General features: G+C 45.0%; 1 protein-coding gene across 1 annotated transcript; it reads right to left on the minus strand.

The window, feature by feature from the left end:
• Positions 1–40,865: 40,865 nt before the first annotated feature.
• Positions 40,866–193,566, minus strand: LOC141141960 (vomeronasal type-2 receptor 26-like). The gene is made up of 6 exons (XM_073629215.1): positions 193,349–193,566; positions 126,454–126,745; positions 121,768–122,544; positions 75,486–75,719; positions 55,889–56,012; positions 40,866–41,791 (listed from the first exon to the last, which is right to left on the minus strand). The coding sequence occupies exons 1-6, from the start codon at positions 193,564–193,566 to the stop codon at positions 40,866–40,868; spliced, it is 2,571 nt and encodes an 856-aa protein (XP_073485316.1).
• Between the last annotated feature and the right edge of the window lie 94,792 nt (positions 193,567–288,358).

Here is a 288,358-nt window from a genome sequence, read left to right on the forward strand (position 1 = left end):
TGGGGAACTGTCTCCTTGCACCCATTCATTCACTATTTCTATTTTGGATGATGGTATCCCCATAATAATATTTTACCTTACTTGGAGGTTTCCCTATATATACTGAAGTTCATATTTAATTGTTTTACAGTGCTGGTACAAATATTTATTTAAGACACTGAAAACTTTTTCATTTACCAGAATAAATAATTTTGAGTTAAATGGAAGATTTTTCCTTTGAAGATATAAATTCATGTTGTGTAGAGCAGTGGCCATGGCTTCAACTGCATAATACACCCTGGATGAGACTGATCCTGACAAGTATTCCATCATTCACTTCAAAACAACCTGTTCATGCTCTGCGTCCAAAATCCAAGCAAAAGATGTGATGTTTTTAAAATAATCACATTTCTCTTTTTGAGATGATGACCCGCAGTACAGCTTAACTACCCAATTTTCAACAAACCTAATTTCTGAGTATTTTGACATCTGTTCGTGATCAAACATCTTTTCAAACCCCGGAATCACAAACGAGAAATGTTCTACAGCTAAATATGCTGCATTTGCATTGAATTGTATATATGCAAAAAATTCTCCAGAGATCCAGGATGGTGGAAAAATAAAGACAATGTTTTTTTGGGGGATGTTGTGTTGGCTCAAATACATAGCGATCTCTCCAGTAAAGATTCCACAAAATATAACAACTTGAGATTTCTTAAAATTCAGAATTGTATATTTCTTATAATCGATCCATTCCCTAAAGACCATTTTTGTTATGAAGGCCACACAAATCCCGTGATCGCTCAGAAGTTTTGTTAGTATTTTTTTATCATTCTCAGCAGTCATCGTCTGATTGGAATATTTCAACCCAGGTCCAGCCAAAATGTTTTAACAATTTGCATATGGCTAAATAATAGACATGATTACTTTGAAGGGTTCAGAAAACATGTGGATAGATGTGACTGTCACTTAACGAGCAATCCGTAGATCCATAGCTAATCTAAAAAACAAAGGAGAAGACTAAAAGTGGTGTTCGACCCAAAAATGTAATATATTGCAGCTTAACAATCCTTAGATGTGATGGCTGCATTCTTTTTCTCTTTTAGGCTTTTTTTACTTTATTTTTACCTGGTGATCTGGCCAATGACACATTTCTTGTCTTAGGGTGACTGCATTCTGGATAAAGTTGTAAAGCATGGTAACTTTGGAGGTGCCCAGAAAGCACCAAACTACAGCATGTGTTAAAATTGTACACATTTATTAATACAAAATGTAAAACATCTTCACATTCATGGCAATACAAATTTTAAACATGATATCCTGGCCAGAAATGTATTGGCAGGAATAGAAGACTCCCTCCTATTGTCAAGATCCCCTTGTTATGCCAAGCTGACAATTTGGAACTGACATACAGTATATCAATAAATGTAAGAGAACTGTTGTCGCGCTCTGGGCATACTCGTGCACGCATGCACGCATAAGGGACTTTACAGGTCGCAGACGCGCCAATGTGTGTGCGCAAAGGAGTGTGCGCGTCCGTAGGAGCGCGTTCACATGCCCCATTGGCACCAGACGGCCTATTTAAGGGGCGCACGGACTTGTAACAGATGCTGACTGATCTTCAGCTGTTCCTGTACCCGTACCCTGTGATTCCTGCTTTTGCCTGCCTAATATCTGTTGCTGAACCCCTGGCTTTCCTTGACCTTGCTTCTGGACTCTCCTACATCTCTGATTACTGGTTCCTGATTCCGGCTTCCTATTTGACCCTGCTCCTGCCTGATGATTTGGTACCTTGCTGCCCACCTGCTTCCAAACCCGGCTATTCCTGTGATTTTGCTTCTGCCTCCTGTTTGGCTCCAAGCTGTCTGCCGTGTGTCTGCAACTCCGCTCCTGTGACCTGCTGCGACTTCCTGCATCCCCAAAGTCGCATCATCTGCCTCAAGCTTCCAGGGCTACATCTACAGGCACTTGTGTTCCTCCTATCCATTGGGTCCTTCTGTCTCCATCCTCAGTGGGCCCCGGGTTGGAGATACAAGGGAGGCTGACCTTGTCAATTCAGACTCCAACAAGGTACGTGACAGTATCAGTCAGCCAGAGATGGAGTCTGGAAGGGAGGCCTCGCCTTTTATGGACATCTGCCGATCAATTTCTGCACTAGCCCATACTGTATGGGATCTCCAAGAGGACCTGGGCTGGATGGAAGATCGTCTACCGAACCTGCTTGATGTTCCACCTGCCTCTACCCACCTTGCTCTTGTGAGCTCTTTTGTGCAAACAGACTTTTGCCTGCTCAATGAAACCTCTCTTCCTCCTGAACCCAGAGTGCCTTTGCCTGAGTATGTTTCAGGGGATCGCAAACTGTTCCGTACATTCCAAAATGCCTGTGAGCTTTATTTTTACTTGTTACCCCAAACTTTCTCATCAAAGGGCATTAAAGTGGGATTCATCATCACACTCCTACGAAATGAGCCACTCTCCTGGGCTTATCGTCTTAGAGAACATTATGATCCGGCTTTGTCTACCACTGACTCCTTCTTCTCAGCCATGTCTCAACTTTATGCTGATCCCTTCCTCCAGCAGACTGCTGAATCCACACTTGGTAAACTCCAACAAGGCTTAAGATCTGTAGAAGACAATGTAACTGATTTCCGTGTTTGGAGTTTAGATACTCAGTGGAATAAAGCTGCTCTCCACCATCAATTTCATCTTGGACTCTCTGACACATTAAAAGACGAACTTGCCCGTGTAGGAGTACCCTCATCCCTGGAAGATCTGATCCATCTTGTCATCCAAATCGACCATCGGCTGCGTGAAAGGCAATCCGAGAGGGCTAATACCAAGCCACCTACAACCTCAAAAATGTTTGCTTCTGTTTCTGCAGTTACTTCCAGAACACCAAGGGGACCCCACAAGAATAAGGAACACCTTGAGTCTCCCCACGGAAGTTTTCTAAGAACATCTCTGTCTTCTTCTGAACGCCTCTGGGAACTACATGACAGGCTGTGCTTTTACTGCGGAGTGGCAGGCCATTTCATTCAGACTTGTCCTATAAGACCTGCCAAGCCCGCTCCTACACCACCGCACATGATGCATCTTCCTGGGAGGGATCTGCTACACCTCCCTGATTCACTCCAGCTCCAGTTGCCGGGAAGGACTATTCTTGTAACCGCAATTATAGACTCTGGAGCCTGCAGTTGTTTTGAGGACTCAGCCTTTGTTACCCTTCATCAACTTCCTGTATGCACCCAGAGGCGTATCTAGGGTATGGCAGCCATGGCAAGTGCCATGGGCGCCATAGGGGGGGGGCGGCAAAAAAGCACAAAAAATAAAGTCCCACTACCCGTCCTCTCGCGGCCGCCTCCCGCTATACTCTTGTCCCCGGCGCCACGACCGGCCTGCTGGAGCGCAGCGCCGGCACAGCAAATTAGCAAGTGAGGAGGCCAGGAGGGAAGCCAGTGACAGGCGCCCCCCCTGACGGCTGATGAGTTGGTCTGGCCAGAGTGACCGCCCCTGGGTCATCTACGCAGAGATAGAGTAACTGGCGGAGGCGGAGCCTAATGCTCCACCCAGGGCCGGATTAACATAGTGGCTGGTGGAGCTGCAGCTCCAGGCCCCTCCCTCAATATAGGCACATGGAAGTAGCTTGTCAATTCCTGTGTGCCTTCCTGAAGGAAGAGGAGCCCTCTGTGCACACATGGAGGAGACAAGTCAGTGCAGCCGAGTCCTGTCTCTGTCGATGCCTGACTCCTATCACAGGATCTGTTCACTCACACAGATCCTTCATGTCTGGGGGAGGGGCGCTGATGTCCTAACCAGCAGGAGCCCGGGAGGAAGGACATCTCCCATACTGTTATGATAAGGTCAGTACATTTGTTAGGGGGATGTTGTGTAATTATTGTGCTAGGGGGCAGACTGCTGCTTCCCCCCCATGTAATGTGCTCTCTTGTGCCCAGTGCCCACCATGTCATGTGCCTTGCAGTGCCCACTATGTAATGTGCTGTGCCCACCATGTCCTGTCATGTGCATTGCAGTGCCCACTATGTAAAGTGCTGTGCCCACCATGCAATGTGCCTTGCAGTGCCCTCCATGTAATGTGCTGTGTCCAGTATGTCATTTGCTGTACATTGCAGTGCCCACCATGTAATGCGCTGTGCTGACCATGTCATGTGCTGTGCATTGCATTGCCCTTCATGTGATGTTCAGTGCCCACTATGTCATGCTGTGCCTTGCAGTGCCCACCATGTCATGTGCTGTGCCTTGCATTGCCCACCATGTAATGTGCAGTGCCCACCATGTCATGTGATGTGCCATCCAGTGCCAACCATGTCATGTGCAATGCCCACCATGTCATGGCTGTGCCTTGCAATGCCCGCTATGTAATTTGCAGTGTCCACCATGTCATGTGCTGTGCCATACAGTGATCACACCATGTAATGTGCAGTGCCCACCGTGTAATGTGCAGCGCCCACCATGTCATGTGCACTTCCCACCATGTCATGTGCTATGCTGTGCCCACCCTGCCATGTGTTGTGCCCAGCATGTAGTGTGTTGTGCCCACTGTGTAATGTGCTGTGCTGTTCAACAGTGCCCACCATGTCATGTGCAGTTCCTAACATGTAATGTGCAGTTGCATTTCCCACCATGAAACGTGCTATGCCATGCAGTGCCCACCATGTAATGTGTTGTGCCCACCATGTAATCTTATGTGCCATTCAGTGCCCACCATGTAATGCGCTGTGCCCACCACGTCATGTGCTGTGCCATGCAGTGCCCACCATGTAATGCGCTGTACCCACCATGTAATGTGCTGTGTCATGCAGTGCCCACCATGTCATGTGCAGTGCCCATCATGTAAATTGCTGTGCAGTGCTCACCATGTCATGTGCTGTGTTGTGCCCACCATGTCATGTGCTGCACCATGCAGTGCCTACCATGTAATATGCTGTACTCACCATGTAATGTGCTGTACATTGTCTACCATGGCATGTGCCGTGCAGTACCCACAATGGAATGTGGTGTGCAGGGCTCATCATGTCATATGCAGTGTCCACCATTTAATGTGCTGTGCTCACAATGTAATGTGCTGTGCTGTGTCATGCAGTGCCCACCTTGTCATGTGCTGTGCAGTGCCCACCATGCTATGTGCAGTACCCACTATATAATGTGCTCAGCTGTGCCTGCCATGTCATGTGTTATGCCCACCATATAAGGTCCTGTGCCCACTGTGTGCATGTACTGTGCCTACCTTGTAATGTGCTGTATTGGGCAGTGCCAACCGCGTAATGTGTTGTGCCAACCATGTGATGTACCCCCCCGTGTAATCTCTCTCTCTCTCTCTCTCTCTCTCTCTCTCTCTCTCTCTCTCTCTCTCTCTCTCTCTCTCTCTCTCTCTCTCTCTCTCTCTCTCTCTCTCTCTCTCTCTCTCTCTCTCTCTCTCTCTCTCTCTCTCTCTCCTCTCTCTCTCTCTCCTCTCTCTCTCTCTCTCTCTCTCTCTCTCTCTCTCTCTCTCTCTCTCTCTCTCTCTCTCTCTCCCTCTCTCTCTCCTGCTTTTGCACAAATCACTTTATTACACTTTATTTATGATATCAATGGCTAAGCATATTTATTTAATCCATATTGAGCACTATATTTGATTGGCTACTTGCTTCTGCTTGGGCCTGGCATACACACACGCACATGATGATGACTTAGACCCCTTTCACACTGAGCCGCCCCGGGCGTCAGCGGTAAAGCAGCGCTATTGTAGCGCCGCTTTACCGTTGTTTTAGCAGCGCTATTCGGCTGCTAGCGGGGGCGGTTTAACCCCCGCTAGCGGGCAAAAAAGGGTTAAATCCACAAAATGCCGCTGCAGCAGCGCTTTGCCGGCGGTATGGCAGCACTGCCCCATTGTTTTCAATGGGCAGGAGCGGTGGAGGAGCGGTGACATCCTGCCAGCGCAGCGCCCTCAGTGTGAAAGCACTCAGGCTTTCACACTGGGTTTGTAGCTGAGGCTTTTTTCAGGCGCTATGTTGGCGCTATTTTTAGTGCTGTAGCACCTGAAAAATGCCTCCAGTGTGAAAGGGGTCTTAAAGTCATCATGGGCGATTCTGTGTGTGTGCCAAGCAGACTGGGCCGGCGCTACCACTAGGCAAACTAGGCAGCCTAGAGCACCCGGTCGCTGGTGATTCTACTCCCTTTCTACCTCTGTACAGTGTCAGAGGCGATGGCACAGCATTTTTGGGTGCTGGTAAGGCCGCATTTATGGGTGCTGATGTTACTGTATTTATGGGTGCTGATGTTACTGTATTTATGGGTGCTGATGTTACCGAATTTTTGGGTGCTGGACAGGGGCGCAGTTTCAGGTCTTGCCATAGGCGCCATTTTCACTAGATACGCTTCTGTATGCACCAAGAGGCAGGGATTTACTGTGCATCTTGCGGATGGCTCTGGTCTCAAGTCTGGGCCTGTTACACAAGAGACTGTACCCATTCTCTGCCAGACTACCTCGGAACATCAAGAACTTCTTTGTCTGGATGTCATAACTTCCCCCATGTTTCCTGTTATACTGGGATTCTGTTAACCCTGCTCCTCTCCTCAGCATTCACTCTGACCCCGAGACTATGAAGTTAGTACCCATAGCTTATCATGGATTCCTGGATGTGTTTAATAAAAAGAACGCAGATACTCTTCCTCCCCACCAGACTTACAATTGTCCCATTGAACTTTTACCAGGGGCAGAGATTCCTTTTGGACGGATTTACCCTCTCTCACAACCCGAACTGGAGGCCTTGCGCAAATACATAAATGAAAACCTGGAAAAAGGTTTTATTCAGGCCTCTTCCTCTCCAGCGGGGGCCGGTATCTTCTTTGTGGAGAAAAAGGATCACACCCTGAGGCCCTGTATTGATTACCGTGATCTTAATAAAATAACTATCAAGAACCAGTACCCACTTCCATTAATCCCTGAGTTGTTCCAGAGACTGCGAGGAGCACGAGTATTTTCCAAGCTCGATCTGAGAGGTGCCTACAATTTTGTTCGAATCAGAAAAGGAGATGAATGGAAGACTGCCTTCAGGACATGTTTTGGGCATTTTGAATACCTAGCCATGCCCTTCGGTCTCTGCAATGCCCCAGCCACCTTTCGGCACCTGGTAAATGACGTTTTTCGGGACTTCCTTGACCTGTTTATCATAGTCTATCTCGATTACATTCTTATCTTTTCTAACTCAAATAAAGTCCTTCGTACTCATGTGATGAAGGTTTTGAGTAGACTTCGTGAACATCACCTCTATGCCAAGGCTGAAAAGTGCGACTTTGAAAGGCAGACAATACAGTTTCTGGGACTTGTCGTCTCCGCTGATGGTATCTCCATGGATCCCCAGAAAGTCGCCTCTGTCTTGAAATGGCCAGTCCTTACAGACCGAAAGGCAATATAAAGGTTTGTGGGATTTGCAAATTTTTATAGAAAATTTATTAAGAACTTTTTTGTGACCATAAAGGCAAGATCCTTACCAAGAAGATCTCCTATGTGTGATGTATATAAATTATAAAAGATCACTATATGTCCTTGTAGGTCCTTGTTAGCATCAGTTAATATTCTCAAGGTCTGCCCATAACAGGGCCATTTAAAATTGGAATGGTATCTAAATACACTAATAATACTTCTGTCACCCATCAGTGACCATTTTATTTTATTTATTTATTTCAGGTACTTATATAGCACCGTCAACTTACGCAGCGCTTTACATATACATTGTACATTCACATCAGTCCCTACCCTCAAGGAGCTTACAATCTAAGGTCCCTAACTCACATTCATACATACTAGGGACAATTTAGACAGGATCCAATGAACCTACCAGCATGTCTTTGGAGTGTGGGAGGAAACCGGAGTACCCTGAGGAAACCCACGCAGGCACAGGGAGAACATGCAAACTCCAGGCAGGTAGTGTCATGGTTGGGACCATCACCTGTCACCCATCAGTCACCCATCAGTGACCGTCACCTGTCACCCATCAGTGCCTGCAAAGTGCACCTGTCTCCATCAGTGACCGTCAGTGGTTCACCTGTCACCCATCAGCGACCGTCGCCTGTCACCTGTCACCCATCAGTCACCCATCAATGACCTTCACCCATAAGTGACCATCACCTGTCACCCATCAGTGACCGTCACCTGTCACCCATTAGTCACCCATCAGTGACTGTCACCCATCAGCGACCGTCGCCTGTCACCCATCAGTCACCCATCAATGACCTTCACCCATAAGTGACCATCACCTGTCACCCATCAGTGACCGTCACCTGTCACCCATTAGTCACCCATCAGTGACTGTCACCCATCAGTGACCGTAACCTGCCACCAATCAGTGACCATCAGCAGTCATCTGTCACCCGTCACACAGCCTATCACCAAAGTACCCGTCACACATCATCAGTTCAGTACCAGGAAAAGTTTACAACAGTGCGGAGGCATTTCAGATTCTCAGCTTGACTGATGAGAGCAGCGGGGAGTTCTCACAGTCAGATTCCAATTCTAATTCTGAATCCAATTCGGAGTTTGAACCGACTGAAAGAAATGGATCGGTGACCTAACCAGAGGAAGAAAGGGTCCCTCTTAAAAGGGTATGGCGCTCTGAAAACCGTGCAGCCGCCAGCGATAGACACCAGGATGAAATGCCCAGTACCAGTGTTGTAGTCAGGGCTGGACTTACAGTTGGGCTTGACCTTGGCTCAAGCCCATGGGCCCCGTCCAATAAGGGGCCCCGCGGGCAGGGCCAGATCCACGGCAAACTCCCGTCTGCTAGCCAGCCTGTTTCTTCGGTACCACTGCTTATTTCACGGGGACCGATCAGGCTTGTGTTTACTTCCACTTCCTGATAGTGGTGGAACTCACCATAGGGTGGACGTGATGTCATCAGCCAGAAATGATGGCCGCATTGCCTCCTATATCTTGCATCATTTCCGGCTGATTACATCACGTCCGTCCTATGGTGCGTTCCACCTCTACCAGAAAGTGGGAGTACACAAGCCCGATCGGTCGCCGTAAAATAAGCAGCGGTGCCGGCGAAACAGGCTTGCTAGCGGGAGGGAGTTTGCCGCCCCCCTGAATGTGCCCCAGAATGTTAGAAATTATGGGGCCCCGTACATCCTACCTGACAGGGCCCCCTTTGATCCGGTGGCAGGCGACGTGGCAAGTGACACCCTGCATCCGCTGACAAGTGACACCCTGCATCCGCTGACAAGTGACGTGGCAAGTGACAATCTGCAATGTGTGGCAAGTGACAATCCGCAGTGATGGTCAGGTGGGGAGTGGGCAGTAGACAGATAAGTATTTACTCTTCTGGGGAAAAACACAGGTTCACTTAAATGTGATATAAATGTGATTTATATTTCTAAGAAACTTGAGAATCATTTTATTATAACTAAAATGAGTTTAGAAGAGCCCTAAACAAGATCATTTCCACTTCACAAGTCCTTAGCTTCCCATTGATTTGCCTGTTAAAGGAAATGTATAATGTTTTATATTGGTTTGTTAACTTTATTTATGCTTTTTTTTTTTTTTTTTTTTTTTAGAATATTTTTCCCCACACTTATGCCGCATACACTTGAGCGGACTTTTCGACCAGACAGACCGAATCCGGCAGACAATCTGACCGTGTGTGGGCCCCATCGGACCTGCAGCGGTCTTTTTCGGTTGAAAATCTGACGGACTTTAAATTTGGAACGTTTCAAATGTTTCCGACGGACTCGAGTCCGGTCGAAATCCGCTCGTCTGTATGCTAGTCCTACGGATGAAAACCCACGCTAAGGCAGCTATTGGCTACTGGCTATGAACTTCCTTATTTTAGTCCGGTCGTACATCATCACGTACGAATCCGTTGGACTTTGGTGTGATCGTTTGTAGGCAAGTCCGTTCGTTCAAAAGTCCGTCGGAAGTCCGTCGAAAGTCCGTCGGAAAGACCGTCGGATGAGTCCGGTCGAAAGGTCTGCCCGTGTGTACGCGGCCTTACAGTTGCAGCCAGCAGGTGAAGCTCTTGGCTCCTTTTACATTGTTGTTTCATAAGCTGACTATACAGAAATGGTTTTCTATATGAACATTTGCAGAAAAATTCTTGTTGTTTCATTCGATACTGCCATCAGAAACTTGACAAATGTCACTCAAAAATACTTCAACCACAATCATTATTAGAATTTTGTTTGTTTGGAGAAAATATGTCCATCCTTTTCCTTTGATTTTTTTTATTGCTACAAAAATTTGACCCCATTTACTACTAGAACATTGACTGAACATTCAAAAATCAAATTTTTTATGAAAAGACACTTTGGGTTTAGTAAGGGCAAATTTCAGAGGTAGGTTTTGTAAGGAGAGGAGAACTTTGACAAAAAGGTTACTGGGGGGTTTGTTCAAAAATCTTAATCTGGAAGGGGGCGTGGCTTGTGCGCGAGCATGATGGCCGCTTAAGCCGTGAGCTCTGACTGAAGAGCTACTAGAACATTGACTGAACATTCAAAAATCAAATTTTTTATGAAAAGACACTTTGGGTTTAGTATGGGCAAATTTCAGAGGCAGGTTTTGTAAGGAGAGGAGAACTTTGACAAAAAGGTTACTGGGGGGTTTGTTCAAAAATCTTAATCTGGAAGGGGGCGTGGCTTGCACACAAGCATGATGGCCACTTAAGCCGTGAGCTCTGACTGAAGACCGGGGAAGAAGCGAATATCCAGTGAGATAGAGCACACCAGAGCCACCACGGACCTCCACAGCACAGGGGGAATGCTCCAGATGCAGTCCCGTAAACAAAAGGACGATCGGTATCCCAAAAAACTCACCGACTTCTTCATAATGCCAGCGCCGGAGGACAGACAGTGGCAAGATGGCGCCGGCGGGGAAATCCCTCAAGCCTCATCCTCCTACACTGACCTCCCGGACGACGTTCTGGGAACATGGGAGACGGAGATTGCTCCACTACATGATGGAGAATCCACCCCGCACAGCCCGACATCCAACAGCCCAGCGAAAGCGCGGATGAGGATGGATCCCGCGGTGCAGGCCTCAAGCGCTGTGATGGCTGCCACAAATCTGGACCAGGTAGGCCTCAATCTAGCACCCTCCATTGCTAACTATCCCACATCTGGCCTACTGGTCCTCGACACAACCATGAAGGACATGCTCCTGTCACTTCCGACGTCCCTCATGATGAACATCTCAGCCATGATTAACTATGATAACTTCTCAGTTCAGATGCAGGGGATGGGGGACAGAGTGCAGCACATAGAGCACAAAATGGATGAATGCACCACAACTGTCAACAAGCTTATAGATGCATACAAAGACCAGGCTGACGACACAGATTGGATTAAGGCAAAGCTTGCAGACCTCGAGGACCGCTTGAGGAGAAACAATGTCAAGTTAAGGGGGGTCCCCGAGTCAGTACTCCCCGCCGACCTGCAGACTTACGCAGGCGACATGATTGTCAAACTGACGTGTCTCCGATCGAAAGTATTATCGATCGCATCCACCACATCCCAAAACCTAAACATTTAGAAGCATCGGTGCCCAGAGATGTCCTAATGAAAATATATTTCTTCCCAACCAAAGAAAAACTACTAGCAAAAGCCAGGGCACACCCTGCCCTCCCAGCTCTATTCAATGAGATTCACCTGTATGCAGACCTCTCCAAAAATACTCTCAACATGAGGCGACTCATGAAGACTGTCGCTAAAGCACTTAATAATCAGAAAATTCCTTATAAATGGTGCCACCCGGCTACTGTCCTAATTACCAACAATAGGGACAACTACTGTCATCACTAACCCTTCGGCTACTTCACTCATGGGGAATAGTTCCTGAGCCGTCAGGTGACGAGAAGAGGGACCCAGCCGGTCCTCGGCATTCAGGAGCCCAGCGTACAGAATTTAGAGGTCCCAGAGGAAAATAACAACCCTTGCACTAACCTACTGATTCAGCAACGTACATCCCCGGTCCTATGTCCTGCTGACACACATCTCTTCTGAACACTACCCCCACAAGTCAGTAATACTAGTTACACTTACTGTGTGTTATAGTTTAAAGTTGTTTTACCATATGTAATCTTGCTCCCCACGGCCGTGGGACACAGTACCTCCTGATCATCATCAAGAGGTATACCCACCAGCAAGATTGGTAAAAGGTTCCACAGGACCCCATTGTGCAGTGTTTGTGTTATACTTTTATTGTTCCCTTTTTACCAATACAGCTATCACAAGGTACGCCCACTGTAAGCTACACATCTCCAGGGACGTCAGAGAGCCTAGAAGACCAACTCCCATTGATTTCCTTCCAAGGAGCGTTATCTTCTTCTACCAACAGTGAGTCTTACTACACACCACATTGCATCTGGCGCATATCACAATGTCCATCAACATATTGACTATAAATGAAAAAGGCCTGAACCATCCGGCCAAGAGAGCCTCCTTATGGAAAACGGCGCTGTAACATGGCAGAGACGTTCTCTGCGTTCAAGCAACGCACTTCGCTCAGGATGCTACCCCTATCTGCCAACACAAATCATTCCCACATGTCTACAAAGCATCTTACTTTCGGAAACAACGGGGAGTTCTTATTGCTATAAGAGACACTGTGTCTTTCCAGCTACAATCCTGCACACTGGACCCAGAAGGAAGATTTGTCATTCTTGTATGCACCATAGACAATGTTGTATATACAATAGTCACTTTATATGCCCTGAACCGCAGACAAATACAGTTTCTTAAAAAAAAAACTTAAAGAAAATAAGGACAGTACAACAGGGACAAGTACTTATTTGCGGAGATTTTAACCTCGTACCCGACAATGATATGGACTCGTCCTCTGGTCCCAAATGATATACTTCTCCACCAACTTCTTTTCTTACAGATAACGATTTTTATGATGTATGGATGTGTTGCCACGGGACTGAGAGAGACTATACGTATCTCTCCCTGTGTCACAACACATACTCACGCATAGATCTCTTTCTGTCAGATAAATGGTTACTACAAAATGTACATGAAGCCCGTATCCATATGATCACCTGATCAGACCACGCACCTGTCAGCCTTAAACTGATAAACAACAATTCCAAACCTAACTCTTTCATGTGGAGAGTTAACAACTCTATCTTACAACACTCAGAACATGCTCAGTACCTATCCCAAAAATTGACAGAATACTTGCTCACCAACACAGGCTCAGTGGCTGACCCAGCGGTCTTGTGGAATGCTCATAAATCCTATATGAGAGGCTTCTTCATACAAATAGGTGCTAAAATGAAAAAGAGGAGGATGCAGCAGATGGAAGAATTGACTGAAAAAATAGTGACAGTAGACCTACAAAACAAATCAAATCCATCACAAATATTACAATCCTAAATATTTAAATTGCGACATGAGCTCCGCTCATTACTATTTACCAGCTACGAATTAAATCTCAGGAAACTGAAAGCTAAATCATATGTCACCAATAACAAAGCAGGGAAAGCTATGTCTCAGCGTAGCAAAGGGCAAAGACTAAAAACCAGAATAGCGTATTTATGTCACCCTACTAACCGAGACAAGCGCATTAAACCCCAAGCCATAGCTGATGCCTTTAGCTCCTATTACAGCGACTTGTACAATCTAAAGTCGGATAGACATACCCACCAGCCTACCCAAGCAGAAATCCAATCCTTCCTCAGCTACCTTAAACTCCCATCATTAACGTAAGACCAATTATCGCGCCTCAACACCCCCTTCACGGAATCAGAAATTCAAGCAACCATTGAAAAACTTCCCAACTCCAAATCCCCTGTCCCTGATGGCTTCACTGGAGAATACTTCAAAATGTTCAACACAATTTTAGCCCCTCACCTATGCAACTTATTCAACCATGCTGCATCTCCCTCCTCCTTTCCTCATGAAATGCTATCTGCTTTAGTGATTACACTACCCAAACCTGGCAAGGAACCCATCATCTCCCAAAATTTCCATCCCATCTCTCTACTGAATATTGATCTAAAAATATACACTAAACTACTAGCGAACAGACTCATTGATATACTCCCGTCCCTCATGCACAACGACCAAACTGGATTTACGAAAGGGCGACAGACATCGGATGCCACCAGATGGTTGATAAATATTATACACCACACAAACTCGACTGGAACGCCTTCTCTGCTTCTATCCTTGGACGCAGAGAAGGCATTCAACAGAGTGAACTGGATCTACCTATCCATGGTACTCCAAAAATTTGGCTTTGAAGGCCGCATTCACCAAGCTATAATGGCTCCATACACCACTCCCTCAGCCCAGGTATACACATCCAACCTCCTCTCTGCCCCTTTCCGCATAACAAATGGAACTAGGCAGGAATGCACTCTATCGCCCCTAATTTTGAATTTGATAATGGAACCCTTAGCTGAGCACATTCGAATCAACACTAAAATAACAGGTGTAACCATAGGAAACCAAATCCACAAAATAAGTCTTTGCATACAATGTAATTTAATGCTAACCAACCCAACACTCTCCCTGTCTGAAGTACAAAAAATACTGACATGGTTTGGAAAAGTCTCCTATTACAAAGCAAATGCAACTAAATCTTACATCCTTGACATAGGTATAGATGCGGTATTGTGCAACCTACTACAACAGCAATTTCCGTATACATGGGCAGAATCCAGCATACCATATCTAGGTATTCATCTCATTTCATACAACTACATACCCCTGAGAACCAAACTCCAAACCGATCTTCTCAAACTGGGAAAACACAAATTTTCTTGGTGGGGCAGGTTATCTGCGTTTAAAATGATCCATCTTTCCCAAATCCTATATCTCTTTAGGAATCTGTCTATTCCTATACCTACCAGCTACTTAAAATCCCTCCAAGCCTTATTATTGAGATTTATATGGAAGGGGGAAAAATCAAGATGCACACACTCCCAATTAATAAAACACAGAATGCAAGGAGGACTGGGTTATATAGACTTCCAAGATTATTTCTCAGCCTCAGTATTGACTCAGTTAAAAGAATGGTTCCTCCCTACACCGTCAACAACATGGGGAGCTATAGAATCCACCTACAACACCTTTGGCCCAACGAACTTATGGCTATTCAGTACCCAAATGGGCGCAAAACCACCTTCTTACCTCCTGCCCACAATGGTAATATCCATCAAAACATGGCTCAACCTTCTGACCCGCACCAACACGAATGACCCAAAAGTTACTATGACTGTTCCCATATCTGCCATATATTCCTCAAACAATGGAATGCAAGGGGTATACATTATATTCATAACCTTCACGATAACGGCTCTTTAAAACCCTTCTTGTCCGTCCAAAAAGAATTCAACATACCGCAAACAGACTTCTATCAATACCTACAAATCCGACATTGCTTACGCATGTAGCGCTGACAACTTTTGTTGTTAGTCATATGTGGTTGTAAAAGAATATAAGTTGATCTAGTGCCATCTAGTGGACAATTGAAAAGGTACAACACTTTTATATTTCATGATTAAGAGAAGTGACATGGAAGTGATTGATTGTTTACTTCTGAACATTAACTATTGACCAACCCACAATGCTCCTGGACAAGAGAAGAACTGAACTGCATGGTGGGAGGATATAAAGGGGCTGGGAGCGGCCATCTTAAGTCTCTTGTTCCTGGGACATGTGGCTTGCCAGCAGGACTCTGTGGGTGTGTGTGTCCCACAGGGTTGTGACCTACCTTGTGAAGGAGCGGAGCAGCAGCAGGGATCCTGCCATCATACCACAGTGTGCTGAAGTAGCAGAAGTGATTGTTTCGGAGACCCGTGGGGGAGGTAACCGAGGGCTCCCGGTCGTTAGTAAAAGGAACAGTGTGATGGCATGGTAGTGGCTCCATACGGACTGAGAACTGCTGAAACGGAGACATCCATCTGCCGGGATCCCGTGTGGTGAGAGGGTTAACACCCAGGACTTTGTTTAATACTACACACACTTAGGACGGTTACAGAGTATTGCTGGGACTGATAGTCCCACAGAACAAGTTAAGTTGGAAAACATTACACTTGCATAGATTTCAGTATTCAAGAACGGATACTAGATGTTTGTCTTCTTCGTATAAGAACACTTAATCAATCTTCTGGATTATAATTGTCTTAGTGTATTACCTTACACTGCGCAACACCTAAGAAGAACCCTCTGTGGATTACAATTACAAATTTGTAGCTAGCGAAGATTGAAGACGTCAAGACTATCTCTTTTATTGCAGGGCCCTGCATCTAGTTACAAAGGGTAGTGACTTTACAGTTTAGAGCAGGGGGAGCTCCCTGGTACAGATATATATATTTAGGTATATTTGTGTTTGTCACCAAGACTGTTATAACTGTTTACTGTACTGTTGCACTACGTTGGTGTGATAGTGTAGTCACTGTAATAATTCTTTATATAAATATATCATTTATCCAAACAAAGAAGTTATTTTGGTTATTACAGAAGTTTATGTGCAGTGTTGTTATTTCTCCTGCAGGTGGAGCTACAAGCACCCAGGTAGAGGTAAATATAAATATAAGTGTATATTGTGGGTTAAAGTTGGTATTAATATCATTACAACACTGCACTACAGCTGTGTCAAGGGGATTGAACAACTTAAGAGGGGTGAAGAGAATAGAGGACAGGTCCAATAATAAACCAGCAGCTCCACCAAGAGTTATTGCTACATGTGGGGGCTTGTCTGGGATAACTGTCACTCTAAAGTCAAGCACCCCCTTCAGAACCATAGAATGGATCCCCCCACCGTGGCACAGTGGTGTGAGGCGGAGGGCACTCGCTCAGAAGCGAGCGTGGCCATGGAACTCTGGGGAGATATCTGGGAGAAAGAACACATTAACCGAGTGGTAAAAACAATATCCCCAGAACAAACAGCTAAGGTGGTCGCAGTAAGACCCAATCATGAGACATTTCGTACTTATGCATTACTGGAGTGGAGGAAGGGAGTTCCGGAAAATTTCAGGGGTGCAAGTGTTGAACTCACTGACAAGACCAAATTTTATCTGACCCACCCAAGGGAAGAAGGGGAGAATCTTGCCACCTTCCCCCAGATGAGTTCAGCAGATACCAAGGTTCCATCACAGTCAGCACTGGCTGCAATTGAGCCAGAACTCTTTACAGCCCTGGGAAATTTGGTGTCCCAATGTCAAAAAGAGAACCCAACATATTCAGGGACTGGGTCCCGAAAACTGGGCATTTTCTCGGGCCAACGGCCTGTACCCAAAGGAGAAGACACCTTTGAAGAGTGGTTGGATGAGTGGGACATCCCTGAAACGCAATAAAAACAGCGGATTACTGAAAGTCTGAAAGGGCCTGCTTCTGAGGCTATTCGAAATCTGAAGCTTAGCAAACAAAACTGTGTAGCCCAAGACTACTTAGATATCCTGCAAGATGTGTTCAGACGTACTGAGAAGGTTTCTGACCTAATTTATCAATTAGAACACACCTATCAAGAAACAGAAGAGAAGTTGTCAGAGTATATGAGACGGTTAGACAAGGTCATTCACTAGATATTGTTATAGAAGGGATTAGATCCTAGTAAGGTGGACGAAGTTCGAGCCAAACAAGTTTTAAGAGGTGCACATATACTGGTGATACATCTAGTAAAAAAACATTCCCAACAATAAAAAAAAAAAAAAAAAAAAAAAAAAATTTGTGGAAATATATAAACAATCAGTGTAAGCTGCTCCCCAATTTTTGAATAATCAAAAAAATAGATAATCAAAAAAAGGAATGTAAGGAAGATAGGGGGCGCTAGATACCATATTATTCAAGTGCTCTAAATAAATAAATAAATCTCCTGCATTACCAAAAAAATGGAAATGTAAGAAAGCTAGGGGGCGCTAGATACCATACTATTCAAGTGCTTTAAATAAATAAATATCCTGCATTACCAAAAAAATGAAAAACATAATAATGACAAATCATAATTAGATTACACATTGGAGTGCCCACAATAGTGAAACAAATATATAGTGATTGATTGTCCACATAAAAAAGTGTTTTGAAGTGGTTGAAATGATATCTTTCAATAATATCCCAATCTTGTTGCTGTAAACGAAAGGTTTTCCATCACCAAAGGAAAATAAGAAAAAGGAAAACACCTCGAAGTAGTAGATATCTGCTTACCAGATACCAATGACTCCTTTAGTTAAAAAGAGAGTCACTAGCGCTTGTGCAGGTTGTGCCTGCTCACATGGATGGCCGGACTGTGGTTGGTATTATAGGCATGGATCGTTCCCGTCAAGCTCATTCAAGATAGGATAAGGATACATAGGAAACAAAAACAGTCTCCATAGCGTAAAACCATTTATTAAAAAAGTAAACAAATTAAAAAGCCAAATGGTCGCTTACATTGGTGGGTGCCTACCCGGCACTGGGGCTGCTTGCATGTCAGGGTGACTTCACAGTCAGAAAAAGCCTTTCATGTCTCCTCCACGCTGGCGTGCGTTCCAGCTTACACAGGGGGGCAGCCAAAGGATCCGGATGTTGTTGGGTGATAGGACATGTGACCACGTACCGCTCCGACGTACGTTTCGTAGTGAACGTCTTCAGGGAAGCGTACGTTGGTCACTGGAATGGTGGTTTTTATTAGGAACAGGAAGGGGGCGGATAATTGGCAAATGGGCCACAGGAACTGTGCTCATAGCGATAAAGTTGGAAAGTTCAACTATGGTCTGGAGCATTAGCTCCATCTTGTGGATATTTACTATATTGTTCAAAAAAATCCTTAATTGAAAACGAATGTGACTTTTTATTAGGAACAGGAAGTGGACGGGTAGTTGGAAAAATAGACCACAGGAACTGTGCTCATGGCAATAAAGTTGGAAAGTTCAACTATGGTCTGGAGCTTAGCTCCATCTTGTGGATATTTACTATATTGTTCACAAAAAACTCCTTAATTGAAAACGAATGTGACTTTTTATTAGGAACAGGAAATGGGCGGGTAATTGGAAAATAGACCACAGGAACTGTGCTCATAACAATAAAGTTGGAAAGTTCAACTATGGTCTGGAGCCTAGCTCCATCTTGTGGATATTTACTATATTGTTCACAAAAAACTCCTTACTTAAAACAAATGTGACTTCATATCAAACATCTCCTAAGTGGAGACGACATGTTGTTATAGTCCCCCTACTGGTTAAAAACAGGTAGGTGAATCCACCCATATAGGCGGTGGGGAAGTGAGAAAAAATATATAAGTGAATAAAATTAATGGTGGTGTTTTTGTAGAGAGAAAAAGGGGGGGGGACTCATGTAACCCTGCATTCTATAACAGCCCCAGTCTCGGTTTACATACAAAAATGATTACAAAACTAAATAGCATTTATTAAACCTTAAAAGGCTGCAATATAACCTATCCCCGTCTGACTCGAATAATAAAGGGGACAAAGAAGAGGGGGGGAAAAAATATTCCATCTTGCACCCTGGACAGATATCTCTGACCTCAACCATAATACAAGTGGTGCCTAACTCACTCACATGATCTGAGGTGGACAGATAATGATATTCCTAGACACTCCTGGATTCAATCATTTGTAAGAAAACAATTAAGGTCCAGATCTATATTCATCCCATGTGGTTGCATAGTCCGTAATTTATAAAGCCAGTACGTTTCATTCCTAGATATTGCCCTTTTCATATGGGTACCTCTCCAATCCCTAGAGATTTTGTCAATCCCATAGAATGTACACAGTGATGGGTCACTATCATGGTAAAGTTTGAAGTGTCTTGATACACTATGGTTAGGGTATCCCTTTTTAATATTTGTTAAATGTTCATTTATTCTTACTTTCAGTTGGCGTGTGGTTCTGCCCACGTATTGAAGGGAGCATGGGCATTCCAGAACATATGTTACGTGATCAGAATCGCATGTGATGAGAGGTTTAATATCAAATTGTTGTTGTGTTACTATAGATTGGAACTGGGTCTTCTTTTTCTTGGTACCTGGTTTTTTGGTTATTTTACAAGCATTGCATCTAGTGCAATAGTGAAAACCAGAACCATCCAGAAAAGTGGGAGGTTTCCCGGGGGGATCTGGTACGTTTGGAGCCAAGCGATTCCTAAGAGTAGGGGCTCTTCGGTAGATAAACTTAGGTTTATTGGGCAGGGAAGACTGGAGATCTTTATCTTTGAGTAGGATAGGCCAGAATTTTTTGAAGATACCTTCTACTGTTTTATATTGGCGATGAAAGCCCGATATGAACGCACAGTCTCCCTTATATTCTTTTTTTGGTTTAGGGACCAATAGGGACTGTCTGTCCATATTTGCCACCTGTGAGACCAATTTTGTCAAGATATGGGCGGGGTATCCCTTTTCTTTAAAAACACCACCATTAATTTTATTCACTTATATATTTTTTCTCACTTCCCCACCGCCTATATGGGTGGATTCACCTACCTGTTTTTAACCAGTAGGGGGACTATAACAACATGTCGTCTCCACTTAGGAGATGTTTGATATGAAGTCACATTTGTTTTAAGTAAGGAGTTTTTTGTGAACAATATAGTAAATATCCACAAGATGGAGCTAGGCTCCAGACCATAGTTGAACTTTCCAACTTTATTGTTATGAGCACAGTTCCTGTGGTCTATTTTCCAATTACCCGCCCATTTCCTGTTCCTAATAAAAAGTCACATTCGTTTTCAATTAAGGAGTTTTTTGTGAACAATATAGTAAATATCCACAAGATGGAGCTAAGCTCCAGACCATAGTTGAACTTTCTAACTTTATTGCCATGAGCACAGTTCCTGTGGTCTATTTTTCCAACTACCCGTCCACTTCCTGTTCCTAATAAAAAGTCACATTCGTTTTCAATTAAGGATTTTTTTGAACAATATAGTAAATATCCACAAGATGGAGCTAATGCTCCAGACCATAGTTGAACTTTCCAACTTTATTGCTATGAGCACAGTTCCTGTGGCCCATTTGCCAATTACCCGCCCCCTTCCTGTTCCTAATAAAAACCACCATTCCAGTGACCAACGTACGCTTCCCTGAAGACGTTCACTACGAAACGTACGTCGGAGCGGTACGTGGTCACATGTCCTATCACCCAACAACATCCGGATCCTTTGGCTGCCCCCCTGTGTAAGCTGGAACGCACGCCAGCGTGGAGGAGACATGAAAGGCTTTTTCTGACTGTGAAGTCACCCTGACATGCAAGCAGCCCCAGTGCCGGGTAGGCACCCACCAATGTAAGCGACCATTTGGCTTTTTAATTTGTTTACTTTTTTAATAAATGGTTTTACGCTATGGAGACTGTTTTTGTTTCCTATGTATCCTTATCCTATCTTGAATGAGCTTGACGGGAACGATCCATGCCTATAATACCAACCACAGTCCGGCCATCCATGTGAGCAGGCACAACCTGCACAAGCGCTAGTGAGTCTCTTTTTAACTAAAGGAGTCATTGGTATCTGGTAAGCAGATATCTACTACTTCGAGGTGTTTTCCTTTTTCTTATTTTCCTTTGGTGATGGAAAACCTTTCGTTTACAGCAACAAGATTGGGATATTATTGAAAGATATCATTTCAACCACTTCAAAACACTTTTTTATGTGGACAATCAATCACTATATATTTGTTTCACTATTGTGGGCACTCCAATGTGTAATCTAATTATGATTTGTCATTATTATGTTTTTCATTTTTTTGGTAATGCAGGATATTTATTTATTTAAAGCACTTGAATAGTATGGTATCTAGCGCCCCCTAGCTTTCTTACATTTCCATTTTTTTGGTAATGCAGGAGATTTATTTATTTATTTAGAGCACTTGAATAATATGGTATCTAGCGCCCCCTATCTTCCTTACATTCCTTTTTTTGATTATCTATTTTTTTGATTATTCAAAAATTGGGGAGCAGCTTACACTGATTGTTTATATATTTCCACAAATTTTTTTTTTTTTTTTTTTTTTTTTTTTTTTTATTGTTGGGAATGTTTTTTTACTAGATGTATCACCAGTATATGTAATTCATATATATTATCTGCTATCGACACCATTGGCGCGAAGGTTTTTACTATTTTCTACTGCTTGAGTTTGAATAATTTGGATTTAAACTTGTTACTTATCGCAGCCATGGATGTATTTAATTTTATGCAAAATAGACAAATTAACGTAGAAGAGATTTTCCAACAAACATCTACCAATAATGTAGATTTGGAAAAGGGATTCAAACAACTCAAATATGACACTGAAAAACAAATTAGGCTGTGGTGGGATATTGCATCTCTGGAGATGTATATAGGTAAAAATTTAACCCCCAGAAGTTTAAGATGGGATGTTAGCCCCAATGATGGAGTGGAGGATTTGAGACTACTCGATGAGTGGTACCAATTCTTCAACGCCTGTGAACAAAAACTAATGCAAATGATGGTAAGAAGGCGCGAAGCCAAAAAAGCTGTCTTGGAATCTAAGATCAAAGAACTCAAGACAACTATGGAACCACTTATGTCCTCTAAAGAGTATTTAGACAAGGCTAAGGAATTAAACACCCATCTAGCTAAATATGATGGGGAAATCAAAGATAAAAAGCTCAAAAAATATTTTAGAGATACTAAGGACTATGAAGACAATAGGGTATACAAATGGCAACAAAATTTACAGCTGAACCCGTCCCAAGAACCAACAGTGGAGAGGGAAGTTGAAGTACACAACACTGTAGCGTCTATGGTAGCCCAAAGTAAAGGGGACCCCAATACACCCCACAAAAACAATAGGACAGCACGTGGTCCTATCAATTACCCTAAGGGGAATTCTCACACATACCCTACCACTTACCATTCACCATACAGGGGACCTAACTATAACAGACCCCCCCCCCCTACTGACTATAGACCCCCAGACTATGGTTACTATGCCAACAACCGCAATCAGTACCCATCAAGGCCCCCAAGGGGAAACTTTAGAGGTAATTTTAGAGGGAGACCAGTACACAACCCCTATCCACACCAGGGAGGGGGGGAATGGAGGGACTGGAAAGAACCATACAGAATCCCTTCCAACTCACAACAAAACTATATAGAAAGAGTAGAAAGAGAGGAAGAAGAGGCAGAGGGAGAAAGAAAAAGGAAGAGAAACAACTAAAAGCAGGATTATTCAATTTAACCACCATAGAATTTTCGGAGGCAGAATTGGAAGTCTTGGCACAGGGACTAAAATTTGCGCCAAATAAGAACATAGATAAGTTCAATCTGTTCGTAGATATTGAGAAATATATAAGGAAACTAAATATCAGGAAACATTTTGCAGGGCAAACCAGCAACACTAGGATTCAGGAAATAACAGACCCTTTTGTACACAGTAATTTGAAAAATAATTCGGTGTTCAATCCCCAAAAGGGTTCCCACCACCACATAGAAGTATTCAAGAGTATGGTCCAAGATGAAGTACGACAGATTGAAATATCACAACATAGAAACAACCAGAGAATATGGGAGGGAATAAAAAAACTGGAAGAGAACAAACAGATAGTGGTGAGACCTGCTGACAAGGGGGGAGGTTTGGTAATACTAACCAAAGAAAACTATAATACAGAACTAAGGAGACAGTTGAATGACACCTCAACGTATAAAAAGCTTAAAAGTAACCCTACCCCACAACTGAAACAACAACTATTAGATTGGATTAACCAAGGTACCAGTAAACAAATATTAACTCAGAAAGAAGCAGATTATTTGAACCTAACTACACCCAGAATTCCGGTACTCTACATAGTACCAAAAATACATAAAGATAAGGTAAACCCACCAGGCCGTCCAATAGTGAGTGGGATTGGCTCTCTGTACTCTAGGGTGGGGGAATACCTCGACACTTTCCTCCAGCCTCTAGTCCCACAGAGCCAATCCTATCTCAAAGATAGTCGAGAACTAATTACACTGTTACAATCCACCATCATCACGGACCAAACCTTACTAGTAACAATAGACATCGAGTCTTTGTATACAAACCTTCGCCAAACAGATGTGTTAGAAGCAGTGAGGTGGGCTCTCACCAACCAATCCACCCTGAAAAAATCACAAATCAAATTTTTGATTAAAGGATTATCTATGGCCATGGGGAATAATTATTTCTGGGCATTAAACGAATACTACAATCAAATTGGCGGTGTAGCCATGGGAGCCCGCTATGCACCTAGCGTGGCGAATATTACGTTAAATAAATGGGAATCAGAGACCATTTTCAAAAACAGACCTCACTCACTTCTTCTGTATAAAAGATACATAGATGACGTGATGATTCTGTGGGAGGGAACCAAAGAAAGTTTTAACAAGTTTTTGGAGAGTATGAATATGAATAAGTACAATCTAAAGTTCACAGCGGAGTACAGTTTGGCCACGGTGAATTATTTGGATCTAACACTCTTCAAACAAGGTGATCATATTAGTACAAAGACTTTTTTTAAAGAAACTGACCGTAACGCATATGTCCCTACACACAGCTGTCACCATCCGCAATGGATAGGAGCTGTACCGAAAGGGCAATATATGCGTATACGGCGAAATTGTGCTAATATCTTGGATTATTTCACACAAGCAGCAATTCTCACCACTAGATTTAAAGAAAAGGGATACCCCGCCCATATCTTGACAAAATTGGTCTCACAGGTGGCAAATATGGACAGACAGTCCCTATTGGTCCCTAAACCAAAAAAAGAATATAAGGGAGACTGTGCGTTCATATCGGGCTTTCATCGCCAATATAAAACAGTAGAAGGTATCTTCAAAAAATTCTGGCCTATCCTACTCAAAGATAAAGATCTCCAGTCTTCCCTGCCCAATAAACCTAAGTTTATCTACCGAAGTGCCCCTACTCTTAGGAATCGCTTGGCTCCAAACGTACCAGATCCCCCCGGGAAACCTCCCACTTTTCTGGATGGTTCTGGTTTTCACTATTGCACTAGATGCAATGCTTGTAAAATACCAGGTACCAAGAAAAAGAAGACCCAGTTCCAATCTATAGTAACACAACAACAATTTGATATTAAACCTCTCATCACATGCGATTCTGATCACGTAACATATGTTCTGGAATGCCCATGCTCCCTTCAATACGTGGGCAGAACCACACGCCAACTGAAAGTAAGAATAAATGAACATTTAACAAATATTAAAAAGGGATACCCTAACCATAGTGTATCAAGACACTTCAAACTTTACCATGATAGTGACCCATCACTGTGTACATTCTATGGGATTGACAAAATCTCTAGGGATTGGAGAGGTACCCATATGAAAAGGGCAATATCTAGGAATGAAACGTACTGGCTTTATAAATTACGGACTATGCAACCACATGGGATGAATATAGATCTGGACCTTAATTGTTTTCTTACAAATGATTGAATCCAGGAGTGTCTAGGAATATCATTATCTGTCCACCTCAGATCATGTGAGTGAGTTAGGCACCACTTGTATTATGGTTGAGGTCAGAGATATCTGTCCAGGGTGCAAGATGGAATATTTTTTCCCCCCCTCTTCTTTGTCCCCTTTATTATTCGAGTCAGACGGGGATAGGTTATATTGCAGCCTTTTAAGGTTTAATAAATGCTATTTAGTTTTGTAATCATTTTTGTATGTAAACCGAGACTGGGGCTGTTATAGAATGCAGGGTTACATGAGTCCCCCCCCCCTTTTTCTCTCTACAAAAACACCACCATTAATTTTATTCACTTATATATTTTTTCTCACTTCCCCACCGCCTATATGGGTGGATTCACCTACCTGTTTTTAACCAGTAGGGGGACTATAACAACATGTCGTCTCCACTTAGGAGATGTTTGATATGAAGTCACATTTGTTTTAAGTAAGGAGTTTTTTGTGAACAATATAGTAAATATCCACAAGATGGAGCTAGGCTCCAGACCATAGTTGAACTTTCCAACTTTATTGTTATGAGCACAGTTCCTGTGGTCTATTTTCCAATTACCCGCCCATTTCCTGTTCCTAATAAAAAGTCACATTCGTTTTCAATTAAGGAGTTTTTTGTGAACAATATAGTAAATATCCACAAGATGGAGCTAAGCTCCAGACCATAGTTGAACTTTCCAACTTTATTGCCATGAGCACAGTTCCTGTGGTCTATTTTTCCAACTACCCGTCCACTTCCTGTTCCTAATAAAAAGTCACATTCGTTTTCAATTAAGGATTTTTTTGAACAATATAGTAAATATCCACAAGATGGAGCTAATGCTCCAGACCATAGTTGAACTTTCCAACTTTATTGCTATGAGCACAGTTCCTGTGGCCCATTTGCCAATTACCCGCCCCCTTCCTGTTCCTAATAAAAACCACCATTCCAGTGACCAACGTACGCTTCCCTGAAGACGTTCACTACGAAACGTACGTCGGAGCGGTACGTGGTCACATGTCCTATCACCCAACAACATCCGGATCCTTTGGCTGCCCCCCTGTGTAAGCTGGAACGCACGCCAGCGTGGAGGAGACATGAAAGGCTTTTTCTGACTGTGAAGTCACCCTGACATGCAAGCAGCCCCAGTGCCGGGTAGGCACCCACCAATGTAAGCGACCATTTGGCTTTTTAATTTGTTTACTTTTTTAATAAATGGTTTTACGCTATGGAGACTGTTTTTGTTTCCTATGTATCCTTATCCTATCTTGAATGAGCTTGACGGGAACGATCCATGCCTATAATACCAACCACAGTCCGGCCATCCATGTGAGCAGGCACAACCTGCACAAGCGCTAGTGACTCTCTTTTTAACTAAAGGAGTCATTGGTATCTGGTAAGCAGATATCTACTACTTCGAGGTGTTTTCCTTTTTCTTATTTTCCTTTGGTGATGGAAAACCTTTCGTTTACAGCAACAAGATTGGGATATTATTGAAAGATATCATTTCAACCACTTCAAAACACTTTTTTATGTGGACAATCAATCACTATATATTTGTTTCACTATTGTGGGCACTCCAATGTGTAATCTAATTATGATTTGTCATTATTATGTTTTTCATTTTTTTGGTAATGCAGGATATTTATTTATTTAAAGCACTTGAATAGTATGGTATCTAGCGCCCCCTAGCTTTCTTACATTTCCATTTTTTTGGTAATGCAGGAGATTTATTTATTTATTTAGAGCACTTGAATAATATGGTATCTAGCGCCCCCTATCTTCCTTACATTAAGAGGTGCACAGCCTTTGGATCCCATCACCTTCCAGTAAAGAACTCGTCAAGATGGAGACATATTGAAGTACCCAGATCTAATTCGGATTGTACGGGAGGAAGAAGCTATCCTAGAAAGGAAGAAGGAAAAAATCCAAGAACCAAAACACACTGTTGGAGTCAGGACAGTTAGTGTGATGGAAGAGGATCCTCAGATTGCGCTTCTTAAGACTCAGGTGGCCCAGTTAATGGAGATGATGGCTTTGCTGACCGCAAGATCCTCTGATCCACCCAATGGAGGAACTAAATGGAGGAACTAAAGAAAATAAAAAAGTATCAGACTTCACATTCAGAAGGGAATCTGGACTTTGTTTCAACTGTGGAGGAGCTGGACATTTTGGGAGAGTGTGCCCAAGCCCAAGGGCAGCAGTACAACGTCAAAAGCCGTCAGAAAACTTCAAAGGGCCCCAGTGAAGGAGTCAACTGGGTGCCCTGTAACAGTCATCAACTCCAATGAAACCCAGGTTCACAAAGTTTTGAGGGTAAGAGGAGGAATGAAGTTGAGTGAGCGTCCATGGAAACAAGGAGTCAGGATGCGCACTAACAAGCAAAAGAAGCCGAACACTCATGGTGAATTTCCCCTCAACCTAGTGGGGCCCTCTCCGATCATCCCCATCCAGGTAGAAGGAATATACGCCAAAGCCCTGCTGGATACCGGAGCCCAAGTGACCTTATTATATAAAGATTTCTACATGAAGCATCTCAAGCATCTGGCCCTGCAAAAGTTAGAAGAGTTGGAGATATGGGGCCTAGGTACCCAGAACTTCCCTTATGAGGGATATATCCCTATCAAACTTACCTTTGACCCGAGTGTGGCCGGAAAGGCAGAGACTTTCGACACCCTGGCAGTTGAGACTTTCGACACCCTGGCGGTTGTGTGTCCCCTGGGGCACATAAAAGTTCCCTTATCATGGGAACAAATACTGATCTGGTCAGGAGACTCCTGACACCGCTTGTACAGAAGGAAAGTGCCCCGGCCATGAAGGTACATCCCATGCTAACCCAAGTGTACAAGGATATAGTACATGAACAGAAGGCCCCACCAGAAGGGGTGGGAAAAGTTTGGCGTTTAGACCGAGGTGAAGAACTGCTACAACCGGGTGAAGTAATATGCATGAGGGCCTCTGTCAAGTTGAGTTGGAGACAACCTGGTCCTTTCATTGTCTTGGAGACAGACACTCGAGAAGAGGATGTGGGTCTGGAAATACTCCCAAAAGTGTTATCAATTAAGGCACTCAAGAGAAGCAGAGTGAGGGTTTCAGTCAGTGTTCGGAACACGACAGCCTTGCCTGTGAAGATACCAGCAAGAATGTTGCTGGGGCAGGCGAATCAAGCAACCCCGATTTCCCCAAGTGATGTCAGAACAGCTGGCTGAGCTGAAAAGGACTGGGATTATCAGGGAGTCCAGGAGTCCATACGCCTCCCCTATAGTAGTAGTGAGGAAGAAAAATGGGTCACTACGGCTGTGTATTGACTATAGGACCCTGAACCGACGGACCATTCCCAATCAATACACTACCCCTCGTATAGAAGATGCCCTACAAAGCCTGTCAGGGGCAAAGTGGTTCAGTGTATTAGATTTGAAGAGTGGTTATTACAGATCTCCATGAGTCCTGAGGATAAGGAGAAGACTGCTTTCATTACCCCCGTGGGATTCTATGAATTTAACCGAACGCCACAAGGTTTGTCTGGGGCACCAGCAACTTTCCAGTGGCTTATGGAGAAGACGGTAGGCGACATGAACTTGATTGAGATCTTAGTATACTTAGACGATATCATAGTGTTTGGCCGAACTCTTGAAGAGCATGAAGAGCGACTGGAAAAGGTTCTAAAGAGATTACATGATGAGGGCTTGAAACTCTCAATGGAGAAATGTCAGTTCTATCAATCTTCAGTGAACTATCTGGGGTACATTGTGTCTGAAGAAGGGATAGCAACTGATCCTGAAAAGTTGGAAGCTGTTACTTCTTGGCCCAAGCCCACGAATGTGACTGAGCTCAGGTCATTCCTAGGATTCTGCTCCTACTATCGGAGGTTTGTGGAGGGGTTTGCGAAGATAGCCCACCCACTTACAAAGCTACTGAAGAATCAGGAAGCAGCTGATGTGGATTTGGAGGAACCCGGGAGGCGAAAGGAAGGGCCTCGGAAGAAAAAGGAGTCTATCCTGGATCAGTGGACTCCGCAGTGTGAGGAGACATTCAGACAATTGAAGTGGAGCCTTACCACTGCTCCAGTGTTAACTTATGCGGATCCTACCAAGCTCTATGAACCGCACGTGGATGCTAGCCGAGATGGGCTAGATGGAGTACTCTACCAAGATCATGATGGACATTTAAGGCCCATTGCTTATGTGAGCCGGAGCCTGTCTCCCGCTGAGAAGAGCTACCCCACTCATAAACTTGAGTTCCTGGCTTTGAAGTGGGTCATGGTAGACAAGTTGAGAGATTGCCTGTATGGTGCAGAGTTTGTAGTCAAAACGGATAACAACCCCCTCACATACTTGCTTACCACCGCGAAGTTGGATGCCACAGGCCATAGGTGGTTGGCTGCTCTTTCAACATTCTCCTTCAGCTTGAAATACAGACCCGGAGTCGGCAATAGAGATGCAGATGCGCTATCCAGAAGACCTCACAGTCCCCTGAGCTCCCAAGAGGATTGGACTCAGCTTGCCCCCGAAGGGATAAGAGCCCTTTGTGAAGGAGCGGAAAAGCAGGAGAAAGGTGGAGCCAGAGCTGAAGAGATTGGAGTGACTACAGCAGGGGTACCTAGGTATTACTGTAATGTCTCTCAGATTGCAGCAGAAGGTCTGCCTAAATTTTCGAGAAAAGACCTTAGGAGAGACCAATAGGAGGATCCACTCTGCAGCTTGGTATTGGAAGCTCTGGAGAGTCAGCACCCTGATCTACTTTTGAAAAGTGCTCGGAAAGAAGCTCTGTTGTTACATAAAGAGTAGAGACGGTTGCAGTTGCAACAGGGGGTGGTCTACCGAAGGGGCCCCTCTGAAGATCTGGAGGAGAAGTGGCAACTGTTTCTGCCAGAGAAACACAGAGAGACAGTGTTAATCGCTCTGCATGATTGTCATGGACATCTGGGGGCAGAAAGAACTCTTCAATTGATAAGGGATAGATTCTATTGGCCTTACATGAGGAAAGAGGTGGAGAGTTACTGCCATTCCTGCCATAGGTGTATCCAGAGAAAGACTTTGCCGCAACGGGCAGCTCCGATGGGTCATTTATCAAGCCAAGGTCCCATGGATTTAGTTTGCATAGATTTTCTGTGTCTAGAATCTGACTTGAGTGGGCAAGGAAATATTCTGGTAGTCACAGACCATTTTACCAGATATGCTCAAGCTTTCTCCACAAAAGATCAGAAGGCAGTCACAGTGGCAAAGACACTAGTGGAGAAGTTTTTCATCCATTATAGCCTACCACAGAGGATTCACTCAGATCAGGGAAGAGACTTTGAGAGTACGCTCATCAGGAGATTATTGGATCTGTTGGGAATTCAGAAGTCTAGAACTACACCCTATCATCCACAAGGAGACCCTCAGCCGGAGAGGTTCAATAGAACTCTTCTCAATATGTTGGGGACACTGACCTCTGAGCAAAAGCCCAACTGGAGTAAGCATATTGCTGCTTTAGTACATGCATATAACAGCACCAAGAGTGATGTCACAGGATATTCACCTTATCGGCTGATGTTTGGGCGAGAGGCTAGATTACCAGTGGACTTGGCCTTCGGAACTTCTCTGGACCACACCTCAGAGACCTCTCACCGAGGATATACAAACAGGCTGCGAGAAAGTCTGAAGATTGCTTATGAGAAGGCTCGGACTATGTCAAACAACAGAGGGAATAGAAATAAGAGGAACTTTGACCTCAAAGTAAGGATTCAAGATATACAACCTGGTGACCGAGTTCTATTAAGGAATTTGGGTATTCCTGGGAAGCACAAGCTGGCAAATCGCACAGCCATACATTGTATGTAAACAGCTCCCAGGACTTCCAGTCTTTGAAATCAGACCAGAGGGAAGTGCTGGACCCATTGATACTTGGCATCGGAATCACCTTTTGCCCCTTACTGATGCAGTCAGGATAGTCCCCGAAGAGGAGTTATCATCTACATCAGAGGTTGCACAAAGGCCTGTAACTAGGTCTCAGTCTGGGACTTTAACAACTGAAGATAGTGAGGAGAGAGACATGGACATTAGTTGGTTGTGGTCATCTGATATACCTGAAGCTGAAAAGAGTGTTTCATCTCCGACAACCGAGGAGGGTAGTGAGGCCCTCAGGCCAGATGCTCCAGAGTTTATACCATTGTCTGAAAGAGCTGAAACCTGTTTATCTCCCTCTGAAGTAGAAGAAAGCAGTGTTCATTCAGAAATAGAGGACACCAAAAGAGCAAAGGGGAAAGAGGAGCATTCGCCCCCACCCAAAAGACTGACATATGATACATTGGGCGAGTGTTCTGAGGTAACAAAGGTTACCAGTAAAAGGAATGTTGATGAGCCTAGTCCCTCCTCAGTCAATCTGGACAATGAGAGCCCTGTTTCACCCCTTGACACATCTGTATCTGATACTGTCACGTACCTGATGGTAGAGCCTGATGTGCAGGGAACAGCCTCTCTTGCTCCTCTGATTCTGGCCCCCTGATAGAGTAGATAGGAGGAGCAGAAGTGCAGAGTCGCACAAGTGCCAAACAGTTCATCTTCACTGTAATGTGGAACAGCGGCAGGTGGCACGGTGCTGGAGCAGGGTTCTCCAATGAGCAGAAGATGCAGGTCGGGCAAGCCGGGTCAAACACTGGCAGGAACGTCAGGAACAGAAGCGGAGGCAGGTGCGTAGTCTGGATGCAGGCAGGGTCGGCAACGGGCTGGCAGCGTGGTAGTAGAAGGAGCAGGCAGATGCGGAGTCAGAACAAGCCGGGTCAGATGCAGGCAGCAGGTAGCAGAGTCAGAGGCAAGCCGGGTCGGTAAACAGGTGCAGGTATCACGGGTAAAGCAGGCAGGAACACACGGGAACGCTGTAGAACGGACAGCACTGGATGCAAGCACAGACCAGGTTTAAATAGCCTCTTGGTAATGTGCACACAGGTGAACTGAAGGTGTTCTGACAGAGGCTGAGGTCACAGGTCGACTTCTCCGTCGGCCATCTTGAGTACTGGCTAGTCTTCCCTGACAGGCTGAGGTCACAGGTCGACTTCTCCTTCGGCCAGCTTGAGTACTGGCTGGTCTTCCCTGACATTGCCCCCCCCTAACGGGCAGCCTCCGGATGCCCAATCTGGCTACTTTGTCAGGATAGGTCCTCTTAAAGGTTCGGATCAGACCTTGGGCATGAATGTTGGTTTCAGGTTCCCACGAATTGTCTTCAGGACTGTAACCCCTCCACTTAATAAGATATTGAACTTGACCTCTCCTTCTCCTGCAATCTAAAATCGCCTCTATTTCAAATTCCTCTTCGCCATCTACCACCACAGGTTTGGATGGCTCTGTATTCCGATCCGGAAAAGAGTTGGGGTTGGTGGGCTTCAGTAAGGTTATATGAAACACCGGGTGGATCCTGAAGGTCTCCGGTAACTCCAGCTCATAGGCAACATTGTTAATTCGTCTCTTTACAGGAAACGGTTCCACGAATCTGGGGCCTAATTTCCTTGAAGGACAGGTTAGTCTCAGATTTGTTGTGGCTAACCAGACTTGGTCCCCCGGGTTCAGGATCAGGTCCCCTCTTCTCTTCTTATCGAAGATCTGTTTGTTATAAGCTTGAGTCTTGGCCATTGTCTCTTGTAGCAGCTTGTTGTTGGATCTAAAGAAATCCAATGTTTCAAGTACAGCGGGTACTGGGCATTCAGGAATGTTATTAAACAGAAAGGACGGGTGAAAACCGTAGTTTGCGAAGAAGGGAGATTGTTTCGTGGCTGAATGAGAAGAATTATTGTGGGCAAACTCGGCTAAGGGAAGTAAGGACACCCAATCGTCTTGTGAAAAGGAGGAGAAGCAACGCAGATATTGTTCCAGTGTCTGGTTGGTCCTTTCTGTCTGACCATTAGACTGCGGATGATAGGCTGAAGAGAATGAAAGTTCAATACCCAAGGATTCACACAAGGATCTCCAGAATCTGGAGGTGAACTGGACCCCTCTGTCTGAGACGATGTTAGCCGGAACCATATGGAGTCTTATAACCTCTCTGATGAAGATCCGTGCCGTCTCTTGTGCAGAAGGGGTGCCCTTCATAGGAATGAAGTGGGCCATCTTGGACAATCGATCAACGATTACAAAGATAGTACTGTATCCCTCGGATGGGGGCAGTTCCACAATGAAGTCAATTGAAATCATTCTCCATGGTCTGTTCGGGACAGGTAATGGCTTCAACAGACCCCAGGCCCTGGATTTGCTGTTCTTATTACGGATGCAGGTGGTGCACGATTCCACATATCTCCTACAGTCTCTTGCCACCCCCGGCCACCAGAAGGATCGCTGCACCAATTCAGCAGTCTTGCTGACCCCAAAGTGTCCTGCCAGCACGTGATCGTGGCACATGCTCAACGTGGTAGTTCGGAGATCCTCTGGCACGAAGACCTTATCATTATACCAGAGTAGCCCTTCCTGTGTCCGTAAAGTGATCCCAGATGGTGTAGAACTCCTCACAGAGGCTTGTTTAATCTGTGTCATTAAGTCCCCTTGTAGGAGAAGGAAATTTCCCGAGGACAGGATCGTATTCGGGGGAGAGATGTCTTGGGATTTGCTGAACATGTGTGATAGCGCATCTGGCTTTATGTTCTTGGATCCAGGTCTGTATGTCAGATGGAAGGTAAATCTCGAAAAGAAAAGTGCCCACCTGGCCTGGCGAGGTCTCAATCTCTTTGCTGTTCTTAGATATTCGAGATTCTTGTGATCTGTGTAGATTAAGATTGGATGTGCTGCTCCCTCGAGAAGGTATCTCCATTCTTCTAATGCTGCCTTAATTGCTAAAAGTTCGCGATCCCCAATGTCGTAATTCTTCTCCGCGCTAGACAGTTTACGCGAGAAGAACGCAACTGGGTGCAACAGGGCCTTGGGGCCCTGTCTTTGGGACAAGATAGCTCCCACCGCAGTTTCCGAGGCGTCCACTTCTAAGACATACGGTAAGGCCGAGTCTGGGTGCTTCAAGACGGGTGCGGATGTGAAAAACCTCTTCCGCGTTTCAAAGGCCGACTGAGCCTCTGGAGACCAGCGGAATCGGGACCCCTGTTTGGTAAGCTGTGTAATGGGGGCAATGATTGCTGAGAACCCCCGAATAAATTTTCGATAAAAGTTTGCAAAGCCTATGAAACGTTGAATACCTTTCTTGTCACATGGAGTAGGCCAGTCCAGGATAGCCGTTACCTTCTGGGGATCCATCCGGATACCTTCAGTGGAAATGATCAGCCCCAGAAATTGGATACTCTGGCGTTCAAACTCGCACTTCTCGGGTTTGGCATATAATCCGTGTTGTCGAAGGCGGGTTAATACACATCTCACGTGTCTGCGGTGGTGTTCTAGGGAGGAAGAAAAAATTAGCATATCATCAAGGTATACAATGACAAATAAGTCCAGGAAGTCTCTGAGAACATCATTAATGAAATGCTGGAAGGTAGCCGGAGAGTTTCAGAGCCCGAAGGGCATCACGAGATACTCGTAATGCCCAAATCGTGTGCGGAAAGCAGTCTTCCACTCGTCTCCCTCCCGAATGCGCACTAAATTATAGGCGCCCCGAAGATCCAATTTTGTAAATATGGTAGCGGAACCAAGTCTTTGAAAAAGTTCAGGAACTAATGGAAGTGGGTAACGGTTCTTCACCGTCACCTTGTTAAGTTCACGGTAGTCCACACAGGGCCTTAACGACTGATCCTTCTTCTGGACGAAGAAAATCCCCGCCCCAGCTGGAGACGTGGAAGGGCGGATGAAGCCTTTCCTGAGATTGTCATTGATATAGTCCTTCAGTGCCACCAGCTCGCTTTCAGACAGAGGGAAAATCCTCCCAAAGGGAACTTTGGCTCCGGGGAGTAGCTCTATAGGGCAGTCATAGGCTTGATGAGGTGGGAGGGTCTCTGCCCCCTTCTTACTAAACACGTCTAGGAAGCTGTGGTAGGCTGGAGGCACAAGCTGACTGGTTCCAGAGTCCGTATCTAGACACAGCAGAGCGGGAACATCACAGGAGGTCTGTAGACAGTGCTGGGTGCAGTAAGAGGAGACAAAGTTAATGCTTCCTTTAGACCAGTCGATATGGGGATCGTGGGCCTTCAACCAAGGTATACTGAGGATAACTGGGAACAGAGGGGAAGCGATGGCGTCTAGTCATAGCAGTTCTCGGTGGTCCTGGGACATGATGGTCAGCAGAGGAATGGTTTTGTGAGTGACTGCTCCGGACTTAATGGTGGAACCATCGGCCAAGTGAACCGAGAGCTTCTGTGCTTTAGGCTGCAGGGGGATATGATGTACGGCAGCAAAGGACAAGTCCACAAAGCAGCTGCAGGCTCCGGAATCAATTATGGCGGTAGTCTGAAGAGTCCTTCCTGGCAGCTGTAGAGAAATGGGAATAGTAAAGTGAGCGGAGTTGCTAAGAGAGCTTGGGGTTAGTGAGGCAGAAGTAGTGAAGAGAGACTTACGAGGTTTCACTGGGCAGGACCTCACGTAATGCCCGGATCCCCCACAGTATAAGCATAAGTTCTGTTGGCGGCGGCGTTGTTCTTCAACAGTAAAAGAGGGCCGCAGCAGGCCGAGTTGCATAGGTTCCGGGGCGTGAGGAGCTGGAGTGGCTGGAGCAGGTGGAGCGGGATAGGACGAGCTGGGTACCTGAGGTAACATCCACACTGGACGGGATGGAGTGGATGCTCTCTCTAGTCTTCGTTCTCTCAGCCGGCAATCAATCTGGATGGATAGATCAATCAGAGTTTCTAAGGTAGGGGGTACCCCTACCCGCGCTAACTCATCTTTGAGTGGTTCGGAGAGGCCCATACGAAATTGGTATCGTAGGGCGGCGTTGTTCCAGTTTGTGTCAAATGCCCATCGTCGAAATTCAGAGACGTAGTCTTCCACCGCCCCACGACCCTGTTGAAGTGCATGAAGGGCCGCTTCGGCTGAAGCTGTCTGCTGAGGATCTTCGTACAGCTGCGCCATGGCACTGAAGAAAGAGGTTAAGTCGGATAAGCATTCGGCCTTCTGTTCCAGAAGGCGGTGGGCCCAGGACTGTGGCTCCCCTTGTAGCAGGGAGATTACAAAGCCGACCTTGGTAGCTTCTAAGGAGAATGTGCGGGGTTGAAGGGCAAAATACAGTTCACATGCGTTCCAAAACGCTCTAAACTTGCTGCGTTCACCCAGGAACCGGTCTGGGATAGGTACCCTGGGCTCAGCTGGGAGCATGACCACGGCAGGAGCAGGAGAAGATCCCTGAGAGGAGGCTGATGCTGAAGGTGGATCCTGCGGAGTTGCAGCGCCTGTCAGGGTCTGTAGGCGTCCCTCTAGCTGAGTGTAGCCCTGCTGTAGGTCTTTGACGGCTTGTGCCAAGCCGGACAGGTGCTGGCAAAGTTCATCCATAGGAGAGGGTCCCTGCGCAGGCTCAGACATGGCTGTCCGTTACTGTCACGTACCTGACGGTAGAGCCTGATGTGCAGGGAACGGCCTCTCTTGCTTCTCTGATTCTGGCCCCCTGATAGAGTAGACAGGAGGAGAGTCGCACAAGTGCCAAACAGTTCGTCTTCACTGTAATGTGGAGCAGCGGCAGGTGGCACGGTGCTGGAGCAGGGTTTTCCAATGAGCGGAAGATGCAGGTCGGGCAAGCCGGGTCAAACACTGGCAGGAACATCAGGAACAGAAGCGGAGGCAGGTGCGTAGTCTGGATGCAGGCAGGGTCGGCAACGGGCTGGCAGCGTGGTAGTAGAAGGAGCAGGCAGATGCAGAGTCAGAACAAGCCGGGTCAGATGCAGGTAGCAGAGTCAGAGGCAAGCCGGGTCGGTAAACAGGTGCAGGTATCACGGGTAAAGCAGGCAGGAACACACGGGAACGCTGTAGAACGGACAGCACTGGATGCAAGCACAGACCAGGTTTAAATAGCCCCTTGGTAATGTGCATACAGGTGAACCGAAGGTGTTCTGACAGAGGCTGAGGTCACAGGTCGACTTCTCCGTCGGCCATCTTGAGTACTGGCTAGTCTTCCCTGACAGGCTGAGGTCACAGGTCGACTTCTCCTTCGGCCATCTTGAGTACTGGCTAGTCTTCCCTGACAGGCTGAGGTCACAGGTCGACTTCTCCTTCGGCCATCTTGAGTACTGGCTGGTCTTCCCTGACAGATACTAAGGTGACAGTTGTGGGTACACAGAATAGCTTTCCAACACCTGAACATTGGTGGGAGGCTCCTCTGTCGGTCCTGTGCACTTGTTTAGAGGCTAAGATGTGTAGTAGAAACAAGGTCTTGCATATCTTTGGGACCAAAGATTTAAAGCAGGGGGAGTATGTAGCGCTGACAACTTTTGTTGTTAGTCATATGTGGTTGTAAAAGAATATAAGTTGATCTAGTGGACAATTGAAAAGGTACAACACTTTTATGTTTCATGATTAAGAGAAGTGACATGGAAGTGATTGATTGTTTACTTCTGAACATTAACTATGACCTACCCACAATGCTCCTGGACAAGAGAAGAACTGAACTGCATGGTGGGAGGATATAAAAGGGCTGGGAGCGGCCATCTTAAGTCTCTTGTTCCTGGGACGCGTGGCCTGCCAGCAGGACTCTGTGGGTGTGTGTGTCCCACAGGGTTGCAGCCTACCTTGTGAAGGAGCGGAGCAGCAGCAGGGATCCTGCCATCGTACCACAGTGTGCTGAAGTAGCAGAAGTGATTGTTTCAGAGACCCGTGGGGGAGGTAACCGAGGACTCCCAGTCGTTAGTAAATGGAACAGTGTGATGGCGTGGTGGTGGCTCCATACAGGCTGAGAACTGCTGAAACTGAGACATCCATCTGGCGGCATCCCGTGTGGTGAGAGGGTTAACACCCGGAACTTTGTTTAATACTACACACACTTAGGACGGTTACAGAGTATTGCTGGGACTGATAGTCCCACGGAACAAGTTAAGTTGGAGAACATTACACTTGCATAGATTTCAGTATTCAAGAACGGATACTAGATGTTTGTCTTCTTCGTATAAGAGCACTTAATCAATCTTCTGGATTATAATTGTCTTAGTGTATTACCTTACACTGCGCAACACCCAAGAAGAAGCCTCTGTGGATTACAATTACAAATTTGTAGCTAGCAATAAAACTTGTTGTAGCAATAAAAGACTATCTCTTTTATTGCAGGGCCCTGCATCTAGTTACAAAGGGTAGTGACTTTACGGTTTAGAGCAGGGGGAGCTCACTGGTACAGATATATATATTTAGGTATATTTGTGTTTGTCACCAAGACTGTTACAACTGTTAACTGTACTGTTGCACTACATTGGTGTGATAGTGTAGTCACTGTAATAATTCTTTATATAAATATATCATTTATCCAAACAAAGAAGTTATTTTGGTTATTACAGAAGTTTATGTTCAGTGTTGTTATTTCTCCTGCAGGTGGAGCTACAAGCACCCAGGTAGAGGTAAATATAAATATAAGTGTATATTGTGGGTTAAAGTTGGTATTAATATCATTACAACACTGCACTACAGCTGTGTCAAGGGGATTGAACAACTTAAGAGGGGTGAAGAGAATAGAGGACAGGCCCAATAATAAACCAGCAGCTCCACCGAGAGTTATTGCTACACGCAATATACCTAACCCTTTCCAAACTATCCATCCATCAGCATGGTCCTTTCTAACATCCCCCACCCTACAGAGAAAAGGTATCACATTGTTCTATAACAATTTCCAACGAAAGAAAACCTTTGTTAAATCTCACTCCCACATGAAATGGGAAACAGATCTGCATCAATCGTTTACACCACTCCAGTGGCAAAAAGCATGCAAAATCAACCAGAAAACCTCCAATTGCACCCCATTGTGGGAACTATCGGCTAAAATAACTCTACACTGGTACTACACCCCCGCAACATTATCCAAATTTAACCCCCAAATCTCTGATGCTTGTTGGAGACAATGCGGCATCCGAGGAGACCTTTTACACACACTATGGAGCTGTCCTAAGCTTCTACCATACTGGACAAAATTATTTAATGTCCTATTGGACATAGCCCAATTTAACATCCCAATGAACCCTGCACTAGCACTTCTGTCCCTGGGGATGGATCAATTTCCTACCACTCTACAAAGCACACTTACTCATATACTATTAGCAGCCAGATTAACGATTACCAGAAAATGTAAAAACCTCACTCCTCCTACATTCACTGACGTAATAGACCTCACTAACCTCCACTGCATGTACGAGCACATGGTAGCGTCCTCTAATGGACGCCTCCACATGACACTCGACCACTGGTCACCTTGGCTCTCCTGGTACTCAAATACCGAACTCTTTCCTCCACCTTGAGTGTGTATTCACATCCCCGAATCCATGAAGGTGGGACCAGACTCTCTCTTGGATACAGAATGATCCCACAGGGGTATCCAGGGAGAGCTCGATCTCTAATCTACTATTCATTCTCATTGCCGTCCACAGGATGGTACCTAGACTCATACTCGAAAATCTGACTCTTTAATTTTGCATATTTACTCAATGCATTGTAACCTTATGTTATTTGCTGCACAACTTAAAGCGTAAACAGTTCATTTCACTGTGTTCATGTATTTTCAATGTTTATCATCCTTATCGTTATTTTTTTATTTCTGTTAAAATTAACTAAATTAACAATAAAAACTATTGAAACAAAAAAATCTTAATCTGAATATTGAAATGCCACACTAAATAGTTTAATTCCGATATGAGGTTTATTTCAAATATTAAATGGGTAAAACAGCCAACACATTTTAGGAGTCCAACATCAGCCCCTTCACCAAGGCTTAGCAAAATATAGGGTTGACAGTCTGTTGGCTCAGACATAACTAATAAATTAAGTTGTGTTGCAGCGTGAACATATTAAGGCCCCATTCATACCTGAGCATAGCGTTTTCAGGCAGAAAGTCGTGCGATTTTACATCGATTTTTGCCACGATTTTTCCCACGGTTTTCACCGTGTTTTTGCCATGATTTTGATGCATTTTACCATGATTTTGTACAGGTCAAAAGTTCACCAGAAAAGCAGAAAAATGCCCAAATCTGCCTAAAAAAAAGTTCCAGGACTTGTTTGAGCTTCAGGCGTTTTGGAGCTTCTGGCTTCAGGCATTTTGGAGTGGAGATGTGAACCATCTCCACAGAGAATAATTGATTTTTTCCCCTCCAGTGTTTTGTAGCTTCAGGCTTTAAGCTACAAAATGCTCAGGTGTGAATGGGGCGTAATTCATCAGTACCTAATTAACCTTGAAAAAAACTTCATTTTGGAAATGCTTGGCTTGCAGAAGCTGCCTACTTACTGATGAAATGCCCTACAGGGAATACACCGACATAACAATGACATTAATTTGAAAACTATCACCCACTTCCAGGCTCAGGTTTCATGTCCATCTACCATTAAAAACAAAAAATTCCATGAGATTTACACAACTTTGACCAAGGTTTAATAACATTTGAAATTCATTAGACTTGGGTGAAAGCTATTTGAATCTTGTGTGAAAACATTTTATAAACAATTTCCTAAGAGTAGTTACAGTATTCATGTCTATTTTTTCTATCAAGTAAACATGATTGTGTATTCAATTCAGGTTTAAATAAGATAATGAAACATTTTGGAAAAAATATACAGATTAGAAGTCCAGCACTTGAGGCCAATATGGCAAATATCTCCACAGCTACCATGTACTTCCCTTTAGCGCTCAGATAGGCTGGGATCATGGAAATCCAGACATTGCAGAAAACCAGCATGCTAAAGGTGATGTATTTGGCCTCATTAAAACTGTCCGGTAATGTCCTCACAATGAAAGCCATAACAAAACTCACAGCTGCCAGAAACCCCATATAACCCAACACAGAGTAGAACCCGATAACGGACCCTTCATTACACTGAATAATGACCTTGTCCTGATAAGAATGAGTGTCCATTTCCTTAAAAGGGCGAGAAGAGGACAACCAAGTAATACATATTATTACTTGAATGGATGAACACACTGATACTATGGAATTGGCCAGTTTGCTTCCAAGCCATTTCCTCCAGTAGCTGCCAGGTTTGGTGGCTTTGAAAGCGATATAAACCATGATTGTTTTAGCAAGAAGAGAGGAGACAGCTATGGAGAAGATGACTCCAAATGTCATGACACGCAATATACAGGTTATATCCAGTGGCTGACCAAGGAACAAGAACACACAGAGGAAGCTCAACAAAATGGAGACAAGAAGAACAAAACTCAGATTTCTGTTATTAGCTTTGACGATCGGGGTGTTCAGATAGGAAATAAAAATCCCCTTTATTAAAACAGTCACAATGCAGAATACAGCAGAAATTGATAGGAATACTTTAGAAATGCCATCAGTGTAGGAAAGGAATTCAAGGTGTTTTGGAATACACCGATCTTTCTTCTCATTGGGCCATTCTTCCTCTGGACAATTCATACAGTTCTCACTGTCTGCCAAGAGTAATACATATAACACAGATTAATTTTTATTCTAATTAATTAAACAGTCATTTTTGGAGGAGCAGTGGGGATGTAATTTGTACATATGCAGCACACCCCTGAAGGAGCTACTGAGTAAATAAGCCCCCTGAGACTAATCTGGTGTATGGACTATTCATATTATCAATTTAACCACTCTGCCACACTCCTGACAATGAGTTAGAAGACACCAACTTGAGCTGAATCTGTAGTTATATTACCACCAACCACTCAGATCAGCTCAACCGCTGGGGATAGACTGGTGGTTCCCGTGTCTCTGGTACAGATGAAGTTGGACTGGCAACTCTGCTCTGTGTTTCTGGAACAGCTGAGGATAGACTAGCAATTCCACTCTGTGTCTATGGAATAGGTTGTGCTGGCAGACAGCTGTTAACAGACTCAGCACTCCCAACATTCCTTCCCTGGTCTGGTGCCAAGTGCCCTGGATCTTCCCAGGCAGTTTTGTAAAAGTTTTCTCTTCCACTCCTCCACAGTTGCAGGGAGCTGTCTTTTTTTTTTCCCAACAGAGAGCAGTTCCACTTAACGGTGATGGAACTACACATCCCATAATCCACCTGTTCAGCATGGACAATCTGGGACTTTCTGCCCCATGACAGTTTTGTGTAGGTTAGTTAGTTTTTACTTGCAGAGTCTTACATTAACATTTACTGGTGTTTTTCAGTACTGAGTTTGGTTCTCCTTGTTGATTATATAGGGTAAAACAGTTATTTTCATTGCACCATAACAACCAATAAGGCTCTAGGGCAGTAGGTATGGTGTTGTTATTTGCTATGATGTTGGCAGCCAGCCTTCCCGCAAAATGTTCCTCCAGACATGCTCCACTTCCCGCCTTCTACCACACTACTAGAGGGCTTTTATGTGAAGAGGGGACTGTGTGATTAGGAGGAACTGTGTGCTGGGGAAATGTGTGATTGGGAGCTCTGTGGTTTGGGGGGGCTTTGTGATGGTGGATTCTGATGTGATGAGAAGACTCATTGATGGGGGGAATCTGGTATATAATGGGGGTTTTTACACATAGGGAGGACGTGATGGGGGAGATCTGATGTAAAGAGGGGCTTTTGATGTGAAATTAATTAATCAAGGTGAGTGACTGCAACATCACAGGCTCAGGTTCCCCATTGATAAGCAACATATGCATTTTTTAAATATTAGATTGGGGTGCCTTAGGATTTTGCATACTTTTAAGCAAGGGTGCCATGTCTGCAAAATGTTGAGAAACACTGGGCCAAATGTATTCTCCTGAGGCTGCCCAGTTGTTCACCAACAAGAGGAGAGTCTGCATAGGACCCATAAAGGTTAACTGCATATACCTCCCGTTTCAACCATGTGGACCTTGTTGGTGATTGTGATCCCTTCCATGATAATAAGATGGACTTCTTTGCATAAAAGTATAAGATGCAGAGTAGTTTCTTAACATAAGTGGGAATAGACAGGTCACCAAATATGTCTAGAAGGCAGTTCTTGGGATTCAGGATATAGGGCAGGCCCAGTGCAGAGAAAATAAAGAATCCAAAATCTGTCCAAAAATGGGGCAGGTCTAGAAACAGTATATGAAGTCATCAGTTTGGCCACAGCCTCTAAAACATTCTGTGGAGGGGGAAAACCCCATTTTAGAGAATGATGAAAAATTTTCAAGGGGTTTTAAACCTTAGTGTTTTTTCACCTGAATGCATCCTATGCATTCAGGTGAAAAAAAACCTGTCAGTGACCGCCCCCCAGCCCCCCCGTTTAACTTACCTGAACCCTCAAACTTGACCCGGCGGAGACACACTGTCTCTCTGCCTGGGTTCTTGGCTCTTGATTGGATAGATTGATAGCAGCGCAGCCATTGGCTCATGCTGCTGTCAATTAAATCCAATGACGCGAGTGCCGGGGGGCAGGGCCAAGTCTTGCATTCGGCCTCTATGGACGCCGAATGCTGGGCTCGGGAGCATGACCGCAAGGTAACCCCCTCGGGGAAGCGCTTCTCCAAATGGGTTATCAGATGTGAGGAGGAACCGCAAGAGCCGCCGGGGGGCCCCAGAAGAGGATGTTCGGGGCCACTCTGTGCAAAACGAGCTGAACACGGAGGTAAATATGATATGTTTGTTATTTTTTTTTTTTTACCTTTTACAATCACTTTAAGCTGAATAATGTGGTCTCTAGAGGATATATTGTAACTGAAGATTTACCCCTTTCTTTAATTTAAGTAGATATCTTTGGGAAGTTCACTATAACTTTAAGTTACTAGATTATCTTGTTATTAACAGATTCAATTTATCATTATTATAATACCACAGATTTAATGTGGAGTGGAGTGGACTATCTCATCTATCTCCCGTAGCCCCATCCAGACAGTTGTAATGTTGCATATAGGAGTGGTGTTAATGATTTTATTATATTGGCTGTGGCTTATTACAAGGTTATATATGTAAACTTTTCCATCATATTAAATTAAGGTTTTTCATCTTCATGTTTTTTTTTCTATTAATGTATTGTATGATTGTACAAATACTGTGCTCTCACAAAGAAGTAGATTCTTGGTTCATAAAACATGTTGAGAATTTATTGTATTCCCTTCATTGATCCATGCAGTGATATTATATATTGAGGTAAAAAAGTATTGTATAGATTAGCAATGGTCATTGTTCTTGAATAATAGGGTATACATGGAGGTATCATAGAATATAGAACGTTAACATACATCAGTCTTTTTACAGGTTTTTTATGATCTGATAATACAACTTTAGCAGTGATACTTGTTTGTACCTGTAAAATCCCATGTGTTTTATTTATTTTTTTTACACAATATACCAAGAATGTTGGTACACCCCATAAGGTAAAGTCTATGGAATCTATGCATAATGAATTTCTTTGTAATCTCAAAAATACACTGGGCTTACTCACTAAAACAGTATCAGGTGCAGCTCCGCAGAGAAACCAAACAGCTTCTAAGTTTTGTTTAACCACTTGCCGACCAGCCGCCATCGTTATACGGTGGAAGGTCAGCTGTCCTGTGTGCATCGCTGTACCTGTATGGCGGCTCACGCAGGCAAAATTGCGGGCAGCACGCTCTCACTCCTGCTGCATGCTGCGGGAGCGTGCCCACGGGTGGGGCAGGCTCAAAGTCAGTCGGCGACCCGCCTAGTACAGAGGCAGAAGGGGGATCTGCCTTTGTAAACAAGGTGGATCCCCGTTCTGACAAGGGACATGTCAGAGATCTTCTGTTCCCAGTGATTGGGGAAAGTGATCTCTGTCATGTCCCAGTGAGCCCATCCCCCCTACAGTTAGAACACGCTGAGGGAACACAGTTAAACAGTTAAACCCTTGATTGCCCCCTAGTGTTAACCCCTTCCCTGCCAGTGTCATTTATACATTGATCAGTGCACTGATCAATGTAATAATGTCACTGGTCCCCAAAAAGTGTAATTTTGGGTGAGATTTGTCTGCCACAATGTCGCAATCCCACAAAAATCTCAGATCACCGCCATTACTTGTAAAAACAATAAAATAAAAAAAAAGTCCCCAAATCTATCCCATAGTTTGTAGACGCGATAACTTTTGCGCAAACCAATCAATATATGCCTATTGCAATTTTTATACCAAAAATATACAGAAGAATATATATCAGCCTAAGCTAATGAATACATGTTTTTTTTTTATATTTTTTTGGGATATGTTTAATATGTTATATATATATATATATATATTTTTTTAAATTGTTGCTCTTTGCTTGTTTATAGGGCAAAAAATAAAAACCACAGAGGTGATCAAATATGATCAAAAGAAAGCTCTATTTGTAGGAAAAAAAGGACATCAATTTTGTTTGGGTACAGCATCGCACGACCGCGCAATTATCAGTTAAAGCGATGCAGTGCCGTATTGCAAAAAAATGGCCTGGTCATTAAGAGGGCAAATCCTTCCAGTCCTTAAGTGGTTAAGCTTAATTGAACAAGCTGAGGTTACAATCTAATTAGTTTCTATGTACAGCTGCACCAGATTATGTGTGCTGCTATTTTCGTAAATAACACCCTCTGTATTATCTATTTTAAACTACTACCTGCCTCACCTCTCCTACATTGCAGTCTTACCAAGCTGCTTACATACTATCCAGCAACTGTACAATAGCTTTCCAGCTAGTGTCCCTCAAATAGTATGCTCTAATTTTTTTTTTTTTCACTATAAAACCTGCCATGTCTCTCCCTTTTACATTGCAGCCTAACCAAGCTATTTACATATTGTCCAGTAACTGTACAAAATTTGTGGATGTTGTATTACTAAGATTACTCTCTAATAATGTTTATTTCAAGATAATAAAACACCTCATCTCTCCCTTTTACAGTGCAACCTTAGATGCAGCTTGTTACTGTCCAACCACTGAACAATATTTGTGACTATTGTCTCTCATGAACAATATTTGTGGCTATTGTTTCTCAAATAATACATTACAACGTTTCTTTAAAGATAAAACCTGCCTCATCTCTCCCTTTTACATTGCAGCCTTACCAAGCTGTTGAGCCACTGTACAATATTTTGTGGCTATCAGCTATCAGAGCATAAACTCTAATGTTTATAGACAAAGAGAGAGAGGCTATGCTTGGACTTTAATGGTACCGTATATCAACTGATATTAAGCAGTCAAGAGTAAGATTATTAAGGGAATTTTATTACAAAAACATATATAGTAACGTATTTCACAAAATAAAAACAAATCATGACAATCGAAAAGGTTACATCGTAACACCTAAAACATCAATATCTTCTATATATTGGTTACTCTACATGTTTTGCGGACTCAGCCGCTTCTTCAGGAGATTTTTATAGTTAGATGGTGTAGAGAAATAATTGTGGTGTAGCTGAGGAGATAGAAGAAATATACGTATTACTGACAAAATACTTTATGTGAATACACACAATAACAATTCATGTATATATAAGACATCTGTTGCAAAACACCCATTGTCCACACATCTTACCAAGGGGCGTCAGATAGCCGGGGGCTCGGAAAAGGGGTAACCCACCCTGGAGGGCATGGGAGCCCTTTGAGAGGCACAAAATGTAACTAGTATTAGTCTGGTTAAAAGGGGGAAAAAAGATGTTATCAGATATACTTGAAAGCCATCCCAGTATATAATATAATTATTGGTGCCTACATCCACGAAAGTGCATGCATATTTCTATGCATACATAGATCGTGCAGTGCATAAATTCACCTGTACTAGTTTAAATGTGCATCACTTTCTTACCTTTGCAATTAATAGTTGTTATTTATGCTTGCAAAGGGTATGCAGATCAGGGCCACATCAAAATATGGAAAAGAAAAAACACCCAATTAGGACAGTATCCAAGGATAGATAGTGTGTCCTGAAAACAAAGGAAATGCAAGATCAAAAATGATCCTTGAGCCATAGCATAATATGGGCCGTTGGTTGTTATTAAGAAAACTTACCAAAGAGCCTGCACCAAACGCATCCCCCAGAGAGACACACAGGTGATACCACTATCACGTCTCTATTTATACACTGATGTGCCAAACAAGCTCCTGCCCAGCAACGTCCACAACGCATTGCGTCTGACGTCACCGGACCCAGACCTGTAGTGCCCCAAAAAAACAGCAGATGCACATTACAAAGTGAGTGTTCCACTATTAGGGCAATGAGACACGAGCAGGCCAAAAGGCCACTCAGTTCTCCCTACCGGACCGCATGCCCATGGGGGGGCAGTGCTGTGTCTTGGCCTAGGCCCACAAGGCCTAGGCTTAGGGCGGCACCTTGTGGGGGGGGGCGGCTTATTTGCCGCCCCCCGCACGAAACCCCCCCCGACCAGTCCTCCCCACGTCCCGCACAGATACAGCCTCCCGCGGTTTGCCTTGCTATATATAATGTGCACCGCACTCACACTGGCAGGAAGGAGCATGTACTTAGCGGGGGGGAGCGACTGCCGCCCCCATAAAACAGACCATGAGTAACTGTCAATGTCACTGGCCATACCTGGTGTACGATGCACATACTGGTGGAGGAGGAGCCAGAGCCTAATGCTCTGCCTACCAACCTCCGCACAGCATCATTGCAATGCTCTCCAGCTCAGGGAGTCGGATGGGGATGGGTCTCTCTGTAACCAGAGGAGGAGGAGCAGCGAGAGAGAGGAGGACGACAGCGGCGGAAACACTCAGGTAATTGATGAGAGCAAGTGAATCCATTTACATATATCCATTATGGATATATGTAAGTGGATTGAAACAGTGAGCCAGGAGTGAGGACCAATTTAAAAAACTTGTATACGGTTACCCAGGCAGCTTTTGTAACGCTGCCACTGTGCCCATCAATTGCCGCCACTGTGCCCATCAAACGCAGCCACTGTGCCCATCAGTTGCTGCCACTGTGCCCATCAAATGCAGCCACTGTGCCCATCAATTGCTGCCACTGTGCCCATCAATCGCCACCACTGTGCCCATCAAACGCAGCCACTGTGCCCATCAAATGCAGCCACTGTGCCCATCAAACGCAGCCACTGTGCTCATCAAATGCAGCCACTGTGCCCATCAAATGCAGCCACTGTGCCCATCAATTGCTGCCACTGTGCCCATCAAACGCAGCCACTGTGCCCATCAATCACCGCCACTGTGCCCATCAAATGCAGCCACTGTGCCCATCAATCGCCGCCACTGTGCCCATCAAATGCAGCCACTGTGCCCATCAAATGCAGCCACTGTGTCCATTAATTGCTGATTGACACTTAAGGTTTTTTTTTTTTTATTTTAAAACATGATATTAATGACTCCTTTGGTTGAACAATCAGCAAAAATTTTAGATCTGTGCCATTGGCCATTCTGTAGTCTTATGCCCTTGCCCTCTCTAACCCATGGACAGCAAAGGTACCATGAATAATATTTCTATTTTTATGGCACTTCGCTACAAAGTCTAATGTTTATTTCAAGGTGCAGTATAGCTTGCTTCTCCCACTTACATTTCAACTTTTTTCCAAACTTTTTACAAACTGACCAGCCACTGAACAATACATGTGGCAATTGTCTCTCAAATAATGCATTGTAATGTTTATTTCAACATAAAACTTGCCTCACCGCTCTGTTTTAATTTGCTACTTTGCCAGCTGCTAACATACTGTCCAGCCACTGAACAATATTTGTGGCTTTTGCCTTTCAAATATTGAACCAACATTTATTTTTCAAGATATACCTACTGCATCTCTTCCTCTTAAAGTGACACTAAAGGTTTTTTTTTTTTAATTTTAAAATAACAAACATATCATACTTACCTCCACTGTGCAGCTCGTTTTGCACAGAGTGGCCCCAAACCTGGTCTTTCTGGGGTCCCTCGGCACCTCTCGCGGCTCCTCCCCACATCAGATAACCCCCTTGGAAAAGCACTCTCCTGGGGGGTTATCTTGCGGGTGCACTCCCGAGTCCAGTATTAGTCATCCATAGAGGCCAAATGTAGGACTAGGCTTCATTAGATTTGATTGACAGCAGTGGGAGCCAATGGATGCTCTGCTATCAATCTATCCAATCAAGAGCCGAGAACCTCGGGCAGAGAGACCCCGTGGGTCAAGTTTGAGGGTTCAGGTAAGTAAAACCGGGGGGGCTGGGAGGCTGGTCACTGACAGGTGTTTTTTCACCTTAATGCATAGGATGCATTAAGGTGAAAAAACACAAACCTTTACAATCCCTTTAGGTGTGAGCCTTTCCAAGTTGCTTACATACTGTCTAGCCACTGTACAACACTTGAGCAGTGAATGTGGATGCACACGCAGTTGAAGTGGATGCACATGCATCTGCCAATGGCTCTGCATGGGGAGGGCATTAATAGGCCCTCTGAATGAGCTCCAATGCAGAATACAGTGTTGCTGGTCATACCCAAGAAAGCTGTAATGTTTCACAACATCACATACAGCTTAAAGGCATCTCTCAAGCATTTAGTCCCCACGTCCCCAGTTACAGTGCCCAGCCACCCATGCCCTTTTTTGACAACATATTAGCCTATTAACCTACAAAACAGGCAGAATGTAGTATCAAGAATGACCCCCCTAGACTTCAGTGAGATCAAATACTAAGTTCAAGTGTATGGAATTCACAGATTCACCCCTGTAAATCAAATGACGCACGGTGCATTGGAAGCCCTGATTGGCTGAAGCATTGAAGGCTTTGTCCAATCAGGGCTCATAGCACTGTTATAGCCATGATTGGACACAGTCATGATGACTCTCTCCAATCATGGCTCATTAGTCATAGACCCACCCCACAGTATAAAAGGTTCCTTCCCAGAGCAGCCATTTGTAGTGTGATATTGAAGTGGAGAGAGATAGATCAGGGCTCTGTTCATTGCTACTAGTGAGTTAGTGTGCTATATTGTGCTATTGTGATTTTATTATGAGTGTAAAGTATCAGTGTAGTGTGAATATAGTGATAGTGCAGTGTAAGTGTAGTGCGACCATTCATTTTTACTGTAGTGTCAATTTAGTGCATCAGTGCAGTTTTACTGCAGTATTAAATTGCGTTCAGGCACTTTTACTGCAGAGTATTAAAGCTTGTTAGTGCAGTTTTACTGCAGTATATTGAAGTGATTTAGTGCACTTTTACTGCAGAATATTGAAGTGTGTTAGTGCAGTTTTACTGCAGTATATTGAAGTGCGTTAGTGCACTTTTACTGCAATGTATTGTAGTGCGTCAGTGCGGTTTTACTGCAGTATATTGTAGTGTGTCAGTGGAGTGTGTCTGTGTAGTGAGTACTCAAGTTAAAGTGCACCAAACACCACTTTCAATTGATTAAAGTGCATTCAAGTACACATTTCCCCGTCTCTATTACATTTTGGTAATAAGTCCCTCCCATCATGTCTGGGAGGCCAACAAAGAGAGTCAGATGTTCCCATGGCACTGTGAGGGGGCCAGCAGCATCTGTGTTCACAGGCAAAGGTGGACCTGGTCCGTCCTCAGGCAGTTTAGTTTAGTGATGTTGCCTGTGCTATCCAGCCACAGCATGCAAAGGAGATGATGGACTGGCTTACTAAATCATCCTCATCCTTTTCATTCTCTATCACCCAAACAGAGACTAATGCGCAGTCCACCGAAGCTGCCAGAGTGGCTTATTTGGCCTCCTTGTCCACAGCTACTCCTGCTATAGCCCCAGCATAATGCATGGAGGAGTCACATAGTTACATAGTTACATAGTTACATAGTAGGTGAGGTTGAAAAAAGATACAAGTCCATCAAGTCCAACCTATGTGTGTGATTATGTGTCAGTATTTCATTACATATCCCTGTATGTTGCGGTCATTCAGGTGATTATCTAATAGTTTCTTGAAGCTATCAATGCTCCCCGCTGAGACCACCGCCTGTGGAAGGGAATTCCACATCCTTGCCGCTCTTACAGTAAAGAACCCTCTACGTAGTTTAAGGTTAAACCTCTTTTCTTCTAATTGTAATGAGTGGCCACGAGTCTTATTAAACTCTCTTCTGTGAAAAAGTTTTATCCCTATTGTGGGGTCACCAGTACAGTATTTGTAAATTGAAATCATATCCCCTCTCAAGCGTCTCTTCTCCAGAGAGAATAAGTTCAGTGCTCGCAACCTTTCCTCATAACTAAGATCCTCCAGACCCTTTATTAGCTTTGTTGCCCTTCTTTGTACTCGCTCCATTTCCAGTACATCCCTCCTGAGGACTGGTGCCCAGAACTGGACAGCATATTCCAGGTGCGGCCGGACCAGAGTCTTGTAGAGCGGGAGAATTATCGTTTAATCACTGGAGTTGATCCCCCTTTTAATGCATGCCAATATTCTGTTTGCTTTATTAGCAGCAGCTTGGCATTGCATGCCATTGATGAACCTATCATCTACTAGGACCCCCAGGTCCTTTTCCATCCTAGATTCCCCCAGAGTTTCTCCCCCCAGTGTATAGATTGCATTCATATTTTTGCCACCCAAATGCATTATTTTACATTTTTCTACATTGAACCTCATTTGCCATGTAGTCGCCCACCCCATTAATTTGTTCAGGTCTTTTTGCAAGGTTTCCACATCCTGCAGAGAAGTTATTGCCCTGCTTAGCTTAGTATCGTCTGCAAATACAGAGATTGAACTGTTTATCCCATCCTCCAGGTCGTTTATAAAAAATTAAATAGGATTGGTCCCAGCACAGAACCCTGGGGAACCCCACTACCCACCCCTGACCATTCTGAGTACTCCCCATTTATCACCACCCTCTGAACACGCCCTTGTAGCCAGTTTTCAATCCATGTACTCACCCTATGGTCCATGCCAACGGACCTTATTTTGTACAGTAAACGTTTATGGGGAACTGTGTCAAATGCTTTTGCAAAATCCAGATACACCACGTCTACTGGCCTTCCTTTATCTAGCTGGCAACTCACCTCCTCATAGAAGGTTAATAGATTGGTTTGGCAAGAACGATTCTTCATGAATCCATGCCGATTACTGCTAATGATATCATTCTTATTACTAAAATCTTGTATATAGTCCCTTATCATCCCCTCCAAGAGTTTACATACTATTGATGTTAGGCTAACTGGTCTGTAATTCCCAGGGATGTATTTTGGGCCCTTTTTAAATATTGGTGCTACATTGGCTTTTCTCCAATCAGCTGGTACCATTCCAGTCAATAGACTGTCTGTAAAAATTAGGAACAACGGTCTGGTAATCACCTGACTGAGTTCCCTAAGTACCCTCGGATGCAAGCCATCTGGTCCCGGTGATTTATTAATGTTAAGTTTCTCAAGTCTAATTTTAATTCCGTCCTCTGTTAACCATGTAGGTGCTTCCTGTGTTGTGTCATGAGGATAAACACTGCAGTTTTGGTTACTGAAGCCCCCCGATTCACTCATGAATACTGAGGAGAAGAATAAATTCAATACCTTTGCCATCTCCCCATCCTTTGTAACCAGATGTCCTTCCTCATTCTTTATGGGGCCAATATGGTCTGTCCTCCCTTTTTTACTGTTTACATACTTAAAGAATTTCTTGGGATTTTTTTTGCTCTCCTCCGCTATGTGTCTTTCATGTTCTATCTTAGCCGTCCTAATTGCACCCTTACATTTCTTATTGCATTCTTTATAAAGTCTGAATGCTGAGGATGATCCCTCAACCTTGTATTTTTTGAAGGCCTTCTCCTTTGCTTTTATATGCATTTTTACATTGGAATTAAGCCATCCAGGATTTTTGTTCTCTCTTTTAAATTTATTACCCAATGGGATACATTGGCTAATGCCCTTATTTAATATGCTCTTAAAGCAAACCCATCTCTCCTCCGTATTCTTTGTTCCTAATATTTTATCCCAATTTATGCCTTTTAGCAAGGTTTGTAGTTTAGGGAAGTTGGCTCTTTTGAAATTCAGTGTCTTTGTGTTCCCTTCATGTTTCCTATTTGTGTGATTTATACTGAAACTAATTGACCTGTGATCGCTGTTACCTAAATTGCCCCGTATTTCCACATCTGTGATCAGGTCTGTATTGTTGGTAATCAGTAGATCCAGTAATGTTTTATTTCTAGTTGGTGCGTCTACCATCTGACCCATAAAATTGTCCTGCAAGACATTAAGGAACTGGCGAGCCTTAAATGAATGGGTGGTTCCCTCCGCCCAGTTTATGTCTGGATAATTAAAATCCCCCATTATGATAACACTTCCCATCCTTGCTGCTAATCCAATTTGTGATAGGAGATCCGTCTCCACTTCCTCCTTCAGGTTAGGGGGCCTATAGCATACTCCCAGTATTATTTTCCCCTTAGCTTCATCCCTTTGGAGCTCTACCCATAAGGATTCCACCTCCTCACTAGCTCCCTCAGTGATGTCATCTCTCACATTCACTTGTACATTATTCTTGATATATAGGCATACCCCTCCCCCTTTTTTACCCTCTCTATCCTTGTGGTATAGGGTATACCCTTGAATGTTTGCCAGCCAATCATGAGAGCTGTTGAACCAGGTCTCTGAAATTCCCACAAAATCCAAATCCTCCTTGTACAACAGTATCTCTAGTTCACCCATCTTGTCCGCCATGCTCCTGGCATTGGTGAACATGCCACATAGTTTAGACCGGTCGCATATTGTCCTCATATTGGGTGTTTCAAGATTGCAACTAGGACTTGCTACTATACTCACCTTGTGTTTTTGTGCTTTGGTTAACCTACCACTAATGCCCCCAATACTACCCTCTGGAATATCTTCCGCGCTGACTATCTCTGTCTCTGGACCCTCACTGGAGTCAGCTGAGTTATTTGAAACACTTGCACTCTGATTATGCACAGCCATTACTTGATTCTGATGTTGGTTCTGAGGTTGAGGAAGGCAGGAACATGAGCCTACAGAGAGGGGAGAACACTGGTAAACAACAAATTGGCAGTCATGTTCCCCCAGCCGCAGTGTATTGCCAAGTTGGCTCCAGTGATTATGAGAATGAAGGGGATGATGATGATGAAGTCACTGACATGACTTGGGTGCTGGATAGAGGAGAGGAGGAAAGTGAGGGTGAGGCACAACCCCAAAGATGCAGTATGTCCACAAGAGTAGCCATCTTGGAAGAGTAGAGAGCAGCCACCCTATTTCATCACATTGTGGAGCTGTTATCTCCTGGCCCACTTGCCACAGCTCAGCTGTCTGGTCCTTTTTTAGCATATGTGCAGCCGATCGCACTGTTGCAATTTGCAAACTTTGCCTCAAGCAGATCAAGCGTGGCAAAAACACCAGCCATTTGGGTAACACATGCTTGACAAGGCATTTAACCTCCCACCACTCAGCCAGTTGCAAGAGCACCTGAAAGTAGACATGTGCATTTTCTTTCATTCCAAATCGAAATTCGGACAAATTTTTCATTATTGGGATGCATCCGAAATACCGAATTAAAATAGTAACGAATTTAAACGAATCCAAAATAATGATTAGAATTTAAAAAAGCGGACCAAATTTGAAGACAAATTCAAATATAATTCGAAAACAATTTGAAGACAAATTTGAATCAAATTTGAAAACAATTTGAAAACAAATTCGAATGGAATTCGAAAAAAAAATAGAAATCGATTTTCGAAAAAAGAATACTATAAAATAGAATATAAAATAATAAAGCAATAGAATAAAAATAAAAGGATAGTAAAAACTAGAATAGAATTTAAAAGACTGTAATAAAATAGAATATGACCATCTTCAGAAATTCGAATTTCGAATAGTATAAATTTGAATTTGAGAATAGATTGGGAAAATTGAGTACTGTCCGTGATACTTTTTTTATACGGCTACTTTTTCTAATACGGCTACAATCAAATCAAGAATAGATTGGAAAAGAATGCAAAACAATGGAAACTAAAATAATAGAATAGAAAAACAATAGAACAGAATAGAATAAAACATCATATATATTATATTTTATTCTAGTCTGTTCTGTTGTTGTTCAGTTCTATTCTTTTCTATTATTTTAGTTTTCATTGTTTTGCATTCTTTTACAATCTATTCTCAAATTCAAATTTATACTATTCAAGGTGGAGGAACGCAAGGTCTCTAAAATCCACCAGCTCTGTGATGTCGTCATGGAGGAGTAGAAGTGGACTCCAGTGACAACCTGTGAAGCTCTGGTGAACTACATGCCCAAAAGGGTTAAGGCAGTGCTGGAAAATAATGGTGGCCACACAAAATATTGACACTTTGGGCCCAATTTGGACATTTTCACTTAGGGGTGTGCTCACTTTTGTTGCCAGCGGTTTAGACATTAATGGCTGTGTGTTGAGTTATTTTGAAGGGACAGCAAATTTACACTGTTATACAAGCTGTACACTCACTACTTTACATTGTAGCAAAGTGTCATTTCTTCAGTGTTGTCACATGAAAAGATAGAATAAAATATTTACAAAAATGTGAGGGGTGTACTTACTTTTATAGTGTGTGTGTGTGTGTATATATATAGATATATATATATATATATCTATATATATGGTACAGCTTTTGCACATCTGTGAATTTCACATTAAAATTAAAAACAATTAATATAAAATACATAGTATATGCATATATATATACTCTATATACTGTATGTATATAAAAATATAAGGTATACCAGTCATATTGGATATCTGCCCTTCTGAACATGAGGCACAGTCATAGCAGCAAGAGTGGAATGAAGCTCCTGGCTTTTTTCTGTATCCGGGTAAACAAGAGTCCACACACCGAGACTCCATCTTCTAAAAGGAAGTGAAAAAAGAAGGTATTTATTTGTGTGAAATAACATTGGAGATGCAATAAGTGTGTGTTGAAAACTGTTATGCCCCGTACACACGGTCGAACTTTCCGACTGAAAATGTGTGATCGGAGCTTGTTGTCGGAAATTCCGACCGTGTGTGGGCTCCATCGGATTTTCCGACACACAAAGTTTGAGAGCAGGCTATAAAATTTTCCGACAACAAAATCCATTGTCGGAAATTCCGATCGTGTGTACACAAAGCCGACACACAAAGTGCCACGCATGCTCCGAATAAATTAAGAGACGAAAGCTATTGGCTACTGCCCTGTTTATAGTCACGACGTACGTGTTTTACGTCACCGCGTTTAGAACGATCGGATTTTCCGACAACTTTGTGTGACCGTGTGTATGCAAGACAAGTTTGAGCCGACTCCGTCAGAAAAAATCCATGGATTTTGTTGTCAGAATGTCCGATCAATGTCCGACCGTGTGTACGGGGCATTACTGTATCTTCTTATCTGTGTCTTCCATTGCATATTATTTCTATTTTTCAGTAGAGCTGCCAGCAGGGGAGGCCTGGCATCCTTAAGCCTGGGGGGCAAGTCCAGTCGAGTGGAGCATTGTACCACTGAATCAGCTCACCATCCATGCCCACCTGGTTTTATAATTGATACATTGAAGCAAGACAAATATAATACAGCATGACCCCGATCTTGGTAAAGGGCCGATGACGCGACCCTTTACCCATGTTATCAGCTGTGTCCAATAACAGCCAATCACATGTAAATGACAGCATGTAAGGTGAGGAGAGGAGAGCCAATCTGCGGCATCTCCTTGCAGGGGAGACTGTACAGATAATAAGGGCACTGATTACAGTGCAGCCCTAGCAGTGCCCAGCAAGTGATGCCAGTCTGTGCCCATCAGTGACACCAATCAGTGCCCATCAGTGACACCAATCAGTGCTGCCTTTCAGTGCCCATCAGTGCTGCCCATCATTGCCCCCTATCAGTGCCACCCATCAATGCCCATCATTAGTGCCCAACAGTACCACCCATAAGTGCCACCCATCAGTGCTGCCTATTAGTGCCACCCATCAGTGCCACCACCCATCAGTGCTGCCCATCAGTGCAGCCCATCAGTGCCACCTATTAGTGCCCATCAGTGCTATCCATCAGTGTCACATATCAGTGTCTATCAGTGCCCATCAGTGCCACCTATGAATGCCTATCAGTGCCGCCCATCAGTGCCACCATCTATCAGTGCCGCACATCAATGCCACCTATTAGTGCCACCTATCAGTGCTCCCCATAAGTGCCACCTATCAGTGCCCATCAATGCCACCTATCAGTGCTGCCTTTCAGTGCCCAACAGTGCTGCCCGTCATTGCCCCCCATCAGTGCCACCCATCAATGCCCATCATTAGTGCCCAACAGTACCGCACATAAGTGCCACCCATCAGCGCCACCCACCAGTGCCACCTATCAGTGCCACCCATCAGTGCCACCACCTATCAGTGCCGCCCATCAGTGCCACCTATTAGTGCCCATAAGTGCCACCTATCAATGCCCATAATCAGTGCCCCTATCAGTGCCACCCATCAGTGCCCATCAGTGCCACCATCTATCAGTGCCACCCATCAATGCCACCTATCAGTGCTGCCCATCAGTGCCACCTATCAGTGGCCATCAGTGCCACCCATAAGTGCCGCCTATCAGTGCTCATCACCAGTGCCACCTATTAGTGCTGCCTATTAGTGCCCATCAGTGCCACCTATCAGTGCCTCCTCATCAGTGCCCTTCAGTGAAGGAGAAAAATTACTTATTTACAAATGAAACTTTTTTTTTTCAAAATGTTTGGTCTTTTTTCATTTTTTAGCAAAAAAAAAAATCCATTGGTGATTAAATACCACCAAAAGGAAAACTCCATTTGTGTAAAAAAATGACAAAAATGTAATATGGGTAGAGTGTAGCATGACCGCATAATTGTCATTCAGAGCCCAGGTTCACACTGACAGCGGGAATAAAATTGTGTGAGTTAGCTGAACTCCCGCATGTCATTCTGACTTGAGGGCCGATTTCAGAGACATCTGTGCGGGTTCCTGCACAGATGTCTATGGAAATCACGCCCCAAAGTCGCCAAAAGTAGTACAGAAACTACTTTTGGGAAACCGTGCAGGGCCGCAAATGCAGCGTCACACCAATTTGGACGATGCTATTGCCACCGATTTGGCATGTGATTTGACATGTCAAATTGCATGCCAAATCGCTCCAATGTGAACCAGGGCAAAGTATGAGAGCACTGAAAGCTAAAAATTAGAAAGGGTAGAAAGGAAGAGAGGGAGGAGGGGAGAGTCTGGTCACCACTCACATACTTGCACAGTCCCAGTAAGAGGTTCACTGGCTCCAGGGCTGACTTTAATACTGATTGGACCCTGGGCAATCGTTTTCTTGCCCTCCCCATACAATTTCGCTCTCCACCTGCTCTGAGACATACAATAAATAGCAGCTAGACTTAAAATCAGTTTACTGTATCAGATATTGCAGCGATTGCGATTGGTTGCCAGAGGTTACAGTGTATCATTACCGCTCACTGACTGGTTCCTAGAGGTTACAGCACACATTACGGCTCACTGATTAGTTGCTAGATTACAGCACATGATTTCTGCTTGTTGATTGGTTGCTATAGATAACTGTACAGTAATACTGCTCACTGATTGGTTGCTAGAGGTTACATCACATCATCTCCTTACTGCAGGGGGCATGGTATACATATGAATGCCGCCTTTATTTACATATCTATGCTGCCAGATGCAGCTATTTACATATGAATGCCGTCGCTACTTACATATGATTGCCGGTTATTTACATGAAAACACGGCATTAGTAGCAACACTTCACACTGAGATATCAGGACACAGCACGGGACTAAAACTTCAAGGGGCAAGGGAATTTAAACTGGGATAGTTGGCAAGTAGGGATGAGCTGAACACCCCCCTGTTTGGTTTGCACCAGAACATGCGAACAGGCAAAATTTTTAACATTTTTGACACTTTTTTAGTGAAATGGTAGGGGTACTTTTGTACCCCCTTACCATTTCACACAGGGGGGAGGGCCGGGATCTGGGGGTCCCCTTGTTAAAGGGGGCTTCCAGATTCCGATAAGCCCCCAGCCCGCAGACCCCCACAACCACCAGGCAAGGGTTGTGGGGATGAGGCCCTTGTCCCCATCAACATGGAGACAAGGTGCTTTGGGGGGCTACCCCAAAGCACCCTCCCAATGTTGAGGGCATGTGGCCTGGTTCTCTCTCATCCCCCCTCTTTTCCTGCGGCCTGCCAGGTTGCGTGCTCGGATAAGGGTCTGGTATGGATTTTTGGGGGGACCCCACAGCATTTTTTTTAAATTTTGGGGCGGGGTTCCTCTTAAAATCCATACCAGCATTATTAAAATCACTGCTCCTGAAAAAAACGGCCGTTTTTAAAACCTGAAGAGTCTGGTATAGATTTTGAGGGGGACCCCCATGCCTTTTTTTTAAGTTTGACCAGGATTCCCCTTAATATCCATACCAGACCTGAAGGGCCTGGTATGGAATTTAGGGTCCCCCCACGCCATTTTTTTTTTTTAATTTTGGTTCGGGGTTCCCCTGTGGGGAATTCCCATGCTGTTTTTATCAATGAACTTTTATGTGTATTGTCGAACCGGCAATTCATTAATAGCCACGAGTAGTCTTAAATGACTTTTTTTCCTTTGAAATGTAATTTTGCTGTCAGACTGTTCTAAACATGGGAAACATGTGCCCCTTTACAGGCATACTATAGACACCCCCCAGGTATGAAATTTAAAGGAATATTACACTTTTATTGTTTCACTTTAAGCATTATTAAAATCACTGCTCCCGAAAAAACGGCCGTTTTTAAAACTTTTTTTTGCATTGATCCATGTCCCCTGGGGCAGGACCCAGGTCCCCAAACACTTTTTATGACAATACCATGCATATAAGCCTTTAAAATTAGCACTTTTGATCCCATAGACCTTTAATCCCATAGATAATTTATTGGCAAGTATGAGGCAGCTGCTTTGGGCCCCTCAACAAAAATGTCCCTGACTTGCTCAGTCAGCGTCTTCATGATGTGACATTGTGATTTGTGACTGCTGACTTTAAAGTTTCCCGCCCGCACATCCCCTTCACAGTACATGGGCATGGGCTGCATCGAGTATGGGCACGAGGAGTAGGCAGAGCAGATCCGTTCTCCCATTCGTTTAGAGGACGGGGGAGGGCTGTGCTCTGTAAGACGGAACACACACACTCTCAGCCCTATGACAGGACACATCACCAGCTCTCAGCTCCAGCAAGGGATGGGGGATCTCTCACTGCAATTCGGCTGCTAATCGAGCCCTGTTAACCCCGCCCCTCACATGCTGGAGATGCCCGAGCAGTATCACTTGGCCAGCTCTGGAAACTGCACATGCGCGGTTTGGCACTGTCAGCACAGAGGTCCTTTTACATGGAATCAGAGCGGCCCAGGGGGGAAATTGCCACTTTGCCCCCCCAGGCCCAGCCCGCCCCTCCTGCCAGGAACAACTCTTCTTATCTCCTTGTCAAAAGAAGTTTATTGAGTATACAATGTTATAAAGATACATAAAGTAAGTTTACAAGGATCTATAAAGTAAGCTCATTGTTTTACAGTAGGGTTTATATAGGTAAATATCATGAAATTTCAAATATTAAACATTGGGTACACGTAAACCTAAATTAAAGATATATATCATTTCCTTAGTTACTTTTGTAGGTATTTAAATAATTTATACCTACTATACATATTGTTTACAAGTAGAGTGTATATAGGTCAAATAAATTCTGATAATGAGCTTTAATCGTAAGGTGGAGAAAAGGAAAGAGAAAGAAGAAAAAGGGTTGAAAGGTAGAGGTATGGTCCACAAGGTTGTCCCGCTCGTCAGTTTATTATTCTTTTTAGTTCTCTTTGAAGCCTTAGAATGGGTGTCTCTGTAAGTCATTTAATCTGTTACCATGGCAACAGGACAGAGTCATTGAAGTTTGACAGGAACTGTTGTTTTATCCAAGGATGCCAAAGTTTTTCAAATTTTGGAATTTGATTTTGATCGATGGCTACCATCTTAGCATGGGACATTGTATTATTCATTCTGTGAATTGTTTCTGCTAGTACCAATGTAGGAGATTTCCATGCCTTGGCCACTGTTTGTTTTGCAGCCGTTATTAGTTGGATCATAAGTTTGAATTGAGAGAGTGTTAACCATTCCGGTTTTAGATTAAGTAAAGTTAAATATGGATCTGGTTGTATTATTTTTTTAAATATTTTAGATGCAATCACGAAGACTTCCTTCCAGAAGATTTGGATTACTGGGCATGTCCACCATATGTGTAAATATGTGCCTATTTCTGGGCATCCTCGAAAACAAAGAGCTGAGGTATTAGGTGAATATTTTGCCACTCTAGCGGGTACAAGGTACCAGCGAGTTAGGACTTTATAATTTGTCTCCAGTGCTAAGATGTTGGGTGAAGATGACTTAGATGTGAGCCATATGTTAGACCAGTCCGTGTCTTCTAAAGTTCGTCCCAGGTCCTCCTCCCACCTTTGAACGTAAGAGGGTCTATTAAGATTTGCTACTCCATATAATTGATTATAAAGTGATGAAATTGTACCTTTAGCAAATGGATCTTTTGTACAGATTGATTCAAAAATGGATAATTGGGATAATGGTGTATCCCCCTTTAGGAATGGTGTATAGAAATTTTTGATTTGGAGATATCTAAATATCTCAGAGTTTGGTAGGTCATATTTTTCTCTAAGCGATGGGAATGAAAGGAATGATTTAGATGCTATGAAGTCATTTAGTGTCTGAATGCCTGATGTTGTCCAAGCTTTAAAAGAATTTGGGTAGATCCATGCCGGATAAAAGGCCGGATTTCTGATAAAAGAAAGAAGAGGATTGTGTGGAGATTGTAACTGATATTTGGTTTTTAGTTTATCCCAGAGAGATAAGAAGTGTTTAGTTATGGGATTATGAATTTTAAAGCGGTCTTTAGGATCAAGCCATGATAAATTTGATATTAATAGAGGGCCCAGCGTCTGACGTTGGGGATGTGGTTGCGGGGGCTTGGCAGCTATGGACCTCATCCCCGCATGGATTTCACACCTCGCTAGGTACACTCCTGCATTCACTCACCACCCATGCATCCAGGCACCCCTGTTTGGACTTATTTGATACCAGGTACACATCTCCCTCCTACCACACTTTTGTTTTTTTTTTAAATCTAGTTCCATTTCCCCTTCACCACTTTCTTGATTTATGTTCTCCCTCTTCTCTTTTTCTCACCTGCCATCCTCTCTCTCCTTTTCTCCCCCCTTTCTCCCCCCTCTTGTTCTCTATCATCTGTTTTTCTTGTTTTACCAGCTATATTTTTTCTTCTCTTTCTTTTCTTTCCAGTCCCCCTTTTCCTTCACTTCTTTCTATATTTTCACTCTTTTTTTCCATTCACATTAATTTTCCTCATACTTTCTTAATCCCCTCCTTTGTTTCAATATCTTTCTTTCCCTATTTAATTTTTGATTTTTCACCTTTTTCACCCACTCCACAACAACACTTTCTTTTTTCCTCTTTTTTCCTTTTAGATTTGGTTCCACTGTTCCACAACTTTTTTACACTGATATTCCTGCGGGGCGTCGTTCATTTTTGTGTTTGCCCGCCGCGGCATGTCCCCTCAGCTCCCGTGCGGGGCATATCTGGTTTGGTCTGGGGATTTCATGGCCGTACCACCACTGTGTGGACCATACATGTAAGTGTACGGGCGGTTTGGGTCCATCTGGGAGGACCCTTCCGTCCTGTTTTGTGTGTTTTTTCCTTTTTTCCTTTTTTTTTTTTTTTTTCTAAAACATTTTTCCTTTATTTATTCATCTATATATTTTGTATTTTTATTTTGTAGATTATCACTATGGTTCCTTGCTCCTGATGATAGGTCAAAAAACCTTGAAACGCGTAGAGCCAACATCAACCTAGTGTATACAATGATGCATCTGGTTAGGCCGTTCCTTATTAATTGATTTTTTCCTCCCAAAAAAAACCCCTTTTTTTTGTTTATATATATATATGATTATTTTCTCCATACAGTCATGCATTTATGCTTTAAATGTTTTATACTATATATCATGTATTGATTCCTTGTTGGAATATGTATGTATGTATACTTTTTCTGGCTCCAATGAATTGTAGTAGTTGTACGAATAGTTTTATATAGCATCATGCACTGAATTATTTGAATACAGAAACTCTATGACAATTTGTATCCATTAAAAACTATCAATTTTATTTCTATTCTTGCCCCCGTGTGTTTATATAAAGTCCCGCTACCCCTATTTTTTATTTTTTTTTATTATTTTTATTCAATCGGGATGGAGGGGGGGATCTGAGCGGCACCCCTATACCTCATATAAAGTCCCACTAATTCCTCTCTCATATATTAATAGAGGGTCATTTTCTGAAGCCTCTATAAATACCCATAATGGGATTTCCTCTTTTGCATGGTATTTGGACAGACTGGCCAAATGTGCTGCTCTGTAGTAGTTAGTAAAATTAGGGTATCCCAGGCCTCCTTTATTTTTGGGAAGATGTAGTGTGTGTATAGGTATACGTGGTTTAGAAGAGCCCCATATAAACGAAGTTGCTCTTTTTTGTACTATTCTCAAAAAATAGGAAGGAATTGGAATAGAGAGGACTCTGAATAGATAAAGCAATTTGGGTAGAATAGTCATTTTGATTGCATTAATCTTCCCTATCCAGGATAAAGGAAGTTGCGACCATTGTTTTATTAGATTTGTGATCTGTCTTAATACAGGAGGATAATTGGTTGAGAATAAGTCAGAATGAGATGCTGTTAAATGAATTCCAAGATATGGGATTGATTTTTCTGCCCATGTGAATGGGAGTGCAGCCCTAGCCGGGATCAATTCCATGTTTGTGAGTGAAATATTAAGCACTAGGCATTTCTTAAGATTGATCATAAGGCCGGATAGGGCTGCAAATCCATCAAGAGCTGGTATTAAGTTAGGACCAGAGACCTGTGGTGATGATAGAAAAAGTAATATATCGTCTGCAAATATACATAATTTGTGTGTAATACCTCCTACTTCAATGCCAGTTATAGTTTGGTTTGTTCTGATGTATTGGGCCATGGGTTCGAGTATAAGGGCAAATAATAAGGGAGATAATGGGCAACCCTGTCGGGTACCTCTTTCGATATTAAAGGCTTCAGATTTGTATCCAGCATATTTTATATAGGCTTTGGGTTTATTATATAATGCTTTGATCCATGTTAAAAAGTGGGGTCCATTTTTGTAATGAATATTGCATATATTGCCAGGATACTGTGTCAAATGCCCTTTTAATATCGAGAGATAGAAAACATAAAGGGATTTTCCATTTTTTAGCAATATGTGCCAATAACACTGCCCTGCGTATATTATCGCCTGCCTGTCTATTTGGCATGAAGCCTACTTGATCTCTATGTATTAATTTTCCTATAATGCTATTGAGGCGTTTTGCTATTATTTTTGCTAATAATTTAATATCGAGGTTTAACAGAGAGATAGGCTGATAATTCACACAGGAAGTATCATCAGAAAGGGGTTTTGGGATCATACAAACAATTGCCATTAGTGTTTCTTGCCGAAAAGAATGTCCATCTAGAAGTTTGTTAAAAGTTTCAGTGAGAATGGGAGACAGTATTTCTGAGAATGTTTTATAGTATAAAGCCGAGTAGCCGTCTGGGCCTGGTCTTTTGTTAAGTTTTAGGTCTTTTATGGCGTTAGCAACTTCATCTATAATTATAGGCTCATCCAAACTGATTTTTTGATTCTGAGATAACTCAGGTAAGGTTATTTTTGAGAAGAAGGATTCAGCCTCTGTAGGATTAAATTCATTGTTTGTCTTGTATAAAGTTGCGAGATGTGAGTGAAATTTATGGACTATTTTAACTGGATTACAAGTGTAAACATTTTTTGATAATTTCAAACGTATTAGTTTGAAAGATTTGTTAGTTGAATTTAATGCCCGAGCCAAATATGTACCTGGTTTGTTTGTATTCATGTAGAAATTGTGTTTGGAGCGTTTGAGGGATTTATCAACTGACTCAGTGAGAAATAGATCGTATTCCAATCTAGATTTTTCCAGATGAGATTTTGTACTCTGAGATGGATTATCTTGAAATGATATGTAGGCTGCATTAAAATTGAGTTCTAGTTTTTTTGCTAGATTTTTGCGTTCCCGTTTAACCGGTTCAATACAGGGCAATTTCACCCCCTTCCTTCCCAGGCCAATTTTTAGTTTTCAGCGCTGTTGCACTTTAAACGTCAATTGCGCGGTCGTGCGACGTTGTACCCAAAAAAAATTGACGTCCTTTTTTCACCACAAATAGAGCTTTTTTTTGGTGGTATTTGATCGCCTCTGCGGTTTTTATTTTTTGCGCTATAAACAAAAGAAGAGCGACAATTTTGAAAAAAACACAATATTTTTTACTTTTTGCTATAATAAATATCCCAATTTTTAAAAAAAAAAACACATTTTTTCCTCAGTTTTCTTCTACATATTTTTGTTAAAAAAAATCGCAATAAGCGTATATTGATTGGTTTGCGCAAAAGTTATAGCGTCTACAAAATATGGGATAGATTTATGGCATTTTTAAAAAAAAAAAATTTTTTAAATTTTTTTAGTTGCGATCGCGATTTTTTTTGGTGACTGCGACATTATGGCGGACACATCGGACACTTTTGACACATTTTTGGGACCAATCACATTTATAGAGCGATCAATGCTATAAAATTGCCTTGATTACTGTGTAAATGTGACAGGCAGTGAAGGGGTTAACCACTAGGGGGCGGGGAGGGGTTAATGTGTTTCCTAGGGAGTGATTACTAACTGTAGGGGGAGGGGACGCACTAGGGGAGGAGACCGATCTGTGTTCCTCCGTTCTGGGAACACAGATCGCTCTCCTCAGAGCTGACAGGCTGTGGATCTGTGTGTTTACACACACAGATCCACATGCCAGCCCGGTTAACGGGCAATCGCGGGTGCCCGGCGGACATCGCGGCCGCCGGGCACACGCACCGGGTCCCGAGGAACGCGGCGGGCGCGCGCGCGCGCGCCCCCTAGGCGCCCGGGAATCCCAGGACGTCATATGACGTCCACCCAGGATGGGAGATCCCATCTGTGGACGTCATATGACTATGGGCGGGTAGGGAAGTGGTTAAATAGTGCCATTTGTCTTTGTATTGTACCACGCAAGACAGGCTTATGAGCTTCCCACAGTGTTATTGGGGAGATGTCTGTTGTATTATTAATTGATATGTATTCCTTTAAAGCTTGTTCAATGGCCATCTGATGTAGTGGGTGTTTGAGCATTATGTCCGGTAAGTACCACGTTGGGTCATGCGCTTTTGGTATGGCTGAGGCTATAGTAGTGTATACTGCATTATGGTCAGACCACGGAATCGGAATTATATCTGATGCAATAATTTCTGGTATCATTCCTATTGTTATAAAAATATGATCTATTCTGGTGAAGGTTTGATGAGGGTGCGAGAAATAAGTGAGTTTCTTTTTCATTGGGTTACTTTCTCTCCATGAATCTACCAGATTGTATTTGGAAAGAAGTTGAGAAAAAGGTAATCTAGAAGTTATTTTGGATGGTGTAAAAGGTGATTTATCTAGAAATGGGAGGAGGACCTGGTTCGAATCCCCGCACATTATCACTGTTCCTATTTTGTGTGTATTAATCACTTGTAATATATGTGAGAGGAATGGTGTAGGTTGTTTGTTAGGAGCGTAGTAGGAAATCACCGTGATTGCTGTATCCATTATATAACCCATGAGTATCAGGTATCTACCTTCTGGGTCTTTAATTTCTGATGATAAGGTGAATGGTGTGGATCGGTGAAATGCAATTAGAGTTCCCCTTTGCTTGGTACAGGCAGAAGCCGTGTAAATTTGTTGATAAAAAGGAGAAATATATTTTGGAGTAGAATCTCTGGTGAAGTGTGTTTCTTGGAGGCATACTATGTGAGCCTTCTTGTTATAGAAAGTACGGAAGGCTTTGGTCCTTTTTTGAGGGACATTTATTCCCTGAACATTCAGGGAAAGTATATTCAGTGGTGCCATGGCAATAGATCAAATAGTTTTGACTTACTTTTTGTTATGCAGAGCTGACTGCGCAGATCAACCTGTGTGGACTGAAGAGATGAATAGATAGAAAAGAAACCAGTAAATTCTGGAGTAAAGAGTAAACAAAAAACATATGAGATTAGATGATACATTGTATAAATTATTTTTTGCAAGTAATCACAATTTACCCGTGAAAGAGAATAAATATCTCTCTCAGGGGAATAAGTGCCTTCGTCACACTCCCACATAATATGGTTGGGAGAATGAGGAGGGCTAATGGGGGTACACGGATCTTCCGCTTACAGGAGAGAAGTGCTATGTCAAAAGACATTAAAATGATGTTTCATTAATTGGAGTGCAGAATATAGTTTTTGTTGAAATTATTTATTCCAGGGTGGTTGTATATGGTTAGTCTTGCCCTAGGCTAAATAATTCAGTTAGAAAGGTACTGTTAATAACTTTGGTATTGATGAAGATAGTTTGAATTATTTTGGGATTTTAACCCTTTTAGAGTAAACAATTACATATTTTATTCATATGTAACTGTTTAGATATGTTAACTCATAAAATTGAGGTTGTATTGCTTCAGATTAGAATAAACAAAAACATAATTCTAGGAACTAGTTAGGTAATAATATGTTTGTTTTAAGAAAAGAAAGAAAAAGCTTCCATTACTTCTGGATTATTGAACATATTTGTCTTAAAAAGTAATAAATCTATTGTTATTACCTGATAATATATAACTGAACAAGAATTTCCTTATTTCACTTATATATTCTAAGGCTATATGAATCAGAAGTAATAAGAAATATAACTGGAATGTAACATGATCCCACACAGTGTGTGACTATCAGAATGCAGTTACATTCAGTTATAAATATAGGTTTTTTATAGAGAACCATCTCTTAGTATAATAAATGAAGAGATATCAGGAATTAGGATGTCAGTCCATTGAATCTTCTTGGTCCATGGATGATGTGGCATAACGGCCTCTTTTGTGAGAATGATGATTCCCATTTTGTTCTGAAATTTTCTGGGTGCTGCCTGAAGGTGAAGATGATGCCATTCTTCTGCGTGTGGGAGTGTTGCTGCTTGTGGGTTCTGTCAGATTTAATTTTAAAAGGGTTTGTTGTAGTTCATCTGCTGATCTGCTTCTGTAAATTGTACCTTGGTAGTTAAATCTGACTGAAAAGGGGAAGCCCCATTGATACATAATGTTGTGGCGTTGCAGTTCCATTAGTTGGGGTTTCATGGATCGTCTTTTAGTAATAGTAAGTTGGGATAGGTCAGCAAAAATGTGATAATTGTGTCCTTGAAAATTAAGTTCCTTTTTTTCTCTTGCAGCAATTAGTATTTGTTCTTTCGTTCTGTAATAATGAAATTTTGTGATTATATCACGTGGGGGTCCATCTTTCTTTTTGGCTGTGAGGGCTCTGTGTACTCTGTCCAGTTCTAAACGTTCAATAGGGATATCTGGCTTTAGTTCTTGTAATAGAGCAGTAATAGTAGATTGCAGGTCTGTCACAGTTTCAGGTATTCCCCTTATGCGCAAGTTTGAACGTCTGGCTCTATTTTCGTAATCTTCGAGCTTAGTTTGAAGTATTAAATTCTCTTTTTTTAATTGTTCCAATTCTGTTATATTTTCTTGGGTTGTAATTTCAATTTCATCCATTTTTATTTCTAATGGGGCGTACACACGGTCGGACTTTTCGTCTACAAAAGTCCGACAGCCTGTCCGACAGACTTCCGGTGGACTTTCGGCGGACTTGCGGCGGACTTGCGGCAGACTTTCTAACGAACGGACTTGCCTACATATGATCACACAAAAGTCCGACGGATTCGTATGTGATGATGTACACCGGACTAAAATAAGGAAGTTGATAGCCAGTAGCCAATAGCTGCCCTAGCATGGGTTTTTGTCTGTCGGACTAGCACACAGACTAGCGGATTTCGGGGTCCGTCGTAGTTACGACGTAAAGATTTGAAGCATGTTTCAAATCTAAAGTCCGTCGGATTTGAGGCTGAAAAAGTCCGCTGAAAGTCCGGGGAAGCCCACACACGATCGGATTGTCAGCCAGCTTTAGTCCGTCGGCGTCCATCGGACTTTTGTAGCTGAAAAGTCTGACCGTGTGTACGCCCCATAAGGCTGCGGTGCGGTTTCCCAGCTCTCTTATTTCTTTGGTTAGGCTTTTTGTTATTTGGTCTGAGGTTTGTTTTAAAGCCTTATGAAGCATCTTTTTCAAACTGGGGATACTGAGGAGGCTTGTGGAGAAGTTTGTGAGAGGATTTGTTCTGTATCTGACTCAAATGGAGAGTCTTGCTGTGACATTTTCTGTCTGTGAGAGTGCCCTGATGCTGTATCTTGTGAGGTGACTGGAGCTGCTTCAGCTGCAGTGAGTGCCTGTGAGCTCTTTGTGAGGTGATTTTTATTTCTGCCACGGTTTCCTCCCAGTACCATATTTCCTGCCCAAACTTTCACAGTTTGTTCCCAGGGGCAAAAAGGTTCAAATGGATACCTTTTGAGTCTGCAGGCTCCGCTTTGTCCTTCTCTTCTCTCCTCAGCGGTGTGGAGCTCTAACAATGCATGTCTGCTCCGCTAGGCTCCGCCTCCTGCCCCCAACTCTTCTTATTTCAGGCTGACAACACTAATGCCCTGTACACACGATTGCACAATCCAACAACAAAATCCAATGGATTTTTTCCAACGGATGTTGGCTCAAACTTGTCTTGCATACACACGGTCACACAAATCTTGTCGGAAATTCCAAACGTCAAGAACACGGTGACGTACAACACGTACGACGAGCTGAGAAAAATGAAGTTCAATAGCCAGTGCGGCTCTTCTGGTTCAATATCCAGTGTGGCTCTTCTGCTTGATTCCGAGCATGCGTGGAACTTTGTGCATTGGAATTGTGTACACACAATCGGATTTTGTTGTCGGAAAATTTGAGATCCAGCTCTCAAATTTTGTTTGGCAGAAATTCCGACGGAAAATGTCCGATGGAGCCTACACACGGTCGGAATTTCCGACAACAAGCTCCTATCGAACATTTGTTGTTGGAAATTCCGACCGTGTGTGCGGGGCATAAGCCACCGCCTCACACTGGAGGAGTACTTATGGAAGACTTATGCCGCATACACATGGTCGGAATTTCCGTCAACAAATGTTCGATGTGAGCTTGTTGTTGGAAAATCTGACCGTGTGTAGGCTCCAACGGACATTTTCTGTCTGCATTTCCGACAACAAATGTTAGATAGCTGGTTCTCAAATTTTCCGACAACAAGTCTGAGCATGTGCACACAATTCCGACGCACAAAATTCCACGCATGCTCGGAATCAAGCAGAAGAGCCGCACTGGGTATTGAACTTCATTGTTCTCGGCTGGTCGTACGTCTTGTACGTCAGTGCGTTCTTGACTTTCTGAATTTCCGACAACACTTGTGTGACTGTGTGTATGCAAGACAAGTTTGAGCCAACATCCGTCGGAAAAAAATCCACGGTTTTGTTGTCAGAATGTCCGATTGTGTGTACGCGGCAATACAATGCTGATGATAATATTGAGGAAGTTGATTAGTGTTGTCAGCCTGCTATAGGTGTGATCTCCGGGTAAGAAAATGCAAAAGATTCCCAAAAAATGCAAACCGAATATAGTGATATAGTGATGCCTAACATATTGAAAAAATAAATAAATAAATAAATATATATATATATATACTGCAAATAACACGCACTTTTTAACCCTGAAAATCAGGTGCAAATAGCATGTGCACTTCACTTCAATCTCTCCTGCCTTGGAGGGGACAGGGAGGGGGGCAGGACGAGCGCCATCAGATTACATACAGCGAGACTCTCCTGTTTACTCAGCGGCCTCTGTAATAGGAAGTCCTGTCTCCTGGGCTGTCATTGGACCATTGTTCTGTCTATCATAGGAGATTCTCACTGTATGTAAACTGTCGGCGCTCATCCCGCCCTCCCTCCCTGTCCCCTCTAGGCTGCAGATGGGCATTGATCAGGCTGCACTGATGGCAATGGTGAGGCTGCTGTATTGATGGCAATGGTGAGGCTGCTGCATTGATGGCAATGGTGAGGCTGCTGCAATGATGGCAATGGCGAGGCTGCTGCATCGATGGCAATGGTGAGGCTGCTCCATTGATGACAATGGTGAGGCTGCTGCATTAATGGCAATGGTGAGGCTGCTGCAATGATGGCAATGGTGAGGCTGCTGTATTGATGGCAATGGTGAGGCTGCTGCATTGATGGCAATGGTGAGGCTGCTGCATTGATGGCAATGGTGAGGCTGCTGCATTGATGGCAATGGTGAGGCTGCTCCATTGATGACAATGGTGAGGCTGCTGCATTAATGGCAATGGTGAGGCTGCTGCAATGATGGCAATGGTGAGGCTGCTGTATTGATGGCAATGGTGAGGCTGCTGCATTGATGGCAATGGTGAGGCTGCTGCATTGATGGCAATGGTGAGGCTGCTGCATTGATGGCAATGGTGAGGCTGTTCATTAATGGCAATCGCGAGGCTGCTGCAATGATGGCAATGGTGAGGCTGCTGCATTGATGGCAATGGTGAGGCTGCATTGATGTGGACTGATGAGGCTGCAGATGGGCATTGATCAGGCTGCATTCATGGCAATGGTGAGGCTGCAGATGGGCACTGACCCTTATTTTGCTTCAAAGTTCACTATTTAAAATTTAAAGTGGAGTTCCACCCAAACATGGAACTTCCACTTTTTGGATTCCTCCCCCCCTCCGGTGTCACATTTGGCACCTTTCAGGGGGGAGGAGGGAGCAGATACCTGTCTAATACAGGTATTGGCTCCCACTTCCTGGCATAGATCACCGCGGTGATCACGGTGACCTACGCCACTTCCGGCGCCTACTCTGTCCTCCCCCACTGTCTTCTGGGAGATAGAAAACAGCAGGGACCAGTGAGGACGCGCAGCGCGACTTGCGCATGCGCAGTAAGGAACCAGGAAGTGAAGCCACACGGCTTCACTTTCTGATTCCCTTACCGAGGATGGAGGCGACAGCAGCCGAGAGCCGACGGATAGATTGGCTTCGGCTGCCGACATCGCGGGGCTCCCTGAACAGGTAAGTGTCCATATATTAAAAGTCAGCAGCTTTTAATATTTTTTTTTTCTGCGGACCTCCGCTTTAAGTTTTTTCCTAAAACTTCCCTCTTAAAATGAATGTGCATGTTATACGCCGATAAATATGGTATTTCTTTACTTTTACTTTTTACTTTTCTTTTAAAGTGTAATATTTTTTATTTGTAGACTGGTGTCAGCCTTGCCCTATATTTTATTTTGTAATTAGAACAGGTATAACAAAATGCTTGCAGTTGTATATTTAATAGAGCAAACAGGAGGAAAAAAGAGAATTTCACTCTTACGGTTTACAAACATGTTAACAATTTTAACCTGGGGGGGCAGAAGTCATTCCCCATGGAGAACCCCATAGTCAGGGCAGGACTTAGGGTGGTGGGGGCCCCTGGGCTTGAGTCACTTTCGGCCCTATCTTCTATATCTATCTGGCACTGATGACAGATGGCACTGATACATGGCACTGATGACAGATGGCACTAATACATGGCACTGATGACAGATGGCACTAATACTTGGCACTGATGACAGATGGCACTAATACGTGGCACTGATGACATGTGACACTGATGACAGATGACACTAATACGTGGCACTGATGACACATGGCACTAATACGTGGCACTGATCAGAGATGGCACTAATACATGGCACTGATGACAGATGGCACTAATACATGGCACTAATATGTGGCACTGATGACAGGTGGCACTAATACGTGGCACTGATGACACGTGACACTGATGACAGATGACACTAATATGTGGCACTGATGACACATGGCACTAATACGTGGCACTGATGACAGATGGCAATAATACATGGCACTGATGACACGTGACACTGACAGGTGGCAAAGGGGACAGGTAGCCCTGATGACAGATGGCACTGATACGTGGCACTGATGACATGTGACACTGACAGGTGGCAAAGGGGGCAGGTGGCCCTGATGACAGATGGCACTGATACGTGGCACTGATGACATGTGACACTGACAGGTGGCACTGGGGACAGGTGGCACTGCTGACAGGTGGCACGTGACACTGACAGGTGGCACTGGGGACAGGTGGCACTGGGACAGGTGGCACTGGAGGCAGGTGGCACTGATGGTTGGCACTGGGGACATTTGGCACTGATAGGTGGCACTGGGGAGTCAGGACAGATGGCACTATGTTGTGTAGTGTTGTGTAACAGTAACTAATCTGAGTGTTCACTCACCGCTGCAGCATGTAAGCTCTCCCTCCTCACATGCTGTCTCTGTGTGAGGAGGGAGAGCTGGTGATGAGAGATGATCTCATATGAGATCACCTCTCATTGGACGAGTGCTAAATGGCCGCTGTGATTGGCAATTTAGCACGATATGCGATTGGCTGTGTCCAAGGGACACGGCCAACACAGAGCTTCCCCGATGCACGCCCACGGCGGCACGGCGGTATACAGGAGGGCGGCCAGGGTAGCCCTCCCTGCAATTGGCGTCCGCGGTATAGCGCGAGCACCGCGGGGCCCCCTATTGGGCAGGGCCCATGGGCTTGAGCCCACTCAAGCCCTATAGTAAGTCCGGCCCTGCCCATAGTCTATGAGGAAGAGTAAGAAATAATTCCCAAAAATATTTTACTTTCTTTTTTAACCACGTCCTGCCCGCACTATAGATGGCTACAGCGCAGGCTTACTTTGCTGGGAGGGCATCCATGGACATCCTACTGGGATTGTCCTATGTGATCACTGAGTCCATGGGACTGAGATGATCATAGATCGGGATAAAGGGCCAATCACAGTGGCCCTTTTCCACGTGATCAGCTGTGTTCAATGACAGCTGATCACAGGATGTAAACACAAGCTGGTTATGGGCTTTTCTTTCCTCATACTGACATTGTGAAGAGAGAAGAAGATAGCCAATAACCGGCTTGTGTTAAAGGGGCATCAGCACTGATTATCAGGGCTGTCAATCAATGCCCAACAGTTCTGCCAATCAGTGCCCATCAGTGCTGCCAATCAGTGCTGTCAGTCAGTGCCCATCAGTGCCTTCTCATCAGTGTCACTTATCAGTTCTGCCTATCAATGCCCATCTGTGCCCCCTACCAGTGCCCATCAGTGCCGTATCATCAGTGCTCATCAGTGCCACCTACCAGTGCCCATCAGTGCTGCCTACCAGTGCCTATCAGTGCCCATCGCTGCCACCTACCAGTGCCCATCAGTGCCACCTCATCAGTGCTCACCAGTGCCCATCAGTGCCGCCTCATCAGTGCTCATCAGTGCCACCTACCAGTGCCCATCAGTGCTGCCTACCAGTGCCCATTGGTGCCACCTACCAGTGCCCATCAGTGCCACCTCATCAGTGCTCATCAGTGCCACCTATCAGTGCCCATCAGTGCCGCCTTATCAGTGCTCATCAGTGCCACCTACCAGTGCCCATCAGTGCTGCCTACCAGTGCCCATCAGTGTCACTTCATCAGTGCTCATCAGTGCCGCCTCATCAGTGCTCATCAGTGCCACCTACCAGTGCCCATCAGTACTGCCTATCAGTGCCTATCAGTGCCCATCGGTGCCACCTACCAGTGCCCATCAGTGCCACCTCATCAGTGCTCATCAGTGCCACCTATCAGTGCCCATCAGTGCCGCCTCATCAGTGGCACCTATCAGAGCCCATCAGTGCCACCTATCAGTGCCCATCAGTGACGCTTACCAGTGCCGCTATATCAGTGTCTGTCAGTGCCATAAACCAGTGCCCATCAGTGCAGCCTCATCAGCGCACATCAGTGAAGGAGAAGAATTACCTGTTTGTAAAATGTAATAATAAACTATGAAAAATGTTTGTTTTTTTTTCAAATTATTTTGTTTATTTAGCAAAAAATAAAAACCCAGTGGTGATTAAATACCACCAAAAGAAAGCTCTATTTGTATGAAAAAAATTATAACATCTTCATATGGGTACAGTGTAGCATGACTGCGCAATTGTCATTCAAAATGTGACAGCGCTGAAAGTTGAAAAATGGCCTGGGCAGGAGGGGGTAAAAGTGTCTAGTAAGCAAGTGGTTAATTTCTGTGTTACTTATACTTATATATGAAGGGCAGATAAGACTAATATAATATTTGAAGCAATAAAGTTCATGGGTAACATTATGAAATGTCATTGAATGACTATAATTGTTGTGCCACATGTTCTCCTCCTCACCGTATTATTGCCTTCATTCCATGTTATTTTGTTGGGGTCAATGTGAAGTTGGTCTTCTTCTTTAGCCCATGGTGTGTACAAACCAACAACAGTATTACTTGTTTTAAGTTGGCGGTAAGAATTCATCTGATTTACTATTTTGTAGTGGAAAGGAAATTCACCATTTTCATCAAATAAGGTCATTCTCTCTGCCGTCTTATATGGATTTTTTATTTGTTTCACATATTTATGCAGCTGGAGGACAGAAAAACCTCAAACAAGTTAAAACTGAAGTTTAAACAATTTATATGTTGCTTCCCCTTGTTTCTCCATCTACCTTTATCAACGCAATATACAGTATGTATGTATATATATATAAAATTTCTGTTTCTATTACATACTGTACTAGACATGTGCAATTCGTTTAGTTCCAAATTCGTTTAGTTATTTCAGAAATATCCGAATGTCCGAATTGTTGATTTCCGAATTTATCCGAATATTCAGAAATTTGAAAATTCAGAAAATTTAAAAATTTGAATATTCAAAATTTCTAAAATTCAAAAATTAGAAAATTCAGAAATTCAAAATTTCAGAAATTGGAAAATTCGGAAATGCGAAAGTTCGGTAATTTGAAATTAGAAGATTCAAAATTTTGGACTTTCAGAGATTTGGAAATGCGAAAATTCAAATTTCCGAATTTAAAATTTTCAAAATTCGGAAATTCGGAATTCAAAAATCCAGAAATACGAAAATTCGCAAATCTAAAAATAAGAATGAAAATCCGAAAATTCAAAAGAACAAAAATCAGAAATAAAGATCAAAATTCTGAAAATTCAAAAACCCGAAAACGCGAAAATCTGATATAATAACTAATAATAGCTTAACTATTACTAACTAATAAATTATAGGTATTGGAGTTTCCTTTCAAATGTGACTGTTACGAATTTATCCAAAGTTACGAATTATCCGTCATAATGAATCTAAATGAATAGAACACAACTAAGTAATAATAATAGATAACAATAATAATAATAATATTAAAAACATATTATTATTATTTATTATTATTTTGTTTCATTCCATTTGTTTAGATGCGGCATTCTTTATTTTGGATAATTTGTAACTTCAGATAAATTTGTTCACTAACAGCCAAATTTGAAAGGAAATTTAAATACCTATAATTTAATAGTTAGTTATTATTAGTTAGTTAGTTATCATTTTGATTTTTTGGATTTTTGGATTTTCGTTCTTTCTAATTTTCAGATTTTCCTTTCATATTTTTGGATTTTCGAATTTTCGAATTTACGAATTGTCAAATTTTCAGATTTTTGAATTCCGAGTTTCCAAATTTTCGAATTTACGAATTCTGAATTTTCGAATTCCGAATTTCCAAATTTTCAAATTTACGAATTCCGAATTTTCAAATTTCTGAATTCCGAATTTTCGAATTTACAAATTTATGATTTCCGAATTTTCCGAATTTCCGAATGTACACATTTTTGAATTTACGAATTCCGAATTTTTGAATTTATGAATTTTGTATTTTCGAATTTTTCAAATTTACGAATTTCCTAATTTTTGGAATTTACAAATTCTGAATTTTTGGAATTTATAAATTCCGAATTTTTGAATTTACGAATTTAGGAATTCTGAATTTTCAAATTACTGAATTTCCGAATATTCGAATTTACGAATTCCGAATTTTCGAATCTACAAATTCCCGCACTTACGAATTTACAAATTACAAATTTTTGAATTTACAAATTTACGAATTCCGAGTTTTCGGATTTAAGAATTTTCTCAAAAGCCCTCAGTCAGTCCGGATGAAAGCAGTGGTCTGGATCTTGGGAGGAGATATGCAAATATCAGAATGCCCTGATGAGTGGATATCAGTCTGAACATATAGTGATTGATCAAAAGGAGTTTGCTGGATTATCATACATCTCTGATAGTACATCCAATAATACCCTTTGCATAGGTGCATAAACATATATAAAAAAAAAAAAGGTGGGGGGGAGTTATAATGGAGAGGTGAAGAAAATAAAAGAGTAAAGAAGAAGAGAGAGAACGAGAGGACAACCATCCGCCTCCAGAGCCCAGGACAGCCCAAGAGGGAGCGAGCCAAAGATACTCAAGAAGCGCAGAGCATTAGGTCGCAGGAGTCTCCAACAGGACCCAAGGTTCCCTACTATGTTTATCAAGAGTATCATTTAATGAGGCCATGAGATATTCCATTCTTTTAACATCTCTGATCCTGGAGTGCAGTTCAGACAGTGAGGGGGATTCCCTCTTTTTCCACTTTAGGGCCACCAGACATCGTTCTGCAGTAAGAGTTTTTTTGATATTTTAGAGAAGGTGGCAGGTGGGAGACCTAAAAGAAAGATCTTCGGATCGAGGAGCACCCCAGTATCAAAGATGGATTGGAGCAGGGATTGCACCATACACCAGTAGGGGATGATTAGAGGGCAGGTCCAACAGACATGAAATAACGTCCCCCTATCTTTATAACATCGCCAACAACGGGGATCCGCCGAAGGGTATATGGAGTGGAGCAGGTCAGGGGTCTGGTACCAGTGGAAAAGAATCTTATATTGATTCTCTTTATAGAGCGTGCATATGGAGCTCTTAGAGTCCTGAATCCATATGGATTGCCAAGTCTTTAAGGATAGATCTGTGCCCAAGGCCTGCTCCCACTTATCCATATAGGTATGCCGCGGTCTATCTAGTGAAAAATCTGTGACCAGAATCTGATAGGTGCGGGAGATCATGCCCTTAGGGGACGAACCCTCTAAACATAACTTTTCAAAGTCGGTTAGGGGAGAGAATCGTAAGTTCAGCACTAATGATTGTGCGTAGTGATTTTTATTTGTAATTTGTAAGTAACTGAAAAAAGCCTGTTTGGGAATGTCAAAGGCGTTTTGCAGTTCTCAGAAGGATCTTAGCAATTTGGTTTTAGGATCAATTAACTGACCATAGCAGAATAAGGAGCTATCCATCCAGAAATGAGACATCTGTGAGGTTAAGCTGTCAGGAATGTTGGGTGTAAATAGAAATGAGGTGACTGGGGAAGAGGTGGTAGAAAGCGGGTATGCCAATTTGGCACATCGCCATAGTGTGCGTAAGAGGGCCATTGGTCCTAGCAGTTGTACGCTGCCAGGTGGTACATCAGAACTCCAAAGCATGGAGTTTGGATGGACGGGGGCTAACCATAACTTTTCAATCTGTGTCCACCAATGGAGAGTACACCAAGAGGCTACAGGTCTTAACTGGCAGCTAGATAATACTTAGCTATGTTGGGAAATGCCAGTCCGCCTTGATTACGAGGCGCATATAGAACCGATCTAGCAATTCTTTGTCTTTTATAGTTCCAGAAAAAATTTATCAGGTCACCCTGAAGTCTCTTTAAGTGTGAGGATGGAATGGGGATAGGGAGCGTCTCATAAAGATATAAAAGTTTAGGTAATATCGTCATCTTTAGGGTTGCAAGTCTGCCGAAAAGGGATAATTTCAAAGATTTCCATTTGGTCAGGGAGGCTCTAATAGAGGTAAACAGTTGGGGGAAGTTGGTTTTATATACAGTGTCGTATGTGGGTGTAATACGTACCCCAAGGTATTTTAAGGAAGAGGACTGCCAAGAGTAATTAAATGTTTGCGAAAGTGCTGATAGCGTTTGATAAATTGAGAGGAAGGACCTCCGTTTTTGAACTATTAATTTTATAACCCGAGAGGGTGCTATACCGATCCAATTCAGCCTGTAAGTTCGGGAGAGAGATATGAGGTTGCGTGAGAGTGAGAAGGACATCATTCGCGAATAAGGAAATCTTAAAATCTCTAGTACGGACTGGGATACCATGTATACTTGGGTTGTTTCTAATATGGGCTGCTAAAGGTTCAATGCACAGGGCATATAGAAGAGGGGAAAGTGGGCAGCCTTGGCGAGTCCAGTTAGAGATTTGAAAAGTAGGGGAGGTGGCGAATTGAGTACGGACCTGGGCAGTAGGGGCCGAATATAGGTGGGAGATAGCTCGGAGGAATGGGCCCTGGATACCAGCCCGATTGAGAGTCGCAAACAGGAAAGGCCAGCTTAACCTATCGAAGGCTTTTTCGGCATCTAAGCTGAGCAGTACTGCCTCCAATTTGTTCCTGTTTGCAACCTCCACCAGGTCGATGACCCTCCGGGTGTTATCTTTATGGACCAAGGACAGCATAAAGTTGTTTAATCTATTCGCCAACAGTTTCGTAAAAATTTTTAAGTCTGTATTGAGGAGTGCTATTGGTCTGTAATTGGATGAGAGAGTGTGATCTTTTCCTGGTTTTGGGATTAGTGTCAGGTAAGAATTTTGCATATCTCTAGGGATAGGTGTATCAGAGAGAAATAAATCAAATAGGTTTGTCATGTGGGGGAGTAGATGTGGTAGGAACGTCTTGTAGTAAAGGTACGGTAGTCTATCAGGTCCAGGGGCTTTGTTATTTGGTAACAATTTAATCGTTTCTGTCACTTCTTCTTCTGTAATGTAGGCATTAAGAGTCCCCAGGGCAGAAGAGGAGAGCCTAGGTGTATCAGAGCCCGCTAAATAGGTGTAGATGGCCTGGGATAGGTCAGGGGAAGATGAGTTGTGCGGAACAGTTGGTTCATTATACAGAGCTGAGTAGTAATCATGGAAAAGCTTGACTATTTTGGTAGGGTGAGATTGAAGGACACCGTTTGCATCTTTAAGGTGAGTAGTGGTGGTTGTCGCCGCCCTGTCGCAAAGTTGTTTCGCCAAGAGTGTATATGGCTTATTTGCCTTATCATAATAAGTCTGTCTTAGCCTGATCAGTGCCTTTTCTATCTTACCCAAGTCAATGTCTCTCAGTCCAGCCCTGACACTGACGAGTTCCTTAAGGGTTGCTAGGGACGGGGAGGAGAGCAAGAGCGCTTCTAAATGTTTAAGTTTGTCTAAGAGGGCGTGGCATGTTGCATTGGCGTTCCGCTTCAGGGCAGTGGAGAGCGAAATACATTGACCTCTGAGGACAGCCTTATGGCCCTCCCACAAAGATGAGGTGGAAACCTCAGGGGAACAATTTTCTGCAAAGTACAGCTTCAGGGTTTGTTCCAATTCCACTCTAGATGGGTCGTGTTTAAGTAGGAAGTCATTCAGATGCCAATGACATTTACGAAAGGAGCCTGGGGAGCGTGCCAGGGAGAGTGTAATCGGGGCATGATCCAACCATGAGATAGCCTGAATATCTGAGTCCATGCATGTTCTCAGGGTCGGAGCATTGACAAAAAAGTTATCTACTCGCGAGTGGGACTTGTGGGGATGAGAGTAGAAAGTAAATTGTTTAGCTGATGGATAAGTGGTACGCCAGGTGTTGAACAGGGCATATTTTCTAGTTAGTTGGTGAAATAGGGTGGCTTTTCTATCGATAGTCACTTGGGTTTTCCCCTGACCCATAGAATGTTTATCAAGACTTGGGGAGTGGATCAGGTTAAAGTCCCCTCCAATCACCAGATATTGGCGGGGGGCTGCAAAAAGCGATTAAAGACTTTAGACAGAAAGGGGATTTGATTGGTGTTTGGGGCATAGACATTGCATAGAGTGATATTGGCGCCTATCCATAGGCCTTGGAGGATGAGGTAATGTCCTAGTGGATCTGAATATAGAGATTGTAACTGGAAGGGGGAACCTTGCTTAAAAAGGATTGCTACCCCTGCTCGTTTTGCGGACCAGAGGTCTGGTATATTTGAGGGAAGTGTCTTTGTGCAAATGTCATGGTGCCCGTTTTAGCAAGATGTGTCTCCTGAATGAAAATAATGTCAGCCTTAGACCACTTAAACTCTCGTAATGCTAGGCTTCTCTTAATATTAGAGTTAAGACCTTTTACGTTTAGTGAAAGTATGTCAATCATGGTGGGTAAATTGGGAGGGGGAATAGTAGCTTACATAGTGGGTTTGGTAGAGCCCAGGTATATAGGAGGTCCACGGATCGGATCTCCAAGGCGGATTCAGTTTGGAGTTCCGCGACCTCCCGAGCGAGAACCAGGTCCCAGAGACGGATGGCATCCAAGAGGTTGAGAGAGAGAGAGAAGAGAGAGAGGAAAAATCCGGTAGGAGAGAGGTAGGGAAGGAGGTAAAAAAACCCCCACAAAAATTAGTACAAAATTTACGACCGCTCTGTGATTAGTATCCCCCCCTGCATCCCCCCCTAGCTCTCCCTCTGTCTTATCTCACTAACTCTGCTGCTATCTTTATTACCATTGATTTGTATGTGTTTGGTTTTCTCTTTTTTTTCTTCTTCTTTAACATTCTGCTTAAAAATTTGTGAATCAGTACTGCTTGGAGCTTGAAGAAGGGGACATACCCCGAAAGCTTGTCCTGAAAAATTGTATGTTAGTGCAAATAAAAAAGTATCACGGACAGTACTCAATTTTCTCTCTTACAAAATTAGAATTAGTTAACCATTCACAGTACAACCCACCTACACGAGGTGGCGAGGCAGGGATGCCACCGTCAGAGAAGATGGAGTAGGGAGCCATTCGGAGATCCCCGGGGGCGAGGAGAGGATAGACCCAAGAGGGGGGTGACCCTCTCCCGGGTCTGCTTGCATCGATATTCAAAGAAAACAAATCGAATTAACAAAAAGAACATTGAACCTGCAATTATCAACTGGTAACCGTCATATCTGTGACCATAATTATGACCCGAAGAAAGCTGGTAGAACTATTGATTCGGGGAGCTTTGAACAATAATGAAATGTAGCCTGTAGATCCTAGAGCATTGAGATAGAAATACAAAGGTTTTTCCTCATCGCAATGCTCCCCAGAAGTATACCCTTAAACAAAAAGGGGGATATCCTTCCAAACTAGATATGTACCCCCCTTGGGGCAGGAAGGGGAGAGGAAAGGAAGGGAGGGGGAGGGAGGGAACAGAAATGGGGAAAAGGGGGAGAAGAGGGGGGGAGAAGAAGGGGGGGAGAGGTAAGGGAAGAGAGGATGGATGAGGGGAAGGGGGATGAGGGGAGGGGGAGGTGTATATCCCGGCTAGCTGTAAGGGTTATATATGGTACTTATAGTCATAACCAAACATGGTTTGAATACCTAAAAAAAAAAAAAAAAAAAAATGTTCTCGTTAACTAGGCCCGTACTGTTGGTAAATAGGGTTAGCAAGATTTATCTACGGGCTCTACAGATAGAGAAATAGAAAATGAACGGAATAAGTCCGGTAACAAAAACCAATGTGGAGGAGGAATTCAAATAAGCATGAGTTCATCTCTGACGGGGTGGTGGAGAAGGACCAGCAGAATGCGGCCTCGTACATTTCCGGCCCGTGACTTGAATCCAGGGTTCCAGGCGAGGTGGGGGCACTGGCAGCGGGTCCCAGCCAGGGGTGGGTGGGACTGGGATATCCAATTCCCTGCAGAAAGATTGAAGATCTTCTGGATAACGGAGGGTTGTGGACCTCCCGTCTTTTTTTGCCGTGAGGCTGAAGGGGAAGCCCCAATGGTAGCGAAAGTCATGCTCTCTTAAAGAGGTGAGAAGTGGTTGCAAGGACCTTCTTTGTTGGAGGATGATCCATGATAGATCCGGGAAGAGTTGGATGGAGGCACCATCAAAATCAAAGGCGCGCATGTTTCGTGCCTTTCTCATAATGTCCTCCTTAAGGGTGTAGTTGTGCACCCTACAGATCACATCTCGTGGGTGGGATCCTGGCCCGCGGGGGCACAGAGCTCGGTGTGCTTGATCTAGCTTAACTCGCTGATGTTCCGGGCGACCTAGTATGCTATTGAAAATGGCTTGCAAAGTCACATGTAGGTCTTCATCCTGGGTCGCCTCCGGGAGGCCTCGGACCTGAATATTGTTACGCCTGCCTCTATTGTTGAGATCTTCAAGATGGCGTTGGAAGTCTCTAAGGGTAGAGGCTTGTGAGGTCAGGCGGTCATGTATTTGCGAAAGTTCAATTTTAGTGTCGCATGTTTCCTCCTCCAGAGATGCGACTTTGGTGGATAATTGATGGAGGTCAGTGCAAAGCATGCTAATCTCAGATCTACAAGTGTCTCGTACTTCTTGTATGAGCATACGGAAGTCCTGTTTTGTGGGCATGCAGCAGACATAGTCCCGCTAAGATGTGCATGCTTCAGGCTCAGGGTCAGAATCCGGTGTGGTATGAGCGTGAAAGCCCTGCACCGCGGCCGAGTAAGAAGTTGGCATGGGGTGGCCTCTCTGGGGTGGTAGTGAAGGGGGAGTAGTGTTGGGTTTTGTGGTTACGGATGGTCCATGTGGGCGCCCCGCATGAGAATAAGCCCCCTGAGATCCTGATGGCTGTGAGGCCTGGGGAGGTGCTGGTGCCTGGGATGCATCGCTCTGGAGAGGGGAGAGAGAGGGGGCTCTGTCCCTATGAGCCTGGGAGGGCTGTGGGAGGGAGCAGGGGTCCCAATCCGGAGCATAGGAGTCCCAGGAGGGAGATGGCTGGCCGGTGGACACAGAGGATGCGGGTCCTATGAGGCATGGGGGAAATGGTTGTGAAAGGCTGCCCAGCATATGTCCTCCAGAGGGGGTGGGGGGTGATCGAGAGGCTAGCAGGGGGGATCAGAGAGTGTGTAGCCGGAAAGTCACCCTTAGAGCCGTACCTGGTATCCCTGTGGTCTGTGGAGGCTTGCAGAGAAGGAGAAGGGATGGCTGCTGTACATGGCGCCGGCGCCATCTTGGCCTCATGCTTTCTGGCCGGAGCTCCCTGTCCAAAATACTCGGTAATGAGCGGTGGGGGGACTGAGTAAGAGCGGGTGGCCTGTCCTCTGGGGTCCACTTCTTTGTTTTTGCGTGGTTTGCCCATGATGGATGGCGGAAAAGAGCAGGATTCAGCTGTGTGCAGGCAGGCCGGGTCGGGAGCTTCAGAGAGACAAGTCTGCCCGGGAAGTCATCCAAGCCACGCCCCCAGCTTTTTATATTTATGTAAAACCTTTATCCCAAAAGGAAAAAAAAAACAGTTTACTGTAACTGATTATTATGCATTAGCTGGAGAGGAAGGATTTGCCCCCTTAATGACCAGGCCATTTTTCTTGATACGGCACTGCGTCACTTTAACTGACAATTGTGTGGTCGTGCGTCACTGTACCCAAACAAAATTGACGTCTGTTTTTTTCCACAAACAGAGCTTTGTTTTGGTGGTATTTTATCATCTCTGCGCTTTTTATTTTTTGCGCTATAATCAAAAAAAGAGCGACAATTTTGAAAAAAAAAAATTTTACTTTTTGTTATAATAAATATCCTAAAAAAAGTAAAAAACTAATTTCTTCATCAGTTTACGCGAATATGTATTCTACTACATATTTTTGAGTAAAAAAATCGTAATAAGCATATATTGATTGATTTGCGCAAAAGTTATACCATCTACAAATTAGGAAATAGATTTATGGCATTTTTATGTTTTTTTTTATTTTTTATTTATTTTTTACTAGTAATGGCAGTAATCTGTGATTTTTAGTAGGACTGCGACATTGCAGCGGACAGATCGGACACTTTTGACACATTTTTGGGACCAGTGGCATTTACACAGCGATCAGTTCTATAAAAATGCACTGATTACTGTATAAATGTCACTGGCAGGGAAGGGGCTAACACTAGGGAGCGATTAAGGGGTTAAATGTGTTCCCTGGGAGGTGTTTATAACTGCGAGGGGAGGGGACTGACTGGAGGAGGAGCCAGATCGCTGTTCCTACTTAGTAGGAACACATGATCTGTTTCTCGTCCCCTGTCAGAACAGGGATCTGTGCGTTTACATACACAAATCGCCGTTCTTTCTCTCATGCCCACGATCGCGGATGGCCAGTGGTGATTGCGCCCGACGGCCACTCGCATCGAGTCCCCCTCCGTGCACGCACCTGCTATGGCTCTTAAAGGAACTACTGTACATATACGGAGATTTGTGCAGGAGAGCCAACCTACTGCCATATATGTATGGGAGCCGGTCTGGAAGGGGTTAATACCGCTTTCACTGCTTCCAGAGCGTCCATCACATATTTACAGCGGCAGGGCGGCCTGGCTGTGCGAAACAACGTACCTGTATGTTGTCTCTTCTTCCCGAGTCTCTGTTTTCCTCCAGTTAAGCCACCCCCCACACAGTTAGTAATCTCTCTCCCTAGGAGCACACTTAACCCTTTGATCGCCCCTGATGTTAACCCCTTCCCTGCCATTGTCATTAATACAGTGAGAGTGCATTTTTTTTAGGCACTGTTCACTGTATTGGTGTCACTGGTTCCCAAAAAGTGTCACTTAGTGTCCAATCTGTCCGCTGCAATAGCGCAGTCCTATTAAAAATCGCTCATCACCGCCATTACTAGTAAAAATAAAAAAGCCAAAAATATATCACACTAGTTTGTAGACATGATAACTTTTGCACAAACCAATTAATATACGCTTATTAGGGTTTTTTTATAACAAAAATATGTAGCAGAATACATATTGACTTATATTAACCACTTGCCGCCCGCCATATAACAAAATGACGTCAGCAAAGTGGTTGCGATATCCTGACCAGACGTCACATGACGTCTTTCAGGATATCAAGCTGCTGCGCGCCCCCGGGGGTGCACATCGCGGTGATCGTTGTTGCAGCGTGTCAGTCTGACACCCCGCAACACCGATCTAGGTAAAGAGTCTCTGACAGAGACTCTTTACCACGTGATCAGCCGTGTCCAATCACGGCTGATCACAATGTAAACAGGAAGAACCATTGATTGGCTTTTCCTCACTCGCGTCTAACAGACACCAGTAGAGGAGAGCCGATCAGCTGCTCTCCTGAGAGGGGGGGTCTGTGCTGAATGTTTATCAGCACAGCCCCCCTCGGATGCCCACCCAGGACCACCAGGGATGCCACCAGACCAACAGGGATGGCCACCACACTGGACCACCAGGTATGCCATCCTAGACCACCAGGAAAATGCCAATCGGTGCCCAGGCAGTTGCCAATCAGTACCCAGGCAGCTGCCAATCAGTGCCAAATCAAAATGACTGCCAGTGCCACCAGTGAAGCCTATCAGTTAAATCCATCAGTGCCAGCCATCAGTGCCCATCAATGCCCATCAGTGCCGCCTTTCAGTGCCCATCAGTGCCCATCAGTGCCACCTATCAGTGCCCATCAGTGCCCAGCAATGCTGTCTATCAGTGCCACCCATAAGTGCCCATCAGTGCAGTACCCATCAGTGCAGCCTTTCAGTGCCCATCAGTGTCACCTATGAGTGCCCATCAGTGCCCAACAGTGCCACTTATGAGTGCCCATCAATGCCGCCTATCAATGCCCATCAGTGCCGCATATCAGTGCCACCTATCAGTGCTGCCTATCGGTGCCCATCAGTGCTGCCTATCAGTGCCCATTGTCAGTGCTCATCAGTGCCACCTCATTAGTGCCACCTCATCGGTACCGCCTCATCGGTGCCGACTTATCAGTGCCCATCAGTGCAGCTTATCAGCACCCATCAGTAAAGAAGAAAACTTATTTACAAAATTTTATAACAAAAATAGAGAAAAACTTTTTTTTTTTCAAGATTTTTTTTTTTTTTTTATTAGTTTAGCAAAAAAATAAAAACCGCAGAGGTGATCAAATACCACCAAAAGAAAGGTGATCAAATACCACCAAAAGAAAGCTCTATTTGTGGGAACAAAATGATAAAAATTTAGTTTGGGTACAGTGTTACATGACCACGCAATTGTCATTTAAAAAGTGACAGCGCTGAAAGCTGAAAATTGGCCTGGGCAGGAAGGTGCAAAAGTGCCCGATATTGAAGTGGTTAACCTCCCTGGCGGTATGGTTATTTCAGATTTTAGGTGCTGAAAGTGGTACAATTATTTTGCACAGAAATTTGGCGTTCTATATTGTGGGCCTGTAATTCTTAGGAATAATTCACTTAAATCTGTCCAAACAAGAGTCTAGTAGACATCCAGTGTATGATAAAGTTTGAAAAACGAAATAAAAAATTATAATATAATAAATAACTATAGATAATTATACCAAATAATAATATAATAATAATAATAAAAATTATTCAATAATGTAATCAAATCAAAAACACTGAAATTTGCTCAGTTGCAGAATTGACGCTTTTGTTACTTTCAGTGTTTGATGACGGATCTCCCCACAAATCACTATCACTCAATTCTGCAAGTGATTCTAATTTATTATCGCTGTTTTCTAGCTGGTCTAAAGCCTCTTTTGATGTAAAGGGACAGTTTTGGTTGCTATGGACAATCTCCAGTTTCCAGGCAGAAAGAACAGTTTTTATAATATAAAACTGCATGCAGGACACTGGGCAGACCACTAGGGACAAAGGTGATGTGTAATTATTTGATACAGTACTGTAATCTGTAATATTACAGTATACTGTATCTGTACTGTGTGTTTCACTGTTTGAATTTGGCGGTGAACTCCGTCCCCATGCGTCGTAACGCTCGCAGGGAACCTAGCTCGGCACTGTGAATCGCCAATCACAGCGGGGAGACATCGCAGGATCCAGTGGACAAGGTAAGTATCCTCTACATGGATCCTGTGATGCGATCCCGAGTCTGGCTCGGGGATACCACTTTTGGTATTGAAAATCCACCCCGAGCCAGACTCAGGAATACCGCCAGGGGGGTTAATGAAGATATTTGATTTTTTACTTTTTTTTTTTTTTGTGTGTATGTTTTATAGCAGAAAGTAAGTTTTTTTTTTTCAAAATTGTTGGTCTTTTTTCCTTTATAGCGCAAAAATAAAAACCGCAGAGGAAATCTAATACCACCAAAATAAAGCTCTATTTGTTGGAAAAAAAGAACATAAATTTTGTTTGGGTACAGCATTGCATGAACGCGCAATTGTCAGTTAAAAGGACGCAGTACAGTTTTTGTACAGGATTCCATTGGCTCCCACTGCTGTCAGTCACAGCCAGTAAGCCAATGAGTGGAGAGTGTGGGGGGGTGGCGGGGGTGGGGCAAACCACGGCTCTATGTGTCTCATGGACGCATAGAGCGGGGCTCAGTAGCGAGCACACACCAGTGCTCCCATAGTAATCGGCTTGCTATTCAGGGAGCTGGTCAAAGGGGAGGAGCCAACAGCACCCGTGGGGGACCCAAGAAGAAGAGGATGCAGGCTGCTCTGCGTAAAACCATTACACAGAGCAGGTAAGTATAACACATTTTTTTGTTTTTTTTTTTTGTTTTTTTATGAACCTTTAATATCACTTTGCAAATGATCACAGATATTTATTACATATGTAGGGATTTACTTTAAATACTTTGCACTTATTGATAAATAAAGCAAACTGTGCAAACAAACTTTAACATTTTACTGCAGCTGCATTAAACGTCAGCAACCCTACACATCATGCATCAAACAATTGCAGAGCTGTATGGATAAAAAAAAATCATTCAGTATACTAAAAATGAATTCCAATTTTCCAACAGTGCTTTCATACTAGTGAACGTGTGCAACAAATTCAAGTGAAGAATTAGAGAAGCACGTATCTCTGGTGAAGTGCTAATAATGAATGTGGAGCACGGAGCAGTGTGTAGATTATACTTTGAAGATATCACAAAGATCACTTTATTTATTAAATTAAACTTCATCATTTACTGTAGTATAATATGTTTATTTATTCATTCACTTGAATTTGTTGCACAAGTTCACTAGTATGAAAGCATTGGTGGAAAATTGGAATTCATTTTTAGTGTACTGAATTTTAATGTTTTTTTTTTTTTATATATCTAGGGATTTGCTGCCTTCTACTATTAGCTACTAATATCACACTGTTATATGTAATTATATATTAGCTTTTCCTGTCTATTGGAGGTTGGCTTTGAAAATCTCCAATAAGGAGAAAATTATGAGAGAGAGAGAGAAAGTCTCAGCCACGTGTCCTGTCCATGCTGCTAAATCCAGACCAGAAGGGATTAAGAGGCAAGTGCTCCTATGTTTGATAGTTTAAAATTATTGTCCAAAGCTTCTGAGTAGGGATGAGCCGTATACCCACCTGTTCGGTTCGCACCAGAACATGCGAACAGGCAAAAAATGTGTTCAAACACGCGAACACCGTTAAAGTCTATGGGACACGAACATGAATAATCAAAAGTGCTAATTTTAAAGGCTTATATGCAAGTTATTGTCATAAAAAGTGTTTGGGGACCCGGGTCCTGCCCCAGGGGACATGGATCAATGCAAAAAAAGGTTTTAAAAACGGCCGTTTTTTCAGGAGCAGTGATTTTAATAATGCTTAAAGTGAAACAATAAAAGTGTAATATTCCTTTAAATTTCAAAATGACATTTCAAAGGAAAAAAAGTCATTTAAAACTACTCGCGGCTATTAATGAATTGCCGGTCCGACAATACACATAAAAGTTCATTGATAAAAACGGCATGGGAATTCCCCACAGGGGAACCCCGAACCAAAATTAAAAAAAAAAAGATGTGGAGGTCCCCCTAAATTCCATACCAGGCCCTTCAGGTCTGGTATGGATATTAAGGGGAACCCCGGCCAAAATAAAAAAAAAATGGCGTGGGGTCCCCCTCAAAATCTATACCAGACCCTTCAGGTCTGGTATGGATTCTAAGGGGAACCCCAGGCCAAAATTTTTTTTAAAAATGGCGTGGGGTCTCCCCAAAAATCCATACCAGATCCTTATCCGAGCACGCAACCTGGCAGGCTGCAGGAAAAGAGGGGGGACGAGAGAGCGCCCCCCCTCCTGAACCGTACCAGGCCACATGCCCTCAACATTGGGAGGGTGCTTTGGGGTAGCCCCCCAAAACACCTTGTCCCCATGTTGATGGGGACAAGGGCCTCATCCCCACAACCCTTGCCCGGCCCTCCCCCTGTGTGAAATGGTAAGGGGGTACAAAAGTACCCCTACCATTTCACAAAAAAAGTGTCAAAAATGTTAAAAATGACAAGAAACAGTTTTTGACAATTCCTTTATTTAAATGCTTCTTCTTTCTTCTGCCTCCATCTTCTTCTTCTGCTGGTCCTTCTGGTTCTTCTGGTTCTTCCTCCAGTGCTCTTGTCCGGCATCTTCCTCTGCGGCGCTGGCGTCTTCTTCCATTCGTCTTCTGCGCCACCCCGCATCCACCATGATGGGAGGCTCCCACTGTGTGACGCTTCTCCTCTTCTGACGTTTCTTTTATAATGGAGGGCGGGGCCACCCGGTGACCCCGCCCCCTCTGACGCGCGGTGACTTCCCTATCCGCCCCCTCTGATGTCACGGGGAATGCCACAGGGAATTCCCCTTGCGTCAGAGGGGGGCGGGGTCACCGGGTGGCCCCGCCCTCCGTTATATAAGAACCGTCAGAAGAGGAGAAGCGTCACACAGCGGGAGCCTCCCATCCCATCATGCTGGATGCGGAGCGGCCCAGAAGATGAAGGGAAGAAGACGCCGGTGCCACAGAGGAAGATGCCGGACGAGAACACCGGAGGAAGAACCAGAAGAACCAGAAGGACCAGAAGAAGAAGAAAATGGAGGTAGAAGAAAGAAGAAGCATTTAAATAAAGGAATTGTCAAAAACTGTCTCTTGTCATTTTTAACATTTTTGACACTTTTTTTGTGAAATGGTAGGGGTACTTTTGTACCCCCTTACCATTTCACACAGGGGGGAGGGCCAGGATCTGGGTGTCCCCTTGTTAAAGGGGGCTTCCAGATTCCGATAAGCCCCCCGCCCGCAGACCCCCACAACCACGGGGCAAGGGTTGTGGGGTTGAGGCCCTTGTCCCCATCAACATGGGGACAAGGTGTTTTGGGGGGCTACCCCAAAGCACCCTCCCAATGTTGAGGGCATGTGGCCTGGTATGGTTCAGGAGGGGGGGGTGCTCTCCTCCCCCCTCTTTTCCTGCGGCCTGCCAGGTTGCGTCCTCGGATAAGAGTCTGGTATGGATTTTTGGGGAGACCCCACGCCATTTTTTTTAAATTTTGGTGCGGGGTTCCCCTTAATATCCATACCAGACCTGAAGGGCCTGGTATAGATTTTGAGGGGGGACCCCACGCCATTTTTTTTTATTTTGGCCGGGGTTCCCCTTAATATCCATACAAGACCTGAAGGGCCTACGTCATTTTTTTTTTTAATTTTGGTTCGGGAGTAGTTTTAAATGACTTTTTTCCTTTGAAAAGTCATTTTGCTGTCAGACTGTTCTAAACACAGGAAACATGTGCCCCTTTACAGGCATACTATAGACACCCCCCAGGTACAAAATTTAAAGGGATATTACACTTTTAGTGTTTCACTTTAAGCATTATTAAAATCACTGCTCCTGAAAAAACGGACGTTTTTAAAACTTTTTTTTGCATTGATCCATGCATTGATCCATGTTCCCTGGGGCAGGACCCAGGTCCCCAATCACTTTTTATGACAATAACTTGCATATAAGCATTTAAAATTAGCACTTTTGATTTCTCCCATAGACTTTTAAAGGTTGTTCCGCGGCTTTCGAATTAGCCGTGAGCACCCCAAATTGTTCGCTATTCAGCAAACTGGCGAACAGCCGATGTTCGAGTAGAACATGAGTTCGACTCGAACTCGAAGCTCATCCCTACTTCTGAGTATATACACTACATTACCAAAAGTATTGGGACACCTGCCTTTACAGACACCTCAATCTTAGTCTGAAGGGTTCAATATTGAGTTGGCCCACCCTTTGCAGCTATAACAGCTTCAACTCTTCCTGGAAGGCTGTCCACAACGTTTAGGAGTGTGTTTATGGGAATGTTTGACCATTCTTCAAGAAGCGCATTTGTGAGGTCTGGCACTGATGTGGGAGAGAAGGCCTGACTCCCAGTCTCCGCTCTAATTCATCCCAAAAGTGTTCTATCATGTTGAAGTCAAGACTCTGTGCAGGTCAGTAAAGTTCCTCCACCCCGAATTGCTCATCCATGTCTTTATGGACCTTGTTTTGTGCACTGGTCCAAATTATTTGGAGGAGGGAGGATTATAGTGTGGGGTTGTTTTTCAGGGGTTGGCTTGGCCCCTTAGTTCCAGTGAAGGGAATCCTTAAGGCGTCAGCATACCAAGACATTTTGGACATTTCACTCCCAACTTTGTGGGAACAGTTTGGGGATGGCCCCTTCCTGTTCCAACATGACTGTGCACCAGTGCACAAATCGAGGACCATAAAGACATGAATGAGAATGTTTGGAGTGGAGGAACTTGACTGACCTGACCTCATCGCTGGATGTAGATGGACCTCAGGTAAGGGGCTGAGGGGGGCTGCTGCACACAGAAGGCTTTTTATCTTAATGCATAGAATGAATTAGGATAAAAAAACATTCTGCCTTTTCAACCACTTTATGACTCAATAATCAGCATAGGCTAGTGCCAGGTTCGGCAAGCCAACAACCACTTCTGGTAGTAAAAGGTTTGGTTGCATGACAGATTAAAATCCACTAGGCTGCAGAGTAGATAGGCTGACTCTGAGTTCCAGTGCCATTCACTTAGCATCAGCATAGGCAGTCTTGAGAAATCTGACATTTAAAAAAAAATTATTCGGTTACATCAGCATCAGGTGCTTGGTAGCTGGTGGTGATCCAAGACTGATTCATTTTTATGAAGGTCAGTCTATCGACCGAGTCGGTGGACAGGTGCACCCTGTGATCAGTTACAAAACCTCCATCAGCACTGAATGTGCGTTCCGAAAGAACGCTGGATGCAGGACAGGCCAGTAGCTCAATTGCATACTGTGCAAGCTCTGGCCAGTGATCCATCCTCAAGACCCAGTAACCCAAAGGATTTTCGGTGGGAAAGGTGTCCAAGTCAAATCTTGCCACTAGGTATTCCTGCACCATGTAAAACAGACTTTATCGACACATCGGACATTTTTTACACTATTTTGGGACCATTGTCATTTATACAGCGGGTAAGTAAAGTGGGGAAGATGGCGCTACCTATACTTGGGGGAAAACTTCTCCCTGATATTACAAAAAATGTGCACCCTTACACATTACAGTGCACAAATAATCAAATATTGATAATGCAATCATATATAGCAGCATATATTCTACAACTTAAAGTGTAGCCAAGCCAAATGAATAATGACATGTAAATAATAAGTGTCCAAAATTGGCTAATCCTGTGTATAAAAAATAATAATTTATTTTAAACCAAATTCATCAAAAATTCATCAAAAAACTAATAAAAAAATGATTAATATGTGTATCAGCAAAAAAAGTCCAAGTGTTAGAAATTCCCAAAAAAACTGTGTTAATATGAAATTAGTGAAGCTCCAAAATGGCCAAGTGTTCAAACGATCAAGTGACTCTTGTGCTCAACAGATCAGGTGACTCATGTGCTCCCCCTTATGGGTCCCCACTAGGGATGAGCTTTGTGTTCGAACATCGTCTTTAAGGTCGTTCGCCAAATTGCGAACAATATGGGCCGTTTGCGCCAAATTCGAGCGGCACGTCACGGCCCATAATTCACTGCGGCATCGCAGTGCATTGCTGGCTGATGATTGGCCAAGCATGCACTATGACCCGCATGTTTGGCCAATCACAGCGCCGTCTGTACAGAGAGCTGTAATTGGCCAAAGCCGGGGTGGCTTTGGCCAATTCTGGCTCAGGGGGTTTAGTACACGGTATAGGGCCGCCTGCACGTCGGCCCTTTGTAGTGTGTTCCGGCGTTGAGAGACAGAGACAGAGAGATGGTGTCATTTGATTTAAGTTAGATAGATTAGGCAGGACAGTCAGTCAGTTAGCTGCACTTACAGTGTATTGTGTATATATATGCATCCCAGGTGTTGTATATATATATATATATATATATATATATATATATATATATATATATATATACATTATATTCAGTTTAGCTAGATCTGTTCTTGTTATTCTCTTCCTACCGACAGGCAGGCAGGTGTTGTTACAGTATTTACAGCTACCTGAAGAAAATTGCTGGTGTTCTTCTGATCCTATTAGTACCACAGTCAGGCAGCTACAGTATTTACAGTTAGTGTAGTGCGTCCTCTGCACAGTATTCAGCTAAAGCTACCTGTAGAAGATTGGTGGTGTTTTTTCTGATCCTATCACTACTGCAGGCAGCTATATTATTTACAAGTTAGTGTAGTGCGACCTCTGCACAGTGTTCAACTAAAGCTACAAGTTAGTGTCGTGCGACCTCTGCACAGTGTTCAGCTAAAGCTACAAGTTAGTGTAGTGCGACCTCTGCAGTGTTCAGCTAAAGCTACCTGTAGAAGATTGGTGGTCTTTTTCTGATCCTATCACTACCGCAGGCAGCTACATTATTTACACGTTAGTGTAGTGCGACCTCTGCACAGTGTTCAGCTAAAGCTACCTGTAGAAGGTTGGTGGTGTTTTCCTGATCCTATCACTACCGCAGGCAGCTACACTATTTAAACGTTAGTGTAGTGCGTCCTCTGCACAGTGTTCAGCTAAAACTACCTGTAGAAGGTTGGTGGTGTTTTCCTGATCCTATCACTACCTGTCAGGAAGGGCATGCCAGCACCCAAGATGGCTGCCGAAGAAGATGACCTGTTACCTCTGCCCCTGTCAGAATGCCATTGGTGCACACGCACCCTGTGACAGCTTTTGACACTCAAACAGGCTACTTAAACTCAGTCAGTTTCCAGACTGTAGAGCCGTCTGCTCTACAGCGTTCCCTGTGTATCCTGCAATTAACTACCTGACTTCCATTCCTGTTGTGACCTGGCTTGCTTTCTGATGTTCCTGTTTCTTGCCTGCATCCGACCCAGGCTTGTCCTCTACTCCGCACCTGCCTGCTCCTTCTGCCACTTCGCTGCCAGTCTGCTGACGACCCGGCCTGTAATCTGATTCCGCTTCCACTTCAGCCTCTGTTCCTGACGTGCCCGTTTGTGTATGACCCGGCCTGCCTGTACCTGCCTTCTCTTCAGCCTCAAGGGTGCCACCATCCCTTCTGCTGCACCTGCACTTCTGCCTGTGGGGACCGGTTGTCTACTCGCTCCAGCTACCTGCCTACCACTGCTCTGGGATTCCTACAGACACCTCTACAGCCCGGCCTAGTGCTCCGATCCAGCTCCAGGTTCAGCGATCCCACCAGGCACTCGTGCGACTCTGCATCTCGGTGCTTCCTGTCAGCTCTATCAGGGGCTCCATGTCAGAGTTGTAAGAGAGGCCGTCCTCTGCATATCAGGCTCCATCACCAGGTATGTGACAGTAGCAGACAGCCATGTCTGAGCCTGTGCAAGGACCCTCTCCTATGGAGGAACTCTGCCAACACCTAGCCGGATTAACACAAGCTGTAAAGGACTTACAACAGGGTTATACCCAGCTGGAAGGCCAAATTGTCTGCCTCTGCTCCTGCTCAAGCACATTCCACTTCTGGGATGCCAGCAGCTCCTGCAGTCGTTATGCTACCACCTGAACCCAGAGTCCCAACTCCTGAAAAGTTCCACGGAGAACGCAACGAGTTCAGAGCCTTCCGCATTGCATGCAAACTCTATTTTTCGCTACAACCACGAACCTTCTCCCTGGAAGCCACCAAGGTTGGGTTTGTCATTTCCTTGCTTCAGGGGGAACCACAGGCCTGGGCTCACCAGCTCCTTGAACAAAAGGCCACATCTCTGACAGACTTAGCCTCCTTTTTTGGAGCCATGGCTCAGTTATATGAAGACCCCCAGCAAGCTGCTACTGCGGAAGCCACCCTTCACACGCTTCAGCAGGGTCACAGGGCCATGGAGGACTATGTTTCAGAATTCAGGCGCCGGAGTTCCGACACCAGCTGGAACAATGCTGCCCTGCGTTACCAGTTCCGCATGGGCCTTTCTGATGATCTCAAGGACGAGCTAGCATGAACAGGTGTCCCCTCCATCTTGGACACACTTATAAATTTGTCAATCCAGATTGACCATCGCTTAAGGGAACGTAGGTCAGAACGAGCCACCGACCAGTCCCGTCCAGTATGGATGCTTCCACAAGTGTCTGGTTCTTTCAGTCCCACTTCACCTGCTCCTGCCGCATCCGCTTCAGACGCATTTGAACCCATGAAGCTTGGTCTCCTCCGCCCTTCTCTGACTACAGAAGAACGCCAGCGCAGACGCCAGCTAAATCTTTGCCTGTACTGTGGAGGATCAGGACATTATGTGAGGTCTTGCCCAGTCAAAATCCGCAAGTGCCTCTCAGTTACATCCACTTCTCCATCTCTACCCAATCACTCTGCTCATCTTGCTCTTCCCATTTTGTTACAGCTCCCAGGAGCAACTATCCAGACCCCCGCTATAATTGACTCTGGAGCTTGCAGCTGTTTCATAGATTTAGCTTTTGCTGCCAAACATCACATTCCTCTACTACCCAAGGCTCAGAGACTTTCTGTACATCTGGCAAATGGATCCACCATTAAATCTGGATTGGTTACTCACAAAACCATCCCGTTATCTACCACCATTGCCGAGAACCATCAAGAGCTTCTACGCCTAGATGCAATCGCTTCCCCTCTGTTCCCAATCATTCTGGGTATGCCTTGGTTAAAAGCTCATAACCCTCACATTAACTGGGTTACAGAAGAAATCAAGTTTCTTTCCCCCTATCGCCTTCAGCATTGTTGGCAAGAGAATCATCAGGACCAATCTCCCCTGCTGTGCATCGATTTGGAGTTCGAAGCCCGCCAAGTCGTTCCAGTAGAATATCACGACTTTCTGGATGTTTTCAGCAAAAAAGGGTCAGAAACGCTTCCTCCTCATAGGGCTTATGACTGTCCAATTGAGCTCCTTCCTGGGGTTGAAGTTCCTTTTGGCAGGATCTTTCCTCTCTCTGAATCTGAACTTGTTGCTTTGAAAGACCACATAGATGACAACCTTAAAAAGGGGTTTATTCGCCCCTCCACATCTCCTGCCGGTGCGGGGATCTTCTTTGTAGAAAAAAAGAACCACTCATTACGGCCCTGTGTGGACTACCGTGAACTTAATAAGGTCACTGTTAAAAAACCGTTACCCTCTTCCACTTGTGCCTGAATTATTCCAGCGACTCGGTACGGCCACCATTTTCACAAAATTGGATCTTCGGGGTGCTTATAACCTGGTTCTCATACGAGAGGGGGATGAATGGAAGACGGCGTTCTGCACACGGTTTGGGCATTTCGAATACCTTGTGACGCCCTTTGGACTTTGCAATGCCCCAGCTACCTTTCAGCACTTCATCAACAATGTCTTCTGAGATTTCCTGGATCTATTTGTTGTTGTTTATCTTGATGATATGCTAATCTTCTCTCCCTCTCTAGATCACCACCGTAGTCACGTCAAGAATGTATTGAGTTGCCTTCGACAACACGGACTTTATGCAAAACCAGAGAAATGTGTATTTGAACACCAAAGCATCCAATTCTTCGGTTTAATCATTTCCACCGAAGGTATTCAGATGGATCCCCAGAAGGTTACAGCCATCCTGGATTGGCCTGCTCCCAGTGATAAGAAGGGTGTCCAACGTTTTGTGGGGTTTGCAAATTTTTATCGAAAATTCATCAGAAATTTTTCTGCAATCATATCCCCCATTACAAGTTTAACCAAACAAGATACAAGATTCTCTTGGTCTCTGGAAACTCAGAAAGCTTTTGACACCCTAAAAAGACTTTAAACATCTGCATCTGTCCTGAAACACCCTGACCCAGCCCTGCCCTACATCTTGGAAGTAGACGCCTCAGAAACAGCGGTCGGAGCAATATTGTCTCAGAGGCAGGGAGCTAAAGCTCTGCTGTATCCAGTTGCTTTTTTTTTCCCACAAGCTGTCAAATGCCGAAAGGAACTATGACGTCGGGGACCATGAACTTTTGGCCATCAAAGCCGTCCCGGAGGAATGGAAGTACCTTCTAGAGGGGGCCGCACACCCAATCTTGATCTATACCGATCATAAGAACCTCGAGTATTTAAGAACAGCAAAAAGATTGAAACCCCGACAAGCCAGGTGGGCACTATTCTTTTCTAGATTCACTTTTCATTTAACGTTCAGGCCCGGATCCAAGAAGGCAAAACCCGATGCGTTATCACGCATGTTCAACAAATCTGAAGAAATCTCATCTCCAGATACCATTCTATCCCCTGGGAACTTCCTGTTACTTCAAGGAGAGTTAATAAAACAAATTAAACAAACTCTAGTAAGGAACCCTTCACAAGCCGGGGTCTCTCTACTGGCAAAGGATGGGCTACTTTGGCATGAAGACAAGGTCTTTGTGCCGGAAGACCTCCAAATGGCCATTCTGGTGCAATGCCATGATCATGTGCTGGCAGGTCATTTTGGCATTGGCAAGACAACTGAATTAGTACAACAGACATTTTGGTGGCCTGGGGTGGAAAAAGATTGTAGGAAATATGTGGAATCTTGCACCACTTGCATCCACAATAAAACCAGCAGATCCAGAGCCTGGGGTCTGCTAAAACCCTTACCTGTCCCCAGTAGACCTTGGGAGATGATCTCAATAGATTTTATTGTAGAACTTCCCCCATCTGAGGGCCACAACACCATTTTTGTAGTTGTTGATAGACTATCTAAGATGGCACACTTCCTGTCCATGAAGGGCACACCATCTTCTCTTGAAACATCTCAAACCTTTGTCAAGGAGATCGTAAGGCTTCACGGGATTCCGGCCAATATTGTGTCCGACCGTGGGGTGCAGTTTACATCCAGATTCTGGAGAGCCTTATGTGATTCACTTGGTATTGAACTTTCATTTTCTACTGCATATCACCCACAAACGAATGGGCAGACAGAGAGGACTAATCAAACCCTCGTACAGTACCTAAGATGTTTCTCCTCATTTTCTCAAGACGATTGGGCTTCTCTGCTTCCCCTGGCCAAGTTTTCTTATAACAATTCAGTACACTCTGCTACAAAGCAATCTCCATTTTTTGCAAACTACGGTTTCCACCCTTCTTTTTTGTCTAATACAATTCCAGATACCTCTGTACCAGCTGTTTCCGAAACTATAAATTTCTTCAACGCCAATAACAAACTGCTACAGGAAACAATGGCCAAGACACAGGCATACAATAAGGAAGTTTTTGACAGGAAAAGAAAGGGAGAATTGATCTTGAACCCTGGTGACCAAGTGTGGCTAGCAACTACTAATTTGAAACTGGCCTGTCCCTCGAAGAAACTGGGCCCTAAATTTATAGGACCATTTCCGGTGAAGAGACAGATCAATGAGGTTGCGTATGAATTAGAGTTGCCTAAGTCATTTAGAATCCACCCTGTGTTCCACATTACCTTGTTGAAACCTGCCATTCCTGACCCCTTCAAAGGACAAAGTTCCGGCCTGCCTGAACCTGTAATTATTGACGGGGAGGAAGAGTTTGAGGTTGAAACAATCTTAGACTGCAGGAAGAGAAGAAATCAGATCCAGTTCCTGATAAAATGGAAAGGGTATGGGCCAGAGGACAACTCCTGGGAACCTGAAGGTAATATCCATGCCCGAAATTTGGTTTAAGCTTTTAAGAACTCACATCCTAACAAGTGGGCCAACTTGGGCATCCGGATGGGGGGCAGTGTCAGGAAGGACATGCCAGCACCCAAGATGGCTGCCGAAGAAGATGACCTGTTACCTCTGCCTGTCAGGAAGGGCATGCCAGCACCCAAGATGGCTGCCGAAGAAGATGATCTGTTACCTCTGCCCCTGTCAGAATGCTATTGGTGCACACGCACCCTGTGACAGCTTTTGACACCCAAACAGGCTACTTAAACTCAGCCAGTTTCCAGACTCAGTGCTGTCTGCTCTACAGTGTTCCCTGTGTATCCTGCAATTACCTACCTGACTTCCATTCCTGTTGTGACCTGGCTTGCTTCCTGACGTTCCTGTTTCCTGCCTGCATCTGACCCCGGCTTGTCCTCTACTCCGCACCTGCCTGCTCCTTCTGCCAATTCGCTGCCAGTCTGCTGATGACCCGGCCTGTAATCTGATCCCGCTTCCGATTCAGCCTCTGTTCCCGATGTGCCCGTTTGTGTATGACCCGGCCTGCCTGTACCTGCCTTCTCTTCAGCCTCAAGGGTGCCACCATCCCTTCTGCTGCACCTGCACTTCTGCCTGTGGGGACCGGTTGTCTACTCATTCCAGCTACCTGCCTACCACTGCTCTGGGATTCCTACAGACACCTCTACAGCCTAGTGCTCCGATCCAGCTCCAGGTTCAGCGATCCCGCCAGACACTTATGCGACTCTGCATCTCGGTGCTTCCTGTCAGCTCTATCAGAGGCTCCAAGTCAGAGTTGTAAGAGAGGCCGTCCTGATAATGTAGGCAACTACATTATTTAAATGTTAGTGTAGTGCGACCTCTGCACAGTGTTCAGCTAAAGCTACAAGTTAGTGTAGTGCGACCTCTGTACAGTGTTCAGCTAAAGCTACAAGTTAGTGTAGTGCGACCTCTGCACAGTGTTCAGCTAAAGCTACTGTAGAAGATTGGTGGTGTCTTCCTGATCCCATCACTACCGCAGGCAGCTATATTATTTAAACATTAGTGTAGTGCGTCCTCTGCACAGTGTTCAGCTAAAGCTACCTGTAGAAGGCTGGTGGTGTTTTCCTGATCCTATCACTACCACAGGCAGCTACATTATTTAAACGTTAGTGTAGTGCGTCCTCTGCACAGTGTTCAGCTAAAGCTACCTGTAGAAGATTGGTGGTGTTCTCATACTAATAATACTACAGGCAGGCAGTTGATTTTGCTTATATATTATATATTTTGATTATATATATATCCCAGCTTAGTGTAGCTACATCTCACTGCAGGCCATTAGTATGTCTGGAAGGCCAACAAGGAGAGGCAGACAGTCACAAGCCAATAAAAGAGGGCAAGCAGGCTCTGTGTCTAGAGGCAACAGTGCTGGTCATGGACACGGTGCATCCTCATCAGCACGTGGCCATGGGACTTGCTTGGCCTTTTTTTTTCGGCAGCTGGCCGCGTTGAGCCGCAACATGCGAAAGACTTGGTCGAGTGGATGACCAAGCCATCCTCATCTTCCTCATCCTCTCTCACCCAGGCTCAGGGTACTTTGTCTGGCAAAGCAGCTGCCAACCTGGCCTCTTCCCTTGGCTCAATGGAATCAGTCACTCCTTCCCTAGCCCTACCATGTCCTCCTGAGGAGTCCCCTGAACTGTTTGACCACAGTGTTGGGTACATGCTCCAGGAGGATGCCCAGTGTTTTGAAGGCTCTGATGATGGTACTCAGCTAGAGGAAGGCAGTAACGTGAGCCCAGACAGAGGGGGTGCCCAAGAAGGACAGCAATCTGGCAGTCATGTTGCCCCTGCTGCAGCATACTGCCAGGTTTGCTCCAGTGATGAGGAAGGAGGGGATGATGAGGTCACTGACTCCATGTGGGTGCCTGATAGGAGAGAGGAGGAGAAGGAGGCACATCTCCAACGAGGCAGGATGCCCTCCAGGGGCCAGCTTAAGGGCAGCACACTGACTGCATCACACCACAAAGCTCCGCATGTGCAGGGCACTGCTTGCTCTGCGCATTATTCCAAAAGTTCTTTGGTGCGGGCCTTTTTTGAGATGAGTCCATCAGATCGCACTGCTGCTATTTGCAACATATGTCTCAAGCATATCTCGCGTGGCCAAAACATCTCCCGCTTGGGCACCACATGCTTGACCAGACATATGTTGACCTACGATGCAGTTCGTTGGCAAGTGTACCTAAAAGACCCACACCAAAGAACAAAGAGGACCTTTCCTTGCTCCCCATCAGCTGAGATCTCCAAACCCACTATACCTTCAGTCCTCTCTGAGACCTGCCTTTTCAGTTTGGTAGACTCTGCCCCCTTCCATGAGTTTGTGGAATGTGCGGTTCCTCAGTAGCAGGTACCCAAACGCCACTTTTTCTCACGGAAGGGGATTTCAGCTCTCTACCGGCATGTGGAAAGCAATGTCTTGGCCTCGCTGGACAGGGCAGTCAGCGGTAAGGTGCATATTACCATTGACTCATGGTCCTGCAGGCATGGACAGGGATGTTACCTAAGTTTCACTACCCATTGGGTGACTCTGCTGGCAGCTGAGAAGGATGCAGGGCAAGGTGCAGTAGTGTTGGAGGTTTATCCACCACCATGCCTCCAAAATGCTACTACTACGACACACCTCTCTCCTCCACCCCCTCCTCTTCTTCTTCCTCCATGGCCTCGTCCTGTGCTTTGTCCTCGGAACCAGCAGTGCTCCGTAGGCGTTCAAGGGGCTACGCAACTACGCAGGCCAAAAGATGCCATGCGGTGCTTGAGCTGGTGTGCTTAGGGGACAGGAGCCACACTGGGGCAGAGGTTCTGCCAGCTCTGCAGGGGCAGGTTCAGAGGTGATTGACGCCACGCCAACTTAAGGCAGGAATGGTGGTTTGCGACAATAGCACCAACCTCTTCTCCACCCTCCGACAAGGACAAATGACCCATGTGCTCTGTTTGGCTCACTTGGTGGTGCAGCGGTTCTTGGGCAGGTACCCGGGCTTACAGGATGTCCTGAGGCAGGCCAGGAAAGTCTGTGTGCATTTCCGCTGGTCATATAATGTCAGTGCTCGGCTGGCTGACCTCCAAAAGGAGTTTAACCTGCCCAAGAACCGCCTAATCTGTGACATGCCCACCAGGTGGAACTTAACGTTGGCCATGCTGCAGGGCTGCACACGCAGCAGAGGGCCATCAATGAGTACCTGTGCGACTATGGCACCAGGACAGGGTCAGGAGAGCTTGTTTTTTTTCCCCACGCCAGTGGGCCATGATCAGGGATGAATGCACTGTCCTGTCACCATTTGAGGAGGCCACGAGGATGGTGAGCAGTGACAGTGCAGGCATCAGTGACACTGTCCCCCTTGTCCACCTGTTGGAGCACACGCTGCGTGGAATAATGGACAGGGCACTTGAGGCAGAACAGAGGCAGGAAGAGGAGGACTTCCTTAGCTTAGGAGGATTGTGTCAGCATGGAGGTGGAGCCTGGCACTCAGCATCATCAGCAGTCTTTAAGGGATCATTTACAGTCCCAAGAAACCCATGGACTTGTAGGTGGCTGGGAGGAGGTGGCTGCGGATCATGTCATCCTTAGTGACCCAGAGGACTCTGGACCGAATGCCTCAGCAAACCTATGCTGCATGGCCTCCCTGATCCGGCAAACCTGCGGAAGGATCCTTGTATTCGTGGTATCAAGGAGAGGGATCAATACTGGCTGGCAACCCTCCTTGATCCACGTTACAAGGGTAAGGTTGTGGACCTTATCTTGCCATTGCAGAGAGAGCAGAGGATGAAACATCTTCGGGAGGCCTTGCAGAAAGGTCTGTGCAACGCGTTTCCAGAGACTGGAAGTTTACAAACTCCTGTTCCTGGACAACATGTTGCTGAGGCATCGGTCAGTCAAAGAAGAAGCGGTGGAGAAGGTGGCCATCTGACCGATACGTTCAGACAATTTTTTAGTCCACAGCCCCAAGGTATGATCGGTTCTAGCAACCATTGCCAGCGTCTGTTTTACATGGTGCAGGGATACCTAGGGGCAAGATCTGACTTTCCCACCGAAAATCCTCTGGGTTACTGGGTCTTGAGGATGGATCACTGGACAGAGCTTGCACAGTTTGCAATTGAGCTACTGGCCTGTGCTGCATCCAGCATTCTTTCGGAATGCACATTCAGTGCTGCTGGAGATTTTGTAACTGATCACAGGGTGCGTCTGTCCAGCGACTCGGTTGATCGACTGACCTTCATAAAAATGAATCAGTCTTGGATCACCACCAGCTACCAAGCACCTGATGCTGATGTAACCGAATAATTTTTTTTGAAATGTCAGATCCCTTCAAGACTGCCTATGCTGATGCTGAGTGACTATCCTGTTATGCTGAGTGACTATACTCTTCCTCTTCAATGATCATGCTGATAGCTTGTAAGAATATTTATGGTTCTGAGCGCCGCCACCAGTGGCTAAGTCCCAATTTTTCAGCCCCTGTTTAACAGGGGCGTGTAATTACAATTTTTGATGCAATACTTTGCAGCAGGGCTTGTTCCTGCACTCCAATTAGAGTATCTGTGAGGGGTTGCAGTGTTGTGGCACCAGTGCCTACGGCCCAAATTTTCTGCCCCTGTTCAACAGGGACATGTAATTACAATTCTTGATCTAATATTTCACAGCAGGGCCCATTTCTGGGCCCACCAAATGGCTGCATTTGATGGGCACAGTGAGGCTGCAATTGATAGGCATAGTGAGAATGCATTGATGGGGGGCAGTATTTTTCAGTTTGTTTGTGCCCCCCCAAAAATTTTGAGTACCAGCCGCCACTGCTTCCATTGTCCAATTTTGGTAAGCCTGTGGGAATTGTAGCCTCATTTTCCTGTTCTTAGCTGAATGGCACCCAGTGTGGGCGTGGGGTCTACTGCTGTAGTCCATCTGCTTCAAGGTTCGATGTGTTGTGCATTCAGAGATGGTATTCTGCAGTCCTTGGTTGTAACGAGTGGTTATTTGAGTCACTATTGCCTTTCTATAATCTCCAACCAGTCTGACTATTCTCCTCTAGGGATGAGCCGAACACCCCCCGGTTCGGTTCGCACCAGAACCTGCGAACGGCCGAAAATTCGCACGCACGTTAGAACCCCATTGACGTCTATGAAACTCGAACGTTCGAAATCAAAAGTGCTCATTTTAAAGGCTAATTTGCATGGTATTGTCCTTAAAAGGGGACCTGGGTCCTGCCCCAGGGGACATGTATCAATGCAAAAAAAAACTTTTAAAAACGGCCGTTTTTTCGGGATCAGTGATTTTAATGATGCTCAAAGTTAAAAAAATAAGTGAAATATTCCTTTAAATGGGGCGACTACATGGCAAATGAGGTTCAATGTAGAAAAATGTAAAATAATGCATTTGGGTGGCAAAAATATGAATGCAATCTATACCCTGGGGGGAGAACCTCTGGGGGAATCTAGGATGGAAAAGGACCTGGGGGTCCTAGCAGATGATAGGCTCAGCAATGGCATGCAATGCCAAGCTGCTGCTAATAAAGCAAACAGAATATTGGCATGCATTAAAAGGGGGATCAACTCCAGAGATAAAACGATAATTCTCCCGCTCTACAAGACTCTGGTCCGGCCGCACCTGGAGTATGCTGTCCAGTTCTGGGCACCAGTCCTCAGGAGGGATGTACTGGAAATGAAGCGAGTACAAGAAGGGCAACAAAGCTAATAAAGGGTCTGGAGGATCTTAGTTATGAGGAAAGGTTGCGAGCACTGAACTTATTCTCTCTGGAGAAGAGACGCTTGAGAGGGGATATGATTTCAATTTACAAATACTGTACTGGTGACCCCACAATAGGGATAAAACTTTTTCGCAGAAGAGAGTTTAATAAGACTCGTGGCCACTCATTACAATTAGAAGAAAAGAGGTTTAACCTTAAACTACGTAGAGGGTTCTTAACTGTAAGAGCGGCAAGGGTATGGAATTCCCTTCCACAGGCGGTGGCCTCAGCGGGGAGCATTGATAGCTTCAAGAAACTATTAGATAATCACCTGAATGACCACAACATACAGGGATATGTAATGAAATACTGACACATAATCACACACATAGGTTGGACTTGATGGACTTGTGTCTTTTTTCAACCTCACCTACTATGTAACTATGTAACTAAATATCGTACCTGGGGGGTGTCTATAGTATGCCTGTAAAGTGGCGCGTGTTTACCGTGCTTAGAACAGTCCCTGCACAAAATATCATTTTTAAAGGAAAAAAAGTCATTTAAAACTACTTGCGGCTTTAATGTAATGTCGGGTCCTGGCAATATGGATGAAAATCAGTGAGACAAACAGCATGGGTACCCCCCAGTCCAGTACCAGGCCCTTTGGGTCTTGTATGGATATTAAGGGGAACCCCGCACCTAAATTAAAAAAAGGAAGGCGTGGGGCCACCAGGTCCTATATACTCTAAACAGCAGTATACAGGCGGTGCAAACAAGACAGGGACTGTAGGTTTGTTGTTAAGTAGAATCTGTTTGTAATTTTGAACTGGTACATTTTTAACGTGTTTAGTTCCAGCCAAAAAATCTATTTTAAGCTTTTTGGAAAACATAGGGAAGGGTTATCACCCCTTTGACATTTGTTTTGATGTCTGTACTCCTCTTCAGAAGATTTCACCTTACTTTTTGTCCCAATGACAAATATTTTTTGAAAATTTGGGTTTTTGTGACACAAGGATTGGTGATAAAGCATCAGTGGAAAGGAGAAATGTTTTTCCCATATTAACTCTTACAGGAGAGAATTTCCCTTCCTAGGGGTAGATTTCATCTCACTTCCTGTTGTCTCCTTCCGTTTGCAAGTAGGAGTCATTTGTAAGTTGGATGTTTGAAAGTAGGGGCCTGCCCTATATACTCAGCAGAAATTTGGGCCTTACGTGTTGTTGTGGCCACAACACTGTAAGTCCTCACAGGGCCCTGCTGTGAAATATTAGATCAATAATTGTAATTACATGCCCCTGTTGAACAGGTGCAGAAAAATTGGGCCTTTGGTGGTGGTGGTGCTAGTGCCACAACACTGTAAGTCCTCACTCGCTCTTGGTGGGCGCAGAAACGGGCCCTGCTGTAAAATATTAGATCAAGAATTGTAATTACATACCCCTGTACAGGGGCTGAAAAATTGGGCCTTAGGCACTGGTGCTGGTACTGCAACCCCTCACAGATACTGTAGTTGGAAAGCAGAAACGAGCCCTGCTGCAAAGTATTGCATCAAAAATTGTAATTACATGCCCCTGTTGAACAGGGGCTGAAAAATTGGGCCTTAGGCACTGGTGCTGGTGCCACAACACTGCAACCCCTCACAGATACTCTAGTTGGAACACAGAAACGAGCCCTGCTGCAAAGTATTGCATCAAAAATTGTAATTACACGCCCCTGTTAAACAGGGGCTGAAAAATTGGGCCATAGGCACTGGTGGTGGCGCCCAGAACCAAAAATGTTCTTACAAGCTATCAGCGTGATCATTGAGGAGGAAGAGGATAATTACTCAGAATAGTCGCTCAGCATCAGCATAGGCAGTCTTTGAAGGGATCTGACATTTCAAAAAAAATTATTCGGTTACATCAGCATCAGGTGCTTGGTAGCTGGTGGTGATCCAAGACTGATTCATTTTTATGAAGGTCAGTCGATCGACCAAGTCGGTGGACAGACGCACCCTGTGATCAGTTACAAAACCTCCAGCAGCACTTAATGTGCATTCTGAAAGAACGCTGGATGCAGGACAGGCCAGTAGCTCAATTGCATACAGTGCAAGCTCTGTCCAGTGATCCATCCTCAAGACCCAGTAACCCAGAGGATTTTCGGTGGAAAAGGTGTCCAAGTCAGATCTTGCCCCTAGGTATTCCTGCACCATGTAAAACAGACGCTGGCGATGATTGCTGGAACCGATCATACCTTGGGGCTGCGGACCAAAAAATTGTCTGAACGCATCGGTCAGACGGCCACCTTCTCCACCGCTTCTTCTTTGACTGACCAAAGCCTCAGCAACACGTTGTCCAGAAACAGGAGTTTGTAACCTCCCAGTCTCTGGGAACGCGTTGCACAGACCTTTCTGCAAGGCCTACCAAAGATGTTTCATCCTCTGCTCCCTCTGCGATGGCAAGATAAGGTCCGCAACCTTACCCTTCTAATGTGGATCAAGGAGGGTTGCCAGCCAGTATTGGTCCTTCTCCTTGATACCACGAATATGAGGATCCTTACGCAGGCTTTGTAGGATCAGGGAGGCCATGCAGTGTAGGTTTGCTGAGGCATTCGGTCCGGAGTCCTCTGGGTCACTAAGGACGACATGGTCCGCAGGAACCTCCTCCCAGCCACGTATAAGTCCAGCGTGTGCTCCAAAAGGTGGACAAGGGGGACAGTGTCACTGATGCATGCACTGTCACTGCTCACCATCCTCGTGGCCTTCTTAAATGGTGACAGGACAGTGCATGCAACCCTGATCATGGCCCACTGATGTGGGGTAAAAAAAACAAGCTCCCCTGACCCTGTCCTGGTGCCATAGTCACACAGGTACTCATTGATGGCCCTCTGCTGCATGTGCAGCCGCTGCAGCATGGCCAACGTTGAGTTCCACCTGGTGGGCATGTCACAGATTAGGCGGTTCCTGGACAGGTTAAACTCCTTTTGGAGGTCTGCCAGCTGAGCACTAGCATTATATGACCAGCGGAAATGCACACAGACTTTCCTGGCCTGCCTCAGGACATCCTGTAAACCCGGGTACCTACCCAAGAACCGCTGCACCACCAAGTTAAGGACGTGAGCCAAACAGGGCACATGGGTCATTTGTCCCTGTCGGAGGGCAGAGAGGAGGTTGGTGCCATTGTCGCAAACCACCATTCCTGCCTTAAGTTGGCGTGGTGTCAACCACCTCTGAACCTGCCCCTGCAGAGCTGACAGAACCTCTGCCACAGTGTGGCTCCTGTCCCCCAAGCACACCAGCTCAAGCACCGCATGGCATCTTTTGGCCTGCATACTTGCGTAGCCCCTTGAACGCCTACGGAGCACCGCTGGTTCCGAGGACAAAGCACAGGAAGAGGCCATGGAGGAAGAAGAAGAGGAGGGGGTGGAGGAGAGAGGTGTGTCACAATCATTAGTAGTGGCATTTTGGAGGCGTGGTGGCGGAACAACCTCCAACACTACTGCACCTTGTCCTGCATCCTTCCCAGCTGCCAGCAGAGTCACCCAATGCACGGTGAAACTTAGGTAACGTCCCTGTCCATGCCTGCTGGACCATGAGTCAGCGGTAATATGCACCTTACCGTTGACTGCTCTGTCCAGCGAGGCCAAGACATTGCTTTCCACATGCCGGTAGAGAGCCGAAATCCCCTTCCGTGAGAAAAAGTGGCATTTGGGTACCTGCTACTGAGGAACCGCACATTCCACAAACTCATGGAAGGGGGCAGAGTCTACCAAACTGAAAAGGCAGCAGTTGAAGTGCTAGCAATTTTGCCAAGCTAGCATTAAACCGCTGGGCATGTGGATGGCTGGGAGCGAACTTCTTTTTGCGGTGCAGCAGCTGGGGCAGGGAAATTTGCCTGGTACAATCTGATGTCAGTGTACCGAAAGCAGATTGCCCACAAGTGCTTGGCTGTGACACAACTAATTCTACACCTTCATTCCTCTCAGTGCAGGTCTCAGAGAGGACTGAAGGTATAGTGGGGTTGGAGATCTCAGCTGATGAGGAGCAAGGAGAGGTCCTCTTTGTTCTTTGGTGTGGGTCTTTTAGATACACTTGCCAACGAACTGCATGGCAGGTCAACATATGTCTGGTTAAGCATGTGGTGCCCAAGCGGGAGATGTTTTGGCCACGCGAGATACGCTTGAGACATATGTTGCAAATAGCAGCGGTGCGATCTGATGCACTCATCTCAAAAAAGTCCACACCAAAGAACTTTTGGAATAATGCACAGAGACAGCAGCGCCCTGCACATGCGGAGCTTTGGGGTGTGATGCAGTCAGTGTGCTGCCCTTAGGCTTGCCCCTGGAGGGCATCCTGTCTCGTTGGTGATGTGCCTCCTCATCCTCCTCCTCTCTCCTATCAGGCACCCACGTTGAGTCAGTGACCTCATCATCCCCTCCCTCCTCATCACTGGAGCAAACCTGGCAGTATGCTGCAGCAGGGGGAGCATGACTGCCAGATTTCTGTCCTTCTTGGGCACCCCCTCTGTCCATGCTCACATTACTGCCTTCATCTAGCGTAGTATCATCATCAGAGCCTTCTAAACACTGGGCATCCTCCTAGAGCATGTACCCAACACTGTGGTCAAACAGTTCGAGGGACTCCTCAGGAGAACACGGTGGGGCAAGGGACGGAGTCCCTGATGCCATTGAGCCGAGGGAAGAGGCCGCATTGGCAGCTGCTTTGCCAGACAAAGTACCCTGAGCATGGGTGAAAGAGGATGAGGAGGATGAGGACGGCTTGGTCATCCACTCGACCAAGTCTTCTGCATGTTGCGGCTCAACACGGCCAGCTGCCGAAAAAAAGGCCAAGCGTGTCTCACGGTCATATGCTGATGAAGATGCACCGTCTCCACAACCAGCACTGTTGCCTCTAGACACAGAGCCTGCTTGCCCTCTTTTATTGGCTTGTGACTGTCTGCCTCTACTTGTTGGCCTGTACATACTAATGGCCTGTAGCTGCACTAAGCTGGGATATATATATATATATATATATATATATATATATATATATATATATATATATATATATACTGATACTGCAGCTAGCAAAATCAACTGCCTGCCTGTAGTATGAGAACACCGCCAACCTTCTACAGGTAGCTTTAGCTGAACACTGTTCAGAGCTCGCAAAAAACTAACTTGTAGCTTATTTAGCTGCTTGCGGTAGTGATAGGATCAGGAAAACACCACCAACCTTCGACAGGTAGCTTTAGGTGAACACTGTGCAGAGCTCGCAAAAAACTAACTTGTAGCTTATTTAGCTGCCTGCGGTAGTGATAGGATCAGGAAAACACCACCAAACTTCTACAGGTAGCTTTAGGTGAACACTGTGCAGAGCTTGCATAAAACTAACTTGTAGCTTATTTAGCTGCCTGCGGTAGTGATAGGATCAGGAAAACACTACCAACCTTCGACAGGTAGCTTTAGCTGAACACTGTGCAGAACCTGCGCACTACACTAACTTGTAGTTTTAGCAGAACACTGTGAGGAGGACGCACTACACTAACTTGGAGCTTTAGTTGAACACTGTTCAGAGGACGCACTACACTAACCTGTAGCTTTAGCTGAACACTGCGCAGAGGTCGCACTACACTAACTTGTAGTTTTAGCTGAACACTGTGAGGAGGACGTACTACACTAACTTGTAGCTTTAGCTGAACACTGTGCAGAGGTCGCACTACACTAACTTGTAGTTTTAGCTGAACACTGTGAGGAGGACGCACTACACTAACTTGTAGCTTTAGCTGAACACTGTGCAGAGGTTGCACTACACTAACTTGTAGTTTTAGCTGAACACTGTGAGGAGGACGCACTACACCAACTTGTAGCTTTAGCTGAACACTGTGAGGAGGACGCACTACCCTAACTTGTAGCTTTAGCTGAACACTGTGCAGAGGTCACACTAAACTAACTTGTAGCTTTAGCTGAACACTGTGAGGAGGACGCACTACCCTAACTTGTAGCTTTAGCTGAACACTGTGCAGAGGTCACACTAAACTAACTTGTAGCTTTAGCTGAACACTGTGAGGAGGACGCACTACACTAACTTGTAGTTTTAGCTGAACACTGTTCAGAGGATGCACTACACTAACCTGTAGCTTTAGCTGAACACTGCGCAGAGGTCGCACTACACTAACTTGTAGTTTTAGCTGAACACTGTGAGGAGGACGTACTACACTAACTTGTAGCTTTAGCTGAACACTGTGCAGAGGTCGCACTACACTAACGTGTAGTTTTAGCTGAACACTGTGAGGAGAACGCACTACACTAACTTGTAGCTTTAGCTGAACACTGTGCAGAGGTTGCACTACACTAACTTGTAGTTTTAGCTGAACACTGTGAGGAGGACGCACTACACCAACTTGTAGCTTTATCTGAACACTGTGAGGAGGACGCACTACACTAACTTGTAGCTTTAGCCGAACACTGTGCAGAGGTCACACTACACTAACTTGTAGCTTTAGCTGAACACTGTGCAGAGGTCGCACTACACTCATGCCCCGTACACATGGTCGGACTTTGTTCAGACATTCCAACAAAAAAATCCTAGGATTTTTTCCGACGGATGTTGGCTCAAACCTGTCTTGCATACACACGGTCACACAAAGTTGTAGGAAAATCCGATCATTCTGAACGCGGTGACGTAAAACACGTACGTTGGGACTATAAACGGGGCAGTGGCCAATAGCTTTCATCTCTTTATTTATTCTGAGTAGGGATGAGCTTCGAGTTCGAGTCGAACTCATGTTCGACTCGAACATTAGCTGTTCGCAAGTTCGCCGAACACCGAACAATTTGGGGTGTTCGCGGCAAATTCGAATGCTGCGGAACACCCTTTAAAAGTCTATGGGAGAAATCAAAAGTGCTAATTTTAAAGGCTTATATGCAAGTTATTGTCATAAAAAGTGTTTGGGGACCCGGGTCCTGCCCCAGGGGACATGTATCAATGCAAAAAAAAGTTTTAAAAACGGACGTTTTTTCAGGAGCAGTGATTTTAATAATGCTTAAAGTCAAACAATAAAAGTGTAATATCCCTTTAAATTTCGTACCTGGGGGGTGTCTATAGTATGCCTGTAAAGGGGCGCATGTTTCCTGTGTTTAGAACAGTCTGACAGCAAAATGACATTTGGAAGGAAAAAACACATTTAAAACTACCCGCGGCTATTGCATTGCCGACAATACACATAGAAGTTCATTGATAAAAACGGCATGGGAATTCCCCCCAGGGAAACCCCGAACCAAAATTAAAAAAAAAAAAAAATGACGTGGGGGGTCCCCCTAAATTCCATACCAGGCCCTTCAGGTCTGGTATGGATATTAAGGGGAACCCCGGCCAAAATTTAAAAAAAAAAATGACGTGGGGTTCCCCCTAAATTCCATACCAGACCCTTCAGGTCTGGTATGGATTTTAAGGGGAACCCTGCGCCAAAAAAAAAAAAAAAACGGCGTGGGGTTCCCCCACAAATCCATACCAGACCCTTATCCGAGCACGCAACCTGGCAGGCCGCAGGAAAAGAGGGGGGGACGAGAGTGCGGCCCCCCCCCCCCTCCTGAACCGTACCAGGCCACATGCCCTCAACATTGGGAGGGTGCTTTGGGGTAGCCCCCCAAAACACCTTGTCCCCATGTTGATGAGGACAAGGGCCTCATGCCCACAACCGTGGCCGGTGGTTGTGGGGGTCTGCGGGCGGGGGGCTTATCGGAATCTGGAAGCCCCCTTTAACAAGGGGACCCCCAGATCCCGGCCCCCCCCCCTGTGTGAAATGGTAAGGGGGTACTTACCCCTACCATTTCACTAAAAAACTGTCAAAATAGTTAAAAATGACAAGAGACAGTTTTTGACAATTCCTTTATTTAAATGCTTCTTCTATCTTCCTTCATCTTCTTCTTCTTCTGGTTCTTCTGGCTCTTCTGGTTCTTCCTCCGGCGTTCTCGTCCAGCATCTTCTCCGCGGCGTCTTCTATCTTCTTCTCCTCGGGCCGCTCCGCACCCATGGCATGAGGGGAGGCTCCCGCTCTTCTCTTCATCTTCTTCTTCATCCTCTTCTCTTCTTCATCTTCTTCATCTTCATCTTCTCTTCTTTTCTTCTGCGGGCCGCTCCGCATCCATGCATGGAGGGAGGCTCCCGCTGTGTGACGGCATCTCCTCGTCTGACGGTTCTTAAATAACGGGGGGCGGGGCCACCCGGTGACCCCGCCCCCCTCTGACGCACGGGACGTGACGGGACTTCCCTGTGGCATTCCCCGTGACGTCACAGGGAAGTCCCGTCAAGTCACCGTGCGTCAGAGGGGGGCGGGGTCACCGGGTGGCCCCGACCCCCGTTATTTAAGAACCGTCAGACGAGGAGACGCCGTCACACAGCGGGAGCCTCCCTTCATGCATGGATGCGGAGCGGCCCGGAGAAGAAAAGAAGAGAAGATGAAGATGAAGAAGATGAAGAAGATGAAGAAGAGAAGAGGATGAAGAAGAAGATGAAGAGAAGAGCGGGAGCCTCCCCTCATGCCATGGGTGCGGAGTGGCCCGAGGAGAAGAAGATAGAAGACGCCGCGGAGAAGATTCCGATAAGCCCCCCGCCCGCAGACCCCCACAACCACCGGCCACGGTTGTGGGGATGAGGCCCTTGTCCTCATCAACATGGGGACAAGGTGTTTTGGGGGGCTACCCCAAAGCACCCTCCCAATGTTGAGGGCATGTGGCCTGGTACGGTTCAGGAGGGGGGGGGGCGCACTCTCGTCCCCCCCTCTTTTCCTGCGGCCTGCCAGGTTGCGTGCTCGGATAAGGGTCTGGTATGGATTTTTGGGGGAACCCCACGCCGTTTTTTTTTTTTTTTTGGCGCGGGGTTCCCCTTAAAATCCATACCAGACCTGAAGGGTCTGGTATGGAATTTAGGGGGAACCCCACGTCATTTTTTTTTTAAATTTTGGCCGGGGTTCCCCTTAATATCCATACCAGACCTGAAGGGCCTGGTATGGAATTTAGGGGGACCCCCCCACGTCATTTTTTTTTTTTTTAATTTTGGTTCGGGGTTTCCCTGGGGGGAATTCCCATGCCGTTTTTATCAATGAACTTCTATGTGTATTGTCGGCAATGCAATAGCCGCGGGTAGTTTTAAATGTGTTTTTTCCTTCCAAATGTCATTTTGCTGTCAGACTGTTCTAAACACGGGAAACATGCGCCCCTTTACAGGCATACTATAGACACCCCCCAGGTACGAAATTTAAAGGGATATTACACTTTTATTGTTTGACTTTAAGCATTATTAAAATCACTGCTCCTGAAAAAACGTCCGTTTTTAAAACTTTTTTTTGCATTGATCCATGTCCCCTGGGGCAGGACCCAGGTCCCCAAACACTTTTTATGACAATAACTTGCATATAAGCCTTTAAAATTAGCACTTTTGATTATTCATGTTCGTGTCCCATAGACTTTAACGGTGTTCGCGTGTTCGAGCGAACTTTTTTCCTGTTCGCATGTTCTGGTGCGAACCGAACAGGGGGGTGTTCGGCTCATCCCTAATTCTGAGCATGCGTGGCACTTTGCGTAGCTGAACACTGTGCAGAGCTCGCAAAAAACTAACTTGTAGCTTATTTAGCTGCTTGCGGTAGTGATAGGATCAGGAAAACACCACTAACCTTCGACAGGTAGCTTTAGGTGAACACTGTGCAGAGCTCGCAAAAAACTAACTTGTAGCTTATTTAGCTGCCTGCGGTAGTGATAGGATCAGGAAAACACCACCAACCTTCGACAGGTAGCTTTAGGTGAACACTGTGCAGAGCTCGCAAAAAACTAACTTGTAGCTTATTTAGCTGCCTGCGGTAGTGATAAGATCAGGAAAACACCACCAACCTTCGACAGGTAGCTTTAGCTGAACACTGCGCAGAGGTCGCACCACACTAACTTGTAGTTTTATCTGAACACTGCGAGGAGGACGCACTACACTAACTTGTAGCTTTAGCTGAACACTGTGCAGAGGTTGCACTACACTAACTTGTAGTTTTAGCTGCACACTGTGAGGAGGACGCACTACACCAATTTGTAGCTTTAGCTGAACACTGTGAGGAGGACGCACTACCCTAACTTGTAGCTTTAGCTGAACACTGTGCAGAGGTCAAACTAAACCAACTTGTAGCTTTAGCTGAACACTGTGAGGAGGACGCACTACCCTAACTTGTAGCTTTAGCTGAACACTGTGCAGAGGTCACACTAAACTAACTTGTAGCTTTAGCTTTACACGGTGAGGAGGACGCACTACCCTAACTTGTAGCTTTAGCTGAACACTGTGCAGAGGTCACACTAAACTAACTTGTAGCTTTAGCTGAACACTGTGAGGAGGACGCATTACACTAACTTGTAGTTTTAGCTGAACACTGTTCAGAGGACGAAACTACACTAACTTGTAGTTTTATCTGAACACTGTGAGGAGGACGCACTACACTAACTTGTAGCTTCAGCTGAACACTGTGCAGAGGTCGCACTACACTCATGCCCCGTACACACGGTCGGACTTTGTTCGGACATTCCAACAACAAAATCCTAGGATTTTTTCCGACGGATGTTGGCTCAAACTTGTCTTGCATACACACAGTCACACAAAGTTGTAGGAAAATCCGATTGTTCTGAACGCGGTGACGTAAAACACATACGTCGGGACTATAAACGGGGCAGTGGCCAATAGCTTTCATCTCTTTATTCTGAGCATGCGTGGCACTTTGTCCGTCGGATTTGTGTACACACGATCGGAATTTCCGACAATGGATTTTGTTGTCGGAAAATTTTATATCCTGCTCTCAAACTTTGTGTGTCGGAAAATCCGATGGAAAATGTGTGATGGAGCCCACACATGGTCGGAATTTCTGACAACAAGGTCCTATCCCACATTTTCCGTCGGAAAATCCGACCGTGTGTACGGGGTATAACTTGTAGTTTTAGCTGAACACTGTTCAGAGGAGGCACTACACTAACTTGTAATTTTAGCAGAACACTGTGCAGAGATCGCACTACACTAACTTGTAGTTTTAGCTGAACACTGTGCAGAGGTCACACTAAACTAACTTGTAGCTTTAACTGAACACTGTGAGGTGGACACACTACACTAATGCCCCGTACACACGGTCGGCTTTACCAACGGAAAATGTGTGATAGGACCTTGTTGTCGGAAATTCCGACTGTGTGTGGGCTCCATCAAACATTTTACATCGGATTTTCCGACACACAAAGTTTGAGAGCAGGATATACAATTTTCCGACAACAAAATCCGTTGTGGGAAATTCCGATCGTGTGTACACAAATCCGACGGACAAAGTGCCACGCATGCTCAGAATAAATAAAGAGATGAAAGCTATTGGCCACTGCCCGTTTATAGTCCCGACGTATGTGTTTTACGTCACCGCGTTCCGAACAATCGGATTTTCCAACAACTTTGTGTGACCGTGTGTATGCAAGACAAGTTTGAGCCAACATCTGTCGGAAAAAATCCTAGGATTTTGTTGTCGGAATGTCCGAACAAAGTCCAACCCTGTGTACGGGGCATAACTCTAAATAGTCTAGCTGCCTGACTGTGGTACTAATAGGATCAAAAGAACACCAGCAATTTTCTTCAGGTAGCTGTAAATACTGTAACAAGACAAGCCTGCCTGTCAGTAGGAAGATAACAGGAACGGATCTAGCTAAACTGAATACAGTGTGTATATATATATATATATATATATATATATATATATATATATATATATATATATATATATATATACACAATACACTGTAAGTGCAGCTAACTCACTGACTGTCCTGCCTAATCTAACTAACTCAAATGAAATGACACTGTCTCCCTGTCTATCTAAGCACGCTGGAACACACTACACAGGGCCGCCGTGCAGGCGGCCTTATATAGTGTGGGGCGTGTTCTAAACCCCCTGAGCCATAATTGGCCAAAGCCACCCTGACTTTGGCCAATTACAGCTCTCTCTCTACTGACGGCGCTGTGATTGGCCAAGCATGCGGGCCATAGTGCATGCTTGGCCAATCATCAGCCAGCAATGCACTGCGATGCCGCAGTAAATTATGGGCCGTGACGCGCCACACGAATTTGGCACGAACGGCCCATAGCATTCGCAATTCGGCAAACGATCGAACAGCCGATGTTCAAGTCGAACATGGGTTCCACTCGAATGCGAAGCTCATCCTTATTCTCCTCTGACATCAACAAGGAATTTTCCTCTACACAACTCCTGCTCACTGGATATTTTCTCTTTTTTGGGCCATTCTCTGTAAACCTGAGAGATGATTGTGCATGAAACTCCTAGTAGATCAGCAGTTTTTGAAATACTCAGACCTGCCACCAACAACCATGTCACATTCAAACTCACTTAAATCCCCTTTCTTCCCCATTCTGATGCTCGGTTTTAACTTCAGCAAGTCATCTTCACCACGTCTAAATGCCTAAATGCATTGAGTTGCTGCCATGTGATTGGCTAATTGGCAATTTGTGTTACCAAGCAATTGAACAGGTGTACCTAATAAAGGCCGTGGGTGTATAATTTTAGTTTAATTTCACATTACCCTGATTTATACACAAATTAAGGATAGGGTTGAAGCACAGTTACACTGGTTACCTTGGTAGTCATGTATGTACTGTACAAAGATAAGGTTTAGTGACGGCTCCATAAATGATTCCTAAACATTGATTTCTAAGTAAAATATTAAAATATAGAAAAAACTTACAGTGCCTTGAAAAAGTTTTCATAAACCTTGAAATTTTTGTCATGTTACAACCAAAAACGTAAATGTATTTTATTGGGATGTTATGTGATAGACCAACACACAGTGGCACATAATTGTGAAGTGGATGGAAAATGATAAAAGGTTTTACGTTTAGGCCAAAAAGTAAAATTTTGGTCTCATTTGACCAGATCACCTTCTTCCACGTGTTTGCTGTGTCTCCCACATGGCTTCTCGCAAACTAGAAACGGGACTTCTTATGGCTTTCTTTCAACAATGGCTTTCTTCTTGCCACTTTTCCATAAAGGCCAGATTTGTGGAGTGCACGACTAATAGTTGTCCTGTGGACAGATTCTCCCACCTGAGGTACCATGGGCCTCTTGGCTGCTTCTCTGATTAATGCTCTCCTTGCCCGACCTGTCAGTTTAGGTGGACGGCCATGTCTTGGTAGGTTTGCAGTTGTGCCCTACTCTTTCCATTTTTTGGATGATAGTTTGAACAGTGATCCGTGAGATGTTGAAAGCTTGTTTTTTTTTTATAACCTAACCCTGCTTTAAACTTCTCCACAACTTTATTCCTGACCTGGCTGGTGTGTTCCTTGGCCTTCACAATGCTATTTGTTCACTAAGGTTCTCTAACAAACCTCTGAGGTCTTCACAGAACATCTGTATTTATACTGAGATTAACTTACACACAGGTGGATTCTATTACTAATTAGGTGACTCTTAAAGGCAATTGGTTCCACTGGATTTTAGTTAGGGGTATCAGAGTAAAGGGGGCTGAATACAAATGCACGACACACTTTTCACATATTTGTAAAAAAAATTGAAAACCATTTATGATTTTGCTTCCACTTCACAATTATGTGCCACTTTGTATTGGTCTATCGCATAAAATCCCAATAGAATACATTTAAGTTTTTGGTTGTAACATGATAAATGATGTGGTAAATTTCAAGGGGTATAAATACTTTTTCAAGGCACTGTATGATATGTGTGAATACATGAGCAGATCTATCTACCTCAAAAGTTCTGATAAAGAAGTATAATTCTATGTATTTTGCTAATGATTAAATAACATTACAATGCTCAAAAGGTAATGTTAGAGCTTAGAACAGATGGTTCTTCTCTAGATTCTTAGAACGCGTTTTGTTTGTAACATGGAAACAGTTAATCTTCTTGTTCTGCAATAAGGGATTTTAAAAATGAGAGGTCTCTTAGAGCCCATTCACACAGGGACGACTTGTCAGGCGACCTAGTCGCCTGACAAGTCGCCTCCCGTTCTGTGCTATGGAACCGTTCTAAGGGGAGCGACGCAAGTCGCTCCGACTTAGAAAAAGGTTCCTGTACGACTTCGAGGGCGACTTGGGGCGACTTGCATAGACTTCTATACAGAAGTCGTTTTGAAAGTCGCCCGGGCAGTCGTTTGCAGGTCGCCTCGCTGAGGCGACCTGCAAGTCGTGTTGCCCCTGTGTGAATGGGGTCTTATAGTGAGCAATGGGTTTGGTTTACCAAAATTGGAGAGAGCAAAATCTGGCAGCTCTGCATAGAAACCCACCAGCTTCCAATTTTTTTTTGTCAAAGCTTAATTAAAGAAGCTGTGCTTAGAAACTGATTGGCTACCATGCACAGCTGCACCAGATTTTACACTCTCCAGTTTTAGTAAATCAACCCCAATGTGTTGCTTGTTCAAATTCTTAAGTGTATACTTTAATGTGTAAAATGTTCTTAGAAAACCTTTTACGTGGATCATGGAGCAAGTTAATCTTCTTGTTCTACAATAAGGGATTTGGAAATCTAGAGGTCTGTCAAGCTGATAAATTGTTCCAAGATAACAAGAATGCATGTCTCTAATAGTGAACAATGTGTTGCTTGCGCAAATTCTTGAGCGTATGCTTTAATGTTTAAAATGTGTATGTTTGCGAGGGTCCTACATGTTCACCAGTCAGAACTGGAGCATAAAAGCCTCTATGTTAGACCTAAAGACCACATTCTGGAAACTGATGTCATCTGGGATGCTCTAATCATTTATTTTCTGTATACATGCACAGATTTACACTCTAAACAGCATGGATGGATGAATATAAAATGACAGCTACTATAATCGACAGCCGTGTGTGCTGTGGCTGTCTGAATTCAATAACCAGCAGTATAGATTCAGTGTAGAGAGATCTATGCATGTACAATTGGCCATTCACCTTTTTTGATGTTTCAGTAGATTTTTGTCAAGGTGCTGACAGGGTCACTCACAGCTCAAAGTTAAGCCTATTCCTGCTCTGGTGTATGTCCAACTTAATTCTTCTGCTAAGAAAATACAGTTTGTTTTGTTGGGGCCCTCAGTGAAGCTACTATTCAGACAGTGGCCAAAGTGGGCTCTGCACTTAGTAAAATATGATGTAAATGATACATTTTCCCTGTTCAGACATGAGATCGCAAAGTCTGGCAGAGGGAAGTCTCAGAACCAATTCCCTTTGCAGCCCTCAGATGTGGTCAGATGCTAAAAGTTGAAAAAAACATATATTTCCTTCGACCATGTCCCCTCCCCAAACTTTTCCTTCAAGATAAATGACACAATTATTAGTCTATTCCCTCATGTCAGCACGCTAGGTGCAATCCTGGACTCTGACCTCTCCTTTTTATTCCACAACCAATCACTGTCCAAATCTTGCTACCTTAATCTCCATAATATCTCCAAAATGCACTCCTTCTTGCCAATGACACCACCAACATGCAAATAAACTCTCTTAGTATCCCTCACCTTGACTATAACACCTCCCCCCTCATTGGCCTACCACTACACAGGTTATCCCAGCTATAGTGCTGCTGCTAGATGTATGCACCTAACCATCAGCTCATTAACCACCAAGCCTTTTTGCCAATTTCTCCACTGGCTTTCGCTCATCTAACAACTAAAATTCTTACTACTAACAAGAGCCCTGCCCTGAGGAGCTACATCAACAACCTCATCTCCAAATATCATTCAAACCATCCTCTCCGCTCCCGCAAGACCTCCTGCTCTCTAGCTCCCTCAACTCCTTCTCCTATGTTCTCTTCCAAGACTACTTCAGAGACTCTTTCATCCTTTGAAACATTCTAATGCAATCTGTCTGGCTATCTCCTGCTCTGTCCGCCTTCAGACAATCCCTGAAAACTCATCTGTTCAGGGAAGCCTATCCTGCCACCACCTAAAATCTATACTTTTATTTTCTCATTAGCTCATCCAATACATTTATTACCTTTTGTATCATTTGCAGTTCTTTTTAGATTGTGAGCTCCCATGAGCAAGGCCCTCCTAACCCTCTTGCATTGAATTATATTGTAACTGTACTGTTTACCTTTATTTTGTAAAGCACTGTGCAAACAGTTGGCGCTATATAAATCCTGTAGAATAATTATAACAAACCCACAATGTTTGGTCAAAGTACCTTCTTACGTTTCTATACAAAAAAAATTCTAAAAAATAATTTACAGACTATTGCACTATACTATTTTACCTGCTTAAATCTGTTAATATTAAAACTGTGATTAAACTTGTTGAAAAAATGTATAGCTTCAGCCATAGCTTCTACTGCAATATACACTCGTAGAGATTCTTCGCAAAGCATACTTGCTTTAATTTTTGGAAAAAGGAGTCTTATGAAATTCTGACTAAAAATAGTAATTTTTTGGAAATAAATATTTTTCCCATTTTGAGTTGATGTTATATTGTAAAAATTAATAATCAGTTCATCCATCAGCTGTTCAATTTCTGAATGTCTTGACAATAGATTGTCATCAAACGGACTGTCATCATTAAGAATTTGCGGATCATTCAACTGTAAAGACAAAGAGGTTTTAACATTTGTCCGAAAGTATGCGGTCTTGAGATCACCTGAAGTCCAGCCTGTGGGAAGTATAATCATATTGTTTCTATTGAATTGAGAGTATCTATTAAGGTATCTCCGAGCATTGCTTGTGAAGGAACCACAAAGTATTAAAACTTTACAATGCACTTTACTAAGTGTGTCTGTCCACTGATCCATTGTATCCATAGTCATTCTTTTTTCAAAAGCCACACAAATCTCCTGGGAAGCCAAATTTCTCTTCAGAATTTGCGCTTCATTCTCTCCGGTATCATTGTCTGAAAAAAGTATTCCAACCCAATTCCAGCCAAAATGTTTCACTAGTTTGGCAATTGCTAAATAATAGACATAATCATTCTGAACGGTCCTGAATACATGCGGGTAAAGGAGTCTGTCACTTAATGAGTAATCGGTGGCTCCATTGCTGACCTGAAAGGAGGAGGAATAACTATTAACAGGGCTGGCACCAACATAAGGCTGCTTAGACAGCCGCTTTAGGGCATCAAAATGGGAAGTGGCGCTGGTGGAGCTTTGATGGTCGCAATGGTGACACTGCCTATGCTCTAGGGGACCGTGAGGCCTTCTTTTCACATTAGGTTTTACACTTTAACATTCACTGGAACAGATCCCTGTATTTTCCTCCTGCAGCCTCTGAAAGACTGCTTCTCCTCCTTTCCCTCCCGTCGGCATTCTGTGGCTGCTGGAGGAAAATACAGGGGATCTGTTCCAGTATATGCTTCCCCTCCCACTCCTCCTATCCAGGTTCTACTTCCTTCTGCTACCCTGGGCCACTTACTGTATGTGCTCCCCTGGTACCCCCTCCCACAGCGCTGCCGGCTTCACCTCTTCTCCCACCAGCTGCGGCACAGGATTGCTTCAGGATGTAAAACAGGGAAGGGGCTGGTAAATTCATAATTTACTGGCCCCTACCCTTTCTGAATGAAAACAGTGAGTGATCAGGACTGATCACTTACTGTGTTCATTTATAACTGTGTTTACTATGCTTTGGTTTGTGAATGAACAGGGAGGGTGTGCTTTTCCTGTTCATTCATTCTGTGTAGCTAAGGCTGCAGTGATGGAGATTGAGGACTGTGTCCTCAATCTAATTTCTCTGTCTCAAAAATGAGACATTAGGGGTTTAGAACTGTGATATTTCACCAAAGCTCCTTAAAGGGCTGATAAAAAAATTGTAGAAAATAATAAAAAAAAAATAAAAATAACAAAGGTAAAAACAACTGATACTGTCCACTGCCCTATTGACACCATCCACTGTTCTACTGACCCCGTTCTCTGCCCTACTGACAAAGTCCACAGCCATACTGACACTGTCCATTTCTCTACTGACTGACACCTTCCACTACCCTACTGACACCATCCACTGTGGTATAGTCAGAGCAGAGGACATGGGGTATGCATTGTGGAGAAGAGGGGTTAGGGGGAGGATGGTGGAGAAAGCCTGTGAAGACAACAATCCTTTGCACCGGCCATGACTTTTAACTATAATGTTACTATATTTCAAAGTTACATTCATATCCAGTTGGCGCTAAAATTATAATTAGAGACTGCACTGTACAAATATTTAAAAATACAAATGATCTTTTAGATTAAATCAGCTAAATACATTTCAGGTGCATTAAAACAAAACATGTATTTCTATATACTGTAGAATGCAGCCAGAGCCTGAGTAGAAAAACTGGCCCCTGCCAGCATGCTGTAGAGAAGAATCGTTGCTCTCTGTGTTGAAACAGTGGTCTACCTGCAGAGGCATGATAGGCCCCCGGTTGAGTCAGATCTGTGGCTCTCCAATCAGCAAGGGTCATAAGTATTATACAATATAGTTTGGTATTATCAGGGGACATGTTGGACCTCTGCAGAGAGACCACTGTTTTCACACAGAGAACAGTAACCTTTGTCTGCAGCAGGCTGGCAGGGGATAGGCGTCCCTACTCAGGCTAAATTATACATACCCAAAAAAACTATGCAAATCAGGAGAGCCGACATCAACCTTGCTTTACTTGTTATCTGCTTGCTTTGGATCACCAATTCTGGCTACCCAGAAAAAAACAGTTTACCCACATTTTCAAAAAGAAGTCAGCAAAAGATAAACTACATTTCTCTCAGTATATATACATAAAGATGTAATTTCATAATTACAAACTCTAGCACAGCTTTGTATTAATTTTGCTTAAAGCCTAGTTGAAGCCTACTTTATGTTTTTGGTGTTCCCCACTGACAGCTGAATGTAAAAAAACAATGGCAGCAATAAAAAAATAAAAAATACAAACAGAGCGAGAGTCTCCTTCCGTTCCATACCAGGCACTTCAGGTGTGGTATGGATTTTAAGGGAAATCCCACACCAAAATGAAAAAAAAACGGCGTGGGATCCCCTCAGAATCCATACCAAACCCTTATCCAAGCATACAGCTTGGCAGACCAGGAAAGGGGAGGAGGGTGGGCGAGCATCCTCCCTCCTGAACCATACCAGGCCACATTCCCTCAACATGGCAAGGTGCTTTGGGGTAGGGGGCTCCCCTGCAAAACACCTAGTCTCCATGTTGATGAGGACAAGGACCTTTTCCCCACAGCCCTGGCCCAGTGGTTATGGGTGTGTGGGGGGGGACTTATCGGGATCTCGTAGCCCCATTAACAAGAGGGCCCCCAGATCCAGCCCCCTTATGACAAGTAAGTCCTTTATTAAAAAATAAACACAATGTCCCCTAGAGTAGATCCATCATCAATGACGATGAACTCTGGTCGCCGACCCCCCCCCCAAATAAGTCCTCACGTGATGAAGGCTCCCATCATCTGACAGCTCATCCGCCTCCCACCACTAATAAACTAAAGAGCAGGGGCACCCGGTGATGTCACTGTATAGCCCCCCTTCTGACATCTTTTTTTACTATATACCCATGGGGGTACAGGATCTGGGGGCCCCCTTGTGGAAGGGGGCTTCAAGATTCTGATAAGCCCTCTGCCTGCAGACCCCCACAACCACTGGCCAGGGTTTTGGGCAAGAGGCCCTTTGTACCCATCAACATGAGTACAAGGTGATTTAGTGATGTCACTGTATGGCCCTGCCCCCTGGTGATGTCATCAACCCAGGGCATTCTGGGCAGATGGCATCACATGGGGCGGAGTCACCCAGTGATAACATTGGGTGGCCCTGCCTTTTCATTTATTTAGTGGTGGAGCTGTCAGTCTTTGGAAGCCATTGTCGGCTGCAGGCTTTTTTTTTCGGGTCAGCAGCCAGCATTCATCGTGATTGATGTTGGATCTACTCCTGGGGACAGTTTGTTTATTTTATTTTTTAATAAAGGGCTTGTCAAAAATTGCCTCCTGTGTTTATTTACACAACACTTTTTTTGGTGAATCAGTAGGGGTACTATTCTTATTCACATAGGGGGGACCAGGGTCTGTGGGCCCCTTTGTCAAAGGGGGCTTCCAGATTCTGATAAGCCCCCACCCCCAGATCCCCACAATCACTGGCAATCACTGGACAGGGTTGTGGGGAAGAGGCCCTTGTCCCCATCAACATGAGGACAAGGCGCTTTGGTGACGTCACCGTATGACCCCACATCCTTGTGACATCATCAACTGGGGCATGCTGGGCCGATGACATCACAAGGGGTGGGGTCACCCAGTGACATAATCGGGTGGCCCCACCTTTTAATGTATTTAGTGGGGGGAGGTGGTGAAGCTGTCATTCCGCGCCTCCATGGGGTGCAGACCTTTTTTTTTTATTTTGGGTCAACTGGCATTCATCATGATTGACATTGGATCTACTCCGGGGTACAATTTTTTTAAATAACGCACTTGTCAAAAGTTGCCTCCCGTCTTTATTTACACAACACTTTTTTTATTGGTGAATGAGTAGGGGTGCTATGTACCCCATACTCATCCACATGTAGGGGCTGGATCTGGGGGCCCTCTTGTTAAAGGGGGCTTCCAGATTCCGATAAGCCCCTCGCCCGCAGACCCCAACAATCACCGGCTAGAGTTGTGGGGAAGAGGCCCTTGTCCCCATTGTCGCCATTTTTTAAAATTGTTAAAACAGCCTGCTTTAGCGTTTTTTGATCCAGTATTTTTCCAGCATTTTTTTTTAGCTCCTGGTGTGCATGAATCCTAATAATGGAAAATGGGACAAAATCCTTAGCGATTGTGCTAGGTGTGTCTTCATTTGTTTGACTGACTTTGCATTTACAAAAACTTTAATTGTTCGAGTTTATATACACTTTAACTTTCACAGACTGTCATGTTTTTGTAAAATGTATATTGTTTTCTCAGTTGACTTATTATTACATTAATATTATTACAAATATACAAGTACTTTTCACTCACCTGTGTGTATCTGTACAGTCCAAGGATTTGGGCGATTGGGATTGTAGTGGTTGAATATTGATCTCCAATAACACCAGCCAGCTTGCCTTGTCCTTTATAGGAATAATTAGGAAATGTCCCATTTGGTCCAGATAAGATCTGCAGAACACTCTGTACAGCCTTCCTGGGTTCCAACCATGAATCGAATACATGGAAGCCTAGAGTGATATTGGGTAAGATATCTGAATCCTGGTTAATATTATCAATTGCGTAAAGGAAAGCTAGTAGGTTTTTGTAATACATGAAAGATGGGCTAAAAAAAGATTTTTCCAAAACAGTACATTAAAATTTCTATACAGATATGTCAAATGTTTTAAAAATATTCATACATGTGATCAGCATTAAATACAGAGGGAAAAGCTTTTGGCCAATCCTTTCTGGGGAATGAATAAAACAGCAAAAACAATGTTGAGTTAATGCTAAGTTTCACAAAGCAGGTCTGTAAATGAAAGTCTCACCACTGAATGTTTAAACCAATCATGTGGCCTTTAAAGATCCAGAACACCTACTTGTGGGCTCTTTTGGTATATTCTGCATAGGTCTGGCAGTGATCAGCCAAACTGTCAATGTTCAGTTCAGCAGGTGTTCGGTGAACTTCATTGAAACCAGTTAAATTGAAAATGCAAATTTTCTGCTCTAATAGGCAAGAGGGTGCAAAAAAAAGGGAGTGGGTGAGTACTGCCTTTGAGAACAATGCAAGGTGAGGCACAATCCTGGGAGGTTGACATATGACGTCCTCCCAGAACAACAGTGCTCCCATCCGACCATCATTTTACAATAGGCTAGGCGGGAAGGCATTAAAGTGAACCCATATACTGTACATACCAGACCTCTTGATTCTGGTACAGGTTTTAAGGGGGCTTCCACACAAAAAAAAGTGAGTTCCCCCTAAAACCCCCCAAATCCGGAAGCCCCCTTTAACAAGGAGTCCCAACCCCCCAGGTGAATGAGTATGGGGTACATTATACCTCTACTCATTCACCAAAAAAGTGTCAAAAATAAATAAAAACAGTGGACAGTGTATTAAAAATCTAAAAAAAAAAACAATGTCCCCCCGATGTAGATCCATCGTCAATCGAGATAATTGATAAGATCCCCCCGCCCCAAAGCACCCCCCCCCCATGTTGAGGGCATGTGGCCTGGTATGGTTCAGGAGGGGGGATGCTCACTCATCCCCCCTTTCCTGAGCTGCCGGGCTGCATGCTCAGATAAGGGTCTGGATTTGGGGGGGACCCCACGCCAATTTCTTTTTCATTTTGGCATGGAGTTCTCCTTAAAATCCATACCAGACCCGAAGGTCCTGATATGGATTGGGGGGACCTCCACACCATTTTTTTTATGTTTTTGTATTGCCAGCATTGTTATGTTTACATTTCAGCTGTCAGTGGGAAAGCCTGCTAACAGCTGATCATTGTTTGTTAAGGGTGGGGGGGGGGGGGGGCGGCTTGCCAGCCCGCTGCTTAACAACCAGCTATTCTTCACACAGAATTTGAATCGGTCATTCATTTTTGACCAATCCGAATGATAATCATTTTGGAATTCGTTAGAAAACGAATAAACAAAACAGAATTACTATTTCATATGGAGATTGGGATACATCTCAAAACAACCAAAAATTTGCCTGAATTTGGTTTTCCAAGTATGTGTGTATGATATTTATTCTCTAACAATTCTCATAGCCCTGAATAGCCCTGTATATTCTGCTTCCTAAGAAGACATCTTCTATTTTTTTTAAGTTGTCACCCTCAGCTGGTGCCATTTCCTGGGGGAGGGAGTTTTCACATTTTTACTGCTCCTTTATTCTAACTTCAGCTCATAGCCACATGTCCTCTTAGGCTCGGTTCACATAGGGGCGACGTGTCAGGCGACCTAGTCGCCTGACAAGTCGCCTCCCGTTCTGTGCTACGGAACCGTTCTAATAGGAGCGACGCAAGTCGCTCCGACTTAGAAAAAGGTTCCTGTACTACTTTGGGGGCGACTTGAGGCGACTTGCATAGACTTCTATGCAGAAGTCGTTTTGCAAGTCGCCTCGGAAGTCGTTTGCAGGTCGCCTCGCTGAGGCGACCTGCAAGTCGTGCCGCCCCTGTGTGAACCGGCACTTAACCTTAGAGTAAACAATTTCTCACAGTTATTGGAGCCACCCTTGACATATTTGTACATTGTAATCTTATCCCCGCTTAAATGCTTCTTCTTCAGAGAGAATAACTGTAATCTATGTAATAGATTCTCATAGCTGAGATCCTCCACCCATCTTATTATTTGTTTTGCCCTAAGCTGAAGTCTTTCTAATTCAGCAATGTCTTTCCTGAGGATTGGTGATCAAAACTGAACTGCATATTGTCTTCTTGGAGAGAGTTATTTGACAGATAGAAATAATGTTATCTGTGTTATACAGATATACAATATCTCACAAAAGTGAGTACACCCCTCACATTTTTGTAAATATTTTATTAGATCTTTTCATGGGATAACACTGAAGAAATGACACTTTGCTACAATGTAAAGTAGTGAGTGTACAGGGTATATAACATAATAAATTTGCTGTCCCCTCAAAATAACTCAACACACAGCCATTATTGTCTAAACTACTGGCAACAAAAGTGAGTACACCCCTAAGTGAAAATGTCCAAATTGGGCCCAAAGTGCCAATATTTTGTGTGGCCACCATTATTTTCCAGCACTGCCTTAACCCACTTGGGCATGGAATTCACCAGAGCTTCGCAGGTTGCCACTGCAGTCCTCTTCCACTTCTCCATGACGACATCACAGAGCTGGTGGATGTTAGAGACCTTGCGCTCCTCCACCTTCCGTTTGAGGGTGACCCACAGATGCTCAATAGGGTTTAGATCTGGAGACATGCTTGGCCAGTCTATCACCTTTACTCTCAGCTTATTTAGAAAGGCAGTGGTCGTCTTGGAGGGGTGTTTGGGGTCATTATCATGTTGGAATAGTGCCCTGCGGCCCAGTCTCCGAAGGGAGGGGATCATGCTCTGCTTCAGTATGTCACAGTACTTGTTGGCATTCATGGTTCCCTCAATGAACTGTAGCTCCCCAATGCTGGCAGCACTCGTGCAGCCCCAGACCATGACACTCCCACCACCATGCTTGACTGTAGGCAAGACACAATTGTCTTTGTACTCCTCACCTGCCTGCCGCCACACACGTTTGACACCATATGAACCAAATACGTTTATCTCATCAGACCACAGTACACGGTTCCAGTAATCCATGTCCTTAGTCTGCTTGTCTTCAGCAAGCTGTTTGCGGTCTTTCTTGTGCATCATCTTTAGAAGAGGCTTCCTTCTGGGATGACAGCCATGCAGACCAATTTGATACAGTGTACGGCATATGATCTGAGCACTGACAGGCTGACCCCCCACCCCTTCAACCTCTGCAGCAATGCTGGCAGCACTCATATGTCTATTTCCCAAAGACAACCTCTGGATATGATGCGGAGCACGTGCACTCAACTTCTTTGGTCTACAATAGCGAGTCAGTTTTTGACAATTGCTTTATTAAAAAAATAAAAACAATGTCCCACCATGTAGATTCATCATCAATCACAACCCCTACTGCCCAGGGTTGTGGGGAAGAGTTGCATGGGTGGGTCATGCTGGGTCATGTGAAGTCATGCTGTGTTGGTGATATCACAAGAGGGTGGTGCCAACAGCTGACGTCACCAGATGGCTCTGCCCTTACCTATACTCATTCACATATGGTGCTGGGATCTGGGGGAGCAGACCCCCACAACCATAGCCTAGAGTTGTCAGGACAAGGCCCTTGTCTCCATTAGCATATGGACAAGGTGCTTTCACAAAGCAGGTCTGTAAATTAAAGTCTCACCACTGAATGTTTAAACCAATCATGTGGCCTTTAAAGATCCAGAACACCTACTTGTGGGCTCTTTTGGTATATTCTGCACAGGTCTGGCAGGTAGTGATCAGCCAAACTGCCAATGTTCAGTTCAGCAGGTGTTCGGTGAACTTCGCTGAAACCAGTTAAATTGAAAATGCTAATTTTCTGCTCTAATAGGCAAGAGGGTGCAAAAAAAGGGAGTGGGCGAGTACTGCCTTTGAGAACAATGCAAGGTGAAGCGCAATCCTGGGAGGTTGTCATATGACGTCCTCCCAGAACAACAGTGCTCCCATTCGACCATCATTTTACAATAGGCTGGGCGGGAAGGCATTAAAGTGAACCCATTTGAGTCTCGCATGGATTTTAAGAGGGTACTTCACAAAAAATAAAAAATAAAAAAAACAAAAAAAAAGCATGAGGTTCCCCAGGATATACTGTACATACAAGACCCTTTGATTCTGGTACAGACTTTAAGGGGGTCTCCATGCAAAAAAAAGTGAGTTCCCCCTTTAAAACCCCCCAAATCTGGAAGCCCCCTTTAACAAGGAGTCCCAACCCCCCAGGTGAATGAGTATGGGGTACATTTCTACTCATTCACCAAAAAAAGTGTCAAAATTAAATAAAAACAGTGGACATTTATTTAAGAATCTAAAAAAAACAAAAAAAAAACAATGTCCCCCGATCTAGATCCATCGTCAATCATGACGATTGATAAGATCCCCCCGCCCCAAAGTACCCCCCCATGTTGAGGGCATGTGGCCTGGTATGGTTCAGGAAAGGGAGGGGCGCTCGCTCATCCTCCCCCTTTCCTGCCAGGCTGAGTGCTTGAATAAGGACTTTGGGGGGCGGGGTTTATTTGCCATGGGGTTCCCCTTAAAATCCATACCAGATCCAAAGGGCCTGGCATGCAAAGGGGGGCCACCGTTTTTGTTTTTTTTTTCATTTTTTTTGTATTTTTTTTAATTGTATATTGTTTTATAGAGTCAATTTAAATGTCTTTTTTTTCTTTACAAATGTCAGTTTTGTTGCACCAGGTTCTATACACAGTACAGATGTGCCACTTTACAGGCAGAGTAAGGGGACCCCCAGGCACTAAATTTTAAGGAATTTTTCACTTTTATTGTTTTAATTTAAGCATCAGTAAAATCGCTGCTCCTTTAAAAATTTTTTTTTTTTTTTACACTTTCGCATTTATACATGTCCCCCAGGGCAGTACCCAGGCCTTCATAACCTTTTTATAGCCAATAACTTGCATATAATCCTTCAAAATGGGGATGTTTGATTTTTCATGTTCGGGTCCCATACACTTTAACCACTTGCCACCCGCCATCCCTCATATAACGGGCAGGCGGCACGGCTCTCGTTCTGGGAGGGTGTCATATGATGGCCCTCCATTTAAACAGGGAATGTGTGCGATCGTGTGCACGCATCCTTGTTCCTTTGGTGGCGGTATGTCATGGAGACATCGCTCGCCACCGAGGGGGGTGAACAGCCATTGGGCATGGCTGTTTACCACGTGATCTGCCGTGATGAAGTCACAGCCGATTACAGGTGGTACCGCCCCATTTTGCATAGGGCATGCTCGCGATCTCGAGCGCGCTGCACATGCACGTCGGTGGCGGCGTGTTCCCGGGAACACTGCTCATCACCGACGCTGGTAAACAGCCATTGGCCTGTGGCTGTTTACCATGTGATCGGCTGTGATCCTTTCACAGCCGATCACTAAATGTCAACAAACCGCGGTAACGAGATGTTACCGGGTTCTCCTCCTCACACACCGATTGTGTGTGAGAAGGAGATTGCAGTAACGTCTCGTTACCGCCTACAGTGTACACCAATCACACTGATTGCCCCCCCAATAAAGAGGACCTGTCACCACCCATAAAAGTACCTGTCACAGCTCATCTGAGTACCTGTCAGTCCATATGAGTACCTGTCACAGTCCATCAGAGTACCCAAGTACCTGTCACAGTCCATCAGAGTACCCGAGTACCTGTCACAGTCCATCAGAGTACCCGAGTACCTGTCACAGTCCATCTGAGTACCCGAGTACCTGTCACAGTCCATCTGAGTACCCAAGTACCTGTCACAGTCCATATGAGTACCCAAGTACCTGAGTACCTGTTACAGTCCATATGAGTACCCAAGTACCTGAGTACCTGTCACAGTCCATATGAGTACCTGAGTACCTGTTATAGTCCATATGAGTACCGAGTACCTGAGTACCTTTCACAGTCCATATGAGTACCCAAGTACCTGAGTACCTGTCATAGTCCATATGAGTACCGAGTACCTGAGTACCTGTCACCGCCCTTCAGAGTACCCGAATACCAGTCACCAGGCCATCAGAGTACCCGAGTACCTGTCACCAGGCCATCAGAGTACCCGAGTACCTGTCACCAGGCCATCAGAGTACCCGAGTACCTGTCACCAGGCCATCAGAGTACCCGAGTACCTGTCACCAGGCCATCAGAGTACCCAAGTACAGGTCACCAGCCCATCAGAGTAACTGAGTACCTGTCACCAGCCCATGAGAGTACCCGAGTACCTGTCTGCAGCTCATCAAGTTACCCAAGTACCTGTCTCCAGCCCATCAGAGTACCCAAGTACCTATTTGCATCCTATGCCTCACAGAATATATGTTGGGGTATTTGCTTTCCAAATGGGGTAATTTTGGGGGTAATTCCATTGTCCTTGTGCTCAAGGACCTTCAAAAGTGTGATAGGTAGGAATGAACAGAGATGTGTAATTTATGCTCCTAGAACGCCTGAAGGTACTGCTTCAATGTTGGGCCTCTGTATGTGGCCAGGCTGTGTAAAAGTCTCACACATGTGGTATCGCCATACTCAGGAAGAGTAGCAGAATGTATTTTGGGCTATATACATGCTATGTGTTAGAAATATCTTATAAATTGACAACTTTGTGTAAAAAAAATGCGTGTTCATTTTTTTTCCACATTTTCCAAAAACTTCTGGAAAAAAATGAACCGTTCAAAAGACTCATTATGCCTCATAGATTATACGTTGGAGTGTTTGCTTTCCAAAATGGGGTCATTTTGTGTGCAATTCCATTGTCCTGGTGCTCCAGGACCTTCAAAAGTGTAATAGGTGGTTGAGAAATGAAGTGTCATTTATGCTCGTAGAACGCCTGAAGGTGCTACTTCAATGTTGGTCCTTTGTATGTGGCCAGGCTGTGGCCAGGCTGTGTAAAAGTCTCACACATGTGGTATCGCCATACTTGGGAAGAGTAGCAGAATGTATTTTGGGGTGTAATTTGTTGTATGCATATGCTGTGTGTGAGAAATAACCTGATAATTTGACAATTTTATAAAGAATTCTGGGAAAAAATTACAACTTAAAAAAACTCATCATGCTACTTACTCAATACCTTGGAATGTCTACTTTCTAAAAAGGGGTCATTTGGGGGGTATTTGTACTTTCCTGACTTGTTAGTGTCTCAAGAAATGAGATTCACCTGATGTACTGAAGGCCTGATCAGATGTGATCAATTTTCAGTGATTGGCACCATAGTTTGTAGACTCTATAGCTTTCACAGAGACCAAATAATATACACTAATTTGGGTTATTTTTACCAAAGATATGTAGCAGTATAAATGTTGGCCAAAATTTATGAAGAAAAATTACTAATTAGCAAAATGTTATGACAGAAACAAAGAAAAAGGCATTTTTTCACAAAATTTACGGTCATTTTTTTTTTATAGCACAAAAAATGAAAAACCCACTAGTGATTAAATACCACCAAAAGAAAGCTCTATTTTGTGAAAAAAAGGACACAAGTTTCATATGGGTACATTGTTGCATGAAATTCAAACCCTGAGAGCGCTTAAAGCTGAAAATTGGTCTAGGTAGGAAGGGGGTGTAAGTGCACTGTATTGAGGTGGTTAATAGAGTTTGCGGGTCCAAACTTTTTCTCTGTTCAGGAGTTCTGATGAGAATCGAACAGGGGGGTGTTCGGCCCATCAATACTAAGGAAGCAGCTGGCAACACTGTAAAGCATTAGCCTGAAAGCAAGTTTGGACCATACCCATCAGTTGGGTGGTGAAGACTCCAGAGCAGAATAATTGGGTAACAGTTAGATGGGGTAGAGGGAAGGGAAGCCAGTCCTGAGCTGACACATCCCAATAAATACACCCGGTTGAGTGATATTGGGGACATCCGTCAAGAAGTGGCAGTGCTGGAGCAGAGTGAATCCCCTAGCTGCCGGGGAACAACTCCTCCAGTGAGGATGGGGAAAAGGATAAAGTAAAGTATAGACAGATTCTAATGGTAGGGGATTCAATTATTAGGACAGACAGGGCAATCTGTCACAAAGATCGCCAAAAAGTACGTTGTTTACCAGGCAACCGGGTTCAGCACATCATGGATCAGATGGACAGTTTGACAAAGTTAGAGGAAGAGGGAGTGTCCTAAAAAAGTTCAGGGATTTAGGAGCTATGCGGAAGAAATGGACCTCCATGGTAGTATCCTCAGAAATACTGGGCCGCCTTTTCGGTTACTGGCTCTACAGTAGGGACAGACTGCACCTAAATGGGGAGGGTGCAGTTCTGCTGGGAGAGAAGATAGCCAAAAATGTAGGCTTTTAAACTAAGAGATTAGGGGAGGGATCAGAGGAAGAGATAGCCAGCAGTGAGCAAAGGACAGAGGGTGGTACTGGGGGCATTAGTACTAAGGAGGAAAACATATGTGCTTGTACAAAACTAAAAGACATGTACACAAATGCTAGAAGTCTAGCTAATAAAATGGAAAAATTGGAACTGCTGATACACGAGGAGGATTTCAACTTTGTGGAAATATTAAAAACTTGGTTTGACAGCTCACATGACTGGCATGCCAATGTCCAGGGGTTCTCCTTGTATCGGAGGGACAGGGAAGGTAGAAGAGGGAATGTGAGGGACGGCATAGCTAATGGGACAAGGCAGCGAGTGTAATCCTTGTTGCTGGAGCTTTAAAGGGAAGTTGCAAATGGGAAACTAATAGTGGGCAAATGCTACAGGCCCCCTAAACTAGAGGATGAGGAGAAGTCTGATCTATCACAGTTAGAAATGGCAACAAGGCAGGGCAATGTTATCCCCTGGGGGATTTCTATTACTTGGGCAGAAGGAACTGCTAACTCATTTAAAGCTTGCCATTTCATTTCAAATGTCTTACAGGACAACTCCATGGGTCAATTGGTGGATACTTTGACTAGAAATAATGCTTTGCTAGATCTACTTATTACAAATAACACAGATCTGATTGCAGATGTACGTGGAATTATGGGTAAACTTAGGAAACAACGATCATAGGGTAATTACATTCAACACACCTCATAGTAAAAGAAGGCACCAGGGCAGTGCAAGAACATTAAATTCCAAAAGTGCCAACTTCTCTAAGCTACTCTCCATACCACAGAATATTAAATGAGATCAAATTCTTTAACCGCTTCAGATCCGGGCCATTGCCAAATGACGGCAACAGCGCGGATCTAAATTGCCGGGACGACGTCTATTGACGTCGTCCTGTGCACGAGCGGCTTGCGCGCCCCCTGCAGGGCGCGCGCGGCGCGCTCGGTGATCAGCGAGTCTATGAGACTCGCCTGATCACAGATCAGAGTAAGGGGTTGGTCCCGACCCCTTACCACATGATCAGCTGTCAGCCAATGACAGCTGATCATGTGATGTAAACAGAGCCGGTAATCGGCTATTTTTCCTCCTCGCGCTGACAGCGCGAGGAGGAAAAAAAAAACCTGATCACCGGCGGCCGTTATCGGGACATCAGTCCCGATCACGGCGATCTTCTAACACAAGGCAATAGGCAGCAGTGCTGCCTACCAGTGCCCACCAGCGTCACCCATCAGTGACCACAGTGCCAACAATCAGCGCCACCCATCAGTGCCCACAGTGCTACCCATCAGTGCCCACAGTGCTACCCATCAGTGCCCTCAGTGCCACCCATCAGTGCCCACAGTGCCACCCATCAGTACCACCCATCAGTGCCACCCATCAGCACCCACATCAGTGCCACCCATCAGCACCCACATCAGTGCAACCTATCAGTGCCCATCAGTGTCACCTACCAGTACCCATAAGTGCCCATCAGTGCCACCCATCAGTGCCGCCCATCAGTGCCCCCCATCAGTGCCCCCCAATCAGTGGTACCTATCCTTGCCACCCATCCATGCCACCCATCCGTGCCACCCATCTGTGCCACCCATCCGTGCCACCCATCCGTGACCATCAGTGCCGCCTTATCTGTCCCCATCAGTGCCGCCTTATCTGTCCCCATCAGTGCCGCCTTAACTGTGCCCATCAGTGCCACCTTATCTGTGCCTATCCGTGCCCATCAGTGCAGCCTATCAGTGCCCACCAGTGCCGCCTCATCAGCGCATATCAATGAAGGAGAAAAATTACCTGTTTCCAAAATTTTATAACAAACTATTAAACATGATTTTTTTTTTTTTTCAAAAATTTCCATCTTTTTTTGTTTGTTTAGCAAAAAATAAAAATCCCAGATGTGATCAAATACCACCAAAAGAAAGCTCTATTTGTGGGAAAAAAATGATAAAAATTTCATTTGGGTACAGTGTTGTATGACCGCGCAATTGTCATTCAAAGTGCGACAGTGCTGAAAGCTCAAAATTGGTCTGGGCAGGAGGGGGGTTTAAGTGCCCAGTAAGCAAGTGGTTAAACATTGAACACTGAGGTAAAATGGGAGTGTTTTAAGAACATATTAAATAAGGGTATCAGCCAGTGCATTCCAATGGCCAACAAATATAAAAAGCTAAGGTAAATCTGGGTGTTTAAATGTTAATGTAAAAGGTTTATAAAGAGAAAAAATGGCCTTTAAAAATACAGTATAAGGCAGAGGGGCCATTGTCCGCACTGCATTCCAACACTGCAAGGATTGCAACAAGAAGTGTAAAAGCGCAATCAGGGCAGCTAAAATAGACTAAAGAACAAAGACAGAGGAACACACCTCAAAGATTGGGGGGGGGGGTCTTTCACTGGGTGCTCTGGATTAAATGCCCTCCAGCCATTAAATACGCAGAAAGATGTAGCTGGCAACTCCAGAATCCAGAAAGCCTATATTCATCCATCCCCCATCCAAAAGGTCTACAAGCGGTTTCTTATTTTTTGCAACATTTTAGTAAATATTCCTTAGTTCATCAGGAATTTATTTTACCGTGTTTAGAATATCTTTTGACACACAACTATTTTATGTTCAATGGGGACTTCTACCTCCAGAGAACTTAGCCCCTCTATGGGGGCTAAGTTCTCACCCTTCCTTGCCAACCTTTACATGGGTTGGTGGGAGAGGTCCCGCATCTTTGGAGCAGGATGTCCCCATCGTTCCCAAATAAAGTTTTTTCGCTGCTATATTGATGACCTGTTATTCATATGTACCAAAGAAATAGGAGGGTTGGATGAATGGCTGACTTTTTTGAATGACAATGTGTCAGAAACCATGAAATCAGACCAAGACAGAAGTACAGTTAAATCACACTTGTTTAATAATAAAAATAAATAGAACAAACGTAGTCAAAACATAGCCAGAGTTCAGGAACCTGAATGGATAGTCAGACAAGCCAAACGTCAGGGAGCCGGAGATGAGCGTAGTAAAACAGCAAGCAGGATCTTGAGCCAGAAGGGATGTCAGCCAAGCAAGTCTTATAACAGGAATGCAGGAGAGCGTCTCTGTGATGTTGACTAAGGCGAAGGCAGAGATCCTCTGGGCTGCACGGCTTAAGTAGGCAGGACTTACGAGCAGGATATCACCAACAGCTGAGTACCTGTGGAGAGATAGGAGCTGGCAATTAGCCGAGAGCTGAGTGGCCAGCTCACAGAAGGAAGGGCTGAGCCTAGCCTTGACAGTACCCCCTCCTCAACGACGACCCCTCCCCCTCGGAGGACCACCAAACTTGAGGGGAAAACATCTATGGAAATCATGGAGGAGGACAGGGGCATGTGCATCCGAGGATGAGACCCAAGAGCGTTCCTCTGGACCGTACCTCTTCCAATGCACCAGGTACTGTATGTGCCCACAGAACCTACGGGAATAAACAATGAACTGTACTCCATACTCCTCATGGTTCTCAACCCGTACAGGGTGAGGTGAGGATGTGGCACTGAGGTGGTAAAGACCAAAGGTTTTAATAAGGAGACATGAAATACATTTGAAATACGTTAGAAGGAAGGTCTAATGCGTAAGCCACTGGGTTAATCCTGCAAAGAATAAGGAAAGGCCCAATAAACCGAGGTGCAAACTTCAGTGGGGGAACACAAAGTCGGAGGTTGCAAGATGACAGCCAGACCCTGTCCCCAACCTGGTAGTAAGGCACAGACAGCCGTCTGCGGTCAGCATGGAGTCTGTACCTATCATTAGCATGTCACAAAGCCTCCTGGACTTGTGCCCAAGTGGAACGAAGACCACAGAGAGGCTCCTCTAACTCAGGAATACTCTGCGGAACAAATGAGTCAGGCAACATGCAAGGTTGGAAACCATAGTTTGCCATAAATGGGGACAATTGGGAAGCAGAATTCAAGGAATTATTGTGAGCAAACTCTGCCCATGGTAATAGGTCTGACCAGTTGTTATGATGGTCAGAAATATAGCAACGTAGGAATTGCTCCAAAGACTGCTTGGCTCATTCTGCAGCCCCATTAGACTGGGAGATACGCAGAGGAAAAATCAAGCTAAATTCACAACTGTGCACAAAAGGTTCGCCAGAACCGGGACACAGACTGACTACCCCGTCCGAGACAATCACTTTGGGTAGCCCATGTGATAGATCTCCTGAGCAAAAATGGAAGCCAGTTCCTTAGAAGGGGGCAACTTCTTAAGTGGAATACAATGAGACATTTTTGAGAACCGGTCAACCACCGGTCAACCACCATAAGGATAACTGTGTTGCCCTGGGAGTTGGGTAACTCCACAATGAAATCCATAGACAGGTGGGTCCAGGGCCTCTCTCCATTGGGTATGGGTTGTAGGAGGCCCACTGGAAGATGTCATGGAGTCTTACTCTGAGCACACATGGAACAGGCAGCTACGAAGGTGATTACATCAAAAGAGTTGATTCTTCCCAGGGTGGCCAGGAGCCTTGGGAGGATGGTAAGTCTGGAGCACGGCAGTACAGAGACTCTCTGGAACAAAGCAGCGGTCCCAAGGTTTCTCAGGAGGAGCATGGACCTGAGTAGCAAGAATTTTGTCATCCAAAGGAGAAGTGAGACTGGTGCAAACCGTAGCCCGAATACGATCAGGAGGAATCACAGGAACCGGAACCGAATCCAACTTGGAAGCCAACAGCTCTCTGTCACCAATCTCCTAATTGCACTGCACAGGTGACAATTTCTTGGAAAAGTAGCCACAAGGATGCAAAGCGCTCTCAGAGGTAGGACGTTGAGACAGAAGGGCACCAACTCCAGTGTGAGAAGCATTAACCTCAAGGATAAAAGGTAACATAGGATCAGAAACAAAGGCCGCCTTGAGACTCTCAAAGGCCTTAACGGACTCCGGAGACCAACTCTGCGGGTTACCGTCCTTTCTGGTCATATCAGTCAGGGGCTTGACCAGAGATGAGAAGTTACGAATAAACTTCCAATAATAGTTGGCAAAGCCCAGGAAACACTGCAGAAGATGTAAACCCAGGAATTTAACCTTTTCACGATGGATCTCTCTTAGTTTCTGAAGCACATGACAGACATCTGTGTGATGGCTCTCCAGGGACTTGGAAAATATGAGGATATCATCGAGATAAACTACCACACATAACTGCAACAAATGTCGGAGGACATCGTTAATGTATTCCTGGAAAACTGCTGGGGCGCTACAAAGGCCAAAAGGCATTACTAGGTACTCATAATGGCCTGTTCTGGTATTAAATGCAATTTTCCACTCTTCGCCCTCATAAGATTGTATGCCCCTCTCACATCAAGCTTCATGAAAACCGTTGATCCCTTGAGGCAGTCAAATAACTCAGTAATCAATGGAGTCAGATAGGCATTCTTAACCGTGAAATGATTGAGACCCCTATAATCAATACAAGGTCTCAGTTCTCCACTCTTCTTCTTCACAAAGAAGAAACCAGCACCAGCAGGGGACGAGAATTTGCGGATGAAACCTCGAGAAAGTGCGTCTCCAACATACTCCTCCATGGCCTTATCCTCCAAGACCGACAAAGGGTAAACCAGCCACGAGGGGGTATGGCACCAGGTTGAAGGTCAATTGCGCAAACATATAGCAGGTGTGGAGGCAAACTACCGGCTTGACCTTTGTTAAAGACATAAAAATTGCGGTACTCCTCTGACAGGGAGGAGAGTGAAGAGGTGCACAGGACCTTGGCTACCATCTGCAAGCATGTCTTATTGCATTGTGGCGACCAGGAGAGAACCTTAGCATGGAGCCACTCAAAAGAGGGGCTGTGCCTCTGTAACCAAGGATTACCAATAACCAAAGGAAACTTGGGTGAGGAAATAACTTGGAATTGGATTATCTCATGGGCAAGAGCCCCTATGGCCATGGGCAATGGAACCGTCTCATGAGTCACATGGGCAGGCTGTAGGGGTCTCTCATCAAGAGCCTCAATGGCAAGTGGAGTGTCACGCAGCTGCAGCAGAATCAAGTGCTTCAATACAAAGGCAGCATCAATGAACAGGCCTGCAACCCCAGAGTCGATTAGAGCTTGTATCTCGACGGACGACTCAACCCAAGAAAGGGTGACCGAAACCAGGGGCTTATCCTTCTGGATAACTGGGAACGAAACAACGCCACCTAAGGTCTGTCCGTGACAGGACCTCAAGGTTTGGGCGTTCCCTGGATGGTTAGGACAAGACCTCAAAAAGTGACCTGCCTGGCCACAATATAGGCACAACCTCTCCCTCCTCCTAAAGGTTTTCTTATCCGCAGAGAGACGCGTGAAGTCCAAGTGCATGGGTTCATCTTTACTGACCGACTCGGTACCAGAAGGCATGGGAGGTGAGGGAGGCATGAGTGGGACTGCAAAGCTCAGAGGCAAACGTACAGGAGGCTTCCGCAAGCGCTCCTTAAAAGAGAGTCTTTCTCTGAGTCTGGAGTCAATGAGGATGGCAAACATGATCAACTTCTCCAGCTCAGTAGGTATATCTTGGGCTGCTATCGCATCCTTGATGGAATCCGAGAGCCCATGAGAAAAAGCAGCCACGAGGGCCTCATTGTTCCAAGCAACCTCTGCTGCCAGAGTACGGAATTCAATGGCGTAGTCGGCAACAGTTCTCGTACTCTGCTTGATGGGCATGAGGCACTTGGCAGCAGAAGCGGAGCGTGCAGGAATGTCAAATACCCTTTTAAAGGAGGCCACAAACTCAGGGTAACTCAAAACAACAGGTTTTTGCGTCTCCCATAGAGGGTTTGCACAGGCCAAGGCTCTCTCAGAAAGCAAAGATATCCCGGAACCTACTTTGCTTCTGTCCGTGGGAAACGCCTGGGACAGCATCTCAAAGTATATCTCAACCTGGTTGAGAAACCCTCTGCATTGAACTGGGTCGCCCCCAAATCGCTGGGGAGGCAGAGCGGAACCAGACATACCTCTTATAGAGGTAATACTCGAGGCGGGTGCCTGCACAGAGACTGGCGCAGCAGCAGGGACAGCCTGCAACTCAGGTTGTACCAGAGCAGCCACAGTGGGAGATTCCAGGTGAGCCGTGCAACTCAGAAGCATTTGTAATGTCATGGCAAACTGATCCATGCAGTAATCTTGCTCATCCAATCTGGAAAAAATATTAACAACAAGTGGATTGACCTTATCTTCTGAATTCATGGCCTTTGCCTACTGTCAGAAACCATGAAATCAGACCGAGACAGAAGTAGAGTTAAATCACATTTGTTTAATAATAAAAATAAATAGAACAAACGTAGTCAAAACATAGCCAGAGTTCAGGAACCGGAATGGATAGTCAGACAAGCCAAACGTCAGGGAGCCGGAGAAGAGCGTAGTAAAACAGCAACAGGATCTGGAGCCAGAAGGGATGTTAGCCAAGCAAGTCTTTTAACAGGAATGCAGGAGAAAGTCTCTGTGATGTTGACTAAGGCAAAGGCAGAGATCCTCTGGGCTGCACGGCTTAAGTAGGCAGGACTGACGAGCAGAAAATCATCAGCAGCACCTGTGTAGAGATAGGAGCTGGCAATTAGCCGGCTCAGAGAAGGAAGGGCTGAGCCCAGCCCTGACACAATGACCTCAATTTACGCTTCACTGGTAATATGGATTCCACTTCTATTGACTTTCTTGATGTCACATTGATAGGTATTGATGGTGGAATTGAGTCAAAGCTCTATAGAAAACCTCTTGCAGGAAACACACTGTTGAGGGCCGACTCCAGCCACCCCAAGCACACCATCAAGGGAATACCTGTAGGGAAATTTCTCAGACTAAGAGGAATATGCAGTAAAGATCAAAATTTTCAAGTAGAATCTTTAACCATATGACTGCCTCCCCTGTGCACGCGCCCTGCACGCGCTGTGATCACCGAGTCACTGAGACTCGGGTAATCACCGATCCGAGTAAGGGGCCGGTCCCGGCCCCTTACCATGTGATCAGCTGTCAGCCAATGACAGCTAATCATATGATGTAAACAAAAGCTCGGTCATCGATTTTTTTTCTCCTCATGCTGACAGCGTGAGGAGAAAAAAAAGCCGATCACTGGCTCATCTGCAAGGGACATCGGTCCCGAAGAGGAAGAGGCAATTATGCCTCATCTGTGCCACCTACCATTGCCACCTGACAGTGCCCACAGTGCCCACCAGTGCCACCTATCAATGCCCACGAGTGCCACCTATCAATGCCCACAAGTGCCACCTATCAATTCCCACCAGTGGTGCCAATCAGTGCCACCTAGCAGTGCTGCCTATCAGTGTAACCGATCAGTGCCCATTATTGCCACCCATCAGTGCGCATCACTGCCACCCATCGGTGTCCATCAGTTCCGCCTCATCAGCATACATCAATGAAGGAGAAAAATTACCTGTTTTAACATTTTTTATTACAAAATATCAAAAAAAAAAATTTAAATTAGTTTTTTTTTTAATTTTTTTAACAAAAATAAAAACCGCAGAGGTGATCAAATACCACCAAAAGAAAGCTCTTTTTGTGGTAAAAAATGATAAAAATTTCATTTGGGTACAGTGTTGTATGACCGCACAATTGTCATTCAAAGTGCATCAGCGCTGAAAGCTGAAAATTGGTCTGAATAGGAGGGGGGTTTAAGTGCCCAGTAAGCAAGTGGTTAAACATGAAGGAACACTTCAGAAAAAAGGGGATACCAAGAATCTGTTTTAAATAGAGCCATTAACATAGCTAATAATACTAAAAGATATGCTTTGTTAAGCGATGGAACAACCACTTTAGACAGGAAAAATAAATCAACTGCAAATGGTGTCCTAGTGTTTTCAACACAGTATAGCATCGAGTTCAGGAAAGTTGAATCTACTGTTAAGAAATATTTACCCATACTTTTTAATGATCCCATTTATGCGCAAATTCTATCAAATGGCATCAAAACAGTTTCTGGTAGGGCCCCTACTTTAGGTTGAACCCTGTCTCCAAGTTTATACACAAGTACACACCATCCTCCACATTGGTTGAAATTTAAGGGCTCATTCCGATGTGGAGCAAATATCTGTCCATGCTGTTTGCATATTAAGAGGGGTGATTTGATACATTCGATAACTACCCACAAAGATACCAGGATAAAATCATTCATTAACTGCAATACCAGATATTTAGTGTACATTATTACATGTGAACTATGCTCGCTCCAGTATGTTGGTCGCACAACTGGCAGGTTAAGAGATCCGGCTCCTGAAGAGTGGATTGAAGTCCATGAAACGCAGCGTCGGGCCTACCTTTGATGCATCAAAAACACATTGACCAATTTTCAGATGTTTTTTTACTTCACATGACTTTTATCTTGCTTGGGGGATTAAGATGCATAATTGTACCTACCCATGCCCCATGGTTGTATATACATAGATTTATTGTTTATATGCGATTATTTTATGTCTAATGTTTGCAATGCATTTCTATGCCATGTTGATAATTGGTCCTTAATAAACATACATATGTTTGCACCTCTGTGAGTGTGATTGGGCTGCATCATGCGCACCTCATTTAAAGTCCCCCCCTCTTTTTCATGATATTAAGGATGGGGGTGCAAACCTTCCCTTGCGTCCCAATTAAAGTCTTTAGTTCGCTTTTCCCCCCATTGCTTACTTATATAGGCATGGGGCGTGGTCACCGTGTGATGTCACCGGGTGACCCCGCCCATTATGACGGCACATTCCCGGGGCATGCTGGGACTGTGACGACATAAGGGGCGTGGTCACCCGGTGGCCACGCTCCATGCCTATATAATTGGTTACAGACCTCGCTCACGGCATTACAGCGAGAGGGAGCGTCGTGTCAACATCTCAGGAAGAGAAGAGGAAAGAAGACATCTCAGAGGACTGGGCTCCTCCACTAGCAAAAGAGCGGCAAAAGAGCAGAAGATAGCGGAGGAGCCCGGCCGAAGGAAGAAGGCATCGGAGAAGAACCAGAGAGCGCGGCGACGACACCGGAGAGAGGGAGAAGAGGCCTGAGAGACCCCCGAAGTTGGAAGAAGACTGGGCTCCTCCGCTAGCAAAAGAGCAGAAGATAGCGGAGGAGCCTGGCAGAAGAGCCGGAGAGCACGGAGGAGAACCGGAGAGCGCGGAGAAGAACCGGAGACCGGGAGAAGATCCGGAGAGCGCGGAAGAGACCCCCGAAGTCGGAAGAAGACCCCCAGGGCTGCCTAATAAATTACTTTAAAAACCTGTCTAGTGTGTTTTTTCTTGACACTTTTTTCCTCCAGGTGAAAGGGTAGGGGTACCATGTACCCCATACTCATTCACACAGGGTGGGGGGCCGGGATCTGGGGGCCCCTTATTAAAGGGGGCTCCTGGATTCTGATAAGCCCCCTACCCGCAGACCCCAACAACCAACAGCCAGGGTTGTTGGGAAGAGGCCCTTGTCCTCATCAACATGGGAACAAGGTGCTTTGGGGTGGGGGGGCGCAGAGCCCCCCCCTGCTCCAAAGCACCTATCACCCCATGTTGAGAGCATGTGGCCTGGTATGGATTTTGGGGGGACCCCCACACCATTTTTTTTTTTAAATTTGGCTTGGGGGTCCCCTCCGAATCCATACTAGACCCAAGGGCCTGGTGTGGACCTGGGGGGGACCCCATGCTGTTTTTTTTCACGATTTTTTTTTTTTAGTTGGCATTTTTTTTTACATTGAGCGGGAAGTCAGCTGATGACTCATAGGTTGTTAAGGACGCAGCGGCCAGCTTCCTGGCCCCCTTCTTAGCAACCAGCTATATACAGTGTAAGAAAAAAGAAATAAAAATAAATGCAAATCGCGGTAAAAATGCGGCACTTGCGTTTTGGATGCAGGTCCATTGAAATTTATTACAAGCAAAACGCTGCATTTTGCGGGAAAAAAAGTCTCCGACCCTTTCCAAAATGCAGAGGCACAAAAATGCATTGATATGAATATGTTCCATAGGAACCCATGTTAAAAAAATTCCCATGCATTTCTGCAAAATGCAAAATGCATCAAAAAACGCATTAGTGTGAATAAAGCTTAAGGCCCCTTTCACACTGGGCGGGGGGGCGTCTGCGGTAAAGCGTCGCTATTTTTAGTGCCGCTTTACTGTCGTTTTAGTGGCGTTATTCGGCTGCTAGCAGGGCGGTTTTAACCCCCCATGGGGTGGTTTTAACCCCTCTGCTAGCGGCCGAAAAGGGGTTAAATCCTCCCGCAAAACGCCGCTGGATCGGCATTTTGCCAGCAGTATCACAGCGCTGCCCCATTTATTTTAATGGGGAGGAGCAGTGAGTTCACAGCTCCAAAGAAGCTGCAGGCAGGACTTTCTGTGACGCCCTGCCAGCGCACCGCACCAGTGTGAAAGCCCTCACTGGAGTGAATGGAGACGCTTCTTTAGGGCGTTTGTCAGGTGCTATTTTTAGTGCCGTATCCTCTAAAAATGCCCCAGTGTGAAAGGGGCCTAAAAAAAATCCTGCTAGCAGCATCTTTGGAGCGATGTATAAACCTCTCCTGCCCATTGAGATCAATGGGACAGCGCGGCTATACCGACAGTAAAATGCCGCTGCGGTGGCATTTTGCGGGCAGATTTAACCCCTTTTCGCCCGCTAGCAGGGGTTAAAACCACTAGCGGCCGAATACTGCGGGTAAATCAGCCCAAAAAATAGCGCTGTTTTACCGCTGCCACCCGCACCGCCCCAGTGTGAAAGGGGCCTAAGGGTCCCCTCACACGGATGGACCTTTCAGGTCCGCCTCGGACCTGAACGGACACTCCATAGACCTCTATGGATGGTCAGATGTCAGTGGTGACATGTCCGCTGACATCCGACCCACTTCGATCGTAAAAAGTGTAATGGAGGAAAAACCTATTTTTCCAACTATCTGCGGATCGGGTGATAACGGACTCTACGGTCCGTCATCATCTGATCCCCCATAGAGGAGAGCGGCACTCTGACAGGTCTGTCCCTGCACAGTGTGCAGAGACAGACCTGTCATCTGCCTGCCCAGCGGGGATCGACGGAGCGATCCCCCGCTGAGCACAGCGGGCTCCGTGCATGGGGTACAAAGTCCCATCGTGTGTATGAGGCTTAAACACCAGAAATTCAAGTTTTCATATCATTACTGCTTTAGCCTAATGCTCTCTTTCCACTATTTCAACCCCAAAGTTGCGTGATTTACAATGTACTTTTTCGGCTTGTTTTCCACTATTGCAACTTGTCATGCCACTAGGGACTGAAAAGTTGCATCACAAGTTCTACCCGATGATTTACAATGAGTACCGTTCATATGTCTGCGACTTCAAGTCGCAGCAACTTCAGAGTAGTCCCTGCACTACTTTGGTCCCACTTTGATGCGACTTGAAGTCCATAGACCTCAAAAATACACAGGCATTGCTTTTGAGTTTTGGCAAAAAGTTGCGGGAAACTCGCGGCAAAAAACACGCAACTTTGGGCTTGCAATAGTGGAAACCGAGTCTTAATGCCATGCGACTAATTCAAAACATTTGATAAAAAGTCGTACTGAAGTTGGAACAAAGTAGTGCAAGAACTTTTTTTGGAGTTGCACAAATTAGAATGGGGGAACATTGAAATACATGTGTTTTGACTTGTCCTGTGACTTCACATGTGTCAAGTCACCCAACAACTTGCAGTAGTGGAAAGAGAGCCTAAGGCCTCTTGGGACTGAAAAGTTGCATCACAAGTTGTACCCCATGATTTACAATGAGTACCGTTCATATGTGTGCGACTTGCTTACGCACATGCCGTATACACAGCGGGCACACATCTTTATTACAGAAATCCATATTTGGCATGGAAATTAACCACATGCTTACTGGGCACTTAAACCCCCTGCTGTCCTGATTAATTTTCAGCGCTGATCCATTTTGAATGACAATTGCGCGGTCATACTTAGCCAAATTTTTTTTGTTTTTTTTTTAAGTTCCCACAAATAGAGCATTCTTTTGGTGGTATTTGATCACCTGTGTGTTTTTTTCTTTTGTTCAAACAAAAGAAAAGACAGATTTTTATAAATAATTTTGTACATTTTTGGATATTTTGATATTAAATTTTGCAAACAAGTAATTTTTCTCCTTCATTGATGTACGCTGAGGAGGCGGCACTGATTGGTTACACTGATAGGCAGCACTGCTTGGGACCACTGGTGGGCATTGATAGGTGGCACTGGCAGGTGGTACTGGTGGGCACAGATGAGGCAGAATTGCCTCTTCGGCACCAATGTCCCTTGCACCTATGCCGGTGATCGGCTTTTATTTTTATCCTCATGCTGTCAGTGTGAGGAGAAAAAAATAAACAATTACTTTAGCTTTAGTTTACATCATGTGATTAACCGTCATTGGCTGACAGCTAATCGCGTGGTAAGGGGCCGGGATCGGCCCTTACTTTGATCTGTGATCACCCGAGTCTCAGTGACTCAGTGCGCGTTGCAGGGAGCATACGGGGAGCCTGTCCTATGACAGCCTCCCAGAAATTCAGGTCCACACTGTGGCCGTCGTTTGGCTATAGCACAGACACCAAGTGGTTAATAGAGAAACAGATGCAGATTTCTAGAACTGGCCGAAAATAATGTGTAGAGTCAAAGGCAACTGATGACTTTCTATTAACCACTTCAGCCCCGGACCATTATGCTGCCTAAGGACCAGAGGACTTTTTCCAATTTGACACTGCATCGCTTTAACTGCTAATTGCGTGGTCATGCAATGCTGTACCCAAACGAAATTTGCATCCTTTTCTTCCCACAAAGAGAGCTTTCTTTTGATGGTATTTGATTACCTCTGCTGTTTTTATTTTTTGCGCTATAAATGGAGAAAGACCGAAAATTTTGAAAAAAAATGATATTTTCCACTGTTTGTTATTAAAAAAATCCAATAAACTCAATTTTAGTCATACATTTAGGCCAAAATGTATTCGGCCACATGTCTTTGGTAAAAAAAAAGTCAATAAGCGTATATTTATTGGTTTGCGCAAAAGTTATAGCGTCTACAAACTAGGGTACATTACCTGGAATTTACACAGCTTTTAGTTTATGACTGCCTATGTCATTTCTTGAGGTGCTAAAATGGCAGGGCAGTACAACCCCCCCAAATTACCCCATTTTGGAAAGTAGACACCCCAAGGAAATTGCTGAGAGGCATGTTGAACCCATTGAATATTTATTATTTTTGTCCCAAGTGACTGAATAATGACATAATACAAAATATTTACAAAAAGTTGTCACTAAATGATATATTGCTCACACAGGCCATGGGCCTATGTGGAATTGCACCCCAAAATACATTCAGCTGCTTCTCCTGAGTACAGGGATACCACATGTGTGGGACTTTTTGGGAGCCTAGCTGCGTACGGGGCCCCGAAAACCAATCACCGCCTTCAGGATTTCTAAGGGCGTACATTTTTGATTTCACTCCTCACTACCTATCACAGTTTCGGAGGTCATGGAATGCCCAGGTGGCACAAACCCCCCCAAATGACCCCATTTTGGAAAGTAGACACCCGAAGCTATTTGCTGAGAGGCATGGTGAGTATTTTGCAGCTCTCATTTGTTTTTGAAAATGAAGAAAGACAAGAAAAAACTTTTTTTTTTCTTTTTTCAATTTTCTAAACTTTGTGACAAAAAGTGAGGTCTGCAAAATACTCACTATACCTCTCAGCAAATAGCTTACTTTCCAAAATGGGGTCATTTCCAAAATGGGGTCATTTGGGGGGGTTTTGTGCCACCTGGGCATTCCACGGCCTCCGAAACTGTGTTAGGCAGTGAAGAGTGAAATAAAAAATTCACGCCCTTTGAAAGCCTGAAGGCGGTGCTTGGTTTTCGGGGTCCCGTACGTGGCTAGGCTCCCAAAAAGTCTCACACATGTGGTATCCCCGTACTCAGGAGAAGCAACAGAATGTATTTTGGGGTGTAATTTCACATATTCCCATGGCATGTTTGAGCAATATATCATTTAGTGACAACTTTGTGCAAAAAAAAAAAAATTTGTCTCTTTCCCGCAACTTGTGCCACAATATAAAATATTCCATGGACTCGACATGACTCTCAGCAAATAGCTTGGGGTGTCTACTTTCCAAAATGGGGTCATTTGGGGGGGTTTGAACTGTCCTGGCATTTTATGCACAACATTTAGAAGCTTACGTCACACATCACCCACTCTTCTAACCACTTGAAGACAAAGCCCTTTCTGACACTTTTTGTTTACATGAAAAAATTATTTTTTTTGCAAGAAAATTACTTTGAACCCTCAAACATTATATATTTTTTTAAAGCAAATTCCCTACAGATTAAAATGGTGGGTGTTTCATTTTTTTTTTTTCACACAATATTTGCGCAGCGATTTTTCAAACGCATTTTTGTTTTGGGAAAAAACACTCTTTTTTAAATTTTAATGCACTAAAACACAATATATTGCCCAAATGTTTGATGAAGTAAAAAAGATGATCTTAGGCCGAGTACATGGATACCAAACATGACATGCTTTAAAATTGCGCACAAGCGTGCAGTGGCGACAAACTAAATACATTTTTAAAAACCTTTAAAAGCCTTTACAGGTTACCACTTTAGATTTACAGAGGAGGTCTACTGCTAAAATGACTGCCCTCGATCTGACCTTCGCGGTGATACCTCACATGCATGGTGCAATTGCTGTTTACATTTGACGCCAGACCAACACTTGCGTTCGCCTTTGCGCGAGAGCAGGGGGGGACAGGGGTGCTTTTTTTTTTTTTTTTTTTTTATTATTTTTTTGCTTTTTTATCTTATATTTAAACTGTTTCTTTCATTTTTTTTTAATCATTTTTATTGTTATCTCAGGGAATGTAAATATCCCCTATGATAGCAATAGGTAGTGACAGGTACTCTTTTTTGAAACAATTAGGGTCTATTAGACCCTAGATCTCTCCTCTGCCCTCAAAGTATCTGACCACACCAAGATCGGTGTGATAAAATGCTTTCCCAATTTCCCAATGGCGCTGTTTACATCCGGCGAAATCTAAGTCATGAAATGCTCGTAGCTTCCGGTTTCTTAGGCCATAGAGATGTTTGGAGCCACTCTGGTCTCTGATCAGCTCTATGGTCAGCTGGCTGAATCACCGGCTGCATTCTCAGGTTCCCTGTTGAGACAGGAGAGTCAGAGAAAAACACGGAAGACGGTGGGGGGGGGGCATTCCCTCCCACTGCTTGTAAAAGCAGTCTAGAGGCTAATTAACCGCTAGGATTGCCTTTAAATGAAAGCCGACCGCTGGCTGAAAAGAATGATACCAAGATGAAACCTAAACCTGCAGGCATCATTCTGGTATAACCACTCAAAGTCGTGAATGGCGTACCTGAAGACAAAAAAATGGTTAACAATAAAACACAGTAAACGGTAAAGTATAAAAAATTGCATACCTGAAAAGCAAACATGATAAAACATAATAACAATAAAACATTGCAGAATAGAATACAGTAAAAAAGAGCAGAACAATAGAGAGAGAATAGAGAGAGAGAGAACAATAAAACGACAACTATTTTTTTTTTATTTTATATTTTTTTTTTACACTTTTTTTTGTAACTAACTTTTATAACTGTAACCGGTTCCAGGTTCGGGTCTCTCAAAATGCGATGGCATCTTGGGAGACCCTGTGTTAGTGTGCCTAGTCTGTGCAATGCTGTACCCTACGCTAATACTCAACTAGTGAATGGTAGCATTCAAAACATTCACCAATGCAAAGACCAGGATTGTCAGGACAGGAGGGACAATAATAGCGGGTGTCACGCCTATATCCGCGCTTTCTACAGACACGACATCTTTTTTGGGGGGGTTTGCTGGGTAGGGGTACTCTGGAGGACATAAAGAAAATGCCTCTCATGCATCCGACTGCATTTGGTTGGGGATGTGAATGGGGGAAGTACGGGTGCTGCAGAAGTGGTGGGTTCCCAATTAGGATTGGCGAATGCAGCAGGAAGGGCATTATGGGCACGACGGGCCTGTGTTTGTCTTCTTCTTGGTGGCAGCAGGACAATACTTGAGCTTGCCACCTCACCAGCTTGAACTGCACTTATGGGACTTGCCACGTCACCAAGTGTTACTGCAGTGCTGGTTTGACTACGACCGGGGTGTACTAGGCCGCTGGTGCTTGCCAGTTCACCAAAACGCTACCCAAAAAACTGTTAGCGATCGCAGGGATCAGGCCTGACTCTGGGAACGCTGCAGTTATGCGTTTAGTGTTTTGTAAGTGACAGTGATCGATCGATACTGCACTTGGGTGGGCTGGGCCGGGCGGAGGGGCAAAACGCAAGTGCTAGCAGGTATCTGGGCTGATCCCGCTAACACTACATTTTTGGGAACCCTAAACTACTGGGGATGCTAGTATAGGTCTGATCGGATCAGATATTGATCCATTCAGATACTACCACTAAGGGAGGTGTACGGTGCGTGCGTGTTAGCGGTACTGGCGCTAACCTGACGCTGCCTGGGGCTGGTGCTTGCCAGTTCACCAAAACGCTACCAAAAAAACTGTTAGAGATCACAGGGATCAGGCCTGACTCTGCGAATGCTGTAGTTATGTGTTTAGTGTTTTGTAAGTGACAGTGATCGATCGATACTGCACTTGGGTGGGCTGGGCCGAGGGGCAAAACGCAGGTGCTAGCAGGTATCTGGGCTGATCCCGCTAACACTGCGTTTTTGGGAACCCTAAACTGCTGGGGATGCTAGTATAGATCTGATCGGATCAGATATTGATCCGTACAGATACTATACCACTAAGGGAGGCTTATGCAGCATGCGTGGGTGTTAGCGGTACTGGCGCTAATCTGACACTGCCTGGGGCGACGCATATCACCGCCGGGCGATCAGGGGGCTAAACCTTTATTCGGTAATAAACGGCGGGTGCCCTGACACTATAAAAAATAAACTAACTAACCAGCGTCACCCGTAATGGTTATACGGTGATCAGTGGTGAAAGGGTTAACTAGGGGGCAATCAAGGGGTTAAAACATTTATTAGGTAGTATATGGGGGTCCCTGTCGCTATAAAACGCTGACAGTGAACCTAAATATTTAGCTCCCTAACTAGCGTCACCAGTGACACTAATACAGCGATCAGAAAAATGATCGCTTAGCGACACTGGCGACAGGGGGTGATCAAGGGGTTAAAACTTTATTAGGGGGGGTTAGTGGGGTACCCTAGACCTAAAGGGGGCTAACAGTAACTGTCCTACCACACTAACTGTCACAAACTGACACCATGCAGTAATCAGAAAAAAAAAAAAACTGCATTGTATCAGTTTGACGGGGGGGGGGGGAATCGGGGGGTAAAGGGGAGTGTTTTGTGTGCCTGGCATGTTCTACTGTGTGTGTAGTGTGTTTTCACTCACATTGCAGTCTTCTCTCCTCAGCGCCGGAACGGAAAATGCCGAGCCAAGGAGAGATGATATCATTTCCTTTGCTGCTGTTTAGCATACAGCAGCATAGGAATGATCTGATTGGCCGGCGGCGATCGCGAGGGGGAGGCCACGAACGGATGATCTCCCCCTCATCTCCGTTCGCCGCTGGACAAAAGGGGACCGCCTCGGGCACCGGGGGGGTCCGATCGGACCCCCCCCGCGCAGGAGGCAGATCACGTACATATACGTGATTCTGCCTGCCCATGCCACCTTGTTGACGTACATCGGCGTGAGGCGGTCCTTAAGTGGTTAAAACTCTAAATGGGCCATTAACATACATTACAATTGAACTTAGGAATGTGTCTTTGCAAAGTTAAACTCATTAAAATCATTACTTATTTTTGCTTAGGGATAGATTGCAGAGGGATTAGAAGTTTTGGGGGATGTCTACACCCCTGATAGGGTGAAGACACCTCCCAAATTTTGCCAATTTCTCATTCAATATTATCCACTTCCTGTCACATAGCCAAACAGGAAGTGAGGGTAAAACCCTACCAATGTATGTCCTTGGGGACACACAGATCAATCTAAATAGTTTCCCCAATTGGGAAATTGCACTCTAGCATTTTGCCATGTACATCCTAAATTATTATGTGTCTTGCGGTTTATTTACGAAAAGGTAAATCCACTTTGCAATACAAGTGCACTTAGAAGTGCAGTTGCTGGAGATTCGATGGGGACAAGCAAGGAAAAGAAAAAAACAACATCTTTGCCTCTACATGATTGGATGATAAAATCACCAGTGCTTCCTTTTAGATTTCATCAACTACACTTGTATTGCAGAAAGGATTTGCCTTTAATAAACCCCAAAATACCTAATTTGGGGTGTACACAACAAAGTGCTAGAGTGCAATTTGCATAATAGGGGCACTAGTTAGATTGACCTGTGTGTCCTCAAGGAAAAATATTAGGGTTTTACTCTCACTTCCTGTTTGGCTATGTGACAGGAAGTGAAGCCAATTTTAAGAAAGCCCACAATTAGTATAGAATTATCTTCAGCTTGATTTTAGTTCAGTGCTCTAAATCAGTGCTTTTCAACCTTGTCCTCAAGTACCCCCCAAAAGGCCATGTTTGCAGGTTTTCCTTCATCTTGCACAGGTGCTTTAAATCAAAGTCAATGGCTTTGTATTTTGGACAGCTATTTTAGATAAGATAAAATTTCCTAAACATGTTCTGTGGGGGGGGGGGGGGGGTACTTGAGGACTGAGGCTGAAAACCACTGCTCAAAAAGAAAATTGAATACTTACCACTCTGAAATGTTACTTTCCTGGTCACTATCCATGGCAGCATACACACAATCCATGCATGTGCTACTATGAAGGCACCAAGAAATTATATCTTGCTCAAACATGCCATGGGCATATGTGGAATTACACCCCAAAATACATTCTGCTGCTTCTCCTGAGTGTGGGACTTTTTGGGAGCCTACCTGCATACGGGGCCCCGAAATCCAATCATCACCTTCATGATTTCCAAGGGTGTAAATTTTTGATTCACTCAAATGACAATGAAGACACGAAAACATTTTTTTTTCTTTTTTCAATTTTCAAAACTTTGTGACAAAAAGTGAGGTCTGCAAAATACTCACTATTAGGGATGAGCCGAACACCCCCCTGTTCGGTTCGCACCAGAACATGCGAACAGGAAAAAAGTTCGTTCGAACACGCGAACACCGTTAAAGTCTATGGGACACGAACATGAATAAACAAAAGTGCTAATTTTAAAGGCTTATATGCAAGTTATTGTCATAAAAAGTGTTTGGGGACCTGGGTCCTGCCCCAGGGGACATGGATCAATGCAAAAAAAAGTTTTAAAAACGGCCGTTTTTTCAGGAGCAGTGATTTTAATAATGCTTAAAGTCAAACAATAAAAGTGTAATATCCCTTTAAATTTCGTACCTGGGGGGTGTCTATAGTATGCCTGTAAAAGGGCGCATGTTTCCTATGTTTAGAACAGTCTGACAGCAAAATGACATTTTGAAGGAAAAAACTCATTTAAAACTACCCGCGGCTATTGCATTGCCGACAATACACATAGAAGTTCATTGATAAAAACGGCATGGGAATTCCCCAAAGGGGAACCCCGAACCAAAATTAAAAAAAAAAAAATGACGTGGGAGTCCCCCTAAATTCTATACGGGGCAGGACCCAGGTCCCCAAACACTTTTTATGACAATAACTTGCATATTAGCCTTTAAAATTAGCACTTTTGATTTCTCCCATAGACTTTTAAAGGGTGTTCCACGGCATTCGAATTTGCCGCGAACACCCCAAATTGTTCGCTGTTCGGCGAACTTGCGAACGGCCAATGTTCGAGTCGAACATGAGTTCGACTCGAACTCGAAGCTCATCCCTACTCACTATACCTCTCAGCAAATAGCTTGGGGTGTCTACTTTCCAAAATAGGGTCATTTGGGGGGGTTTTGTGCCACCTGGGCATTCCATGGCCTCCAAAACTGTGATAGGCAGTGAAGAGTGAAATCAAAAATTTACGCCCTTTGAAAGCCTGAAGGCGGTACTTGGTTTTCGGGGTCCCGTACGCGGCTAGGCTCCCAAAAAGTCTCACACATGTGGTATCCCCGTACTCAGGAGAAACAACAGAATGTATTTTGGGGTGTAATTTCACATATTCCCATGGCATGTTTGAGCAATATATCATTTAGTGACAACTTTGTGCAAAAAAAAAAAAAAAATGTGTCTTTTTCCCGCAACTTGTGTCACAATATAAAATATTCCATGGACTCGACATGCCTCTCAGCAAATAGCTTGGGGTGTCTACTTTCCAAAATGGGGTCATTTGGCGCTGGGTTTGAACTGTCCTGGCATTTTATGCACAACATTTAGAAGATTACGTCACACATCACCCACTCTTCTAACCACTTGAAGACAAAGTCCTTTCTGACACTTTTTGTTTACATGAAAATTTTTTTTTTTTTGCAAGAAAATTACCTTGAACCCCCAAAGATTATATATTTTTTTAAAGCGAATGCCCTACAGATTAAAATGGTGGGTGTTTCTTTTTTTTTCACACAGTATTTGCGCAGCAATTTTTCAAACGCATTTTTTTGGGAAAAAACACACTTAATTTTAATGCACTAAAACACACTATATTACCCAAATGTTTGATGAAATAAAAAAGATGATCTTAGGCCGAGTACATGGATACAAACATGACATGCTTTAAAATTGCGCACAAACGTGCGGTGATGTCTCACATGCATGGTGCAATTGCTGTTTACATTTAGCGCCAGACCGACGCTTGCGTTCGCCTTTGCGCGAGAGGAGGGGGGGGCCGGGGTGCTTTTTTTTTTCTTTATTATTTTTTTGCCTTTTTATCTTATTTTTAAACTGTTCCTTTCATTTTTTTAAATCATTTTTATTGTTATCTCAGGGAATGTAAATATCCCCTATGATAGCAATAGGTAGTGACAGGTACTCTTTTTTGAAAAAAATGGAGTCTATTAGACCCTAGATCTCTCCTCTGCCCTCAAAGCATCTGACCACACCAAGATCGGTGTGATAAAATGCCTTCCCAATTTCCCAATGGCGCTGTTTACATCCGGCAAAATCTAGATCATGAAATGCTCATAGCTTCCGGTTTCTTAGGCCATAGAGATGTTTCGAGCCACTCTGGTCTCTGATCAGCTCTATGGTCAGCTGGCTGAATCACCGGCTGCATTCTCAGGTTCCCTGTTGGGACAGGAGAGCCAGAGAAAAACATGGAAGACAGTGGGGGGGCATTCCTTCCCACTGCTTGTAAAAGCAGTCTAGAGGCTAATTGGCTAGGATTGCTTTTACATGAAAGCCGACCGCTGGCTGAAAAGAATGATACCAAGATGATACCTAAACCTGCAGGCATCATTCTGATATAACCACTCAAAGACCAGCAACATACCAGTACGTTGCTGGTCCTTGTTGGGCATATATTGTAAACTTTTTTTTCAAGCAGCCTGTGGGCTGAACGAAAACAAGAGATTGATTGGTGGGTATGCCCACCATTAGAATACCTCCCTTCATCCACCCACTTCTAATGATGGGCATACATGCACCGTATATATATGCCGAAGCATGGGGGCATCCTCTCGCAAAAGTTAGGAGCAAATCGCTCCTCCGCCCTCTGCTGCCCCCACGCTTCGGCATATATGCTTAAGTATGTAACTGTGGTGGTGAAATCACCTCCGACAGCGCTGGAGTCATGGCTTTATGTATCGTGGGAGCAAACGCTGTTGCTGTCAAGATAAATAAATCCGCGCTGCAACTGAATGGTGTACCTGCTCAGCAAATGATGGTTAACAATAAAACAAAGTAACATTACAGTATAACAGTAAGACTTACCATACCTGCAAAGCAAATACAAAAAAAATAGTAAAAAATAAAACATTTAACGCAACCTCTGCCTAAAATATATATATGCCGAAGCATGGGGGCATCCTCCCGCAAAAGTTAGGAGCAAATCGCTCCTCCACCCACTGCTTCCCCCACGCTTCGGCATATATGCTGAAGTATGTAACTGTGGTGGTGAAATCACCTCCGACAGCGCTGGAGTCACGGCTTTATGTATCGTGGGAGCAAACGCTGTTGCTGTCAAGATAAATAAATCTGCTCTGCAGCTGAATGGCGTACCTGAAAACAAAAAAATGGTTAACAATAAAACACAGTAAACCGTAAAGTATAAAAAAATTGCATATCTGAAAAGCAAACATGGTAAAACATAATAACAATAAAACATTGCAGAATAGAGTACAGTAAAAAAGAGCAGAACAATAGAGAGAAAATAGAGAGAGAGAGAGAGAACAATAAAATTACAACTATTTTTGGTTTTTTATTTTATATTTTTTTGTGTTTTTATTTTTTTTACACTTTTTTTTTGTATATAACTTTTGTAACTGGTACCAGGTTCGGGTCTCTCAAAATGCGATGGCATCTTGGGAGACCCTGTGTTAGTGTGCCTAGTCTGTGCAGTGCTGTACCCTACGCTAATACTCAACTAGTGAATGGTAGCGTTCAAAACATTCACCAATGCAAAGACCAGGATTGTCAGAACAGGAGGGACAATAATACCGGGTGTCACGCCTATATTCGCGCTTGCTGCAGACACAACATCTTCTATGGGGATGCTCGTTGGGTAGGGGTACTCGGGAGGACATACGGAAAATGCCCCTCATGCAGCCGGCTTACTGCATTTGGTTGGGGAAGGTGAGGTGGAGCACCGTATGGAAACAGAAGGGCTCTGACGATCTCTTCCTGGAATTTAAGGAAGGATCCAGTCCGTCCTGAAGCTCTGTATAGCACATGAGCGTTCAGCAAAGCCAATTGAAATAAATAAACAGACACTTTTTTGTACCAGCGTTTGGCCTTACGGGCAGCTAGGTATGGCGCCAACACCTGGTCGTTGAGGTCCACCCCTCCCATGTTAAGGTTATATTCGTGGACACAGAGGGGTTTCTCCACAACACCAGTCGCCGTAGGAATTTGGACCATCGTGTCTGCATGAAGGGAGGTAAGAACGAAAAAATTCTTATTATCCCTCCACTTCATAGCGAGCAAGTTATTACACTTCAAGCAGGCTCTCTCCCCCAGCCTAAGACAGGAATGTACAAGCCGCTGGGGAAAGCCCCGGCGATTAGGTCGCACAGTGCCACATGCTCCAATCTGTTGATCAAAAAGGTGACTAAAAAGTGGCACGCTCGTGTAATAATTGTCCACATATAAATGGTACCCCTTTCCGAATAAGGGTGACACCAAGTCCCACACTATCTTGCCAGCGCTTCCTATGTGGTCAGGGCAGTTTGTCGGCTCTAAGTGACTATCTTTGCCCTCGTAAACCATAAAACTACATGTATAGCCTGTGGCCCTGTCACAGAGCTTATACATCTTGACCCCGTATCTGGCACGCTCGCTGGGAAGGTACTGTTTGAATGACAAGCGGCCATAAAACTTAATCAGGGACTCATCAACGCAGACAACTTGATGGGGAGTAAACAAGTCTGCAAAACGTTGGTTGAAGTGGTTTACGAGGGGCCGAATTTTGTAGAGCCGATCGTATCCAGGGTCTCCACGAGGATGACAGAGTTCAATGTTGTTGAAGTGCATGAACCGCAAAATCTGCTCGTATCGTGCCCTGGTCATGTAGACAGAGAACAAGGGCATATGGTGAATTGGGTCAGTGGACCAATATGACCGCAACTCACTCTTTTTATTTATGCCCATGTTGAGGGAAAGGCCCAGAAAGATCTTACATTCGGAAACCGTAATTGGTCTCCAATCTCTGGCAAGGGAGGATTGGGGAATAGTGGCGATGTGTTGACCAGCGTATAAATTGCTTTGGTCCACAATAGATCTATAGAGATCTTTGGTGAAAAACAGTGAATAAAAATCAAGTGACGTAAAATCAACTGTTTCCACTTGAATGCCGGGTTGGCCAGTGAATGGCGGAAGTACGGGTGCTGCAGAAGTGGTGGGTTCCCAATTCGGATTAGCGAATGCAGCAGGAAGGGCACTATGGACACGATGGGCCTGTGTTCGTCTTCTTGGTGGCAGCGGGACACTACTTGTGCTTGCCACCTCACCAGCTTGAACTGCACTTATGGGACTCACCACGTCACCAAGTGTTACTGCAGTGCTGGATGTACGACCAAGGTGTACTAGGCCGCTGGTGCTTGCCAGTTCACCAGAAGGAATAGCAGCGCTAGTACTGCTCTGCTCCATGCGTAGGACCTGCGATTCTTGCACCTCAACAACAGTAGAAGAAGATTGGGGTCTGGTACGCCTGACCTTGGCAGGGACCACAACTCCATCGTCAGAGCTATCTGTCATGGAGCCGCTGTCCTCTACAGGATCGTATTCTGAGCCTGAATCTGACAGATGAGTGACTTCCTCTTCACTATCTGTCATGCTCAGAAACGTGTAGACCTCTTCACTAGTGTACCTTCGATTTGCCATTTTGGGCTCTAAATTTAGTGGTACACTAGTGAGACTCACAGGCAAAAAAGCTCCTGACTGTTAGCGACTGATTCAAAATGCTACCAACAAAAACTGTTAGCGATCGCAGGGATCAGGCCTGACTCTGCGAATGCTGCAGTTATGTGTGTTTAGTGTTTTGAAAGTGACAGTGATTGATCGATACTGCACTTGGGTAGGCTGGGCTGGGCCGAGGGGCAAAACGCAGGTGCTATCAGGTATCTGGGCTGATCCCACTAACACTGCGTTTTTGGAAACCCTAAACTGCTGGGGACACTAGTATAGATCTGATCAGATCAAATATTGATCCGTTCAGATTCTATACCACTAAGGGAGGTGTATGCTGCGTGCGTTTACTGTTAGCGGTACTGGCACTAACCTGATGCTGCCTGGGGCGACGCAGACCTTATCTGACCCTAAAACTTAACTTATATCACCGCCGGGCGATCGGGGGTTAAACCTTTATTAGGTAATAAACGGCGGGTGCCCTGAAACTATAAAAAATAACCTAACTAACCAGCGTCACCCGTAACACTTATACTGTGATCACTGGTGAAAGGGTTAACTAGGGGGCAATCAGGGGGTTAAAACCTTTATTAGGTAGTATATGGGGGTCCCTGATGCTATAAAAAGCTGACGGTGAACCTATATACTTGCCTCCTTAACTAGCGTCACCAGTGACACTAATACAGCGATCAGAAAAACAATCGCTTAGTGACACTGGCGATGGGGGGGGATCAAGGGGTTACCCTTTATTAGAGGGGTATCCTAGACCTAAAGGAGGCTAACCCTAACTGCCCTACCACTTATAACTGTCACAAACTGACACCAATGCAATAATCAGAAAAGAAAAATTGCTATTGGTTTCACTGTGACAGGGGTACAGGGGGGTGATCGGGGGGTGATATGTGTGCCTGGAGTGTTCTACTGTTAGTGTAGTGTTTGGTGCACTTACTTGGTGTCTTCTCTCCTCGGCGCTGCAATGAAAAGACCTGCTCGAGGAGAGATGACATCACTTCCTCTGCCGCTGTTTACATTACAGCAGCAGAGGAAGATTGCCATTGGCTGGGAGCGATCGCGAGGGGGTGGCCACGAATGGATGGCCTCCCCCTCACCTCTGATTGCTCGGGGACAGATGCCGACTGCCTTGGGCACTGGGGGGGGTCCGATTGGACCCCCTCGCCCGCGGGAGGCAAGTAACGTACCCATACGTTACTTTGCCTGCCTGTGCCATTCTGCCGCAGTATATCTGCATGAGTCGGTCGGCAAGTGGTTTAGTACATCATCCAGCATGCACCAAAATTACAGATGGGACAAAACACCCCCCAGTCCAGGGGGCAACTAAAGAGCCTAACATGTGCAAAAGTTATACAACAATAGGGATGAGCCGAACACCCCCCTGTTCGGTTCGCACCAGAACATGCGAACAGGAAAAAAGTTCGTTCGAACACACGAACACCGTTAAAGTCTATGGGACACGAACATGAATAAACAAAAGTGCTAATTTTAAAGGCTAATATGCAAGTTATTGTCATAAAAAGTGTTTGGGGACCTGGGTCCTGCCCCAGGGGACATGGATCAATGCAAAAAAAAGTTTTAAAAACGGCCGTTTTTTCAGGAGCAGTGATTTTAATAATGCTTAAAGTCAAACAATAAAAGTGTAATATCCCTTTAAATTTCGTACCTGGGGGGTGTCTATAGTATGCCTGTAAAGGGGCGCATGTTTCCTGTGTTTAGAACAGTCTGACAGCAAAATGACATTTTGAAGGGAAAAACTCATTTAAAACTACCCGCGGCTATTGCATTGCCGACAATACACATAGAAGTTCATTGATAAAAACGGCATGGGAATTCCCCAAAGGGGAACCCCGAACCAAAATTTAAAAAAAAAATGACGTGGGAGTCCCCCTAAATTCTATACCAGGCCCTTCAGGTCTGATATGGATATTAAGGGGAACCCCGGCCAAAATTTTAAAAAAAAATGACGTGGGGTTCCCCCTAAATTCCATACCAGACCCTTCAGGTCTGGTATGGATTTTAAGGGGAACCCCGCGCCAAAAAAAAAAAAAAAACGGCGTGGGGTCCCCCCAAAAATCCATACCAGACCCTTATCCGAGCACGCAACCTGGCAGGCCGCAGGAAAAGAGGGGGGGACGAGAGTGCGGCCCCCCCTCCCTCCTGAACCGTACCAGGCCACATGCCCTCAACATTGGGAGGGTGCTTTGGGGTAGCCCCCCAAAACACCTTGTCCCCATGTTGATGAGGACAAGGGCCTCATCCCCACAACCCTGGCCGGTGGTTGTGGGGGTCTACGGGCGGGGGGCTTATCGGAATCTGGAAGCCCCCTTTAACAAGGTGACCCCCAGATCCCGGCCCCCCCCCTGTGTGAAATGGTAAGGGGGTACATAAGTACCCCTACCATTTCACGAAAAAAGTGTCAAAAATGTTAAAAATGACAAGAGACAGTTTTTGACAATTCCTTTATTTAAATGCTTCTTCTTTCTTCTATCTTCCTTCATCTTCTGGTTCTTCTGGCTCTTCTGGTTCTTCCTCCGGCGTTCTCGTCCAGCATCTCCTCCGCGGCGTCTTCTATCTTCTTCTCCTCGGGCCGCTCCGCACCCATGGCATGGGGGGGAGGCTCCCGCTCTTCTCTTCTTCTTTTCTTCTCTTCTTCTCTTCTTCATTTTCTTCTCCGGGCCGCTCCGCAATCCATGCTGGCATGGAGGGAGGCTCCCGCTGTGTGACGGCGCTCCTCGTCTGACAGTTCTTAAATAACGGGGGGCGGGGCCACCCGGTGACCCCGCCCCACTCTGACGCACGGTGACTTGACGGGACTTCCCTGTGACGTCACGGGGAATGCCACAGGGAAGTCCCGTCATGTCCCATGCGTCAGAGGGGGGCGGGGTCACCGAGTGGCCCCGCCCCCCGTTATTTAAGAACTGTCAGACGAGGAGCACCGTCACACAGCGGGAGCCTCCCTCCATGCCAGCATGGATTGCGGAGCGGCCCGGAGAAGAAAATGAAGAAGAGAAGAAGAGAAGAAAAGAAGAAGAGAAGAGCGGGAGCCTCCCCCCCATGCCATGGGTGCGGAGCGGCCTGAGGAGAAGAAGATAGAAGACGCCGCGGAGGAGATGCTGGACGAGAACGCCGGAGGAAGAACCAGAAGAGCCAGAAGAACCAGAAGAACCAGAAGATGAAGGAAGATAGAAGAAAGAAGAAGCATTTAAATAAAGGAATTGTCAAAAACTGTCTCTTGTCATTTTTAACATTTTTGACACTTTTTTCGTGAAATGGTAGGGGTACTTATGTACCCCCTTACCATTTCACAAAGGGGGGGCCGGGATCTGGGGGTCACCTTGTTAAAGGGGGCTTCCAGATTCCGATAAGCCCCCCGCCCGCAGACCCCCACAACCACCGGCCAGGGTTGTGGGGATGAGGCCCTTGTCCTCATCAACATGGGGACAAGGTGTTTTGGGGGGCTACCCCAAAGCACCCTCCCAATGTTGAGGGCATGTGGCCTGGTACGGTTCAGGAGGGAGGGGGGGCCGCACTCTCGTCCCCCCCTCTTTTCCTGCGGCCTGCCAGGTTGCGTGCTCGGATAAGGGTCTGGTATGGATTTTTGGGGGGACCCCACGCAGTTTTTTTTTTTTTTTTGGCGCGGGGTTCCCCTTAAAATCCATACCAGACCTGAAGGGTCTGGTATGGAATTTAGGGGGAACCCCACGTCATTTTTTTTTTTTTAATTTTGGCCGGGGTTCCCCTTAATATCCATATCAGACCTGAAGGGCCTGGTATAGAATTTAGGGGGACTCTCACGTCATTTTTTTTTTTAAATTTTGGTTCGGGGTTCCCCTTTGGGGAATTCCCATGACGTTTTTATCAATGAACTTCTAAGTGTATTGTCGGCAATGCAATAGCCGCGGGTAGTTTTAAATGAGTTTTTTCCTTCAAAATGTCATTTTGCTGTCAGACTGTTCTAAACACAGGAAACATGCGCCCCTTTACAGGCACACTATAGACACCCCCCAGGTACGAAATTTAAAGGGATATTACACTTTTATTGATTGACTTTAAGCATTATTAAAATCACTGCTCCTGAAAAAACGGCCGTTTTTAAAACTTTTTTTTGCATTGATCCATGTCCCCTGGGGCAGGACCCAGGTCCCCAAACACTTTTTATGACAATAACTTGCATATTAGCCTTTAAAATTAGCACTTTTGATTTCTCCCATAGACTTTTAAAGGGTGTTCCGCGGCATTCGAATTTGCCGCGAACACCCCAAATTGTTCGCTGTTCGGCGAACTTGCGAACAGCCAATGTTCGAGTCGAACATGAGTTCGACTCGAACTCGAAGCTCATCCCTATACAACAATTACCATTGCAGTCTAAGGGAACTGACTTGGCAATTTTACTAGTCCCCACTTGGCTGGCTTATCTTCTAGTTATTGGCCTTAAAATGAGTATGGGGCCCAGGTCCCACCCTAAGGGACATATATCAATGTCACCAATTGGACAACCCCAAATACAAAACAAGGAGAAATGCCTTTAAATATGCCAAATTGCTTAAAGGCCAGTTCACACCAATGCAGTCCAGTGCATATTTTATGCATCAAAAATGCATGGAAATTCGGTTATATGGTTTGCAATGGCATAGTTCACACCAGTGCTTGCCGTTCCAGTGCGTTCCAGTTCCAGAAAAAAAAGTAGAACATGCTGCATTTTTTCTGCACTGGACTGAACTGGAAAGCTGTAAAACACATAAAAAATGCACTGGAACGCACTCGTCCTTTAGGCTTGATTCACACCTATGCATTTTTAGTGCTTTTTGCATCCGGACTGCATTTCTATGGTGTGAACTGGCCCTAAGGGCCCTAAGGGCCAGATCACACCATAAAAACACAGTCCAGATGCATTCCAGGTGCTTTTCTGCATGCACGTTTTTTATGCGTTCCAGTGCATTTTTGATGCAGCCCAGTGCTTCCCCCCCCCCTCTTTTATCTTAACCTTAAATAAGGACAAGTGTGTTGCAGTGCATTTTTGGTGCATTTAGGTGCGTTCCAGTGAATTTTTGATGCATTTTACAGCATTCCAGTACAGTCCAGTGCATAAAAAATGCAGCATGTTCTACTTTTTTGGGGGGAACTGGAAACGCACTGGAACTGCGAGCACTGGTGTGAACTATGCCATTGAAAACCATATAACCTACTTTCCGTGCGTTTTTGATGCAGAAAAAGAACGCAATGGACTGCATGTGGTGTGAACTGGCCCTTAAGGAATAAAAGTTATTTAAAACTACTCGCGGCTATAATGAAATACACATAAAAGTTCATTGATAAAAACAGCATTAAGAAAAAAAACTAAATTAAGAAAAAAAAATGTGTGGGGTTCCCCCGAAATTCCATACCAGGCCCATCAGGTCTGGTATGGATATTAAGAGGCACCCCACACCAAAATTTAAAAAAATGGCGTGGGGGTCCCCCTCAAAATCAATACCAGGCCCTTCAGGTCTGGTATGGATTTTAAGGGGAACCCCGCGCTAAAGTAAAAAAAATGGCGTGGGGGTCCTCCTGAAAATCATTCTTAGGCCCTTCAGGTCTGGTATGGATTTTAACGGGAACCCCGCGCCAAAATAAAAAAAATGGCGTGGGGGTCCCCCATAAAATCAGTACCAGGCCCTTCAGGTCTGGTATGGATTTTAAGGGGAACCCCGCACCAAAATAAAAAAATGGCGTGGGGGTCCCCCATAAAATCAATACCAGGCCCTTCAGGTCTGGTATGGATTTTAAGGGGAACCCCGCGCCAAAATAAAAAAAAAATGGCGTGGGGGTCCCCATAAAATCAATACTAGGCCCTTCAGGTCTGGTATGGATTTTAAGGGGAACCCCACGCCAAAATTAAAAAAATGGCGTGGGGTCCCCCTCAAAATCCATACCAGGCCCTTCAGGTGTGCCATGGATTTTAAGGGGAACCCCGTGCCAAAATTTAAAAAAAAAATGGCGTGGGGTCCCCCTAAAAATCCATACCAGACCCTTAACCGAGCACGCAACCTGGCAGGCCGCAGGAAAAGAGGGGGGATGAGAGAACCCCCCAATCCTGAACCATACCAGGCCACATGCCCTCAACATTGGGAGGGTGCTTTGAGGTAGCCCCCCAAAGCACCTTGTCCCCATGTTGATGAGGACAAGGGCCTCATCCCCACAACCCTTGGCCGGTGGTTGTGGGGGTCTGCGGGCGGGGGGCTTATCGGAATCTAGAAGCCCCCTTTAACAAGGGGACCCCCAGATCCCGGCCCTCCCCCCTGTGTGAAACGGTAAGGGGTACAAAAGTACCCCTACCATTTCACAAAAGAACTGTCAAAAATGTTAAAAATTACAAGAGACAGTTTTTGACAATTCCTTTATTTAAAGTCTTCTTCTTTCCATCTTCTTTCTTCTATATTCCTTCGGTATCCTCCTTTATCTTCTTCTTCTTCTGGTTCTTCTGGTTCTTCCTCTGGTGTTCTCGTCCAGCATCTTCCTCCACGGCGTCTTCTTCCCTTCCCTCCCCCACCCGCAGACCCCCACAACCACCGGCCAAGGGTTGTGGGGATGAGGCCCTTGTCCTCAACAACATGGGGACAAGGTGCTTTGCGGGGGACCCCAAAGCACCCTCCTAATGTTGAGGGCATGTGGCCTGGTATGGTTCAGGAGGGGGGGTCCGCTCTCTCGTCCCCCCTCTTTTCCTGCGGCCTGCCAGGTTGAGTGCTCGGATTTTGGCGCGGGGTTCCCCTTAAAATCCATACCAGACCTGAAGGGCCTGGTATGGATTTTGAGGGGCACCCCACGCAATTTTTTTTTTGGCGTGGGGTTCCCCATAATTTCCATACCAGACCTGAAGGGCCTGGTATTGAATTTCGGGGGAACCCCATGCATTTTTTTTTCTGAATTTTGTTTGTTTTCTTAATGCTGTTTTTATCAGTGAACTATTATGTGTTTTACCGGACCGACATTTCATTATAGCCGCATGAAGTGAACCAGCGTTTAAAAAAAAAAAGTCCAGAGGTGCGCCCGTTCAACCTATGCAAATGCATTTACGTTGCCTGACATTTACTAATATTTTGCCAGCGCAGTGAACCAAAGTATTTGAACAAGCGCAAATGCCGTTTGAGCATGCGCAGTGCATAAATTCACCTCCTGCAGTTTAAATGTATTTGCCGGCGCTGATGGCTTGTTCAGAGAAAGTCACTTTCTCATTCTATTTTGCCCATATTTGTGACTTGGGCAGTTAGTACTACACTTCCCCACATCACCCCACATCACCCCCATATTATTGGCACTTCCAGCTTGTTTAAATTTGAAGTTAAAGATGCCGTGCACCAGGTCTATAGTGGCGTACAGATCTCCTCTTCCCGTGCACCGGGAAGAGAATAGTAAATGGGGAATCGCGCTGTGTTACCGGCGCAAATGCTTTGTAAATACGAAAATGTCATTTGCGCATCGGCGTGCACCGCAAGTAATGTTGCAAATGCTTCATAAATCAGCCCCTATGTTGAGATTATAAAGGCTAGATTCAGTCACCAGTATATGCAGATTTAATAATAATAATACACATCAATCGATGGAGTGGATGGGGCAGAATAGAATCAATGAAATCAATAAAATAAAATAAATTCATCCTTAATTAGTTATCCCAAAATAACAGTCATTTCTTTTTCTATGTTATTAACCATTCAACATATTTTGATACTTTATAAATGTAAAATAACTCTTTGGAGTTGGGAAATATGTTTTATGGAACCGTATAACAATTTAAGAGTCAAATAGAGTGGGTGCTTTTTTTTTTTAAAGGGGACTGTTCTTTGATTCATACACTAGACAAACAAAGATTTGGGGGGCACACCCTAAAAAATGCATTAAAGATGGTGCAGCCATAAGACCTGGTCTTATGGCTGCACCATCTTTGATGCATTTTTTAGGGTGTGCCCCCCAAATCTTTGTTTGCCTAGTGTATGGATTCTGACCAAATCCCTTTGGATTAGTGTCCACCTGTGTTATAAGTGGAGTCCTTTTAGTCCTTTTAGTCCTCCCATATAGAGGAGTGTATTTCATGGTTCAGAGAAGCAGGATCTTCCATTCTATGGATTGAGTAGGACCCACTGATATCGGGGTACTTTGACATAGTAGTGGGCTTAGCACTATATGGCCATATGGTGTAACTAAATCCCAATATTATCCTTGCAGGAGTTAAAAGTCATTTTTGTATGTGCGCTGTAATCTTTTTTCTGTTCTTTGATTCAGACACCTGTTCAGGTGAGAAGACAATATATCCTTTTTCCTGATACTTTGTGTCTCTGTATATATGGTATTGTCACCATACAGTAGTCACCTAATTTTTGTAAGACCCTTTTTTTTTTTTTTCAAATATAACTTTTATTAACACCCACAACGGGCAAAGTCAGGTCAATACAACAGAAAAAGAAAACAATATAACATACGGATTACATCTACAATATAACCCTGTTCGTCTGTGTCTGGCGGTGCAGATCAGTATAGTTATTTTAGGGCCAGTCCCCGGCTGGCACCGCCCCTTGTTATCTACTAGAAAAAGTATATAGAAGGGATTCAGGTAGCAAACCTGACTGCGCTCGTTTCTTTTTTCCTATTTCTAATCGATTAACAAAAACAAAAACAAATAAACAAACAAGGAAAAAAAAAAAAAAACAGCTAGGAAGGACAGCCAAGGCGTATAAAGAATAATATTCATACATGACTCTCCTGTCTAAGGAGGGCTACTCCCTCCGTAGAGTGGATGAACTGTTTCCAGACACTCCAAGTCATGGAGTACTTGTCTTGTTGGTTTCGCTCAGCCGCCAGCAAGTCCTCCATTCTACTGATGTCTATCACCTTACGCAGCCAATCGGCCGCCGTTGGTGGTGATTGTTTTTTCCAGTAAAGTGGAATGCAGGACTTTGCAGCATTGAGAAGGTGCCCCAAGATTGATTTTTGATAGCATTTAGCAGGGATATTGGAAACGTGCAATAAGAAAAATGCCGGATCACCAGGTATCTTATATTCCGTGAACTTTTGAGTCACTTCCCGGACTGTCGTCCAGAAGTTAGTCAATTTGGGGCGTGACCAGAATATGTGGAGTAATGTACCTCTGTCTCCCAGGCATCTCCAACAAAGGTCAGTAGTATCAGGATAGTATTGGTGCAAGAGGTGGGGGGTGAAATACCATCTTGTCAATAGTTTGTAATTAGATTCTTGTGTTTTTGTACAAATTGATGTCTTCAAAGCAAATCTAAATATATTCTGAATTTCCGTTGTAGGTCCTGTTCCCATTTATCCAAGAACGGCAGACATGTTGGAGTTGCTGAATAGTTCAGCATAGTGTATATTTTGGATAGAACCTGTGTTATATTGCCTTCATCAGAGCAATATTCTTCAAACGTCGTCAAAGAACGGGCGAACTTACGGGGATTAGGTATAGTATCCAGAAAATGTCGTAGCTGAAGTGCTGACCAAAAGGTCAATTTAAAGGGACCCTCCTCCGACATTAGTTCCTTGATGGAAGGCCATCGACCATTCAATAAAAAGTGGGATGCTTGAGTTATGCCGGTCCGGCGTAATTTGCCGAACGTATGGGGGCAGAGGCCAGGAGAGAATTGTGGGTTCCCTAAAATGGGAAATAGCGGAGAGTCCGAAAGTGAAAGAGAATGTTGTTTAATAGCTACCGATCCTATACGAAGCGTCGTCCCCATTAAAGGGTGGCTTTTCAATAGTGGTTGGAGATGGTCATAACACCACAGGGCCCTTGAGAGTGGAATACATGTTTGGGCCTGTTCTATTAAAGCCCATAGTTTAGATCGGCCGTGACGGCACCAATCTACAATTCTACCTACGTGGATTGCCTGATAGTATGCTCGGATATCCGGGAAAGCTAGCCCACCATGTTGCTTAGGTAGAGTCATTAAATGAAAAGAAAGTCGTGGCTTCTTATACGCCCACACAAACTTGATAAAAAATGCATTAACTTGTTTAAAGTAGGATATGGGGATCCTAATTGGTAAGGCTTGAAGTAAATACAAAAATTTAGGTATTATACTCATTTTTAATAAGCTAATTCTGCCAAACCACGAGTGTAGGCCCCTATTCCAAGTCTCTAAAAGCGTGCGGGTTTTTGACAACAGTGATGGAAAATTAAGTTCAAATATGTGTGACATCTCCGTCGGGATATAGGTGCCTAGATATTGCAAAGCTGTCGCTGTCCATTTGAATTTAAAACTAGACTTAAATGTAGACAGCATAGAAAGAGGTATCCCTATCCCCATAGCTTCTGATTTATGGAAATTAATTTCCAGGTTGGAAAGATATCCATAAATCTCGAACTCACGTAGTAGATTAGGGAGCGAAATAGCCGGATTTGTCAATGAAAAGAGCATATCATCCGCATAGGCCGAAATTTTGTACTGGTCACCTCCGACACTTATGCCCTGAATGTCCAGGTTCCGACGAATTCTATTTAGAAGTGGTTCTAAGAACAGAACAAATAGCAGGGGGGAAAGCGGACATTCCTGTCTGGTGCCATTTAGTATAGGGAAGGGATCCGAAAGGACCCCATTTACTTTAACCTGAGCCGTAGGTTGTGAGTAAATTGTAGTAATTTATTGAATAATGTTATCTCCTATGCCCAGATGTCGAAGAACCGTGAACATATATTGCCAGTTCACCCGATCAAATGCTTTTTCCGCGTCCGTACTGAGAAATACGCATGGTGTGAGGGAAGTTTTAGCTACATGTAGCAAATTTAGGACTTTGGTTGTATTGTCCCTTGCTTCCCTAGTAGGGACAAAACCTACTTGATCTAGATGCACCAAATCTGGTAGGTGAATTGCTAGACGAGTTGCCAAAATTTTAGTGAACAGTTTAAGATCAGCGTTTAGAAGAGAGATTGGCCTATAACTGCCACATAGGGTCGGATCCTTGCCTTCCTTTGGGATAACGGATATATATGCTTTTAACGTATCTCTAGGAAGGGCCTCGTCATTGCCCAAGCCATTAAACAGATCTACCATAAAGGGTCCTAGTGTAGGAAGCAGGGTTCTATAGTATTGCAGGGTAAGGACGTCCGGGCCGGGGGCCTTTCCTGGTTTTGTAGAGTTTACTGCTATTGTCAGTTCCTATAAACTTATTGGTTTGTCTAGTTCTGCTTTGATTTCAGATGTAATAGTGGGTATCTGAGCTGCTTGCACATATTCATCCATCAGTGATTGGGAGTTTGTAGCAGATGGTATGTTATAGAGGGATGCATAAAAATCTCGAAAAGCCTCCGAAATCTCCAATGGCAAAGCAATTTTTTGGGCTTTTGAGGACATAATATATGGTATGTATGATTGGAGTTTTTGTTCCTTAATTGACCTGGCTAGTATTTTCCCACACTTATCCCCATTAGGGATGAGCCGAACACCCCCCTGTTCGGTTCGCACCAGAACATGCGAACAGGAAAAAAGTTCGCTCGAACACGCGAACACCATTAAAGTCTATGGGACACGAACATGAATAATCAAAAGTGCTAATTTTAAAGGCTTATATGCAAGTTATTGTCATAAAAAGTGTTTGGGGACCTGGGTCCTGCCCCAGGGGACATGGATCAATGCAAAAAAAAGTTTTAAAAACGGCCGTTTTTTCAGGAGCAGTGATTTTAATAATGCTTAAAGTCAAACAATAAAAGTGTAATATCCCTTTAAATTTCGTACCTGGGGGGTGTCTATAGTATGCCTGTAAAGGGGCGCATGTTTCCCGTGTTTAGAACAGTCTGACAGCAAAATGACATTTGGAAGGAAAAAACACATTTAAAACTACTCGCGGCTATTGCATTGCCGACAATACACATAGAAGTTCATTGATAAAAACGGCATGGGAATTCCCCCCAGGGAAACCCCGAACCAAAATTAAAAAAAAAAAAAATGACGTGGGGGGGTCCCCCTAAATTCCATACCAGGCCCTTCAGGTCTGGTATGGATATTAAGGGGAACCCCGGCCAAAATTTTTTAAAAAAATGACGTGAGAGTCCCCCTAAATTCTATACCAGGCCCTTCAGGTCTGATATGGATATTAAGGGGAACCCCGGCCAAAATTAAAAAAAAAAAAATGACGTGGGGTTCCCCCTAAATTCCATACCAGACCCTTCAGGTCTGGTATGGATTTTAAGGGGAACCCCGCGCCAAAAAAAAAAAAAAAAAACGGCGTGGGGTTCCCCCAAAAATCCATACCAGACCCTTATCCGAGCACGCAACCTGGCAGGCCGCAGGAAAAGAGGGGGGACGAGAGTGTGGCCCCCCCCCCCCGAACCGTACCAGGCCACATGCCCTCAACATTGGGAGGGTGCTTTGGGGTAGCCCCCCAAAACACCTTGTCCCCATGTTGATGAGGACAAGGGCCTCATCCCCACAACCGTGGCCGGTGGTTGTGGGGGTCTGCGGGCGGGGGGCTTATCGGAATCTGGAAGCCCCCTTTAACAAGGGGACCCCCAGATCCCGGCCCCCCCCTGTGTGAAATGGTAAGGGGGTACTTACCCCTACCATTTCACTAAAAAACTGTCAAAATAGTTAAAAATGACAAGAGACAGTTTTTGACAATTCCTTTATTTAAATGCTTCTTCTATCTTCCTTCATCTTCTTCTTCTTCTGGTTCTTCTGACTCTTCTGGTTCTTCCTCCGGCGTTCTCGTCCAGCATCTTCTCCGCGGCGTCTTCTATCTTCTTCTCCTCGGGCCGCTCCGCACCCATGGCATGAGGGGAGGCTCCCGCTCTTCTCTTCATCTTCTTCTTCATCCTCTTCTCTTCTTCATCTTCTTCATCTTCTTCATCTTCATCTTCTCTTCTTTTCTTCTCCAGGCCGCTCCGCATCCATGCATGAAGGGAGGCTCCCGCTGTGTGACGGCGTCTCCTCGTCTGACGGTTCTTAAATAACGGGGGGCGGGGCCACCCGGTGACCCCGCCCCCCTCTGACGCACGGTGACTTGACGGGACTTCCCTGTGACGTCACGGGGAATGCCACAGGGAAGTCCCGTCATGTCCCGTGCGTCAGATGGGGGCGGGGTCACCTGGTGGCCCCGCCCCCCGTTATTTAAGAACCGTCAGACGAGGAGCGCCGTCACACAGCGGGAGCCTCCCTCCATGCATGGATGCGGAGCGGCCCGCAGAAGAAAAGAAGAGGAGATGAAGATGAAGAAGATGAAGAAGAGAAGAGGATGAAGAAGAAGATGAAGAGAAGAGCGGGAGCCTCCCCTCATGCCATGGGTGCGGAGCGGCCCGAGGAGAAGAAGATAGAAGACGCCGCGGAGAAGATGCTGGACGAGAACGCCGGAGGAAGAACCAGAAGAGCCAGAAGAACCAGAAGAAGAAGAAGATGAAGGAAGATAGAAGAAGCATTTAAATAAAGGAATTGTCAAAAACTGTCTCTTGTCATTTTTAACTATTTTGACAGTTTTTTAGTGAAATGGTAGGGGTAAGTACCCCCTTACCATTTCACACAGGGGGGGGCCGGGATCTGGGGGTCCCCTTGTTAAAGGGGGCTTCCAGATTCCGATAAGCCCCCCGCCCGCAGACCCCCACAACCACCGGCCACGGTTGTGGGGATGAGGCCCTTGTCCTCATCAACATGGGGACAAGGTGTTTTGGGGGGCTACCCCAAAGCACCCTCCCAATGTTGAGGGCATGTAGCCTGGTACGGTTCAGGAGGGGGGGGGGCCGCACTCTCGTCCCCCCCTCTTTTCCTGCGGCCTGCCAGGTTGCGTGCTCGGATAAGGGTCTGGTATGGATTTTTGGGGGAACCCCACGCCGTTTTTTTTTTTTTTTTTTTTGGCGCGGGGTTCCTCTTAAAATCCATACCAGACCTGAAGGGTCTGGTATGGAATTTAGGGGGAACCCCACGTCATTTTTTTTTTTAAATTTTGGCCGGGGTTCCCCTTAATATCCATACCAGACCTGAAGGGCCTGGTATGGAATTTAGGGGGACCCCCCACGTCATTTTTTTTTTTTTTAATTTTGGTTCGGGGTTTCCATGGGGGGAATTCCCATGCCGTTTTTATCAATGAACTTCTATGTGTATTGTCGGCAATGCAATAGCCGCGGGTAGTTTTAAATGAGTTTTTTCCTTCAAAATGTCATTTTGCTGTCAGACTGTTCTAAACACGGGAAACATGCGCCCCTTTACAGGCATACTATAGACACCCCCCAGGTACGAAATTTAAAGGGATATTACACTTTTATTGTTTGACTTTAAGCATTATTAAAATCACTGCTCCTGAAAAAACGTCCGTTTTTAAAACTTTTTTTTGCATTGATACATGTCCCCTGGGGCAGGACCCGGGTCCCCAAACACTTTTTATGACAATAACTTGCATATAAGCCTTTAAAATTAGCACTTTTGATTTCTCCCATAGACTTTTAAAGGGTGTTCCGCGGCATTCGAATTTGCCGCGAACACCCCAAATTGTTCGGTGTTCGGCGAACTTGCGAACAGCTAATGTTCGAGTCGAACATGAGTTCGACTCGAACTCGAAGCTCATCCCTAATCCCCATATGCGTAACTGGTTTTCCTGCATTTCTGCAGTGCCGCCTTAGCTCTGTATTGTAAAAGGTCGTTGATTTGTGCCCGAATTTCAGCTAATTCTCGTTCTATTACCTGAGAGGCTGTGTCTTTGTGTTTAGACTCTATGGCTTGAAGTTTGGTCAAAAGCAGATTTAATTGTCGTTCCTTGTCTCTTTTAATTCTGGAGCCGTGTTTAATAAAAATGCCTCGTATGACTGTCTTGTGAGCCTCCCATACTATGCCTGGGTTACTATCAGGAGTTTGATTTGTCTGGAAGTATAGAGGCAGTTCTTTGATAATTTCTGATACTACTTCTGGGATCTGTAAGAGGCTTTCATTCAATTTCCACATGCATGTCGCATGTGAAGCAACCTGTGATAGGGCATATGTCATTGATATAGGGGCATGGTCAGACCACGTGATCAAACCAATGGAGGTTTCCCGAACAGCATGCAGCTAGGCACGGGGGATTAAAAAAAAAACAATTCTCGAGTATACCTTGTGAGGTGGAGAATAGAACGAGTAGTCCCTTTTGTCACAGAACGTCCCACACTCCGCTTGAGTGCTTCCGTCATATACCACTTCCTCCCAGTCTGTATACAGATATCCCAACCTCTCTGAGCACAAACAAGGCGACACTTGCTAGTTGCACTTTATTTAGAATCAAAATTACAAGACTTTATATGCCGTTGGAACCTTCTCTAACAATACAACTGTAACTTAATTAACATGAGCTAATTATCTAATCCTTTATACAGCCTAGGTGACTGAGACATGACTTTTCGCCCAGACTTGTGGTCACCGAGCTTCACACAGTTATATCAACACAATAGCAGTCGTCCCGTCTCCTACATTGTATAGAGGACAATGTCATTAGCTCATTCAATTAACATAAACACAGGTAGTTGGAATTGATGACACCAGCATCTCCTCACAGGATGTGTCCCAACAGAATGAATCAGTCTTATCAGCAGGGGGCTGCTGGAGGAATCCCCCCTCCCTCTTCAGGGACACAAATCTACAGTAAGGAGTCCCCATACAATATATACATATATACACGACTGAGTCCGATTAGTACAGTTCAGCCTGGATTTCTCATTCACCTCACAAAGAGTATTGTTCCATTGAAAATCCAGGGCCCATAATCAAAAGGCAACAGGCTTGCATACAGTCCTCTCCAACAGCCTCTGTTCTGGCTAGGTCTGTCACATTTCTCCCCTTTCGGCAGGAGACTAACACAGGAGGAGACCCCAGACGGGTTGACTCCGAAGTTAGTCCATAGTTCCAGTCCTCTACTGCCTGTACCCACACAGTACCCCAAACAAATTATTCCAAACAGAGTATTACTCACCCAGCCAACCTCTGCCTCTCTCAGAGAACATATCTGCCGCTGGGGAGAGGCCTGGACTGGCCCTTCTCCCTGGAATCCTTTCTGCCGCTGGAGAGAAGACAGGGGGACTGGGCTCACTCCATCCTGCTGTTGGGGATCTGGGCCGACTGCCCAGCATCCCTGGGATATACAGGTGGGGACTGAAGCCCCATCAACCGACACCAGATCAAGCTGCAGTTGTGAGGTGATGACTGCATTCTCTCCTTGGATCCTGATCTGCAGCTCGCGATAGACTGCCACCTCCTCACCTTGGGCCTCCACAATTGCTGCAGGTGTGGGGCAGAGATCTTGGACCCTCTGTCCGGTTGCCAGCACTTCTGCTGGGGGTTTGCCAGGTGGTTCCTCCTCTACAGAAACGTCTATTAAATCCCCAGTCTCTGGAAGTGGTAAAAGTGTGGGACAGAGGTCTTGGACCCTCTGTTCAGTTACCAGATCTTCAGCTGGAGAAGTTTGTTTTAACTCCATAGATGCTGCTGGCAGAAAATCACATGTCCCTGTCAGTGTTGTGGGAGAAAGGCCGACTACCTCTTCTCTCAAGAAGGCCGAAGCCACTGTTGGTGCTGGGCAGAACACAGTGAACTTTGGCCCTGATAGTAGCTCTTCTGCTGGAGGCTCATCAGGTTGTTTTTCCTCAGCAGAAAAGTCTATCAAATCCCATGTCTCTGCAACTGATGTCTGGGGATAGAGGTTCACCATCTCCTGTCCATGGAACCCAGAAGATGCTATCATTTCTGGGCAGAGGTTAGCAGAGCTCTGCCCTGTTGTCAGCACTTCAGGTTTGGGGACGGCAATCTCCGGATTTTCCACTGCCGATTCTCTGGCATGCTGCTGAACTTGTTCTAGCAGTTACCTGTATGCCCTTTCCAGATGCTGTTCCTTCCTTAGCAAATGGTCCAGATCAGGTTTGAGCTCTGAGACCCCTGCAAGACCGAGCATAGACTCTCTATATTCTCTCAGGTCCTCAAGGTCAGGTTCCCCTTCATCGCCAAACATAAAAAGATCTGTAAGGTTCTCCCACAGCAATCCAGGACCGCCAAAGTCATATCCCTCTGGAGAGCATTCTGTCGTCTCCCCTAAATATCCCTCCTTTGCGTGCCATTGCAGAGCCCGATAACGATTGTCCAGCTCTATCTCCTGCTGGACCAACCTGTCCAACTCAGTCACCCATTGCTCCTGGGGCTGCTCTCCCAGGAATGCCATCCGCAATGCCCATTGGTCACTGGCCCGTTGCTCTTGGGTTGGAAAGCACTTGCCCTGTTTTATACCATGGATGGAGGGCTGCAATCCAGAGATCCACCCGAATTTGCTGCCTAAGCTCCAGGTATTCATCCTCAGACACAGTCCTGGTGTATGTTGAAAGGATGATTCGCAGCAACCCCGGGAATTCTGATGCCAGGTCCATATCTCCGCTGGGGTGACTGAAGTCTGCTATCCTGATCTTGGATCCAGGTGGAGGTTTAAATTTCCCAGACTGCAGGAAGCTTTCCCGCTGCTTGCCACCAATGTCACGGAACGTCCCACACTCCGCTTGAGTGCTTCCGTCATATACCACTTCCTCCCAGTCTGTATACAGATATCCCAACCTCTCTGAGCACAAACAAGGCGACACTTGCTTGTTGCTACCAAGAACTCACTTTATTTAGAATCAAAATTACAAGACTTTATATGCCGTTGGAACCTTCTCTAACAATACAACTGTAACTTAATTAACATGAGCTAATTATCTAATCCTTTATACAGCCTAGGTGACTGAGACATGACCTTTCGCCCAGACTTGTGGTCACCGAGCTTCACACAGTTATATCAACACAATAGCAGTCGTTCCGTCTCCTACATTGTATAGAGGACAATGTCATTAGCTCATTCAATTAACATAAACACAGGTAGTTGGAATTGATGACACCAGCATCTCCTCACAGGATGTGTCCCAACAGAATGAATCAGTCTTATCAGCAGGGGGCTGCTGGAGGAATCCCCCCTCCCTCTTCAGGGACACAAATCTACAGTAAGAAGTCCCCATACAATATATACATATATACACGACTGAGTCCGATTAGTACAGTTCAGCCTGGATTTCTCATTCACCTCACAAAGAGTATTGTTCCATTGAAAATCCAGGGCCCATAATCAAAAGGCAACAGGCTTGCATACAGTCCTCTCCAACAGCCTCTGTTCTGGCTAGGTCTGTCACACCTTTCACCCGAATGCTGAAGGCGCCACACGTCGATAAGTTGGGCATTGTGTATAGCTTGATTAATCCGTTTATGGGAGCCTATAGGAACTGATGATTTCCCTGATGATGTGTCTACTTGGGGGGTCAGGGGGACATTAAAATCCCCTCCCAGGATCAGTGGGCCTTCCATGAAGTCCATCAGTTTGGCCAAAATTCGATGGATAAAGATGTCCTGGTGATCATTAGGCGCATAGATCGTTGCTAGAGTCACACGTACTCCACCGAGAAGCCCTTTTATAAACACAAAGCGTCCCCCTTCATCTAACAGAGACTCACTGCAAACCCATGAAAATTTACTAGATAGGAGGATAGATACACCTCTAGATTTAGTAAATTTATTAGTGGCATGGTATATTTCGGGAAAGAATCTGTTCTTTAGTACAGGCACCTTATTCTCTCTAAAATGGGTCTCTTGTATGAATGCTATATCAGTTTTAGAGGCCTTCAAGTCATGTAGCAACATTTTCCATTTCTCAGGGGTATTTAGTCCCTTGGCATTGAGTGAGAACACCTTAAGGCTATCCATCCCAAAAGAAAAAAAAAACAAAAAAACAAAAGAACAAAAGTCAAAGAAAAATGGAGCGGGGGACGGAAACAATCCGTTCCACACACCACTTAACTTTAAACAACTAAATTGGTAAACACCAAATAATAAGTCACATCTACTCCCCAAAATAGATTGGGGGGTTTGTGTGACGGCCTATGTGGGGAAGTGGGTAGGGCAAACTCCATAGGAGCGTCCCCTATCCCCCCACCCCTATCCTTCCCACCCCACCCCTATCCTCATAAGAATATATTCAAACCATATGCTAAACTTTAACTAAGGACATCATTATTTTACCGCCACCAGTTCAGACAATGATATTTAACAATAATAATCTCAAAATAATATTAACCGGAGGCGTCCGCAGCCCTCCCCCGGCCCGACACCTCCAAAAATAAGGGGGGGCCTGTCCGACCGGAGGAGGGGGGCAGGCTCCCCCGGACTCCCCCTGTCCTCCCCCTCTTCGTGTACATGAAATGCCCCCACCCCGTGGGGGGAACCCCCGTACCCCTGGTGAGTACATCTCCCAGTGAATTGGGGTAGGTTGAAAGTGGTTTGGTGGTTCTCTCCCGGGCATGACATGGGCCGGATCTTTAATCCATGGCTAATCACCAGGGATCCACTCATCCAGGGGCACCTAATCATGAGGAGCATTTTATCATTCCAGTGCCGCTACCTCCGTATTCCCCACCTCAACCCCCCCCCCCATCTCAACTAGAGGATAGCGGAAACTCCTCTCTGAGACCTTCAGTTCTAGGTCTCCAAGCATCTCAACCTCCATAGTAAGAGAGGGTAATTCTGCTCGGCTAGAGTTGATACCCCCTGTTACACTGAAGAGCTTGTTCAGTGGAGGGGAACGCAGAGCCATTAACCTCTGAGCATCCCATAAATCCATCAATCATAGTCATGGTAGGGCCGGGCGCAGCACGGCGGGAAATAGCGAGGCAACTAGTATATCCATCATGCAATGGCCATCATACAACCCCTACACCCCCTGGTAAAGGTTATAAACATATTCTCAGTATATGATGGTTCCATTTAGTATAGATACCTTTAAGTAAATATAACACTTTAATAAGTAATCATATAATAAAACAATAATTATTCAGCATTGAAACACTGAGTCATATGGACCAATCCCTTGATCAACACTGAGTTTCAGTCCTCGAAAAAATTCAGAGAAACCCCCCCAAAAAAAAAAAAAAAATACTACTCAGGGTCATAACCCAAAAAAAGGGGGGGGGGGTTGCAATAAGTTCTCGGTAATTAAATTCTCAGAAAGAGGTTACTAATTAGGAAGCACCCACCAAGATAACAAATGTAGTTATCAAACATGTATCAAACATATATCCGTATGTCCGTATGTCCAGGGTGCTTCCAGGGAGCACCACTAGGAGCATTTAGGGGGGTTCCCCACAGGGTGAGAGAGAGAAAAAAAAAAAAAAGAGGGGGAAATGCGGTCACTAGCCACAGGGGGAAAAAAAAAAATATCAGCAGAGCGATAGTACTAATAGTGTCCAACAGCTAACAGCTGTAGAACACTGTAGAACTCACATGGGTCCAATAGATATTATCGTCTGTTCCGATGCTGTACCGTTGCTGGACTGCTACTCAGATTCCCTTAGCCGTGACTAGAAACTAGAAAGTCCGAACGGCCCAATTGGCTCATCGGTTGTGGAATGGGCTGCAGCCAGTCTGGTGTCTGGATCGGCTCAGCGTCCATAAAAACAAAAAAAGCCGGCAGATCACCTGGTGTATGGAGAATGAAAGATTTTTTCCCTCTCCTGAATGTAACTGAGAGGGGGGAAGCCCCATCTATATGTAGCTCCCTGGCGGTGGGCTATATCCAGGACTGGTCGTAGCAGTCCTCTTCTGTAGAGCATGGCTCTTGATAAATCAGGCATGATTTTAATAGATGCACCTTCGTATTCCACAGCACCCACTTCCCAGGCCTTGCGGGCGATGATTTCCTTTTGAGTAAAACGATGGACTCTACATATGACGTCTCGTGGCCGATTAGGGTCTGACTGCCTTGGTCCCAGGGCTCTATGTATCCGATCTAGCTCTAGGTCTACAGGGATAACCTCACCTGTTAGCTGTTGGAAGATCGCGATCGCCTTCACTGCCAGGTCCTCCAAGCCCGTGACCTCTGGTAGTCCTCGGATCCGTAAGTTATTACGTCGGCTCCTGTCCTCCATTTCTTCCAAACGGAGCTGCATGGACACTGATGTCTGTGTATGAATGTCCTGCAGCATCTCTAAGTTGGTAAGTCGTTGCTGCAGACCTTCAAGTGATGCCTCACCAGTAGTCAGGCGGGACGGCAGGGCTTGCGCGTCCCGCCTCACTTCAGTAAAGTCTCTTCGGTGCTGCTCCTCCAAACGACCAATAAGAGCCTCAATATCAGCCTTTGTCGGCAGTGCTTGCAGCAATGCTCGCAGGTTTGAGTCAATCAGGAGCGTGAGCAGTTGGGAGGGAGGTCCTGAGAGTGTCCCAGGAGCCGTCACAGAGCCGGAGTATGAGTCAGAGACGGCATGGACGGCAGCGGCATGGTCGGCAGCGACTGTCGGTGGAACTCTAAGGTCCGGGGTAGTCAGCGGTGAGTCTCGTAGCTCCGTCATCCTCGGAGCAAGAGCGGGAGAGGCGGGAGAGGCGGGAGAGGTGGGGGAAGCTGCCTGGGAGTCCTGGGAGTCCATAAGATAGCGATCTATCTTCTGGCAGTTTACTGCTACTTTTGTTTTTTTCGTTGCTGTCTTTGCTTTCTGACTGCTCCCTTGCGCCTTCTTCCTTCTGGTAATGGGCATACCGCAGTGACTAGTGAGGATAGTGATTAACAGCTGGTGTAGCTAGATAGCTAGGTGGGGGGGTCGGGAGCTCTGATCTAGCACGTCTTCATCTCAGCTCTGATCTCCCACGGATCTAAAGACCCACTTTATAATCCAAAAAACGTTTTAGAAGTTGTAAAAACCACAGTATAAAAAGATTATATCTTATGCCCTGTACACACAGGCAGATTTTTCGGGCAGATCCGAATCCGTCGGACAATCCGGCCGTGTGTGGGCTTCATCGGACTTCCGACTGACCTTTTCGGTCAAAAATCAGATGGACTTTAGATTTGAAACATGCTTCAAATCTTCCCGCCGGAACTCCGCCAAAACCAGTTCCTATTGGGAAATCCGTTTGTCTGTATGCTGGTCCGACGAACCAAATATGACACAAGAGCAGCTACAGCACCTGCCCACGAGAATGTTTCCAGCACGATCCTATCGTGCTGGTTCTCAGCAACAGGGTATTGTACATCTCGCACTTGCTGCAATAGGAAAAAGACATTTTCCTATTGCAGCGAGCGTGAGAAAGAGGCAACAATGTCCCTTAAGTCTGGTATGGATTTTAAGGGGAACCCCTTACACCGAAAAAAACGGCGTGGAAGTCCCCCCAAAATCCATACCAGACCCTTATCCGAACACGCAGCCCGGCCGGTCAGGAAAGGGGGTGGGGACAAGCGAACGCCCCCCCCCCCCTCCTGAACTGTACAAGGCCGCATGCCCTCAACATGGGGGGGTAGATGCTTTGGGGAAGGGGGGCGACCTGCGGCCCCCCACCCCAAAGCACCTTGTCCCCATGTTGATGAGAGAGTGGAGAAGTCAGAAGAGACCCCCAAAGTCGAAAGAAGACCCCCGGAGCTGCCTAATAAATTACTTTAAAAACCTGTCTAGTGTGTTTTTTTATTGACGCTTTTTTCCCCAGGTGAATGGGTAGGGGTACGATGTACCCCATACTCATTCACATAGGGTGGGGGGCCGTGATCTGGGGGCCCACTTATTAAAGGGGGCTCCCAGATTCCAATAAGCCCCCTGCCTGCAGACCCTGACAAGCAACGGCCAGGGTTGTCGGGAAGAGGCCCGTGTCCTCATCAACATGGGGACAAGGTGCTTTGGGGTGGGGGGGCCGCAGGGCGCCCCCCTTCCCCAAAGCACCCACCCCCCATGTTGAGGAAATGCGGCCTGGTACGGGAGGAGGGGGGGCGCTCTCTCGTCCCCACCCCCTTTCCTGACCGGCCGGGCTGCGTGTTCGGATAAGGGTCTGGTATGGGGGTTCCCCTTAAAATCCATACTAGACCTTAGGGCCTGGTATGCTCTGCGCTGGCTTCCGCGACGGGGCTCGACAGGTGTCAATCTCGACAATAAAAGCAGTAAGATTGACTTCCTTTCCAAGTCCCATCGTACCTCATTGCGTTCAAAATGAACGGACTTTAGTCCATGTGTGGTCAAGTCAGTTTGTTCGGAAGTCCACCGTAACTCCGCTGAAAGTCCATCAGGAAAACCGTCGGACTTAGTCTGCCGGAAAGTCCGGTTGTGTGTGGGCAAGTCCGTTCGTTCTGAAGGTCCATCGAAAGTCCGCCAAAAGTCCATCGGGAAGACCATCGGACCTAGTCTGCCAGCAAGTCTGGTAGTGTGTACGCCACATTAGACAAAGTTGTGAGGTTTTAACAATAAAATCTGCAATTTAATTCAATTGAATGCTAATTAGGGTGTCAATTGATAACCTTCACCTCATGTAATTATCAATGTACTTGTGTTTATTTATACCTGTCTGTAGACACCAGTTTTTTGAGCTATGAGTAAGCACCCGACCTTGGTGCAAAACATGTAAGCTGATACCTGTAGTTCCTCTTTGTATCTGGCAATTGAATAAAGAAATTGCATAGGAGTGCGGCCGTCCAGTCTTCTTTTCTTCTATACTCACACAGGTACTCATTGATGGCCCTCTGCTGTGTGTGCAACTGCTGCAGCATTGCTGATGTTGAGTTTCACCTGGTGGGCATGTCACAAATCAGACGGTTGGTGGGCAGGTTGAATTTTCGTTGAATGTCAGCCAGTCGAGCACTGGCATTGTATAACCGCTGGAAATGGCCAAAGACTTTCCTGAGCTGCCTCAGAAGACCTTGTAAGCCTGGGTACCTGTTCAAGAAACACTGCACCACCAAATTTAGGACATGTGCCAAGCATGGAACATGTGTCAAAGTGTCCCTGTCAGAGGGCGGAGAGGAGGTTGGTGCCATTGTCGCATACAACCATTCCTGGCTTAAGCTGCCATGACATCAACCACCTCTGAGCCTGCCCCTGCAGAGCTGACAGAATCTCTGCCCCAGTGTTGCTCCTGGAAATAGAAAAGTCCTGGATAGCCGCACTCCATCAAAAAAGCATCTTTATTGGGTATATAAAATCCAAAATCGCATACAGGTAGCAAAAGTAGACACAAAGGGGATCAAATTGCTAACGCGTTTCACATTCAAAGATGCTTACTCATAGCTGATCTGATAAGTGAACCAACAGTGTATATAATTATATACACTGTTGGTTCACTTATCAGATCAGCTATGAGTAAGCATCTTTGGATGTGAAATGCGTTAGAGATTTGATCCCCTTAGTGTTTACTTCTGCTACCTGTCTGCGATTTTGGATTTTATATACCCAATAAAGATGCTTTTTTGATGGAGTGCGGCTATCCAGGACTTTTCTATTTCCATTATCTTGTGCACAGCCAGCACCCAACTCTGTTTAGTAGGACGGTAGCACCCTGAAAATACGGAGTCTTATAGAGCGGCATTCCTCGTTAATTTCCCAGTGTTGCTCCTGTCCCCAAGACAGACCAACTGAAGCACCGCATGACATCTTTTAGCCTGACTGCTTGCGTAGCCCCTTGAATGCTTAGGGAGCACTGCTGGTTCAGAGGACAATTCCGCAGAAGAGGCCACAGAGGAAGAAGGATGGGGTGGAGCAGACAGATGTGGCAGAATCACCACTAGCTTTTTTGAGGTGTGGTGGTAGAACAAGCTCCAGCACTGAACCCTGTCATGCATCCTTTCCAGCTGCCAGCAGAGTTACCCAGTGCACCATGAAGGAAATATAATGTCCCTGACCACGCCTGCTGGACCATGAGTCAGCGGTAATGTGAACCTTGCTGCTGACCGCCCTATCCAACGAGGCCAAAACATTGCCTTCCACATGACGGTACAGAGCTGTAATGGCCTTACGTGAAAAGAAATGTATTTTTGCCACTGTGGTATAGCACATTCTACAAATTCATGAAAGGGGGCAGAGTCTACCATATGAAAAGGCAGCAGTTGTAGTGCTAGCATTTTGGCCAAGCTAGCGTTTAGATGCTGAGCATGTAGATGACTGGGACAGTATTTTTTTTTACGGTTTAGCAACTGGGGTCGCGAAATTTGCCTGGTGAAATCAACAGGTGGTGTACTGCTAGCAGATTGGGTGCAAGTACTTGTGGCACCCATTGCTTTACCATCATTCCTCTCAGTGCATGTTTTTGAGAAAACTTGAGTTATAGTAGGAGTAAAGATCCCAGATGAGGAGCAAAGAGAAGTCTGCATTTTTTTATGATTTGTGTCTTTTAGGTGCTGTTGCCACCAGACTGCATAGCAAGTCATCATATGTCTTGTCAAGCATGTGGTGCCCAAGCGGCTGGTGTTCTGCCCATGCTTGATCCGCTTCAGACATAGATTGCAAACAGAAACACTGCGGTCTGCTGCACATGTGTTGAAAAAAGCCCAAACCAATAAACTTTTGGAAGTCAGCAGGGAGTTATATATGTGATGAAATGGGGTGGCTGCCCTTAGGCCGGCCCCTGGAGGACATCCTGCCTCATTGGAGTTGTGCCTCCTCCTCACTTTCATCCTCTGTTCTCTCAGACACCCACGTATAGTCAGTGACCTCATCCTTCCCTCCCTCCTCGTTATTGGAGCAAACTTGGCAGTATGCTGCAGCCGGGTTAACATGACTGCTAGTTTCTTGTCCTTCTGTGGCACCCCCTCTCTCTATGCTCATGTTACTCCCTTCCTCAACCCGGGAACTAATATCGAAGCATTCAAATTGCTGCGCATACTCCAGCAGCATGTAACCCATCTAATAATTCAGGGGACTCCTCCGTGCATGATGGTGGGCCTATGGAAGGAGTAGGTGTGGACAAGGAGCCGGTGGAATAGGCTGCTTTGGCAGCTGCGGTGGAAGGCAAACTACTATGAGCCTGGGTGACAGAGGACGAGGAGAATGAGGATGGCTTAGTTATCCACTCCACCAACTCTTCTGCATGTTGTGGATCAATAAAACGGCCAGCAGTGGAAAAAAAAGACAGACGTGCCCCGCCTGCGGAAGAATCATCATGTTCGTGACGACCACTTTTTTCTGTAGACACAGAGGCTGCTTTCCTTCTTTCTGTGGCCTGTGAGCGTCTGCCTCTCCTTGTTGGCCTTTCGGATGGGGATTTTTTGGGGGATTTATTTTTTGCTTGGTGCACGATAAACCGTTTTATTATTCATTTTTATTTTGGGGGGGGGATTTTATTATAGAGTGTGGGAAGAAAATATGGTGCTTGGGTGCAATAATTTTTTGCTTGGTGCACTATAAACCGTTTTATCATAGTTTTTTTTTAATAAAGAAAATAAGGATGCAGCAACTGTGGAGAATTTTTCTTTCATGACTGCTGCTGCTGCTGCAAAAAAAAACTAAAATAAAATAAATGTAAAAAAAATAAGTAAGGCAAAAAAACAAACAAACAGTGGTGACGCAGAAGGAAGACCACCTGCGACTCAGAAGAAGGAACAGCATTTTTGGAGATTTTTTTTTGCTCCTGGAAAAAAAAAATTCAAAAAGCCCCCCGAAAAAAAAATAGGGACCCACTGCTAACGCAGAAAGAGAAACACCTGCGCCGCAGAAGGGGAGCAGCAATTATGCCCTAAATATCCCCTAAAAATCTAAAGTATACCACTGCCGTGTTGATGCAGAAGGAATAACACATGTGACACAGAAGGGCGAGTACTAATAATGCAGCAAAAGAACCTGATACTGCAAAAAAAAAATGATTAATGAAAAAAAAAAAATGGGATCAATGGTGACACACCGACACTTCAGTAGCACCACAACACTGTGTTATAAACACTGCACTGCACTGTATTATTCACATCACACTACACTGTATCATATACTTTGCACTGCACTATATACTCTGCACTGTAGTATATTCTTTGAACTGTACTACATACTCTGCACTAGGGATGAGCTTTGAGTTTGAGTCAAACTCATGTTCGTCTCGAACATCGGCTGTTCGCAAGTTCGCCGAACAGCGAACAATATGGGGTGTTCGCGGCAAATTCGAATGCCGTGGAACACTCTTTAAAAGTCTATGGGAGAAATCAAAAGTGCTAATTTTAAAGGCTTGTATGCAAGTTATTGTCATAAAAAGTGTTTGGGGACCTGGGTCCTGCCCCAGGGGACATGGATCAATGCAAAAAAAGTTTTAAAAACGGCTGTTTTTTTGGGAGCAGTGATTTTAATAATGTTTAAAGTGAAACAACAAAAGTGTAATATCCCTTTAAATTTCTTACCTGGGGGTGTCTATAGTATGCCTGTAAAGGGGCGCATGTTTCGCATGTTTCCCTTGTTTAGAACAGTCTGACAGCAAAATGACATTTCAAAGGAAAAAAAGTCGTTTAAAACTACTCGCGACTATTAATGAATTGCCGGTCCGACAATACACATAGAAGTTCATTGATAAAAATGGCATGGGAATTCCCCGCAGGGGAACCCCGAGCCAAAATAATAAAAAAAAATGATGTGGGGGGTCCCCCTAAATTCCATACCAGACCCTTCAGGTCTGGTATGGATTTTAAGGGGAACCCCGTGCCAAAATAAAAAAAAACGGCGTGGGGTCCACCCAAAAATCCATACCAGACCCTTATCCGAGCACACAACCTGGCAGGCCACAGGAAAAGAGGGGGGAACGAGAGAGCGCCCCCCCCCTTAACCGTACCAGGCCACATGCCCTCAACATTGGGAGGGTGCTTTGGGGTAGTCCCCCAAAACACCTTGTGCCCATGTTGATGAGGACAAGGGCCTCATCCCCATAACCCTGGCCGGTGGTTGTGGGGGTCTGCGGGCGGGGGGCTTATCGGAATCTGGAAGCCCCCTTTAACAAGGGGACCCCCAGATCCCGGCCCTCCCCCCTGTGTGAAATGGTATGGGGGTACAAAAGTACCCCTACCATTTCACTAAAAAACTGTCAAAAATGTTAAAAATGACAAGAGACAGTTTTTGTCAATTCCTTTATTTAAATGCTTCTTCTTTCTTCTATCTTCTATCTTCCTTCGGTTTCTTCCTCCATCTTCTTCTTCTTCTGGTTCTTCTGGTTCTTTCTCCGGTGTTCTCGTCCAGCATCTCCTCCGTGGCGTCTTCTTCCCTTCTTCTCCTCGGCCCACTCCGCATTCATGGCATGGAATGCCACAGGGGAGTCCTGTCAAGTCCCCGTGCGTCGGGGGGGAGGGGTCACCGGGTGGCCCTGCCCCCCGTTATTTAGGAACCGTCAGAACAGGAGAAGCGTCACACAGCGGGAGCCTCCCTCCATGCCACCATGGATGCGGAGCGGCCCGGAGAAGAAGATGAAGAAGAGAAGAAGATGAAGAGAAGAGCGGGAGCCTCCCTCCATGCCTCCCTCCATGCCATTAGAAGAAGGGAAGAAGACGCTGCGGAGGAGATGCTGTATGAGAACACCAGAGGAAGAACCGGAAGAGCCAGAAGAACCAGAAGAAGAAGAAGATGGAGGAAGAAAGCGAAGGAAGATAGAAGAAAGAAGAAAGAAAAAAGAAGAAAGAAGAGGCATTTAAATAAAGGAATTGTCAAAAACTGTGTCGGAAATTTAAAAGGATATTACACTTTTATTGTTTCACTTTAAGCATTATTAAAATCACTGCTCCCGAAAAAACGGCCGTTTTTAAAACTTTTTTTGCATTGATCTATGTCCCCTGGGGCAGGACCCAGGTCCCCAAACACTTTTTATGACAATAACTTGCATATAACCCTATAAAATTATCACTTTTGATTATTCATGTTTGTGTCCCATAGACTTTAACGGTGTTCGCGTGTTCGAACAAATTTTTTTCCTGTTCGCATGTCCTGGTGCGAACCGAACAGAGGGGTGTTCCGCTCATCCCTACTCTGCACTGCACTGTAGTATATACTCTGCAATGCACTGCCCTGTAGTATACACTCTGCATTGCACTATACACGCTGCACTGCACTGCACTTTATACTCTGCACTGCCTTGTAGTATATACTCTGCAGTCTGCACTATCTACTCTGCACTGCACTGTAGTATATACTCTGCACTGCACTATATACTCTGCACTGTAATATATACTCTGCACTGTAGTATATATTCTGCATTGCACTATATACTCTGCACTGCATTATATACACTACACTGACTGCACTGTATTATATATTCTACACTGACTATACTTTATTGTATATTCTACACTGTCTACACGCTCAATCCACTAATTAACCTGCCTAATCTCTCTCCACTACAACACATTATATACGGCCGCCATGTAGGCAGCCTTATATAGTGTGGGGTGTGGACTTAGCCCTTGAGCCATGATGGCTTTAATAGCACATCACGCTGTGATTGGCCAAAGGATAGAGTTCAGATGCATGTTTTGGCCAATCAGCAGCTGTCAATGCACTGTGATCTCATAGTGCATTATGGGGAGCTCCACAGTGGGTGAACGGCCCGCAAGTGCCTCATATGTTTGTTTGTTCTACGAACAGACAGCTGATGTTTAAGTCGAACTTACGTTCAACTCGAACATGAAGCCCATCACTAGTGAAGACCCAGCATGTGACTCCCCACTGTGGTTCCTAGGTTCTCCCACTCCTACCAGGAGCACAGAACCACAACAACTATCAGGGTGACTAGCGGTGTGAATAGAGGAGAGATAACATACCTGATCTCTCCTATATACAGCGAACCTGGAAGCACTTCTGGGTTTGTGACTGTCAAATAACAGCCGCTAATGGAAAGTATAGGAGCTGATCAGGGAGTTTATGTCCTTTATCAGCTCTGGGAAAATAATAGACCCCTGATGTCTCCATAAAGAGAACCTGTCACTGCAGAATATTATCACATTGGGGGCCTAACAGCCCTTAACCATTTCAATACCGGGCACTTTCGCCCCTTCCTGCCCAGGACAATTTTCAGCTTTCAGCGCTGTCGCACTTTGAATGACAATTGCGCGGTCATGTAACACTGTACCCAATCAAAATTTTTATCATTTTCTTCCCACAAATAGAGCTTTCTTTTGGTGGTATTTGATCACCTCTGGGGTTTTTATTTTTTGATAAACAAACTAAAAAACACCAACATTTTTGAAAAAAAAGGTTTTCATAGTTTTTGTCATAAAATTTTATTTTCCCCTTCACTGACGGGCACTAATGAGGTGGCACTAATGGGCACTGATGAGGCGGCACTGATGGGTACTGATGAGTTGGCACTGATATGGAGAATTGATGGGCACTGATAGGCAGCACTGATATGCAGCACTGATGGGCACCAATAGGCGGCACTGATATGCAGCACTGATGGGCACTGATGGGCGGCAGTGATGGGCACTGACAGGTGGCACTGATGGGCATTGACAGGCAGCACTGATGGGCACTGACAGGTGGCACTGATGGGCACTGACAGGTGGGTGTGATGGGCACTGACAGGTGGCACTGATTGGCACTAATAGGTGGTACTGATTGACACTGACAGGTGGCACTGATGGGCATCACTGACAATGAGGTAATGATGTGTTACTGACAGGTGTTACTGCTGGGCTCTGAATGGCACTGTGGTGGGCACTGATTGGCACAGTGGTGGGCACTTGAAGGCTTTTTTATTGGGGGGAATGTTGGGCTCTGATTGGTAGCTTATTTGCACACCAGCGATCACCACGCTGCATGCCCCCACAGGCGCACACCGGCATGTTATCCTGCTGGACGTCATATGACGCCCAGTCAAGACAACAGGACCACTTCCCGGCCGTCATTCTGCATACGGCGGGTGGGAAGTGGTTAAAGGAGAAACATTCAAAGTGAAGTTAAAATGAAAAAAACTGGAATAAATAAAAAAGTAAAGCAAAAAGTAACAAATGACCATTGATGCCCTTACACACATATGTAAAAATATGTATAGCTAGCATTGGAAGACATCACCAGTGTAACACATTTTGAAGGAGAGAAATAGTTTTACTTCCAATATTTATGGTTAACTCTAAAATTATGAGCTGGAAGGGCTTTTGAAAGCATCAGTGAGTGCAGGCATTTTTTTAAGATTTACATGTTTGGAATTCAATAGACACAATCTCACCTTTTATATTTAAAAATATATACTGTACATTATATTACTATCTTTGTGTGCACTAAAAGAAAATGTAAGTGTATTTTGTAGTGAAAATATTGGTTTGATACACATTTGCACAGATATGGTGCAACATAAAGATTTACAATTATATTTTTTTTTATTCTACAGGTTCTCTGCTTTCAGAAATATACTGTATAATGTTTGGGGAGCTGAAAGTAATTTTCAGGCCTAAAATGTGCATTTTACCAGGAGTGCGATAACTGCTCTGGCAGAGAAAGCATTCAAATCAAACTCCAAGCAAATAATGAAATACACAAGAAGAAAGACATACATGAGAGCTGTTTTAACTGCCAAAGGGTTTGTATGTCTGTCCATCCAGTTCTGATATTTACACAGCTCTGCCGCACAGCTCTGTCTAACAGTACAGGAGACCTGGTTTCTCTCTGCTGCAGTTCAGACACACTTGCAGGTCTTATCCCTCCCCCAGACTGTGTCTGATACCAAGTAAAATGTCATCACTTACACATGTAATGATGTACAGAGCTGTCTTTTATATCTGTTCAGATTTAAAATCTTTAAAACATACATAAGTCATAAACCACATGAAAACAATCTGAGTGCCCAATCCACAGCAGGACTTTAGTATATGAACCCTTCATTGTGCCCTGTGCTGGAGTTTGTAAAAAAAGGGAAATAACAGCACAGATTGTATGTGTGATGCTATAAAGAATGGTAACAGAACAATTGGGATTAAAGCATGAGCGCACATCACACTTTCCCCAAAAACTTCCCCCTGAGATTTTATGTCCTATCTATGAACATTTATTTTATTTTTGCACACATTTTAAAATCTGCATTTTTTGGTTGTAAAATTACCTAAATCCCCAGAACATAATATATTTTCTGAATGCAGAGGCCTAGTAGAACAAAAGTCAGAGTATTCTGACAGTGAAGAGTCCCGCTTCCAGAATACAATGTCTCAAAAGGGAGGATCCCTCCATCTACCTGGATGAATGAAAAAAAAAATCATCCAACAACAGCTGTAAAGTGATCACTGATACAACTAGGGAGGCACCTATACCACTTTTTTTTACGAGTACCGATACTTGTTTTTTAGTACTTGCCGATACCAATTACCGATACCTACCACAACTGTTTTTTTTTTCACTTCAGCTGTCAGCAATGGTACAAAGCATTGAAAAGTTATTTACAAATAAAAAAAATTGATTTTTTTTTTTTTTGCGCCTTTTCAATGTGAAATGTGTAAATATATGTTAATATATATATATATATATATATATATATATTCACTGACAAAGCAAACAAAAAAAGTTTTAATTGTTTATCATTTAAAAAAAACAAACGTGAACAAAAAAAAAGCAGGAAAATAATAATTAAATGGAGGAGAATAGGGAGTTAATTAAGGCTGATTAGGGTCAATTTAGGGTTAATAAGGGGTTAAATAGAGGAACATTTGTTCATCCCTTTGATCTGCAGATGAAGAAACAGAAAGATACAAAAAGAAACAATGTTTCTTTTTATTTTAGTGTTTTAGCAGCTGAGCCATGTTGTTAATAAACATTGCCGGCTGCTTTTTTTTTTTCTGACACCTCCTGTTACCAGACTTCTTTAACACTTCAGCTGTCAATTGGGGAGACAGGTATCGGTGCATTTGCACGAGTACCGATACTTGTGCAAATACTCGGTATCAGCACCGATACCAATACTAGTATCGGTGCAACCCTAGTTACAACACATAAAAAATGACAGATCCACACAAACAGAGCGGATGGAGGAATCCCCACATTTTTCAGCTTTAAAGAAAAGACTTTTCCAGCAACTTCTCCAACACACTGACACTGTTATAGTTTGTCACTGTCACCCACCCCCTATCACTGTAGCCCACCCCCTGACACTTTCAGCTTGGCTTGCATGTAAATGAAGAGACATTTTATATCCATTATATACATTCTTATAATATTCCCATCACATGTATTTCTTACAATCATTTTGTAAAATCCGATTTGTTGTTCTTTGTCGCCCTGATCACATTTTTCTCTCCATATCAAGTAAGTTACATACCTGTATGTCTTTCCTTCAAGTAAATATAGATCTTCTTCTTTTTCCCTCACAGTGAACACTCCTCCAATGATCAAATCTCCATCTTGAAAATATTGGAATTTATCAAATTCATCAGTAAAATGAAGGGTACAGGCCGGATTCTGCATTCCTGATCTCCAGAGTGTCATACATTGCAGGATCACACAGAACTGGAAGATGTAGGTATATGATACACCCATAGCTCCGATCACTGGGTTCTTCTTTAATTAAAGCCTATAATTCTCCATTGTGACACAGACCTCTGCAGCATGGGTATCACAATAGCAATACAATGAGATGGCTTCTCTCCCCTCCTTTTATACAGTTCAGTACCATACATCTCTCTTTGTTCTCAATATATTGACACCATCTTCTATCTACTTTTAGTTGTTTGTGCAGGTAGTTTATTTGTGAGTGGTTAAGTTTAGTCCTCTATTATTCATATTATTTTAACAACTCTAAACCAAGACACATAATTTCTTTAAAATAAACTCCTATTCAGCAAGGATCAAATATTATCATACAATTGAAATACACAGGTAGTACCAAATATTTTTTTTATAATGATTTCTGCTCACATTAACAATGCACATAACTGTTCTATATTGTTCTGACCATGTAAAGTAAGCAAGGCCGGTAAAAGAAGACTGTCTTTATTTACAGTACCTTTTTTTGGCCCTTACCTGCAAACATGTTTAAGTGTGTGAATACCTGCTTCTCCATGTCTTCTGTATGTACGCTCATGAAACAGTAATGACTTTGCATTTTTCTTTTCCTACAGTAATTGTTCTACTTGGGCTTCCTCTGGAATGGTGGCGGCAGATCTACCAGAGTTTTCCCTTTGTATCAAGAAGTATCTCCCTTGAAATGTCCCACTATATTTCCTGCTGTTGCCAGAATTCTAACACTTCTCCTCCTAACAGTGGCGGAATTATAGGGGTCGCTGAGGTTGCCATGGCGACCGGGCCCCTTGCTGCAGGGGCCCCTTGAGGGCCCCCTGTATGCAATACTTTGTTATGAGGAGCGCAGACAAGCTCCCCAATTCCAAGCCGAACTGTATTCGGCACTGTGCAGGGAGCTGGTGACTAGGGATGAGCTCCGGCGTGTTCGCATGGCGCACGTGCCGAGCCCGCCAGGAAGTCGGCACGGGGCAGCGCTAATCACAAGCAGTGAGACATTTCCCGATGTGCGGCTGCAGAGATCGGGAAATGTCTCCCTGCCTGTGATTAGCGCTGCGCCGTGCCGACTTCCTGGCGGGCTCGGCACGTGCGCCATGCGAACACGCCGGAGCTCATCCTTACTGGTGACATTAAGAAAGTGAAAGCACAGTGCTGTGCTCTTTGTCTCCCCCTACAGTGCAGTACCCGGCAGGAAGAGCTAAGGTAAAGGTCTGCTGTTTTTTATCTACTGTATGTGTGTTTATATGTATGTATGTATGTATGTATGTGTGTGTGCATGTGTGTGTATGTATGTATGTGTGTGTGTATGTGTGTGTGTGTGTGAATGTGTGTGCATCTATGTGTGTGCATCTATGTGTGTGAATGTGTGTGAATGTGTGTGCATCTATGTATATGTGTGTGTAGGTATGTGTATGTGTTTATATCAGTGGCGGTGCATCCATAGGGGCGCATGGGCGCCGCCCCCTCTCTCCAGGCACCCCTCTATCACAAATAGATAGATTCATGCATAGCGTGAATCTATCTATGGCCGCCACTGCCCCCCCTATTCAGACGCCTGGCCCCTTTTTGGACGCTGGGCGTCTGAATGACACCGGCGGGGGTGTTTTTAAAGCACTAATAGGCTTCAAAATAGGTGAACTGCGAGTGCCATGCTTGGTGCTCACAGTCCACCCAGGTGTGTAAGAAAAGCGAATAAATATTCGCTTTCCTAACACTGAACCACCTCTCCACCAATCAGGTGCTTGGGTCTGTTACCCGTCACCTGATTGGCTGAAACAACAGGCACCGCTATTGGATGCCTATCAGGAGGAGAGGATGGGAGGAGACGCATGGAGGACCCCGCTCGTCGCCATCACCCGCTGCCCCACCGAGACAGGGTAAGTGCCAGGCAGACTGCGAGCGGGCAGGGGGGTCACAGTGGCAGCATTTGATGGCACAGTGGCTGCGTTTCAGGGCACAGTGGCTGCGTTTCAGGGCACAGTGGCTGCATTTCATAGGCACAGTGGTGGCAATTGATAGGCACAGTGACTGCGTTTGATAGGCACAGTGACTGCGTTTGATGGGCACAGTGGCTGTGTTTGATGGGCACAGTGACTGAGTTTGATGGGCACAGTGGCTGCGTTTGATGGGCACAGTGGCTGCGTTTGATGGGCACAGTGGCTGCGTTTGATGGGCACAGTGGCTGCATATGAAGGGCACAGTGGTGGCAATTGATGGGAACAGTGGCTGCGTTTGATAGGCACAGTGGCTGCGTTTGATGGGCACTGTGGCTGCGTTTGATGGGCACAGTGGCTGCGTTTGATGGGCACAGTGGCTGCGTTTGATGGGCACAGTGACTAAGTTTGATGGGCACAGTGGCTGCATATGATGGGCACAGTGGTGGCAATTGATGTGCACAGTGGCTGCGTTTGATGAGCACAGTGAGGCTGCAATTGATGCGGTTTTTTTTAAAGAATTTTTCAGTTTGCTTGCACCCCCCAAAAATGTTGAGCACCATCTGCCACTGGTTTATATGTGTGTGCATATGTGCATTTATATAATGTCCCAATAGAACCGATTTTTTTTTTTTTTGCTTGTCCATAGTACCAGCAAAAAAAATGCTGTTCCTCTGAAAAGTGATCCATGCTCAGATCGCTTTTCAGAGGCATTTGACAGCCGGTAAAGAGGCAATATGTTGCCTCCTGACCGCCTGTTTTAACACCTTAAATGCATCATCACTATGCTGCAACTGCATGCAATGCACACAGTTGCAGGGTGGTTGCAGTGCAGCCACTTCAAGGGTGCCCTGACTGGAAAAAGATTGAGAAACACCGACATAGAGGAACCCATCTCTCCATTTTCCTCCTGCAGCCGCTGAATGCCTGTGGGCTGTGGGAGGGAGAGGAAGAGAAGCGGAGGCGGGAATCGATTCCTTTACATGCAGCCACCCACTTGCGACCGGACCCTGGTGTTCCGCCATCGGGCTCGGAGAAAAAAGCCCTGTCCGGGGGTCAGGGGGGCCCTTCATGGTTTCTTGCATCGGGGCCCTGAAGATTCTAGTTACGCCTCTGCCTCCTAACCTTCAACACCCAACACTTATCCTCCTGACCTTCAACACTCCAACACTTCTCCTCCTAACCTTCAGCGCCCAAACACTCTTCCTCTTCATATTACACCTTTACCTCCTGCTGTCTTAGGGCATTCCAAATGTCATGGACATGGAATGGCCTTTTGTGCAAAATAATGGCACTGGCTTGAACTTTGGGTCAAAATAATGATGGGTGGGTACCTGCTATTTTGTAGTACAGGACACAGAAAAAGGGAGGAGGAGAACGTGTACACTAGCAATCCAAAAAATTACTGATATGTATCCTTGTGCAAGAAGTAAACAAAGAATTAATAGTTCCAAGTACTGGTTTTAATGTGTCCTAAAAAAAGAATTCCACGTATAGCATCTTGGACCAATGTACCAATGCACATACCATACGCATGGGATCCCTCTACAAGATGAAGCACAGGACCCAAATGATAGTAGAGATCACTGTAGTAGCAATGTCTATTACTGTGATCTTCTCTCATTTCTAGGTCTTGTGCTGAATGGCTTCCCAGCTGCATGCTGAACACAGGCGGTCAGCCACACAGCACGGATCTCATTCAGAGAATGCTTTGCATTGCATTTGCATTCTCAAAGCATTCTCTAATTAGATGAGGTGGGCAGGTGGGGCAGTGATGTCACAAACTCATGTGTTTACAATGCAGCAGGGCAGCCACTTGGTACAAGACCAAGAAGCTAGTGGAGATCACTGTAGTAGGGTTGTCTACTAAAGTGATTTTCAGATTCTAGAGAGAATCCACTGGTATGGTATATGCATAGTTAGATTGGTCCAAGCTATGTAAAAAAAATGCCATACCTTGAAGTCTTCTTTAAGGAAAAAGAAGATGAGTGCATTAGTACGTAAGGCAGGTGCAATGTTGCCTCCTGGCTGTAGATGGCATTGTGTCATAGCCACTGTACAGGAGGGAGGAATGGAGAACTTTGTCCCTCTGGAGCTTACGTCAGTGTCATCAGGGGAGCAGCTGTCAGATTGGGCACTCTTTAGTGACACAAAATGACACACATTTTGTGAAGTGGGCATTGCAGAAATAGAGCTCCTTCGGGTTAGGGACAGTGTGGTAGAGATTAGGGCGAACGGTTCGGCCCTAGCAAGAATTCGGACCGAACATTGGGAAACACCCAAATTTTCACAGTGCATTCTGTGCCCTGATCGGGCAAAGCTTTGCCCATTCAGGGTGCAGTAAAAACTGGTTGTTAATGAGCGGGGGCAGGAAGTCATCAGCTGTCAACGGGCTTCCCCCCGACAGCTGAATAATACAAAAAAAATTTGCAAGGAAAAAAAATTGCTCAAATCTACCCTCAGGATGGGAGGAGAAGATTAAAGCCCAATTAGCCTGATGGGAGAAGATGTTCTCCAAAGATAACTTTGATGTGGGCTGCACCAGGACTGCCCAAGATCGAATTTGGCTACCTGAGGACAAGCCTTTTCATAAATGGGCCAGGCGGATCCCTTTGTGTGATCTGGAGAACCTTAGAGAGCAGCTGGCTGAGCTGAAGGAGTCTGGGGTTATTAAGGAGTCCAGGAGCCCTTATATATCCCTGATTGTGGTAGTGAGAAAGAAGAATGGGTCACTCCAGATGTGTACTGACTACTGAACCTTGAACCGAAGGACTATCCCAGACCAGTATACAACACCCTGCATAGAAGAGGCCCTGCAATGTCTGTCTGGGGCCAAGTGGTTCAGTGTGCTGGATCTAAAGAGTGGATACTACCAGATACCCATTCATCTGGATGACCAAGAAAAAACAGCCTTCATCAGCCCCCAAGGATTTTTAGAATTTGACCGAAAGCCACATGGATTAGCTGGGGCCCCCATCACTTTCCAGAGACTGATGGAGAACACTGTGGGGGATATGAACTTGGGGAAACCTTGTGTACCTTGATGATATCATCGTGTTTGGCAGAACATTGGAGGAGCATGAAGCTCGGTTGGAGAAAGTTTTCCAATGGTTACACACAGAGGGACTGAAGCTGTCACTAGAAAAATGCCAGTTCTACCAGACCTCAGTTACGTATCTTGCGCATGTAGTTTCAGCAGGGGGAATAGCTACTGACCCTCGGAAGTTGAAAGCCGTTACTTCTTGACCTTGCCCCAGCACCGTCACTGAATTGAGGTTGTTTCTGAGGTTCTGCTCCTATTATAGGAGATTAGTGAAGAGCTTCCCACAGATTGCTAGACAGTTGAAAGAACTCTTATGCCACGTACACACGGGCGGACTTTTCGACTAGACTGGTCTAATGGACGTTCCGCCGGACTTTTCGACAGACTTTTGACGGACTTCCAAGGGACTTTTGAACGAACGGACTTGCCTACACACGATCACACCAAAGTCCGACGGATTTGTACGTGACGATGTACGACCGGACTAAGGAAGTTGATAGCCAGTAGCCAATAGCTGCCCTAGCGTGGGTTTTCGTCCATCGGACTAGCATACAGAAGAGTGGATTTTTCGATCGGACTCAAGTCCATCGGAAAGATTTGAAGCATATTACAAATCTAAAGTCAGTCAGATTTCTGACTGGAAAAGTCAGCTGAAGGTCCGATGAAGCGCACACACGATCGGATTGTCCGTCGGACCAGTCTGGTCGAAAAGTCTGCTTGTGTGTACGCGGTATTACAGAAACAGACGGAAGGGGACCCACAGAAAACCCAGAAGGGAGGCCACAGAAATCCATCCAGGAACAATGGAAGGTGGAGTGTGAAAGGGCTTTTTAACTACTGAAGGGGAGTCTTGTGGAAGCACCAGTGTTGGCCTATGCGTACCCATCCAAGCCTTATGAGTTGCACATGGATGTTAGCAGAGATGGCCATGGGGGAGTGCTGTATCAAGAGTCGGAGGGAAGACTCCATTCGGTAGCTTATGTGAGTCGCAGCCTCACCCACCCTGAGAAGAACTATCCTGTATACAAAGTTTAGTTCTTGGCCATCAAGTGAGCAGTGGTAGATAAGCTACAATACTATCTGTACGGGGCCACGTTTGTGGTGAAGACGGATAATAACCCTTTGACTTACCTGTTAACCACTGCCAAGCTGGATGTCACTGGACATCAGTAGCTGGTCGCTCTGTCTGAGTTTTGGTTCAGTCTGAAGTAGCTGACCAGGAGTGGGAAATCGGGACGCTGATGTCCTTTCCCCGAGACCCCATACCACAAATGCAAAAGAGTTGGGTCCATTTACCTCTAGAGAGACTAGTGACTGTGTGTCAGGGAGTCGAGCACAAGCACAGAGGAGCGGTAGGAACTGAAGCTATAGGAGTCACTCCTGCTGGAGTGCCCAAATATTATTGTGATTTGACACAAGTGAGCATTTAAGAATTGCCTCAACTGACAAGAGAAGATATGAGGTGGGACCAACTGGAAGATCTGTTGGAAAGCTTCTGAAGAAGTCCCTATCCATTTAAGATCCCCAGATGCTGTTGAATAGTTTCACTGAGGAAGCAAAAGTAGTCCATAGAGATTGGGAACGAATGCGATTAGTTGATGGGATCATATACCGGAGAGCCCCTTCTGAAGAGCCAAAGGGTTTTTGTCAATTGTTCCTCCCTGAGAAACACTGGTTAAAGTTATTGACCACTCTTCATGATGATTATGGTCATTTAGGCCCAGACAGAACCTTCAAGTTAGTCAGGGACTGATTCTATTGGCGAACCACGAGAGCTGAGGTGGAAAGCTATTGTATCGGGTACATACAAAAAAAGGCTTTACCCGGCAGGGCAACCCCAATGGGTCATCTCTAGAGCCAAGGGCCAATGGAGTCGGTGTGCATTGATTTCTTGTGTCTGGAGCCTGACTTGAGTGTACGAAGTAATGTCCTGGTTGTGACAGATCATTTCACCCGCTATGCTCAAGCTTTCCCCACTAGGGATCAGCAAGCCAGTACTGTAGCAAAAACTCTGGTGGAAAAGTTCTTTATCCACTACGGACTACCCCAACATCTACACTCAGACCAAGGTTGAGACGTTAAGAGCAAGTTAATCAGAAGATTGTACAAACTCTAAAGTAGGGATGAGCTTTGAGTTCGAGTCGAACTCATGTTCGACTCGAACATCGGCTGTTCGCCAGTTCGCCGAACAGCGAACAATTTGGGGTGTTCGCGGCAAATTCGAATGCCGCAGAACACTCTTTAAAAGTCTATGGGAGAAATCAAAAGTGCTAATTTTAAAGGCTTATATTCATGGTATTGTCAGAAAAAGTGTTTGGGAACCTGGGTCCTGCCCCAGGGCACATGGATCAATGCAAAAAAAAGTTTTAAAAATGGCCGTTTTTTCGGGAGCAGTGATTTTAATAATGCTTAAAGTGAAACAATAAAAGTGTAATATCCCTTTAAATTTTGTACCTATGGGGTGTCTATAGTATGCCTGTAAAGGGGCGCATGTTTCCTGTGTTTAGAACAGTCTGAGAGCAAAATGACATTTCAAAGGAAAAAAAGTCATTTAAAACTACTCGCGACTATTAATGAATTGCCGGTTCGATAATACACATAAATTGATCATTGATAAAAAACGGCATGGGAATTCCCCACAGGGGAACCCCGAACCAAAATTTAAAAAAAAAATGACGTGAGGGGTCCCCCTAAATTCAATACCAGGCCCTTCAGGTCTGGTATGAATATTAAGGGGAATCCCGGCCAGAATTTTTAAAAAATCTTCCTTTGGTTTCTTCCTCCATCTTCTTATTCTTCTGGTCCTTCTGGTTCTTCTGGTTCTTTCACTGGTGTTCTCGTCCGGCATCTTCCTCCGCGGCATCGGTGTCTTCTTCCCTTCTTCTCCTTGGGCCGCTCCGCATCCATGATGGCATGGAGGGAGGCTCCTGCTGTGTGACGCTTCTCTCTTCATCTTTTTCTCTTCATCTTCTTGTCTTCATCTTCTTTTCGGGCGACTCCGCATCCATGATGGCGTGGAGGGAGGCTCCCGCTGTGTGACGATTCTCTCTTCATCTTTTTCTCTTCATCTTCATCTTCTTCTCTTCATATTCTTCTCTTCATCTTCTTGTCTTCATCTTCTTTTCGGGCCGCTCCGCATCCATGATGGCATGGAGGGAGGCTCCCGCTGTGTGATGCTTCTCCTCTTCTGACGGTTCTTAAATAACGGGGGGCGCCCCCCTCTGACTCAAGGGGACTTGACGGGACTTCCCTGTGGCATTCCCCGTGATGTCAGAGGGGGCGGGGTCACTCATTATGTAACCCCGCCCCCTTATGACGTCACGAGGAATGCCACAGGGAAGTCTCCGTGCATCAGAGGGGGGCAGGGTCACTGGGTGGCTCCGCCCCCCGTTATTTAAGAACCGTCAGAAGAGGAGAAGCGTCACACAGTGGGAGCCTCCCTCAGTGCCATCATGGATGCGGAGCGGCCCGAAAAGAAGATAAAGAGAAGAAGATGAAGAGAAGAAGATGAAGAGAAAAAAGATGAAGAGAAAAAGATGAAGAGAGAAGCGTCACACAGCGGGAGCCTCCCTCCATGCCATCATGGATGCGGAGCGGCCCGAGGAGAAGAAGGGAAGAAGACGCCGACGCCATGGAGGAGGATGCCGGACGAGAACACCGGAGGAAGAACCAGAAGAACCAGAAGAAGAGGAAGATGGAGGAAGAAACCGAAGAAAAGATAGAAGATAGAAGAAAGAAGATAGAAGAAAGAAGAAGGATTTAAATAAAGGAATTGTCAAAAACTGTCTCTTGTCATTTTTAAAATTTTTGACAGTTTTTTTGTGAAATGGTAGGGGTACTTTTGTACCCCCCTACCATTTCACACAGAGGGGAGGGCCGGGATCTGGGGGTCCCCTTGTTAAAGGGGGCTTCCAGATTCTGATAAGCCTCCCGCCCGCAGACCCCCACAACCACGGGCCAAGGGTTGTGGGGATGAGGCTCTTGTCCCCATCAACATGGGGACAAGGTGTTTTGGGGGGCTACCCCAAAGCACCCTCCCAATGTTGAGGGCATGTGGCCTGGTACGGTTCAGGAGGGGGAGCGCTCTCTCGTCCCCCCCTCTTTTCCTGCGGCCTGCCAGGTTGCGTGCTCGGGTATGGGCCTGGTATGGAATTTAGGGGGACCCCCACGTCATTTTTTTTTTTAAATTTTGGTTCGGGGTTCCCCTGTGGGGAATTCCCATGCCGTTTTTATCAATTAACCTTTATGTGTATTGTTGGACCGGCAATTCATTAATAGCCGCGAGTAGGGATGAGCTTCAAGTTCGAGTTGAACTCATGTTCGACTCGAACATCGGCTGTTCGCAAGTTCGCCGAACAGCGAACAATTTGGGGTGTTCGCAGCAAATTTGAATGCCGCGGAACACCCTTTAAAAGTCTATGGGAGAAATCAAAAGTGCTAATTTTAAAGGCTTATATGCAAGTTATTGTCATAAAAAGTGTTTGGGGACCTGGGTCCTGCCCCAGGGGACATGGATCAATGCAAAAAAAAGTTTTAAAAATGGCCGTTTTTTCAGGAGCAGTGATTTTAATAATGCTTAAAGTCAAACAATAAAAGTGTAATATCCCTTTAAATTTCATAGCTGGGGGGTGTCTAGAGTATGCCTGTAAAGGGGCGCATGTTTCCCATGTTTAGAACAGTCTGAGAGCAAAATGACATTTCAAAGGAAAAAAGTCATTTAAAACTACTCGCAGCTATTGCATTGCCGGTCCGACAATACACATAGAAGTTCATTGATAAAAACGGCATGGGAATTCCCCACAGGGGAACCCCGAACCAAAATTAAAATAAAAAAATGACGTGGGGGGCCCCCTCAATTCCATACCAGGCCCTTCAGGTCTGGTATGGATATTAAGGGGAACCCCGGCCAAAATTTTTAAAAAAAATTACGTGGGGGTCCCCCTAAATTCCATACCAGACCCTTCAGGTCTGGTATGGATATTAAGGGGAACCCCGCACCAAAATTTAAAAAAAAAACGGTGTGGGGTCCCCCCAAAAATCCATACCAGACCCTTATCTGAGCACGCAACCTGGTAGGCCGCAGGAAAAGAGGGGGGGCGAGAGAGCTGCCCCCCCTCCTGAACCGTACCAGGCCACATGCCCTCAACATTGGGAGGGTGCTTTGGGGTAGCCCCAAAACACCTTGTCCCCATGTTGATGAGGACAAGGGCCTCATACCCACAACCCTGGCCGGTGGTTGTGGGGGTCTGCGGGCGGGGGACTTATCGGAATCTGGAAGCCCCCTTTAACAAGGGGACCCCCAGATCCTGGCCCTCCCCCTGTGTGAAATGGTAAGGGGGTACAAAAGTACCCCTACTATTTCACTAAAAAACTGTCAAAAAAACCCAAGGCACCCTCCCAATGTTGAGGGCATGTGGCCTGGTATGGTTCAGGAGAGGGGGACGATCTCTCGTCCCCCCTCTTTTCCTGCAGCCTGCCAGATGTGTGCCCGGATAAGGGTCTGGTATGGAATTTAGGGGGACCCCCAGGTCATTTTTTTTTTAAATTTTGGCCGGGGTTCCCCTTAATATCCATACCAGACCTGAAGGGCCTGGTATGGAATTTAGGGGGACCCCACGTCATTTTTTTTTTAAATTTTGATTCGGGGTTCCCCTGTGGGGAATTCCCATGCCGTTTTTATCAATGAACTTTTATGTGTATTGTCGGACCGGCAATGCAATAGCCACGAGTAGTTTTAAATGACTTTTTTTTTATTTGAAATGTCATTTTGCTGTCAGACTGTTCTAAACACGGGAAACATGCGCCCCTTTACAGGCATACTATAGACATCCCCCAGGTACGAAATTTAAAGGGATATTACACTTTTATTGTTTGACTTTAAGCATTATTAAAATCACTGCTCCCAAAAAATGGCCGTTTTTAAAACTTTTTTTTGCATTGATCCATGTCCCCTGGGGCAGGACCCAGGTCCCCAAACACTTTTTATGACAATAACTTGCATATAAGTCTTTAAAATTAGCACTTTTGATTATTCATGCTCGTGTCCCATAGACTTTAACAGTGTTTGTGTGTTCGAATGAACTTTATTCCTGTTCGCATGTTCTGGTGCGAACCGAACAGGAGGGTGTTCGGCTCATCCCTAGCCGTGAGTAGTTTTAAATGACTTTTTTCCCTTTGAAATGTCATTTTGCTGTCAGACTGTTCTAAAAACGGGAAACAAGCGCCCCTTTACAGGCATACTATAGACACCCCCCAGGTACGAAATTTAAAGGAATATTACGCTTTTATTGTTTCACTTTAAGCATTATTAAAATCACTGCTCCTGAAAAAACGTCAGTTTTTAAAACTTTTTTTTGCATTGATTCATGTCCCCTGGGGCAGGACCCAGGTCCTCAAACACTTTTTATGACAATAACTTGAATATAAGCCTTTAAAATTAGCACTTTTGATTATTCATGTTCGTGTCCCATAGACTTTAACGGTGTTCGCGTGTTCGAATACATTTTTTGCCTGTTCGCAAGTTCTGGTGCAAACCGAACAGGGGGGTGTTCGACTCATCCCTACTCTTGAGTATAAAGAAATCCAGAACCACTCCTTACCATCCTCAAGGGGATCCACAACACTAATGTTTCAACTGCACCCTGCTGAATATGTTGGGAACCCTTCCCTCGGAGAAGAAATAGCATTGGGGAGACTATATAGTTGCAGTAGTTCATGCTTAAGATAGCACCTCCAATGACTCTACTGGGTACTCCCCTTACAGATTAGTGTTTGGAAGAGAGGCTCGTTTACCAGAGGACCTGGCTTTTGGAACATTGTTAGGTCACACCTCTCAGGCTTCCCACTGGGGGTATGTCGACAGGCTTCGGAAGAGCCTAAAGATGGCCTATGAGAAAGCCAAGAAAGCCTCTACCACCAGAGAACAGAGGAACAAGAAAAACTTTGATCTCAAAGTAAGGGTTCAGGACTTACAACCTGGAGATCGAGTGTTGCTACGCAATCTAGGAATGCCTGGAAAGCATAAACTGGCTGATAGTTGGCACTCTCAACCCTACATTGTCTGTAAGTGATTATCTGGGCTCCCTGTATACCAAATTCGGCCTGAGGGTAAGACTGGTCCACTGAAGACCTGGCACCAAAATCATCTGTTACCTATATCTGAGGCTGTTCGTGTAGCTTCATCTCCTTGTCTAGAGACTTACCAGTCCCCTACTCTGAGGCCTAGGGCCGGGAAAGCCTGCCAACCCATGCTACCTGAATAAGAGAGTGATGAGGAGGAACTAGCTCTTTATTGGTTATTGATTTCCCCAGGGGACAGGTCCTCTACCACCAGAGGTTGAATGTTGAATTTTTACCTGATGAGAGGAAACAAGAATGTCAAGATTGAACCTGTTGAAGTAATTGATGCGCCAGAGACCTCCATTCCCCTCATCAATGATACAGAGATAGAAACTGTTCTTGAGCCAGAGCTTGAACTGGCACATGCACCAGAGCTTGAACCAAAACATGCACCAGAGCTTGAGCCAGAACATGAACCAGAGTTTGAACCAGACCGTGAATCAGAACCTGACTCAGAACTGTTGGAAAATACCAACTCCAGATTGAGACAGAGAATATGCCCCCCGAAAAGACTGACGTATGATACCCTTGGGGAAAATTCTGATGAACTTATTTCTACCACTCAGCGCCCTAGTGAAGCACTTGCTCCCTTTTTTGAACCTTTAGTAAAGGATGACTTAACTTGGATAACAAATTAGTGGCCTGTCATAAACTTGATATGACTCTGCCTGATAATGTACATAAGTTTATGTTAGAAGATGCCTCTTTGGATCAGTTGTTGCAACTTCTAGTTTGTCATATGATTAACTATATGTTTCTTATAAACAGTGTGGTGATCCTACAGGTTATGCTCTGTCTTCGGGGACCAAAGACTTTCAAGTGGGGGGAGGATGTAGCAATATGACTATAATTGCAATGAACCTCTATTCCCTGCCTTATCTGTATATCATATTATCCCTCTAGTGCCCAGCGTTAGCAAACTGACATCATATTTGAAAGCCCAACTCAAGGGATTTTGGGATTTGTAGTTCCAACAGACGGCTGTTCCCCTGCATGACCATGCATCCAGACTACATATCCCAGGGATCTTTGCTACCACCAGGGAGATTGCTGGGAAGAATTATAAAATAAACCAGAGACCCACCTCTCGCTCTCTTTCTCCGGGGCCTTGTGTGTGAAAGACCTCTCCACGCATGGAGAGTGAGGTCCCGGCCTACCACGCGGTCCACGGGATTTCTACCTGACCGAGAAGAGATCCTGCTGTTTACCGGATATCTGATTAGCACCATCTCGACAGTGCAGCTACCCAAACTTCTCGCTCCATAACGGGGGATCATCACAAGCGGATCTGCAGCCAGAACTTCCATTCGGGAGTCACGATCTGTAAGGCGTTGAATCAGCCTGGTCGTTGGTGAGAGGGCCATCGTCCATCTTTGCAAACCTTTCCTCTGTTTCATTGGGACATTGTGCACAGACAGCTTTACTTTGGGAACACTTCACTGTACCTTAATTTGAACACTGTACATAACTCTCTTTAGCTACAGTCATCACAAGACATACTACCACTCTGTTACTACACACTATTGGATACAATTAATGAGCTCCGACTGCCGGTGAAGACCATCAGATCTGTAACGTGGACACTCTGTCATTGCTACTTAAAGGGCCCTTACACCATCCATGTTTAGCTGCATCTTTCATTAGGATCAGAGGTTAAACAGGCCAGCCTGGGTTTCTCTTTCTAGAAGTATTGTCAGTATTGCTGTTTAACTTGCTTATCCTTTCAGGTATGTCCAAGTGGTATACTACTGTACATAGGTGTATATACGATTCTGTTGTTGCCTTCTGTCTCAACTGACATTTCTTAAGTAGTCATTCGGCTGAGTTTGTGCTGTTATCCCCAAACTCAGTTGAACCATTACTTTTTTTACAAGCATACCTTAACTGAAGTATTCCAGTAAACATTTTTAGAATATAAATGCATTGAGTTCTGTCTTATTACTTAAAGCTGTTGCAATGATGTCTGAACCCAGAGTGTCAGGTGGGTTGGTAGGTTCAAAAGGTCATGGCGATGCAGATGAGCAGGTAAATCCAAACAGTCCCTTAGGGGGCCATTCTATACATGTGTGCGGAAAATGAAGGATTAGAGGATCCCAGATGATAGCTATACATGTATGTGGAAAATTAAGGATTAGAGGATCCCAGATGACAGTAGTTTCCAGATCTAACATGGGGGCTTTTACATTTCATTTCTGCCTGGGTACCATGTAGGACCCTCCCAAAGAAACATTTTACACATTAAAGCATATGCTATAATTTGTAGAATTTGCACAAGCAACACATTGTTCACTATAAGAGACATTCATTACTTTTACTGTATCATGCCGTTGGTGGGCATAACAAGAGAAATCTATGCATGTAATGCCCCTTACACACGGTCGGATTTTCCAAAGGAAAATGTGTGATAGGACCTTGTTGTCGGAAATTCAGACCATGTGTAGGCTCCATCACACATTTTCCATATTATTTTCCGACACACAAAGTTTGAGAGCAGGATATAAAATTTTCCGACAACAAAATCCGTTTTCGGAAATTCCGATCGTGTGTACACAAAGCCGATGGACAAAGTGCCACGCATGCTCAGAATAAATAAAGAGATGAAAGCTATTGGCCACTGCCCCGTTTATAGTCCCGACGTATGTGTTTTACGTCATCGCGTTTAGAATGATCGGATTTTCTGACAACTTTGTGTGACCGTGTGTATGCAAGACAAGTTTGTGCCAACATCCCTCTGAAAAAATCCTAGGATTTTGTTGTCGGAATGTCCGAACAAAGTCCGACCGTGTGTACGGGGCATAACAGAAAATGTAAAATTAGAGGATAAAAAAAGGTGAGCAGATCCTAGATGACAGCAGTTAGTAGATGAGCTGGCTGGAGGCAGACTGTAGTAAGCAGCTGCAAGCAGGAACCAGATGGGAGCTTGCTGGATTGGAAGCTGTAGCAGACTGGATGAGCAAGGTGCAAGGTCAGACAAGCTGGGTCGGTAATGGTCTAGCAGATCAGGCATAGACAGCAGACAGCAGGATGGTCAGGTAACAAGCCAAATCAGCACTGGGAGATCAATCAAGCAGAAACAGGAGACAGGAGCAGAATCCAAAGACAAGCCAGGGTCAGGGCAGGTAGCAGACAAACGCAGGTCAGAGGTAAGCCAAATCAAGATCAGAAGTCATACAGAATCAAGAACAACACACAGAAGTTGCAGACCAAACTGCAACAAGCCCATACTGAAGCCTGTTTAAATAGTCCACTTGGTGCCAGCATTAGTGACAGATACTCCCATATATGCACAAGTGCTACCTTTGCCCATGGCTATGCACATCTGCCTGGGCATTTTCCGGTCTGCACATGTGTATATGTGTGCGCCGTGAGATACCATCAGCACCATGGACATGCCCTCCCTGACATTGCCCCCTCCCTATGGGCAGCCTCTGAATGTCCAACTGATTCTTCTTTTGCGGGTGACTGTGAAAGAATGCACAGATTAAGTTTGTGGCATGCACATTATGTACAGGTTCCCAGAAATTCTCCTCCTTCCATTTGAACAAATACTGTATTTGATCCCTTCTTCTCCTGCCGTCTAGGCCTTGATCTCAAATTTCTTATTCCCATTAATGATTACGGGTGCAGGAGGTCCCAATCTACAATCAAGGAACTGATCTTGCACTGCAGGCTACAGTAGGGATACATGCAATACTAGGTGGATTCTGAAAGATTCTGGTAACATGAAACATCATTCATTTTTTTCCTTACCAGAAATAGTCCTACAAACTTCGGTGCCACCTTTGAGGGACAAGCCATCTTCAAGTTCGTTGTGGCGAGCCATACTCAGTACCCTGGCTGTAAGACCAGTTCTCCCCCTGTGTTTGGTTAGTCCGCACTGTTTCCCTGTTGGTTTGCTCTTTAAAGTCCTGCACAGTGCTTTCCAAAATCCAAAAGATGTAATTTGGACCCCTCGGTCTGACACAATGTTTGCAGTTAGAAATAATTACCACCGCTCCAGACAAACCAAGCTGAAATCTCTTTTCCTCCACAGCAAAGAAAAGGAGAGAGCTCCAGGTGCTGGCAATTGCTGGTACAAGTGTAGTCGTGTAGAAAGATCTGGACGGCCGCACACAGGATAGGCAGATAAAATCTTCTTTATTCAAAACATGGAATAATAAAATACATGACACCGCTGGAGTGGTACAGCTTAGCCGCTAACGCATTTCACGCTCTTACAGAGCGCTTACTCATAATGTTTGCAGTTACTCCGTGGAGCCTGACAATCTCCTTGACAAAGACCCGGGCGGTCCCAACAGCAGATGGCATGTATTTCAGAGGTAAGAAATTTGCTATTTGGGACAGATAATCTACTACCACAAAAATAGTGGTACACCCTTCAGAAGGTGGAAGTTTGACTATAAAGTCCATAAAAATCATCTTCCACGGTCTATCAGGTGCATGCAAAGGTCTGAGAAAACCCTTACTTCAGATACTAGTTGTACATGCATTTACATTACTTGGCAATCCTTCTCCAGCTCAGGACACCAGAATGTCCATTGAACCAACTTGACAGTCTTGCAAATCCAGAAATGACCTGCTAGAGGATGATTATGACAGGGCCCCAGGACAACCACCCAAGCATCTGCTGGCACAAAAATCTGCTCACCTCTGTATAGTAGTCCATCTCCTCCCTGCAGTGTAATCCCTGGAGGACTGAGTGTTCTCACAGAAGATTGCAGTAAATTAGACAGAAGATCGGTATATAGTAGGAGGAGGTTTCCAGCTGGTAAAATGGTGTCTGGTACTGGTGTGTCTTTAGGATCCTCAAACGTGTGACAGAGTGTCAGGCTTGGTGTTCTTTGATCCTGGTCTGTAGGTGATGTGGAACGTGAATCTCAAGAAGAACAGTGCCTATTGAGCTTGGCGGGTCTTGAGACCGCAAATATTCAAGGTTTTTATGGTCAGTGTAAATTAGTATCGGGTGGGTAGCTCCTTCCAGAAAATATCTCCATTCTTCCAGGGCTGTAGATAATTGCCTGGAGCTCCCGATCTCCCACATTATAATTTATTTCCGCTGAGGTAAGTTTTCATGACAAGAATGCGACCGGATGGATCACATCTTTGAGGCTTTGACGCTGTGATAGGACTGCACCAACTGTACTTTCTGATGCGCCCACTTCTAGGATATAAGGTAAGGTGGAATCTGGGTGGCTCAGGACAGGAGCAGTGATAAATAACTTCTTTAAAGGGGCTGTAAAGGTTTGTGTTTTTTCACCTTAATGCATCCTATGCATTAAGGTGAAAAAACACCTGGCAGTCACCGGCCCCTTGGTCCCCCGTTTTACTTACCTTAACCACTTCATTCAGTCGGCGGGGAGGCGCTGTCTCTCTCTCTCCACAGGCTCCCGACTCTTGATTGAATAGATTGATAGCAGCGCAGCCATTGGCTCCCGCTGCTGTCAATCAAATCCAATGATGCGGGTGCCGCGGGGCCGAGACCTGCATTTGGCCTCTATGGACACCGAATGCTGGACTCGGAAGCGCGCCCGCAAGGTAATTCCCTGGGAGATCGCTTCTCCCAGGGGGTTATCTGATGCAGGGAGGAGCCGTGAGAGCCGCCAGTGGACCCCAGAAGAGCAGGTTCAGGGCCACCCTGTGCAAAACAAGCTGCACAGTGGAAGTAAGTATGATATGTTTATTATTTAAAAAAAAAAAAATTTTCCTTACAATCACTTTAAGGCCTCGAAAGCAGTTTGTGCATCGGCAGTCCAGCACAAAGGGAATACCTTGCTTGGTGAGTGATAGGAGTGATGATGGGGAGAAGTTTATAATAAATTTGCAGTAAATGTTGGCGAAGCCCACAAACCGTTGGATTCCCTTTTTATTTATGGGTGGCGGCCAGTCCAGGATTGCTGACACCTTCTGTGGGTGAATCTCGATTTCATCTGTAGAAATAATCAGGCCTAGAAACTGAATGCTTTGTTGTTCGAAGTCACATTTTTCAGCATTGGCATAGAATTCATGCTGTCAGAGCCGATACAGCAAACTTCTCATATGTCCCCAGTGTACCTCTAACGACACAGAAAATATCAGGATGTCGTCCAAATAGACAATGGAAAAGATGTCTAGAAAGTCTCTGAAGATATTATTAATGATGAACTGCTGGAAGGCGGCTGGTGCACTGCATAGGCCGAATGGCGTGACTTAGTACTCAAAATGGCCAAATCAAGTACGGAACGCAGTCTTTCACTCATTGCCTTCCTGGATACGAACCAAATTATAGGCCCATCTCAAGTCCAATTTTGTAAAAATGGTTGCATATTTAAGTCTCTGGAATAGTTCAGGTACCAAGGGCAGAGGGTAGCGGTTTTTCACTTTAGTCTTATTTAGGTCATGATAGTCCACACATGGCCATAGAGAATGATTCTTCTTCCCCACAAAGAATAAGCCTGCACCAGCTGGAGAGGTAGAAGGATGGATGAATCCTTTCTGCAGGTTTTCGTCACTGTAGTCTTTTAAGGCCCCAGTTTCCCGTTCGGACAAAGGAAAAGTATGCCCAGGGAATTTTGGCTACAGGGAGAAGCCCAATGGAGCAGTCATAAGGTCTGTATGGGGGGAGAGTATCTGTCCCCCATTTACTGAAACCATTCAGGTACTCGTGGTAGGTCCTTGAAGCTACTTGGCATACAGTGTTCATACCCCTTGAAATTTTCCACATTTTGTCCTGTTACAACCAAAAACGTAAATGTATTTTATTGGGATTTTATGTGACAGACCAACACAAAGAGGCACATAATTGTGAAGTGGAAGGAACATGATAAATGGTTTTCAATTCCTTTTTACAAATAAATATGTGAAAAGTGTGCCTTGCAATTGTATTCAGGCCCCTGAGTCAATACTTTGTAGAACCACCTTTCGCTGCAATTACAGTGGCAAGTCTTTTTGGGGATGTCTCCACCAGCTTTGCACTAGAGAGTGAAAATTTTGCCCACTCTTCTTTGCAAAATAGCTCAAGCTCTGTCAGATTGGATGGAGAGCGTCTGTGAACAGCAATTTTCAAATCTTGCCACAGATTATCAACTGGATTTAAGTCTGGAAATTGACTGAACCATTCTAACACATGAATATGCTTTGATATAAACCATTCCATTGTAGCTCTGGCTGTATGTTTACAGTCGTTTCCTTACTGGATAGTGAACCTCCGCCCCAGTCTCAAGTCTTTTGCAGACTCTAATGCCGCGTACACACGGTCGGACTTTTCGTCTACAAAAGTCCGACAGCCTGTCCGACAGACTTCCGGCGGACTTTCGGCGGACTTGCAGCAGACTTTCTAACGAACGGACTTGCCTACACACGACCACACAAAAGTCCGACGGATTCGTACGTGATGACGTACACCGGACTAAAATAAGGAAGTTCATAGCCAGTAGCCAATAGCTGCCCTAGCATGGGTTTTTGTCCGTCGGACTAGCACACAGACGAGCGGATTTCGGGGTCCGTCGTAGTTACGACGTAAAGATTTGAAGCATGTTTCAAATCTAAAGTCCGTCGGATTTGAGGCTGAAAAAGTCTGCTGAAAGTCCGGAGAAGCCCACACACGATCGGATTACCAGCCAGCTTTAGTCCGTCGGCGTCCGTTGGACTTTTGTAGACGAAAAGTCCGACCGTGTGTACGCGGCATAACAGGTTTTTTTCTAAGATTGCCCTGTATTTGGCTCCATCCATCTTCCCATCAACTCTGACCAGCATCCCTGTCCCTGCTGAAAAAAAGCATCCCCACAACACGATGTTCAGGGTGATGTGCAGTGTTAGTTTTCCGCCACACATAGCATTTTGCTCTTAGGCCAAAATGTTCAATTTTGGTCTCATCTGAACAGAGCACCTTCTTCCCTATGTTTGCTTTGCGCCCCCACATGGCTTCTCGCAAACTTCAAATGGGACTTCTTATGGCTTTATTTAAACAATAGCTTTCTTCATGCCACTCTTCCATAAAGGCCAGATTTGTAAAGTGCACGGCTAATAGATGTCCTGTGGACAGATTCTCCCACCTGAGCTGTGAATCTCTACAGCTCCTCCAGAGTTACCATGGGCCTCTTGGCCTTCTCTGATTAATGCTCTCCTTTCTCAGCCAGTCAGTTTAGGTGGATGGCCATGTCTTGGTAGGTTTGCAGTTCTGCCATACTTTTTCCATTTTGGATGTTGGATTGAACAGTGCTCCATGAGAAGTTCAAAGCTTGGGATATTTTTGTATAACCTAACCCTGCTTTAAACTTCTCCACAACTTTATCCCTGACCTGTCTGGTGTGTTCCTTTGTCTACATGATGCTGTTTGTTCACTAAGGTTCTCTAACAAACCTCTGAGGGCTTTACAGAACAGCTGTTTTTATACTGAGATTAAATTGCATACAGGTGGACTCTATTTACTAATCAGCTGACATCTGAAAGCAATTGGTTCCACTAGATTTTAGTTAGGGGTATCAGAGTAAAGAGGGCTAAATACAAATGCACGCCACACTTTTCAGATATTTATTTGTAAAAAATGTTGAAAACCATTTATCATTTTCTTTCCACTTCCCAATTATGTGCCACTTTGTGTTGGTCTATACATAAAATTCCAATAAAATACATTTATGTTTTTGGTTGCAACATGACAAAATGTGGAAAATATCACGGGGTATGAATACTTTTTCAAGGCCCTGTAGTTCTGTGTCTGAGTCCATACACAGCAAGGTAGCAGGTGGTGAAGGTGATACTGTCATGCAGTGTTACTGATAGTATGGTGGCAGGAACTTAATACTTCCAGAACTCTAGTCAATCTGTGGGTTGTGAGTCTGTAATAAGGGTAGCAGTTAATGATGGTTGGTTGAGGTGATGGTCAGAAATGGCAGAGTCTCTTTATTCACAAGTCCTGATTTTATGTGAGACCCATCAACCATGAATACAGTATGTGCTTGTTCTTTAGATTGTAGTGGGATGCACTGCTGGACTGCGAAGGAGAGGTCAACGAAACAGCTACAAGCTCCCAAATCAACAATTTCGATCACCAACACAACTCTTCCCGGAAGCTGAAAGGAGACAGGGAGAGCTATGTGAGCTCAGCTGGCAGACCATGGTGACTGGTTAGCCGAAGATAGGGAGAAACACTTACGCAGCTTAAATGGGCAGGTGCACATGTAATGACTGGCTTCTCCACACTATAGGCAGAGGTTGTTCAGCCGTCAGTGTTGGGGTTTCTCTGGAGTCAGTGAAGGACAGATTAGGCCGAGCTGCACCTCCGAAGCAGATAGAGTGGAATTTCTGGGCACCGATTTAGGAACAACCGGAATCTTAGGCAACATCCATACAGGACAGGGCTGCTGCGTGGATCCTTCAAATCTGCTTTCGCATAGGCGGCGATCAATCTGGTTTAAAAGAGTGATTAAAAGGGTTGTACACCTACGTGTTTTTTCACCTTAATGCATCCTATGCATTAAGGTGAAAAAACACCTGGCAAGGACCGCCCCCCCCCCCCCAGCCCTCTGTTTTACTTACCTTTGCCCTGGAACTTGACCCAGGAGGATGCACTTGTTGTGGAAATTTTATGAAGATGTATTTTAATATGTATTGTCACAGTGTCTCCCAGTGCTAGTTCTCCCGCATCCTGCTCTAAAGAGCTGACTGGGGCAGACTAATGCTGGTTGAGATCCGTTTGGTAGTGAAAAGCTCCTGGGGATGTAGAGAAGTGTTTGCAGAGTGAGGATATGTCTGCCAGCGAAGGGCCCTTGTGCGATGCACAAAACAATCGTCTGGGGGGATGTGTTCGCTCTGCAAAGACATTATCGGTTTAGCGGATGTGCGCTCATGTCACCCCTGTGTGCTTGATCAACATATTTGGGGGGGGGGCGTGGTGTACACCCACAGATAATCTCCCATCCACACTGGACAGTAGTATAGTCCGGGTATGCTTTGTTCTCTGAACAAAGCAGAATAAGGATTCACGAAAAACTGTAAAAACGGGAGCTTCTGAGATGTTATGGTCAGGGACAGAGTTCATGTTTGTTAGCCATCCGGCTTCCTTTGTTTAGTTGAAGAGCATGGCTTCCAGGTAAAACATACACACTGTCCCTGCCCAGACATGCCCATAAGACTCCCCTAGCCATTATTTTGTATAAACCCATCCTGTTGGAAGGATTTCTTGTGTTGACATTCATATCCTGTGAGGTGATATCCTGCAAGGTCATTTCCCATGGAGGAAGCGATTGGCTGTTGGGGCGATTACTTCCTGTTTTGTCATTGCTTTTGTTGTTTTTGAATAAAAGACCCAGTGCGGTGCTCGTGGGGGCAGTCGTGCTGAGATGAGGATGTAAGCTCTGGTCATGTCTGTTTACTTGGGGATATGCGGGAAATAGAGTGATAGGTAAAATGCATTATACCATTACACGAAATGGGCGCTTATTAGCGCAAAAGCGTATAGTGGGTTTTTCCATGACAGTTCATTTGACGATCCAGGTAGGAGTGAACAGAACCTCCTTCACATCGGATCAATCTTTGTCCGATGCTTTAGGTAGGTTCTGCTTTGCAAAAGAACAAATTTTACATCTTTTGGTATAATGCCAGGATTTTAGACGTATGTTTGTTATGTGTAAGTAACCGTATGTTGTGTAATAAGCTTGTATATGTATATGAGAAATAGAAATGGATGAATTGTGATTACAAGTAGATTGCATGAGTCTTTTAGATTGTTTAACTGACTCAAGACACAGATAGTTTAGTGGACTTTGATGGTCGTTTAGAAAAGCTTTTGGTTTGAAAATGGCTGCTCCATATTCAAATAACCCATGTGGCTGAGGGGGGAAGGGCGGCCATGTATCGTTGGGGCATGTCTTGCAGGATTCTAGACAATAGCATGGGTGGAGTTCTTTTGTTTTGAGATGAAAAGATAAAGCATGCAAGCAGCATTGTCTTGGTCCTGTGTATCTGAGTGTAAGCTTCAGTCTGTGTTATTTTGTGTTTTATGTAATGTTGGCGGATAGGGATGCGTGGTTTCATTGGATAGCATGTGTTCCTATGGGCCCTGGGTAATGTAGCCTATAGTGTGTGTACACGGCTAAATGTTCATTCTCAACTGTTGTAGTCAGTTTTTGTGGGAAAAGTGTTGGTTTTCTAATGAAGAAATCTTGGTTAATGCTGGTTTTGGCAGGATCAGCAACTGCATTTCATGTGTTGCTATCTGCCATATAGTTTGATGGTCGTCAGCCATTTTCTTGTAGTCACCATGTGGCCGTGGCTTGATTTTCGTTTGTGCAACTACCATATTGTGTCCGCTGTGTTTTGGTTTTGGGTGGAATTGCTCTGCTTTTGGGCTAGGTTTCTAAGTTTAGTGTGAGTAGTACAGTCTGTGCTGTGTTAAAAAGATTTTATACTGTTTTAGTCTGTAAATCATCCCAGAGTGGAAATTGCTCTACTTTCAGGGGTGAGACACCGGGAACTGAGAAACTGTTTTGTTTAATGTTAAGCTCACTGGTTTAAATTGTTTTTCCATGGTTGGATTTTGAAGGCACCATTTTTGTTTTCCTTTGTGTGTGTGTGAAGCCATGTGGTCTGAGCCACCACCTTGTCTCTAGGCACCATTTTTGATTTCCTTTTAAGTGAATTCAATCTTTTCAGGTTTAGCTATTTTTTTACTTTTTACATACTTTTCAGTAAAACTATTGCATTTTTTTTTATTGAATTTTAGTTTTAAGTGAAATTTCTACTTTGCACTTAATTTCAATAGATAGCAAGACTAACTTCAACTGGGTTTTTGTACTTTTAGTGGTGTGTGTTATTTTTATTTTGAATTGTTTGGGAGTTTTCAGAGGGCAATTTGTGCGTCCGCCCACCCGTTGTTTTGGGTTTTTTATTGCTTTAGAAGTTCAGGGAAGATGAAACTAGGCTAAACCTATCTAACTGGTTTATTTACATATCAATGGACAGGTAGAGAGAGGGGGAGCTCCCTCTTACTGTCCATTGATATGTAAATAAACCAGTTAGATGGGTTTTTTAGAGCTGAGCAGGCAGGAAGTACTTTGCAGGTATGCAACAGGAAGTTGGTGGGAGGAGCTTGGGGTCTTTTGACTCGTGTTTGGAAGTATGATGGAAATCATTTTGGTTTTTAAATTTAATTCCAGTTGTGTTGTGAAGTTTTATACTGTAATACAGTTTTGGGTAGAAAGTAATCAGGAGGCATCCATGTTATTGTTGTAAAATCTAAGTACAGAGAGAAGCCACATTGTTCTGTAGAGAAAGCAGGCGCAAGTGAGCTGTGCAGTTTAGTCTGGTGACGCAGTGTACTGTCGTACATCGCAATACGCTTGTGTATGCATGCACTGTGAGGGGTAGAGACATAATTCGGGGGGGGGGGGATCTGTGGTTGTTGACTAATCATTTGGCATCGTTAATAGTTGGTTGTTAAAAGAGTGGTACTCTGTAGTTCTGTGCCAAAAGTGTTGGGACAACAAGCCATAGAGTTGACGCCTCGGTTAGGGTTTCTAGTTGGGGGACTGGACCAGATATAGTGGTTGTAGTCCATCAATCCACCGTAAAAGAAGGCACAAGGCTGTGCTCTTCTAAATGGGTGCATTGGTTTCCCTGGATGCAGTGGTGAGATGATAGTCCGATTTGAATCGACATGGGTAATGAGTAGGGATGAGCTTCATGTTCGACTCGAACATCGTATGTTCGGCCGTTCGCCGAATTATGAACTATATGGGCCGTTAGCACCAAATTCGAGTGGCGCATCACGGCCCGTAATTCACTGCGGCATCACAGTGCATTGCTGTCAGACTGTTCTAAAAACGGGAAACAAGCGCCCCTTTACAGGCATACTATAGACACCCCCCAGGTACGAAATTTAAAGGAATATTACACTTTTATTGTTTCACTTTAAGCATTATTAAAATCACTGCTCCTGAAAAAACGTCAGTTTTTAAAACTTTTTTTTGCATTGATTCATGTCCCCTGGGGCAGGACCCAGGTCCTCAAACACTTTTTATGACAATAACTTGAATATAAGCCTTTAAAATTAGCACTTTTGATTATTCATGTTCGTGTCCCATAGACTTTAACGGTGTTCGCGTGTTCGAATACATTTTTTGCCTGTTCGCAAGTTCTGGTGCAAACCGAACAGGGGGGTGTTCGACTCATCCCTACTCTTGAGTATAAAGAAATCCAGAACCACTCCTTACCATCCTCAAGGGGATCCACAACACTAATGTTTCAACTGCACCCTGCTGAATATGTTGGGAACCCTTCCCTCGGAGAAGAAATAGCATTGGGGAGACTATATAGCTGCAGTAGTTCATGCTTAAGATAGCACCTCCAATGACTCTACTGGGTACTCCCCTTACAGATTAGTGTTTGGAAGAGAGGCTCGTTTACCAGAGGACCTGGCTTTTGGAACATTGTTAGGTCACACCTCTCAGGCTTCCCACTGGGGGTATGTCGAAAGGCTTCGGAAGAGCCTAAAGATGGCCTATGAGAAAGCCAAGAAAGCCTCTACCACCAGAGAACAGAGGAACAAGAAAAACTTTGATCTCAAAGTAAGGGTTCAGGACTTACAACCTGGAGATCGAGTGTTGCTACGCAATCTAGGAGTGCCTGGAAAGCATAAACTGGCTGATAGTTGGCACTCTCAACCCTACATTGTCTGTAAGTGATTATCTGGGCTCCCTGTATACCAAATTCGGCCTGAGGGTAAGACTGGTCCACTGAAGACCTGGCACCAAAATCATCTGTTACCTATATCTGAGGCTGTTCGTGTAGCTTCATCTCCTTGTCTAGAGACTTACCAGTCCCCTACTCTGAGGCCTAGGGCCGGGAAAGCCTGCCAACCCATGCTACCTGAATAAGAGAGTGATGAGGAGGAACTAGCTCTTTATTGGTTATTGATTTCCCCAGGGGACAGGTCCTCTACCACCAGAGGTTGAATGTTGAATTTTTACCTGATGAGAGGAAACAAGAATGTCAAGATTGAACCTGTTGAAGTAATTGATGCGCCAGAGACCTCCATTCCCCTCATCAATGATACAGAGATAGAAACTGTTCTTGAGCCAGAGCTTGAACTGGCACATGCACCAGAGCTTGAACCAAAACATGCACCAGAGCTTGAACCAGAACATGAACCAGAGTTTGAACCAGACCGTGAATCAGAACCTGACTCAGAACTGTTGGAAAATACCAACTCCAGATTGAGACAGAGAATATGCCCCCCGAAAAGACTGACGTATGATACCCTTGGGGAAAATTCTGATGAACTTATTTCTACCACTCAGCGCCCTAGTGAAGCACTTGCTCCCTTTTTTGAACCTTTAGTAAAGGATGACTTAACTTGGATAACAAATTAGTGGCCTGTCATAAACTTGATATGACTCTGCCTGATAATGTACATAAGTTTATGTTAGAAGATGCCTCTTTGGATCAGTTGTTGCAACTTCTAGTTTGTCATATGATTAACTATATGTTTCTTATAAACAGTGTGGTGATCCTACAGGTTATGCTCTGTCTTCGGGGACCAAAGACTTTCAAGTGGGGGGAGGATGTAGCAATATGACTATAATTGCAATGAACCTCTATTCCCTGCCTTATCTGTATATCATATTATCCCTCTAGTGCCCAGCGTTAGCAAACTGACATCATATTTGAAAGCCCAACTCAAGGGATTTTGGGATTTGTAGTTCCAACAGACGGCTGTTCCCCTGCATGACCATGCATCCAGACTACATATCCCAGGGATCTTTGCTACCACCAGGGAGATTGCTGGGAAGAATTATAAAATAAACCAGAGACCCACCTCTCGCTCTCTTTCTCCGGGGCCTTGTGTGTGAAAGACCTCTCCACGCATGGAGAGTGAGGTCCCGGCCTACCACGCGGTCCACGGGATTTCTACCTGACCGAGAAGAGATCCTGCTGTTTACCGGATATCTGATTAGCACCATCTCGACAGTGCAGCTACCCAAACTTCTCGCTCCATAACGGGGGATCATCACAAGCGGATCTGCAGCCAGAACTTCCATTCGGGAGTCACGATCTGTAAGGCGTTGAATCAGCCTGGTCGTTGGTGAGAGGGCCATCGTCCATCTTTGCAAACCTTTCCTCTGTTTCATTGGGACATTGTGCACAGACAGCTTTACTTTGGGAACACTTCACTGTACCTTAATTTGAACACTGTACATAATTCTCTTTAGCTACAGTCATCACAAGACATACTACCACTCTGTTACTACACACTATTGGATACAATTAATGAGCTCCGACTGCCGGTGAAGACCATCAGATCTGTAACGTGGACACTCTGTCATTGCTACTTAAAGGGCCCTTACACCATCCATGTTTAGCTGCATCTTTCATTAGGATCAGAGGTTAAACAGGCCAGCCTGGGTTTCTCTTTCTAGAAGTATTGTCAGTATTGCTGTTTAACTTGCTTATCCTTTCAGGTATGTCCAAGTGGTATACTAGTGTACATAGGTGTATATACGATTCTGTTGTTGCCTTCTGTCTCAACTGACATTTCTTAAGTAGTCATTCGGCTGAGTTTGTGCTGTTATCCCCAAACTCAGTTGAACCATTACTTTTTTTACAAGCATACCTTAACTGAAGTATTCCAGTAAACATTTTTAGAATATAAATGCACTGAGTTCTGTCTTATTACTTAAAGCTGTTGCAATGATGTCTGAACCCAGAGTGTCAGGTGGGTTGGTAGGTTCAAAAGGTCATGGCGATGCAGATGAGCAGGTAAATCCAAACAGTCCCTTAGGGGGCCATTCTATACATGTGTGCGGAAAATGAAGGATTAGAGGATCCCAGATGATAGCTATACATGTATGTGGAAAATTAAGGATTAGAGGATCCCAGATGACAGTAGTTTCCAGATCTAACATGGGGGCTTTTACATTTCATTTCTGCCTGGGTACCATGTAGGACCCTCCCAAAGAAACATTTTACACATTAAAGCATATGCTATAATTTGTAGAATTTGCACAAGCAACACATTGTTCACTATAAGAGACATTCATTACTTTTACTGTATCATGCCGTTGGTGGGCATAACAAGAGAAATCTATGCATGTAATGCCCCTTACACACGGTCGGATTTTCCAAAGGAAAATGTGTGATAGGACCTTGTTGTCGGAAATTCAGACCATGTGTAGGCTCCATCACACATTTTCCATATTATTTTCCGACACACAAAGTTTGAGAGCAGGATATAAAATTTTCCGACAACAAAATCCGTTTTCGGAAATTCCGATCGTGTGTACACAAAGCCGATGGACAAAGTGCCACGCATGCTCAGAATAAATAAAGAGATGAAAGCTATTGGCCACTGCCCCGTTTATAGTCCCGACGTATGTGTTTTACGTCATCGCGTTTAGAATGATCGGATTTTCTGACAACTTTGTGTGACCGTGTGTATGCAAGACAAGTTTGTGCCAACATCCCTCTGAAAAAATCCTAGGATTTTGTTGTCGGAATGTCCGAACAAAGTCCGACCGTGTGTACGGGGCATAACAGAAAATGTAAAATTAGAGGATAAAAAAAGGTGAGCAGATCCTAGATGACAGCAGTTAGTAGATGAGCTGGCTGGAAGCAGACTGTAGTAAGCAGCTGAAAGCAGGAACCAGATGGGAGCTTGCTGGATTGGAAGCTGTAGCAGACTGGATGAGCAAGGTGCAAGGTCAGACAAGCCGGGTCGGTAATGGTCTAGCAGATCAGGCATAGACAGCAGACAGCAGGATGGTCAGGTAACAAGCCAAATCAGCACTGGGAGATCAATCAAGCAGAAACAGGAGACAGGAGCAGAATCCAAAGACAAGCCAGGGTCAGGGCAGGTAGCAGACAAACGCAGGTCAGAGGTAAGCCAAATCAAGATCAGAAGTCACACAGAATCAAGAACAACACACAGAAGCTGCAGACCAAACTGCAACAAGCCCATACTGAAGCCTGTTTAAATAGTCCACTTGGTGCCAGCATTAGTGACAGATACTCCCATATATGCACAAGTGCTACCTTTGCCCATGGCTATGCACATCTGCCTGGGCATTTTCCGGTCTGCACATGTGTATATGTGTGCGCCGTGAGATACCATCAGCACCATGGACATGCCCTCCCTGACATTGCCCCCTCCCTATGGGCAGCCTCTGAATGTCCAACTGATTCTTCTTTTGCGGGTGACTGTGAAAGAATGCACAGATTAAGTTTGTGGCATGCACATTATGTACAGGTTCCCAGAAATTCTCCTCCTTCCATTTGAACAAATACTGTATTTGATCCCTTCTTCTCCTGCCGTCTAGGCCTTGATCTCAAATTTCTTATTCCCATTAATGATTACGGGTGCAGGAGGTCCCAATCTACAATCAAGGAACTGATCTTGCACTGCAGGCTACAGTAGGGATACATGCAATACTAGGTGGATTCTGAAAGATTCTGGTAACATGAAACATCATTCATTTTTTTCCTTACCAGAAATAGTCCTACAAACTTCGGTGCCACCTTTGAGGGACAAGCCATCTTCAAGTTCGTTGTGGCGAGCCATACTCAGTACCCTGGCTGTAAGACCAGTTCTCCCCCTGTGTTTGGTTAGTCCGCACTGTTTCCCTGTTGGTTTGCTCTTTAAAGTCCTGCACAGTGCTTTCCAAAATCCAAAAGATGTAATTTGGACCCCTCGGTCTGACACAATGTTTGCAGTTAGAAATAATTACCACCGCTCCAGACAAACCAAGCTGAAATCTCTTTTCCTCCACAGCAAAGAAAAGGAGAGAGCACCAGGTGCTGGCAATTGCTGGTACAAGTGTAGTCGTGTAGAAAGATCTGGACGGCCGCACACAGGATAGGCAGATAAAATCTTCTTTATTCAAAACATGGAATAATAAAATACATGACACCGCTGGAGTGGTACAGCTTAGCCGCTAACGCATTTCACGCTCTTACAGAGCGCTTACTCATAATGTTTGCAGTTACTCCGTGGAGCCTGACAATCTCCTTGACAAAGACCCGGGCGGTCCCAACAGCAGATGGCATGTATTTCAGAGGTAAGAAATTTGCTATTTGGGACAGATAATCTACTACCACAAAAATAGTGGTACACCCTTCAGAAGGTGGAAGTTTGACTATAAAGTCCATAAAAATCATCTTCCACGGTCTATCAGGTGCATGCAAAGGTCTGAGAAAACCCTTCTTACTTCAGATACTAGTTGTACATGCATTTACATTACTTGGCAATCCTTCTCCAGCTCAGGACACCAGAATGTCCATTGAACCAACTTGACAGTCTTGCAAATCCAGAAATGACCTGCTAGAGGATGATTATGACAGGGCCCCAGGACAACTACCCAAGCATCTGCTGGCACAAAAATCTGCTCACCTCTGTATAGTAGTCCATCTCCTCCCTGCAGTGTAATCCCTGGAGGACTGAGTGTTCTCACAGAAGATTGCAGTAAATTAGACAGAAGATCGGTATATAGTAGGAGGAGGTTTCCAGCTGGTAAAATGGTGTCTGGTACTGGTGTGTCTTTAGGATCCTCAAACGTGTGACAGAGTGTCAGGCTTGGTGTTCTTTGATCCTGGTCTGTAGGTGATGTGGAACGTGAATCTCAAGAAGAACAGTGCCTATTGAGCTTGGCGGGTCTTGAGACCGCAAATATTCAAGGTTTTTATGGTCAGTGTAAATTAGTATCGGGTGGGTAGCTCCTTCCAGAAAATATCTCCATTCTTCCAGGGCTGTAGATAATTGCCTGGAGCTCCCGATCTCCCACATTATAATTTATTTCCGCTGAGGTAAGTTTTCATGACAAGAATGCGACCGGATGGATCACATCTTTGAGGCTTTGACGCTGTGATAGGACTGCACCAACTGTACTTTCTGATGCGCCCACTTCTAGGATATAAGGTAAGGTGGAATCTGGGTGGCTCAGGACAGGAGCAGTGATAAATAACTTCTTTAAAGGGGCTGTAAAGGTTTGTGTTTTTTCACCTTAATGCATCCTATGCATTAAGGTGAAAAAACACCTGGCAGTCACCGGCCCCTTGGTCCCCCGTTTTACTTACCTTAACCACTTCATTCAGTCGGCGGGGAGGCGCTGTCTCTCTCTCTCCACAGGCTCCCGACTCTTGATTGAATAGATTGATAGCAGCGCAGCCATTGGCTCCCGCTGCTGTCAATCAAATCCAATGATGCGGGTGCCGCGGGGCCGAGACCTGCATTTGGCCTCTATGGACACCGAATGCTGGACTCGGAAGCGCGCCCGCAAGGTAATTCCCTGGGAGATCGCTTCTCCCAGGGGGTTATCTGATGCAGGGAGGAGCCGTGAGAGCCGCCAGTGGACCCCAGAAGAGCAGGTTCAGGGCCACCCTGTGCAAAACAAGCTGCACAGTGGAAGTAAGTATGATATGTTTATTATTTAAAAAAAAAAAAATTTTCCTTACAATCACTTTAAGGCCTCGAAAGCAGTTTGTGCATCGGCAGTCCAGCACAAAGGGAATACCTTGCTTGGTGAGTGATAGGAGTGATGATGGGGAGAAGTTTATAATAAATTTGCAGTAAATGTTGGCGAAGCCCACAAACCGTTGGATTCCCTTTTTATTTATGGGTGGCGGCCAGTCCAGGATTGCTGACACCTTCTGTGGGTGAATCTCGATTTCATCTGTAGAAATAATCAGGCCTAGAAACTGAATGCTTTGTTGTTCGAAGTCACATTTTTCAGCATTGGCATAGAATTCATGCTGTCAGAGCCGATACAGCAAACTTCTCATATGTCCCCAGTGTACCTCTAACGACACAGAAAATATCAGGATGTCGTCCAAATAGACAATGGAAAAGATGTCTAGAAAGTCTCTGAAGATATTATTAATGATGAACCGCTGGAAGGCGGCTGGTGCACTGCATAGGCCGAATGGCGTGACTTAGTACTCAAAATGGCCAAATCAAGTACGGAACGCAGTCTTTCACTCATTGCCTTCCTGGATACGAACCAAGTTATAGGCCCATCTCAAGTCCAATTTTGTAAAAATGGTTGCATATTTAAGTCTCTGGAATAGTTCAGGTACCAAGGGCAGAGGGTAGCGGTTTTTCACTTGACTGTTGGATAACAGATATGCTTAACATACCCTTTTACCCCCATCTTTTACCCCATTACCCCAATAACTAAGACCACACCAAGATTGGAGTAATAAAAGGCCTTAGCAGCCTACTTTATTTAAACAAATAAATCTTTTAATTAGAAATATAAACATATTTACATTAACTGCAATTGAATATCTCAAGCGTTGGTCTGCGCAATCTCTTAATAATCAAAACATGTCCATAACACACTTGCACTGCGGCCCCATCAAATATATACCATAGGCCTCAAGCCGACAAGCTGGCACAGAGACTAACCAATGACCGCAGTGCCCCATTATCACTTCCCGGCTAACCTCCGTTAACCGGGAACCACCATAAGGACCCATATCAACTTTTTCTGCCAAACCAACTCTTACTTTAGTAATTTTCCTTCTTTTGCACAGACCAACGCCCGCTCTACCAGGATCTCTCCTCGTCTTCAACCTGTAAGAGAATAAAACACCATCCTCCAAACGCAAATTCCCTTCACCGATAAAAAGGGGAGGGTGGGCGGGAACTTTCCTCCACTCTTCTGTTACTCCCCCAGGGCGGGATTACCCATTTAAGGCTTCCCTTAATACCTCCCCCTCGGCTAACTCCAACCCCTCCTACCAGCTTGGTTAACCCTACTGCTCCCAAAGTCATGCACGCCCTGCACCTAGGCATTGCATGCTGCTGTTCCGGGCTCTCCTTGACTGTTGGATAACAGATATGCTTAACATACCCTTTTACCCCCATCTTTTACCCCATTACCCCAATAACTAAGACCACACCAAGATTGGAGTAATAAAAGGCCTTAGCAGCCTACTTTATTTAAACAAATAAATCTTTTAATTAGAAATATAAACATATTTACATTAACTGCAATTGAATATCTCAAGCGTTGGTCTGCGCAATCTCTTAATAATCAAAACATGTCCATAACACACTTGCACTGCGGCCCCATCAAATATATACCATAGGCCTCAAGCCGACAAGCTGGCACAGAGACTAACCAATGACCGCAGTGCCCCATTATCACTTCCCGGCTAACCTCCGTTAACCGGGAACCACCATAAGGACCCATATCAACTTTTTCTGCCAAACCAACTCTTACTTTAGTAATTTTCCTTCTTTTGCACAGACCAACGCCCGCCACAGCACCCAGGAATAACACCTTAATCATGGGTGCCCCTCCACACCCGGAGTGCTCTCTGTATGCCGTCTTGTAGGCCTAATGCCCACAAGTCTATACCAACTTCATTCAAGTGCACTCCATCCGCTCTCAGATACCTCCATGTCTCAAACTCTAGCTCAAGGTGCCTAACCGCCACACCCCCATTATTTACCACAAACTTGCTAACCGCCCTGTTTATTTTCTTACGGGCCCTATTCACACCCTCTACCGACCTGGCCATTCTCCATGACATCCTAGCCACCATGTCAGACCAGACTATGATCATGTTATGGAAGGCTTGCTTTAACCGCTCTACATCGAGCATGATGTCACGCAAGATATCTACCATGGCTCTTAAGCCCAAATCGTTGCCTCCTACATGGATGACTGTCCCTTTGTGCATAGCGATGCACTTCCGGCACCAATCTACCCCACAACATGCCTGGGATCCCCAACCACTTAACACAGGCCTCCCTTTTGCTAAAACCCAATTGCCTACCCTCCTTGCGGGCGTCCCCTCTCCGAGCCCCCCAAGCCACATAGGAATGGCCCATTATCCCTACCATCCCCGGCACTGCACCTGAAAATAGAAGAACACAAAAGAAAAACACCATACCGTGAGCCCCGGTTTTGTTCCACATTTGCTTGTTACCCCCATTTACCAAAACCGCAAGCCCCTATAACCTACTACAAGTTTACCACCATATGTGGGCGCACGTATGATCGGAACCTATTAGTTCCCACCTCCCAATTCGCTTAACTGCTTCCACGTCCATACCATTTCTGGCTGCCTCCGTAGCGGCCCCAATCCTAAAGGAGTGAGACGAAAAACCCTTCTCTGCCAGCCCCAACCCCTTAATACATTTATTAAAAACCGTTACAAACTGAAATCTAGACAAGAACTCACCCCCCTTATGGAGCAACAAGGGGCCCATTATCGCAGGACGGACCTTCAAAAATTCCCTGACCCCTGTTACCGGGCATAATAGTGATCCCGCAATTGGATACACCTCAACCCTTCTCCCCCTACCTAGTTGATCAGTCTTTGAGCGCCGTAGCCACAACTTCAAACCCTCATCACCCCATGACATCTCCTGATACATCAACCCCCCTGGTGTGGTTTTAGAAGGGCTGACCAGTTCCCCTATCCGAAATGCCCCAAAAAATGCCAATAAAAAGGCTGCCGTAAACAACACAACTTCATAACTGGACGTACACACCTGAACAACTGATTTACTATCCCCCGCAGGATTTCAAACGTCACTGGCCTCCTGGCATCTCGTCGAGAAATCGACTTCCTATAACCCTTCAGTGCCTGCCTTATCCAAAAATCCTTTGTCCAATCTGGCCTACCTTGTAGCTTAAAAAGAAACGCTAAACCAGCTACCCTCTTGTTAACCATTGATGCGGACACACCTTCCTCCATTTTCTCGATATATAATACAGTACTAGCAAACGCATGTCCTGACCAGCTGGATCCTCCCCCACACTATCTGCAAACTCACTCCATTCCTTCCATACCTTCGTGTATGCTGCCCATGTCGCCCTACTCACCGACTTCTTTATCCATCCTGCTATGGTGCAAATGCTATCTCCCACAGCCATTCGGGACAGGGTACCCCTTGTTGTTCCGCATCCGGCGCCAACTCCCGGAACCTGTCCCACTGGAAGCGAGACAACGCATCAGCGATGACATTTTCAACCCCCGGTAAATGTACAGCATGCACAAACACATTTAGTTGCAGACAGCGCAAGACCAAATGCCGCAGCAGCTTAATCACTGGCGGCGAGGACGCCGTACTCCTGTTAATCACCTGCACCACCCCCATATTGTCGCCATGGAATCGCACCTTCAGATCCCTGAATGATGCACCCCATAGTTCCACTGCCAGTACTACTGGAAACAATTCCAGTAGCACCAAATTCTTTGTGAATCCTGCCTCAACCCAGGTCTGAGGCCAAGGCCCAGCGCTCCACTGGCCCTGAAAAAATGCCCCAAAACCCGTGGAACCCGCTGCGTCCGTGAACAGTTCCAAGTCAAAATTGCTGACTGGACCCGACATCCAAAACGCCCTACCATTAAAAGACTCTAAAAAGGAATGCCACACCCTCAAATCTGCCCTGTGCGCTTCGGTTAGACGCACAAAATGTTTTGGCGATTTGATTCCACTCGTGCTAGCCGCCAGCCGGCGACTGAACACCCTCCCCATGGGTAATATGCGGCATGCAAAATTAAGCTTGCCCAGTACCGATTGCAGCGTCCGCAGCTGTACTTTACGCAATCCCAAAAGCCCTGCTATTTCCCTTTTAAGGTCTTCTAATTTATCGTCCGGCAGCCTGCATTCCATCGCCTCCGAATCCAGGACAATGCCCAAAAACGTGATGACCGTGCAAGGTCCCTCCGTTTTTTCAGCAGCCAATGGAATGCCAAATTTTTCTGCAATGTGTTCCAGTGTGGCCAGGAGCACAGCGCAGATGCGCGAAGAAGCCGGACCCATACAGAGAAAATCATCGAGGTAATGAATTATAGAATTCACCCCCGACACCTCTCGTACCACCCATTCCACAAATGAGCTGAATTGCTCAAATATCGCACACGATATCGAGCAACCCATGGGTAGGCATTGGTCCACATAGAATTCATTGTCCCAATGACACCCCAATAACCGAAAACTCTCGGGGTGTACCGGCAACAGCCTAAAAGCGGATTCCACATCCGCTTTAGCCATCAAGGCCCCTTTCCCATATCGCCGTACCCATCCCACTGCCGCATCGAATGAAGTGTAAGTCACCGAACACTCCCCTTGATCTATGGCATCATTAACGGACCCCCCTCTAGGGAAGGAGAGGTGGTGAATAAGCCTGAATTTGCCCGGTTCCTTTTTGGGAACCACCCCCAGAGGCGAAACCACCAAATCTTTAAATGGCGCCTCCGGGAATGGACCGCCCATGCGCCCCAATGCAACCTCCTTCCCCAGTTTTTCCCTAACTACTTCCGGATGTTGCATTGCAGACTTTAAATTGCGTGACACTGGGGGGATAACCGTTAATGAGCATGGGATCCTGAAACCCACCGAAAAACCTTCCTCCAACAATTGCGCAGCTTTCTTGTCAGGATACCTACTTAGAAATGGTCGCATCTTTTCCACTCTCACCGGGGTCCTCCCTTTTGCTTGCAGCCTCTCCTGGACGGCCCTTGCCCTGCTTAAAACATCTAGATCCTGGGTGAGACCCCCCGCATCCTGAACACTCGTGTTTATACTTACAATTGGCGCCAAACTTGCAGCTCCCTGTGTTGTATTGCCAGCACAACCCCTTCTTGTTTCCGACCGACTGTCCCTGTGCCGAAGGGCCGCCGGTCCCACCTTGAAAAACTGATTGGAGGCCCTCGCCGTAGTCATCAATCTCATCCATAAGCTGATGTCCTTATGGTCCCACCGTAATGCCGGCCGCACTGCCCTCCGCTGCCGAAACTGCTCATCGTACCTTAGCCATGCTGTACCCCCATAGACCCTATACGCTTCTCCAATCGCATCCTGGTAACAGAAAAGAGCCGAGCAATGCTCAGGTTGCTTTTCCCCGATGACGCTTGCCATAATCGCAAACGCCTGCAACCAGTTGGCAAACGTTCTCGGTATCAAGCGGTACCTCCTCTTCTCTTCATCCTCCTTTTTGGAGTCATCTGGCTTCACCCTATCCAGGTTGAATTTCTCCAAAGGTAGCAGCGAAAAAATTTCCACGTACTCACCTTTCCACAACTTCTCACGCACCTCCTGTTTCAAATGCGACCCTAACGGTCCCTTATAGCACACATATACCTCACATTTTGCGGCGTCGGCCAACCTGGTTATGTCTTGCCTACCCGCAGCCTCAACCACCGCCGCCGTTTTTGCCGTCCCTTGCGTGCTCTCATTCACCGGTACAACCGCCACGGGTGCTGCCACCGTTCCAGGGCCCACTGCCGCTATTCCTGATGCCCCAGCACCCCCGACCGGCGGTATCCAGGATGCCACCGGTCCTGCGGGAGTCTCAAATCTTTTCACCAGCTCCTTTATACCTGCCAAGAAACCCAGTAGACCAGAGGACTCCCTGCCTCCCTCCGATCCCTCTACACTATGAACCCCGCTCGTACCTACCCCACTGGGCCCCGTACTAGGTATAACACGATTAAATGGTGTGAAATGTGACTTACCCGGCTGCACAGGCGTAACCTCATCAGCCGACCCTCTGGTGTCCACCGCTGATGTGTTCCTGAACGGCGGGTTCGGCTCCTCCTCTGACTCGGACCACTCTTGGGCTGTATGGCGCTCCTCCACCTCCTCTTCTGATGATGAGGGCCTACCCGGCCTGGACACCGTGGCTGCCGTTGGAGCTTGGCCTTGCTGTCCCCGCCTCCCCGCATCTCTCCGGCCATCCGACTTCTGCTTCGCTTTTCCCGGGCCGGCGTACTGTGCCTCAGCCCTGCTGATGTTCGGGTTAGCTGCCCTAACAGGCCGACCCCGATCACTCCTCCTGTGATGCCCTGCCGCGGAAACTGCAGGCCCAGGCCTCCCTCCATGTGCTCCTCTCCGTGCTTCCTCCATACTTTTTCTGGGGGCGGGGCTTGCGCTCGCCTCCGCTCTGGTCCTAGGCCGCACCGCTGCTCCCCGGGCCTCTCCACTTCCAGGCCGCTGTGCTGAGGACCCCCTCGCTCCTCCGCTTGCTCCTCCCGCCATTCGCTTCGCCGGTGGGCCCACCGGGAGTCCGGCCGGACCCCTAGGCTGCCGCTGATCCGTCCTCCGCTGTTCAGGGGAGAACCGCTCGGGTGGCCGTGAACGCCGCGCCCTGCTGGTGCTGATCTCACCCCCGCTCGGAGCTGGCCCCGCTCTCTGGATGGCCTCCGCGATCGTGTCCTGTAGCCAGGCCGCCCCTCTCACAGCCGCTTCTGCCTTCAGCTGCTCCATCATTTCCTCCATCTCTGCCATGCTGCTCTGAACTTTCCTCCACTCTTCTGTTACTCCCCCAGGGCGGGATTACCCATTTAAGGCTTCCCTTAATACCTCCCCCTCGGCTAACTCCAACCCCTCCTACCAGCTTGGTTAACCCTACTGCTCCCAAAGTCATGCACGCCCTGCACCTAGGCATTGCATGCTGCTGTTCCGGGCTCTCCTTTAGTCTTATTTAGGTCATGATAGTCCACACATGGCCATAGAGAATGATTCTTCTTCCCCACAAAGAATAAGCCTGCACCAGCTGGAGAGGTAGAAGGATGGATGAATCCTTTCTGCAGGTTTTCGTCACTGTAGTCTTTTAAGGCCCCAGTTTCCCGTTCGGACAAAGGAAAAGTATGCCCAGGGAATTTTGGCTACAGGGAGAAGCCCAATGGAGCAATCATAAGGTCTGTATGGGGGGAGAGTATCTGTCCCCCATTTACTGAAACCATTCAGGTACTCGTGGTAGGTCCTTGAAGCTACTTGGCATACAGTGTTCATACCCCTTGAAATTTTCCACATTTTGTCCTGTTACAACCAAAAACGTAAATGTATTTTATTGGGATTTTATGTGACAGACCAACACAAAGAGGCACATAATTGTGAAGTGGAAGGAACATGATAAATGGTTTTCAATTCCTTTTTACAAATAAATATGTGAAAAGTGTGCCTTGCAATTGTATTCAGGCCCCTGAGTCAATACTTTGTAGAACCACCTTTCGCTGCAATTACAGTGGCAAGTCTTTTTGGGGATGTCTCCACCAGCTTTGCACTAGAGAGTGAAAATTTTGCCCACTCTTCTTTGCAAAATAGCTCAAGCTCTGTCAGATTGGATGGAGAGCGTCTGTGAACAGCAATTTTCAAATCTTGCCACAGATTATCAACTGGATTTAAGTCTGGAAATTGACTGAACCATTCTAACACATGAATATGCTTTGATATAAACCATTCCATTGTAGCTCTGGCTGTATGTTTACAGTCGTTTCCTTACTGGATAGTGAACCTCCGCCCCAGTCTCAAGTCTTTTGCAGACTCTAACAGGTTTTTTTCTAAGATTGCCCTGTATTTGGCTCCATCCATCTTCCCATCAACTCTGACCAGCATCCCTGTCCCTGCTGAAAAAAAGCATCCCCACAACACGATGTTCAGGGTGATGTGCAGTGTTAGTTTTCCGCCACACATAGCATTTTGCTCTTAGGCCAAAATGTTCAATTTTGGTCTCATCTGAACAGAGCACCTTCTTCCCTATGTTTGCTTTGCGCCCCCACATGGCTTCTCGCAAACTTCAAATGGGACTTCTTATGGCTTTATTTAAACAATAGCTTTCTTCATGCCACTCTTCCATAAAGGCCAGATTTGTAAAGTGCACGGCTAATAGATGTCCTGTGGACAGATTCTCCCACCTGAGCTGTGAATCTCTACAGCTCCTCCAGAGTTACCATGGGCCTCTTGGCCTTCTCTGATTAATGCTCTCCTTTCTCAGCCAGTCAGTTTAGGTGGATGGCCATGTCTTGGTAGGTTTGCAGTTCTGCCATACTTTTTCCATTTTGGATGTTGGATTGAACAGTGCTCCATGAGAAGTTCAAAGCTTGGGATATTTTTGTATAACCTAACCCTGCTTTAAACTTCTCCACAACTTTATCCCTGACCTGTCTGGTGTGTTCCTTTGTCTACATGATGCTGTTTGTTCACTAAGGTTCTCTAACAAACCTCTGAGGGCTTTACAGAACAGCTGTTTTTATACTGAGATTAAATTGCATACAGGTGGACTCTATTTACTAATCAGCTGACATCTGAAAGCAATTGGTTCCACTAGATTTTAGTTAGGGGTATCAGAGTAAAGAGGGCTAAATACAAATGCACGCCACACTTTTCAGATATTTATTTGTAAAAAATGTTGAAAACCATTTATCATTTTCTTTCCACTTCCCAATTATTTGCCACTTTGTGTTGGTCTATACATAAAATTCCAATAAAATACATTTATGTTTTTGGTTGCAACATGACAAAATGTGGAAAATATCACGGGGTATGAATACTTTTTCAAGGCCCTGTAGTTCTGTGTCTGAGTCCATACACAGCAAGGTAGCAGGTGGTGAAGGTGATACTGTCATGCAGTGTTACTGATAGTATGGTGGCAGGAACTTAATACTTCCAGAACTCTAGTCAATCTGTGGGTTGTGAGTCTGTAATAAGGGTAGCAGTTAATGATGGTTGGTTGAGGTGATGGTCAGAAGTGGCAGAGTCTCTTTATTCACAAGTCCTGATTTTATGTGAGACCCATCAACCATGAATACAGTATGTGCTTGTTCTTTAGATTGTAGTGGGATGCACTGCTGGACTGCGAAGGAGAGGTCAACGAAACAGCTACAAGCTCCCAAATCAACAATTTCGATCACCAACACAACTCTTCCCGGAAGCTGAAAGGAGACAGGGAGAGCTATGTGAGCTCAGCTGGCAGACCATGGTGACTGGTTAGCCGAAGATAGGGAGAAACACTTACGCAGCTTAAATGGGCAGGTGCACATGTAATGACTGGCTTCTCCACACTATAGGCAGAGGTTGTTCAGCCGTCAGTGTTGGGGTTTCTCTGGAGTCAGTGAAGGACAGATTAGGCCGAGCTGCACCTCCGAAGCAGATAGAGTGGAATTTCTGGGCACCGATTTAGGAACAACCGGAATCTTAGGCAACATCCATACAGGACAGGGCTGCTGCGTGGATCCTTCAAATCTGCTTTCGCATAGGCGGCGATCAATCTGGTTTAAAAGAGTGATTAAAAGGGTTGTACACCTACGTGTTTTTTCACCTTAATGCATCCTATGCATTAAGGTGAAAAAACACCTGGCAAGGACCACCCCCCCCCCCCCAGCCCTCTGTTTTACTTACCTTTGCCCTGGAACTTGACCCAGGAGGATGCACTTGTTGTGGAAATTTTATGAAGATGTATTTTAATATGTATTGTCACAGTGTCTCCCAGTGCTAGTTCTCCCGCATCCTGCTCTAAAGAGCTGACTGGGGCAGACTAATGCTGGTTGAGATCCGTTTGGTAGTGAAAAGCTCCTGGGGATGTAGAGAAGTGTTTGCAGAGTGAGGATATGTCTGCCAGCGAAGGGCCCTTGTGCGATGCACAAAACAATCGTCTGGGGGGATGTGTTCGCTCTGCAAAGACATTATCGGTTTAGCGGATGTGCGCTCATGTCACCCCTGTGTGCTTGATCAACATATTTGGGGGGGGGGCGTGGTGTACACCCACAGATAATCTCCCATCCACACTGGACAGTAGTATAGTCCGGGTATGCTTTGTTCTCTGAACAAAGCAGAATAAGGATTCACGAAAAACTGTAAAAACGGGAGCTTCTGAGATGTTATGGTCAGGGACAGAGTTCATGTTTGTTAGCCATCCGGCTTCCTTTGTTTAGTTGAAGAGCATGGCTTCCAGGTAAAACATACACACTGTCCCTGCCCAGACATGCCCATAAGACTCCCCTAGCCATTATTTTGTATAAACCCATCCTGTTGGAAGGATTTCTTGTGTTGACATTCATATCCTGTGAGGTGATATCCTGCAAGGTCATTTCCCATGGAGGAAGCGATTGGCTGTTGGGGCAATTACTTTCTGTTTTGTCATTGCTTTTTGTTGTTTTTGAATAAAAGACCCAGTGCGGTGCTCGTGGGGGCAGTCGTGCTGAGATGAGGATGTAAGCTCTGGTCATGTCTGTTTACTTGGGGATATGCGGGAAATAGAGTGATAGGTAAAATGCATTATACCATTACACGAAATGGGCGCTTATTAGCGCAAAAGCGTATAGTGGGTTTTTCCATGACAGTTCATTTGACGATCCAGGTAGGAGTGAACAGAACCTCCTTCACATCGGATCAATCTTTGTCCGATGCTTTAGGTAGGTTCTGCTTTGCAAAAGAACAAATTTTACATCTTTTGGTATAATGCCAGGATTTTAGACGTATGTTTGTTATGTGTAAGTAACCGTATGTTGTGTAATAAGCTTGTATATGTATATGAGAAATAGAAATGGATGAATTGTGATTACAAGTAGATTGCATGAGTCTTTTAGATTGTTTAACTGACTCAAGACACAGATAGTTTAGTGGACTTTGATGGTCGTTTAGAAAAGCTTTTGGTTTGAAAATGGCTGCTCCATATTCAAGTAACCCATGTGGCTGAGGGGGGAAGGGCGGCCATGTATCGTTGGGGCATGTCTTGCAGGATTCTAGACAATAGCATGGGTGGAGTTCTTTTGTTTTGAGATGAAAAGATAAAGCATGCAAGCAGCATTGTCTTGGTCCTGTGTATCTGAGTGTAAGCTTCAGTCTGTGTTATTTTGTGTTTTATGTAATGTTGGCGGATAGGGATGCGTGGTTTCATTGGATAGCATGTGTTCCAAAGGGCCCTGGGTAATGTAGCCTATAGTGTGTGTACACGGCTAAATGTTCATTCTCAACTGTTGTAGTCAGTTTTTGTGGGAAAAGTGTTGGTTTTCTAATGAAGAAATCTTGGTTAATGCTGGTTTTGGCAGGATCAGCAACTGCATTTCATGTGTTGCTATCTGCCATATAGTTTGATGGTCGTCAGCCATTTTCTTGTAGTCACCATGTGGCCGTGGCTTGATTTTCGTTTGTGCAACTACCATTTTGTGTCCGCTGTGTTTTGGTTTTGGGTGGAATTGCTCTGCTTTTGGGCTACGTTTCTAAGTTTAGTGTGAGTAGTACAGTCTGTGCTGTGTTAAAAAGATTTTATACTGTTTTAGTCTGTAAATCATCCCAGAGTGGAAATTGCTCTACTTTCAGGGGTGAGACACCGGGAACTGAGAAACTGTTTTGTTTAATGTTAAGCTCACTGGTTTAAATTGTTTTTCCATGGTTGGATTTTGAAGGCACCATTTTTGTTTTCCTTTGTGTGTGTGTGAAGCCATGTGGTCTGAGCCACCACCTTGTCTCTAGGCACCATTTTTGATTTCCTTTTAAGTGAATTCAATCTTTTCAGGTTTAGCTATTTTTTTACTTTTTACATACTTTTCAGTAAAACTATTGCATTTTTTTTTTATTGAATTTTAGTTTTAAGTGAAATTTCTACTTTGCACTTAATTTCAATAGATAGCAAGACTAACTTCAACTGGGTTTTTGTACTTTTAGTGGTGTGTGTTATTTTTATTTTGAATTGTTTGGGAGTTTTCAGAGGGCAATTTGTGTGTCCGCCCACCCGTTGTTTTGGGTTTTTTATTGCTTTAGAAGTTCAGGGAAGATGAAACTAGGCTAAACCTATCTAACTGGTTTATTTACATATCAATGGACAGGTAGAGAGAGGGGGAGCTCCCTCTTCCTGTCCATTGATATGTAAATAAACCAGTTAGATGGGTTTTTTAGAGCTGAGCAGGCAGGAAGTACTTTGCAGGTATGCAACAGGAAGTTGGTGGGAGGAGCTTGGGGTCTTTTGACTCGTGTTTGGAAGTATGATGGAAATCATTTTGGTTTTTAAATTTAATTCCAGTTGTGTTGTGAAGTTTTATACTGTAATACAGTTTTGGGTAGAAAGTAATCAGGAGGCATCCATGTTATTGTTGTAAAATCTAAGTACAGAGAGAAGCCACATTGTTCTGTAGAGAAAGCAGGCGCAAGTGAGCTGTGCAGTTTAGTCTGGTGACGCAGTGTACTGTCGTACATCGCAATACGCTTGTGTATGCATGCACTGTGAGGGGTAGAGACATAATTCGGGGGGGGGGGATCTGTGGTTGTTGACTAATCATTTGGCATCGTTAATAGTTGGTTGTTAAAAGAGTGGTACTCTGTAGTTCTGTGCCAAAAGTGTTGGGACAACAAGCCATAGAGTTGACGCCTCGGTTAGGGTTTCTAGTTGGGGGACTGGACCAGATATAGTGGTTGTAGTCCATCAATCCACCGTAAAAGAAGGCACAAGGCTGTGCTCTTCTAAATGGGTGCATTGGTTTCCCTGGATGCAGTGGTGAGATGATAGTCCGATTTGAATCGACATGGGTAATGAGTAGGGATGAGCTTCATGTTCGACTCGAACATCATATGTTCGGCCGTTCGCCGAATTATGAACTATATGGGCCGTTAGCACCAAATTCGAGTGGCGCATCACGGCCCGTAATTCACTGCGGCATCACAGTGCATTGCTGGTTGATGATTGGCCAAACATGCACTATGACCCACATGCTTGGCCAATCACAGTGACGTCTGAACAGAGAGCCATAATTGGCCAAAGCCAAGGAAGCTTTGGCCAATTATGGCTCAGGGGGTTTAGTACACGCCCCACACTATATAAGGCCGCCTGCATGGCGGCCCTGTGTAGTTTGTTCCGGCGTTCAGATAGAGAGAGAGCCAGACAGTGTTATTTAATTTAAGTTAGATATAGTAGGCAGGTCGAGTCAGTTAGCTGCAGTTACAGTGTATTGTGTAAATATATGCATCCCAGGTGTTGTATATATATATATATATATATATACTGTATTCAATTTAGCTGGGGGGGTGGTTTGTCCTGGAGGGTCTGTACTAATGGAGTGGGGGTGGTTTGTCCTGGGGGGGAATCTGTACTAATGGAGGGGGGTGGTTTGTCCTGGGAGGGGTCTGTACTAATGCAGGGGGGTGGTTTGTCCTGGGGGGGTCTGTACTAATGGAAGGGGGCGGCCCTGCAGTCTGTCACTGTCATCAGTGGCGTGCACACAGTGCAGCAGGGCCAGTGCTGCATTTTCTCGATCAAGGAGCGGGCCGCGGGTAGGGGGGCCTTGAGCTCCACTGACGCTCTGGCCCTGCCCCTTGCTATACGTGCACAGTTTACCTGATTGCAGGAGTGGAGGCCTCGGTGGGAGGAGTCAGACCGCTGCGCGGCGTGGAATGCTGCTTGGTGCCTGGTCAAGTGAAACTAGCAGTGTTTGTGGAGAATTGATCGGAGCTGAGCTTGCCAGGACAAGGTAGGTCTTCTTTCTCCTCCCCTGTCTCCCGCTCCCCATCCCCATGCCATGTGTAAAATAGTAGAAAGTTGAAAAACGCTGACCAGACCTGCAGTCCTGGCTGAGTGAGGCTGTGGCTGTATTTTTTATTAAAGAGCACACAGCATAATTTACAGCACATGGCATTACTGTCTGTATTTAACTGCTTGATGGGCTTATTTTGGGCCTGGCTGGTTCACATGTATGTGTTTTGCCGTCTGAACAGAGTTTTGGTGGCCCACATTTGCGCAGGCACAGCAACCCATTTGTTTGAATGGGCTGCCATGCCTGCGTTTCCTGCAAAAAAAAGGTGCATGCATCATGTAATAGGCCCATCAAGCAATGAAATACAGCACTGTCTGTCCATTCTGCTTTTGCACCATGTGACTTACCTGCAGTTCCTGCACCGGCAAACTTGTTGCATTTTTAGATGTTTAGGCCACGCTTTTAAAAACACAATGCGTTTGTGTGTGCAGGAACTGCAGGTAAGTCACATTGTGCAAAAGCAGAATGGATTTCAAGGCCACTGCAATTTTAAAATGCGGCATGCACCTTTTTTTCTGCAGGAAACGCAGGATTGGCAGGCCATTCAAATGAATGGGCTGCCAAAACACATACATGTACAGTTGCCTTATCTGCATTAAATTAGCCTCAGAACCTGTGTAATTCATATGTGTTCGGGTTTAAAGGGATGAGGTGGCAACCCTACATACATGTTTATGTGTAATGTGACAATGGCTGCAATGTAATGGAGTGCTGTGACATGAAAGGGAACTGAGGACACCGTGGGACTGCTGTGAAGGGGGTCTGCAAAGTTTTTTTTTTTTTAGATAATTCTATGTGTGTGTCTGTTTTTTGAGATGTTGGGGTGAAGAGCAAAATTTCATTGGGGAGGCCCAAAAAGGGTAGAAAAAGGGGTATAGAAAACCCCATAATGGAGACTACGGTGGGGTATGATTACCCCCACATACAGTATCTCACAAAAGTGAGTACACCCCTCACATTTTTGTTAATATTTTATTATATCTTTTCATGTGACAACACTGAAGAAATGACACTTTGCTATAATGTAAAGTAGTGAGTGTACAGCTCGTTTAATAGTGTAAATTTGCTGTCCCCTCAAAATAACTCAACACACAGCCATTAATGTCTAAACCGCTGGCAACAAAAGTGAGTAAACCCCTAAGTGAAAATGTCCAAATTGGGCCCAATTAGCCATTTTCCCTCCCTGGCGTCATGTGACTCGTTACGTAAACCGACAGAAGGCAACAGTCTGTTGCACGCATCTAGTGCACATCCAAGACCTTTGGTGCACAGTATTCCCTATGCGCAGTTTCTCAAACTGCGAAGGAACTGCACAGAGGAAGAAGACTTCTGCCTACAAGCCAATGCCCTGCGAGAGTGCCTCTTACTCAGGGGTTACTCCCGCACGGGTTTGAGAAAAGCATTCAACTGGGCTTTGTCCTGTACAAGGACTTCACTCCTTTATGGCCCCCCTAAAGCTAAGTGACCAGACACAGTCAAACTAGTTACCCAGTTTTTGGCTTATCACCAACAACTACATACCATTCTGTCACAGCATTGGCACCTACTATCTGACAACCACGTTCTCAACAAATATGTCAGAAATAGGGGTGGGCATTATGTTCAGGTGGAACATGAGGTCGACTCGAACATTGGCTATTCGCCCGTTCGCCGAACAGCGAACAATTTGGGGTGTTCGCGCCAAATTCGAAAGCCGCGGAACACCCTTTAAAAGTCTATGGGAGAAATCAAAAGTGCTAATTTTAAAGGCTAATATGCATGGTATTGTCATAAAAAGTGTTTGGGGACCCTCCTGAACCGTACCAGGTCACATGCCCTCAACATTGGGAGGGTGCTTTGGGGTAGCCCCCCAAAGCACCTTGTCCCCATGTTGATGGGGAGAAGGGCCTCATCCCCACAACCCTTGCCCGGTGGTTGTGGGGGTCTGTGGGCGGGGGACTTATCGGAATCTGGAAGCCCCCTTTAACAAGGGGACCCCCAGATCCCGGCCCCCCCTGTGTGAGTTGGTAATGGGGTACAAATGTACCCCTACTTTTTCACAAAAAAAGTCAAAAAGGTTGAAAAACACAAGAGGTGGTTTTTGACAAGTCCTTTATTAATTTCTTCTTCTTTCCGCTTCTTCCATCTTCTTTCTTCTGATCTTCCTTCGGTGTTCTTCTTCTTCCTCCATTTTCTTCTTCTCCATCTTCTTCTTCCTCTGCCCTTCTCGTTCCGCATCTTCCTCCGGCTTCTTCTTCGCTCCGTCACGGTGACCCCGCCCTCCTCTGACGCACGGGGACTTCCCTGAGGCTTTCCCCATGTTGTCAGAGGGGGCGGGGTCACCCAGTTACGTAACCAAGTGACCCTGCCCCCCTCTGACAACACAGGGAAAGCCTCAGGGAAGTCCCCATGCATCAGAGGCGGGCAGGGTCACCGGGTGGTCCCTCCCTCCATTATATAAGAAGTGTCAGAAGAACCAAAGCGTCACATGGCAGAAGACTCCCACTGAGGCGAATTGTGTGGACGGAGTGGAGAAGAAGCCAGAGGAAGATGCGGGACAAGAAGAGCGGAGGAAGAAGAAGATGAAGAAGAACATGGAGGAAGAAGAAGAACACCGAAGGAAGATCATAAGAAAGAAGATGGAAGAAGAAGCGGAAAAAAGAGATTATTAAAGGACTTGTCAAAAACCGTCTCTTGTGTTTTTTAACCTTTTTGACACTTTTTTGTGAAATAGTAGGGGTACATTTGTACCCCATTACCAATTCACACAGGGGGGGCAGGAACTGGGGGTCCCCTTGTTAAATGGGGCTTCCAGATTCCAATAAGCCCCCCGCCCGCAGATCCCCACAATCACCGGGCAAGGGTTATGGGGATGAGGCCCTTCTCCCCATCAACATGGGGACAAGGTGCTTTGGGGGCTACCCCAAAGCACCCTCCCAATATTGAGGGCATGTGGCCTGGTACGGTTCAGGAGGGAGGGGCGCTCTCTCGTCTCCCCCTCTTTTCCTGCGGCCTGCCAGGTTGCGTGCTCGGATAAGGGTCTGGTGTGGATTTTTGGGGGACACAATGCCATTTTTTTTTTTAAATTTGGCTCGGGGTTCCCCTTAATATCCATACCAGACCTGAAGGGTCTGGTATGGATATTAAGGGGAACCCCGAGCCAAATTTATTTTAAAAAATGGCATTGTGTCCCCCAAAAATCCACACCAGAGGGGACCCCCACGCCATTTTTTTTTTATTTTGGCGCAGGGTTCCCCTTAATATTATACCAGACCTGAAGGGCCTGGTATGGAATTTAGGGGGACCCCCATGCATTTTTTTTAAATTTTGGTTCGGGGTTCCCCTGTGGGGAAATTCCATGCCATTTTTATCAATGAACTTTTATGTGTATTGCCGGAACGACAATTCGTTATAGCCAGCACTAGCTCTAGCACTTTTAAATTACTTTTTTTCCCGACAATTCATTATAGCCGGCACTAGCTATAGCACTTTTATATGACTTTTTTCCTGACAATTCATTATAGCCGACACTAGCTCTAGCACTTTTAAATGACTTTTTTTCCTGACAATTCATTATAGCCGGCACTAGCTTTAGCACTTTTAAATTACTTTTTTTTTCCCTTTAGAAATGTCATTTTGCTGTCAGACTGTTCTAAACATGGGAAACATGCGCCCTTTTACAGACATACTTTAGACACCCCCCAGGTATGAAATTTAAAGGAATATTACACTTTTATTGTTTCACTTTAAGCATTATTAAAATCACTGCTTCCAAAAAAAAAAAAAAACGTTTTCAAAACTTCTTTTTGCATTGATACATGTCCCCTGGGGCAGGACCCGGGTCCCCAAACACTTTATAAGACAATACCATGCATATAAGCCTTTAAAATTAGCACTTTTGATTTTTCATGTTCGTGTCCCATAGACTTTAACGGTGTTCGCATGTTCGAACAAATTTTTTGCCTGTTCGCATGTTCTGGTGTGAACCGAACGGGGTGGTGTGGGGGGTGTTCAGCTCATCCCTAGTCAGAAATACACCGGAGGTGGTTGTCGGAAACCATGAAATCAGACCGAGACAGAAGTACAGTTAAATCACACTTGTTTAATAATAAAAATGAAAAGAAGAAATGTAGTCAAAACATAGCCAAAATTCAGTAACCAGAATGGATAGTCAACCAAGCTAGAAGTCAGGGATCAATGTAGGGGAACAGCAAGCAGGGATGTCAACAAAGGAACACAGGAGATAGACTCTGTTATGTTGACCAAGGCGAAGGCAGAGATCCTTTGGGCTGGATGGCTTAAGTAGGCAGGACTGATGAGCAGGATATCATCAACAGCTGAATAACTGTGGAGAGATAGGAGCTGGCAATTAGCCGTCAGGTGAGCGGCCAGCGCTGAGAAGGCAGTACCCCCTCCTCAACGACCCCTCCCCCTCGGAGGACCACCAGGCTTGAGGGGAAAATGTCTATGGAAATCACGGAGGAGGACAGGGGCATGTACGTCCGAGGATTAGACCCAAGAGCGTTCCTCCGCACCGTACCCCTTCCAATGCACCAGGTACTGTATACGCCCACGGAACCTACAGGAGTCAACAATGGACTGTACTTCATACTCCTCATGGTTCTCAACCTGTACAGGGTGAGGACGTGGCACCGAGGTGGTAAAGCGATTGCAGACCAAGAGTTTTAATAAGGAGACATGAAATACATTTGAAATACACATGTTAGAAGGCAGGTCTAATGTGTAAGCCACTGGGTAATCCTGCAAAGAATAGGGAAAGGCCCAATAAACCGAGGTGCGAACTTCAGTGAGGGAACACGAAGTCGGAGGTTGCGAGATGACAGCCAGACCCTGTCCCCAACCTGGTAGGAAGGCGCGGGCAGGCGTCTGCAGTCAGCATGGAGTCTGTACCTATCATTAGCATGTTGCAAAGCCTCCTGGACTTGTGCCCAAGTGGAACGAAGACCACGGAGATGCTCCTTTAATGCAGGAATATTCTGCAGAACAAATGAGTCAGGCAACATGGAAGGTTGGAAACCATAGTTCGCCATAAACGGGGACAATCGGGAACCAGAATTCAAGACACTACTGTGAGCAAACTCTGCCCATGGTAATAGGTCTGACCAGTTATTATGATGGTCAGAAATATAGTAACGTAGAAATTGCTCCATGGACTGATTGGCTTGTTCTGAGGCCCCGTTAGACTGCGGGTGATACGCAGAGGAAAAAGCAAGCTGAATTCCCAACTGTGCACAAAAGGCTCGCCAGAACCGGGACACAAACTGACTACCCCTGTCCGAGACAATCACCTTGGGTAGCCCATGCAAGTGAAAGATCTCCCAAGCAAAAATGTGCAGAGGAAAAAGCAAGCTGAATTCCCAACTGTGCACAAAAGGGTCTCCAGGACCTCATTCCATTGGGTATGGGTTGTAGGAGGCCCACTGGAAGATGTCATGGAGTCTTACTCTGAGCACACACGGAACAGGCAGCTACAGTTACATCAGCACGTAGACTAGGCCACCAGAATTGTTGGGAAATGGCCCAAAAGAGTTGATTCTACCCAGGGTGGCCAGCAGCCTTGGGAGAATGGTAAGTCTGGAGCACGGCAGTACTGAGACTCTCTGGGACAAAGCAGCAGTCACAAGGTTTCTCAGGAGGAGCATGGACCTGAGCAGCAAGAATTTTGTCACCCAAAGGAGAAGAGAGACTGGCGCAAACCGCAGCCAGAATACGATCAGGAGGAATCACAGGAACCGGAACCGACTCCATCTTGGAAGTGGAGGAAAATTGTCGTGACACAGCGTCAGCCCTTACATTCTTAGTACCGGGTAAGGATGAGACAATGTAATTGAAACTTGACAAGAAAAGAGCCCATCGCGCCCTTTTGGGAGAGAGGAATGAGAATGAGAACTGGCACAGTGGTACCTTTGAGGAGATGTCTCCATTCTTTCATGGCTAAAATGATCGCCAACAGCTCTCTGTCATCAATCTTGTAATTGCACTCTGCAGGTGACAATTTATTGGAAAAGTAGCCACAAGGATGCATAGTGCTCTCAGAGGTAGGATGTTGAAAACCAGTCTCAGAAGCATCAACTTCAAGAATAAAAGGTAACGTAGGCTCAGGATGTGCCAACACAGGAGCAGAAATAAAGGCAGCCTTGAGACTCTCAAAGGCCTTAACGGACTCTGGAGACCAACTTTGTGGGGTACCGTACTTTCTGGTCATATCAGTCAGAGGCTTGACCAGAGACAAGAAGTTACAAATAAACTTCCAATAATAGTTGGCAAAGCCCAGAAAACCCTGCAGAGGACCTAAACCCATGGGTCGGGGCCACTGTAGGCAACTGAAAGTTTTTCTGGGTCCATCAAAAAACCAGCAGAGGAAATGACATAGCCCAGGAAATTAACCTGAACTTGCACTTCTCCAGTTTACAATAGAGATTGTTCTCTCTTAGTTTCTGAAGCACACAACAGACATCTGTGTGGTGGCTCTCCAGGGACTTGGAAAATATGAGGATATCATCGAGATAAACCACCACACATAACTGCAACAAATCCCAGAGGACATTGTTAAAAAATTCCTGGAAAACTGCCGGGGCGTTACAAAGGCCAAAAGGCATTACGAGGTATTTATAATGGCCTGTTCTGGTATTAAACGCAGTTTTCCACCCTCACAAGGTTGTATGCCCCTCTCAAATCAAGCTTTGTGAAAACCGTTGCTCCCTTGAGGCGGTCAAATAACTCCGTAATAAACGGAATAGGATAGGCATTCTTAATTGTGAAATGATTGAGACCCCCATAATTAATATAAGGTCTCAGTTCACCACTCTTCTTCTTCACAAAGAAGAAACCAGCACCAGCAGGAGACGAGGATTTGCAGATGAAACCTTGAGAAAGTGCATCTGCAACATACTCCTCCATGGCCTTATCCTCCAAGACTGACAAAGGGTAAACCCGGCCACGAGGGGGTATGGCCCCAGGTTGAAGGTCAATTGCGCAATCATACGGCTGGTGTGGAGGCAAACTGTCAGCTTGACCTTTGGCAAGCGGCACTCCTCCGGCAGGGAGGAGAGTGAAGAGGTGCACAGGACCTTGGCTACCTTCTGGAAGCATGTCTTACTGCATTGTGGCAGCCAGAAGAAAACCTCAGCACGGAGCCAATCAAAAGAGGGGTTGTGCCTCTGTAACCAAGGATAACCAATAACCAACGGAAACTTAGCTGAGGAAATAACTTAGAATTGGATTATCTCATGGTGAAGAGCCCCTACGGCCATGGACAAAGGAACCGTCTCACGAGTCACATGGGCAGGCTGTAGAGGTCAAGAGCCTCAATGGCAAGTGGAATGTCACGCAACTGCAGCAGAATTGAGTGCTTCGATACAAAGGCAGCATCAATGAACAGGCCTGCAGCCCCAGAGTCGATTAGAGCCTGTATCTCGACGGACGACTCAGCCCAAGAAAGGGTGACCGAAACCAGGGGCTTATCCTTCTGGATAACTGGGGATTAAACAACGCCACCTAAGGTCTGTCCGTGACAGGACCTCAAGGTTTGGGCATTCCCTGGACAGGTAGGACAAGTCTTCAAAAAGTGACCTGCCTGGCCACAATAAAGGCACAATCTCTACCTCCTCCTAAAGGTTCTCTCATCCGCAGAGAGACGCGTGAAACCCAAGTGCATGGGTTCACCTTCACTGACCGACTCAGTACCAGGAGGCATGGGAGGTGAGGGAGGCACGGGTGGGACTCCAAAGCTCGCAGACAAATGTACAGGAGGCTTCTGCAAGCACTCCTTAAAAGATAGTCTTCTCTGAGTCTGAAGTCAATGAGCATGGCAAACGTGATCAACTTCTCCAGCTCAGTGGGAATATCTCAGGCTGCTATCTTATCCTTGATGGTATCTGAGAGACGATGAGAAAAAGCAACCACAAGGGCCTCATTGTTCCACGCAACCTCTGCTGCCAGAGTACGGAATTCAATGGCGTAGTCGGCAATAGTTCTCGTACTCTGTTCGATGGACATGAGGCACTTGGCAGCAGAAGTGGAGCGTGCGGGAACGTCAAATACTCTTTTAAACGAAGCCACAAACTCAGGGTAACTCAAGACAACAGGTTTTTGCATCTCCCATAGAGGGTTTGACCAGGCCAGGGCTCTCTCAGAAAGCAAAGATATCACAAAACCTACTTTGCTTCTGTTCATGGGAAACGCCTGGGGCAGCAGCTCAAAGTATATCTTAACCTGATTGAGAAACCTTCTGCATTGGACTGGATCACCCCCAAATTGCTGGGGAAGCGGAGCAGAACCAGACATACCTCTTATAGAGGTAATACTCGAGGCGGGTGCCTGCACAGAGACTGGAACATCAGCAGGGACGGCCTGCAACATAGGTTGTACCAGGGCAGCCACAGTGGGAGATTCCAGGTGAGCCGTGTGACCCAGGAGTGTTTGTAACGCCATGGCAAACTGATCAATGCAGTGATCTTGTTCATCCAATCTGGAAAAAATATTACCAACAAGTGGACTGACTGCACCTTCTAAATTCACGGCCTTCGTCTACTGTCAGAAACCATGAAATCAGACCGAGACAGAAGTACAGTTAAATCACACTTGTTTACTAATAAAAGTAAAAAGAACAAATGTAGTCAAAACATAGCCAAAGTTCAATAACCAGAACGGATAGTCAGCCAAGCTAGAAGTCAGGGATCAATGTAGTGGAACAGCAAGCAGGATCTGGAGCCAGAAGGGATGCCAGCAAAGCAAGTCTTTAAACAGGAACGCAGGAGATAGACCCTGTGATGTTGACCAAGGTGAAGGCAGAGATCCTTTGGTCTGGATGGCTTAAGTAGGCAGGACTGACAAGCAGGATATGATAAACAGCTGAGTAACTCTGGAGAGATAGGAGCTGGCAATTACCCGACAGGTGAGCGTCCAGCTCTGAGAAGGAAGGGCTGCGCCCAGCCCTAACAGTGGTGTTCCAGAGAGTTACCTCCTTTAGGGATTGCCTTACAGGGAGTCACTATAGACCTGTTGTACAGCCCCCCCAGGCCCTCGTTGGTACCTTTGCATGTGGACACTGTCCACTGTGCCCTTGGATCAGGAGGGGTACGACCTATAGACTTTCCAATGGACAGATGTTCTCACCCTGTATGCATACTAACTGCAGCACTCGGGGAGTCATTTATTTGATGACCTGTGTGGGCAGTGCCTCTTACGTGGGGAAAACTATACGAGAGCTGCGCCAGAGAATTGGTGGCCACCTATATTATTCGACAAATGCTTAATTTACTAAGGTAGGATGCCATTTTGGCCTCTACCATAGATTCAATCATGAGGCGGTTCAGTTTATGGTCCTGGAGACCATCCCGGGGGGCTCCCAGAGGTGGCAAATGGGATACTATCATTCTACAGTGGGAGACCCTGTGGATTGAGAGGCTCAATGCCACCATTCCACCGGGCCTCAATAAAGTACTGTCCTACACGCCATTCCTGTGTTTGGATGCAGTGTGGGATGCCACCGCGATAGGATAATTGCTCTATTTACCTTTTTTTATTATTTTTTTATTTCAGGCTGTTTGTATATAATTTGCCATAGGTCTGTGTTGAAGCATCAGATCTGTTGAGGTTGTGTGGTCCTTTGTGGGATTATTCAAAAAATCTGACTGGGCTAATGAAGTTTGCCTGTTTATTATATTTAGTTTTATTAATTTGCATATCCAGTTAACCTAGTATATAAGTATGTGTAACACTAACTCATGGTGGAGCTGCTGATTTAAGCGGGTCTGTTACCTTCACTCTGCTTCCCTCTGTTTCACCGCCACCGGGTCTAGGGTTCCGTTGCGTTTACTCCGGGACAACACACGCACCAACACTGGAGTACGTTTTCAATGCTTTATTAAACAAACAACTTAGGAAGTAGCAGGAAAGAGGTAGAAAGCAAACTTGCAGAAGAAACTCAAATATTCTCCGGTAGGGTTCTCTTGACAAAATGTCCTGGTAGAATTCAAATACTATTTGAAATGCGCTCCCCTCGTGGGACACACTCCTTGCTCGTCTGGATAGGCCTCCCTCACCGGTCTAGCAGCCAGCATGCAGCACGAATCAAAGTCTCTGCCACAGACTTGTTTGGGAACAAAATCCATACGATCCTCTGTCACAGGATGTATAGGTTTTTCTGTAGTGAAAGTCAGTCACAGTGCTTGAACCTTAAAGCCGAGCCGGCAACACTATGCTGTATAGTTACTTTTGGATACGTCCTCCAACTGAGTTACCAGGCCCCTCAATAGACCAGCACGCTGCACCCATGAGCATGGGTGAGAGAGGATGAGGAGGATGAGGAGGGCTTGGTCATCCACTCGACCAAGTCTTCCACATGTTGCGGCTCAACACGGCCAGCTGCCGAAAAAAAGGCCAAGCGTGTCTCATGGCCACGTGCTGATGAAGATGCACCGTCTCCATGACCAGCACTGTTGCCTCTAGAAACAGAGCCTGCTTGCCCTCTTGTATTGGCTTGAGACTGTCTGCCTCTCCTTGTTGGCCTTCCAGACATACTAATGGCCTGTAGCTGCACTAAGCTGGGATATATATATATATATATATATATATATATATATATATATATATATATGTACTGATACTGCAACTAGCAAAATCAACTGCCTGCCTGTAGTATGAGAACACCACCAACCTTCTACAGGTAGCTTTAGCTGAACACTGTGCAGAGCTCGCAAAAAACTAACTTGTAGCTTATTTAGCTGCCTGCGGTAGTGATAGGATCAGGAAAACACCACCAACCTTCTACAGGTAGCTTTAGGTAAACACTGTGCAGAGCTCGCCAAAAAATAACTTGTAGCTTATTTAGCTTCCTGCGGTAGTGATAGGATCAGGAAAACACCACCAACCTTCTACAGGTAGCTTTAGGTGAACACTGTGCAGAGCTTGCACTACACTAACTTGTAGCTTATTTAGCTGCCTGCGGTAGTGATAGGATCAGAAAAACACCACCAACCTTCTACAGGTAGCTTTAGCTGAACACTGTGCAGAGCTCGCAAAAAACTAACTTGTAGCTTATTTAGCTGCCTGCAGTAGTGATAGGATCAGGAAAAAACCACCAAACTTCTACAGGTAGCTTTAGGTGAACACTGTGCAGAGCTCTAAAAAAATAACTTGTAGCTTATTTAGCTGCCTGCGGTAGTGATAGAATCAGGAAAACACCACCAACCTTCTACAGGTAGCTTTAGGTGAACACTGTGCAGAGCTCGCACTACACTAACTTGTAGCTTATTTAGCTGCCTACGGTAGTGATAGGATCAGGAAAACACCACCAACCTTCTACAGGTAGCTTTAGCTGAACACTGTGCAGAGCTCGCAAAAAAATAACTTGTAGGTTTAGATGAACACTGTGAGGAGGACGCACTACACTAACTTGTAGCTTTAGCTGAACACTGTGCAGAGGTCTCACTACGCTAACTTGTAGTTTTAGCTGAACACTGTGAGGAGGACACACTACACTAACTTGTAGCTTTAGCTGAACACTGTGCAGAGGTCTCACTACACTAACTTGTAGTTTTAGCTGAACACTGTGCAGAGGTCTCACTACACTAACTTGTAGTTTTAGCTGAACACTGTGAGGAGGACGCACTACACTAACTTGTAGCTTTAGCAGAACACTGTGCAGAGGTCTCACTACACTAACTTGTAGCTTTAGCTGAACACTGTGCAGAGGTCGCACTACACTAACTTGTAGTTTTAGTTGAACACTGTGAGCAGGACGCACTACACTAACTTGTAGTTTTAGCTGAACACTGTGCAGAGGTCTCACTACACTAACTTGTAGCTTTTTTTTTTTTTTTTTTTTTTAACAAAGGCCACTAACTTGTAGCTTTAGCTGAACACTGTGCAGAGGTCTCACTACACTAACTTGTAGTTTTAGCTGAACACTGTGAGTAGGACGCACTACACTAACTTGGAGCTTTAGCTGAACACTGTGCAGAGGTCTCACTACACTAACTTGTAGCTTTAGCTGAACGCTGTGCAGAGGTCTCACTACACTAACTTGTAGTTTCAGCTGAACACTGTGAGCAGGACACACTACACTAACTTGTAGCTTTAGCTGAACACTGTGCAGAGGTCTCACTACACTAACTTGTAGTTTTAGCTGAACACTGTGCAGAGGTCGCACTACACTAACTTGTAGTTTTAGCTGAACACTGTGAGCAGGACGCACTACACTAACTTGTAGCTTTAGCTGAACACTGTGCAGAGGTCTCACTACACTAACTTGTAGTTTTAGCTGAACACTGTGAGCAGGACGCACTACACTAACTTGTAGCTTTAGCTGAACACTGAGCAGAGGTCTCACTACACTAACTTTTAGTTTTAGCTGAACACTGTGAGGAGGACGCACTACACTGACTTGTAGCTTTAGCCGAACACTGTGCAGAGGTCTCACTACACTAACTTGTAGTTTTAGCTGAGCACTGTGCAGAGGTCGCACTACACTAACTTGTAGTTTTAGCTGAATACTGGGAGCAGGATGCACTACACTAACTTGTAGGTTTAGCTGAACACTGTGCAGAGGTCTCACTACACTAACTTGTAGTTTTAGCTGAACACTGTGAGCAGGACGCACTGCACTAACTTGTAGCTTTAGCTGAACACTGTGCAGAGGTCTCACTACACTAACTTGTAGTTTTAGCTGAACACTGTGAGCAGGATGCATTACACTAACTTGTAGCTTTAGCTGAACACTGAGCAGAGGTCTCACTACACTAACTTTTAGTTTTAGCTGAACACTGTGAGGAGGACGCACTACACTAACTTGTAGCTTTAGCCGAACACTGTGCAGAGGTCTCACTACACTAACTTGTAGTTTTAGCTGAACACTGTGCAGAGGTCGCACAACACTAACTTGTAGTTTTAGCTGAATACTGTGAGCAGGACGCACTACACTAACTTGTAGGTTTAGCTGAACACTGTGAGCAGGATGCATTACACTAACTTGTAGCTTTAGCTGAACACTGTGCAGAGGTCTCACTACACTAACTTGTAGTTTTAGCTGAACACTGTGCAGAGGTCGCACTACACTAACTTGTAGTTTTAGTTGAACACTGTGAGCTGGACGCACTACACTAACTTGTAGTTTTAGTTGAACACTGTGAGCAGGACGCACTACACTAACTTGTAGCTTTAGCTGAACACTGTGCAGAGGTCTCACTACACTAACTTGTAGTTTTAGCTGAACACTGTGAGCAGGACGCACTACACTAACTTGTAGCTTTAGCTGAACACTGTGCAAAGGTCTCACTACACTAACTTGTAGCTTTAGCTGAACACTGTGCAGAGGTCTCACTACACTAACTTGTAGTTTTAGTTGAACACTGTGAGCAGGACGCACTACACTAACTTGTAGTTTTAGTTGAACACTGTGAGCAGGACGCACTACACTAACTTGTAGCTTTAGCTGAACACTGTGCAGAGGTCTCACTACACTAACTTGTAGCTTTAGCTGAACACTGTGCAGAGGTCTCACTACACTAACTTGTAGTTTTAGCTGAACACTGTGCAGAGGTCTCACTACACTAACTTGTAGTTTTAGCTGAACACTGTGAGGAGGACGCACTACACTAACTTGTAGCTTTAGCAGAACACTGTGCAGAGGTCTCACTACACTAACTTGTAGCTTTAGCTGAACACTGTGCAGAGGTCGCACTACACTAACTTGTAGTTTTAGTTGAACACTGTGAGCAGGACGCACTACACTAACTTGTAGTTTTAGTTGAACACTGTGAGCAGGACGCACTACACTAACTTGTAGCTTTAGCTGAACACTGTGCAGAGGTCTCACTACACTAACTTGTAGCTTTTTCTTTTTTTTTTTTTTTTAACAAAGGTCACTAACTTGTAGCTTTAGCTGAACACTGTGCAGAGGTCTCACTACACTAACTTGTAGTTTTAGTTGAACACTGTGAGTAGGACGCACTACACTAACTTGGAGCTTTAGCTGAACACTGTGCAGAGGTCTCACTACACTAACTTGTAGCTTTAGCTGAACACTGTGCAGAGGTCTCACTACACTAACTTGTAGTTTCAGCTGAACACTGTGAACAAGACACGCTACACTAACTTGTAGCTTTAGCTGAACACTGTGCAGAGGTCTCACTACACTAACTTGTAGTTTTAGCTGAACACTGTGCAGAGGTCGCACTACACTAACTTGTAGTTTTAGCTGAACACTGTGAGCAGGACGCACTACACTAACTTGTAGCTTTAGCTGAACACTGTGCAGAGGTCTCACTACACTAACTTGTAGTTTTAGCTGAACCCTGTGAGCAGGACGCACTACACTAACTTGTAGCTTTAGCTGAACACTGAGCAGAGGTCTCACTACACTAACTTTTAGTTTTAGCTGAACACTGTGAGGAGGACGCACTACCCTAACTTGTAGCTTTAGCCGAACACTGTGCAGAGGTCTCACTACACTAACTTGTAGCTTTTTTTTTTTTTTTAACAAAGGCCACTAACTTGTAGCTTTAGCTGAACACTGTGCAGAGGTCTCACTACACTAACTTGTAGTTTTAGCTGAACACTGTGAGGAGGACGCACTACACTAACTTGGAGCTTTAGCTGAACACTGTGCAGAGGTCTCACTACACTAACTTGTAGCTTTAGCTGAACACTGTGCAGAGGTCTCACTACACTAACTTGTAGTTTCAGCTGAACACTGTGAGCAGGACACACTACACTAACTTGTAGCTTTAGCTGAACACTGTGCAGAGGTCTCACTACACTAACTTGTAGTTTTAGCTGAACACTGTGCAGAGGTCGCACTACACTAACTTGTAGTTTTAGCTGAACACTGTGAGCAGGACGCACTACACTAACTTGTAGCTTTAGCTGAACACTGTGCAGAGGTCTCACTACACTAACTTGTAGTTTTAGCTGAACACTGTGAGCAGGACGCACTACACTAACTTGTAGCTTTAGCTGCACACTGAGCAGAGGTCTCACTACACTAACTTTTAGTTTTAGCTGAACACTGTGAGGAGGACGCACTACCCTGACTTGTAGCTTTAGCCGAACACTGTGCAGAGGTCTCACTACACTAACTTGTAGTTTTAGCTGAGCACTGTGCAGAGGTCGAACTACACTAACTTGTAGTTTTAGCTGAATACTGGGAGCAGGATGCACTACACTAACTTGTAGGTTTAGCTGAACACTGTGCAGAGGTCTCACTACACTAACTTGTAGTTTTAGCTGAACACTGTGAGCAGGACGCACTGCACTAACTTGTAGCTTTAGCTGAACACTGTGCAGAGGTCTCACTACACTAACTTGTAGTTTTAGCTGAACACTGTGAGCAGGATGCATTACACTAACTTGTAGCTTTAGCTGAACACTGTGCAGAGGACTCACTACACTAACTTTTAGTTTTAGCTGAACACTGTGAGGAGGACGCACTACCCTGACTTGTAGCTTTAGCCGAACACTGTGCAGAGGTCTCACTACACTAACTTGTAGTTTTAGCTGAGCACTGTGCAGAGGTCGCACTACACTAACTTGTAGTTTTAGCTGAATACTGGGAGCAGGATGCACTACACTAACTTGTAGGTTTAGCTGAACACTGTGCAGAGGTCTCACTACACTAACTTGTAGTTTTAGCTGAACACTGTGAGCAGGACGCACTGCACTAACTTGTAGCTTTAGCTGAACACTGTGCAGAGGTCTCACTACACTAACTTGTAGTTTTAGCTGAACACTGTACAGAGGTCGCACTACACTAACTTGTAGTTTTAGTTGAACACTGTGAGCAGGACACACTACACTAACTTGTAGTTTTAGTTGAACACTGTGAGCAGGACGCACTACACTAACTTGTAGCTTTAGCTGAACACTGTGCAGAGGTCTCACTACACTAACTTGTAGCTTTAGCTGAACACTGTGAGGAGGACGCACTACACTAACTTGTAGCTTTAGCAGAACACTGTGCAGAGGTCTCACTACACTAACTTGTAGCTTTAGCTGAACACTGTGCAGAGGTCGCACTACACTAACTTGTAGTTTTAGTTGAACACTGTGAGCAGGACGCACTACACTAACTTGTAGTTTTAGTTGAACACTGTGAGCAGGACGCACTACACTAACTTGTAGCTTTAGCTGAACACTGTGCAGAGGTCTCACTACACTAACTTGTAGCTTTTTTTTTTTTTTTTTTTTAACAAAGGCCACTAACTTGTAGCTTTAGCTGAACACTGTGCAGAGGTCTCACTGCACTAACTTGTAGTTTTAGTTGAACACTGTGAGTAGGACGCACTACACTAACTTGGAGCTTTAGCTGAACACTGTGCAGAGGTCTCACTACACTAACTTGTAGCTTTAGCTGAACACTGTGCAGAGGTCTCACTACACTAACTTGTAGTTTCAGCTGAACACTGTGAACAAGACACGCTACACTAACTTGTAGCTTTAGCTGAACACTGTGCAGAGGTCTCACTACACTAACTTGTAGTTTTAGCTGAACACTGTGCAGAGGTCGCACTACACTAACTTGTAGTTTTAGCTGAACACTGTGAGCAGGACGCACTACACTAACTTGTAGCTTTAGCTGAACACTGTGCAGAGGTCTCACTACACTATGTTGTAGTTTTAGCTGAACACTGTGAGCAGGACGCACTACACTAACTTGTAGCTTTAGATGAACACTGAGCAGAGGTCTCACTACACTAACTTTTAGTTTTAGCTGAACACTGTGAGGAGGACGCACTACACTAACTTGTAGCTTTAGCCGAACACTGTGCAGAGGTCTCACTACACTAACTTGTAGTTTTAGCTGAGCACTTTGCAGAGGTCGCACTACACTAACTTGTAGTTTTAGCTGAATACTGTGAGCAGGATGCACTACACTAACTTGTAGGTTTAGCTGAACACTGTGCAGAGGTCTCACTACACTAACTTGTAGTTTTAGCTGAACACTGTGAGCAGGACGCACTGCACTAACTTGTAGCTTTAGCTGAACACCGTGCAGAGGTCTCACTACACTAACTTGTAGTTTTAGCTGAACACTGTGAGCAGGATGCATTACACTAACTTGTAGCTTTAGCTGAACACTATGCAGAGGTCTCACTACACTAACTTGTAGTTTTAGCTGAACACTGTACAGAGGTCGCACTACACTAACTTGTAGTTTTAGTTGAACACTGTGAGCAGGACACACTACACTAACTTGTAGTTTTAGTTGAACACTGTGAGCAGGACGCACTACACTAACTTGTAGCTTTAGCTGAACACTGTGCAGAGGTCTCACTACACTAACTTGTAGCTTTAGCTGAACACTGTGCAGAGGTCTCACTACACTAACTTGTAGTTTTAGCTGAACACTGTGAGCAGGACGCACTACACTAACTTGAAGCTTTAGCTGAACACTGTGCAAAGGTCTCACTACACTAACTTGTAGCTTTAGCTGAACACTGTGCAAAGGTCTCACTACACTAACTTGTAGTTTCAGCTGAACACTGTGAGCAGGACACACTACACTAACTTGTAGCTTTAGCTGAACACTGTGCAGAGGTCTCACTACACTAACTTGTAGTTTTAGCTGAACACTGTGCAGAGATCGCACTACACTAACTTGTAGTTTTAGCTGAACACTGTGAGCAGGACGCACTACACTAACTTGTAGCTTTAGCTGAACACTGTGCAGAGGTCTCACTACACTAACTTGTAGTTTTAGCTGAACACTGTGAGCAGGACGCACTACACTAACTTGTAGCTTTAGCTGAACACTGAGCAGAGGTCTCACTACACTAACTTTTAGTTTTAGCTGAACACTGTGCAGAGGTCGCACTACACTAACTTGTAGTTTTAGCTGAATACTGTGAGCAGGACGCACTACACTAACTTGTAGGTTTAGCTGAACACTGTGCAGAGGTCTCACTACACTAACTTGTAGTTTTAGCTGAACACTGTGAGCAGGATGCATTACACTAACTTGTAGCTTTAGCTGAACACTGTGCAGAGGTCTCACTACACTAAGTTGTAGTTTTAGCTGAACACTGTGAGCAGGACGCACTACACTAACTTGTAGCTTTAGCTGAACACTGAGCAGAGGTCTCACTACACTAACTTGTAGTTTTAGCTGAACACTGTGAGCAAGACGCACTACACTAACTTGAAGCTTTAGCTGAACACTGTGCAAAGGTCTCACTACACTAACTTGTAGCTTTAGCTGAACACTGTGCAAAGGTCTCACTACACTAACTTGTAGTTTCAGCTGAACACTGTGAGCAGGACACACTACACTAACTTGTAGCTTTAGCTGAACACTGTGCAGAGGTCTCACTACACTAACTTGTAGTTTTAGCTGAACACTGTGCAGAGGTCGCACTACACTAACTTGTAGTTTTAGCTGAACACTGTGAGCAGGACGCACTACACTAACTTGTAGCTTTAGCTGAACACTGTGCAGAGGTCTCACTACACTAACTTGTAGTTTTAGCTGAACACTGTGAGCAGGACGCACTACACTAACTTGTAGCTTTAGCTGAACACTGAGCAGAGGTCTCACTACACTAACTTTTAGTTTTAGCTGAACACTGTGCAGAGGTCGCACTACACTAACTTGTAGTTTTAGCTGAATACTGTGAGCAGGACGCACTACACTAACTTGTAGGTTTAGCTGAACACTGTGCAGAGGTCTCACTACACTAACTTGTAGTTTTAGCTGAACACTGTGAGCAGGATGCATTACACTAACTTGTAGCTTTAGCTGAACACTGTGCAGAGGTCTCACTACACTAACTTGTAGTTTTAGCTGAACACTGTGCAGAGGTCTCACTACACTAACTTGTAGTTTTAGTTGAACACTGTGAGCAGGACGCACTACACTAACTTGCAGTTTTAGTTGAACACTGTGAGCAGGACGCACTACACTAACTTGTAGCTTTAGCTGAACACTGTGCAGAGGTCTCACTACACTAACTTGTAGCTTTAGCTGAACACTGTGCAGAGGTCTCACTACACTAACTTGTAGTTTCAGCTGAACACTGTGAGCAGGACACACTACACTAACTTGTAGCTTTAGCTGAACACTGTGCAGAGGTCTCACTACACTAACTTGTAGTTTTAGCTGAACACTGTACAGAGGTCGCACTACACTAACTTGTAGTTTTAGTTGAACACTGTGAGCAGGACACACTACACTAACTTGTAGTTTTAGTTGAACACTGTGAGCAGGACGCACTACACTAACTTGTAGCTTTAGCTGAACACTGTGCAGAGGTCTCACTACACTAACTTGTAGCTTTAGCTGAACACTGTGCAGAGGTCTCACTACACTAACTTGTAGTTTTAGCTGAACACTGTGAGCAGGACGCACTACACTAACTTGAAGCTTTAGCTGAACACTGTGCAAAGGTCTCACTACACTAACTTGTAGCTTTAGCTGAACACTGTGCAAAGGTCTCACTACACTAACTTGTAGTTTCAGCTGAACACTGTGAGCAGGACACACTACACTAACTTGTAGCTTTAGCTGAACACTGTGCAGAGGTCTCACTACACTAACTTGTAGTTTTAGCTGAACACTGTGCAGAGGTCGCACTACACTAACTTGTAGTTTTAGCTGAACACTGTGAGCAGGACGCACTACACTAACTTGTAGCTTTAGCTGAACACTGTGCAGAGGTCTCACTACACTAACTTGTAGTTTTAGCTGAACACTGTGAGCAGGATGCACTACACTAACTTGTAGCTTTAGCTGAACACTGAGCAGAGGTCTCACTACACTAACTTTTAGTTTTAGCTGAACACTGTGCAGAGGTCGCACTACACTAACTTGTAGTTTTAGCTGAATACTGTGAGCAGGACGCACTACACTAACTTGTAGGTTTAGCTGAACACTGTGCAGAGGTCTCACTACACTAACTTGTAGTTTTAGCTGAACACTGTGAGCAGGATGCATTACACTAACTTGTAGCTTTAGCTGAACACTGTGCAGAGGTCTCACTACACTAACTTGTAGTTTTAGCTGAACACTGTGCAGAGGTCGCACTACACTAACTTGTAGTTTTAGTTGAACACTGTGAGCAGGACGCACTACACTAACTTGTAGTTTTAGTTGAACACTGTGAGCAGGACGCACTACACTAACTTGTAGCTTTAGCTGAACACTGTGCAGAGGTCTCACTACACTAACTTGTAGCTTTAGCTGAACACTGTGCAGAGGTCTCACTACACTAACTTGTAGTTTTAGCTGAACACTGTGAGCAGGATGCACTACACTAACTTGTAGCTTTAGCTGAACACTGTGCAAAGGTCCCACTACACTAACTTGTAGCTTTAGCTGAACACTGTGCAGAGGTCTCATTACACTAACTTGTAGTTTTAGTTGAACACTGTGAGCAGGACGCACTACACTAACTTGCAGTTTTAGTTGAACACTGTGAGCAGGACGCACTACACTAACTTGTAGCTTTAGCTGAACACTGTGCAGAGGTCTCACTACACTAACTTGTAGCTTTAGCTGAACACTGTGCAGAGGTCTCACTACACTAACTTGTAGTTTCAGCTGAACACTGTGAGCAGGACACACTACACTAACTTGTAGCTTTAGCTGAACACTGTGCAGAGGTCTCACTACACTAACTTGTAGCTTTAGCTGAACACTGTACAGAGGTCGCACTACACTAACTTGTAGTTTTAGTTGAACACTGTGAGCAGGACACACTACACTAACTTGTAGTTTTAGTTGAACACTGTGAGCAGGACGCACTACACTAACTTGTAGCTTTAGCTGAACACTGTGCAGAGGTCTCACTACACTAACTTGTAGCTTTAGCTGAACACTGTGCAGAGGTCTCACTACACTAACTTGTAGTTTTAGCTGAACACTGTGAGCAGGACGCACTACACTAACTTGAAGCTTTAGCTGAACACTGTGCAAAGGTCTCACTACACTAACTTGAAGCTTTAGCTGAACACTGTGCAAAGGTCTCACTACACTAACTTGTAGTTTCAGCTGAACACTGTGAGCAGGACACACTACACTAACTTGTAGCTTTAGCTGAACACTGTGCAGAGGTCTCACTACACTAACTTGTAGTTTTAGCTGAACACTGTGCAGAGGTCGCACTACACTAACTTGTAGTTTTAGCTGAACACTGTGAGCAGGACGCACTACACTAACTTGTAGCTTTAGCTGAACACTGTGCAGAGGTCTCACTACACTAACTTGTAGTTTTAGCTGAACACTGTGAGCAGGACGCACTACACTAACTTGTAGCTTTAGCTGAACACTGAGCAGAGGTCTCACTACACTAACTTTTAGTTTTAGCTGAACACTGTGCAGAGGTCGCACTACACTAACTTGTAGTTTTAGCTGAATACTGTGAGCAGGACGCACTACACTAACTTGTAGGTTTAGCTGAACACTGTGCAGAGGTCTCACTACACTAACTTGTAGTTTTAGCTGAACACTGTGAGCAGGATGCATTACACTAACTTGTAGCTTTAGCTGAACACTGTGCAGAGGTCTCACTACACTAACTTGTAGTTTTAGCTGAACACTGTGCAGAGGTCGCACTACACTAACTTGTAGTTTTAGTTGAACACTGTGAGCAGGACGCACTACACTAACTTGTAGTTTTAGTTGAACACTGTGAGCAGGACGCACTACACTAACTTGTAGCTTTAGCTGAACACTGTGCAGAGGTCTCACTACACTAACTTGTAGCTTTAGCTGAACACTGTGCAGAGGTCTCACTACACTAACTTGTAGTTTTAGCTGAACACTGTGAGCAGGACGCACTACACTAACTTGTAGCTTTAGCTGAACACTGTGCAAAGGTCTCACTACACTAACTTGTAGCTTTAGCTGAACACTGTGCAGAGGTCTCACTACACTAACTTGTAGTTTTAGTTGAACACTGTGAGCAGGACGCACTACACTAACTTGCAGTTTTAGTTGAACACTGTGAGCAGGACGCACTACACTAACTTGTAGCTTTAGCTGAACACTGTGCAGAGGTCTCACTACACTAACTTGTAGCTTTAGCTGAACACTGTGCAGAGGTCTCACTACACTAACTTGTAGTTTCAGCTGAACACTGTGAGCAGGACACACTACACTAACTTGTAGCTTTAGCTGAACACTGTGCAGAGGTCTCACTACACTAACTTGTAGTTTTAGCTGAACACTGTGCAGAGGTCGCACTACACTAACTTGTAGTTTTAGTTAAACACTGTGAGCAGGACGCACTACACTAACTTGTAGTTTTAGTTGAACTCTGTGAGCAGGACGCACTACACTAACTTGTAGCTTTAGCTGAACACTGTGCAGAGGTCTCACTACACTAACTTGTAGCTTTAGGTGAACACTGTGCAGAGGTCTCACTACACTAACTTGTAGTTTTAGCTGAACACTGTGAGCAGGACGCACTACACTAACTTGTAGCTTTAGCTGAACACTGTGCAAAGGTCTCACTACACTAACTTGTAGTTTTAGCTGAACACTGTGTAGAGGTCGCACTACACTAACTTGTAGTTTTAGCTGAACACTGTGAGCAGGACGCACTACATGAACTTTGTAGCTTTAGCTGAACACTGTGCAGAGGTCTCACTACACTAACTTGTAGTTTTCGCTGAACACTGTGAGCAGGACGCACTACACTAACTTGTAGCTTTAGCTGAACACTGTGCAGAGGTCTCACTACACTAACTTGTAGTTTTAGCTGAATACTGGGAGCAGGATGCACTACACTAACTTGTAGGTTTAGCTGAACACTGTGCAGAGGTCTCACTACACTAACTTGTAGTTTTAGCTGAACACTGTGAGCAGGACGCACTGCACTAACTTGTAGCTTTAGCTGAACACTGTGCAGAGGTCTCACTACACTAACTTGTAGTTTTAGCTGAACACTGTGAGCAGGATGCATTACACTAACTTGTAGCTTTAGCTGAACACTGTGCAGAGGACTCACTACACTAACTTTTAGTTTTAGCTGAACACTGTGAGGAGGACGCACTACCCTGACTTGTAGCTTTAGCCGAACACTGTGCAGAGGTCTCACTACACTAACTTGTAGTTTTAGCTGAGCACTGTGCAGAGGTCGCACTACACTAACTTGTAGTTTTAGCTGAATACTGGGAGCAGGATGCACTACACTAACTTGTAGGTTTAGCTGAACACTGTGCAGAGGTCTCACTACACTAACTTGTAGTTTTAGCTGAACACTGTGAGCAGGACGCACTGCACTAACTTGTAGCTTTAGCTGAACACTGTGCAGAGGTCTCACTACACTAACTTGTAGTTTTAGCTGAACACTGTACAGAGGTCGCACTACACTAACTTGTAGTTTTAGTTGAACACTGTGAGCAGGACACACTACACTAACTTGTAGTTTTAGTTGAACACTGTGAGCAGGACGCACTACACTAACTTGTAGCTTTAGCTGAACACTGTGCAGAGGTCTCACTACACTAACTTGTAGCTTTAGCTGAACACTGTGAGGAGGACGCACTACACTAACTTGTAGCTTTAGCAGAACACTGTGCAGAGGTCTCACTACACTAACTTGTAGCTTTAGCTGAACACTGTGCAGAGGTCGCACTACACTAACTTGTAGTTTTAGTTGAACACTGTGAGCAGGACGCACTACACTAACTTGTAGTTTTAGTTGAACACTGTGAGCAGGACGCACTACACTAACTTGTAGCTTTAGCTGAACACTGTGCAGAGGTCTCACTACACTAACTTGTAGCTTTTTTTTTTTTTTTTTTTTAACAAAGGCCACTAACTTGTAGCTTTAGCTGAACACTGTGCAGAGGTCTCACTGCACTAACTTGTAGTTTTAGTTGAACACTGTGAGTAGGACGCACTACACTAACTTGGAGCTTTAGCTGAACACTGTGCAGAGGTCTCACTACACTAACTTGTAGCTTTAGCTGAACACTGTGCAGAGGTCTCACTACACTAACTTGTAGTTTCAGCTGAACACTGTGAACAAGACACGCTACACTAACTTGTAGCTTTAGCTGAACACTGTGCAGAGGTCTCACTACACTAACTTGTAGTTTTAGCTGAACACTGTGCAGAGGTCGCACTACACTAACTTGTAGTTTTAGCTGAACACTGTGAGCAGGACGCACTACACTAACTTGTAGCTTTAGCTGAACACTGTGCAGAGGTCTCACTACACTATGTTGTAGTTTTAGCTGAACACTGTGAGCAGGACGCACTACACTAACTTGTAGCTTTAGATGAACACTGAGCAGAGGTCTCACTACACTAACTTTTAGTTTTAGCTGAACACTGTGAGGAGGACGCACTACACTAACTTGTAGCTTTAGCCGAACACTGTGCAGAGGTCTCACTACACTAACTTGTAGTTTTAGCTGAGCACTTTGCAGAGGTCGCACTACACTAACTTGTAGTTTTAGCTGAATACTGTGAGCAGGATGCACTACACTAACTTGTAGGTTTAGCTGAACACTGTGCAGAGGTCTCACTACACTAACTTGTAGTTTTAGCTGAACACTGTGAGCAGGACGCACTGCACTAACTTGTAGCTTTAGCTGAACACCGTGCAGAGGTCTCACTACACTAACTTGTAGTTTTAGCTGAACACTGTGAGCAGGATGCATTACACTAACTTGTAGCTTTAGCTGAACACTATGCAGAGGTCTCACTACACTAACTTGTAGTTTTAGCTGAACACTGTACAGAGGTCGCACTACACTAACTTGTAGTTTTAGTTGAACACTGTGAGCAGGACACACTACACTAACTTGTAGTTTTAGTTGAACACTGTGAGCAGGACGCACTACACTAACTTGTAGCTTTAGCTGAACACTGTGCAGAGGTCTCACTACACTAACTTGTAGCTTTAGCTGAACACTGTGCAGAGGTCTCACTACACTAACTTGTAGTTTTAGCTGAACACTGTGAGCAGGACGCACTACACTAACTTGAAGCTTTAGCTGAACACTGTGCAAAGGTCTCACTACACTAACTTGTAGCTTTAGCTGAACACTGTGCAAAGGTCTCACTACACTAACTTGTAGTTTCAGCTGAACACTGTGAGCAGGACACACTACACTAACTTGTAGCTTTAGCTGAACACTGTGCAGAGGTCTCACTACACTAACTTGTAGTTTTAGCTGAACACTGTGCAGAGGTCGCACTACACTAACTTGTAGTTTTAGCTGAACACTGTGAGCAGGACGCACTACACTAACTTGTAGCTTTAGCTGAACACTGTGCAGAGGTCTCACTACACTAACTTGTAGTTTTAGCTGAACACTGTGAGCAGGACGCACTACACTAACTTGTAGCTTTAGCTGAACACTGAGCAGAGGTCTCACTACACTAACTTTTAGTTTTAGCTGAACACTGTGCAGAGGTCGCACTACACTAACTTGTAGTTTTAGCTGAATACTGTGAGCAGGACGCACTACACTAACTTGTAGGTTTAGCTGAACACTGTGCAGAGGTCTCACTACACTAACTTGTAGTTTTAGCTGAACACTGTGAGCAGGATGCATTACACTAACTTGTAGCTTTAGCTGAACACTGTGCAGAGGTCTCACTACACTAAGTTGTAGTTTTAGCTGAACACTGTGAGCAGGACGCACTACACTAACTTGTAGCTTTAGCTGAACACTGAGCAGAGGTCTCACTACACTAACTTGTAGTTTTAGCTGAACACTGTGAGCAAGACGCACTACACTAACTTGAAGCTTTAGCTGAACACTGTGCAAAGGTCTCACTACACTAACTTGTAGCTTTAGCTGAACACTGTGCAAAGGTCTCACTACACTAACTTGTAGTTTCAGCTGAACACTGTGAGCAGGACACACTACACTAACTTGTAGCTTTAGCTGAACACTGTGCAGAGGTCTCACTACACTAACTTGTAGTTTTAGCTGAACACTGTGCAGAGGTCGCACTACACTAACTTGTAGTTTTAGCTGAACACTGTGAGCAGGACGCACTACACTAACTTGTAGCTTTAGCTGAACACTGTGCAGAGGTCTCACTACACTAACTTGTAGTTTTAGCTGAACACTGTGAGCAGGACGCACTACACTAACTTGTAGCTTTAGCTGAACACTGAGCAGAGGTCTCACTACACTAACTTTTAGTTTTAGCTGAACACTGTGCAGAGGTCGCACTACACTAACTTGTAGTTTTAGCTGAATACTGTGAGCAGGACGCACTACACTAACTTGTAGGTTTAGCTGAACACTGTGCAGAGGTCTCACTACACTAACTTGTAGTTTTAGCTGAACACTGTGAGCAGGATGCATTACACTAACTTGTAGCTTTAGCTGAACACTGTGCAGAGGTCTCACTACACTAACTTGTAGTTTTAGCTGAACACTGTGCAGAGGTCTCACTACACTAACTTGTAGTTTTAGTTGAACACTGTGAGCAGGACGCACTACACTAACTTGCAGTTTTAGTTGAACACTGTGAGCAGGACGCACTACACTAACTTGTAGCTTTAGCTGAACACTGTGCAGAGGTCTCACTACACTAACTTGTAGCTTTAGCTGAACACTGTGCAGAGGTCTCACTACACTAACTTGTAGTTTCAGCTGAACACTGTGAGCAGGACACACTACACTAACTTGTAGCTTTAGCTGAACACTGTGCAGAGGTCTCACTACACTAACTTGTAGTTTTAGCTGAACACTGTACAGAGGTCGCACTACACTAACTTGTAGTTTTAGTTGAACACTGTGAGCAGGACACACTACACTAACTTGTAGTTTTAGTTGAACACTGTGAGCAGGACGCACTACACTAACTTGTAGCTTTAGCTGAACACTGTGCAGAGGTCTCACTACACTAACTTGTAGCTTTAGCTGAACACTGTGCAGAGGTCTCACTACACTAACTTGTAGTTTTAGCTGAACACTGTGAGCAGGACGCACTACACTAACTTGAAGCTTTAGCTGAACACTGTGCAAAGGTCTCACTACACTAACTTGTAGCTTTAGCTGAACACTGTGCAAAGGTCTCACTACACTAACTTGTAGTTTCAGCTGAACACTGTGAGCAGGACACACTACACTAACTTGTAGCTTTAGCTGAACACTGTGCAGAGGTCTCACTACACTAACTTGTAGTTTTAGCTGAACACTGTGCAGAGGTCGCACTACACTAACTTGTAGTTTTAGCTGAACACTGTGAGCAGGACGCACTACACTAACTTGTAGCTTTAGCTGAACACTGTGCAGAGGTCTCACTACACTAACTTGTAGTTTTAGCTGAACACTGTGAGCAGGATGCACTACACTAACTTGTAGCTTTAGCTGAACACTGAGCAGAGGTCTCACTACACTAACTTTTAGTTTTAGCTGAACACTGTGCAGAGGTCGCACTACACTAACTTGTAGTTTTAGCTGAATACTGTGAGCAGGACGCACTACACTAACTTGTAGGTTTAGCTGAACACTGTGCAGAGGTCTCACTACACTAACTTGTAGTTTTAGCTGAACACTGTGAGCAGGATGCATTACACTAACTTGTAGCTTTAGCTGAACACTGTGCAGAGGTCTCACTACACTAACTTGTAGTTTTAGCTGAACACTGTGCAGAGGTCGCACTACACTAACTTGTAGTTTTAGTTGAACACTGTGAGCAGGACGCACTACACTAACTTGTAGTTTTAGTTGAACACTGTGAGCAGGACGCACTACACTAACTTGTAGCTTTAGCTGAACACTGTGCAGAGGTCTCACTACACTAACTTGTAGCTTTAGCTGAACACTGTGCAGAGGTCTCACTACACTAACTTGTAGTTTTAGCTGAACACTGTGAGCAGGATGCACTACACTAACTTGTAGCTTTAGCTGAACACTGTGCAAAGGTCCCACTACACTAACTTGTAGCTTTAGCTGAACACTGTGCAGAGGTCTCATTACACTAACTTGTAGTTTTAGTTGAACACTGTGAGCAGGACGCACTACACTAACTTGCAGTTTTAGTTGAACACTGTGAGCAGGACGCACTACACTAACTTGTAGCTTTAGCTGAACACTGTGCAGAGGTCTCACTACACTAACTTGTAGCTTTAGCTGAACACTGTGCAGAGGTCTCACTACACTAACTTGTAGTTTCAGCTGAACACTGTGAGCAGGACACACTACACTAACTTGTAGCTTTAGCTGAACACTGTGCAGAGGTCTCACTACACTAACTTGTAGCTTTAGCTGAACACTGTACAGAGGTCGCACTACACTAACTTGTAGTTTTAGTTGAACACTGTGAGCAGGACACACTACACTAACTTGTAGTTTTAGTTGAACACTGTGAGCAGGACGCACTACACTAACTTGTAGCTTTAGCTGAACACTGTGCAGAGGTCTCACTACACTAACTTGTAGCTTTAGCTGAACACTGTGCAGAGGTCTCACTACACTAACTTGTAGTTTTAGCTGAACACTGTGAGCAGGACGCACTACACTAACTTGAAGCTTTAGCTGAACACTGTGCAAAGGTCTCACTACACTAACTTGAAGCTTTAGCTGAACACTGTGCAAAGGTCTCACTACACTAACTTGTAGTTTCAGCTGAACACTGTGAGCAGGACACACTACACTAACTTGTAGCTTTAGCTGAACACTGTGCAGAGGTCTCACTACACTAACTTGTAGTTTTAGCTGAACACTGTGCAGAGGTCGCACTACACTAACTTGTAGTTTTAGCTGAACACTGTGAGCAGGACGCACTACACTAACTTGTAGCTTTAGCTGAACACTGTGCAGAGGTCTCACTACACTAACTTGTAGTTTTAGCTGAACACTGTGAGCAGGACGCACTACACTAACTTGTAGCTTTAGCTGAACACTGAGCAGAGGTCTCACTACACTAACTTTTAGTTTTAGCTGAACACTGTGCAGAGGTCGCACTACACTAACTTGTAGTTTTAGCTGAATACTGTGAGCAGGACGCACTACACTAACTTGTAGGTTTAGCTGAACACTGTGCAGAGGTCTCACTACACTAACTTGTAGTTTTAGCTGAACACTGTGAGCAGGATGCATTACACTAACTTGTAGCTTTAGCTGAACACTGTGCAGAGGTCTCACTACACTAACTTGTAGTTTTAGCTGAACACTGTGCAGAGGTCGCACTACACTAACTTGTAGTTTTAGTTGAACACTGTGAGCAGGACGCACTACACTAACTTGTAGTTTTAGTTGAACACTGTGAGCAGGACGCACTACACTAACTTGTAGCTTTAGCTGAACACTGTGCAGAGGTCTCACTACACTAACTTGTAGCTTTAGCTGAACACTGTGCAGAGGTCTCACTACACTAACTTGTAGTTTTAGCTGAACACTGTGAGCAGGACGCACTACACTAACTTGTAGCTTTAGCTGAACACTGTGCAAAGGTCTCACTACACTAACTTGTAGCTTTAGCTGAACACTGTGCAGAGGTCTCACTACACTAACTTGTAGTTTTAGTTGAACACTGTGAGCAGGACGCACTACACTAACTTGCAGTTTTAGTTGAACACTGTGAGCAGGACGCACTACACTAACTTGTAGCTTTAGCTGAACACTGTGCAGAGGTCTCACTACACTAACTTGTAGCTTTAGCTGAACACTGTGCAGAGGTCTCACTACACTAACTTGTAGTTTCAGCTGAACACTGTGAGCAGGACACACTACACTAACTTGTAGCTTTAGCTGAACACTGTGCAGAGGTCTCACTACACTAACTTGTAGTTTTAGCTGAACACTGTGCAGAGGTCGCACTACACTAACTTGTAGTTTTAGTTAAACACTGTGAGCAGGACGCACTACACTAACTTGTAGTTTTAGTTGAACTCTGTGAGCAGGACGCACTACACTAACTTGTAGCTTTAGCTGAACACTGTGCAGAGGTCTCACTACACTAACTTGTAGCTTTAGGTGAACACTGTGCAGAGGTCTCACTACACTAACTTGTAGTTTTAGCTGAACACTGTGAGCAGGACGCACTACACTAACTTGTAGCTTTAGCTGAACACTGTGCAAAGGTCTCACTACACTAACTTGTAGTTTTAGCTGAACACTGTGTAGAGGTCGCACTACACTAACTTGTAGTTTTAGCTGAACACTGTGAGCAGGACGCACTACATGAACTTTGTAGCTTTAGCTGAACACTGTGCAGAGGTCTCACTACACTAACTTGTAGTTTTCGCTGAACACTGTGAGCAGGACGCACTACACTAACTTGTAGCTTTAGCTGAACACTGTGCAGAGGTCTCACTACACTAACTTTTAGTTTTAGCTAAACACTGTGAGGAGGATGCACTACACTAACTTGTAGCTTTAGCTGAACACTGTGCAGAGGTCTCACTAGACTAACTTGTAGTTTTAGCTGCACACTGTGAGGAGGTCGCACTACACTAACTTGTAGTTTTAGCTGAATACTGTGAGCAGGACGCACTGCACTAACTTGTAGCTTTAGCTGAACACTGTGAGCAGGACGCACTACACTAACTTGTAGCTTTAGCTGAACAGTGTGCAGAGGTCTCACTACACTAATTTGTAGTTTTAGCTGAACACTGTGAGGAGGACGCACTATACTAACTTGTAGCTTTAGCTGAACACTGTGCAGAGGTCTCACTACACTAACTTGTAGTTTTAGCTGAACACTGTGCAGAGGTCGCACTACACTAACTTGTAGTTTTAGCTGAACACTGTGAGCAGGACGCACTACACTAACTTTTAGTTTTAGCTAAACACTGTGCAGAGGTCTCACTACACTAACTTGTAGTTTTAGCTGAACACTGTGCAGAGGTCTCACTAGACTAACTTGTAGTTTTAGCTGCACACTGTTCAGAGGTCGCACTACACTAACTTGTAGTTTTAGCTGAATACTGTGAGCAGGACGCACTGCACTAACTTGTAGCTTTAGCTGAACACTGTGAGCAGGACGCACTACACTAACTTGTAGCTTTAGCTGAACAGTGTGCAGAGGTCTCACTACACTAATTTGTAGTTTTAGCTGAACACTGTGAGGAGGACGCACTATACTAACTTGTAGCTTTAGCTGAACACTGTGCAGAGGTCTCACTACACTAACTTGTAGTTTTAGCTGAACACTGTGCAGAGGTCGCACTACACTAACTTGTAGTTTTAGCTGAACACTGTGAGCAGGACGCACTACACTAACTTTTAGTTTTAGCTAAACACTGTGCAGAGGTCTCACTACACTAACTTGTAGTTTTAGCTGAACACTGTGAGCAGGGCGCACCACACGAACTTGTAGCTTTAGCTGAACACTGTGCAGAGGTCTCACTACACTAACTTGTAGTTTTAGCTGAACACTGTGAGCAGGACTCACTACACTAACTTGTAGCTTTAGCTGAACACTGTGCAGAGGTCTCACTACACTAACTTGTAGTTTTAGCTGAACACTGTGAGGAGGACGCACTACACTAACTTGTAGCTTTAGCTGAACACTGTGCAGAGGTCTCAGTACACTAACTTGTAGTTTTAGCTGAAAACTGTGAGCAGGACGCACTACACTAACTTGTAGCTTTAGCTGAACACTGTGCAGAGGTCTCACTACACTAACTTGTAGTTTTAGCTGAACACTGTGAGCAGGACGCACTACACTAACTTCTAGCTTTAGCTGAACACTGTGCAGAGGTCGCACTACACTAACTTGTAGTTTTAGCTGAACACTGTGATGAGGACGCACTACACTAACTTGTAGCTTTAGCTGAACACTGTGCAGAGGTCTCAGTACACTAACTTGTAGTTTTAGCTGAACACTGTGAGCAGGACGCACTACACTAACTTGTAGCTTTAGCTGAACACTCTGCAGAGGTCTCACTACACTAACTTGTACCTTTAGCTGAACACTGTGCAGAGGTCTCACTACACTAACTTGTAGTTTTAGCTGAACACTGTGGGCAGGACGCACTACACTAACTTGTAGCTTTAGCTGAACACTGTGCAGAGGTCTCACTACACTAACTTGTAGTTTTAGCTGAACACTGAGAGCAGGATGCACTACACTAACTTGTAGCTTTAGCTGAACACTGTGCAGAGGTCTCACTACACTAACTTGTAGTTTTAGCTGAACACTGTGCAGAGGTCGCACTACACTAACTTGTAGTTTTAGTTGAACACTGTGAGGAGGACGCACTACACTAACTTGTAGCTTTAGCTGAACACTGTGCAGAGGTCTCACTACACTAACTTGTAGTTTTAGCAGAACACTGTGCAGAGCTCGCTCTACACTAACTTGTAGTTTTAATTGAACACTGTGAGCAGGACGCACTACACTAACTTGTAGCTTTAGCTGAACACTGTGCAGAGGTCTCACTACACTAACTTGTAGCTTTAGCTGAACACTGTGCAGAGGTCGCACTACACTAACTTGTAGTTTTAGCTGAATACTGTGAGCAGGACGCACTACACTAACTTGTAGCTTTAGCTGAACACTGTGCAGAAGTCTCACTACACTAACTTGTAGTTTTAGCTGAACACTGTGAGCAGGACGCACTACACTAACTTCTAGCTTTAGCTGAACACTGTGCAGAGGTCGCACTACACTAACTTGTAGTTTCAGCTGAACACTGTGAGCAGGACGCACTACACTAACTTGTAGCTTTAGCTGAACACTGTGCAGAGGTCTCAGTACACTAACTTGTAGTTTTAGCTGAACACTGTGCAGAGGTCGCTCTACACTAACTTGTAGTTTTAATTGAACACTGTGAGCAGGACACACTACACTAACTTGTAGCTTTAGCTGAACACTGTGCAGAGGTCTCACTACACTAACTTGTAGCTTTAGCTGAACTCTGTGCAGAGGTTGCACTACACTAACTTGTAGTTTTAGCTGAACACTGTGCAGAGGTCTCACTTCACTAACTTGTAGTTTTAGCTGAACACTGTGAGCAGGACGCACTACACTAACTTGTAGCTTTAGCTGAACACTGTGCAGAGGTCTCACTTCACTAACTTGTAGTTTTAGCTGAACACTGTGCAGAGGTCGCTCTACACTAACTTGTAGTTTTAATTGAACACTGTGAGCAGGACGCACTACACTAACTTGTAGCTTTAGCTGAACACTGTGCAGAGGTCTCACTACACTAACTTGTAGCTTTAGCTGAACACTGTGCAGAGGTCGCACTACACTAACTTGTAGTTTTAGCTGAATACTGTGAGCAGGACGCACTACACTAACTTGTAGCTTTAGCTGAACACTGTGCAGAGGTCTCACTACACTAACTTGTAGTTTTAGCTGAACACTGTGAGCAGGACGCACTACACTAACTTCTAGCTTTAGCTGAACACTGTGCAGAGGTCGCACTACACTAACTTGTAGTTTCAGCTGAACACTGTGAGCAGGACGCACTACACTAACTTGTAGCTTTAGCTGAACACTGTGCAGAGGTCTCAGTACACTAACTTGTAGTTTTAGCTGAACACTGTGAGCAGGATGCACTACACTAACTTGTAGCTTTAGCTGAATACTGTGCAGAGGTCTCACTACACTAACTTGTAGTTTTAGCTGAACACTGTGCAGAGGTCGCTCTACACTAACTTGTAGTTTTAATTGAACACTCTGAGCAGGACACACTACACTAACTTGTAGCTTTAGCTGAACACTGTGCAGAGGTCTCACTACACTAACTTGTAGCTTTAGCTGAACTCCGTGCAGAGGTTGCACTACACTAACTTGTAGTTTTAGCTGAATACTGTGAGCAGGACGCACTACACTAACTTGTAGCTTTAGCTGAACACTGTGCAGAGGTCGCACTACACTAACTTGTAGTTTCAGCTGAACACTGTGAGGAGGACGCACTACACTAACTTGTAGCTTTAGCTGAACACTGTGCAGAGGTCTCAGTACACTAACTTGTAGTTTTAGCTGAACACTGTGAGCAGGACGCACTACACAAACTTGTAGCTTTAGCTGAACACCGTGCAGAGGTCTCACTACACTAACTTGTAGTTTTAGCTGAACACTGTGAGGAGGACGCACTACACTAACTTGTAGCTTTAGCTGAACACTGTGCAAAAGTCTCACTACACTAACTTGAAGTTTTAGCTGAACACTGTGCAGAGGTCGCACTACACTAACTTGTAGTTTTAGCTGAACACTGTGAGCAGGATGCACTACACTAACTTGTAGCTTTAGCTGAACACTGTGCAGAGGTCTCACTAGTAGATGATAGGCTCAGCAATTGCATGCAATGCCAAGCTGCTGCTAATAAAGCAAACAGAATATTGGCATGCATTAAAAGGGGGATCAACTCCAGAGATAAAACGATAATTCTCCCGCTCTACAAGATTCTGGTCCGGCCACACCTGGAGTATGCTGTCCAGTTCTGGGCACCAGTCCTCAGGAGGGATGTACTGGAAATGGAGCGAGTACAAAGAAGGGCAACAAAGCTAATAAAGGGTCTGGAGGATCTTAGATATGAGGAAAGGTTGCGAGCACTGAACTTATTCTCTCTGGAGAAGAGACGCTTGAGAGGGGATATGATTTCAATTTACAAATACTATACTGGTGACCCCACAATAGGGATAAAACTTTTTCGCAGAAAAGAGTTTAATAAGACTCGTGGCCACTCATTACAATTAGAAAAAAAGAGGTTTAACCTTAAACTACATAGAGGGTTCTTTACTGTAAGAGCGGCAAGGATGTGGAATTCCCTTCCAGAGGCGGTGGTCTCAGCGGGGAGCATTGATAGCTTCAAGAAACTATTAGATAATCACCTGAATGACCGCAACATACAGGGATATGTAATGTAATACTGACACATAATCACACACATAGGTTGGACTTGATGGACTTGTGTCTTTTTTCAACCTCACCTACTATGTAACTACACTAACTTGTAGTTTTAGCTGAACACTGTGAGGAGGACGCACTACACTAACTTGTAGCTTTAGCTGAACACTGTGCAGAGGTCGCACTAAACTAACTTGTAGTTTTAGCTGAACACTGTGAGGAGGATGCACTACCCTAACTTGTAGCTTTAGCTGAACACTGTGCACTACACTACCTTGTAGTTTTAGCTGAACACTGTGCAGAGGTCACACTAGACTAAGATGTAGCTTTAACTGAACACTGTGAGGAGGACGCACTACACTAACTGTAAATAGTCTAGCTGCCTGACTGTGGTACTAATATAATCAAAAGAACACCAGAAATTTGTTTCAGCTAGCTGTAAATACTGTAACAAGACAAGCCTGCCTGTCAGTAGGAAGATAACAGGAACGGATCTAGCTAAACTGAATACAGTGTATATATATATATATATATATATGCAACACCTGGGATGCATATACACAATACACTATAAGTGCAGCTAACTCACTGACTGTCCTGCCTAATGTAGCTAACTCAAATGAAATGACATTGTCTCTCTCTCTCTATCTAAGCACGCCGGAACACACTACACAGGGCCGCCGTGCAGGCGGCCTTATATAGTGTGGGGCGTGTGCTAAACCCCCTGAGCCATAATTGAGCCAAACAACTCTCTACTGACGGCGCTGTGATTGGCCAAGCATGCGGGTCATAGTGCATGCTTGGCCAATCATTAGCTAGCAATGCAGTGCGATGCCGCAGTGAATTATGGGCCGTGACGCGCCTCACAAATTTGGCGCAAGCGGCCCATATCGTTCACAATTCGGCGAATGACCGAACAGGCAATGTTCGAGTCGAACATGGGTTCGACTCGAACGCGAAGCTCATCCCTACCCACCGGTCAGCACGGAAACACACAACGTCAGCCAAGCTGGAACAGAGGCAAACTTTAACCTTCCTAACGCACAATTTACTAAATTTACCTAACATGCGGTAGATTGCAAATCTACCAGCGCTACATATGTATAATTTTTAGTAATTTCTCCTTATTAGGCATCTATGGTTTTAAGGTGAACCCTGTCTGTTAGGATGACAGGCATCAGCCTTGTCTCTTCTGTTTCCCTATGGGGGACATATGATCTTCCAGGTGGGGGGGCGGTGTCAGCAAACCTTGCTTGGCCTACAGGCTCCGCCTGCAACATGACACTGCACAGCTCTCATAGCCACGTCCCGCGACTCCTATGTGCATGCGCACGTGCTCCTCACATGTGCATTGTGGCAGATCTGATTCGGTGGCATCAGACGCGAGTGTCCGCCGCGTGTTATCTGATGCCGAGTTGGGGACTATATCTAGCGGCATTAGCCTGCTGGATGGTGCGCTGAACGGTCATCCAGGGGAGGTTATCTGTGGAGCCTTTTCCTAGGTAAGCAAGGGAAATATTATACTAGTCAGTACCAATGTTAGTGCATAGAGATTTTTCTCCCTGCTGGGCTGTTACATACCGGCCGCTGGAGTGGCTCCAGTGGCCTTTTTGATTATCTATTTGATTACCCATTTGATTTTTATTTCACCACCAAATTTTAAACATGATATCCTGGCCAGAAATGTATCGGCAGGAAGAAAAGACTCCCTCCTATTGTCAAGACCCCCTTGTTATGCCAAGCTGACAATTTGGAACTGACATACAGTATATCAATAAATGTAAGAGAACTGTTGTCGCTCTCCGGGCACACTCGTGCACGTATGCACGCATAAGGGACTTTACAGATCGCAGACACGCCAATGTGTGTGCACAAAGGAGTGTACGTGTCTGTAGGAGTGCGTCCACATGCCCCATTGGCACCAGACGGCCTATTTAAGGGGCGCACAGACTTGTAACAGATGCTGACTGATCTTCAGCTGTTCCTGTACCCGTACCCTGTGATTCCTGCTTTTGCCTGCCTAATATCTGTTGCTGAACCCCTGGCTTTCCTTGGCCTTGCTTCTGGACTCTCCTTACATCTCTGATTACTGGTTCCTGATTCCGGCTTCCTATTTGATCCTGCTCCTGCCTGATGATTTGGTACCTTGCTGCCCACCTGCTTCCAAACCCGGCTATTCCTGTGATTTCGCTTCTGCCTCCTGTTTGGCTCCAAGCTGTCTGCCGTGTGTCTGCAACTCCGCTCCTGCGACCTGCTGCGACTTCCTGCATCCCCAAAGTCACATCATCTGCCTCAAGCTTCCAGGGCTACATCTACAGGTACTTGTGTTCCTCCTATCCATTGGGTCCTTCTGTCTCCATCCTCAGCGGGCCCCGGGTTGGAGATACAAGGGAGGCTGACCTTGTCAATTCAGACTCCAACAAGGTACGTGACAGTATCAGTCAGCCAGAAATGGAGTCTGGAAGGGAGACCTTGCCTTTTATGGACATCTGCCGATCAATTTCTGCACTAGCCCATACTGTATGGGATCTCAAAGAGGACCTGGGCCGGATGGAAGATCGTCTACCGAACCTGCTTGATGTTCCACCTGCCTCTACCCACCTTGCTCTTGTGAGCTCTTTTGTGCAAACAGACTTTTGCCTGCTCAATGAAACCTCTCTTCCTCCTGAACCCAGAGTGCCTTTGCCTGAGTATTTTTCAGGGGATCGCAAACTGTTCCGTACATTCCAAAATGCCTGTGAACTTTATTTTTACTTGTTACCCCGAACTTTCTCATCAAAGGGCATTAAAGTGGGATTCATCATCACACTCCTACGAAATGAGCCACTCTCCTGGGCTTATCGTCTTAGAGAACATCATGATCCGGCTTTGTGTACCACTGACTCCTTCTTCTCAGCCATGTCTCAACTTTATGCTGATCCCTTCCTCCAGCAGACTGCTGAATCCACACATGGTAAACTCCAACAAGGCTTAAGATCTGCAGAGGACAATATAACTGATTTCCATGTTTGGAGTTTAGATACTCAGTGGAATAAAGCTGCTCTCCACCATCAATTTCATCTTGGACTCTCTGACACATTAAAAGACGAACTTGCCCGTGTAGGAGTACCCTCATCCCTGGAAGATCTGATCCATCTTGTCATCCAAATCGACCATCGGCTGCGTGAAAGGCAATCCGAGAGGGCTAATACCAAGCCACCTACAACCTCAAGAGTTTTTGCTTCTGTTTCTGCAGCCACTTCCAGAACACCAAGGGGACCCCACAAGAATAAGGAGCACCTTGAGTCTCCCCACAGAAGTTTTCTAAGACCATCTCTGTCTTCTTCTGAACGCCTCTGGCAACTACATGACAGGCTGTGCTTTTACTGTGGAGTGGCAGGCCATTTCATTCAGACTTGTCCTATAAGACCTGCCAAGCCCGCTCCTACCGCACATGATGCATCTTCCTGGGAGGGATCTGCTACACCTCCCTGATTCACTCCAGCTCCAGTTGCCGGGAAGGACTATTCTTGTAACCGCAATTATAGACTCTGGAGCCTGCAGTTGTTTTGTGGACTCAGCCTTTGTTACCTTCATCAACTTCCTGTATGCACCAAGAGGCAGGGATTTACTGTGCATCTTGCGGATGGCTCTGGTCTCAAGTCTGGGCCTGTTACACAAGAGACTGTACCCATTCTCTGCCAGACTACCTCAGAACATCAAGAACTTCTTTGTCTGGATGTCATAACTTCCCCCATGTTTCCTGTTATACTGGGATTCTGTTAACCCTGCTCCTCTCCTCAGCATTCACTCTGACCCCGAGACTATGAAGTTAGTACCCGTAGCTTATCATGGATTCCTGGATGTGTTTAATAAAAAGAACGCAGATACTCTTCCTCCCCACCAGACGATTGTCCCATTGAACTTTTACCAGGGGCAGAGATTCCTTTTGGACGGATTTACCCTCTCTCAGAACCCAAACTGGAGGCCTTGCGCAAATACATAAATGAAAACCTGGAAAAAGGTTTTATTCAGGCCTCTTTCTCTCCAGCAGGGGCCGGTATCTTCTTTGTGGAGAAAAATTATCACACCCTGAGGCCCTGTATTGATTATCGTGATCTTAATAAAATAACGATCAATAACCGGTACCCACTTCCATTAATCCCTGAGTTGTTCCAGAGACTGCGAGGAGCACGAGTATTTTCCAAGCTCGATCTGAGAGCTGCCTACAATTTGGTTCGAATCAGAAAAGGAGATGAATGGAAGACTGCCTTCAGGACATGTTTTGGGCATTTTGAATACCTAGCCATGCCCTTCGGTCTCTGCAATGCCCCAGCCACCTTTCGACACCTGGTAAATGACGTTTTTCGGGACTTCCTTGACCTGTTTATCATAGTCTCGATGACATTCTTATCTTCTCTGACTCAATTGAAGTCCATCGTACTCATGTGATGAAGGTTTTGAGTAGACTTCGTGAACATCACCTCTATGCCAAGGCTGAAAAGTGCGACTTTGAAAGGCAGACAATACAGTTTCTGGGACTTGTCATCTCCGCTGATGGTATCTCCATGGATCCCCAGAAAGTCGCCTCTGTCTTGGAATGGCCAGTCCTTACAGACCGAAAGGCAGTATAAAGGTTTGTGGGATTTGCTAATTTTTATAGAAAATTTATTAAGAACTTTTCTGGCATTATCTCTGCTATCACACTTTTGATTAAACAGCATGTTCCCTTCCTGTGCAGTAGGGATGAGCTTCGAGTTCGAGTCGAACTCATGTTCGACTCGAACATCGGCTGACATCGGCTGACATCCACTACAGAAACCCCCCCCGAGGGGTGAGTTGAGGGGCATTCTACAAAACCAGCTGGGAAAAAGGAAAGCAGCGAGGGATAAAACAACAACACTCTCAAACTATGGTATGCAGACTTGTGACCATAAAGGCAAGGTCCTTACCAAGAAGATCTCCTATGTGTGATGTATATAAATTATAAAAGATCACTATATGTCCTTGTAGGTCCTTGTTAATATTCTCAAGGTCTGCCCATAACAGGGCCATTTAAAATTGGAATGGCATCTAAATACACTAATAATACTTCTGTCACCCATCAGTGGCCATTTTATTTTATTTATTTATTTATTTATTTATTTCAGGTACTTATATAGCACCGTCAATTTACGCAACGCTTTACATATACATTGTACATTCACATCAGTCCCTACCCTCAAGGAGCTTACAATCTAAGGTCCCTAACTCACATTCATACATACTAGGGACAATTTAGACAGGATCCAATTAACCTACCAGCATGTCTTTGGAGTGTGGGAGGAAACCAGAGTACCCGGAGGAAGCCCACGCAGGCACAGGGAGAACATGCAAACTCCAGGCAGGTAGTGTCGTGGTTGGGACCATCACCTGTCACCCATCAGTCACTCATCAGTGACCGTCATCAGTCACCCATCACTGACCGTCACCTGTCACCCATCAGTGCCCGCAAAGTGCTCCTGTCTCCATCAGGAGACTGCCATCAGTGACCGTCAGTGGTTCACCTGTCACCCATCAGCGACCGTCGCCTGTCACCTGTCACCCATCAGTCACCCATCAATGACCTTCACCCATAAGTGACCATCACCTATCACCCATCAGTGACCGTCACCTGTCACCCATTAGTCACCCATCAGTGACTGTCATCAGCCAGAAATGATGGCCGCATTGCCTCCTATATCTTGCATCATTTCCGGCTGATGACATCACGTCCGCCCTATGGTGCGTTCCACCACTACCAGGAAGTGGGAGTACACAAGCCCGATCAGTCGCCAAAAAATAAGCAGCGGTGCCGGCGAAACAGGCTTGCTAGCGGGCGGGAGTTTGCCCCCCTGAATGTGCCCCAGAATGTTAGAAATTATGGGGCCCCCATACATCCTACCTGACAGGGCCCCCTTCGATCCGGTGGCAGGTGACGTGGCAAGTGACACCCTGCATCCGCTGACAAGTGACACCCTGCATCCGCTGACAAGTGACACCCTGCATCCACTGACAAGTGACGTGGCAAATGACAATCCGCAATGTGTGGCAAGTGACAATCCGCAATGTGGGGTCAGGTGGGGAGTGGGCAGTAGACAGATAAGTATTTACTCTACTGGGGAAAAACACAGGTTCACTTAAATGTGATCTAAATGTGATTTATATTTCTAAGAAACTTGAGAATCATTTTATTATAACTAAAATGAGTTTAGAAGAGCCCTAAACAAGATCATTTCCACTTCACAAGTCCTTAGCTTTCCATTGATTTGCCTGTTAAAGGAAATGTATAATGTTTTATATTGATTTGTTAACTTTATTTATGTTTTTTTTTTTTTTTTTAGAATATTTTTCCCCACACTTATGCCGCGTACACATGAGCGGACTTTTCAACCGGACTGGTCCGACAGACCAAATCCGGACAGACCGAATCCGGCGGACAATCCAACCCATCGGACCTGCAGCGGTCTTTTTCGGTCAAAAATCTGACGGACTAGATTTGGAACATGTTTCAAATGTTTCTGATGGACTCGAGTCCGGTCGAAATCCGCTCATCTGTATGCTTGTCCGACGGACGAAAACCCACGCTAAGGCAGCTATTGGCTACTGGCTATGAACTTCCTTATTTTAGTCCGGTCGTACATCATCACGTACGAATCCGTTGGAGTTTGGTGTGATCGTTTTTGTAGGCAAGTCCGTTAGTTCAAAAGTCCATCGGAAGTCCATCAAAAGTCCGTCGAAAGTCCGTCGGAAAGACCGTCGGACGTGTCTGGTCGAAAAGTCCGCCCGTGTGTACGCGGCCTTACAATTGCAGCCAGCAGGTGAAGCTCTTGGCTCCTTTTACATTGTTGGTTCATAAGCTGACTATACAGAAATGGTTTTCTATATGAACATTTGCAGAAAAATTCTTGTTTCATTCGATACTGTCATCAGAAACTTGACAAATGTCACTCAAAAATACTTCAACATTATATTTGCTTTTAACATTTGCTTATGAAAACAGAAACCACAATCATTATTAGAATTTTGTTTGTTTGGAGAAAATATGTCCATCCTTTTCCTTTGATTTTTTTATTGCTACAGTAAAAAATCTATTTGACCCCATTTACTACTAGAACATTGACTGAACGTTCAAAAATCACATTTTTTATGAAAAGACACTTTGGGTTTAGTAAGGGCAAATTTCAGAGGCAGGTTTTGTAAGGAGAGGAGAACTTTGACAAAAAGGTTACTGGGGGTTTGTTCAAAAATCTTAATCTGGAAGGGGGCGTGGCTTGCGCGCGAGCATGATGGCCGCTTAAGCCGTGAGCTCTGACTGAAGACCGAGGAAGAAGCGAATATCCAGTGAGACAGAGCACACCAGAGCCACCACGGACCTCCACAGCACAGGGGGAATGCTCCAGATGCAGTCCCGTAAACAAAAGGACGATCGGTATCCCAAAATCTCACCGACTTCTTCATAATGGCAGCGCCGGAGGATGGACAGTGGCAAGATGGCGCCGGCGGGGAAATCCCTCAAGCCTCATCCTCCTACACTGACCTCCCAGACAACGTTCTGGGAACATGGGAGATGGAGATTGCTCCACTACCTGACGGAGAATCCACCCCGCACAGCCCGACATCCAACAGCCCAGTGAAAGTGCGGATGAGGATGGATCCCGCGATGCAGGCCTCAAGCGCTGTGACGGCTGCCACAAATCTGGACCAGGTAGGCCTCAATCTAGCACCCTCCATTGCTAACTATCCCACATCTGGCCTACCGGTCCTCGACACAACCATGAAGGACATGCTCCTGTCACTTCAGACGTCCCTCATGATGAACATCTCAACCATGATTAACTATGATAACTTCTCAGTTCAGATGCAGGGGATGGGGGACAGAGTGCAGCACAAAATGGATGAATGCACCACAACTGTCAACAAGCTTATAGATGCATACAAAGACCAGGCTGACGACACAAATTGGATTAAGGCGAAGCTCGCAGACCTCGAGGACTGCTCGAGGAGAAACAATGTCAAGTTAAAGGGGGTCCCCGAGTCAGTACTCCCCACCGACCTGCAGACTTACGCAGGCGACATGATTGGCAAACTGACGTGTCTCCGATCAAATGCATTATCGATCGCATCCACCGCATCCCAAAACCTAAACATTTAGAAGCATCGGTGCCCAGAGATGTCCTAATGAAAATATATTTCTTCCCAACCAAAAAAAAACTACTAGCAAAAGCCACGGCACACCCTGCCCTCCCAGCTCTATTCAATGAGATCCACCTATATGCAGAACTCTCCAAAAATACTCTCAACGTGAGGCGACTCATGAAGACTGTCACTAAAGCACTTAATAATCATAAAATTCCTTATAAATGGTGCCACCCGGCTACTGTCCAAATTACCAACAATGGGACAACTACTGTCATCACTAATCCCCAAGACAGCCTTCGGCTACTTCACTCATGGGGAATAGTTCCTGAGCCCTCAGGTGACGAGAAGAGGGACCCAGCCGGTCCTCAGCATCCAGGAGCCTAGCGTACGGAATTTAGAGGTCCCAGAGGAAAATAACAACCCTTGCCCTAACCTACTGATTCAGCAACGTACATCCCTGGTCCTATGTCCTGCTGACACACATCTCTTCTGAACACTACCCCCACAAGTCAGTAATACTAGTTACACTTACTTTATGTTATAGTTTAAAGTTGTTTTACCATATGTAATCTTGCTCCCCACGGCCGTGGGACACAGTGCCTCCTGATCATCAGCAAGAGGTATACCCACCAGCAGGATTGGTAAAAGGTTCCACAGGACCCCATTGTACAGTGTTTGTGTTATACTTTTATTGTTCCCTTTTTACTAATACAGCTATCACAAGGTACGCCCACTGTAAGCTACACATCTCCAGGGACAACAGAGAGCCTAGAATACCAACTCCCATTGATTTCCTTCCAAGGAGCGTTATCTTCTTCTACCAACAGTGAGTCTTACTACACACCACATTGCATCTGGCGCATATCACAATGTTCATCAACATACTGACTATAAATGAAAAAGGCCTGAACCATCCGGCCAAGAGAGCCTCCTTATGGAAAACGGCGCTGTCACATGGCAGAGACGTTCTCTGCGTTCAAGAAACGCACTTCACTCAGGATGCTACCTCTATCTGCCAACACAAATTCCCACATGTCTACAAAGCATCTTACTTTCAGAAACAACGGGGAGTTCTTATTGCTATAAGAGACACTGTGTCTTTCCAGCTACAATCCTGCACACTGGACCCAGAAGGAAGATTTGTCATTCTTGTATGCACCACAGACAATGTTGTATATACAATAGTCACTTTATATGCCCCGAACCGCAGACAAATACAGTTTCTTAAAAAAAAACTGAAAAAAATAAGGACAGTACAACAGGGACAAGTACTTATCTGCAGAGATTTTAACCTCGTACCCGACAATGATATGGACTCATATATATGGATATGGATATCGTCCTCTGGTCCCAAACGATATACTTCTCCACTAACTTCTTTTCTTACAGATAACGATTCTTATGATGTATGGATGTGTTGCCACGCAACTGAGAGAGACTATACATTCTCTCCCCGTGTCACAACACATACTCATGCATAGATCTCTTTCTGTCAGATAAATAATTACTACAAAATGTACACGAAGCCCGTATCCACACGATCATCTGATCAGACCACGCATCTGTCAGCCTTAAACTGATAAACAACAATTCCAAACCTAACTCTTTCATGTGGAGAGTTAACAACTCTATCTTACAACACTCAGAACATGCTCAGTACCTATCCCAAAAATTGACAGAATACTTGCTCACCAACACAGGCTCAGTGGCTCACCCAGCGGTCTTGTGGAATGCTCATAAATTCTACATGAGAGGCTTCTTCATACAAATAGGTGCTAAAATGAAAAAGAGGAGGATGCAGCAGATGGAAGAATTGACTGAAAAAATAGTGACAGTAGACCTACAAAACAAATCGAATCCATCACCAATATTACAATCCCAAATATTTAAATTGCGACATGAGCTCCACTCATTACTATTTACCAGCTACGAATTAAATCTCAGGAAACTGAAAGCTAAATCATATGTCACCAATAACAAAGCAGGAAAGCTATGTCTCAGCGTAGCAAAGGGCAAAGACTAAAAACCAGAATAGCGTATTTATGTCACCCTACTACCCGAGACAAGCGCATTAACCCCCAAGCCATAGCTGATGCCTTTAGCTCCTATTAGAGCGACTTGTACAATCTAAAGTCGGATAGACATACCCACCAGCCTACCCAAGCAGAAATCCAATCCTTCCTCAGCTACCTTAAACTCCCATCATTAACGTAAGACCAATTATTGCGCCTCAACACCCCCTTCACGGAATCAGAAATTCAAGCAACCATTGAAAAACTTCCCAACTCCAAATCCCCTGGCCCTGATGGCTTCACTGAAGAATACTTCAAAATGTTCAACACAATTTTAGCCCCTCACCTATGCAACTTATTCAACCATGCTGCATCTTCCTCTTCCTTTCCTAATGAAATGCTATCTGCTTTAGTGATTACACTACCCAAACCTGGCAAGGAACCCAACATCTCCCAAAATTTCCATCCCATCTCTCTACTGAATATTGATCTAAAAGTATACGCTAAACTACTAGCGAACAGACTCATTGATATTCTCCCGTCCCTCATACACAACGACCAAACTGAATTTACGAAAGGGCGACAGACATCGGATGCCACCAGACGGTTGATAAATATTATACACCACAAAAACTCGACTGGAATGCCTTCTCTGCTTCTATCGTTGGACGCAGAGAAGGCATTCGACAGAGTGAACTGGATCTACCTATCCATGGTACTCCAAAAATTTGGCTTTGAAGGCCACATTCACCAAGCTGTAATGGCTCTATACACCACTCCCTCAGCCAAGGTATACACATCCAACCTCCTCTCTGCCCCTTTCCGCATAACAAACGGAACTAGGCAGGAATGCCCTCTATCGCCCCTAATTTTGAATTTGATAATGGAACCCTTAGCTGAGCACATTCGAATCAACACTAAAATAACAGGTGTAACCATAGGAAACCAAATCCACAAAATAAGTCTTTGCAGACAACGTAATTTTAATGCTAACCAACCCAACACTTTCCCTGTCTGAAGTACAAAAAATACTGACATGGTTTGGAAAAGTCTCCTATTACAAAGCAAATGCAACTAAATATTACATCCTTGACATAGGTATAGATGCGGTATTGTGCAACCTACTACAACAGCAATTTCCGTATACTTGGGCAGAATCCAGCATACCATATTTAGGTATTCACCTCATGAGATCCACAAAATCCCTCTTTTCATACAACTACCTACCCCTGAGAACCAAACTCCAAACTGATCTTCTCAAATTGGGAAAACACAAATTTTCTTGGTGGGGCAGGTTATCTGCGTTTAAAATGATCCATCTTTCCCAAATCCTATATCTCTTTAGGAATCTACCTATTCCTATACCTACCAGCTACTTCAAATCCCTCCAAGCCTTATTATCGAGATTTATATGGAAGGGGGAAAAATCAAGATGCACACACTCCCAATTAATAAAACACAGAATGCAAGGAGGACTGGGTTATATAGACTTCCAAGATTATTTCTCAGCCTCAGTATTGACTCAATTAAAAGAATGGTTCCTCCCTACACCGTCAACAACATGGGGAGCTATAGAATCAACCTACAACACCTATGGCCCAATGAACTTATGGCTATTCAGTACCCAAATGGGCGCAAAACCCCCTTCTTACCTCCCGCCCACAATGGTAATATCCATCAAAACATGGCTCAACCTTCTGACCCGCACCAACACGAATGACCCAAAAGTTACTATGACTGTTCCCATATCTGCCATAAACCACACAATAGCACAAATATTTCTCAAACAATGGAATGCAAGGGGTATACATTATATTCATAACCTTCACGATAACGGCTCTTTAAAACCCTTCTTGTCCGTCCGAAAATAATTCAACATACCGCAAACAGACTTCTATCAATACCTACAAATCCGACATTGCTTACGCATGTAGCGCTGACAACTTTTGTTGTTAGTCATTAGGGATGAGCTTCGTGTTCGAGTCGAACCCATGTTCGACTCGAACATCGGCTGTTCGATCGTTCGTCGAATTGCGAACGATATGGGCCGTTCGCGCCAAATTCGTGTGGCGCGTCACGGCCCATAATTCACTGCGGCATCGCAGTGCATTGCTTGCTGATGATTGGCCAAGCATGCACTATGACCCGCATGCTTGGCCAATCACAGCGCCGCCTTAACAGAGAGCCATAATTGGCCAAAGCCAAGGAGGCTTTGGCCAATTATGGCTCAGGGGATTTAGTACACGCCCCACACTATATAAGGCCGCCTGCATGGCGACCCTGTGCAGTGTGTTCCGGTGTGCTTAGAGAGAGAGAGAGACAGTGTCATTTCATTTGAGTTAGCTAGATTAGGCAGGACAGTCAGTCAGTTAGCTGCACTTAAAGTGTATTGTGTATATATATGCATCCCAGGTGTTGCATATATATATATATATACACTGTATTCAGTTTAGCTAGATCCGTTCCTGTTATCTTCTAGACTATTTACATTTAGTGCAGTGCGTCCTGCTCACAGTGTTCAGCTAGATCCGTTCCTGTTATATTCCTACTGACAGGCAGGCTTGTCTTGTTACAGTATTTTGAAGAAAATTACTGGTGTTCTTTTGATCCTATTAGTGCCACAGTCAGGCAGCTAGACTATTTACATTTAGTGCAGTGCGTCCTGCTCACAGTGTTCAGCTAGATCCGTTCCTGTTATCTTCTTACTGACAGGCAGGCTTGTCTTGTTACAGTATTTTAAAGAAAATTACTGGTGTTCTTTTGATCCTATTAGTACCACAGTCAGGCAGCTAGACTATTTACAGTTAGTGCAGTGCGTCCTGCCCACAGTGTTCTGCTAAACCTACAAGTAAGTGGGGTGAGTCCTGCTCACAGTGTTCAGCTAAACCTACAAGTTAGTGGGGTGCGTCCACCTCACAGTGTTCAGCTAAACCTACAAGCTAGTGGGGTGCGTCCTGCTCACAGTGTTCAGCTAGATCCATTTCTGTTATCTTCTTACTGACAGGCAGGCTTGTCTTGTTACAGTAAATACAGCTACCTGAAGAAAATTGCTGGTGTTCTTTTGATCCTATTAGTACCACAGTCAGGCAGCTAGACTATTTACAGTTAGTGCAGTGCATCCTGCTCACAGTGTTCTGCTAAACCTACAAGTTAGTGGGGTGCGTCCTGCTCACAGTGTTCAGCTAAACCTACAAGTTAGTGGGGTGCGTCCACCTCACAGTGTTCAGCTAAACCTACAAGCTAGTGTGGTGCGTCCTGCTCACAGTGTTCAGCTAGATCCGTTTCTGTTATCTTCTTACTGACAGGCAGGCTTGTCTTGTTACAGTAAATACAGCTACCTGAAGAAAATTGCTGGTGTTCTTTTGATCCTATTAGTACCACAGTCAGGCAGCTAGACTATTTACAGTTAGCGCAGTGCATCCTGCTCACAGTGTTCTGCTAAACCTACAAGTTAGTGGGGTGCGTGCTGCTCACAGTGTTCAGCAAAACCTACAAGTTAGTGGGGTGCGTCCACCTCACAGTGTTCAGCTAAACCTACAAGCTAGTGGGGTGCGTCCTGCTCACAGTGTTCAGCTAGATCCGTTCCTGTTATCTTCTTACTGACAGGCAGGCTTGTCTTGTTACAGTATTTTAAAGAAAATTGCTGGTGTTCTTTTGATCCTATTAGTACCACAGTCAGGCAGCTAGACTATTTACAGTTAGTGCAGTGCGTCCTGCTCACAGTGTTCTGCTAAACCTACAAGTTAGTGGGGTGCGTCCTGCTCACAGTGTTCAGCTAAAGCTACCTGTAGAAGGTTGGTGGTGTTCTCATACTACAGGCAGGCAGTTGATTTTGCTAGCTGCAGTATCAGTACATATATATATATATATATATATATATATATATATATATATATATCCCAGCTTAGTGCAGCTACAGGCCATTAGTATGTCTGGAAGGCCAAGAAGGAGAGGCAGACAGTCACAAGCCAATAAGAGAGGGCAAGCAGGCTCTGTGTCTAGTGCTGGTCGTGGAGACGGTGCATCCTCATCAGCACGTGGCCATGGGACACGCTTGGCCTTTTTTTCAGCAGCTGGCCATGTTGAGCCGCAACATGCGGAAGACTTGGTCGAGTGGATGACCAAGCCGTCCTCATCCTCCTCATCCTCTCTCACCCATGCCCAGGGTACTTTGTCTGGCAAAGCAGCGGCCTCTTCCCTCGGCTCAATGTCATCAGTGACTCCTTCCCTAGCCCCACCATGTCCTCCTGAGGAGTCCCTCGAACTGTTTGACCACAGTGTTGGGTACATGCTCCAGGAGGGTGCCCAGCGTTTGGAAGGCTCTGATGATGATACTGAGCTCAATGAAGGCAGTAACACGAGCACGGACAGAGGGGGTGCCCAAGAAGGACAGCAATCTGGCAGTCATGCTCCCCCTGCTGCAGCATACTGCCAGGTTTGCTCCAGTGATGAGGAGGGAGGGGATGATGAGGTCACTGACTCAACGTGGGTGCCTGATAGGAGAGAGGAGGAGGAGGAGGAGGAGGAGGCGGCACATCACCAACGAGGCAGGATGCCCTCCAGGGGCCAGCCTAAGGGCAGCACATTGACTGCATCACACCCCAAAGCTCCA

This window comes from Aquarana catesbeiana, linkage group LG01, assembly GCF_042186555.1.
Source record: "Aquarana catesbeiana isolate 2022-GZ linkage group LG01, ASM4218655v1, whole genome shotgun sequence".
In the NCBI taxonomy this organism is placed as follows: Eukaryota; Metazoa; Chordata; class Amphibia; order Anura; family Ranidae; genus Aquarana; species Aquarana catesbeiana.

Excerpts from the sequence above, each read along its gene's own strand:
- LOC141141960 (XM_073629215.1), bottom strand. The coding sequence starts at position 193,566 with ATGGGTGTATCATATACCTACATCTTCCAGTTCTGTGTGATCCTGCAA. Across the intron at positions 126,746-193,348 it reads CTTGAAGGAAAGACATACAG|CCCATCTTTCATGTATTACA; the intron begins GTATGTAACTTA and ends ATCTTTTTTTAG. Across the intron at positions 56,013-75,485 it reads GGAATGAAGGCAATAATACG|AAGATGGAGTCTCGGTGTGT; the intron begins GTGAGGAGGAGA and ends ACTTCCTTTTAG.